The 232526-nt window shown below is 41.7% G+C and overlaps 1 protein-coding gene and 2 long non-coding RNA genes across 3 annotated transcripts; 2 read left to right on the forward strand and 1 right to left on the reverse strand.

Annotated features, from left to right (window-relative positions):
* Positions 1-22410: 22410 nt before the first annotated feature.
* Positions 22411-163437, reverse strand: LOC116333758. The gene is made up of 14 exons (XM_039602680.1): positions 162743-163437; positions 117857-119664; positions 98949-99243; positions 85491-85610; positions 80546-80713; positions 54797-54978; positions 40905-41161; positions 39777-39913; positions 35459-35580; positions 32798-32915; positions 28742-29062; positions 26228-26435; positions 24690-25182; positions 22411-23646 (listed from the first exon to the last, which is right to left on the reverse strand). The coding sequence occupies exons 2-14, from the start codon at positions 119363-119365 to the stop codon at positions 22609-22611; spliced, it is 4968 nt and encodes a 1655-aa protein (XP_039458614.1). The 5' UTR covers positions 119366-119664; positions 162743-163437; the 3' UTR covers positions 22411-22608.
* On the forward strand, positions 52092-57350 carry LOC120434506. Its single transcript, XR_005609131.1, has 3 exons — positions 52092-52196; positions 54244-54360; positions 54869-57350. It is a non-coding gene; the product is annotated as an uncharacterized LOC120434506 (long non-coding RNA).
* A 1314-nt stretch (positions 163438-164751) lies between the features above and the next one.
* Positions 164752-166427, forward strand: LOC120434507. The gene is made up of 3 exons (XR_005609132.1): positions 164752-164861; positions 164942-165021; positions 166224-166427. It is a non-coding gene; the product is annotated as an uncharacterized LOC120434507 (long non-coding RNA).
* Positions 166428-232526: the final 66099 nt, after the last annotated feature.

Raw genomic sequence — 232526 nt, forward strand, 5'->3', positions numbered from 1 at the left:
CTGGAACAAACCATTTTGGCAGGGGGGGTTATCTATACTTTTGTTGTTAAAATGTTCCATCTCAATTAAGTACTGGATGCTTTTTATATTTTTAGTAGTGTGCCACACAAACAACAAATATTGTCAAAAAAGTAAGAAATCTTTGGGGGTGCTTTGATTCATTTTGGGGGTGCTGAAAAAAATGGGCTAAAATCCCCCCTGCTCTACAGCCTGTTGTTTCTTAGATTCAGCCATGAAACTGAATTTAAAACAAAACATAGATGACATTCCGTCGCCTCGGCAACCACCAAGATCCCACTGCCTACAGACATTCAGTAACTCTCATTGGATAGTGTCAATAAATATCTTTCACTAAATATGAAAGTTTTCTACCTGTCCTAGTTTACATCATGAAAGAAGTTATTATGCATGAGAATCTCTAGAATGTCAAATACTTTCCACTAAACAGTCATCTTCTAGTTTGGTTAGGTTTTTTTAACAACCATTTAAAAAAAAAACATATTTTGCTTTTGTTTTATTTTTTACTGCAATTCCTGTAGAGTAGTTTTTATAGTGTTAATTCAGTATGTGCTACAAAATAAAAGCCTTTCCTTTACAGTAGGTTTGTGGGCATTTTATTTTGAATTGTTCCAATCATGGCACTTCAAAGGAACAGCACTTCAAAGGGACACCCCGTGATGTCACAGTGCACATTCTACTGGCAAATCCCTTAAATAGGGGAGACATTCAACCAACTTTAGTGGATCTCGGATGGCAGAAACACAAAACAACCTGGTTGTTAAAACAAAGACAAGGCAGACGCAGAGAAACGCAGACGCAAACGCTGACGCATTTACAATGGCAGAAGCACAAACGGAAATGGTCATCACACCAAAAATAACAATCTTGCAAAGGCCAAAACCTGAGCTTGAAAAAGCCGCACAACCAAATCCTGAAAAGTCTCCTGTGGCACAACCACAAAAGGAAATGGTTGTGAAACCAAAGAAACAAAAAAAGGAAAAACAGAAAAGAGTGGCTGAAGAACCAAGAAGACCAATTACTCGGGCATATGCCCGGGCTCTTCTTGAAGCTCAAAACAACATGGGTGATGGAGCAAACCCGAAAAATGAAGGAATGCAAGAAAACACTGAAGCCACTCCTGAAAGGGAAAAAGCTGAATCCCTCACCATTTCAAATGCAAAGGAGGACAAGAATATGGAGAGAGAGGGAAATGTGAATAAGCCCCGCAGACCAAACCCTGGGCCTAATGGAGGGACTTGGCAATATCAACCCAATCCCACATTTAGACCCCATCAGGGCAGTGTCCAGTTTAATCCCTGGCACGAGATTGCTGCTCTCAGACAGCAACTGGAAGCCTCCCAATACCATCAGAATAACCTTTACTGGAATATGGTAGCTGCAAACAAGAGGGCCTCTTATCACCAGTTTCAGGTGAACAAACTTCATGCACAAATGCACGAGAACAAGAGAAGTCATGAGGAAACAATTAAAGACCTCATAGAGCAGCTGGAGGAGGCTTCTAGTAATAAGCCCAATGACATCAGTGAGACAGAGGCTCTCACAAATGACAGTGAAGCTATTGTCAAACTGGATGAGGTGATGGTTGCCCTGCAGGAACAAATCAGCCACCCTACCACAGAGCAGTGTGTGGAGTCTGCCACTCCAACCACAGAGGCTTCACACACAGACTCTGTAGGACTGATGTCCTCTAAGGAGGCTGAATTTGAGGTCCAATGTAGAATTCAGCAAGAGCAGATTGAGATGCTCCAGAAACAGCTCCTAGCAGCTCAAAATCAGCTCAAAGAACAGGCCATTAAACATAGGCAGGAGCAGGAGACACTCAACACAGAAATTAGTGACCTCAAATCCCAGCTCTGCTCCAACAAATCCCTTCATGATTTGAAGGTTGAGACTCTTGAGCGAGAGCTGGAAGAAGCCAAAGCTTCCTCACTTAAAATCCCACAGCAGCAAAAAGAACAAAATTCCACCGCTGCAAATGAAATGCATAAATGTGAGCCTCTGAAAGCAAAAGACACTGGAGAACAGGAGAAGATGGAAAAGAGGACTCACTGCCATCCACTGCAATGTCTCTGCAGAAGCCTCTGGAAGAAAAAAGGCACCACAGAACAACAGAAGATAGAAAAAGAAGAGTCAGCTGCATTCTCTGTACAGGAATCTTCGAACGAACAGAAAATGCTCACTGCCAAGGTGGCTGAACTCGAGACTGAAGTTAAGAGCCTGCCGGAGATACTGCCAATTAAGAAGAAGAAGAACAAGAAGAAGCAGAACAGGCAGCGTCTCCAATTTCACCTAATTGGTCTCAACACCACGTCCTAAAAGTCATATTTATATACAACTAAATTGTCAGTGAACATTTGAAGCCCACTCGGTCGAGACAGAAGGCCACCCCTTCCTGAGCCCGGTTCTGTCAGAGGTTTCTTCCTATTAAGAGGGAGTTTTTCCTCTCCACTGTCGCCAAGTGCTTGCTCATAGGGGATTTGGGGGCTTTTTTTTTTTAACACCAACCACTGATAAGCTCACTGACATCAAATTTAGGACTCAGCAAATATGGAAATGGATGATTCGTCATCAAGTGAGGAATCATCCATTTAAAACATATTTGCTGAGTCATATTTAGTTGTATATAAATATGATTTCAGCAGTACTAAGGCCAATCACAGACTCATTTGGACAATTGTGAAAAAATAAATTGGAAAAATTGAAAAAAAAATAGTTGTGTCATTGTTTCATATAGATTTCAAATAACATACCATTTGATGTCAACATACTTTTTTGTTACACATGCAGTGCTTGTGGTCTTATATTCTTATGATCCTGTTCATTTGATGAGTATATCCTTCTGCCTTGCTTCACATATTTACTGCTGCTTGGCTAGCTTTAGTCATGCTAGCATCAGCACAGGTAGAAACAGATACACATCAGAGACATCACATGTAGCTTGTGTTTATGTTCAGAGTGACATCTGATTTAAAAGCAGGGAGCAAAGCACTTAGCAGCATATCAGTCAGCATAGAAAACAAATGCCATAAATGTCATCAATTAGGCTGGAATAATTTGCTTGTAGTGGGCTGTATTGTAAGTGCTTTACATTTCAGCATGACATCCTGTATGTGTCCAACATTGAGGACATTCTAAGAAAAGCTGGTCATTTTCTTAGAATGGCGCTAAAGATAAAACCAAAACAAAACCAAACTTTCATAAGAAATCTTTATTCTGCAATAACGGACATTAAAAACCTAATAATGTTATCATTAAAAATATTAAAATGTGAAGTAATCATCATTTTTGCACAAAATCAAAACAATCTGTTTATGCAGTACCAGGTGCTGTAATCTTTTCCACTCTGTTATGCTCAATCGCTGCATCTTCATGTAAGACACGTTTGTTTGTGTGATCTTTAAAGCGGTTCTAAAAAGTTATGCAATCTAGGATTTGGGATGCTGATTGCTTCAAGCTGCAGCAAGATGTATTTTGATACATTCAGCCGTATGTATTTTATACTGTAATTATTCCTGTTAAGAGTATCTGGAATATGCACTTCTTACAGTGGCCATGTTACACAGTACCCTGCTCAAATGTAGGTAATGTTAGACATGATTCTCCTGGAATTAGACCTCAGTACTGTTAAAGTTGACTTACTGACCCGTTGCTGTGCCAATAAAAGTGCAAAAACTAAGAGTGCTTCTGGTGTCTTGCTTTAAGATAAAGTCCCATATTTTTTGTAGCTTTTTGAACAGATGGTGTCTTGTTCTCAGCAATTTTTTCTAATGATTGATCTCAGAGTTGAGATTTAATTCTTATATTTAGCTCAATCAAGAAAGAAACAAATCAGACTCTTTCCTTGTAATAAGTCAAATTTTCTTCAACTAAGCATAAATTTTAGACAGTTTTGTCTAGTTAAAAGGCATTGATTCATTTGCTAGTTTTAACAATTCTATTCAAGCAACTTTTGCTCACCCCATTGGCAGATTTTTTTCTCAAAACAAGAAACTATCGTCAGATTTAAGAATATTTGGTTGTTTCAAGTATAACTGTTTTTGCAGTGCAGGATCTCAGTCAGGGTGGTACACTGGAAAAACTCAAAATCTTACCGTGTATATTTGTCTTGTTTCTAGTCAAAATATTTAGTCACACTTAAAATAAGAGAAAATCAGCTACAGAGTAACATTTCAGTGAGATATAGGAACTTGTGAAAAAGTCTTGAAAACACATTGTTTTGAGTCATATCTCACACGAAACAAGCTTTTTTGGCATGTCATAAATGTTTTAAGCTGCTGTGTTATTTGTTAAAGATGAATCATCTTGTTAAGTACAGTGCGTTTATTTTTCTTACATACCATTCAAACCATTTCAGTGTGACATTGAAAAAGAGGCAAAACGCTGAAATCATGTTTCCCTCTCAGTTGTGTTGAGCTGACCAGATTGCACCAAAAGTGAAATAAAAAGTAAATAGAACAATAAATATCTTGCCAGTGTTTAAAAACATTATTTCAGCCCCTCACAAAAGACTCAAGAATGATGTTTGATGATGTCTGTGAGATCATACTTCACTGAAATGTACTTGCTGTTATTAAAGTTTGCATAGTAGTATGCTGTATAATCAACAAGATTTCCAGCATGCACAAAAATATTTTCAGTCACTGAAAATTGTAGCTAAAGTAAAGATTCGTGATAAGCCTCTTGTCCTCATTGGCACGGCGTTTGTGGGATCCTGAAACGCTGGTCTGCCCTCAAAATGGAGTCACAGGTCAAGATGCTGGAGCAGACGTATAGCCTTTCATTCATTTTTATGTGACTGTGATTACTTGGTCAAGTCTGATGTCCTGGGTCAGTTCTTCAGGATTTACGACCTCCAGGTTAGTTTTTTTTGGCTTGATTTCTTGATGCCTAAAAAGTAGCACAACGCTTGTGTTAATTAGTATCCAGAGTAAGTCATTATTTATTATTATCTTACACTGAAGTCCATGTATGACATGCTGCTGTCCTCTGGTCTCCGTCCTGTCTGCCTGTCTTGTCATTACATGCTGTATGCTGCTTTAAAAGCACAGCATGGGAGAATAACACAAACCTAAGACAGCACTTCTGTTAAACATCATGGGACTGCAGATGCTTTAATATGTTTAGATTTTTGCTCTAAAAATGTAAGACTTGACCTCTTAATGATTTAGTTGATCCTTCATTTAGGATCAACTAAACCACAATAACATGCATTTGCATTTCTCAAATAAATTAAACATTTTGTACACCTGCATGTCATTTTTTTCTTTTTGTAAGACTTGATCCATCAAAGAGATGAGATCACATGATTTTGATTATGTTTGAAAGCTAACTTTAAACTGCATCCAGATTTATTTCTCAGCCTTTGAAAATCTGGTGTAACAGTTAACTGCTCTGTTCTTTTTTTCAGGTTGCACAGTTTGACGATCCAGACATTGCTGACATTCCACTCGAGTTCCTCTCAGTAAATGGAAATTCAGCAGATGCCACATTCTTCTGCCCAGAGAGGACAGCAGTTGTAGTTGAGGGTAACATCGTCATTAATCTCCCCACACTGTCTGAAACACTTGCATTGCTTTTTGCATTGCTTTATGCACTGCGTCTTAATTACCCAAAGCCGGCCGACACGTTTGACACATTTGTCCAAAACGTCATCGTGGGTCTGGAGGATGGGAAATTGAGGCCCGGAGGGTTGAGTCTCAAAAATGACGTCTTGGCAGTTGGTCAGTGAAGTTTAGATTACACTTGAACCTCTGTCAGAAGTAGGGATCTGTCATGGTCCTTTTCTTGTATTTTGGTGTAATTTTGTATCTCTTTCTTGTGCTCTCTCGCCCTCTAGGTTCCTTACTCTCCCTTGCATTCCCCTCTCACTCTCTCTCGCCCTCCTAGTGGTGTCTCTGTTTTGTCCCCCTTACCTGTTCCCGTGTTCCTCTCCTTGTTTTCCATCCTGTCTCCCAAGTCTGTCATGTGTTTCATGTCTGCGTGTTCTACGTCCTGTTGTCACAGACTAAACTCACTATGTTTCCTATTTTATTTTGACATCTCGTGTTCCCCGTTCATTGTGTTTAGTTTTGCTTCCTCCTGTCTAATTTGTCTCAGCTGTGTTCCCTGTGTGTTTCCTGTTCCCTCGTCACTCCTTGTGTATTTAAGCCCTCTGGTTCCCTCTGTCCAGCACTGCATTCTCCCTCATGGCTGTGTGTTTCTCTGTGTGTTTGGTTTAGCTTTCCTTTATTCCAGTTTAGCTTAGTTTTTGTTTAGTGTTTCTGTCATCCCAGCAATAAAGCTGCATTTGAGTTTAAGTCCTGCCTATGAGTCTGCCTTTGGGTCGTATCCTGCCTGCTGCACGCAGCCAGTTCATGACAGGGATTTATCCAACTCTTTATACTGCGTACCAAGTAAATTCATCCATCTGATTTGATATTAAATATTAGTAAAATGACAATGACTTTTTACATGAATGTTAGAGCAGCAAGTATCTATGAAATGTTACTATGAGATGTGATGTTTGGTAATGTTTTTGCTTCATCGAAGTCATTAGAGCTGGACAACTTCCAGATTTGATCCTAATACGTTCACAGACGTACGTTCCTTAGTAGCCATTTTAGACCATGTTTGAATATTGGTGTCATGATATAGCAAAAACATGCCTCAAGTTTTGTAAACATTGTCATAGGGTTGGGCTACCATGACATGATTTAAACTTTAAACAGTATTTAAACATAAAATACGTAACCCGAATAATGTACGTTGATGGAACATTCTTAATCAAGCCAACAAAACTTAATTTTGTTAAAAATGTTTAACATGCAGATATAAGTTATTGTCGTTTTGAGTACTGAGTTTAATTGAGTTAAATGAATGTATTGGGTTACAGTGCAGATAATGCTGCATTTTGCACTGGAGTACACAGGTTAGTCCTTGCAACACATGTTAGGCTATTTAAATGGTCCTCAATTTTGTCCTCAATTTTGAAATAATGATTAGAAATGGAAAAAAAAAACCCTAATAAATAAACATGTGATAATTAGGGATTTAAAACATTTCATTTCTAGTGGACCATTTGGAATTCACCCAAGGATCCTGAGTGTTCCCCTTTCACCACTTTCAGAGGAAACACTTTTAAGTATCCACTTTCAAATGATTTATTGTCGCCCTAATTATGGACCAATTGCTCCGTTTTGATTCATCGGTGCCATCTCTTCTTTTAAAGTCTCCGCGAGCCCATTAAGGATTTCCTCCTTCCATGCCCTTAATTTCATTGACAGCCATGTCTGCCCATCCTTCACGGCAGCTATCAAAAAAGCAGCTGTGGTCTATATTTTCCACCTCTGCATCAGCAGGGGACTGAAGAAAGTGATCAAAAGGAAAGGACTCAAGACAGCTGGGTTATAAAGCCCACTGAGTCTATAAGTCTGTAAAATATATTAAATTGTTATCTTGAGACCAAATGCGGTATTGTTTCTCATTCGTAAGCTCAGGCTTTTTGTGATGAAGTCTCTCATAGGAGTTTATCTTGACCTCTTGTAGCTGCTACTCGATGGGGAATTGGGCCTAATAATAGAGAATGGGAAAATGCAATTATTGTGCCTTGGAGTTGGAGAAAAGCGAATGGAATACAAACAGCTATGAGAAAAGATGCCAACCCCAAAATCTATTGTGCATGCAGTGGAAACACTTCATTTTTTCATTATCGATGCATTAAGCACCTTCTTAGAGACATGCCTTTAGAGTCAAAGTGATATTTTTGTTCCAAGATGAAGTCAGCAATTTATTTGATTTGTTTCCATTTTCACTTTTTGATGGCATCTTCAGCACACACGCACCCTGAAAAATGGGAGGAAGCTTTTCTCTTGCAGAGAGAGCAGTCTTTCGGCATGCCGCGGTTTATGTTATTTGGCACCACATCTTTTGTCTGATTGCTCAAGATGATGGCTAAAGGAAGCAGGCGGACACAGGCTGGGAGTAGAGCAGACTGATGGATGAAAGGGGATGCTCACCGACCTGGAGGCATTTCAGGCAAGAAGTCAGGGAGACATAATAACCCCTGGTGTGCACAGAAATCGGTGAGTGATGGTGGAAAGCACTGTATACAGTCTATATGATGAAAGTGCAGAAAGCCCAACTCTATGAAGATGGAGGACATCTAATACACCGGAGCAGTTTGGTTGTTGTTGTAATATGGAAAAACTAGAGGATAAAGTGGGTAATACCCCAGTAAGTATTTTAATATTACTGAGAAAATCTGATTCACTTTTGGAAAACTTGTGTGTAGCTGAAGATTATAGCAGTCTGTCACTGCCTTCTTGCTTAAGCCACATTTAATCAGGATGCTGTAAAAACAAAAGGAAGCGTTATTGAAAGCTTTAAAGGATTGTCGTCGAAATGAAAACCGACGTCAAGAAACACTTCTGTTACAAAGGCTGGAATGAAATGGCAATAAAGTTTCAAACTGTCATATAGTCTCCATATCTTTTCAAGCAGCACTAACTCCGACTCTAACTACTAAGATGAAATGGGGTAAAATATATGCCTAAGTCCAGTTTAGAGCTCACATGTAAACATATTTGGAAGAGCAATGATACCGTTTGTGTCAAATGGAGAGGTTGTTTCTACCCACTGGGTTTTTAGATGAAAATACCCAATTATGAGAGCATTAGCATGCCATTTGTTGAGTACTCTGGTGGGATGAGCCGGAAACTCTAATGGTGTTAAGACTTCGGGCTGAGCCAATAATAAAGCCACAGCGTTATGTAACTTGTGGAAGGAAAAGCTTTTTAAACCTTAAACTGGGACAAAGTCTGCGAACAAGTGTTTCTCTTCGATCAGATTTCACTTACTGCAGTGATGATTTTCTTATTAATTATTTGTTACTGAAATGCCAAGGTTTGCTTTGGTTTGTTTCTTTTGTTTATATTTCTTACACATTACACATTTTATTAGCTCAGTCGAGCAGGTTATGCAGCGTTTGCCTGCACGTGTGTCATTCTGTCTGTTAACAAAACAGCTCCAAAAGTTTCCAGTGAATTCTGATAAAACTGTGGAGCAGTGTGACAGTAATCAAGGTCTTCAAGGTCAGTCTAATGATTTATTGATCAAGCTTTATAATTTAGAAGCTATGATTCTTACACTTGTGGTGTGTATTGTTTGATCATATCATAAAAAGATTCATAATATCCCACAGCCTTTCTTTCAAGTTGACCCCAAATTGGGTTCTACCTTTAATGTCAACATAAAGAGAACGAGCTGTCTAGAAGTAAGTAAGTTAATAATATTATGTAATAAACTCCAGTCATTCATGTGCAGTTACTTGCAGATCGATACCTATTACCCATTACCTACTCCTACATATTGTTTGTGTAATCAAAGTAAACATCTGGCATGCTACTCTTATCTGATTTTTACTGCACTACAAACTGAAAAAGATCAAAGAAAAGAAAATGAATATCTAGAAAATACAATACCATCCCCTTAAAAGTAAATGCTACCCAGAGGGTGAGCTGCTTCTTGTTCTTGTTGTTTATTTTACTTACACAATACACATTTATTTTAACAGGATATTCGCCTCAGTCGAATGACTGTTCTGTTTAGAACTAAATGTGTGAATGCGCATCCATCTATCAATCTATCAATGAATCAGTCATGATACTGGGTTTGTGATACAGTGTTTCTAAGTTTTTGGACATTATGCTGCTTATTTTTGAATATTCTGTGATTCTTAGGCTTGTGGTTATTTTTATCTCATATATTTAGTATTTTTCGGTTTCGGTTCTTTGTGATTTTTGAGTTTTTCCTCCCCCAATGTCATGGTCCTGGGTCATGCGACCCAGTGTTTTGAGTTTTAGTTTATTTGGATGTTTATTGTTTGTTTAGGTTCATTAAGTTATTCCAGTTCATTTGTTATTATATTGCCCTTGTGTTAAGTCTCCCTGGTTCATGTGTCATGTCCGCGTGGTTATGTTTAGTTCATGTCATGTCTAATCTCCATGTTTCCTGTTTTACTTTGGAAGTCTGTATTCTATGTCAGTGTATTCAGTTTCACTTCTCCTGTCCTGTCGTTAGGTTCATGTGTGTCAGCTGTGTTCCCATGTGTGGCCACTTCCCCTGATTATCCCTCATGTGTATTTAGTCTCTGTGTTTCATGCAGTCTGTGTCGCGTCATCTGTGTTATCTCCCCTACCCCTTGTCGTAGTTTCCCAGCCATAGTTTGTATGTTGTTTAGTCGTAGTCTAAATCTCAGTAGAGTCGTAATTTCCTAGTCTATGTTCAGGTTTTCCCTCAGTTACTTTGTTGTTTTTTTCCCGTGAGTTTTTGGCCCTAAATAAAGGCTCGCCTTTTGTTAAGTCCAGTTTTGTGTCCTCACCTCTGTCTGCTCTTGGGTCCTCTACTCACTCCACACGGTCTGCCCCGGCAGTCCGTGACACCCAATGTCTAGTCTTCTCCTGTGTTTAATCAGTCTTGTTTTCATGTTAGTCTTAGTCTTCATCTTTGTGTTTATCATACTTCCTGTTTTATTTTGACAGTCTCTTGTCCTATGTACAATGTGTTCAGTTTTGCTTTTCCTGTCCTGTTGGTCTGTATTACTTCCTGCTGTGTTCCCACATGTTGCCCATTCTCTGGTCATCTGGTGTTGGTATTTAAGTCCTCAGTTTCCCTGTGTTCCATGTTGAGGATGATGTGTCCTTATTTGTTGTGTTTCCTAGTTCCCTGGCGTGGGTTTTTTGTATCTTACAGTTTTGAGTATGTGAGATGCACTTCACATACGTACACACACACACAGTTCTTTATTGCTAGATGCCACGTTTATTTTTAGTTTTCATTTGTTGTGACAGTCCGTAGTCTGGACCGCTCCGGTCTCAGCTGATCCCAGCTTCCCCTCCGCTCCTCTCCCGTCTCACTAAAAAAGGGGAAGGAAACGGTCATCAGCCCAAACGCCATCAGCTGTTCTCACCTGCCTCTCCAGCACCGCCCCGTTGAGCTCACTGCACCACTCCTCCCCTGCAGCCGCGCCCGGGACCACACCTCCGCCACAGAGTATTTTGTTACAGCGATAAAGCTGCCTCTTTCAGTTCTATCCTGTCTCTATCCTGTCTTCCTTCTATCAGTCCAACCAGTCACCGCAGATGGCCCCGCCCCTCCCCAGCCTGGTTCCCCAGCCTGGTTGTGCTGGAGGTTTCTTCCTGTTAAAAGGGAGTTTTTCCTTCCTACTGTCATCAAAGCAGTTGCTCATAGGGGGTCATATGATTGTTGGGTTTTTCTCTGTATGTATTATTGTAGGGTCTTTCTTACAACATAAGGCACCTTGAGCCGACTGCTCTTGTGATTTGGCGCTGTATAAATAAAATTGAATTGAATTGATTTGAATACTCATTTGAATAGAGGTTTCAACATATCTGCCTAAATAAATACCCAAAGGCGGCTCCTGAGAGTCAAGAATTGTTTCTAGAAGGACTTAAAAGGTTTAAAAATGGGGCTATTTTGTAATTATTCCCTTGGGATTTTGAACAAAGCAAAGAACAATTAAACAAACTGACAGAATCAAAGGAAATAAATGCTAAAATGGCTGCATTTTATACTGAGCCAGTTATTATGTTCTAGTATTTTGGTTTTCATGATCAGATCCAGAAAAAGCTTTTTTCTTTCTTAAATTCCACAAAGGACACAAAGCTGCTTTGTAAGAAAACCATGTACTCAAAGTCACGTTCTCACAGTATTCCCTTGTATGTGTTGGATTTGGAATAAACATAACCTTGTTCGCTGATGTGTTTTTTAGGAAGAACGTGTTCCCATTAGATTAGATTTCAAAGAAAGACGGTGAAACGTGCACAGTGTTCTTGGGTCTTTCAGTCAGCAGCAAGAGCAGGATTAGTTTCCCCACATAACTTTGGCATTTCTTGAGTGGCTTAATTTTATGAACTTTTACCTTTTGTTACCTTGAGTTCAGAGACTGCTGCACCGTAAGCTTAAAGATACAAACAGCAAATAGGGGTCCAAAAACAGAAAACAAACCCACAAATTCTTCTAATTTCAATCATCAAGTAAATCCCGCTAAAACAGTCTTTCTCAAAATGATCTCGCAGCTATAATCCCTGCCCTCACATTAGATTTGATTAATGCAATAAGTCATTTAAACAGATATTCACTCAAATTTTAATTTAGTATATCGGTAAGGCAAAGACATTCTGGAGCCTAAAACTCCTGCTGCGTTAATCTCCCAACACGAAGGTCTCATTCCTCCTCTAAGCTTTTACGCTCCGAGGTTTTTGTGAGATTTTTCTCTCTTTTTTTTTCTCAAATTCCAAGGACAAGCTGGTCAGGAAGAGTGGAGAATTTTAATCAACTACAAGTGTGAATATGAATGATAGTCTGTAGAAGTGAGTTGGGCCTGTAATGAGCAGATGATCTGTGAAGGGTGTTCCCTCTGTGGATTGTGGAATATGCATCAGAAAAGACCAGAATGAATAAAAGCAATGCTCGTTATTCCAGCAGGTGGCAGCAGACACAAACCAAAGCACGGATGCTGTACCTCACAGAGCTGTCTGGGCATGTTTGTGTCAGACTGGTTTGAGATGTTTTTGGTCAATCTGTCTCAGTCAGACTGTGGTTGTTCCAGCGTTGTCCTCTACATTTATACAGCATGGTAGATTAGAGATGTTTCATCCATCCAGGGTTGTAAGGGGGATGGAGACTATGCTAGTCATCATAGTGTGAGAGACAGGGGTGAACACAGAGAGACAACCATTCACACCTATGTCCAATTTAAAATCACCAGGTAACCATCCATGTTGTTGGTCTGTAGGAGGAAGCCAGCGTACCTGGAGAGAACTCACACAGTCGCAGGGAGAACTCCACACACAAAAGTCCCAGTCGGCCAATGGATTTGAGCTTATTGGACAGGTGAGGCGACATTGCAACCCCCCCCCACCAGCTGTCATACATTTTGGATTGAATTCACGTGCAGCTACCACAGAGTACACCTCTACATCCATGCAGGAAGATGAGATATTTGGACTGGGGGTGGGGGAGCTAAATGTAGCCTGTCTGACCTTATGTTTGTTGTTTTGCTGATGATTCACAGTGTCATGTTTTGATCATTCATATTCTGATTTCTTATGTGTGAGCAGGGTTTGTTTGGCCCCCTTGGACCTCTTCAATCCCGCAGACAGTTGCTGTGTGATCAGTTACTGTAAAGTTCCATTCTGAAAGACTTCTGAAGTGTTTCCATCTCTAAAAATTCAGCGAGCATAAACATCACGCAAGCTGGGGAGTAAGTAGCTCAGTCGTATGGCTTCAGTCACGAACTGGAAGAGCTGATGCACAATATGTAGCAGCATAAATCAGAGTAAAGGAAAACGATTTTAGCAAGTGTAAAGCAGCTTGATGGTTAATTGAAAGGAAACTGAATCTTAAGGACTAGCGAAGCACGTGATTGAAAACTAATCTTTCACTTAGGAAGCGGGTTTTACTTGATCAGACTCGATTAAAAAAAAAAACCTGCACAATTCATGGTAAATATTTAAAATATTATATTACGCATTGTACTGTATATCGTAATGTAATTGATAACAGGTAGTCCTATGAGCAGAAACACTGACTACAGCAGTCCACAAGAAGAAAAGTAAAACTGACAAGTCAGCAAAAACCAAAATAAGTGCAGGTCTTGGAAGAGGCACAACTCCAGAAATAGAGAATTAGCTGTAAAACAAGTGAAGTAATAGGCAGCGTGTTACTTTACCAGCAGCAGGGAGGGCTTGACTCCTGGCAGCTTTATTTCCTGCTCTATATTATTAAAGCATCTGGGCATAAATGAGTCCAGATAAAAAGGAGGAGTAGATTTTTAGGCAGAAAATAAACAGGAAATATGGACAGTAATATGGGGAAGAAAGCTAAATATTCCCTACAAATTCAAGCCATCCCAAAATAATGTATTTTCTAAGTCACTCGGTCGCTTGCTAAAGATGTGATGTCTGGACTGTACCCGCACTACATATATATCAATTGACTGTGCAGCTTGTGTGCTGTGTGTACTTAAATGGGCAAATGTGTTTATTTAGCCGAGGTCCAGTGCTGCCTCGCAAAAATTCTCTCAGACAACAAGGGAATTATTAATGGCCACACGCACCGCTTGAGAGTCTGTTGGTATTTAGCGAGTGGGCAGTGGCCTAACACTGGATCTGCCTTTTGTGCAGCCCTCAGCTGTTAGACTTGCTCCATGATCTATGTAGGACAATAAAAGGCACAGCTGATGAGAATAAATCCCCGTGAACATTTCACCAAAGGCATAACATCCACCCCCTCAACTTATTATTCTGCTCACTTCATTGAACAATTAACCAATCTGACACAAAGGGCTAATGAACGTACTTAACTCTCTCTCTCTCCGTCTCTGTGTTTGTGTGTCTGTAATTGGTTATCTTGTTCTCCATTTTTTCTTTTCGCTAATGATCAGCTGCGTAAACAGAGTCTGTCACCTCCCATAACACACACACACAAACACCCATCCACAGATTCCTCTCCTGAATCTTCAGCCACCGTGACAACATTACTGCAGATATGATCACCCCTGCTTGGAGCATTCAACCAGCACAGCTCCCAGGGAACTGTGCGGAGCAGATAAATAAAACCAAGGTCCAGACACTATCTGCTGTCCTCACCATTTAGAAATATTCTGTGGTCATGTGTACCTGTATGTCCTCTGCAAATAAAGAAGCGGCTGGACAGCTAGACAAATGATCTACCCCACAGGGACATATACAGTCTCACTCGGGCTATGTGTGGCTGTGCTCCTTTGCCGTGGACTTCCTGTCACAGGATTAGATCCTGGGCAAGTCCAGCTCGCCTGCTTTCCCTCAGGCAAAAATCTCTCTTCCTCAGCTCATTGCTCGCACAAAGGGGGGGCTGCACAGGGGATTTTGATGGTTTCAGATAGGATGTGGCTAACTACAATAGAACTACAGCACAAAACCCCCCTCCCCAAAAACACAACAATTACCAACAAAGTTAAAAGGAAGCGCTTAACAAGAAAGGCAGCTTCCCTGCTTTCATTTTAGGAGCATAATGCATGTTTTAATTGCGCTCTGACATTATTGCTTCATTTACTAACCAATCCCCGACACGCAGCCCCTGAATAGGGTGCTGTAGTATGTAAATGTGGATAAGAGAGCGAGCGTGGAGGCTGTGTGCTTAGCAGTGTCTTTGAATGATTACTGTCTGGTATTAGGGAAATGCTCTCTTGCTTATGGAAGCATGATAAGGGATTATGTCACCTCAAGTTACAGCATGTCACCAAAAAACAAGACAAGACGCAATTCAATTGAAGATTTCTGACTAACAGTGCCCTCCCTATACCCCTCTGCCTCCAAGCCTCCAAGTGCTATTGAGCACTAGTTCACCAGCTTTGCAGAGAACTGCACCCTTACCACAGCACACATCTGGGACTATCATCGCAGTGTCCACCATCAACCAGCAGGTCGCTTTAATTATCCATCCACCCCTCCTGTAAAGTGTAAATACCTCTCGCGTAATTTACCCTGAAGTTCCCATTCACTAATTACCCCCCACACACGCACCCCTCAATCCTCTCCACCGCCACAGCTTTACTGAAACCAACTCTAGCTCCAGGTCTTCCCCACGTTGCACTATAGATTCTCTGTCGCCTCACTATGGGGAGATCGAACTCTAATTAAGATTGTTAATGAAGATTTAATTTTCCACTTCAAATGAGCCACTGAACTCTCTGAGCGTTCCGAGCAGAACGGATGAGCAACGAGAGCAGGAGGGGAAAAAGAAACGCGCGCGCACACACTCATAAAAAAAGAAAAACGGAGGGACAGGTGGAGTTAAAAGCTACTTGTTAGACATTTAACTGCAGGGTAATGTGTTGTCGAGCCCAAAAAGTTGCACTGCCTCGTCGAAAGACTCTGCAGTCTCTTGCACTCTGGATGCTGCCTTTTAAAGCACACTTGAAATGCAAAGATGCACAAGTGCAGAAGCGCGCGCGCGCACACACACACACACACACAAGCGTGCACACTGTGCTGAATAGCCAGAGGGATTGTGAGTGTCAGTAAGGTTCAAACAGAATGAGGAATCTCAATGTACTTGACTACACACACTAGCACACACTAACTTGTGAGTTTTGTGACGCAATCATGCAGCACATTGAGTTTGCACCACTCCAGCACATACAGTGCTTAGTGGTTCCCAGGTGTACGCCTTTAACAGGGTCCATTTTATCTCCAGCTCTGCTATTATGCCACGATCAATTATGCATGCTGTAATTATTGACAGTGCAATGACAGTGCATCTCACCTAGCATACTGCATTGCGGTGTTGATGCTGGAGGGAGACTGATATATATTTATATAGGAATTGTAAATCGATAAGGGTGCTGTGTTGGTTACATGTTGATGTGTTTTATCAGTTTTGTGGAGGGGGGTTAAAGTGAGTCAAAGCTCTGTTTTGCCTCCAACTGATTTCACATCCTCTTTAGATACAGGGTGCTGCTTCCGCAGGGAGCGAGTCAGCCTTGTGAGTCTCATAATTATGGGAAGGAAGGCAAGGACTTTTTCTTTAGCAGGCAGTGGAATAATCTCTAACCCAATCACAAATGCAATTTTATGTAATGCAACAGACTTGCATATTAACCGTTAATATGGTTCGCTCCATCCCTTCTCTCTCCCTCTGCTTCTCTCCCTTTCCTGACTTGAGGCGGGTATTATCATTGTAATCAAGCGAGGACCCGGCTAACACGATCATTCTCTAAACCATCATGTAGAAATAATCCCCTCCTTCATATTTGATTATTGTAATAAATCTTTTTAACCAGCAATTCAGTCACACGGCGATGGCGCACATCTCCCCGATCCATCATTCAGCAGGACAAACGCTGCAGAATTCAGAAGAGCTGCAAAGGTTGGCTAGGGGGCCCGCATTATTTGGTCGCAGCTGTCAGGTCTGCTCTATTTGCTACAGCTCCTGAGTTCAAAATGCACTTTTTTTTCTCTTTCCTTTCGCCAACAAACAGAGAACTCTCCCCCTCTGTCTGATAGCGTGATTACTCTGCAGAACTCTCCGTCTGTCCTCTATTACTGACCTCACATCCCCCCATCGGGGTGGATCAAACCAGACAAGGTGTTCCTTCATCCTGCAGTCAGACGCACACGCATCCACAGAAAAACACACACACGCACACACATTGTCTGCGGTTTGGAAATTTCAAGGGGCCAATTTGACAAGGCACACCCACCTACTCACAACAAGACACATGCTCACAAGGTGTGCACACATTTGTATGCACTGCACAGCTCGTCTCTCAATAGCTCTCTCCTTCTGTCTCGTTCTCCCTTAGACACACTTTTACGCGCACACACACACACATATACAAACACCACATACACACACAAACAAACAGAAGGCACACCCATCAACAGAAGTCTGATTATCCTGAAATTCTGGAAAGTGCAGAAAGGAGCACAGAGCAGGTCTGACTCATCTCTTTGAAATAGTTCCTTTTTTATTCAAATTTACAAAAAGAAAAAGTACAACAGAAATAAATACACTTTGTTCAGCACGCAATTGTGGAGTTGTATCAACATCGTGCAGGAGCAATGAAGTCACGGGGGGAAGGTGGGCGCAGAACCAATGAGGGTGGATCTGTTTAGGGTCAGAGGCCGGAGGTCATGACCTTTACTCTGCATTTTTGAGCTACATACATTAACTAGATATTAAGGTATCTGTGCTCGTCCTTTAAGTGGAGCTTCACTATCCTAAGTATCGAGGCTCATTCAGGGGAAGATGTGAGAAATGGACCGCTTTCCTCTGTTGGTGCACCTAAGCCGGCTAAAAGAGTGAAAAAAAGAGCCACGGAGTGCTGCGGAGACTTCAGGCTTTTATTCTATTTAAAACAACTGATTCAACTAATCACGCTTTTGATTGAACCAATTTGCCGGGCTCAGGAGGTGGGATAATCAGCTCTGTCAAGTGGTTTAGTCGGCACAGCACTCCAGAACTCTGAAATAAGACAAATCAGGAGAATCATCACTTTGATTTTGACCAATCAGCCAAAGCAAAGCTTTGAATCAGCAGAGATGAGACACCTGGAGCCAATCAAGACCGAGGAATAGACCATATAATTAGAACGGTACGCAGGGTCACTTATTGGTATAGCATGCTAATTGCTTATAAAATGTCTGCCCAAAACGATACTGCTCTGAAAATACGGCGAGTCTTAATATATGTGTTCTGGGGAAAAGCGGCTGAGAAAGTTGGCACATTAGAGATAAATGCTAGGGAGAACACTGCGCATATAATTTAGTAATTCTCATTGCAAACTGGTTCTAAGTCATTTTAGGTGCACCGGTGAAATAATCATTTGAGACTTTTTATTCCGACTGAATGATAAATAAAGGATATTTCTGGTTTTGTTTGTTTTAGAAATGGCTTTTGTAAATTGTAACTGTAATTTTGACCATTATTTCAGCTCACTGTGCTCACCTGACGTGCAACGAAGTCAAAACCAGCAGGTTAGGAAGATTAGTTGAAGGCAAATCGGAAAGGAATGTGTGTTTGATTGAATCACTTCTCATTTCCACTTCTACACCCAAAATGATTCTTTGACCTCATAAAAGAAGCAATCATTTTGAGTAAAATGCAACTGAAATATATAAAATCAAATATTTATTTCCTTATTCAGATAATTAATTATTAAGGAAGATATGCTTGGTTTAAACTGAATATATGCCAATCAAGTAGATTTCATCTGACTAGACTTGATTATACTTATCTAGTCAAATTACACTGGAAGTAATACATGTAATCAAATTACTTAAAGTTGGTGTTTTGGGTATAAACGGAGTGTGTGTTTTTGTATTCACTGGCTAAATGCAAATCAGATCCATCCTACTGCACCTTACAGGGGATTGTAATGCACTTGAAGCTGCTTAGTCACCTCCAAAAATGAGTCAGAAGAACATTAGTGCCTCGTTCACACGGCTCCCCAGGATACTGTACACAAAGCAAAGTTCTTTCACCCACATTGATCTTTCAAAATACAAACAGAACACTGAGCCTTCTTTATGTTTGAGTTCAAATTACTAGAGAAGCTTCTCTGTGTTATTTTGATCCAACAGGTTTGTCAAGAGGCCCTCTTGAGAGCTTCTCAGATGCATTAACTCTTAATTAATATAAATGACGTGAACGACTGAAGTCACTGGCAAGGTTCAGTGTTTTTAGCAAATACTTTCCGCCTCCTAGGTCTTTGAAACGACTTTACTAGCTGAAGAACAGATATTACTGATGATATAGCAAAAATGAAGACATGTTGTAAAAAACAAAAATCTGTCCTCTGAGTGTCTAAAAGTCCAAATATGTTTTCTAAAATAGCAGGTGAAAGTTTTTGGAGGTACAGTTCATCATCCAAATGAATCCCAAATCAGCTCTCCCTGAGGTTCTGCACCCCCCTCCCTGTCTTCTCTGGTTATTGTGCAGTACATTGGTCCCCACACTGTCCAGTCTGCACAGTGGCACTGTATGGAAAAGTCTGTGGCTCAGGTAAAGGGTAGAGAGACACATATGGGTTTTGTTTCATGTCACCGGCTTCTCGACCGGTTAACAAAATGCTGCAGAAGACCTTGACAACAAGATTATGGTGGACCAAACTGGCGGACACTAGCGAAGCTGGCAGCCTGGTGTGACTTTACAAAGAATGAAACAGTGACACTTCTGCGATGGTGCGCCAAAGACGTCCATACATTCAAGTTGTGGCTAAATTCCTCTCTGGACTAAAGTAACTTTCAGGCTTAGTCTATGGTGGCCCTGAAAGGCCAAACGCACTGCAACTTGGGAAACGCCAGCAGATAGAAAAATGCTACAAAACAGAATCGAAGTGAATAAAACACAAGAGAAATTTTAAAAACATTATGAAAGGTCAAGAAATAAAAAAAACCCCTCCAAAATAAAAAGACAACTCACAAAAGACAATGTCGGTGTTTTTGGGGAGACGATATCATAACAGAACAGCTAACGTGACAAGCTAACAGTAAACGGCTACTAGCAAACCTCTATCTACGGTATTATGCGAATCGTGAGATTAAAAAACACATCGCCTGTACCCTTTTCTCCTTTGCAACACTGACAAATCGTTTCTTTTAAATGTGTCTTACTTCATCAGCAGCTGTTTCGTTACATTGCTGTCTCCCCAAAAACACTTTTCTTTCTTTTTCTGTTGTGTTTTTTTAAACTTTTGCTGTCATTTGTGAACTTTTGTAGAGTTTTTCTACTTGCTGGTGTTTCCACCGTAGCAATAAATACATTATAGAGCTAAGTTGTCATTTCACGCAAGAACATTTGCTTATGTAGACCATAATGCATCAGTAATTTGGCATTTGAATTGCATTGCCTGAAATGCACACAAGACACTTTTCCTTAATGTAGTGTTTGTCATATTTTTCAAGAGAAGCAACTATCTATAAAACCTCCACATCTCTCAGGCAGTGTAAAATTTATTATAAATCCTATTTATTCCACTTTTGAAGGCTATTAATTCAGATTTTAGGGAACACTGTGACTTTTTTTGTTTTGTTTTGTATACCCATTAGGGGGATTTCTCCTCACTCCACTGGATTTTCATCAAATTGGATCTTCACTGGCACAGGTTAGCTCACAGGCTTCCTGTAACTAATATTTTGCACAACAAACTTCTGCCAGAGGCCACATGTATAATTGAATCCTTGGCTTGTCCATCTCAGACGAAGAGCTAGCACACAGCAAACCCAAACACAGATGTTGAATACATGGTGTTGTTTTGAGTCCAGGAGGCAGTCCAGCGCAGTTAATCCATTTCTAATCTACAGTACATACAGGTAATCCCAACAGTGCTCCATTTTCAACATCTAAGTTCTGTTCTACACATTTTTTATTTTATTTTTTTACACATTTTAAATTTTATATACTCTTTTAGCAGTAATACTTAGTGGTATTTACAAATGTGTTTTTTTTTTACATACAGTCAAACATGATATCTTCGTTTAGCTGACATCTTATAAAACAACTGTAATCTTCGACATGATTCGTTATCTATTATTGAACATCACACAGTATAAAAGTGCATTCCAGCTGAAATCTCCAGCTCATTTGCATCCTGACCTTTTAACAAGAAATAAAATGAAAAAGAAAAAGCCTGTCTGTGGTTGTGTTTCACTACAATTTCATTAGAGATCTGTGGAAATGTTCCATTGGGCCGTACAAGCGTTTGGAGTGGAAACTGATTTTGTGGGGGTTTTTTTATTGTTGTTGTTGTAAAATCATGCATGTGAGACTGGGGGAGTGGGGTGGGCAAATTAAAAAAAAAAAGCAGACTTCTTTCATAAAAAAGACACATTTATGCCATCAATAACAGAGTCCTCACGGCCCCGTATGGTACACAGAATACTCGTGGATGGTTCGGCTTATGTAATTTACTGTAGTACAATCAAAGCCTTGTGGTGTTAATCAGTTCTTTAGTGTCGTCGCGTGTGTTTGTGTGTGAATCTTTGTAAACATACCAACACTCAACTACAAAATAGCTGGGGGGGATGGGGGTGGGAGGGGGGGCGAAGAACTGAGAGGGTCTGGGGAGGAGGAGGGGGGATCATATCCCTAAACCATTTAAATTTTTCACAATGTCTGTTTTTCCTCGTGGGCTGAGAGGAGGGAGAATCTTTTGCAGGATTTAAATGATTCATCATTTTCATTTGGAATGGAGTAGCAAGCTGAATAATTCACTTTTTCTGCCACTGCAGATGGAATAAAAAGTAACAGTTTCTGTACAATCATCTCACTTCCAAGACCATTTCTCTCTCTATACATCCTTGCCGCCCATTCCCTTTATAGTCAAACATCACTTTTTTTCCCTCCCCTGTGTCTTATCCTACTTTCTAAACTTCGTCGTTAACTGTTTTTCCCTGCCTCGTCGTCCTGAAAGCTAATGTTGCGGCATTACGCAGCATTAGTCATCAGTCTCATCTCGAAAATTGTCTCTGGGTATTTCGATTTCCCCCCGCCACTCTCTTTTGCTCCATCTCTGTTAAATATGCACGCATACGGCACGCGCTTGGTCGCGCACGTGTTCTCACGCACTTCTCACCGACTTTTCTCGCACGCAAACACTCACACACGCAGACACTGGGATCAGATCGGCGCGCCAGACGTCTTCCTTCTCGCCTCCTGCTGTTTCTCATTCCATACGTGAGAGCTGAATTTAATCGAGTCTTGGATGTTTGAGTTGTTTTTCTCTGTCCAAAGCGTTTAACAAATTGTTGCTGCCCCGAGCAGAAGCAGGCTCTGCATTGTCTCAGTATCTGTGCTCAACCATATCAGCGTTTCAACACTTATTGCTATAAATTACATCAATCACTCCCTCCCCTGCCCTCGCATTCTCCATCCTCCCTAGGCTCATTTTTCTCTGTCTCTTTTTATTACTTTGCCTCTTCATCTTTCTCCCCTTTAACTTCTCTTCACATTATTCGAGCTCAAGTTGCCTTTTCATCATCCTTCTTTTCCTCCCCTTCCTCTCTTACCCCCTTTTGCCCCTATTTGTTTCATTTATATCCTTCCTCAATCTTTCCCCTCTTCTCCAGCCCGCACTCCATCTTTTTTCACTTTCTTCTCAGGCTCCTCATTCATTTCTTTCTCTTTTTTGGCACCCTCGTCAACCTTTTCCTTATCTTCCCTCTCTTTCTCCCTGTCTTTGAAGAGCTGGGCTAATTTCTGGAATTGGGGACCCCACTCTTCCAGCCCCGCCCCCCAATCCTCCTTCTCTGAATCCTTCTCCCCTTCGCTCTCAAGTGAGCTGAGGGATCCAGCCCTGGACCCTGTTCCCTCCAGGCCATACACCTGCACAGAGTCGTACGGCGGCTGTGAGGGATCAAAGGTGACCTGGGCAAGGCGCAGACGTAGGAACTCACCCACTCGCAAAGCCAAGGAGGGACCCCCGTGCCCTGGTCCCCCTCTGGCTGCCTCCATTCCTGGAACCCAGTTGGCCCCAAAGCCCATCACACTGCCATATGTTGCCCGAGGCTGCCCGGGGAAGGGCAAAAGCTGAGGGGTCATATCCCTCCTGCCCAAAACATACCCTCCCATACCTACTCGATCGCGCCAGTCCCCGATAAAGCCAGGTGCTTCTGGGTAGACAGATGGAGTCCCGGTCAGTGATACTCCTCCACTTTCTCTGTCTGGCCTTGCCACTACAAAGTTGCTTCCCATCTCCAGTCCTCCTCTCCCCAGAGTGCCAGCGTAGTCCCTCTGTCCAGATACCTCCCCCTGCAGGACAGTGGCATAGTTGCGTCCACTGGCAGGTGGTTGTTGTTGTCCATCAGTGGAGGTGATCCCATTTCCATTTCCACCTCCACTTCCCCCTGCTCCTCCTCCTCCTCCACTCCCCCCTCCTCCTCCCCCTCCTCCACCAGAGTCAGATTCAGCCACAATGCCACCTGTGCGTTTGGGGGACATGCCGGTACGAGAGGCCCTGCGTCCTGCCATGGGGAGGGTAGCCGAGTCACACACCCAGCCTCCTACGCCGTGACCCTGGCCAATCAGGGAGCCGGATCGGGTCATGACAAGGTTGTGCTCCCTGGGCAATGTCTCCGACTGCACCTGGAGGGAACGTAGGCGAGCACGAGTGGTTTCAGTTCGGGGCTGGGGTTGGGAGTTAGGTTTGGTTACAGTAACACAAAATGGGATGAGACAATTTGCCAAAGGAGGAAGGGAAAATTTAATAACAGGTATATTAAATGTAGAAAGATAGGGAAGAGTGATGACATATTGCCCGCGTGAAGGAAAAAAACAGGAGATGATGATGATAAAAAGTGATTCACGTGAAGGAGAGACAGGCAGACAGTGAGCAGAAGAGGGAAAGCAGAGTTGGAAGAAGACATAGACATTAATTGATCACTAGAATGAGCTAACACTGCACTGTGATAGGGAGATGGAAAGGGAAGAGATAGAGAGATAAAATATTTGAAAATTAAATAAAGCTAGGGCCAGGGGCCTTGCCATGGCCCTAATAAATAAAAGCATAAGGACAAAAAGAAAGAATAAAGCAGGATATGATGTGTCGTCATCATCCCCCAACAACGTCCAGGACATTTCTGCGACTGTACAGAGATTAAAAGTGTGGCAGTGCTTTAATCACTGCAGTAGTTCAGTATATTAGTTTGATTTCAAAACCTTATAATGATTTTATATTTGCTTAATGACTTTCTCACGTTTTCGTTTACTTATTTAATTGAATAATTAAGTCATTGATTCAGCTTTAATGATGTCTTCAATGCGGCCATCTACTGCTAATCGACTAATTTATTCCGTTATAATTAACGATTCACAGCAACGGCTACCGCTTTTTGCATCTTATTGAAATATTTAGCCTCCCATCAATCTATGTTTTAAGCTGTGTTGCAGAATGAGTTCCTGTGCTGCATTCAACACAAATATGCAAGTGTGCGTTTGAATAATGTAGATGGGAAGACATCAAAATTCTACCAAACAGCAATGTTGGGTTCTCTGGGCATCACTGCTAAATAGTGGCGTTATGTTTTAGACCCTAGTGTCCCTCATCGTCTCTCTGTTTCGCTTGCACATTTATTTAAGCTCATGTGTGTTTAGCATGTGTTTAGTGTGAAGCTCACTGTCATCCTTACCCAGTCCACATTTTGACTGAGGTTAACTTTGTCCTCACTGCTCCCTTCTGTACAGTTGCTTGCGGTTCCCGTTCCTCCTCCTCCTCTGTCCTGGCTGTCGCTGGTTCTCGGCGTCCCTCCGTCAGACGTGCTCACCCCACTCTGGGGTGCGGTCCCGTCACGGCTTTCCGTCCGACTCCCCGTTCGACTTCCTGTGCTGAGATCCGTTGGAGCTATGTACACCGCCCCAGACTCCATCGGCCCGACCATGGCCCCTTGGTTCTGGATAACCAGGGAATGGTCCGGCTGGCCTCCAGGAAAGCGGTACGCCAGCTCCGCCAAGCCTGGTTCGAACGTTCCTCCTGGGGTGCGACGGAGAATGGGTAACGTGTGGCTGCTGTAGCAGAGACGACCGTACAGGGGTCCTGCCGGTCCTGAGTAGTTGTGATCCACGCCTGGATTCTGAGCCCAGCTATAGGTGCGAGATTTGTCTTGACCACGATGTGAGTAACGACTGCAAGACAAAAAAAGGGCATATGATTGGTCTAAATCTGACCATTTTATGCCTGCTTTTGAATACTGCTTGCTGCCGGGGAAACATCTTTGGTCATTTTTTAAACAGTTTTATTCTTTTAAACCATGACTTGTGGTTTTGTGTTTCACTCTATATTCACACTGTAAGATATTCTGCTGAGACATTTGTCCACCTTGGGATGGGAAAAAATAACCAGGTGAGAAATATGAAGGGCTTACTGTGTGATTTTGTTTGGACTGAAAACTTGTGATTCCACGGACAGAATTTCAAAAGAAAAAAAGTGATGCAGTGCAGCTAGGGCCAAAATAACCTCTGTTTTAATACAAAGTTTCTTTCATAATGAACGCTCCAAATCTTACAGTTCACTCCAAGAAGAACAAGCTACAGCAGCGCTCGACTCAACTATGCGCTCCTTTGTTACATGGCGCCAACAGAAATTAGAAATTAAAAGTCTCACAAAGGTAGTTAATATTGCAGGAATATTGCACTGGATTGCATTAGATTTAGACGGTTTTTCATGTTGCTGTGTCCACCTCCATAAACTGTGAGAAGCAATTTTCGATCAACTAAAAGCAGCCTTTGTACTTGTTTATGGCCTCTCCATATGGCTTGCATGAATCCGGGAGCTAATTATTAGTCCAAAGGCAATAACAATGTTTCACAGGAACATCAAAGTGGGTGCAAACAACTCTCTGATGTAGCAGAACATAAATGAGTTTTAGCAAAATGAGCACAACAAAGTGGCCTCCTAGGACTGCCAAGCTTGATAGCCTTCTGTTTGAGCGTTTTGATTGGTGGCTGATTATGACCTGCGAGTTGTGGCTTAAACAGTTACTTAAGTGGATCAGTTAAGAGCCGGACTGCGACGAATGGTTTCACTCTGAAGGCGTAAATAATATTTTCTTTTCAGCATGTAATGAAAGGTCCGCTGCGATGGTTTGATTAAATTAAAAAAGACCCATTTATATATATATGCATCACCACATGCAAACAAACCCTCCCACACACCCCTCCGCCTGCTTACACGTTCCTGCTGTCCAGCGTGCGATAGCCGCGTGAGCGCGAGCTGTGCGGGGCACTCTGGAGGGCGGCAATGTCAAAGGCAGCTGTGTCGGCCTCGCCTCCGCCCTCGTCGTCATACGTTATGATGTTCTCGCGTACGTCGTCCTCCTCCAGCGGTGACAGCGAGTCGCGCTTCTGACGCCGCAGCGACAATGACAGGGCACTCACCGCTGCCGAGGGGGTGGCAACGGGAATAACGGATATTGAGGCATAGGAGAGAAATTGGAAAAAGAGTGATGAACAAGGGAGAAGGGGGGGCAGAAGTCACAGGGGAAATAAAGGAAAGGAGGAAGAGGTGTGTGTGTGTGTGTGTGTGTGTGTGTGTGTGTGTGTGTGTGTGTGTGTGAGCAAGGGAGAAAAATTCAAGCAGACAAAGAGGTGAAACACACAGAGACAAAACGAATACAGAGAGTCCTTGGGTTAGAGGGCTGGTATATCATATCAGCAGACTGCATGCCTCCACTAGGTAATTGACTTTGAGCTCCAGCCAGCCAAATGGATGCTTTATTGTCCCATGACTCCATGACTCTTATTGCATATTCCCAATATCGAGAGCTAAATTTGACCCTGGACTGTGGCAACGAACCAAATGATGCCTTTGTGACTTTTAACAGGTTTGCAAACACAACATTAGCATTGGGCAGCAGAATCAGCCTTCCCATACCCACTGACATCAAACTCTGGGAACAGTGTTTTTTGTTTTTTTTTTTCAATTTAATTTTCCAGGGGAAAGGCACGGACGCAGGTCTAGATTAGGTTCCTGCACTAGGATCGTGTTGGTAGAAAAACAGATAGGGGACACCTATGATAATAGAATTAGTATGCTTAATAAGTGGGGGAAATCCTATTCTTGTATGTGCTGAACTTTCTGGATGCAAATAGGGAGAAAATGAGAACCAAGCTGAAAAGTGCATAAATATTCAGGAAGGCACCCGATCCAAATAAGACCCCAGTCAGAAATCAAGGACAAGAAGAATTGAGCATCCTGTTAAAGTTGCTGAGGGTACACTGGTGGAAGGTGACACCTCATAATTTCTCTCATTATTGGCTTGCCAGCTCATTTGTACATTTCAAGGATGCAATTTTTTTTTTCCACTCCAATGTAGAATTTCTGAGTGGACATGTTGATCAACTCTCTGAATTTGGACCCTCACAGGTTACTAGAAGGCTAGTTAGTTGATCGACTTACATTGCCCATATTCTTTTCTTAATATATTCCACTCACTCGCTCTTAGACAGCTCTCCCTATCGTCTGTGCAAACTGTTTTGGTATTTATAGAAATCCAAACCGTGCCGAATCTGCTCGGGTGCTTATTTATATTTGCAGTGTATGATTTGATTTAACAAACACTAATGTGCTTGTGTTTCCATACGGCTGTATCGCAGGAGGTTAAGCTGCCGCGGTAAGTAAATCTACAGCCTTAATATAGTTGGAGGCCACATTATTTGATTTCTATGGAACTAATTCAATGATGCCTAAATGGAGTGGGAAAACTCTAAGCCTTTATAACTGTTTGAGGAATAACCTTTATAACGTGATGTGTGTATATTTATCTGTTAAAGACAGCCTCTGTCCACGGGGCAAAGTTGCCAAATGGCTCGATGGCTACCTCGTGTGAACCCCGCTCCTTTTTAATAACTGATGAAGGTGATGACAGAGGTTCTTTAAGGACATTTGGCATTCTGTAGAAGGCCCGGTTATTATAGTGTTTAGAAATAGAAAAAGCAGAATTGTACTCCTGCCCACGATCATGCCATTATCACTTAGTGAACTAAATTCTTAACTTCACTAAATCCACTGAGCACGATCACCTTCACGCCATGTCGCGTCTCCCACTTGATTGAACTGGCCCCTTCCAGAATGATAATGCCTTTATCAACAAGGCATGAGTGATTTCAACAGACTCAATAGAAATGACAATGATGCTGGCTATCAGCCAGTCTCCTCAGCAACTAGACATTATCCAATTGAGCATTTGAGTTTCTGCAAAGGTGGCTGTGACATTTTATTATGCTGCTATCAAAAACCGGAGGGCCCAGATAATCACTCAAAATTGTTATTTTAGCTGTGATTAGAGCTGACCTTGCCAAGGGAAATAACTGGACCAAAATTGCGAGGAAAAGTAAACCTGTATCGAGCAGCTGTGACTAAGAGAAATATTTACGCTGCTGCTTTCATTATTTTCATATGCAGATTAAGCATCCAGGGATGTAGTTGAAGGTAAACAAGCCCTAAACGCTATTTACTCAACTTTCTATTTGTAGAATGGCATTAAATGCATTTCTAGGGAGTAAATATTTATGATATAACTTCATATTATATCATAATGTACATAACACTAAGTGCTGTTACAAAAGCCATGATGTAAGTTATATAAACAAGGGTCTTTAACCATTTTACTTTCGCTTTTGGCATTATCTTAAGCCAAGCCCAGATTTAATCTCTCTCAAGCTTTATGAGCTATTAAGTATTTACCCAGTAATGTAGCAACACAAGCCAGGATAGCCAGCAAGGCAGCTGTACTGAGCCCAGGGGAGGGCAGTGTGGACTGCTGAGGAAGACACACTGCTTCTCTCTCCCAGTCCCATTCGCCCTCGGTCTGTTTGTCCTTGTCTTTCTCCCCGGCTCGTGCCCCTCCTTTCAGGCAGGGACAGACGGACACAGTGACCGTCCCAGTGCTGGTGAGGCCAGACGTCCCATCCCTCAGGACGAGCGGCACGTAGAGGGTCAAGGTGGAGGATGGGGAACGGGACAGTGGCTGGATCTGGGACAGCAACACCAAGCTGGCTGTGGGGCCTGAAGAAGAGTTGACAGATAGGAAGAAACTTTGAGTCCACTGTTAACCACATGCTACAGTGTTGTTTGCAGAATGGAGGCAGGACGTTCCAATTTGGAAATTATGCCCAGAAATGAATGTCCTCATGTTTGCAAATGTGCGACTGCAGTCAGCTGGTGACGGGTTTGTACCACAAAGGAATGGAGCAGGCAAAAATATTTAGCCCCTCTTTTATTTTTACTATTTTCGTTCACTTCCCTTCTAATTTGAGCTACAGTGTTCCACAGCAGAATAACAATGATACTAATTTTACAGGATGAATCTACTAGAGTGTTACAAATTGGGCAGAGAGTATATTTTTCGCTGCCGCAGCCAGACACTTCATGATTTATGGCTCCAGATAGGCTGCAAAACTTAAACATAAATTCTAATATACTTTCACATTTAAAATTATTGTTTGAATAATGTGGTGCCATTAGATCCATCTGTATGATCCTTTTCAAAGACTCCCACACTTGTCCTGGTTAATGACACAACAAAGTATGTACAGAAGAAAGCCTGTACAAAGCACTGACTTTTACAACACACTTGTATGTTTTCATGAAAGGAATACATCATAAGCCCGTTTTTTTTTTAAGATGTTGTAATGGACATCGATGATGAGAGGCTCACATACAGCAATTTAAAAGGACAGAGAGCAGCAATAACAAAAGAGGTAATGGCCTGTATTGATCTGACTCTCACTTTTGAGAAAAAGAACTGCGGAGGATCTGTGTGGGAGATGTTTTTAGAATTACACACACAAGGCCACAAAAATATAGCCGCTGACACGAAAGCAGGTTTTCATTAGCATGAATGGCACTGGGAATGAAAACATGACAAACGCGATTATCAAAAAGATCTTCAGCGATCCAAATGATAGATCAAATCATTGTCTTTTTAAACAAAGAAAGTAATGTAGCATTTTGTCAGACAAGCTGTCCACACGGGAGCTGAGGATGATCTTATTGTCTCTCTGTTCTACTGTTGGATGACACATCAAAGAGGTCTTTGATTTCACATGTCACTGAGTTTATAATACTCATCCATGATCTGGCGAGTTAACTTGGTTTTGTCTGGTTTAGGAAGAGCTGGGAGTTTGGTCACCAGTTTGGTAGTAAAATTAGTTAAAGAGTAGTCGGATCTTCACCTGCTGACGAATGTAAGCACATATCTTAATCTGGCAGGAGTGGGGAACTCCAGGCCTCAAGGGCCAGTGTCCTGCAGGTTTTAGATATCACCCATACCAGGTCTCTGGAGAACTTCAAGACATGTTGAGGAGGTAATTTAGCCATTTAAATCAGCTGTGTTGGATCAAGGACACATCTAAGACCTGCAGGACCCTTGAGTCCTGAAGTTCCCCCATCCCTGTCTTAAGTTCTATATTTAGCATGTTTTAGCTAATACAGCTAAGTTAGTAGACAATCAAAGCATTTTTCAGCTAAAAGGCAGTTTTTTGGTCAGAATTAATGGAGAACAAAACAAAACTAAAAGGAGTGTTAATGTTAGACTCAGAATCAGCATGTAGCCAGAACTATGACTTAAAATGAGAATGAATGTCATCCTGTGTTTGCTGGATTTTCAATTGGATGTTTTCAAATTCCCCATATTCGCCATATTGTGTTTACTGATGAGTCAAGGCTGAGAAATTTGTTGCCAAGCTACACTCACAGACCACTCGATTAGTTACATCATGCTACTTTTCCCTCCAGAACTGCCTTTATTCTTCATGGCATAGATTCAACAAGGTGCTGGAAACATTTCCTCCGAGATTTTGTTCCATATTGAAATGACAGCAGCACACAGCTGCTGCACATTTGTCAGCTGCACCCATGATGTAAATCTCCTGTTCCATCACATCCCAGAAGTGCTCTCTCTGATTTAGATCTGGTGACTTTCATGTTGTTTACGCCAAAATTTTACCCGACTATCTGGATTTTGCAGCAGAACTTGAGACTCATCACAAAGTTTTTTTTTAAACCTTTTATTGCCCAACTTTGTTGAGTCTGTGAAAACTGTAGTCTCAGTTTCTTGTTCTTAGCTGACAGGAGAGGCACCTGGGTTGGTCTGGTAGCCCATCTGCTTCAAGGCTGACCGTGTTGTGCATTCAGAGATGCTCTTCTGCATACCTTGGTTTTACCAAGTGCTTAGAAGTTACTGTTGCTTTCCAATCATCTTGAAGGAGTCTGGCCTTTCTTCTAAGGCCTCAACAAAGCAACTCTCACTATTTTCTCTTTTTCAGGTGAGGAGATTCAGATTTTGTGGTATTATTCAGTACATCAGAATTTTCTGCCGCATTCAAAGTTAATTAAATCACCTTTTCCCCCCATTTTGACACTCGGTTTGCATTTCAATAGGTCATCTTGACCATGTCAACACTGAATGTCATGTGAGTGGCTGATCAGAATACATGTGTGTTAATGAGCACTTGAACAGGTATACCTACAACTAATACACCTGTTCAAGTGTCCAAGGTGTGCACATGGAATACTATATTATACACTTCAATATGCTGCAGACATCTTTAGCTAATATGACGCACAAATCAAACTTTCAAGTGCAGAGGGATGAGCAGTGTGCAGAATGCATAAGCACACATAAAAGTATTCTGTGGAGTTTTTATCTGCTAGTGGTGCAATGTTTTGATTTGCATTACTGTCCTCAACCGCAACTGTGCAGCACATACCAACTGAAGAGCTTCACCGATTTCATGCTGTTCCACAACAGTTATTGTGTCAAAGGAAAAAAAATGTAGCAATGCAGAAGCAAAGACGTGAAAAGAAAAAAGAATGCCAGCTGATGTAATCAAGCCTGCACTCTTCAAAATATTGAAAAATGTCACTTTTGCAAATGTTTTATCTTTTATTCAGCACGCCGTTGAGGCCTCAAGGAAGCAAACACTGTGTTTTTGCACTGACTCAAAGTATGTGTTTACACGAAAACTCCACAGGTGATGCATAATTGCAAAAAAATGTATTTGTGAGCCAATTAACTTGTTTTTGTGTAGAGAAATGTAAATGTGAGCTAAGACAACAAAATTCTTGTGCATCCAATTTTAGGAGACTACATATTTGCTCAAGGATGCAAAAATATCCCCACACATGCACGGCTTGATGCGAACAGTTACACAGAAACGGCAGCACATTGCATCCCTGAATTAAAACAGTCATATCAAATGTATGTTTGTATGATATTAAAGGACTATACGTGTGTAATTGTGCAAAACAAAGAGCGAGGACACGACAAGTATTCAGGGGGAAAAACGCACTGAAAACAAACAAGTAGCTAAATTAAATTCAGTTGACGCTAATTAAACGAAGCAGCTTTGATTTCTTCAAAAGCTTCTCAGTGGAAATACTAAGTTTACATGGTCGTGGGGAAGAAGATGGATTTAGAGGATATGGGAAGGAAAACAAGAGGGACGAACAAAAGAGGGGAGGATAACAAAGCAAAACAATGGGGCCACCAGACATGGGAGATGGATGGTAGGAGACAGAGGTAGGGACAGAAAAAGGGAAGGGAGTGGTTTTGAGAGGAACGTGAAAGAAAGAGAATAGAAGGAAAGATGAAGATGGGAAGAGAAGGGCAGAAAAAAATATATATGTGGGATTAAGGGCCTTCGAAAAGTGGGGGGAAAAACAGTGTATCTGCCAAGGGAGGAGCAGACAAACAAGAATTAAGAGAACTACACAGAGAAGGAAAGATTGAGTGCCTACCACCGCTGTCCCTGACGCTGAAGTTGAGGGCAGCGCTGGACTCTGGAGGGATGCTGAAATACACGGTGCTGTCATTCCCACCCTCATCTCTATCAATCGCCCGCAACACCTGCACCACCTGAAACACAGAGATAGAGAGCAAGGGAGACCGGGTGAGGGGAGGGTGTGAATGAATGTGTGTGAGTCCGCGTGTGTGTGTGTGTGTTTCGAGGAAAAGCATAGAGAGAGAACGGAAAAGGAGGAAGAAAAAACACTTACACAGAGAGAGCTTTTAGCCACAAATAAAAAAAAACATTAGCCGACACTGGCAGAATGAAAACAAGTCAAACAATTAGCATAGTGACATAAGTGAACTGTGTTTGATACTCACACCAAATAAATAACCGTGTGTGTGTGTGTGTGTGTGTGTGTGTGTGTGTGTGTGAGAATCCCCTTTTTTGTAAATACAGTGCCGTGCAGCTTTCGGTGTTGTAAAGGCATCTACACAAGTCCTCATTGGCAATCTTAACTAAATTAATCTTAAAGAAATCTCCCGCAGACTGAGCTGATGGGTAATTTCTTTTTAATGAAACTCTCTGTTCGTCATTATGCAGAGTGCTCTTTCAGCAACGCTTTCGAGTGCTCGATACGAGACTCAGTGCGGGGATGAAGGGTGCCGCGTGCTCTTTGAGTTAGTCGGTGTCTGTAGGCCTTGAGAAGATTTGCTAAGAACAGTTGCATTATGTTATCCGATGCTGTGGGTGAATATTCAAACAGGCTTTGCCTAATGGCGTGTCATACAGAGATGTGCATATACTACCCCAAACACACTGGGAAGACATCATAGCCTTTCTTTTATGAACTGCGTGCCGCTCACTCAAATTGCAGCATGCACAAACATGAACATCACAGGCAAAAACAAATCAACGTCGTTGCCATAGAATCACAGATTTCGTGGTGACACAAAGGCATGAGCAGAGCAATGAAAACACCAGTGGAAACAAAAAAAATACACAACAGATGGGCCACGACACCAAAATGATAGTGACGGAGCCAGCATGGAAAACAGAATATGGAGGCACAGAAAGGAGAGCAAAGCAGGGTTTCCAAGGGGAGGCTGAAGAGCAAAGGGATGATTTCTATAATTGAGATAGGATCGAGTGAGAAAAACACGATGCAGAGAAACAGACAAGAACACAAATAAAGCAGGAAGGAGGGAGGCAGCCTGGGAGGAGGCTCGAGTTTAATTACAATGCAAATAGCTGCTGCGTTCTGATAACAGGCCATGGAGGATTCACCTGGCTCCATGGTGAATGAGTATGCTGTAGCTGCATGTGGCCATATCTGAAGGGATACAGCTTTGTTCTGCCACACTCTATATGCTCCAAGCTGAATACTCATCGACTGTTTGTGTTGTAATTATACGACTGTACATGAACATTAAATACAACGTTTGCATATGTTTTGCATATGACATAGTAACACAAATTTATTATGAATATGTGTATAATTAGAATATGTGGCGTGTGGTGGGCTGTATGGCTCAAGGAAGGCTTTGGCCAATATAAAGAAGAGCGCAAGGTAACGTTAACATTTGCTGAAATAGTGTGGCCATCGAGCTAAGTGACACAACGTCAAGATAGTTATTTAACGGGAAGCTAACTTGTCTGGATGTTTACCAGGTTTTGTGTTTATGGTATGAAATTTGGGGCTTTTAATGCAAATCTGAAAACTGTAACTTCTAAAATATGTATGTAAAATAATCATTATTTATTATTTTACAATTATTATTAATAACTACATTGATTATCAAAATTGTTTGATTATTGAATGATTAAAGTTCATCCAGCCACAGCTTCTCAGGCTTCAGATATAACTGGTTTTGAAGCTTCTGCTCATACGTATACATAAAAAAGTCAGTCCTATCTGATCTTATCTTATCTTATCTTATCTTATCTTATCTTATCTTACCTTATTTTAATATAAAATAAAGAGGTGAAAACAATGAATATGCTGAAAATGTTTCTTTCTGTTCATTTAAAATTTACTGAGGCTAATAAGGCTAGCAGTTTGGCCACGAACCAATGGCCACTGGTTGGTGACTATAACCATGTGATCAGTTATGTGACTTTTGTAACAAAAACTGTATTCAAACCAACGATATGTAGGATTTGACTGAAACATGTGAGGCTATAGTATTAGCAGTGTGTCTAAAAAGCGTTTTCAGTCATGCATTTTGCATGTCTGACAGAACAGCTTCTATTTCAGTCAGTCCAGATGTCTACTCTGGCTTTTACATTCTGATTGCATTATACCCCTGCCACTCTATTTGTAAGCTTTTACCCATGCAACTGCAGTGATTGTGTGTTGGGCTCTGACACCTCGAAAAACCACGAATGCCACACATGTAGACACAAAGACAACACAGCTGCTGCTGCTGTGTAGTCATCACTTAAAGTCTTTTCACATCTTCTTGAAAAATTACAGTCTTTAGCACTGCTGGCAGTCCAAGTACCTAAACTGAGAAATATGTAGTGCCAGAATGTAGTTCCAGGAATAACCCGGGCTTGTTTCCTTAACATTGGGACTATCGTGTTTTAGTCAAGCGTTTTCTTTAAAATGAACATTTTATATACACTGGAATGGAAATAAAGACCTCAAGTAATTTAAACACATACTGACCTGTCCGATGGAGGAGGAGTCACACATGGCTGTGTTGTACTGCCTGTCCAGCTCAGGTGCATTGTCATTCAGATCTAAGGTCTCTATTGCAACTAGAACTCTGGAGACTTGGCTGGGATTGTCTGAAAGAGCCAGAGAAAAGCATATTAGAACGTAGCCTCCAAACACACGCACACACAGCTGTATAAACTAAATAATATGAACACAATGTCAAAACGGCAAAAGACACTACTGAGTACAATACAAATACAGTGGTGCAAGTTATCGGTCCATTAATCCCATGCAGTCGTCCTCATAGGCATAATCAAGTATTTCAAGACTTTGTCCAAAAACTTCACATTACATCACATTAGTGAGAGTACAATTGGCTAAATAAACAGCAGTGCATTTGGTTTCATTTGGCTTGTGTTACAGCTCGCAGGCTCCCAGCTGGAGTATGACTGATGCTTCCATATCAGTTAAAATTTTCCTCATCAAACTGTTCTTTTCATAGCCAGCACTTCTCGCAGCATAAAGTGTGTGTGTGTGTTTTCTCAAGAAAGAGAGAGAAAAGGCAGAAGAGGGATGCAGAAGGCAGCGAATCTGCATGCAGTTACACAAGAGCGCAGTTTAAATGGATTGGCATAAGGTCCCCTACACCCCATTCACTCGGCTATACGCACACTTGAACATGAAGTTCTCACAAGCCGCGCTCGAAACACATGAAGTTAGCATTTTGAACACTCATCATTACATTTTAGGCAGCTATGACACAACCCAGGCTCACCAGCACACATCCTTTATCTAGGCAGGCAACCCTGAAACACATTGGACTACACTTTCTGTAAACCGAGCCACACACATACACACATTCATAACATTCCCACACCATGTTTTCAAACCAACAGCAGTAACACTGTGTCATGGATGACAGCAACTGGTTCCCATCGCTGAAAAGCTGAAAATGAGCTCTTGCTGTAATGCCACAGGGTGAGCTGGCCTGCCTGTGGCCATGGCAGGGCTCCTACTGTGCTTTATGTCAACACAGTCTCCAACAGTCTGTTTATTAGATAGAGCTCATTATTCAAGACAGGCACTCAGTGTGCTGCCGCCACAGTCCTACCAACACATTGCTGCCACAAGGAACCCTGAGTAGATTTTAAGTAAAGATTAAGTTTGTCCAGAACAAAACTTGGCAGGAAAACAACTTCTTTTTCCTTGAGCACAGCAGACACTGGATGGAATTCTCCAACAATACTTCTACTCATAAACAAACCAGTTGGATTATTTTTGAGTGCTTTTATGACTTGTCATCTGCCAGACACAGCTACTGGAGCAAAGCCAGGATTTAACAGGATGCTGGTGTTAATTTTAATACGTCCGTACAGCAAACTGAACAAGAAAACAGGTTGTCACTGACTTCTAAAAATACATAAATGCAGAGAGAAAAAAAGTCAAATCAGTGACGTTAAAGAAAAGAAAGAAATGCTTGAATAATTACATTAAATTATCCAGTCCTTAATTCATTCAGTTTGTCCAAAAACAAGACATTGTGTATTTTTTCACTAACAAAATATCTTCGCAAGTGCATCCGCACAACATGCAATATTGCGTTCAGCTTGCTCTTTTTGGGAGCTGTGACACCAAGAGTGCAATGGGCTGCGTAAATAAAGATATGTGTTCAGAGTTAAAATAAAGAACTATGAAGTCACCCTCTCTACAGTAATTAATAGATGAAAAAAGCATTTATAGATTAATAGATGAAAAAAATGATGAGTGAATTTGTTTAAATTAGATAGCTATATTAAAATACTTAAAAGTATTAAAAGTCTAATTTTACTATAATACACAAAATCTCAATGTCTTGGTTTGTCTGTAAATGCCATCAGAAGTTGAGCAACCAAACTTGGCATACAGATACACTTAAACCCCTAAAGGTTCTTCTCTATATCATTTATTATGTTATCATGTTGCCTAACAGCTGAACACTAACCAAAATGACCCTTTTTTTTTTTAACATTTATGCATCTATACCACTTTATAAAAGCATCATATTGTTTTCATTTCACAACAATATGATTTAATTTATTCTAGATTATTAAATATATTGTGATGATTACAGTATCAATGTGATTATATGATTTAACAAGTTACTGTAAAATGGATATGTTCCAGTTACAATAATGTGTTACAAAGTTTAATGAATTATACCCTCAAATGGAAATTATTTCTTCTCATCAATATTATGTTTAAGGTTAATGTCTGGATTTATTTAAAACTGATGAATATTAGGGTTACAATAAAATAACTTTATTGTAGAGTTTGTCATATACATTAAAATCAGAAAATGTCACAACACTACTTCATTTGGTGCTTCTAATAGACATATTTCTCAGGGTCATAGTTTGTGAAGCCGAAAGCTTAAGTAAGCTTAAAAATAAATGATTTACATTTAAATAAGCTGCGAAGGCTGTGCCATCCATTAACTAACCTGGCTGAAGGGCATTTTAAGAAAAGCCGATATGGTGTTATTTACTATTTTTCTTGTCAAGAAATTGAATGAAAAATAACATATTCTTTAACGATGTATCCTTGTACTAAAATAAGAATAAAAAATAATAAATTAACCACAAGTTTGGAATTGGATGATATGTTCCGTCATGGCAGTGAAGGTTGTCACATACACACAGTGATAAATACTACACTGCATGTATATTAATACATACACAATAGAAACCAGCTAATGCATTCCTATTTACTCCTGTTTGAGTATGTTTGAGCCTCCCTCCATAAAGGGACGGAGAGGTCAGTAACAATACTCAGCTGTGGCATTTAAACGATGCTCAGTTGATAGTAAGTGAACTAAAGTGTAGAATGTAAAGAAAATAACCGCCACACCTGTTTACAGTTGATAAAAGGTAGGATGGATTTGTTGAGCCTGTGTGAATTGCAGCCACAGTTTCCTGTTCTTTGCTGACAGGAGTGGCAACCGGTGTGATCGTCTGCTGCTGAAGCCCATCTGCTTCAAGGTTTGACCTGTTATGCATTCAGAGATGTTCTTCTGTGTACTTTGGTCCTAGCGAGTGGTTACAACCAAAGTTTGCCATTCTCCTCTGACCTCTGATGTCAACAAGGCATATTCTCCCCGAAAACTGCTGCTCACTGGATATTTTCTCTTTTTCTAATAAAGCTCTTCTCACTAGAGAAGCTTGTATAGCAAAATCCGAGTTTCTGAAATGCTCAGTCTAGACCAACAACCATGTCACATTCAAATTTACTTAAACCACCTTTTTCTAGCCAGTGTCTCAGTTTGAATTTCAGCAGGGTTTCTATGTCTGAATGCACTGAACTGCTGTCATATGATTGGGTGATTAATGAGTGTTGGAGCTGGTGTACCTACTGAAGTGGCTGCTATCCTGCTACCTGATGGATGAACACGTATCTTTAACACATTTACATCCGACAGCAATTTTAAGCTAGTTGTTCTGGAACATCTGTTATTGTTGCCAAGCCTCTACGTGAACAAGCAAAGAGAGTTAAAGTGTGTTATTACAGGATGTAGGGGCTGAGCGGTAATTGGGCCTACTGGACTATAATTGGCTTTACTTCTGCCAATGTGAACAGATTTATGAAAGAATCAACACCACATTAAATATATACTCATTAAATCAAAATTCATTATTAATTAAATTGCACAAATGACAAGAGACAAAATTAGATAACCTTAATCATAGCTGAAAGCGTCACAGCAGCTACTAGTGGAACTTACTGATGCTCTTGCCCCTTGCATTTTCTATTTATCATTTTTTCCTGAGCGAACCTGTATAACTTGAACTTAACTGTGAACTGTCTTGTTGCTTGACATCCTACATACTTGGAAACTGAAAGATGTTTACCGATCCCCTGTGCTATCATGTTCTGTCTGCAAATCAAGGCCTGAGTTCGATTTGTTGCTTTAATTCAGTGTTTCCAGTTGAATCCTTACGAGAACAGATCTATTGCGGCATCAGATAACTCACACAATACGGATCAATTGATTCGCTGACGCGCTGTAACAAACTGTTCATGGCGCCAAACAGCATTCCTCTCATGGTTTGATGACTTGAGAGCTAAGCCGCTTAGTAAACTGCATCATACAGTGGATACTGTGCCTTTCAGATAGCGTAAAAAACTCAGTTTATAGTCTCTTAAACCTCTTACTCATCAGTGGTTAAGGTGTCAGAGGTGGGGAAAATGCTAGCTTCGTTGTCAAGGGTTAGCTCTAATAAAATAAATAATCCAATGAAAGAGTTCTAACGATGTCTCCGGATTAAGTGTTGTAAGCAGAGCGACCTCTGACCTCTCTGGGTGGCGATGACTGTAATGTTGTGCCAGTGCTCACGCTCCCGGTCCAGCTCCATCGCTGTGGTGATGAGACCGGTCTCTGGTGTGATACGAAACAGAGCCTCTGGGTCTGACTGAGGATCAATGGAGAACCTGAAGAAGAGAAAGTTGAGTTTGAGGATATAGACGGGTGAAATGAGGAGAGGGCAGGGAGAAATATCGAAAGAATGAGTGAAAGGAAGATGCAAGCGGGGAAGGCAGTGGGGTGCGGAGCGAAAGAAGCAGACAGGGCAAGTGTGTGAGGGAGCGATAAGGAAGTCGGCATTCAAATGGCCAAAGAATTAATATAGTGAGATTATCACAGCTGATAAGAGTTCTTTTGAAGTGCTACCGATTATCTAAATATCTCCATGAATATACCAGCTATCATTCCTCCCCACATACTCGCTTTTAGCACTTCTGCTTTTAATTGGGATACGGTTTTCTGTGGTTTTTACAGACAAATTGCTTGCTTCCCTCCTCATACTATTTGAGACAAAACCCACCGCAAACACAAGCGATGCACTGGAAGCTGCAAGCGTCTGTGGTTTCTGTCTGGCTCGTGGGAACACTGTGTGGGCATTTGGTTGGCTTATATTTATTTGGTTAGCTCTTATTGTTGTGTCTTGTTTCTTTTAGCTGAAGAGCCTGGTTTGAATTTAACTCAAAAAGCCTGGCTATCCCTTGCTTGTGGCTGGACAAAAAACAAATGATATCCTCTAAAACAGTAAAACAAATGAAGATATATAAGTCCCAGCACTATTAAATGCTTGATTTGTCTTTCAGCAATAAAACTCCTGCAAAGCAGTTTTGTTATGAGTTCATAAACAGGAAATACTGAGAGGAACATTTTGAGAAATGGGCTTATTTGCTTTCTTCCTGGGTGGCAGATGATAAAACTGATACCAGTGTCACGTTTTACAGCAAAGATTAAGTTACAGCTACTATCTCAGCATGAAAACTCGAAAGACTAGATTTTTTTTTTAAATAACCTGTTCAAAAGGAGCCCAGGCAGGCTGTTCGCTATCTCAACCGTGAAAAGTTCCAACCTAAATGTATAGGAAGACGACATGTCCTGCTGAAATGCAGAAGCTTTGTACTGTACCTGATATTATTGGTCAGACCAGTATCGGGGTCTACTGCACTGACTCGGCCCACGGTGCAGGCCGGCGGGCAGTTCTCTGAAACATCCATGTGATATCTGGCCCGAGAGAACCTCGGTGGCTCGTCCGCATCCAGGACTGCAACTCGGATTGAAGCCCGATCTTTAAATGGGCCTCGACGTAAGAAGCGGGGGTCCACTATGGGGTTAAGGACCTCAACAGAGAACGAATAGGAGCTCCGACTCTCATAGTCTACGGCCTGTGGAGGAGAGAAGAACGAGGTAAGCTTTACAGTTGTGTAAAATGAAAGGGATTTTTTTGCGTAGTATAATCATCTAAGGTTTATGCATTTACATATTTTGAAATGAGCAATAGAGACATTTTTTAAAAGCGAGAAATTATGCAAATGTCACTGTTACAAACATCAGATCCAAAAGCCTTTTTTTTTTACGTGCCTTCATTTGGTCTATTTCTCACACTAAATTTTCCACAAATGACTGCTAAATTACATATCTAAAGCCGAGAGATGGAAAATAATGAATTCTTCCAACAGATAAGAGCTCGCGCAGGCTAGAGAACGGTCACATCCTAAAGCATCTAAGAATAATTTAGAGTGAATAATATTCTGGTTACCTTACATGTTGTGACGTTTGGATTTTTTGAAGCGATACTTTGAAGGATGTTGTGGGTGGATGCTTAGATGGTGGGTTTTGTGTGAAGTCGGAAAAGACATTCATGAGGCGTTGATGTTACAGCATTGCCAATGAGACTCTGGATGCTCAAAAAAAGTTGAAAGGCTTCTTCAGAGCTTCAACACCGAGGTAACTACTTGTTTGGATGTTGGTTTGACATTTCTGGAGTTGATGTTTGGATAATGTTGACATGCTAAGAATGGATGATGTATATCTGTGGAGTTTAGCTCGAGGAAGTTGAATACTGTGTTGGTGAGAGTTTAAAAGTAAAAATACAGAAATGTTTTTGTAGTGTTTTCCAATGAATAGTAAATTTTTATTTAAGGAAAAAATTTGTATTAACAGCAAACTGAAGCCCTTTTGGTTTAATCCAGCAATTTTACAGGAATGTAAATGGTCTGCTTCCGAGGTTTTAGGTAGCTTTAAATAGTTGTATAAGCCAAACTATGTCAACAAGTGTGATAGCAATGGAACAACTATTATACAATAAATCTTCAATTCTATACAGCACAGAAAGGTTTTTTACAGTACACGAATAATTACAGTGGGCACATTGTAAAAATCGTCTTCCTTTACTCTATTTTAACAAGTACATTTGTTACAGTGTAGCGTTGCTATGTGCATGCAGACTCGTGCTACACTGAGTAGTTGCTATGACCATTTTATCTAGCTCATATAGCACTGCAGTGTTAGCAAAAACAGTGGGAAGTGTGTTGGTGGGTACCTGGCAGGTTGTATATTGTGTTACAATGTTGCAAACATGCTGGTAGGCATAGTTTCAGACCCTGTAAAGTGTGGGAAACTTGCTTTTGTGTGTATATGTTCATTAAGAGTACAAATGGTTTGGGCTGTATGGCTCTATAAAGAATATATTTCCATGATAAGACCCCCCTCCCTCACATTTTTCATAAAAATGCTTCCATTGTTTTGAACGCCATCTCTTTATCACCATAGCGACTCTGCTATCACCATGGAGACTCGTACCTGACTCGGAGGAGCATTAAAAATTCCTTTGTATCCTTGCATCTACACAGGTGCGGGAGATTTCATTTGGGATAGGGGCTCAGGCCCCAGTGATTGTTTGTTACAGACAAGTTATGAAGCCTATTTGTCTGAGGTGTCTTTGTGATTGCGCGCCGCTCTCCCGCCAGCGCGGCGCCTCTGAAGCAAAGAGATAGCCTCTGATCTGGTTTGCTGAGATGATTGTTAGTGAGGGCACGGGCACACACAAGCAATCACATACATCCACTGTCTCACACACGCACCCTGACATACACCTGCTGTTGATTAAATTTCAGAAAACGAACACGTTTGGGTCTGGTTCCAAATACCTGTTTGAGGTAATGGCAGGTGCGTGTGTGGACTTGTGCGTGGAAGTACAAGTGGTTCTTTGAGTCTGTGTATCCTCAGATCCTCTGTGAGTATCTGAGTGTCCTTAAAAGTAAGTACGCATATAATTCATCTCAGTGTGATTGGCACAGGGAACTATGTTGGACAGGGGATAAATGGGCTCTCTCTCTCTATGCAGAATTTTCGCTGTCAGATTCAAACAGGAGGAGAGAAGAAAATCATTGTGAGGATCCCACCGGCAGTGGGAATATTGATATCCTCCCTCTCCTTCCTTTCTGATCTCTCTTTTGCTATTTTTCCTTCGCTTTTCTTCTCGCTCTCTGAGCTGTAAACCAGCGTAAACTGCTTTACAGAAAATCAGCGGTCTCAGAACGAGGTGCAGATTGATTAAAAATTATGCAGAGAAAGGGGCGAATTGAAATGCACAGAAATGTAGCCAATTTGTGGAAATATCTGGGCAGATAGAACAAAATAAATACAGAAGAAAAATTGTTGCAGAGTGTGGAGAGAGAGAGACATGGGAATGGTGACAAAGTGTGTGTGCAGAAGGGGGGTAGATGGAGGGAAAAGGTTCTCTAACGGGGTCCCCATTACAGGGGGAGAGAGACAATCTGTCTGAGGAGGAGAGGTGTCACTTACACTGTGAGCACACACTCATCACCCTCCGCCCTCCCTCCACCCAGCACTCCATCACTCCGCTCCCCCTCCTGTGCTGCCTCACACACTCCATCACCTAGTCCCCGACTTACCCGCCCACACCTATCCTTTTTCCCTCCCTGGTGTGCGCGCGACAGGGCACCAGCTCTGACAAACCACAACACACACTCATCCTTCTCCTTCCTACACCCTTATAGTAAGGATACAGCGACCCCACTGTTCGTCTACCTTTTTACTTTTTGATATAAAAAAAAAAATCCTCACTCATGTATTCACATCTACTTGTAAGACACATGTACACATACATACACATGTCATGTTGGAGGACCTGTGAGGTTCCACATGCAGTTGTTACAAATGTCCTCTCACAAGGAACAAAGGTTCAAATTCTGGCTCATTTCAAGCCAAAGAAAGCTCATATTTAAAATGGTTTTCCTGAATTTTGACAGAGCATTTTTGCTGTGGATTGCTGACAGTACATTAGTTACATAAGCAGCGTAGCCACCAACTGATTGCATGTCACTTGCGCAAACCCCAGGCGTCTTCCTTAGGCGCCGAATAAGAAAGCAGTAACGCTGACTTCATTTACCCTTGGCTCGCCACCTTCACTGAAGGCTGAGACTGTGATTTAGAGCAGCTTGAACTCTTAGCTTAACATTAATTTAAGAAGGCTGTTGCAGAGGTAGTGGAGACCGAAAGAATGGGAGATGGGGCTGAGTGGTACACTGTAACAAATTTCCCTGTAAAATTACAGTAAAGTACTGTCAGCCAGATTAGCTAGCATGAAACTGTGATTATATAGTGGACCTACTGCAATCTAGAGCAGTTTCTTACTGCAAAATCTTATAGTGCAGTGCTGGATAGAATATGAGCGTTACAGCATAATACTGTCAGCCGTTTGGTTGCCATTATACTGTTGTTTTAGTGATCCTAATGTAAAAGTAAAATACTGTACACCTAAAGCTGAACCAGGTCTTAATCTTCATATTCTGGTCCGTGTTGCTTGAATTCAGTTTCTTACCTTTCTTGAACCGCTGACAAGATATCACATTTTGTCACGATTCCCCTGCAGCTTGTACTTCACGGTTATGGCAATCTTGCTGCATTCAACAATTTCACTGTATGCTAAATGAGGTAGTGGGACTTCACACAATGTGAATTTTCTCAATAAGTTATGGGCAGACTGCAGCAACAGAGGGAAAATCAAATTTGACTTGATGATGAGAGAAAAAATACCACTTGCACATTGTAATCCATCCATTCATCCATCGGTCATCAGTCTTTTGGAAGGCCAGCACAGAGAGACAGACAACCATTCACACTCACATTCACACCTACTGGCTGTTAATCTAATATCTATGTCTTTAGACTGTGGGAGCAAGTCCATGCAAGTACTGGAAGAACATCCCCACACAGAAGGCACCAGCCTTCAGGTGGTTCGGACCAGGAATCGTCTTGTTATGATGAGGTGCTAAATCACTGTTATTAATACTTTTTTCCTTAAAGGTGTCAACATTTAAAGCAGGGATGTCAAACTCATATTTGTGGTCTTAAGTGGAGGTTAAATCCCTGATATATCCTAATATTAGAGAAAAAAGTGCAATGTAAAAAATAAAAATTTCTATAGCAGATAATAAAGTAATACTCTTTCTTTCATTTAATTGTCTATTACTTACTTAGATGTAGTATGAATATTTTAAGGAGGTCTTTAACAGTTAAAAAAAAGCTTAAAAAACAAATGAAAATACAGTTAAAAGTCCAAAATTTGTGCCCTTAACATTTTCCAAATCCATCCCGTGGGCCATATTGGAGTCTTTTCAGGGTCAATTGTGGCCCCCGAGCCTTATGTTGTTTAATTCTACTTCCTGTCTGCACCTTTGAGAGCTGCTTACTGCATGAAATACAGAATTTAAAAAAAGAAAAGGTTTGGATACCTTTGAAATAATGCCATAAAGTTGCCTTTTCTTACAGAATGCAAACCAAATGAATATTTAATGTGACCACCCTTTGCCCTGAGAAAAGCACCGGTCCTCTGGATGCCCATGCACAGGTTTTGCTTGGCAGGTAGGCTGTTGGAAGCATGTCAGAGAAGTTGCTACAGTTCTCCTGTGACCTTAGGCTTTCTTGGTGTCTTCTGTCTCTTCATGTAATCCTAGACAGACTCCATAATGTTGACACCAGGGCTGCGGGCTCTACCATCTGTTCTTGTCACTGTAGATAGTTCTTTATGAGTCTGGCTGCATGTTTGGGGTTGTTGCGCTGCTGCAGAATGAATTTAGGACCAATCAAATGCCTCTCCGATGGTATTGTATGTGATGGATAAGAATCTAAACATACAGTATAAATTGCCTGAGGTTTTCGCACACCGTGGTGGATGAACGTGATAATGAATCAGACTTGTTTTTTCCAGAGTAGTTTCCAGTACAGAACTGGGTGATTCTGTCTTGTAAGGAACACTGTCAAAGGGAAATGTCTAACAAGGTAATGCCATAAAGGGATTGTACTAAAAAAAAAAAATCAGTAAATGAATTTAGTGTTAAGTTAATCTGCTTGTGATGTTTCACCTTGATTTTATTAGATTTTTTCCCAGTAGATGTCCTTCATTTTATATCGCTGAAAATTGACGAATCTCTCTGTTCTACACTGTTTAAACAAGCAGTTTCAAAACTTAATACTAGGCTTGATTTCCTGACCTTTTACAGATATTCACCCAGAAGAGTCAACAAACTGAAAATAATCATTAAATCAGCGTCACACACACATACATACTTTCTCACTCCTAGTTAGCACTCCCCTCCGCTTCCCCGCCCACACGCTCTACAAGTGCAACCTCGTGTCCTGTGATGCGGCGCTCCAACGGTCTGTTTTGAAATTCAAATTCTATACCTTTTAAAATTTGCTTCACAGTTAGCAGAAATTAATTAGCTAACCTGCATGCAAGACTGGCAATACATAATACATCTCTCCTCAGAGAGGCCGAGCCATAGGCATGCACGCTTGGCTGAGAAAGTGCGCGGTAGTGTGCGCGCGCACATTGAGCGTACTGTACAATAACTGTACAATAACTGTACATTAATGGGCGGCTGAGGCTTCTAATCCCTGAGGAGGTGATTCTCCCTGCCTTCACCGTAGTAGATGTAAAATAAAAAAAGATTATGGAAGCCTGTGTGATTTAGGGGGAACACACATGCGAGTGGGTGTACGCAGCACAGTGTGTGTATATATGGTCTGTAGTGTGCGCTCAGCGCCCTGCTGTCCTTGGCAGATTGAGTTCCTTTTTGATTTTGTGCATTCTAAATCAAGATCATACATCACATTTGTCTGATGACAAACTCAGCTTTGGACATTTCTGCCAACAAGCACTACTGCAGAGTAGGGAGAACAAAGACTCTCCTAAATCTCCCTTTTGACTTTGTTCTTCCTCTGCTGCCTCCCCATCCCTCTGTCACTTGTCTTATTTCACTCTCAGAGGTCTCGTGTCTTCCTTTTTCATTTTTTATTTTGGTTTTTGTTAAGAAAACTTACAAGCAATACACTGGTCTCTCTTCTTCTTTTCTTTTCCTCCATCTCTCTTTCCCTCTCTCTCTCTTTCCCTGTGAGGAGATTAACACAATCTCTCCTCCGCGTGAGAAAACAAACACAGATAATCCTGGGCACGCTGCTGGCGTGTGACCGAGGATTAGCCAGCCGTTTTAAGTGAGAGCATATGGAAATAATAACTGCAAACTGACACACGCGTGAGCTAGCTTGTCCCCCAGGTAAGGAGGAAATGAAAAGCGCGCAAATAGCAGGCTTACACAGCTCGCAGCACCCCCCCGTAAACATACCTCAAAAGGAACCTCCTGAATTGGGATGCCGCCAGATTCTTCTTAATGATGTTGTGACATGTTTAGTGTTGCGTCAAGTGATCCCACTTTGTTATACAGATGCTGCTTAATTCAGTATATGTGTAATGAGGTATTTTGAAAACGGGCTATTATGTTATGTTTGTGTTCAGAGTCTCTGGTTTTTTAATGTGTGTGACTTCAGCTTGCCAGACACACTAGACCCTTTATCACCTGTCTGATTTGCATGTAAAGCACCTCTGCCTATTAGCTGAGTCTTTCTCTTTTCTACTTCTTGCTCCAGTTAATTTCATTCTGATTAGTGGACTGAATTCAAGGAAGCTTTAACCAGCAGCCACCGGTGCTGACCGCCCCCCCATGTGAAAGTTATCCGCTAGCCATTAGGGGGCACTGCCGCAGAGCAATGTCAAGAAATTACTATTGTGCAAAGTGTTCTGCTAATTCTGAAATTACCTGCTCCTTAGTCTGTGGCCTCACTCGCATGCTGTATCAAAAAACTATTAGCAGGAATGTGTACGTTCATTAGAATCGATGTGTATGTAAATAGCTGCAGCAGAGCAGCGCTGACCGGTCAGGGAGCAGAGAGGAGTAGAATAAAGACTATAGAAGAAGAGGAAACTGGAAAGAGGAAATTAGTTTCAAAAAGAGTGAATGGGTTGTCGATGCGTGTATTAGCCTGTGCCTGTTTGCGTCTGGAAATGTGTGTCTCCATGTGTGAATGCAAATGAGGCAGACCTAGGCTGAGTCAGAGCCACAAACAGCACACACTGTCTGACATGGCCTCCAGACACAAAACAGAGCGAGGACGAGGTGAGGGAGCAAGTCAGATATTAGGTGGGGGAGGGCGTGTGTGTTTGCATTTGAGCTTGTGTGTCTCCCGTGCACTGCATTTTCTTTGGACATGTATGGAGATCAGACGGGGAGAGTAACAAGATGCAGAGAGAGGGGGGCTGATGATGATGAGAGGAGGAAGAGGAGAGGGGCGACGGGAAGAGTGGAAATAGAGGAGGGGGGGAAATCTTTTTATTGCTGGGCGGCGTCTCTGTGGGACTGACAGTAAATAAGCAATGATAAGCAGCTTCAGTCGTCACCCAGACTTACAGGCTGTTAATGACCCAGCTTTCTACGGCGTGTCCCCGCCTAACCCTCGCCCTTTCACAGGGATGTTCTCCTCCTCTCTATTCAAAGGCACGCCATCCAGAGTCTGATTCTTTGTCCACGTCCTTCGTTTACGCTCTCTCTCTGTCTTATTTTACACACCCCAAATCTCTTCTCCTCTCTCTTTTGACCCTGTTTCCTTCTAATCTGCTGTTAACCCTCCTGCCGCTCCGACCCACCTGCCATCATTCTGAGGTAAAGATGCAGCCCTCCCCACCCTCAGATAAGCGATCATTTCTCCTTGTAGCTCTTTTTCTTCAATCTCCAAAGTTTAAACAGGGAGCTGCGAGGTCAAGTGTGTTATATTGATGCGTGCCTGTATATCTATATATATGTGTGTGTGTGTGTGGTTTATCGGTGCTTGTGCAGATGTGCGTGTTCGTTTCTCTGTATCTCTGCCTGTGAGAGAATGCACGCCGTAGATCAGCGGTTAAAGAGATTCAGCCCACAGCAGCGAGATGACCAGCGAGGTCAAGGCCGGCTCTGTGGCAACACAAATTGTTCCACTTGGAAATCCTTCCTTCTCCGGAGGCGCACAGATCATCTCACTCCTCTGTTTAAATTCTTCGCACTGTGAAAGCCTTCTGACTCTGGGAAACGGACAGCAGGGCATATGAGTCATTATTAACGCAACCCAAACATACGCACGCTTGAAAACACACACACACACACACACACATTTTCTTTTATTTATTTATTTATCTTTGTTTGTTTCACGAAGTATAAACTGAGGGGGAGCTTAGCGCTAATTTTATGCTTTGTTTGTTTAATTCTATTAATCGTAGCCAATCATACATGATTTCCATTAGTTATGCATGAATTCCCTGAAAGGCTAAATCCTTTTAACCTACTGAAGTCAGATTATTTTAAATTCACATACAGAGTTTGTGTAACACACCCACCTTTACCCCCCACCTAAATCCCAATACTGCTGGGGCTACAGCTTGTTGTAAATACTCAGGAAATTGTGCCTTGCAGCATCTGTAAATATTCAATACATGTTCCACTTTGTAAGCATTCAGAATTGATCCACATGTAACCTGTGATTATCCAGTTTTATTTAACTGGAGCAGCAAGCCTGCTCTAATCTATTCTAATCTATTTCTCTGGTGCCTTTGCAGAGAGAGTAAAGCGCAGAGGAGGCCATGTTGAAATATTAATTGTACTTTTTTTGCCTTGCGTCTGTGGCTGAATCCAGCGCTGCTAATGCTGGAGGTGAGGGGTCTTTAGTGTATTTGTTTACATGTGATTTTCACCATTTCACCACATGCTGATGCTCACCTATTCTCCCCGACTCCTCTTCAGTCTGTCTTATTGTCGCCATGCTGTCTCCCTCTCTCCTAATAACTGTACCTCTCCCTTTTATTATTTATTTTTTTCTGCTTTTTTTGTCTGCTTGTCTCTCTGGATGGGTATTTCTAACCTCCTGTGCTTCGCAGCCTATAGCTGAGCTAATTTCTCCATGGCTGTCATTGATTTGGTAGCTCTTGCTGTCTCTGTGTCTCTCTCCCTGTCTCTTTGCGCATCTCTCTCTCGGTCGCTTCTTACTCTAACCCCCTTGTTATACCGCACTCTCTGCTGTCACCGCCTCACAGGACCTCAATTTAACATTCCTCCTTCAGCTCTCCCATCGTTTCTTTCCTTCTTCACCCGCACTCTTTCGCCTTGTTCCCAGGTCTTTGGCTTAGATTTCTTTCTCTTGCACCTCTCACCGTATCCAGTCCTTGCTCTACCTCGGCGCGTCTCTTCAAAGGAACTTGGAAATCCTGCTCTACACGCCACCTCTGGGTGCGGATTGTTTTTAACGAATCCTGCAAACCCAAGGCTGAGAAGTGACACAATGATAAATTCACAGAAATTTCAAGCGTTTACATGTGCACGCATACATCGGTATGCACACCTGCATGGCTTCCAGTACACCAACCAAAACATTCGTGCAGTCAGGCACTCACCAGCAAAAATAAAAACAACATCAATTTTTGAATAAAAATAGTTTTTTTTCTGTTTTGTTTTGTTGTTGTTTTTTTTGCAGATTTAGCCAGATTGCAGTTTGCATTTCCCAAAAACGATGTGGAAAGGTTTCAGAAGCTTCGTGTGCATTTGCAAAGATTTTTCATGGAATTTAATAGCACAAAAGTGTGTAGACTTTTACATCCAGTTATCTAAAATATAAAAATTCTTATTTACTCCCAGCAAATACAAACCAAGCTCCCATAAGGGAACTCCCCAAAGGGATACAGTGGAATAACTGGCCCAGTATTATGAGCCCACTCTCACGCATCCTCGAATATCCTCGAGAGGATTAAAAGTTGGTCCAGTAATTCACGACCAGGAAGAAAACTGCGTTGTCCAGCTAAAAGATGGATTCTCCTCTACAGCACGCTGGCATAGAACTCACCGGGTTGGCTGTGGAGTGTGACAAATTTTGAAGAAATAGCTTTAGCGCTACCATAAAGTCAAACATGCTACAACCAAACACAAACCTCATCCTGGTGACGGGGGTTCTCACAGACCCCAGAGGCAAAGTGTCTGTCATATCTTAGAAATGCTTTGATCTATTGCTCCAGTTTGTCACTATTTGGCCAATCAGTTTGTGACTCATTGTTTCCTGCTATCTGCTGTGACTAGTGCTTTTTTAAATATTCAAATGTACTGCGGTCCTGGGGGATCGCAGTCAAAGCAACCATTTCTGCCTATGCAGTTTTAATAGATGGAACTAATTGAGCCCTATTTAGTGTAGAAGCGCTCTGTCAGTCATTCTGAAAGAGAGACACACAGACAGTCTGAGCATACAATGAGCCATATCATGTACTATAGCTGCCTGTATATGGCATTTGTTTTGCATTATGTACAATTAAAAAAAGCATTGCTGTTTGTATTATTATTAGTAGTAGTAGTTTAATTTATTTACTAAATAGTAAAGTTCAGTTCCACTAAATAAACTACTGAGGTCATCTTCTGCGTACCTTGGTTATTTGAGTTACTGATGCATTCCTACCAGCTTGAAGCAGTCTGGCCGTTCGCCTCTGGATCAGCAGTTACTCAGACTAGGCCATGCTGATATATCAGCAGAAGTGAGCTGTTTGTCGATATATCTGTATCGGCCTTTTTAATGGACGGTAAATGAAAATTTTAAAACAGATGGGAGAAACACCCTTCAACCATGTGGTAGTGTCGATGTTGAATAGTGCCAGAGGGCACTGCAACCGTCCCAGTTGCCAACACATGCTTGGAACACCATAAACACAGGACAAAAAGGTTATTTTTAAAATGCATATGGCAAGTTGCTGCCATATGATTGGCCCTGAGAAATGATCAGATGTGATGTAGAAGATTGTCTGGTTCCACCTGATTAGTACTCTAAGCGACCGGCATGAGTAACGGGCAGAACAATTACATTCTCTTCCACTAGAGGGCAGTACAACTACCTGCTCTAATTAAATGGGTTGCCAACTGCCAGTAAAACAGAAGAAGAAGAAAAAGAAATTACATAATAGTCTGAAAAAGTAGTCAATCTGACCTGAGTCCTGTAGAAACGTCTGATGCAGATGAAGGCCCTAGCATGAGTGGTGCTCAGAAGAAAGCAGTAAAGGTATACTGGGGACAAACCGAGCCAATTCCGCTGGGAAAAATAATCAATATGCTTTTTGTGACATTTGTTTGGTGGTGTGCTGTGTGATTTTTCTAATGTGAAATATGTGCCGTGGCTCCAAAAGGTTGGGAAACACTGGCTTATTAGATATCTAAGTTAATGAGCAGGTGTACAAGTGTACTTGGCAAGGTGGCTGGAAATATTCCATATTTTTCTCAGTGTATTGCCAATAAATTCAATTGGACGCAGTTTCACTAATATGCTAGTCCAAATCTCAATGCTTTCTATGGAGGGTGTGTATTTTGTAGGTGCAGGGTTAGCTCCTAATAAATAAATGTATAAAAGTAAATGAAAATCAAAAAGAATTTTCACATTAGTACACTTATTATTGTAACTAATTTCCTGAAGTTTTCGCTGAATTCCCAGCAGCAGATCTGGTGTGCCAGCTGTGGTAATTTTTATTTTTGCATCAGGACTTTGTATGTGGGCTTGTGTGAAAGAAAGTCTACAATATGTGCTTGTTTTTGTGAGTGGACACACGGCCTTGTGCGGTGTGCGGCCCATTGATAAGATTTTAATACTCATCGTGTGCAGTGGAGCTCAATGGCAGAGGAAGAATGCCATACGCTGGTTACGCAGGTGATTTTTTTTTGATGCAGTCTTTTCATTGGATTGATCATATTACATGGGATCACAAGCACACGCAAAATTATGCTTTCTCTTTTGTTGCAGCTTCATGGGTATGATACCTGGCAGTATAACACAGGTGGCACAACACGTGCTGAAGCACACGCTCTCTGACTGAGTGACCGATGTCACACGTCACAGAAACGGCTAACAACAATAAAGGCGACTCATATGTATTTCGGCACTTCTGAAGAGCTCATTTGAAATCTAAGCACCATAGCTCACATTAGCCTCCCACAGCCCTGCTCATATGCACACTACACATGAGCACGAGTGAATCCTCTCCTGCTACAGATACAAGGCACGCTGGCAGTCAACACTTCCACCATGCACATACATCTGTGCAAAAAGGTGATCAGTCAGCATGGCAGGCAGCTTAGGGAATGACTGAAACCAAAAATTCTAGCTTTACACTAAAGGGATCTAACCATCTGCAGCCTGCATTAAAAAAACACAACTGGGGCTGATTCTTGCTGGGGTTAGAAAGCATAGACTGTATATAAAGAATAGATGTAACAACTGAAACCTCTCATTTTAAAGCCTCAACTTGAGCATTTTTGGCTGTTGCAATCCCCTTTTTATTAAATCAGACATGAACCATGAATCCCTGAGTGAGAGATGGTTCTGACTGATAAACCAAAGGCAGCATGTTCACACAGTGATGTCTAGACAATCACAAGCTAACCATCCGCTAAGGCAAACCCTGCTTTATTATCTAATTTATTCTGTAAATAAGACCATCACTTACAAAAATGAACACCAACATCAACTTAAGTTGATGAATGGTGCCTATGTAGACAACCATGTTCCTTCTTGTTAATAACATAAAATCTCTCTTTTTTCAAATGTATTTGTGGCATCGCTGTGGCTTAATTTCATGTAACCAATCAAAAAATCACGCTGGTTACAGGACTCATCACCCTAATAACCAAGAAAATGAAGGAGAGGCTTATGCTGTGATGTGCAGTTAATACAGCTATTTTAACACAAACCATGATTTTCTATAGTATATAACAATATACATCCATCCATTCTCTTTCGATTATCCAGTTTTAGGGTCGGGGGTGGGCTGGAGCATATCCCAGCTGTCACAGGGCAAGATATTTAAATGACATCCATATAGACTGCATTTGCATGGCTAATGATCTGTTCTATCATTTGTGCATCAAAATAGAAAGCCAGAGCCTTATAGATTCTCCTGTACATGCAAATGCTCTGCATGGAGAATGTGCTAAAAGGCCGGAGACAAACCGCCTCGAAAAAATGACACTCAACTCTGCCACTGCAAGCATTTGCAGTTGGATGCGTCATGCTTTGGATTAATTTTGCTGAGATATTTCATTATGTTTGCTTTAAACAGATGGAGGTGCTGATAAAAAGAGGCTGGTTCGCAGTGAGTGGAATCAAGCCGGAGATTCATTTGTCAAAAAACCCAACAATACACTCTTCTTCGACGGGAGGCAAATAAGGAAAACAGGTAAGAAGAATGCAGCTCAGCTGTATTAAAGTCCTCGCTGAAAGGGCTGCTCAGTGATGAATTGTGTGAGTTTATATAGCGTTATTGTTTACTTCCAGGTAATTCCAGGTTAATGGGCTTAGGCAGCATGTTGTTAGCTGTGCTTCGAATCATAGGCAAAACAAAACTGTTCTCTACAGACCTGCCTACACTACCCGTGTCATCGTCTGTCCTCCCCCTCATCATCTGTTTCCTGTCTCCTTTGCTGCCTTTTACCTTTACAAAATGACTCCATATGTGCGCTCTTTTACTGCTCATTCTTCTAGCTCTGGTTTTCTCCTCCTCTGCCACTATCTGTGGTAACCTTTACGAAACCCTTCCCTCCTCTCCTGCCCACTCTTTCATCAGTATCTCCCTCCATCTGTCCACCCCTCAGTCTCTGTCATCCTTCATTCACCTTGTTGAGCGTGATGACTGCCTCTTGGTTCACTCCGGTGATATTGAACGTGTCCCCGCTCTCCCCCTCCAGGATGGTATATTCCAGCTTGGCGTTCTCACCCAGGTCAGCGTCCGTTGCGGAGATGCGTCCTATCTCAGCGCCCGGGATGGCCAGCTCGGAAACGGAGAAGGACCACATACCTGGGGAGAGACACGCGACGGCACATATTAGAGGAGCGCTGTCATTTCATTAGCTCTGATACGCTTCATTTGTCAGTTAAACATTTAATTTTGTCTTTTGAAGTGTATTCAAATTGCTGTTCCCCACCTGCGCTGAGCTAATATTTACAACATTTTGCTGCGATAAGGCAGCGTTTAAATTAAAAGAAGTGAGAGGATGAAGGAGAGAGATAAAAGCAGAGTGTGCATTTGAGCGCTCTGCACAGATATTATTAAAAGACAGGTAGAATATGGCCAGAAAACCTACTGTTAAAAAAAAAACTAAATTAAAAGAACCTAAGATTTTAAAAAAACAGAAGGGTTTGAGGAGATAAAGAAAAAGAAAAGATTACAGTAAAGAGAAGCTGCTCTGGCTCTCTGAGTTGTCCATTCATTCCTTCTGCTGAGACGTATTAATCAAGATAACAGGCTCTTTCATGTGTGTTGGTTTATGTTTAGCTGTCAGCCCATTAAAGCAGTACGTTATCAGTCCTTTTGCTGGCTTTGCAGTTTACATAATATGTCCCTCTTCTCATCCATCGGGCACACCTATGTGATAAAAGCATGGAGGACCCAAAAAACTGATATTTCTATAGAAAAAGCAGATGCACATGCACTTAAATTCAAATAGCCACCTTTCAGTTTGTCCTAGCACGCACACAGTGGCCACCGACAAGAATAAGTGAGGTAGTGGAGATAGAAAGTGAGTGAAAGGAAAAGGTAAGATATCACCATTTGGCACGCACACACAGAACAGACAAGCTCATTCAAACAGAGCTGTTATCAGCTCAGCTAAAGCTAAAGGAATCAGATAGACCTGTAAATGTGAGCGAGAACAACATCACACAAACACACCGGGCTGACGGAATAAAAGATAGCCCACCCTCGACAAGTGTCTGGTCCCACAACACGCAATCAGAAGAATTCGGCAAATTTGACAACATCACAGTGAGACAAACTTTTGAGGTCATGTGACTTTGTGGATCGGGATTACAGACATCAAAGTCTTTTATCCATGGAAACCAATGTTATCGCTCACTGTGTTTGTTGTCTTTCCAAGTCTGTTAATGTCAAATCTGTAATGTGGGCTTCCGTACTAGTGATTGCAGTACTCTCCCTCCAACAAGTCCTCCAAGTTAAAGTTGGATAAAACGGTCTTGTGAAACCTCAACAACAAAGCTTCTCTGAGATAAGCTGATGCAAAAATAAAGAGGTTTAAGTTGGTTTTATAAATCCTAAGACACTCTTAAAATATTTATTTTTTTTATATACATTACTTGTTCAGTTATTCAGATTTTCCCAAGGCAATTTTAAGACACTGTTACAGAAACAGCAAGTTTAAATCTGAAGGTACACTGAGTTTTCAGAACATTTCAGTTAACACCATGATGTTGCTAATTTGCAGAATAACAGATTAACATTGTCATTTTTGAAGACACTAGTTTTGGCAGGAGATGATATGACAACTGCTTCTGAAACAGCAGACAGATGCATCATGTGCTGCGTGTGCTGGCTCTAAATGTTTGCTTTACTTTTCTTCTGTAAAGATATCATAGGGCTATTCTCACATCAACTGTTCTCACAGTACAAACCAATTTGAACTAATGGTATCAAACCGAGAGAACATTTATTCAAGACTTCGCACAAGTTTTTGCAAAATTCAGAGATTTCTATCCAGTGTTGATACTTTGTTAGTTCTTAGTCCCCCTCAGAATGCTTCTATTCTTCCTGCATTGGGATGTACTGCCCATGGAAGAAGAGGTAGGGATGGCAGAGGCATACCCTCAGAAAGACAACAAGAAATATCACAAGATACTCGCGGACCTGGAGCCCACAAGAATTTGTCAGCGGCCTATGCTGCAAGGAGGGCAAAGGGCCTATCTAACATTGCAATACAGCTGAACCATGAAACATATAGCTTGTCACCTTTTTCAGGTAACACAAGTCTTAAGACCTCCTGGGAGGCATTGTGAGGAAAACAGATTCTTTCGCTGTCCACATGCCACAAGCCTGATTCAAGGATTCAAATTTTTGAGCAGCATTAGAAAAAAATGAAGCAATTCTTAAATTCTTAAAATGTTTTGAGCTGCACATTGTTACAGAAACACAGGATATTTTTATTCCTATTTGTCTGCTGTTTACATGTATATGTATCCTGGATCTGAGTAATTGATGCATGAGAAGGATAGCTAATTTGTCCTTCCGTGGGCATTACAGTAGGTAAAAAAACAAATACATCACAGATAGTTCTCATTTTCTTTACTTGTATTTTATTTTTCATGGGTTTATGAATATCACCTCGGGGTACACCACAGGCTGGGTCTTGATGGTGCTTTGATACGGTTTACACCCTCAAATGTTTTGGAAGGGTCGAGCAAAGCCACAGGCTGAAGCGTTTCTGTCTTTCTGTGCTGCTATGAAACATTAAAAGCAATAAATAGTTAATTGCGAGTGCTGATGGTTTCATTCAACTATTTTACAGGTTTTTGGGAGTTAGCACATGTCACACTTTTTTAAAGTATAATATTTTCCTTTCATTCAAGCACATTTTTATTTACTGACCCTTTTGAATTTGAACATTTGCAAGAGAACGCACATTTTTAAGAGAGCTATCATGTAGCTATGGCTGCATCATGTATGTAAGCTCCTTGGCTCTAACTACTAACTTTCGTTGCCTTTGTTGTGGTGCATTTGTCTAGGTTATGTTTTCTTTTCTTTTTAACATAGTTAGGCCCCCAGTCACACAGACCTAGGGATAAGTTGGAAACCACCTGACAACAACTGGTTGTCAAGGAAAAATGAGTATTCCCTTGCTTGTTAGTCAGGGGTTGCAAGAGGTTGCTTGCTGTCACTAGGTGAAACTAGTCATTGTGAGGTATACGGTGCTGCACTGAAAGCCTCCTATGGCTGCTAGCAGATTGCCTCAGTTGTGCCTGGTTTTTATGGAACACACAAACTTGTCTGCAAGGACGTGCCTACTGTTTGCTACTATATGGAAAACCAAACACCACTCATCTACAAAGTAAAAGCTGTGTCCTTTAAAACATGTTAGTGTTAAGGCACAACTTTTACTTTGAAGGTGAATATTCTCCATCTCCAGTTTGTGTTGCTTTTTTTTTTTTTTGAGTGGTTATTTAGTGAGTGTTTGCAGACAAGTCAGTTTTTTCTATGCAAACCACAGGCAACTATTGTAATCTGCTATCGACGGTGGTGCGCAGCGCTGCAAATTTTGGTACTGATCCCATACCAAGTAAATAAAGGTCCAGTATACCGATACCAATACTTTTAACTTACATAGGCAGCTTATTATTGGAAATCAGTGCGTCATCATTTATAAGAAACATGAAAATCAATATAAGTTTGCAAATTCTGAACACATTTTAATGACCGCTAAATCACTGTGATTTTACTTTTGACAATAATTAGTTAACACAATAAAAAAGGACCAGTTTTTCTTGTGTTTTGAAATTGTGTGTGTTTTTGTTGTTGTTGAAAATCTGGACTATAACTGTACCTAAAGCACTTTTAAGTGCTATGAGATATTAAAAAATAATGTGACGGTCAATACTATCTGTCAACACTGACACTTTTCATAGTGTATGTCTGTGGTGTATTTTTTTCATCAAAAAACAAAAAAGAAGACAGAAACAAAGTATTGATCCTATTGCGGTTGTATCAGTCCCACACCAGTACCAGCATTGGTTTTAGTACTATTGATATTTTAATCAATCCGCCCTCCACTCAACCAACCAAGTTACAGTTACACTGAGGTTTTTGGTGCCCCACCCTCCTTATTATTCATTTCACCCAGAGAAAGGAACATTGCATTATTTCCTTAGTGATTGAAGTTCGCAGGAAGTCATTCTTTCACTGTCATTGTGACAAACACACAACAAAATTATTTGCTGTCCCATTCAGTGCAAAGAAAGCAATCTAACTATTCAGGAAAAAATAAAAAAAGAGTTACCTGTAAACGCAGTACAATATATAATAAATATAAATAAATAGATATGTACAGCTATCTATCTCTGTGTGTGTGTGTGTGTGTGTGTGTGTGTGTGTGTGTGTGTGTGTGTGTGTGTGCTTGAATCATTACTAAATGCAAAAGCTGAAGATTGTACAGGTTAGTGAAAAGGTGACATGCCAATGTGTCATCTATTGTTTAATATGAATTATCACACAGTCCTGGGATATCTGCTGTTCTTCAGTCTGTTTGTTTTAGTGTTTATTGTTCTGTACCACCTTCCTGAGGGTAACATCTGGAACAGGCGACATGCTGGGTGGGATGCGTCCTTCACATCACCTGTTCCAGCTGTCACCCTCAGGAACGCAGTACAGGACAGCAAAAGCTCAAAACTGAGGCCGTAATTGTTGCTGTTTTTTTGTATTTATGGTCCTTTGTATTTATTTAGGTCCACATTCAGAACATTATTGTGCTTGTCCAGTACTAATGCAGGCAGAGTGAGATGCAATATCAATATATTTTCATCACTTAAATGTGGATCATATACTAAATAACCAAAGTTGTGTGGATTTATAACATTTGGTTCATATACAAAATGCCTTTGACTAATTTCCTTTTTGTCTTGACGTTGCTCCCACTTCACTACTTTGTTGTCTGAAGGGACAGATGGAAACTCTTTTCTGCATAAAATGAACAGCGCTGCAAATTAGCAGTGACAGAACAAGGACTCACCCTCTCTGTGTCATCTATCTGCGAGATAAGTTATTCAGGGCTGTTTCAGACTCAACTCAATCAGTCAGGGGAAATGTAACCTTAGATCACATATTAAAATATTTAAAGCTACAGATTCAGCAGGAGTTAAAAAAAAAAATCAATGACCCTGTCATTTGACAAAAACTTGTCAAATTAAGACTCAACATGCTAAAGCCACAGTAACACAGAAAGGAAAGAAATTCTCTAAAAACACAGCAGCCAAGATGGATTTGATGAGATTAGAGCTTCTCTTTCTTGATCAAGATGAAACCACAGTGAATCAAATACTTTCCCATTTTTCACTGAGCTGCCTTTCAAAGTAATATTTTTTTCTTAGCTATGATCTCCACACCTACCTGGTTAGACTGTGTTAATTCCTTTTCGCTGTCTGATTGGAATCCTGCACCTCGACGACACTCATTTATTATTAGCTTATTTGCACAGTTCTTCTGTGCCCGCTGCTGTAATGGTCTGGGAGATTCTCGGTGGAGATTATATAACAGCACAAATGACACAGCTTCACAGAAATTCAAAAGGGAGTTGTTGTTTTTCTTCATGGTTAAATAGTGGTTAGCTGCTAGCTAGCACCACAGACTTTTCTCTGCACACATAACAAGCAGTAAGTGTGACAGACGCATTAAGCTCACCGCTGGCCTTATGGCTCTAAAGGGCCATGAACCGGCCCCATTGCCATATGCTGCTCTCCAAGCTGCTCTTTACCCACTTTATACTTTCTTTCATTTACTTCCCAGTGAACAACTGGTTCCTCTGCCTCTCTCTCTCCTTCTTCCAGAGTTTACTCAAGTTTCTTTCAAGGAGTCTTCACACAGCTGATATCTGTAATATACCTGATGTAATAGCTCTTTCCAATGTACTTACTATAATATATAGACTAACAGCTTTGTTATAGAAAAAACAAATAGTCGAGTGATTTAAGATCACTTTAAAGTGCTACAAAGAACTCCCAGTTACATGACCTCCCACAGTGTCTTAATACGCATCACTCTTTACATACCAGAATGTAACTCTGTCATGTGTATGTGAATGCACGCAGCCATTATTCTCTCATAAAATTCCCTATGTTCTTTTATTTTGAAAATTAAATGGATCTTCATTGTCGAAAGCAATGAAGTGCAAACGATTCAAATCATGTCAAAGGAAACTTTTCCCGCAACTCCGTCTCATCAAAATGACATTTACACTCTAAATGGAAAGAGCAAATATGTTCTGAGAGGGAAAAACGCAGTTCTGCTCTTATTTTGTTTCATCAACATAACTGAGAGACACTGTTAATTAGTATTTCCGCCTCAAAAAGTCTCAAAATGCTGAAACGTGTTTCTCTTTCATTTATTGTTTTTCTGTCGATTACATTCGTCACAGTTGCACAAACAGCCTGTTTAGGTTTAGGGAAAGATTGTTGTTGTGGTTTGTTACTGAAAAAGTCAACAGTGACATATGAAGCATGAATCAGGGTGTTGTTCGATGTTACGATAATTAACATTTCCCTTAAATTTAAAGTGGCTATAACTGATATATATATATATAAATGTTTCAAATTAGAAAGGAACAAAAAACCTGTGAAAGAAGTAGCTTGTTGTGAGGAACCTCCTGCATCTCTGCATGCAGAGGTTTTAGCCTATTGTTTAGTTGTCCAGCCTGTAATTTTACTGCTTTGGTTCACTCTTACTGCTCTCACTGTTCCTTTTTAGGAGTTAAAATATAAAAAAGTAAAATCACTACCTGTGTTGTCAGGGACAAAGAGTCAAACTGCTGACCTTGGCATTAAAAAAAACCCAGGTCTGCCCAGGCCACCATCGCTAATGCAATTTCTGCTCTCTGTGTTGGCAAATTAAGGTTATTTTCGAGATGTGGACCAAAAGTGTTACATGACAAGTAGATAGCTTAAAATGCATAGACGTGACAGGCAAAATGTCCCTTCAAGCGGTGCACGATGATTTAAACGTCACGCTTCCTGTTGCTTAATAACACAAAAACGAAACGGCGGGCCAATAATTCAACAAATTCAAATTGCAGCTGTCCTCTCTGATGATGAAGAAGAAAGAACGTGATCAGGTTAACGTTTTTACAAAATAGATTTATTTTGGATTTTAAAAACCCAACTCATTTCAAATTTAAGTGCCTATGTTGTTTTGGAGTTAAATCGCCACCCTGCAGCAACCACGTCACTATTTGTGGAGGAATGTTATGAATTTCTCTTTTAAATCTGTGATTTTCTGGCTGGACTCTCACTGTGAGTACCTTACGTGTATTTCTGTGTATAGATTGGCAAGTACAGATTTGCCCTTTTTGGAAAGTCATCACAAATAAGTTGCATGTAATTGCCAATTTGACCCCATTCAGTCACGAGCTGATGGCAGACCGACTCTGTCTTGTTGCTGTTTTGTCGTCTTGACGCACCAAAGTCTCTTTGAAGATGGTGGCTGACCGTGAGTGGTTGCAAACCTGGTCCCCATCTTCAAAGGAGCCATTCAGAGGTAACAAGACTGCAAGAAGTAGCTGAGGTCAGGACTCTTTCCCATCAACCTGGCAAAATTCTTTCTTTATAGATCTGCCTTTGTGCACGAGGGCACTGATGTGTTGAAACAAGAAACATGGGTCTTTCCAAAAAGGTTGCAAGAAAGTTGGATTCAGAGATAGTTTAAAAAAACCTGCACATAACAAACCTGTAGTTGCAGTAATTTTGGCTGTGTCCAACCATTGTTTTTACCTGTTTTTACCTATTGTGGTTGAAGCATTAGGCTGTTAATCAAAGTTTGAGCTATGTAGGCTTCTTTAATACAGCAAGTTTTCACATAATATACTAATTTTGCAACAGTTTGAGAAAGCTCCATGTTTTTGTGTTTCAACACAGAGGTGCCCTTCTGCACAAAGGCGGGTCCATAAAGGAAGAATTTTCCCAGGTTGATGGGGAAGAGTCCTGACCTCAGCACCTTCCAGCATAGGATGAATTAGAGCACTGACTGTGGGTCAGGCCTTATCAAAAACCATCAGTGCCTGACCTCACTAATGCAGTTGTGGCTGAATGGGAGCAATTTCCTGCAGCCAGGTTCCTCAGTTCGGCTGAAAGCCTTCCTTGAGGAGCGGAGGATGTTACAGCAGAGTGATAAAGCTCGCACATACTGTACAGTTGTTCTATTAGGTGTCTACTTGTTGAATAACCTGCAACGTTGAAACATTCCCGAGCCCTAACGTGTGCATTATTAAACTAGAAAACAGCGATTTAAAAAAATAAATTCTGCTGTTAACAGAGTAAGGCTACTCCCACGTGGCTCTGCAGGGGTCTGCCCACTAAAAGGGACAGCGTGTGCCAATGAATCAATGCTAAATGCCAGTTTATGTGGTGTGACTACCATGCCTACCATCTGGGACTGACACAGCACCAGAAGGCTGAGACGAAGACAACTCGAACATAAACAGGCCTGTTGCTAATGAGACAGCAAATTAGGGAAGTTATTTACAAGTCAGAGACGGTCTTTTCTATTGATCGGGTTTTTGTACAGCAAAGCTGTGTACGGCAGTCCCTTTCGCACACATACACACCAGCAGTCCCACAGCCTTGCTCTTTCTCATACGCACTTGTCACACACAGGGAGCGCTCCAGAGGAGAGTGACAAAAGGGGTGTGATGCCAGTAAAGTAGGCTAGACCAAGTCATTATCAGCTTTCTGCTCACACAGGAGAGCATCTGGCAACACTAGTCATACATCATTTCCACCTGTGATGGACTGGGAGAAAAGAAAGAAAGAGGCGATTCAGCAGGGGAGAGGGAGAAGAAAGAAATGGTGAGTGGCAGGGAGAGATTCCCAGCTCATTCCTCACATAAAGAACCTCAAAAAGCAGCACAGGTTTCCTGATAAAAATCACATGTCGGATCGAAATGGAGAGGGGCTGTGCCCCGTCCTCTGCCTTTGTTCGCGCAGGTAAAGTCATTAGAGCGGGCTGCGAGCAAACAGCGTGGTCACGCCGGTTCAATGCATCATGTCTCACTAATATAGATGCTTCCCACTGAGCTGGCCGTAATTGTGCCTGGGAGAGAAGGATCGAAAGCCCTCCTGTGCTGTATTTTGGGCACTCCTTCACAGATAAGACCACACTCTCTTCACGTCTCTTTCTCACCTACACGGCTGCTCTGTTTCCCCACGACTGCTGTCAAACGGGAGTTCAGTGAGAGATGTTACAGTCGTCTGGGGACTGCCACTTTTTTTGCAGCTGATTGGATGAATTGGGATCACGCTGGCATGGGGGATTATGTGGAAATGAAGCAAAATGACAGGCGGTGAGAGTTAATTAGAGTGGTTGTAGTTTAATATAGGTTTAAAGGTGCAGGAAAAGTGCTTAAATTGACTGGATGGGGAGAGGGGGGGGCAGGGGAAGGGGAAGAGCTGGTGACTGTAAAGAGGACAGGCACACATGAAATGGAAGATGCAACACGAGAGGGACAGAGGGGGTGGGAAGAGAGGGGAATGAAGAGGGTGAAAACCCAGCAGGGAAGCACTTTTTGAAGACAAGCGTGGATCGGGGGCCTGTGCTGGAAAAGCACAGAGAGGAGAGCAGAGGAGGCAGGGGGTTGAGTGGGAATAAAAAATAAGAGGATGTGATTCCACCGCATCTTATCTAAAGCAGAAGGTTGTTTCTTGTGGTGGAGGTGGTGGTGGTGGTGCACAGAGTCGAGTTAGGGGAGTCATTAAAAAAATGTCTAGCTGGCTAAACTGCATGGACTGGTTTTGGAAATAGCCTGAATAAAATCTGCATCCATTTAAGGTAGTGGGGGGAGTCCATCATGCAGGCACTTATACCCAAGAGGGCTTAAGGGAAAAAGGCCAGAGAGAGACGGAAGGCAGGATCAAGGCACGCAGAGGGTAATTTAAGCGCAATCACGACACAAAGGGACGGAGTGATAGCTCACGCAGGGATGAAGAGACGAAAACAGAGACGCATCTGCTGCCTAGGCAAAAAATTTTATTCTTTCCGATCCACTAGGGGGTTAAATTAAACTGCAAGTGGCAGCGGAGAAAGTGAAAGTGGCACCTTCTATCTCAGTGCTAATGGGGTTAATAATGAAACGGATCTCTTTGGTTACAGGCTGCAGGGCAAGCGGTATAAGCGCGGCATGTTGCTGCTTAACTTGCCTTGCGCAGAGAGGTAGGCCATTAGCCATTACTGAGCTCTGTTCGAATGCCATATGCAGCAGGAGGAAAAGGCAGGGTGTGCCTGAGTGTGTGTGTGTGTCCATTAATCCATTAGTATGTGAATGCCTGTGCTTCCATGCCAGCGTGGGTGCACCAAGGTGCCTAAGTGCATTCACTGCTAAACAATGTTGACTCCCAGCACCTTGCATCAATCCCACAATGATGCCTTTTTTATGTCAAAGCAGGAAGAAGCCATACGAACCAAGTGTTCTGCAGCAACTTTCTTTAAGTATTGCTCAAAGTCACCTGCTCTATATTCATTTTAAATGAAGGTTACAAAGAGAAAGCAAGCGCCAGCTGCGGCCCAGCCGGGATATCAAGTGGCTAAAAAGCTTTACATTGACTCTTGAGCGCGACTGACAAAATGATAAAACGACAAAGCGCAAGCAGGCTCTCTAGTTGGTTGGCTGGATGAATGAACGATGTGACTGAGAGATGGGAAAGTAGAGTGTGCAGTTAGACCAGTTAGACTCACTGCTGACATTTGCCGCCACCTACAAGATACTGCGAGAGACGGGAGATACCGGAAAATGTACGGCAAGAGCTAAAGCGAAGGAAAAAAAAACAGTGAGTGAAAGGAAACGAAGGAAGCTGTGAGTGAGAAGGTGAAAAAGAGAGAGAGACAAAGATAAAGGGGGAGAGAGATGTGACTGAGAGCTATGTTTCCAGCAGTGATTTTACTGTCTATTGAAGCAGAAAGCACTGAACTTTAGATGAAATATTAATACAGAGCAAAAGAAATAGAGGGATAGAGAAAATAAAAGGATAAAAAGCACGCTGGTATTAGCCACCTCCATTTTAATTAGTTTCTTCTTTCATTTCATTTCCTCCGTCTCTTATTTTAGGCTCTGAAGATGTAAAACTTAATTAGGGACTAACAATTATTGGAAATTATTGCCTATTACCTAATTGTTTATGTTATCGGTGCAATCATTATTACTCTTCTGCAAATACAAGCGCGCATTAGAGCTATGAAATTAGTCAAAGTTGTTGGGGTTTCTTTTCAGCCATGATATACCAATGAAGAGCAGGCAAATGCAGAGGTCAGCTTTAATTAATACACAGTGTTGTCCCAGCCTGGAGGCAGGCTGCGGGCTGGACATAGATTTGCTGAGATGAGAAATGCTTCCTCTTGAGACAAGAAGCATCCATTTGTGAGTCCGCGGACAAGGAGAAGACCCACAAACAGCTGTCAGCACCTAAATTAAACAGTGTAGATGATTGTTTCTCCAAATTAATTTACTGTGATTGAATGCATTAAGTAATGTCAGCAGGGCTGGGAAATGCAATCAGGACTCTTATTTGTTATGCACGTAACAACGAAGAAACGGCACTTGGAGTGAACTTAGAACCAAAACATTCCTTACACCTCTTGTGAGAGGCACTTATGATGATTATTGGACTGAGAGGCAATGCACAACCTGGTTCCTGGCATAAGCACAAAGACAGACAACCATCCGTCCATGGTTACATTTTGTAAACTGCTTATCTAATTCTGGGTCACAGGTTGGTGGCAGTTTTATCCCAGCTGACCCTGGGTGAGAGGAGGGGTGCATCTTGGACAGGATGCCAGTTCATCACAGGGCTAACACAGAAACGCAGGCTTCTGAGTCCCATATGTAACTGTTCACTTGCAGCTGTGGCCTTTGCTTGCATCAGTTCTAGAGCTATAACAACCAGAGTTTTCTGTAAATTTGACAGTCCGTGCTATTTTAATACTTTAATCATGTGATGGAGCACATGATAAATAGTGGACCAATGGCCACCCCCAAAGGGATTAAAGACCTGGGACCCCCTAGCTTTTGTTTGCAGAACTGAAGAAGCCTTCAGAAACTTAAATAAGTCCGGTCGCCTTCTCTCTAAAGCTCTTAAGGCAACCATGATCTGGATGACTGAGAACCTAACACAGACGTTACTGTACAACAACATCTGCTCATCTGTCTTATATAAGGACCTGTACAAACACTTACAGACTCTTTTCCAATTAAAAAGTTGGCTATGGCATTCCCATAGTGTTGCCCAGTTACATTTGGCCACTTGCCATGAAGCTGCAAAGTTTGCATTTTTGTGGAAGAAATATGTTTGCTTTTTGAATGCAGCAAAATTAAAAAATGAGAAATATTTAACACAACTTGCAATCTTTAGAATCTTAACATCATTAACAAATATCTCTGCCCCCACTGTACACGTGTACATATGTCTGTCTAGACACCATCAGCAAGTACCTCCTAATACAAAGAGAAGAGAAGCAGACGGTGAATTCCACCTGGTGTTTTTATCGTAATTATCATTGTTTTACACTTATTAATAATGGTGCTGGCAGATGTTGCCTCAATTAAAATAAATGTGTATACTGAGAACAAAAAAAAGTGTCATTCACAACAATATAGAAAATATGTTTTTAAAGAGTTTATGAGATTACTTTTGAGAAATGTTTTGGCTGTTTAGCGCGCTCTGTGAAAAGCAGTTTACTCTGCACTGTTGCAAAATGAGCCTGATGAGAATTGAACCCTTAATTGCAAGTGCAGCAGTTACAACACACGGGCTAAACCACACGGGAGTTCTCGTACAGTTGTGCAAAAACAATGACTGCGCAGATGCACAGCTTCAACTATGTCTGGAGAGAGAAAAACACCACAAAAAAACCAGACAGATGTTTTCATCTGAAGCCCAGACTGTGGATGTTTCCTTTCACCTTTCAAGTCAGAATAGTTTAGAGTTTTGATGAAAGTCTGCTTCCTCCTCCAAGCAAGTATATGTGGATAAGTGGAGGACGAGCCTTCTGTCTTCTTTCAGTCTCTACCCTTGTATTTACTGCTTTACTCTTCTTTTTCAAACCAGCCATTTGTACAACCACAGAGGTGTGTCTGCAGTGGCCAGAAGTAAATGGAAAGATCATTTGTTATAATTAACAAGTCAACTAAAAGCAATGAAAAAATAGGAGCACATGGAAACATATATGCTTTTGAAAGTGACTAAAGGGTTAGAATAGCTTGCTGACAGTAAACGGTAGCAAACAAACGTTTGTTATTTTTCTCAAATTAATGACAAAAGTACAGAACAAACAAATCTAAACATTATGAATGTGTCACAGCAGGGTGCGCCGGTGTGAAGATGAGGTGGACCCAGAAGCAGACACGGTGGAGACAAAACTAAGTTTCAAAAATAAAGCAAGCTTTTATTTGGCTGAAAGAATGAATAAAAAAAACAAAACGGCAAACAATAGTATGAACTAGACTATGACTTTTTAAACTATGACGTTGACGAGGAAAACATAGGGGTACATGCAGACAACGTGACGCTGAACACGGAGACTGAGGACTTAAATACACACATGAGGTGATTAGGGGAAGTGGAGTCACATGAGGACACAGCTGACTAGAATGAAACACAATGACAAGACAGGGGAGAGTAAAACTAAATGCAATGAGCAAAGAACACCAGACTCTTTCAAAATAAAACAGGAACCATAGCAAGACGCAGACATGAGATGAACTTGTAAACAAAAAAACACACGACAGACATGAAACATGACACTAAACAACAAGGGGAACCTACCACAGGTATAACTGAGAGTACACTGAGGACGAGAACATGTAGTGAACAGAAACAGATACATAACTCAGAATGCATAGAGTAACCTAAACTAAACCAATAACTCAAAGCAACCTGATAATACAAGAAATAAAGCTCCTTATAATATGCCTAGGAACACAAATATAATAACCTCAAAACAGATACATACAAAACTGACCAATGACTATTAAATAAATGGAGTAAAAGCAGCGGATGAACGTCTGAAATAACTGCTGACAGATGTACGGTTAACTGGCAATACATTTGGAAATGTCAAACTTAAAGTTTTGCACATTCAGTTGAAGAAGAGTTTAATTTGGGAATGGGTTTAACTGTCCATCTGACAGGGCTGTGGGGGTATGTTGGATGAAAAAGGTTGGAAACCACTGATGTACATCAAACAATAAGAAACTCCTATCTGTCTGTAACCCATTCAAACAGCGGGAAGCTGCAGATTCCAGCAAGGCCCCGCAGCGTCCATCTTGGCATCACGTCTGTCTCCTGCATCCTACAAAGTTTACTTTGTATCCCTTTTGCTCACAGACTGATCATCTGTTTACCCAATATGGCGAGGTATATTTATGATTTATAAGAATGCCGTAAACCGTCTCGGGAGAGCTCAGTTTGGCCTTGCCTGCCTTTATGTATAAGGGATGAGAATGCAGGACTGAGGCGATTCGTTTTGCACCCCTGAGGCAGAGTAGTTTACCCACTGCCGTTTTTCTGACACAGACCGTATAGTAGATGGAGCCACTTAGCATATCTTGGGGGAGATGACTTGCTGGCCCGTTTCCAGCTGTGTTTTTGAGGATCCCAGGGAGAATAGGGTCAAGAGTGCGGTGAGGGCAGGAGAGGATGGCAAAAAAAAAAAAAAAACCTCAGGGAGCATGTTCACTTGGCTGCTCAGGGATCCTCAAAGGGTTAGGGTGGGGATTGTAAATGTTCAGCCAAGTGGACATCAATGTAGTTCTGCAGTAGCGGGGGGAAAAGGGATTTTAAGAGACTCTTGAAGAGTGCTCTTATCTGTCCAATTCATTTCCAAGAATCCATTTTTATGGCCTAGAGTTTGAGGCAGGATTTGCCCATGTATACCACAGGAGGCAGGGTAAACGAAAGAAAAAAACAAAGAAAAACACACACACACACGCACACTCGCATTAATGTGAGATAGCTAGCAATGGCCTGCCACACCCTGTTGAGGATGTAGCGCTCACAGTCCAGCGACTCCATTCATCAAGCTCGACAGAGAGAAAAAGAGTGCTGCAGAGGGAAGGAAGGAAGAAGTAAACAGGGACTGGGAGGTGAAAGGTACCTTTGCAAGACAACACCACAACGACTGAGCGCTCAGGAACGACAGCAGGTAAAGCCAGGTAAGCACAAAACAGACGGCAAGCGAGGAAGCACTGATGGAAGGAAAGGAAAGGAGAGAAAGGTTTAGACGCTGCTGAGAAGGTTCCCATTAACATGGAAATCACTTCCTCTTCTCCGGCTCTCCATGGCTCACTGATGGCTCGGCAAAAAGAGAATGGCTTTAGCTCCTATTATTCTGCGTGAGGGGGCACACTGCCAGGTCAGATGAAAAAGTAATGCAGAAAATAAAAAAATAAAAAAAACTGTCAAGGCAGTCTCTTTGCGTCCTGTCGCCTTGCATTTTTTGTGCTCTCCCTGCGAGCAAAGGGGCCGGGCGTTGCTGGAAAAGGTGTGATGGATTCACCTAATTTCCACAGAAGCCAGAGCTGATACACAGACTAACGAAAAAGGAAGCAGGGACAGGAAAAGGTCCTGTTTGGAGAGTTTAATTAAGTTTTAAATTTCCAAGTTTCTCCTCTTGCGATGGCAGGAAAAGTGTGGAGAATGTAAGAGCCTCTCGGGCCGGATTGCCTACATGTAGGTCTTTTGGAAACCTCGTGTTGTATAGGATGATTACTGCGCAATGAATCTCTGCTCAGAGGCTCTGTTGGCTGCACGGGATTGCTTCAGAAAAGCTCATCAGGGGGAAGCTCTGCCCGCGGATTCCTCGCAGGAGCTGCCAATTTGATGTGGTTCTAATGTCAGCGTAAAGCCTCATTTGCTGTGCATGTATATGTGAAGAAGAACAAGAGAGGGAAAAAAAGGGGGTAATGAAAAAACAAGAAAGCCACTACCAACAAGGCCGGCTGACCCTGCTACTTTAACGCTCACGCAAACTGCTGGGCGCAAGACACTCACACGCATGAACACGTAACGCGCAGGCGATGCAGTTAGTGGGCTGCAGCAGAATTCATACCCACGCAGGGTGAAAGCCTAGAGGAATCTATCCAAGCAGAGCTCTGTACTGTGCCACCATTGACTCCAGGGCACTGCAATGGCAGGCCTAATTGTGCGTTGTGATATGAGGGAGCCATTTCAGGAAAAGGCTTTTCATGCCTCGGCGCTATCTCACGCCTCTGAGCTGGCTGCATATACGGAGTGTTTTTTCTTTTTTTTGGCTTAAGCGCCGCACTGCATGTGGGATTGTACGTGTTAGTGAGCAAGTGCGCACGTGTGAATTCTCGTAGAAGGTCTTAAAACACATATAATCAGCTAAAAACAGGGTTCCCCTTGTATCTTCCACCCAAATCCAGCTGAATCAGGCGCCTTGCAGCTCGAGGACAGCGAAGCCTCCAGAGGACAAGAAACAACAAAAAAAAAGATGCTGAGAGCTGGTTGTGCAAACAGACTAATGTTTCATCACTGCTGTTTATAACAGTCCATGGGCACACAATAGCATTTCAAACTTAGTCTCAACAATTAAAAGCTGCGAGTTAAAGGCTGCTTCAGTATGCACCGCTTTCAACAAAATCCAGTAATCCAGCCCTAAACTCGTCATATAAACTGCAGAGAAACGCACATGCATACGTTAACAGCTGCAGGCACATCTGTGTGTCTGCATCGCGGCCCCTAAACACATCAGTGAAAACCTGCTTCATTTCATTTCCCAGCATCGCTTCTGCTCTGCGTGAGCTGAAGGGATTTTTAGTTAGCCTGATTATCACTGTCGCCACAAAACCATTTGCTTTTACTCCCCTCTTTCCTCTCCCCATCTCCGTCCCTCCGTTCTGTCGTCTCCCTCCTCCCTCCTTCACGCTTTGGTGAACTTGCCCCCAGGACTCGCTTTCATGCATTCTAAAGAGTGGCGGCTTCGTGTCTTTATCGTCCCGGTCCAAACAATGGGAGACGTCAGCACGTGGGTGGCGATCATTGGACAGTGCGACGGGGATGGGGGCGGCCGCGTTGGACCGGATTGGCCCACACACGTGTCCCTTAACTCTGATGAGCCCATTACTAGTCCACAAAATGCACATTAGTCATGGCATTTAACTAAATTCATTATCGATGCCCTATTGAAGGGGACGCGCGTTGTTTTCGATATGCACTAGATTGCGCTGAATGTGATTGGACTGCTAAAGAGGATAAGAAGAGAAAATGATGTTGGCTCATGCAAGCTGGTTTCACTGTTACATACAAATCACAATTCTAACCTGCACCACCCTCCCTCATGTTCTCCTTATGTTATTTTTTAAACATTAATACTGCGCAAATAATTCATAATTAACGAGCAGCATTTGAAGAAACTTTGATGACCAATATTAACCCCAGGCAAGGAATTTATTGCTTGGCTGGGACGGCAAATGTTCATTAACAGTAGCTACAGTAGTTTACGGTGGGACTGTGAAAGTGAATGGTTTGACAAGTGGGATTTCTCAGCACAGACACTTTCTGCCACAATGACTAAAAATGATTGTGCGCTGAGGGTGTTTTAAAACAGGAACAGATGGGAGAGTGTGTGATAAGGGACACAAGGGTACCGGGTGTGTGAAGAGCACACACTGAGAGCGAGTGGGAGTCAGGAGTGTGTCCGTGTGCGCGTGTGTGCCTGTGTGTGTCTGCGTGCACTGGCAGGCAGGGACGTGTGCACGTCTCTGGGTCTGACAGGAGATGACAAAGTCTGTCACTTCTGTGTGTCCCCGTCTCCTAACCTCTGACTGATCTCGCAAGCGCGCGCGAACGTGCATGCATGGGCGCGTGCACAAACACGAGGTATCAGAGGCCAAACAGCATTAACAACTGCAGGAGGAGCTCGAGCCACAGATAAAGAACACACGCACAGGTTAAGCCATTGTGTCAATCTGTGTGTACACTTTTAGCTCGCCCACTCATCCCTCTTTGTTGTCCTTACGCCTCTTTTGTTTTTTGCGCGTCTCATTCTCACTAAAGGACATAATACCCTTTTTAATGCCTACCGATTCCCTCCATTTCAATTACACCCCCGCGCCCGTACTTGTACATTTGTCTCCTTGTCTCCTCAGCCTCTCTGTGGTTTCCTCTACATTCTCTGAGCCATTTCTCACCCACTCCCCGTTCGCTCCCTCCTGTTGTCTCACTCCTCTGACAACTTTATCGCACCTTCCTCAGCGTCTCCATCTTTCTCTTTTTCCCTTCTCTTTCAGGAAAAAAAGGGCGCTCTTGAACATACACGCACACCGAGTTTTGTATTCACTCGCACACACACACCTCCCCGTTCTCTCTTTCTGTCTCCTCCCATTCACACTCTCTCTATTACATCCGCGCTCTCCAGGGAAATGAATTAGTAATATTTATGATGAAGCCTTCTCCGAACTACTCCCTCTATCGCTCCTTCTCCCTCTGTCTCTTCTCCCCGGTGCATAAAATGACACTGATCTTATCGGCGCTACCTATGTAGTCATCTGTCAGCTCATCTATCTTTCCATCCATCAAACTGCTGGGAGAGTGATGGCTCCCTCAACGTTTTTATGTGGCACCGTTGGCAAGCCAAGGTTGTTTGGAAACCACATAAAAACGGGAAAGCGGCACCTGAGCCTCCGTCTGTGGAGCTGTCACCGTGCAGAGTTGTAGCTGCTCATGCCCAGTAGCATCAGCAAGCACAAGTTATGAGTCTCCGGACGCATTTGGGAATTTCTATGAGTCTACAGATTGCTGCTCCAACCGTCACAAGGTTCTGAATCAATGTTTTGCCCTTTGACAGCCGACAGACGTATTCGAGGTGGTAGAATTGGTGTACAGATAGGATTGGGCCAGATCAAATCAAATGCTGACATTTCACCGAGAAGACGCATACACAGAGTGACATTTCACTTTCACTTTTTTTTTAAGTGGTCCTGATTTCAAATGTGGTTTTGAATCATTTTTGATTTCGATCATTTAATAAAGTAGATTTAGATTATTTGCCCCACTCTTTGACATGCTTTAAATTGTTCTCAATCTGCTTTTAAAGCCCTGGCTGTGAAATACAGGCCCCTTTCTTTTAGCCCACAGTGCTATACGCACATTTTAAAGTGTTTATCTATTCAATAGCTTTAGCACTGCGTTTGCATGAAATGTTATAGTACGGCGTAACATAATTACAACAGCTAGGACCAATAAGGACTACAACAGAGTTTCTTATCGTGATCTCATAATTCTAAATTAGTATGATGAGGACAAACTAAAGCAATGTGAGAAAAGCGATTAGGCTTTGTGAAAAGCCCGAGGACTTTTCTGAATGTATTTCATTAACAAGAAATGCGCAGACCCAAGAGGAACCTTCCTATGTTATGTTTGAGGATGTTTTCAGAGTTTAAAAAATGTTAAGAGGTGACCAATCAAACCTTTTTTTTTAAGCAGTACAGTATTCATTAGTTAAGATTTCTCTAAAGCAAGGTCTTTTACTGGCTTTCACAATATGTTTCCACTATACTGTTTGATTTTCATCACAGGGCTCAGCTTTTTATTCATATTCTCTCCTTTTTGATTTCTTTATCGATATATAACTGGAGTAAAAAATGTAGCAAATTCTGTCTGCTGGCAAGGATTTTGTGATGAATTGTTGAAGCCTCCTGAAGAGCTTTTAGTAAATTCAGGATGTGGGGAGAGATTTCTCAAACTACTTTATCCAAGGTCAAAAATGAGATCTCAAGCTTGAATTCAACCAAGCACAAGTGAGACATCGAGACGTTTGCAAGTGGACCTTGAATTGTGTATATATTGTCAATATATAACTCCATGAATAATCACAGGGAACCTGAGGCTACCTTCCACTTCCCTTTCAAATACACAAGTTAGATGATAAAAATTTAGGAGGTGAGATCAAAGTGCAATGTTCCCAAAGCTGCATTTGTGCCTGGAAGATAAACGTTACATCTTATACACTGTAATGTACACCTATAAATACTTTACGCACATACATGATTGAGTTACATGAATACAGTAAAACAGTGTTCTCAGCTAACACTAATATTAAGTCCATCAGTATGTGATTATTATAATGAAATGAAATGATCCCCGTTTTCCATCTAACATGCATCCCTGTGTTTTCTAATACACTGCAGTGTTCTAATGCAACAGGCAGAACTGGGTCATGTTTATTTTTGTGTTCGTGAGATGTCAAAGGCAGGTGTTTGCACATCTGTGCTTTCCTTTTCTTTGTTCTGTCTTTTATGTGTCATTTCCTCAGGTGTAGAAAATGCTACAGGGCAATATTTGCATTTAATTTTGATAGCGTGTGTGAAAGGTTTTTTAAAACAAAATGAGGTTGAAAAGGTAAAGGTTGGATGATTTTGATAACGTTTTAAAAGTTTAATATTATTTTTTTTAAAGGCTTTGAGAAAAAAAGGGCATCTTAAAATTCTAGCCATGTTTCCCTCCCTTATCGAGCGGTAGGACTTTAAAAAAAAGGGGTTATGTGTTAATAAATAAAGTGGTCATCTTATTTTTAGGTACTCTTCCAGCCGTTGAGCTAGCCTCTTTTTCAATTTATACCAGGGAGAATTCAGCTTGGAGTACACACAGCCATAAATTATTCAGCTATAGTAAACATGGGAAAACATGTCTGAATAAATGACTACATGGAAACAAGGGTATGAAATTTCAAATCAGCCCTCAAACAACACCACTATGGTCCTGCTACAAATTATATGAAGCTGTGGAAGCCCTATCGTCTTTGCCGGATTTCCACAGGAGTAGAAAATCATTTACTAAAGCAGTCCTGAAGCGGGGTGACACAGAGTTAATTATTTGCGTTTGATACCCAGTACCCATGTTTACTTTCACACAATTACTCATCCATGTATTCCACTTTGCACCGGCATAATTAACAGCTTAATCAGGAAAAGAGCTGATGTGAAATGAGACAGTAACAGACAGCCGTCTGGCTTGTTAACGACGCGTCGCTGAAAACAAACATTTTTCAGTTTACTCTCTGACGTGTCAGACGGGTATTCCCAGTATTAACACTTATAAGTGGAATGATGTTTCTGGGATAAAAACTCTATAAGTCTGGATTCGTGTCAGGAGGCTACTGAAAACAATTACTCGCTGCTTTTGCGTTGTTGCCGTACACAACTGTTCAAAAAGCGCTTTGTCTTTAAAAATTTGATATGGATGGGTCTAAAATTAAATCCCTGCACCACAGAACTAAAATCTAAAAGAAACAAGGTCCTGTCCAAATACATTTGGAGCATAATGCATGCCATTTGATAAAGAGTGTTTAGAGCGTTATGTTTGCCAGTGAAGCATCTGAAAATATCCCACAATCTCCGCTAATCATTTAGACAAAAAAAACTACAATCTGCACCGTAGCCTACTTTCCCTTTGCTATACTGCCTCCTCCGGGCACAAGAAATCCCCCGATGGCTTTCAAAACTGAACACACAACAAACCCACTTAGTTCCTAAAATCATGTTTTGGATAGTGAGAAATTCAAGGGCTCTGTGAAGAGACGAGCCCACAAAGCAGGCTGCTTTTTTTCCTTCTTGTTAAGGCTATAATGTACAGCCAATACCTGGTTCATACGCGCCAGTGTAATCCTCTCCCTTTGCTAAATGCCACAAGGAATAAGCAGTGTTGACCTTGGGAGACGCGGGGGCCGGATTTGAGGGTGTCTTTTTAAAAGCCTGGGTGTGTAATTGAGTAGAGCGGCGGGGTGGCAGGCTTTGATGGTGTTCGCGCAAGCACAAGAGAGCGTGAGTGCGTGAGGGGGAAGGAAAAAAAGGCAAGCAGAGGCTCAGGGATACACACAGACATACAGAAAAACGTGGGAATATGTGGTCTGTTTGCACACCGAGACATCCACACAGATTCTCTAGGTTACGTGTAGGTTAACATCGGCGCATTCAGCAAAGCAAACTCATACAGGGAGTCATCAGAAGAACATGAGGAGGTAATAGCCAACAGATTTTGGTGCACGGTGAAGGTTTAAAGGAGCTACCGGCACCATGAGACTCCTCATCACCCAGAAAGATCAAAACAAGCCTCAGGTCCAAAACACCATCCTTGATGGAGGTTCAACTCAGTTAGCAAATCTGCTACTCCAGTACATCATTACCCCAATTTTGGCAAAGCTTTTATCAAATAGCACACCATCCTGTGCAAGTAATGCATGTGGAACGTAGACTGAAAAAATATATTGTTATATCCTGAAGTGCTTCTTTGCAGGAGCAAAAGGGACTTACAGGTGGGGCAATAGATGGAGAAGAGTGAAGCAATAACAAGCAAAAGCACAGGCCCTTGGTGTTGCCAGGTGTCCTTTGGCATTAGTGTCTTAAGAGACTGGACAAGGCAACACTAAACAACAGAAGTCCATAAACGTTCTCAAAAGGTCCAACTTAGGAGACGGAGGGTTTAGGTTGTGGGAGTAGTGCTGTGGTTTGTTTTTATTGTTTTAACTTGCTGCTTACCCCCTGGTTTCATTCACTGTTTAGATTCAGCCACTAAAAACTAACTGATTAAGTTCGAAACAGGACGTTGTTTGGGTTAAAACATGTCCTTGTACACTGAGAAATTGCATTTACCAAATGGGTTTGGATGTGAGACCAAGGAGTACTTTACACGTGTTCATATTTGATGAGATATTTGATGGCTGTCACAAAAGAGAAGTAGTTGACACTCCAGGAGGGAGACCTGGCTAAAGGGACAGGTGCGTGTCACTGCTCTACATTCACCAAGAACATATTGTGGATTTACTCACTACTCATTAAAAAAAGATGACCAGGTGGTGCTTTAACAGAGGCTGTTACACAGGTTAGAACGTACTACTTGGGAAGCGTATGAGTAAGCCATCAGTTATTCTATATTACCTCAAATGACACTGAAGCTAACGTAGCAAGCTAAGCTACAAAAGCCTTTCAAAAATATTACATTTTAAGCTACGTTTAAAAAAAATGACTTTAAATGAACCAAATTGATGAATAAAAGTATCAGTGAGACAGATCTGCAGTTCATTTAAATTCTGTATTTAACAAGAGGTGCTCTCACAGCTCCAAAACCTTGGCAATTTGGCAACAAAAACAATGAAGCTCATGAATTTTTCAAAGCACAGTCATGGCACAGGCCAAGCTCCTGAGTCTGGATTCCAAGAATTGGTACGTGATGTCACTGTCATATGGAAGCGGTTCTGTCAGCTTTACCTGCATATCCGTGTTCGGTGAAGGAGTCATGCATTCATCTCGAGTTTTCCATCAGATTTTAGCAGAAAGCTTCCCTGTGCCTCCTGTGGTTTCTGATATACTACTGCACTTTCCCCCCATGCTGTTTGATTTAGAAAACAGTGACTTTTTCAGCACAGCACAGAGAAATGCAAACTAGTTATACTGCTACTAAGATTGTAACTCAGATCTAAACACACTGTTATGATCGGCATACATATCGACAGCCATTATTGACAAATAAAATGTCTAAATATTACCAAGAAATATTAAAATCCCACTACCATGTGAGCTAAAATCCTTATTCTGACAATGAAATTATATGAAATCCATTTAATTATAAGTTTCTGACTCAGTGACTTGTATGAAAACTGGGAGAAGCTCAACAACAAGCAATTGCTGTATCTTTCAAACTTAATGTCTGAGTATGCTTGGTTCAATCACACACAATCTCATTTAAAATGACTTTGCCTTCAATTTCATTTATAGAAAAGAATTTCAAATTGTAGTCACTCCTATTTTACAACAGCCTTCAGATCACACCGAAGCTCAATCACTTTTTCAAAGTTCTCATGAAAAGAAAAAATGTGTAAGAATGCAACTGCTATGCCAAAGATGCTTTATGCTGTTATTTCTATCTATCTATCTATCTATCTATCTATCTATCTATCTATCTATCTATCTATCTATCTATCTATCTATCTATTTCATTAACACTTTTAGTAAAGTAACTTACAGTACTGTACAGTCTTGAGGCGATCCTCTTTTCTCCACATATTGCTAAGAAAATGGGAACTATGGATCAACCCAAGGCCAAGATGCATCCCTCAGTTCTTGTTTCAGGTCTTTGCTGAATTTTTTAATACCTCTTAAGGACATGACTGTCATACATAGTTGATCTGTTTTAGATTGATTCTTTTGTCCTCCACTTGAGCAGTTCCTACTGATTTTTTTATTTACATAATGCACACTATGCTGAGATACGCCAAGTATTCAGCTAACAGTTCTTGTTACCAAAATACTGCTTTATATGTGTCACACTGTGATAGATTCTTGGTACATGTTTATAGATACAACTGAAGAAACTATCCTACAGATACAATTTAAAATTGGTTCTTTGCTAAGTTGTCTTTGATGTATAGACACAAAACTGGCTCATTACTTGAGTGATGTTTCTTTTTACAGGCTTTGATGATTCATGGCTCAGTGTTAAGTGATAGCACATATTATTAAATAAATACATAAACCTTCTAAAAGTGGTCAGTATAAGGACTGGACTGAAAATGAGTGGAAATCAGCAAATATCCAAAGAAAAGCTTTGAAAGACCCTCAGAAAGCTGAAGGGCTACTGATCAAGACCACTTTAAAAATTGCAAGAAAGTCAAGGTCCTTGGAAGTAAACTATGCATAGTACTGTATGGTTCCTACCAGCTCCTCTACAGCAGTCATACAAAAGTGATTTCCCAACTCCTGTCCTCGTCACTTTAATTGGAAGAAGGTCAGCAATTAAACTGGAGGAGACGGAGCTGCTTAGACGAGAAATGGCAGAAAGGACGACCTTAAGTAAAGTATGAGGAGAACCCTGGCGACCAAGGCCACATGATTCTCTTGATCATTCACAGGAGGCCTAACTAGCTTGTCCGTTTGAGGGTATGAAAGAACACACCTCCCATTCTTTTGGTGACATCCAAAAAAGAATTAATTAATCCCAGCCTCTTATTCACATCAGTCTAGTGCATGCAAAACGAGAGGCAGAAGATCAGCGCTGCCTCCTATTTCAAAGAATGATTAACATTATGATCGGCAACAGGACAATAATATCTAATAACCCATCTTGATTAGATCATCTTCACCATTATGCCAACCGCTAATTTGGTCTATATTTTGTTTAATCCACAAGAGTAAAGCCTAATTTGATTTCATTTATCAAAAACATATTTCATAGGCTACAAGTAGGAAAGACCTATCACATCTATGATTTTTACTAAAACGATGTCATGATTGCAAACAGTGAAATTCAGTTAACCGTATTCAAAGTTATTAGGAAGCCAATTAGGGTTTCCTACATTGACATACTGTCAGATTGTCTGATATAATCTGACAGTGTAGCTGCTGTTGGAAATAGTAGCCGATCTATCATAGCAGAGGCAAGCTAAATCCATGGCTGAATGTTTGATGAGGTACTTTGCAGCCCTGCAGGAATCTCCTCTGCCTGACTGCTGCTGTGAAAATCCTGACAGGACCTGCAGGTCAGAAAGGTCCGACAACTCTTCTGCCTTCTGGTGCAAAACAAACATGGTGTTTATGCTGTTATGCAGCCCACTGTTTGTTTCCTCTTCATCCCTTCCCTATATCGGAAGCTAGAAACTTTACACAGGCATAACAAAATGGTTAAAAGTACACACAGTTATTTTACACTGGCTGATGGCTCCACTGTTCGTGAGCAGTGGGGCAGTATGTACAGTAATCGTGCATGTATGTGAGATGTGATGCACTCTCTGCAGCAGTAATTTTCCCCAGACTGCTGCCTCTCTATTCCTGTTCTATATTTTATTTGGTAGCGGTATGAGCCGCTGAGTTACTCACTCTGTGTGAAGCGTGGTGGGTTGTCATTAACATCAGTAAGCCTGACGGTTACAGTGGTGGTCCCAGATAATCCTCCTAGGTGCCCCCCCATGTCTTTAGCCTGAAGCACCACCAGGTACTGGTCCTGGGTCTCCCTGTCCATATCGGGTACAGCCGTTCGTAGAATACCTGGAGAAAACACACATAGGGTAGCATCACGATGACCATGAACCTTGGTTTCTACTACTTGGCAACAAATGATCGCAATACATCTGCGTGAGACTGAAACTCTTTTGTGATCAATATTTATAACTTTATGATTAACTGAACTTTCTGGCTTTAAAAATATAAAATATAGACATTTGAAGGCACCACTTTCTAATAAGGCATAGCTTTGGGAGTTTACAAGTGGTGGTTAATTTGACCGTTTGCAGTAAAATCCACATGCTGTGATCAGTCTTTAAGAACTGCGTTAATGTAATAAGTCTTTATTGATGACTGAGTCAGAACCGCCAATAGATCTGACAAGAACTAAATGTCCTATGAAGTGGTAAATTAATAATCGTAACAGACACCGTAACCTTTTATTAATGACTTATTAACATTTATAACAACAGATCTGACTTCCCGTTATGAACTGAGAAAGTCATGACCCTTTATTAAAGACTTCATCAACAGTTAGACATGTTAGGAAGTCATTAATGAAAGGTCATTCTTGATTTCCAGTATGCCATTTAGCCTTCAGGTATAAATGTTATATAATACGGTTTGGTCCTGATGGTCTGTGACTCTTATTTAAAAATCTAAGTACTGGTCATTCCATTAGAGTCACATAAAAACTAATTAGCAGTGTTGCCAGTTTTGAAAAGTACACATTCCCGCAAACGTAAACAATGTACATGCAAAATGAAACAAATGTATCACAAAAAGGTCACAAGCCAGCAGAAAAATACCACTCAGTTGATTTTATTGCAAAAGAATGTCCACTTGTTAACAGGTCATACATAACCCCCAAAAATAAAACAGCCCACTTTTTATGTGAAAGGGCAAGAATGTCAGCTCCGGCTTTCTATAAAATGCTTGGTCACAGTGATGTATTCCTCAGGCTCACATTTGTGAGATTTATCCATGATGACGTCGCTCTGTGAGCACGACACAACCACAGTCCTTTTGCACGAGCACTGAAAAAAATGTCAAGTGTGTGCCGCCTGAAGAATGCACTGCCTGGATATTCCTTCACAGCAGTCAAGATGAAATAAAATGGGGTGGGAATTGTCAAATGTTGCTCACTTGTAGCAGAGAATGACAAAATCAACACTCACTTTCTTCCTTTTACAGCCGCTAATCATTTGTAGTTTTATGTAGTTAGCTATAAAAAAAATAGTATTACAGTAAATGGACCACTTGAATCCCCATGCAAATGTTAATGCAATCAAACTACCATCAGGCCTCTGCAAAATATAGGTAAAGTGCTAGATTAATGACTAATTTCTGAATTATTCATTGCACCCTCTGTAAATCAGGTGGGCTAACCCGTGCAAGTTTATTTTGTATATTTTGCAGATAAATACAGTCATGTGAAAACAATCTTTTCATAGGACTCTATGCAGACCTGTGAAAAACATCATCAGAGCTTCCATAGAAATTAAGAGGGTAAGTAACAGCTAGGTGCCGCTAATCAAATGCTCATTGGTAACTAATCATTGGCACCTCTGTAGCTGTTTTGGCAGTTTGCTGGTCTGGAGCATTGAGGTTAATGCAATGCCACAATCTTCCCAGGAGTGTCTGCTGGACAGATTAGACAAAGGCAGAGCCTTTTGGCCATGACACACAGGACAACACTTGGAGCAGACCAATCATTGCATATCTGCACAAACACTTGTTAAGCATGGTGGTGGAGGGTTGATGATTTGGGCTTGTTTTCCAACCACAGGACCTGGGCACCTTTCGGTCATTGACTTAACCATGAACTACTCTTTATATCAAAGTATTCTGGAGTCAAACGTGAGGCCAAATGTTGTCCAAAACTGGGTCATGCAACAAGGCAACGATCTCAAGCACAGCAGTAAATCTACAACAGAATAACATTAAGGTGTTGCAATGAGCCGGTCAAAGTTTAGATCTCAACCTGACTGAAATGCTGCAGTGGGACTTTAAGCTGCGCATAAACAAATAATGCTGCAAAGAGGAGTGGGCCAAAATGTCTCCACAATGATCTGTGAGACAGATAAAATCATCCAGCTGCTGCTTAAGGTAGTTTTACAAACTACTGAATCACGAGCCGTATTTAATTTCTCACAGGACTGCACAGAGCCCTTTGAAAACATTCTTTTCACTTGACTGTATGTGTAACTATTCTCATAAATGATCAATTTAAAAGTCCTGACATCCACCTATCAAGTTACTTTTACAATGCACTTAAATAAATTGAGCAAGGTTCTGTTATGTGTTTAGAAGGTTTAGACACCAACAAGCGAGCTTTAAAACAAATAAGGTAAAAAAAAAACACCATAAAAAAGTAGAGGAAAGCACAAAGAACAACCTGGGAACATGAGGAGAAGTGGAGGGCAAACAGATGGACGGACAACTGACCGAGGGGGAGAGAAAACTGTCAAGCGCACAAAAAAGTAAAAGATATCAAAGCAAAACAAAAAAACTATGAAAGTATGAAAAAACTAACACAGAGACAAACAGGAGGGCAGTGACAGAGGAGCATGGCAGACGCGGTGAAAGGAAAACATTAGGAAACACAACAAATGATATCAAGTTCATTCAAACTTTACACAAACAGCATGGCAGCACCTTCAACAAATAAACTTGCTTTAATTTTAGATGGTGGCATCTCTGTTGGTACTGTGGTTTACTCATCCTTCCCATGACAACAGAAATGTAATTTTACTGGTGTACTTAAACGCAACACAACACACCAGTTTATGGCATATAAAATTCAGCTTACGACACAATAAATTATAAAGTTACCACTTATGTTAGCAGTTGTTTTATCATCTCCAAAGCAATCCTCAGTTTGTTTCTGTGTTAAAAGCCCGTAATTTGAGTTTAATCGAAGTGTTTTTAAAGTTCTGCTTTGCCCTTTCAAAGCGTGTTGGACGATATCGACGTACGCCGTCACCGAGCTGCTTTTCCTGACAATGTGGCAGTTTTTCTGACATTTTGGAGACACTCACTTTCCATTTGACAGCTACAATATATAACTTAATGTCCCGTTGAAGGCGCACAGAAACACACGTACATAAACAGATATGTGAAAAGGGGGCTCATCTGGAAAAGACAAATCACCACGCTGCAGCAGATAGACATGCTGACAGAGCATAAAATCACGTTCTGTGTCTCATGCTCTTTAGCGGCACACAAAGACGAATCATTTACTCGCGTTCGACATCGATCACCTCCCCCGTGTAAATGACCTCATTCTGCTACATGTGATTGGATGTTGCACATCAAATTCTGCCCGCTCTCGCCCAGCATCCACCAAAAAACACCGGCCTGGATGACTTGGCAGCTCAAGGTGAATCACATTCAGCGCGGGCTGTTTTGAATGCTAACGAACGAACAGGCAGAAATATGTCGAGCTTTCTGAGCAGAATTCATAAACAAACAAAGTAAATGTATGAGCGAACGCGCTCGCCTCTGAGTGCACATTCTGAAAAAGACCCTCGGTGATGGAACCGACGAGAAATGGGGGGTGATTGAAAAAAGGGAGATAGGGAGTAGAGAGGAGAGCGGACATGTTCGGAATGCTGAAGCTCTTCTGAAAGCACAGTGTCACGGCTAATACACACTGTGTGGAATTAGGCTTATATTTCAAAGAGTCCTGCAGCTCCCTTTGGTTATTTGAGAGGTCCTCACGTGCCGAGGCAATCAATTACCAGGCATTGACATTCAATGAGCAAAACACGAGTGCTGGCCACCTGTGACTGTGTGGGCAAAATAAACGCTCACTTGGAGGCTCTCACTTCTACAGGCAGACAGAAAAAAAAAAAACTCTGAACAAGTTGATAGATATGGAGTTTTACTGTGAAACTTAATGTCTCTTCAATGCGCGCTGCCTATCAAAACAGCAGCTACAACATCAAGACAGTCAGAGCTCCATTTCTGAATAAACAGAGCTGAAAGTCCCCTCCAAGGTAGACTGCTAAAAAAGTAATCATCATAAAGTTAAATAAATAAATTAATAAATAAAGCGCCCTCCTCCGCCCTCAACCCCTCCACGCTCGACAATAAAACTTTTTGCCCTCAGGTGACGTGTGCGAGACTGCGACACGGTGACAACAGGCACGCCAGACGCCTTCTTCAAGCCCTTTTGTAATCTGCCCTGCATCAGAGATCATGAGCCTTCGCTGACGTGTGTCTTTAAACGCGTCTTTTTCGCTTTTGCTTCACCCAGAAATAATAATATTAGGCTGTTGTTCGGCACACGCAGCCTGGCGGCGTGAATACATTTCTGCCAGCTCATGCTGGAGCGAACCGCAGAGGGGGAGAGGTGGAGGTGGGGGGGCGGCAGGGGTGTGCTTGAAAGAGCAAGTGTGTGTGTGTTTGATGGGGCACAAGTGGGAAAAGGGGAAGAGAGAAAGATGGATGACTAAGTGTGACAAGAGAATGGGAGTTGCACTGGGGGGAAGTGTTGCTTTCAGTGTGTGTGTGTGTGTGTGTGAAAGTCAGAGACATGTTTCTGTACTCATGCATGCAGCTCCACGGGTTCCCCAGTGTTTCACTCCACCTGTGTCTCACACACACCTGCACGAACACGTGTGCGCCTCCTTAGGCCGTCACACAGCACAGACATGTCGGCTACTGTGAAGACCGAGCTCAGCTGTTCGCTCCTGAACATCTTGCGCGTATGTCGCTTTCCTGCTGCATGCGTGCGTGTTTGCCTTCTGACATCTGCGCATCTTTTACATTCGTCCACCCACGTGTGTTACACGCAAACGCACATAAGCACGCTCACCTGTCTGGGGATCGACAGAGAAGTACTGCTGGCCCTGCACCAGTGTGTACACTAGCTTGGCGCTGTTCCCATACGTCGGGTCATCAGCATCTGTCGCCGTCACCTGGATTATAGACGTGCCTGCGGGGAGGGCAGAGGAGGAAGGAAGGAGGGAGGAAGGACAAAGGGGAAATAAAGAAAAGGAGGAGAAAAGAAGAAGAGAAAGGAAATAAGCAACAAAACAAGCCAGAGCTGGAGCTAAGTGGACAGACTACAGCGGTACTTTAAGAGCATAAGAAAGCATTATATCAAGACAACCTCCACTCTTCTCTCCCACTCCTTCTTTTTCAATCTCTCTCCGTCAGCAGCGTGACAAATACTTTATCCTTCCCCCCCACCCACCCACACACACACACACACACACACACACACTCCTTCATCTCTCTTGTCGCTCACCTTCCTCTCCTCCACTCCCTCCCCCCTTTGATTCCCTCTGTCTCACTTCATTTCTCTTCATCTCTGTCTGCAATTCCCGTTTGCTTCCTCTCTCAATCGGACTGTCTGTCCCTTCAACAGGCCTCCCTCCCTCTCTCACCCTCTCCTAAATCTTCTTTCTACGGCTCTTGCTGAGTCAATTTGCCAGGAGATTTTTTTGGGGGGTATATTTTCAACAAAAAATGAAACTGTATGAATATATGAAGTGTAAACACTTTTCATATATCATGTATTTATATGGTGCATGTCTGTATTTATACATAAGTGTATGGGGAATGACTTCTTCCAACGGTACTCAGAGGCAGCTGAGATGGAGGAGGAAGAAGTGGATTTGAGGGAGCAGCTTCTATTCTATATTTGATCAAAGCCTTGAGAGAATCACTATGGAAGAAAAAAACAAAACAAAAAGCCAACCACCACCACCACCACCACCACCAACAGCAACAACAACAAACGTGCAGTTTAAAGTATGTGTGTGCTTGCGTAGGGAGAGCAGAAAGGGGGGCATGAGATCAACCGGTTACTGATCCATTGTGGGTAGTTAAGAATCAGAGCGGTTATTGACAGAAAGCAGATGTAAAGCATGTAAGCGCTGCACCTCAGAGAGCTAAAGACTGATGGGAGAGAGGTTTTGTTTGTTTCAAAGAAGATATAGTGTGGATTCAGTTAGTCATGCAGTCGCACATGTAAAAACAAAAGATCATTTCAGTTTGTTACAACTAGGATCTCATTTTATAGCTCTTCTCATCTATAGTAGAAAGTAACTAAGTACAGGTACATTTGACATATTTTTACTGATGTACTTCAACATTTTTCCCCTTATACTTTGCCATATTAGCAAAGCTCAAGCTTAGTAGGACGTGTCTTACTTTCTACTTGACTGAACTGGTTTCACAGCAAGATTTTACTCAAAATAACATAACATGAGCTTCGACAATACTGCCACAACATGTCGTGTTTATGGACTTTATAGTTTTGTTTGTTTTTGATTCTTAGTTTGTATTCCTGCTTATAGTTCTGTTCATATTGCTGGTTTGTTCCATTTTCAGTTCCCGTTTTTTTAGAGCTTATTTTTCATTTTCTTGTGTCAGTTAAGTTAATTCGTGTTTGTTTTTCAGTTCAGTTATCATGTGTCTCATTTTCCCTGACTTTATGCACCTGTGTGTCCAACCTGGTGTTTAAGTCTGACATCATTAGCTGTTTCTGGGTCCAAACTCGGCTTTAAAGTCAAACGAACACCGCGGCGTCACTGAGAGTTACAAACTGTCTAAATTCTTTCATCTTTAATAACATGATCAGCGTTGCTGAGCTTTAAAATGAACAGTGGTAATAAAAACCAAGAGAGCCCAACAGTGACCACTGCCTTTTTGTTCAGGGGCTTGTTCAGATTAAATAGAACAAGATACAAAACATTAGAATATGTGATGTTAAAATCACAGCAGCCTTAATAAATGCAGAGTAGTTTGGACCCGGAAGCAGGGTTCATACGTTATCACTTAAAGACTGGATTCCCATTATTTTCTTTCTTTAGGATTATTTCTACAGACTAGCATTAAAAGTATGCTTGAGTTGAGCCCCCACCCGCCAGAATCTGAGAACCACTGGGCTCAAGTGGAAACTTCTGAACAGTTTCAAAATTTCTATGAAAACTGATATACTGCCAAAAGTATGTAACCTTCTTTAAAGACTTCTTTAAAGAACAAAGATCAATTAAAGTCTGAGCTTCACAACAAATGTTTGAGGAGATAAATAGACAAAACGCTTTCAAAGGGCTTCAGACAAAGTTTCGAGTGCACTGATTCAAAAGATTCAAGACCGTTGTTGCCCTCCACAGGAGAGATCACAGCAAGAGCAAGGCATAGTGTGGGAGGTCAGTGATTATCCAAAGGTAATCTGTAACCAGCTAAAGGTCTTTCTCACACTGGCTAATGTTCATATTCATGAGTTCAAGAGAGCACTGAAATCTGAATGTGTGCATAGCTTGGCTGCAGTGAGAAAGATACTGCTCTCCTAAAACAGAAGCTGCTGCCTGTCTGTTGTTTTCCAAAGATCACGAGAACAAACCTGCAGGTTTTTGGAATAATGCAACAAATTTTGGTTTAAATAAGACACTTCATGTTTGGAGAAAGAAAGACACAATAATCCATCATAAGAACCTTATCCCACCTGCAGTTACTGTCATCTGTATCAGTTTGATGGTTTAGGTCTGTTTTTTTCCATTTGTGCCAGGACGGCTTACCTTCAATAGGGGAAGCAATGAATTTTGAATTCCACCAGCGATTTCTTAAAGAAAATGTCAGGAGATTTGCCTGCGAACTGAATCTCAAGAGAAAGTGAGTCATGAAGTAAGACAATGACCCTCAGCCAAAGATTAGTGAAAGAAGAATAAAGCCAATGGTTTGGAACGACCAAGTCAAAGTCCTGACCTTAATCCAATAGAAATGTTTTGGAATGAGCTGAAGGAAGCAGGAAACCCGCCAACATTAAACGCAGAAGCTGTCGGGTACGAAGAAACAGGCAAAATCTCCTCTAAGTACTGATCGATAGTTACCAGAAACATTTATTGGCGACTACAATTTCTACACAAGGGGTTCACACAAAGATGCTTTTACTTATCACAAATATGTATTATTGTATCATTTTTATCAAAAAACTAAAAGACAAAGAATAAGATTTTGTATCATTTTAACTGGCTCATCTCAACACATTTTTAAATTTTAAAGGGGTTTGAAGTGAAGCCACACATTACAACCACAATAATAATATAAACTGCTCAGAAAATGAAACAAAGGGAACAGCTTTTAATCAGCATCAAGTCATTTAAACTTGTGGGATATTGATCTGGTCAGTTAAGTATCAGAGGGGGTTGTTAATAAGTTTCAGCTGCTTTGGTGTTAATGACATTGTTAATGACAACATTAACATGTTAATGACAACACAATGAGTTGTCTCATTTCTCTACATGTCTCATATTTGTACCGGTAGAGGACACTGACATTTTCCCCTCCTGATATTTTTGGACTGTTTTTCACTAGTTTTGCATTTGGCTAGAGTCAGTGTCACTACTGGTAGCATGAGGTGATACCTGGACTCTACAGAGGTTGCACAGGTAGCCCAACTCCTACAGGATGGCACATGAATACGTGCCATAGCCAAAAGGTTTGCTGTGTCTCCCAGCACAGTCTCAAAAACATGGAGGAGATTCCAGGACACAGGCAGTTACTCTGGGAGAGCTGGTCAGGGCCGAAGAAGGTCCTTAACCAATCAGCAGGACCGGTATCTGCTCCTTTGTGCAAGGAGGAATAGGATGAGCACTGCCTGAGCTACAAAATGACCTCCAGCAGGACACTGGTGTGAATGTCTCTGATCAAACAATCAGGAACAGACTTCATGAGGGTGGCCTGAGGGCCCGACATCCTGACTGCTTCTAATACATCGTTTTTGTACTCTCTAGCTTGCCACATCATTATTTTCACTTTGATTTTCTGTGTTTCTTTGAATTCAGCCCTCTGTATGTTGATTTCATTTCCAGTCATCAGTATCCAGCATGATTGTCTTTTCCCATTGAGATCTGATGTGTTTTCAAAGTGTTCCTTTGATTTTTTGGCCAGTGCACAAAAATACCAAAAACATCAGTTACAGGAACACATTTTATGCTGAATGAGTAGTTTTCTTTGACAAATAGATGTCATTACATTTTATTTGCAGGCAAACAATCAATAATGTCACTCACAAACCTTCACTGAGTCAGTCGAATGGATTAACGTTTGGTCGAAGCTGCGGGCGATGTTTGCAGGAGACGCTTCCGCTAAATACGTTTGACAGGTCTGATGTGTTTGTCTAATCAGCTGGACCACTTTTTTCCCCTTTCTCCATCTCATCTGGACAGTTATCTTGACAAGTATAATTTTACAGTAAACAGAAATGACTGTGAAGCCGGCAAAAATAACAACCGAGATTAAAGAAACCGGAGTTATACCCGAGAGTTGGCGCGCATTCTAGCAAATGCTTGATTTTTGAGTGTGTTATTCATGTGCTCTACTGTCTTACAATGCAATGCCCAAAGGAAATGAAGTGGCTGCTCAGAGCGGCAAAACATTAAACAAACTGCGCGGAAGTCTGATCTTGGAAATAAGAAAAAAAATGAATTAAATGAAAACCCAACTGTATTTATTTATTTATCTATCTCAGAGTACGGCTCACCCTGCTGTGGCATTTCAAACTCTGTGGGTTGTGATTGACGCCTGCTGGCGGGTGCAGTGCAACTACATGGTAAAAATATATATATATATATAAATCTATTGTTTACCTATATCTGCTTTTAGCTTTAGTAAAAAGCCTGTAGTGTGTGTATTTTGTTTGAGGGACTGAGAGAGCAGAACAGGAGAGGAATATTTTTCTGGACCCATGTTTTCAGATGTTTGGCCATTAATTTTAATCCATTCTCACTTTTGATTTCTCTCTCCACTTCTCCCATCTTCTTGCGAGCTTGAACGTAAATTATTACAGCGCTATGTGCACTTTATGTTTCAGTTCAAAGCACTCTATTGCAGCTTCGCTCCCAGACTACAAAGCATCTGCGTCTGAATGTCTTTATGTCTTTGGCTTTCTTTTTTCATATAGATATTGCAGATAAATGCAGGAGGACATAAGGAGCTAAGGAGACCAAAATGTTTCTTTTGACAGCAGTAAAAAAAAAAAAAACTAATCAAACTCAGGGATCAAACAGTATAGTTCTGAGGTTGATGCAACAAGTGCTAGGCGGAGGCGAAGCTATTGGCATGCACCCTGCCAACCGTGCTCCATGTATACAGCCACACTCCACAAGGATCCAATATTCACAGTGCTGTGCATCCAGCTAAAAGGAGCAGACCTACAGTAGTATCAGACATCTGTCCTCTGGGGCAACAGGAACAAGACTCATTCCCCCCAGCTATATATGTCTAAGAATATTGTTTTTTTAAAATATTTATACTGAAGGTTAAACTTTAAATGTGAGTCATTCTCTTGCAATGCTGATACACATCTGACAAGATGTGTGTAACCAGTCGAGTGAATCCGACACAAAACAGTTTGCAGGAACACGTTTCGAGCAGCGGATCTGGCTCGGTTCCAGCACACCTTGCATCAGCGTCTCGTTGCAATAGATGAGACATCCTCCATCCTCTCCTCCTCCCTCCCAACCTCACCCTTAAATGCGTGATGTAACGAGTGTTTGATAGGATCCTCGCCGCAGCGTTCCTCGGTCACGCGTGCTGCAAAGCGCCTCGGTAAATATTGAATCGTCAAGTAAATATTGAATCCGTGATTGACTGAACAACTCAATCTGAAGACTGAGCTGCTGTGCGGAGCAGACGCTCATAAGGCGGCTGATAGGATTACTAAATAGTCCTCGTCTGCCTCACCCCCACATCCTCGGGCTTTGCCCCGGCAGGATGCTGACGGGGTCATTATTCTAATCTGAATTAAACAATTCAGCGCAAGAGGGACCTTGATGTTTTGGAAAACCCTCTAAGAGGCAGATGGCGAGGACATCAGGCCAAATTTGCAGAACTTTTCTAAACAAACCAGTTTAGGGGTGAATTATTTCGAATAATACCCACTTTTCTGGCAAATTCTAAAGTTTTCCTGAAAGCAATTCTGCTCGCTTTAAGAGGGAAGAGTGCCTCTCAAAGTAGAATTCATTTTCAAGGGTCTGAGCAGAGTTTAAATGGAGATTAGAGTACTTTTTGTACATACAAACTGTTTCCTACAAGCCCTCTGCAGTCATGCTTTGAATTACAATCTTAGACACTTATTGTCACTCTGAGATCTCACTGCAATATGAGTGCAAAAATCCCCCACCGCCCCTCCTAATCTCTGCCCTCTCCTCGTATTACATTCCTATTCCACACATCCCAATCACCTTACATCTTTTTCGACGGTCACAGAAATGTTATCGGGTCGCTGTGGCTGTGACATGAACTCTATCACCATGTTTCAAGTGAAAATGAAATAATTTTTTGGAATGAGGCAGATCAGGTTAGAACATACTTTCATTTTCTGGATTTCCAGTTTCATTTAAATCTCAGTTTCGGGGCTTTAAAAAAAGAAAAAAACTCCTTTCTATCCTCATGAATTCAGCTGACAAGTGTGCTGATAAACAGTGTCCCTCACATGGATGACAAAAAACAAAAACAGGAATTTCAAAACTGTGCTTTTAGATTGCGCAGCTGGTCCCCGCCGGCCGAGGTATTCGCGATTGATTTCTAATGGATTTAAAGGTGTTTGCCCCGGAAACCTACTTTTTATTGCCTTTCCACGAATGGCTGCATGTATTCATTTTTTTGAGAAATTCATCCATCCTTTATGCCACAGCAGAAGCATTTCACAACACTTTGCTTCACGAACTGGGGCTCTATTTTCCAAAATCCTTGTGCGAGTGCAATCACAGGGTACGAGCCCGGGTGGGTGTGACCAAGTAATTCTTGCCATTTTGATTCACAGCGCAGTGTGGGGAAAGAGGCTGGAGCAGTATGCATACATAATTAAGAGGCGGAATAGATTATTCACAGTTGGAGTCGAGACATGGTTTCAGTTATGGACAGTCACATCAGCTCATCATCCCGTTTTAAAGTGGATGTCAATTTCCAAATGAGCTGAGAGGAAAGTTCAGGCTGCTAGAAAACTGAGTCCCAAAGCAGCAGCGCAGAATACGCGACTCGAGTATGAATAGACGGCCTCCCTAATAGGCAGATTATCCCTCCTTTTTTTATGTTGTTCACTAAAATGTGTTTCTATTTGTACATTTGCTCGAGCGATTAAATGCTCTGTATTCAGTTACATACAGCATATTTGGTCCACATTTATATGCACACAATCAAGACCCAGCTGCATATGTTAAAACAAAAACAAAAGTCTGTTTAAGTCATTTACATGATTACATAAGCTGGGAGCTCCCCATAATAATAATAACAGCTGTATGATCTTTCTAATAGCCCACACGGTTTGACCTTTGCATAATTATATGCTGCACATCTTTTAAATCAGCAAAGATGAAACATATGTAGTGTATCAGTCCTGCCGCTGTGTGATGGCCACAGGTATTTAATCAACAAAAGGGAAAGGCCTCATACATCCTGCAAGCAGCTCTGGTGACAGTGTCATTAAAAATCAGCTATTAATCTAACTTATTACAGATTCTGCATGCTTCCCATTTAAAATGAGTTCGTATTTGCATCTGACTTTTTAGATTTTGAAGAGGTTTGTGTGACTGTGTGTGTGTGTGTGTGTGCATATCTACTGGCTGCAGCCATGAAATGTTCTCTGTCTGGTGTGAGCAGGCAGAAACAGAGATGCAATTTCATGCCAAAAAGAGTAATAAAATTGAACAGCATCAGTTGACCTGTTCACTCCTGAAAGAAAAAACTGGGAGCGAATGTGAGCACTTAACAGAAAAGTTTCACAAAAATCAAATCAAGTACTTTAAAACCGCAACTTTGTGTTTTATATATTCTGGTTCCAAGTCGTGCATTATTGAAAACGCTGTTAAAGAAAGGTAAAGCCTATATGTCCTATATGCTTTAATGTGATTTTAGCAGCACAAACGCCCTTCATCGCCTGGCCCTCGAGAAACTAGATCTAGGTGTTAGAATCTGAGAAGGGCACCAGTGAGTCCCCGGATCCTTGGATCCGGCTACATGAACACAAAGCTCCGCTGGAACAGCACAGAGAATATTTTCCTCCCAGCGGTCAATCAGGAGAGCAGATTTATAACACGAGTACATGTTTGTGCTGTTGTTTTAACAGTGCTTTTTGACTTTGAAGGGGTATAAAGCAATGATAGACACCCCATTAACATGTCATATGCATCACTGAGCTGAACATTCATTAGAAACAGAACAGGTTGTTTTTACTTAATTATATTTCAGTCTTTTAAGTGTGATAATTTGTCATTTGCTTGAGGCTTAATTCGCTGACAGTTCTGAATAGAATATCAGTTCGAGTGCACAAAAAAACTGTCAGGACTAATATTTACATCATCGGACTATTCAAACCTTCATACAGTCCTCTGACTTTTAAACAGCACGCAGGACCCAAGCTTTGACCACAAGACTGGACTTGTTTACTGTTTACTTTCACTTTGCCTTGAGATGCGCGAACAGCTTGGTCTGTTGTTGATTATTATTTTCAGTCTCCAATTCCACTTGGTCTAACTTTCTTTACTCTGCAATTGCCCCTCCCTGCAAAATGCTGGCAGTAAGACGTCTGTGCCGCAGTGTTGAATCGCTTTCATTTCTTTCAACAAATTGTGACTGAAACTGAGTCGTGTTGGAGCTGGAGCTAATATTGAACAACAGCTACTTTTACTGAAATTACTGCAATCCCCCCCTAAAAAGAGAGAAGCTGTTGGAATCGGCTGTCTATACGTGGCTTGGCACAGCTATGAAAATGGGGAAATGGGAGATTGATAGTTGGATACAATGACAACTTAGCACTTTTTGTTTCAGAAAGGCAATGTCCATGTGCAAATCAATAACCAGTCACAGTGGCTGTCATCTGCATCAAAATGCAGCCTGTTTAGATTTCTGTGCATGGCTGTCCTGTAGGCTAATTTGATCGACACAGAATTGGATATCTCAATATCTCTTCATATTTCTGGTGACATCTATGTGTTGCTGATTTTAGGCACAAACACTACTTGGTTTGAGTTAACTGTGAAAATTTATTGGTTAGGGTTAGAAATAAACCCACCATGGTTTGACTTTCATGATGGTACCAGTGTCCAGAGTTCCTCTAAATCTAGAGGTGATGACACCAGGATAGATTTGATGTGTACTTATTCAAACAGCTTCTAGAGGTTGCTTAACTTTAAAATACAAGAGTAGGTCATTCCAAGAGCTTGAGCAAACAACTAATGGGGTCGCCTCTTTGGGAAAGGGCAGTCTCTCTGAATTTTACTGTATGCAAACCAGCGTCCCTTTAATTTCACAGAAGAAACTTCACCCTGTGCATAACTTAACCTTGAAGACAAGCCGGGGTGCCCTTAATGAAAATGTGCTTGGTGCTTTATTCTTAGCAATCTTTACAAGTGTGATAATTTACCTTGAAACCCAGCACGTGAAATATAATTTCTAGCACTTGACATGAGTGTTAATGTATCTATTTATGCAGCACTGGTGCATTCACAAACATAGCTTCAATATCTCTCTATGTTCAGTGTAATTACATATTATTTGGGCTTTTGATTCAAATCTGGTTCTGGCAGCACCCAAAGACGCCATAAATGTTCAATGCTCGTGATCAAAAATCCCCCCCATGTGAAACAGGTTTGGGGGAAATCTCATCGTGTGGGACTCGAGTGCATTTTTAAGGACTTTTTGTGTTTTGAATTTGAATCTGATCACGGAAATAAATGTTTTTATGCACATTTATTAAGAAATAGTCCAATAATTGTGGGCTGGCAAGAAGAGCGGGTCCATTTTGCGAGAGACAAAAAAAACACACTCTGATAAAACATTATGCAAATGTGGACCAGTGACATCAGCATGCAGATTGCTGCTTTCTTCCTGTGGACACAGTCAGGTGATATGCAGAGCATATTAAAAAAAACAACAGCTTTCCAGATTCTTTTTAGAAGCTTTACTAAGCTCTGTAAAGGCATTAAATGCAGGATTCCGACTGTGTCTTCAGTTGTAAATAAATCCTGAGCCTGCTTAGTTTACTAAAAACTATCCACACACTGAACCTGTGCATTTAACCACAGCAGGTTTTCTCACATACAATACCCATTTGAGACTTCATCGTGATGAAGGCTAAAAGGTCTGTGCACAAAACGGTGATTCAAAGTGAACAGGATCCCTGCAGGCATTAATGTTGTGGCAGTGCTGAACTGTATAAAGACTGTATGGCTGCAGCTGTCAAAATCCTCAAAAAGACTCCTCTGGCTACATTAATATGCTCATTATATTTCAAATATTAGCTCATGCTCACAAGGAAGTGATTTTCATAATTGGTGTTTATAATACATTGGATCTAACAGAGGTTTTAAATTTCTGTCTTTAGTGTTCAATTTAAAGACAATAATTGATAAAAACCTCACTTTTTCATAGCATAATTGGCATATCTTTGCAGGGCCATACAGACCACAAATTCAAGGCTGTTGAATTAAATTCTTTCCGACGATTCAGCCCCGGGAGATAGAACTAATAAAACATACTGTCTAGCTGTGGTCAAGTGGGACATCCATCATTTAAGGGCCTGACAGCAGTCACTGGCTGCTACAATATTCTGATTAAACAGTAAACCAATAAAATGCTTCAGCCTCTGTTTGTATACAGAATGTAAGTTCAATAGCCCACTCTATCAAGTTATATCTTATTCCTGCTCTTGATATTATTTATGATTTCATATTTGCTCTTATTACTCAATCAGTCTGGAAAAAGGACATGAAAGATGAGAAAAAGGAATATGTGTGACGCGATGAAGTTTCCAGATACAATTTAAACCTGTGCAAATCAATAAATGTTACCTCATGTTGAGCTTTGCAACAAGGTTTGCCTGTTAAACTAACAACTGCATAGGGTCCGTGCTGTCTTTTACACAGTCAGCGGATTGCAGGCGGCTACTGAGCAAACCAAAGGCATCAGAGAATCGAGGTAATGAAATTAGAGGGCAGTTTTGAGCAGCTTTCCTTGTCTGTGAACACAAAACCTATGAGGAGCTGGTGAGCAAGAGCAACAACAAGTAGCTACATGTGGCAACAGTACTTTTAGACCAAGCACAGCTGGTGACAAAACATTATCATGAAAAGTATTGTGAAGTTTTGTATTAGTTTTATTAGTTAATTAATGTTAATTGGTTCATATTGGTTAATTGGTGGCACGGTGGTTAGCACTGTTGCCGCACAGCAAGAAGGTCCTGAGTTCAATTCCACCATCAGACCGGGGTCTTTCTGTGTGGAGTTTGCATGTTCTCCCCGTGTTTGTGTGGGTTCCCTCCGGGTACTCCGGCTTCCTCCCACCGTCCAAAGACATGCAGTTTGAGGGGATAGGTTAATTGGATAATCCAAATTGTCACTAGGTGTGAATGTGAGCGTGAATGGTTGTCTGTCCCTGTGTGTTGGCCCTGCGACAGACTGGCGACCTGTCCAGGGTGTACCCCGCCTCTCGCCCTATGACAGCTGGGATAGGCTCCAAGCTCCCCCCGCGACCCTGGAAAGGATAAGCGGAAGCGAATGGATGGATGGTTCATATATTTTGTTACATGCTTTTGGACCAGAGCAACTTTTCCATAGTTCTAGATTCTCCTCCTTTTTTGTGTGCCGGCACGCCTGATCTGATATTCCCCGTGTTAGTGTTGTTAATAATGACATTGTCTGAGCATTCACTTAGCCTAGCATTAGCCAAGAAGTTAGCTAATGCTTTTAAAAAGGATCACTAGCAAACAAACATGAGTTACCTAAATTTGGCTACTGTAACAGCAGACCTTTAACTTGATAAAAATAGTTATTATATTGTATAAATTAATAATTGAAAGAAAAACACTTGAAATGCTTACAGTTTGTTCCAGGAGAGTTTGCATAATGGGATTTCTTTCCCCCACACTGCAAAGCTATGACAATGCAACAATATGATTGGTCAGTTGCAACGGACCAACATTATTATGATACTGCAGGAACAAGACAGACACGGGGATATCAGCTACACCGTGTCTTTACTACGCGATCTTGCTTTCTGGTGTAATTTTTAGCTTGAGTGACAGTATTGTGACTTTAAAAAGTCTGTGTAAACTATGGCAGAGAAACTATAGAAGGACGTTAGTGGCGTAAATTATAGACTGCTTCAAAAATGAAACAAAACAGTGGAAAATGAGCCGACAGCAGAGTTGTCAAAAAAATGTATAGCAAAAAAAAAATTTAAGATTACGTACTCATTTGCTACAGTACTTTTAGCAATTATCTGATAGCCACATTAAATGTCTGTTGTTATCTTTGAGGTGCTATAGCTAATAATAAGATGGTGGTGTTAATGTTGTTATCATTGCTGCCTGTGTGTAACATTAACAGACAGAGTTAATTCATCAGGATAACACAACTACGTGTGTCTTAAAAGCATTATCTTGATAAAAGTCTACCAGCAGCTACACAGAAGCTGTGGCAGCCTACCCTACCAACTCTGTTTCATGGACCATGTCAGCAGTAGCACACCATTACTTTAGACGACCTAAAAATATTCTTTTGTTTGCTTGTTACACAGTTGTCTCTATAGTTGTCTATTATAGGTTTTAGACACAATGGCAGATCTGCAACGCAATTCTAATTTGTTAAAGCTAGCTGCTAGCTTTTCCCCTAAACTTGCTACCTGGTCATACGGACACCATAAATGAAAGGAAACAGGATTACATTAACATTAAAGTACCACATATTGGGTCTGAATTGGTATGGTTTATTGGAAGCTATCCTTGGTCACAGAACAGCATTTGCTGCTAATGAGGGCACAAAGGATTAGTTAGTCTGACTTTTAGCTATCACCACCACCAGGAGCTGTAGACTGCCAGAGAAAGCCTCTCCGGATGCTTAGTGTCTCCTTGCATACTTAATATAAAAACAATAATATCCGGTAATGTTACATTTTATAACTTAAAAGACCACAAAATGGGTTCTCTCAACCACACATCTCCCTTATAACTGCATTATCATCGCAAAACCCACTTCGCACAATATGACACACACTGCTTTGATTAAGGTGTTTCGAACTGACTGCCAACTGGCGGCTAGTTAATACATCATCTTACTGTTCCTATTGGCTTTGTGAAGCAAATAGAAAAAAGGCCATTAAAGGTAAGTAACCCCCTTGGGTAGTTACCCTCAATGAGTCACTAAAACTGTTTGGTCAAAGGCACCTGTTCATTTATTTATCTCATATCATTCACTGTGAAGCATGGCACACTGTTTAATCCTTACCGCCAAATTAATTCTAAACTAACCCTCCACCCACCCAGTACCTATATTTGCCATCTCAGGTACGGTGGCGCTGTAGGGGCCTTCATCAAAGACAGGCGGGTTGTCGTTGATGTCCTGCACCCGAATTATGAACTGTGACGAGGGCTCCAGAGCACGGTCGGTCTGCCTGTCGGTGGCCGTGGCGATGAGACGATACTCGTCCTTCTCCTCACGGTCCAGCGGCTTGGTGACATGGATGTTACCTGTTTTCTCGTCTATCACAAAGACCGAGCCTGCCCCCTCGCCTCGCAGGACATACTTTGTGCGTCCATCATTCCTGTCCATGTCAGTGTGGAGCTGAGTGAGGACGGACAGAAACGGGAAAAAGAAAGACGGGAAAAATGGAAGCAAAGAGGGAGGAAACGGGTGGAAATGGTAAGGAAACAGTGGGGAAGAAAGACAAGAGTAAACACCAGTTAAAAATTAAGTTTGTTTTTTTGAGCCAGTCAGTGAAGACAAAAAACAAGCAGATTATCTTCTGCATGCCTCTAGGATATAATGAATTTAAAAAGAAGCAGACAAAGGAAATAGGCACAATACCTCCCTCTCTCACACAGACACACTTTCCTGCCATTGTACTGTGTCTCATCTTTCTATTCCTGCAGTATGAGCAGTTATGAACCTGGATCTCCTTAATCTTAAAGCTATCCAGAACACATGCTCAAGTACTCACGCTTAAAGCCCCCATTCAGTTCCCAGCAGCTGTGGAAGAGGAGAGTTTACTAGTCTGTGCACATGCAACGCCTTGGCTATTTAATGAAAGCACCAAATCAAAGGAATAATAAACAGTAGGCCTATCAATTATTCTGTAACTAATAGGTGTGTATAAGTGAGGGTGGAGTTTGTATGGCAATGGGACACGCAGTATCGATCACAGCCCTGTGTTGAGGTTTATTGGATCAGCGCCTAGCGGGATGGCAGAGCAGCAGAGCGACCGGCGTCCTCTCATGCAGGGAGAGGTAATATCAGGGAAGGCTCCACACTGTCCTCCGCGCCCGACGAGAGACAAGCCAGCGGGATGTGGCGAGCACATCAAGATTCAATCTCATTACCCCCACACCTACGTGGATCGAATAGAAACTGTGACCAAAAAAAGGAGCGCTAAATTAGGCCCTGCTCGCAAGAAAGTGTGACATTGTGACTTTAGATGGAAAGGAGAGAGCAGAGAGGCGACTGGGGAGGGGATGGGTGGGTTTAGCTCAGGAAAGCATTGTTGCGTGGCAACAGCTAAGCACATTTGCTAAATGAAATGAGAATGGATACTGCGAATCGAAATGTTCATCTACTTTAAGGATTGCTATTTATCAAGTGGGGGGGAAATGGCGTGGATGTGCCAGCTTCATGGGGGGTAAACGATAAGCACGTATGTTGACAAGGTTTATTCATAAATAAGATGGCAGTCATAAGTCTAGACTGTCAGTTGAAAGTTAAAGCTAATTAAACAGCATGGCACAAAGTTAAACAGCACTTCACCTTCACAAGATCCGTGTATTTTAATGACAATGTAAATTGGAAAATCTAAAGGCACACCCACCAACATGAGAGAGTGTTGCGTGAGCAGAATGCACAAGCTAGGCATAGATGCACTGCTCTCCTTAATGTTTTTCTTTTCATGGGCCTAAAAATGACAATCCAAGGCCTTCAATAACTAGCTTAAAAATCTTCATGTTAGCTTAGTTCCTCTAAGCTACTTTAGTTATCACATAGGAGACGTGCTCCTTTATGTATGACGCGGACCCTCTCTGCACGTCGATCGCCTTGGGCAAATGGATTGACAGACAAGACAGATCAACATTCACGTCTGTCACATTTGCATGTCCAGCTGACTATTTATGTTCAGAGTTTATAACTGTCTTCATTGTCTCTGGGGGCCCAGCACATTTTCTCCTTCTACCTCCAGTCAAATGCCAGATTGACTGGAAACAAGTATATGTATGGGTTCTTGCAACTCTTTGAAATTAGAAATTATGTCCTGTCACTAATTTGTGACAGGACATGATGGAAAAGGATCACTGCCGATGTATTTCTCTCATACGTCCTTGTTGGGGATGGTTTAGAGTTTGCATTACAAATAACATGTAGCCCCTGTAGCCAGGGCCACCTTGGCAAGTAATCTGAGTAATTTTGATGTAATTGTCCAGGAAACCAAGTGTAAGGAGTGGCAGCTGCTCAGGGCTGAGAAAAGAAACAAAAAAAACTGAACATAGCATTAGCTGAAGCACACCATGAAGAAACATCAGCTGACCTCAGTTCTAGACTACATGATCTGATGGATTCCCTGATACCATTCAGTTGGCAGGCTTTATTTAAACTGCTTTAACCTGTCTATATGTGATGAACATCTGCAAGCTGCTTTGCAACCCACCTCTACATTACAGTTCCATGTTGTGTATGATTTGATTTGGTCATATTACTGCTATATCTGTTAACGATCCCTGCTTCCATTCGTCACGGCCTCTTACCGACGCCTCCCTACATTTGGCTTTCTGCCTGTGCACATGGATGAGTAGAGTCCCAGAACAGAGACATTTAGGAGATAAGTTGATTATGATGCAACTCGCTGCTGACATTTTCCACTGCAAAAATTTAGTGAGTGTTTAATATTTTTAACATCTCAATAATGAATCATCATGTTACTTTTATTAATTATTTTCTTTTTTGCCCACTTTCACTTCCCACCACTAACCTTCATTGAATGGGCCTCTTTCACAGCAGACTCTGAGTAGTCACAGCATGAAAAGCTTAAGAGCTGCTAATGACATTAAAGATGCCTCAGTTTCACTCAAGTATCTCAATGAGTTACAGTATGAAAGAAGCCACAGTCTCACGACTCTGAAAATAAAGGTGCTAAAATTAATCGGGCCATAATTAATGCTTTCTTTTTTTTTTTTAACACCTTTTACTACACCTATACTATTGTAAAGAAAGCTGTTCCCAAGTTATATGACTAGCCTGTCACTCCACTTAATCAGTTCAGCCACTCCTTATCTCTACCTGGCCATGAGCACAAGCTCTTTCCCAGTCTTTCTGCTTGTCCCTGGGCTCCTGCCTGATTTTACCTCTGCTTTAGAACCTGGTTCCTCACTGCCTGTCTGCTTTTGAGCTCACAAAACACCTACATAAACTCTGACAAGGCACATTATTTACAACCCAATTAGGACCTGACCGTGCAAATTCAATTATGGCATGTCTCATTTCTGTGGAACACGCTCCATACATGGCATCCATATGGATGAACTTCCAGCCACCACTTGAGATCAGATTTCCCAACTCAAATATATGTTATTGCACCACCTATAGTAATAAAGCAGATAAATGGTCTCTCCATGTACCTCATACCCTCGGTACAATACAGCAACCCTATTAGAGGCAGTGTTGTAAACATTCAGGGAAACTGGTGCACACCTCACTTTCAGTGTATTTCAAAATGACACGTGGAAATTGTGCAAAGCACCAATGAGGAATAAATACATTATAAAGACACGTTACTAATCACTGTCTTTTAAAAAAAATCTGCATCCCCACAGCTGACAATGGGCCAAGTCATTGTTGTGGCACTGGTTTATATGCAAACTAATTTTCTCTTCACTTAGACGGTTTCTTTCCCAGATCTAATTATTTGTTTTAGTACATCACCAGTGCAAATTTGCAGGTTCAAAAGGTTTTGATATTTGAACAAATTAAGTATTTTTGCAGTCAGGGTCTCAAAAGTTCATTAAAAAGTGTTTAAATTATGACCTACACAGTATTTAGGTTTCCTCTCATCTTCTAAGGAGGCCAACTGGGGCCAATTGGCCAAAACACCCGGCTGGTCAGGACCACCACGGGAGCCCGGTTCCTCACTCCCCTTAACGAAGAGCCATTAACAATCAAAGTCTTAACGGCCCTGCAGCTTAACGAGGGGACTTAACGAGCTTCTTAATGAAGCCCCAGCCATCATTACCACAGTGAGTGGTGGCAGCACTGATTGAAAGCACTGCTCAGAGTCATTCTGAAGCAGGAGAGCCCAGCCTAAGGAAACCAAATCCATTTAAGGCTGACCTCTCACCCTTATCTGTTCTTCCAAGATTAATAGGAAAGTATAATAAGGGAATGCATTTAACCAGATAATGGCTATGGGTAATTTATGGCTACAGAAACACCAGTGCTGTGGAATCTTTCAGTCACCTCCCGGCGTGTGAAAATAACCAAACAATTTTATTTATAACACAACTGGCTATCACCATATTTCACATCAGAATGATATGACATCTCATAACTCGTACATTTCATATCCCTCTGATATACCATCAAATATATCAAGAGCCAAACAATATGAAGCCACTGGCCACAAAAGCCAAATTTACTGTTGTGTCACCTCTGCTTGGAGAATGATTTCAGCCTGATAAGCTGCCATTCCCATTTTCTTCACCGCCTCTTGTGTATGCAACACCCAGCCTCCCCAGACTCCTAAATCTCTTCAATTACTTATATTATCATAAGGTAATATGCTTATACTCATATACTCAATTTCACATTTTTGCAATAACCATAAATCATGAAGCGAGGAGGAAAAGTACTCTCTGCCAACCTCTAAATCACTTAAATAACTAATATCCCATATACACAATTTCACATTTCTGCTGCACAATAAATCATAAAAACACCAGGAAAATGTGTTTTTTTCCACAGCTGTGCATTAGCCTAATGAATGTGGATGTTATTCCCTACAACTTCAGTGTGTGTGCGTCTGCTGTGTGCTTGTATGCTTTGAGGCTAAGATGGTGGTTAGGTTACAGTAGTAAATCAGGTGGCGGCACACGTGAAATGCCGATAGGCGTACACCACCGAGCCCTGTGATTGGCAGTGGGGTTCAATTCCCAAAGACATCAGGAAACGTCTGCAAGGTCACGCAGGCAGGTGTGAGAATACCTACCAGTCTCCTGTCGAAGCTGTAAGGGGGGAACCTATTCATCTTGTGTATGGTGACTTCAAGAGAGCCAGAGGTCTATGGGACCACCACCAGCTCCAGCAGTCAAATTCTGCAGCAAGGCTGGGTGAGGGTAAAAAGGGAGGGGTGACCGTTGGTGGGTGAGTCGGGGGGGGGCAGCTGAGACTGAGCCAGCTCCGTCATATCAGCCGGGGAGTGTCAAGCAGGGCAGAGGGTAGAGGGTCAGCCAATCGATTTGGAGCAGGCCCACCGTTTCGGAGAGTTGTCTAAAGAAACGGGCCGATCAGGGAAAACGTCAGGAAAATTAATTTGGGACAGAGCCCACACGAGTTCAGAGAGCCCGTTTGAAATGAAACTGTGCCTTGTGGCCAGCTTACCTACCACCGCAATATCATTAGTTTTGCTTGAGGGTATGTGTAAGCATTTATGTGTGCACGCATCTGTGCATGCGTGTCTTACTATACGTGACCGTTTTAACAACAGGCCTTCCAGGTGAGTGTGTGAGTGTGCCGGCCACAGTAACTTTAAAGAAAGAGGTGTAATGACTGCGAGTCTCCTTGTGCCCTGGCTGAACCTCCACTTGGCACAGTTCTAGCGCAGAGTGGACAGCGAGCCAAGGCTCGACTGAGAAAATGTGTGTGTGTGTCTGAGTCTGTGTTTGTGTACCACTGAGAGCCTGTGGTGACTGACCTGGAGAGAGAAGAAACCATTGAGGGAAGGCCAGGAAGTGTGGGAAGGTTACTAAAGCACAGCGCAGGACTAAGGCCAGCATCTGCAAAGCACTAATATCTAAAATCAGTAAGCTTTGATGGCTCTGCCATCATCAGGTGTGTTAGCTGTCAGTCCCAAGAGGAGAGGAATGCAACTCCATCTCTGCTTGTGAGACGATAAAGGAGAGCAAAGCCTAACTAAACCAAAACAACAAAATACATTCAGAGCACAAACTGCATGTGAACGCAGGCTTAGCAGCCCTGATCTGTCTTATTCAATCCACTGCGATGCACAAATAAAATAAAGCTTAGCCTTTGAGTTATTTATATAGGTGATATTATTCTTTAAAAGAACATTGCTCTCTTTAATATGAATGCTTTCTGTTTTCCGTAATCGCCCACAAGTCTGCAGCATCGGTGTGCAGAACTATTTTTGACAACTCTCTTAAAATTCCTTGAGCTGCAGGACATTTGGTATTTAAATCTGTAAAGTATTGACCCATAACACCACATTTTTATCTTTTTGAACCTTTTCTTGGTGCAGTTACTTGTGCATTTCGGATCGTTATCCCATTGAAAGGTTCCACTTCTTGTTCGGCTTCAACTTTCAGACAGATGGCCTCACATAATCTTCAGGCGCTCAATCATATGATGGAGAATTCATAGTAGAATCAATGACTGCAAGCTGCCCAGTCCCGGAGGCAGCAAAGCAACCCCCAAAACCATCCCATTTCCACCATCATGCTTCACAGTTGGCACGAGCCGCTTCTCCTGAAAAGCTGTCTTTGATCTGTGCCAGACATGTCTTCTGTTACTGTGGCCAAACAGCTCAATTTTGAATGTGGCCGTCCAGAGTGCTTCATACCAAAAGGCCTGGTCTTTGCTTTAATGTTCACTGGCAAACATTTTGTTTAGCTTTCTTCTGGCGCACCTCCCATGCAGGTTCAATTATGTGCGATAGGGTTCTTGCAAACTGAATCTGAATGAAGAATCCACATTTCCAATTTGATTCAAATTTAACAGATCTGAAGATGTATTATGTGGGACACACTGGGCCATGTTTTTTTAATCTATTTAAAGTTGCAGTAGATAGAAATTAAAGGAAGGGATGCAAAACAACAAAAAGAAAATTGAAAATGGATAGCCCTACTTCTGCAGCTGCCCCCTCTAACGTGTTTGTTCTAAGCCCCACCACATATGGGCGTGTTTGTCTTTGTTTTTACGTGCCAAAGTATGTCAGCGCTTACAGCTGGTGTGCAGGAAGTCTCAGATCATGCTACAGATTATGCTTTGTACAGTGACATCAAACAATCATGCGGCCTATACCGGCTTTAAATTATGAAAATGTCCTTTTTATGTGTAACCTGATGACTGTGCCACTGAGGACCAAGTAAGGATAAGTGGCAATGTATTTAATGGCTTTGAAATTATGAATAATTCCAAGTTTTGTGAGGAGTATCCTTAGGGGGTATCTTTACGATTGATTGATTCAACTGATTTCATTTAATAAAAGCCTCTAAATTCAGGACCATGTTGTCTCTTGTTGTTGACAAGTTATTGTGGGTTTTTCCTGCTAATCCATAATAAAATAAGCCATCACCACATCATCACCCACTAAAATGTGTTTTTACACCGGCAGCATTTAAATGCACAGTTGTTACCAGCATCACGCACAGACAAATCAGATTCAAAATGATAAACATAAGGATGAATTATGTCAGATTATGTTGTAGCCTGATCAGATTAGATCAGGCTACAACAGATCAGATATGCAGTATAGCGTCATAACTAGCTAAACAAACACATGATGCCCTAGTTGTATAACCGGGCATTAGTGGATTCAAACGGGATGTAATAATTCCGTAATAATCCCTAATAAATCACTGACCGTATTAAAAGAAACCAAATAGACATGTCTGTGTTATATTTGAGTTAATAATAACACTGTATTGTAAATGCAGGCATGTAGAAGGTGCCAGAGGAAGGAACACAACTATCACCTCGTCCTCACGGTGGATTGAGGGGGGATTACACAATTTGGCAAAACAAAAATGCTGTCTTATTTTAATTCGGTCATATCACCTGACAAGACAACTGCCTGTGCCGTGCCCTGTCACATTTGCAGCAATTATTTTGTGAGTGTTAACCAAACAATAACAAAAATAAGACAAGTTAATTATCCATAACTGTAAGCCAGAATCCCCACAAAGCCAATAATTGTCATGATGAGAAAACACCCCCTACTAGTCTCAAGCAAACCATTAGAACAGCATAAAACAACCGCAGCCACAACAAGAACGCAGGCAGTGTTTCACCCGGCGGGCCTCGCGCGCACACACACACGCATCCAGGTGCGTGCCGATTTACACAGCGCTCGTTCGGCTGCCCTGCTCTCCACTCTAATCAATGCAGACACACATAACAAGAACACCTTCCAATTATGCAGAGGCACTCAAACACAAGGCCCACCCCGCTTCCCAGAAATGTGAGCAGCATACAGCGAGACCCTCAGGAGCACTTGCGACTTCAGAAGGCGAAACCTTCGCATGGAGACGGGTTTGAAATTCCGGCTGAACTTTCAATCAAATCCGTGGAAATTCCCCATTTTTTGTTCGGTGCTCTCAGGAAACATGTCAGACGGTATTGAAACGAGTCTCCTCTGGCTCCCTGTCTGTCTTGCGCCGCAACGACGTTCAAACACATCAGGAGAAGCCAGAGTTAATTGTTTAGCATCGATCCGCCATCGATTGTGCATTGAAGTTTGGTTAGTGTCAGTCAGCGCGTTAATTCGGTTGTGGTGTGGACACGCTGCCCTGTTCCTGTTTGATCTAATTTAATCTGTCTCTGGAGGGCATGCTGTGTGGCCTCGAAGAACGCAGAACAGTCCTCTGTCACACACACTTCCTCCTGCTCGCACACTTCCTAACAGAACATTTATTATTCATCATTATTAGACTTTTCCTTTAGCACGATAAGCTCCTCAATGCATCTCGCCACTGTTGTCTTCCTCCGCAATACATTATTCAGGACAAAACTGTGCTTTTAGCCTCGGAGTATGCAAATCCCACTTTTGATTATCATAATCAGCTGATGTATGAGAGTGAGAGTGTGTGTATGTGTGTGGCGACTAGTCAGATGATTGTTTGTGTTTTATTGCTTCAGTGCTCCACTCTAGTGTTGTATACTTCACATCATATTTTTTAGCCGAGGGAGACGAGCTTGGAAAAGGCCACTGGAGGCTTAACTCACTGCTGTACATTTAAAGGGCAAATCGCCCACATATATGCCACCGCGTGCCACTGCCAAGAGGAATGGCTTTTACCAACTTGGAACCAAGGAGTCTGCGTGCATTTGTGTGTGCGTAAAGTGGGCAATAATGGAAGGGAATTTTCAAGCTCTGTTTATCATCTTGTTTGTTGCAGTTACTGGTGTCGAGCTGAAAGGATCGCCTGAGGAATGGCTGACAACGTCTTACATGTCAATAAAGAATATATTACAAGAAAACTTGAATAAGTTGAATCAAAGTTTTACTATATCGATAGCTCTCTGCGTTTTTCTCTGAGATACAGATGGTGCGCCTACACCACGAGAATCAGGTGTTAGTCAAGTTTTAGTTTACTCAATATACCTAAGAAGCATAATTTTTTTCAAGAATAATACATGATGTTCTCACAATTGCTCTTAAGATATACCAATAACAGAAACAGGAGATGCAATATAGCTTCCAAAGTGCATGTGTTGTTTGGGATGTAACCAGCTAGTTAAACAGTTAGATTAAAAGGTTTCCAGTTCAAAGAAGAACTGTCTTTAAGACATCTAAGAAGTTGAGAAGGCTCGAATTCTGACGACAATGACTTAATATGGATCCATGCATATCTATCAAATCACCAGTTAACCTAGGCCCACTAACTGCATGTCTTTGGGGAAGACATGGGGGAGAAAATGCCCGTTTGTTCAGGCTTGCTACTCAGGATGCATTAAAAAAAGTAACATGAGTGCCCCTGTGTGATTCTATCCTCATCTTCCCCCCTGTGCTGTTCTCATCTTCCTCCTCGTTCACCTCTGTTCCCCTCTCCCATCTGTGGCCAGCTCCAACCAGCTCCCTCTGCCCTCCATCCCACGGCCTCCTGCGCATCTCACGCCGACCTTAATCTCATCTCCTGACGTGCCCTCGCCATGCACCTCCTCACCTTTGTAACCGAGCCTTTTGCCTGCCTCACAGCCTTTTCACACCAGCTGTGCATCAATAAAGAGGAAGTATTCAAAGAAATGCACATGGAGATCTGTCTTTTGTTTTATCGCAAATCACATAATAAATACAGTTTTTATCATAAATTTTAGTTTTCAAGCCTTAAATTAACTGAATCTTAGTTGTCTGTGTAAGTTCTCAGTCATTGAGGTCATTGTAATCTAAGAAAAGTGACTGAAATTCAGTCACTTTTCTTTCCAAACACATTAGACAAATCTTAATTGCTATTAACTACAATTGTATCCTGTTTTGAAGCCTTAAAGTTCAGCATTTCTGCCACTGCCATAATGTCTTTTGAAACTGCAGGTCACAAGTGATGTGTGGATTTGACTAAATAAATGAAGACACAATTCAACCATGCAGCAGAGAAACCAGACACAGCGTAACCTTTTTAAGTTTTGTGTTTTGCTCTAAAACTGACTATACTTTACAAAAACAAGCATCATGCTTTATTAAAAAGACCTGAAACTAGCAATTTAGACCATAAATTTATTAGGAGTTAGTTTACTGAGACTGAAAATCAATTTCCCAGACTTTCTTTGGATATTTTTTCTTGTTTTTGTCCAATGGTAGCCATTAAAGCTAATACAGGTTTAAAGCGCTTTGAACTGGTTTGACTTTTCAGACCCAGAAGCTGCTCCCGTCTTTTTATGCAGTGTATATAAGTCTTAAACATATCATGGACCCACATTTTACAACTCTTACAGTCTATCTTCTTTACAGACCAACAGCGCTGCTTGAGTAGCTGTGGGCTTGTTTGGCACACGATAAAAGTGATTCATTTTCTTTTTAGGTCAACAAAACCTGACTGGAGTAGACTCATGTGTGGCTATTTGCTGTATATGACTGAGCAGAAATGAATGTCCTGATTACGAGGAAATGTGTAAGACATTTTGGGGATGACAGCTTTGCTGCTTGTACAGTAACGTGGCTGTCTAGGCTAAGGAAGCTACAATTCAGTGCTCATGCAACAACCTCATTTACAAACAGCATTAATGTTCACATGAATAGAGAAGTGCTTTTTTATTTAATGCTTTAATATTATTAATGTGTTAATGTTACGGGTCTACAGGTGCAAAAATCAAGTTTGAGCAGCCAACAGGTTCACAGCAGGATGACTTCTGTCACTGTCACTGCCTCCTGTTCTTTTCTCTCGGTTTCTTTCAGTCATGTGTCGTCTCCTCTTCTTTAGCCTCCTCTGCCCTCCACTGTTGCCCATGCCCTCAGCTCTCTGACTCATGGGCTCCTTCAGGGCCACGGGGAGAAGTGGAGCGCACAGTCTAGGCCAAAGCATAAATATTAGCTCAAGGTCACGGTCAAGAGCTCACACTGGGCTATGCATAATCATGAACTCAGCTCCTGCACAGCCTTCTTCGCCTTCATACTCCACCACTTACACTCTCAGTGTATTTCTCACCACTGACACCAACTAACCTTGTAGGGTTAACCTCAGGTGATGGAGCATCCCCGGCTCTAATTTTTGCTTTATTTTAGACCATTACACTCCTTTATGGGTTGTTAAGGTTACAGAAATGCTAGCCGATATTTCTGGGGTTACCTCCAAATGCATTTTTATATTAAGTTAAAAATGTTCTGGATGTATTCTAAAGGGGGCTCATACACTCCCCGAGATAAAATACTGCCATCTTCACATCCGGGAGAATGATGCTTTAAATTCAGATACTTGCTTTGCTGATTTGTTCGACATTATCCCGAGATGAAACAGGGGCTATAAAGGGAGCAGGGAGATTGGAAGTAAAAGAAGAGAACGGCGGGCTGTGTTTCCTTTGAATTCCATCTTTAATAGACTCCACAGCTTCTCCTCTTTTCTTCCTCTTCTTTCCCCTCGTAGCCTTGTTCCTTCCCTCCTCCTGTCTATTATTTTCTCTATGTGATCCTGCACCCACTCAGCACTGAGACACATTTAAATCTGGCCTCCACAGGGGCTTGCAATAAAATGGTATTTAACTGCTTCCTCAATTCCCTCCTCTCTCTCTCTCCTGCTCTCTTGTATTTTCCTCGTTGTAAACCCTGCACGTCCCTGCACTGATGCCCTGCCTCTTTTCATAACCCTCTCCTCGTCTCCCTGCTCCGTCTTCCTTCCTCCGACTCGCTTCAGGCCTCGACGGGCTGCGAGGTCAGCTTCAGAGACGTGTGGTCCTTCGCCGTCCTCTCTTTTTCTTTTAACTGTCTCACACGTTCTTCCCATCTACCAATTGTCAGCCATTAACCTTTCCTCACTTTCCACCACTTACATTTTTCCCCTCCCTCCCTCTGCTCCATATATCCTCACGCCATTAACGCCGCCGTTGCCGTGCCATACGTCCCCCTCTCTGTAGTCTCTCCTACTTTTCCCCTCCACGTCATCCCCTCTTTGTCCTGCATGGTAATCTCGCTCTGCTCTCCCTCGTTGTCTCACCCTCCCCTCTTCCCTCCCTCCCTACACTGTAGTCACTCTCTAATTGCTGTCTCACCCCTGCTGTGCTCGGACCCGGAGGCTAAATGATTTCTACAGGGAGAGTGGAAGCACAGGAAAACACCGAGTCCTTTTTTTAATAACTATTGATGAGTGCCTTGTCAGGAGGCATGTGTGTGTGTGTTTACAGTTACAATTGGCCCTCCTATTGGCACCATCACACGCTCTTCTCATCTTTTGTCTGCCTCTCCATGCCTCTTTCCTCTCTCATTCCTCCAGACACATAAGAGAGCCTTTTATCTGCACACTTTTATTTATAACTTTGAAGCATGGCTCACGAGTTTTCTGTGTGATGTGTTTCTGCAGCGAGTGTGTTTTACCTATTCTTGATACAAATATGTATTTAGAATCTACAAGTGTGTGCGTGTTTGTCTATTCCACAACTTCTATGCATGTCAGGGATGGAACGAAGTGTCTGTTTACTGCAGAAGTAGTGAAGCTTTCACTTCAGGCATACGTATCACGTGTGCAGTAGAGTTCATTAAGTAGGACCCAGTTGTTGACACAAAGAGAAACTTTCGTTCGACTTTGATTTAACAAAAATCAACTACTGAAATCCAAAAGCAGAGAGCCAGCAGAAGGAAAACAAGGAATACAAGCCACCACAACCTGACAAAAGACCAAGACTGACACACAGACACACAGACACACAGACACACAGACACACACACACACACACACACACACACACACACACACACACAGCGAGGGATAACAAGGCACAGGTGAACTCATTTGAGACACGGAAAGAGAGGATTGAAGTAAAAACAGAAAACCACATGAGGAAGTAAACTTAAAAAAAACAAGCTAACACTAACAGATACCGAGAATAAACTCAGACAATGTGAAATGCAGAAAAAGTGAACACAGGATGTGCACGGAGAAGAAAGATGCATAGGAGGAGCAAAATAAGAACTGAGCTTTACGATAATAAGCAAGGATCAAAAACAGACGGTGGTGAAATGCAGGAATAGTACAGTGAGAAGTATTGCGTCACATATAAAATTACAGTTAAGATTCTAACATTTCAGGCCAAATTTGATCCAATGAAATGTTTCCCATGAGTCCACGCCTACGCTACTTGAATCCATTAGCAGTAAAATACATACTATCTATATATTTGTTTACCTTGTGCTTCGTATGTAGAACCTGTGAGATAACCAGTAACTAAAGCTGTGAAGTACACTGCTGAAAAAAGATGAAAGGAACACTTTTTAATCAGAGTGTAGCATCGACTCATTTAAACTTGTGGGATATTGATCTGGTCAGTTAAGTATCAGAGGGGGTTGTTAATCAGTTTCAGCTGCTTTGATGTTAATGAAATAACAACAGGTGCACTAGAGGGGCAACAATGAGACAACCCCCAAAATAGGAATGTTTTTACAGGTGGAGGACATGGAAATTTTTCACTAGTTTTGCTTTTGGCTAGGGTGTCGCTGTTGGTAGCATGAGGTGATACCTGGGCCCTACAGAGGTTGCCAGAAGGTTTGCTGTGTCTCCCAGCACAGTCTCAGGAGCATGGAGGAGATTTCAGGAGACAGGTAGTTACTCTAGGAGAGCTGGACAAGGCCGAAGAAGGTCCTTAACCCATCAGCAGGACCGGTATCTGCTCCTTTGTGCAAGGAGGAACAGGATGAGCAATGCCAGAGCTACAAAATGACCTCCAGCAGATCACTGATGTGACTGTCTCTGACCAAACAATCAGAAACAGACATCATGAGGGTGGCGTGAGGATCCGACATCCGCTAGTGCGCCCTGTGCTCACTGCCCAGCACCGTGGTGCCAGATTAGGATTTGCCACAGAATACCAGAATTGTCAGCCCACCACTGGCAAACTGCGCTTTTCACAGATCAGGTTCATGTGACAGATGTGAAAGCGTCTGGAGAAGCCAGGGAAAATGTTTTGCTGCCTGTAACTTTGTCCCTGGAGGGACACAAAGACCTCTGCAGGCTAGGCAACAGCAACCTGACTGCCATTAGGTATCAGAATGAGATGCATGACCCTACCCTGGTGCAGTGAGCCCTGGGTTTCTGGTGCATGACAATGCCTCATGTATGCCAGCAAATCCTGGGACAAGACCTCCTGTGATGGCCAAACCCGTGGCCACACTCTAAGTCAGTAACTCTTCATTTCTTCATTTGAACATAGTAACACACTTTAGTTTCCAATAACTTTATTGATTGGTTTGGATACATTTGTTCTATTTGTAAGCGCGCACATTAAGTTTACTTATGTATTCATACCACTTCATTGCTTTGATTTTTGACTAACCTTGTCTTTTTATTTCTTACCTGCTATCATCCCTGAGAGTTGCTGGACAAAAGATGGTAGCCAGGGTTTGAAACCACTAAATGCAAAGAGGGATAATTGGACCACATCACTACTTCCTGCTGAAGGGGAGAATGTGTTTTCTTTCATTTAAAAACAAAGTATTTGTATTTAATTAAATATTTGAGTTTAGGGTTTAATGGTTTTTGATTTTCTTCTTTAGTGTTTAGTTTATTAACAAACTAGATTGTACTGCATCGTTTTGTGATTTATGATTGTGTTTGTTTGTTACCCCTCATGTGTCACAATGGTCTGATCAGCCATTATATATACCCTTGTATGTCATTTCATGCTTAGGTCAATTATGTTTGTTTGTGGCAGTCATTTGGTTTGTTAAGTTTGCGATCTTTGCCTGAGTTCAGTTTTGTTTCTTTGACCTCTTTTATGAGCTCAACATTTATTGCTTTTGTAAATATAATTTTTGGGGGTTAAATAAATGAAAACCATATTTTTCTAATAATTCCTGGAACTCCTCCTGTTTTTCAACTCGGTCCATCACATCTCCCAAGATCTCACCATCAGTTGTCTCGTCAAGGCCACACAAACCATTTTGAGTTGGTGCAATGCAATTTTGGTAAAATGGACTAAATTGTTTCATTTTTTCACTTGCATTCTTTGTTTCTAACACATTACTTAGTCTATATCGGCATAGATATCCAGCATGATTGTTTTTTCTATGGAGAAATAAAGTGCTTTCAAAATGTTCCTTTCAGTTTTTTGAGCAGTATAGTTTTATCATAAAAGAGAAATACTGCGTGTAGCTGAATAAATGTACTTGTAGCTAATGAGGAACAAGCTTTGCAAGAGTGAAAATTACAGAAAAAACATGCACACTAAGAATTAACTTCTTGTGACAACCTCATTCTCACCATTGCATCACACCGAGGATTTCCTACAAGCGCTTCTCCAATATCTCGTGTGCGCACGTTGCACCCAGAGGTTCAGGTCTTATCAATAGCAGGGCGGCCGGTAACTAACTGTTTTATTTATATATCTTAAGATGCCCCGAGGCAGGGGGAATCTTTTAAATGCACTTTGCAGAGCAATTTTTAGTAGTGAATGTTAATGATTCAATATAATGACGCCGCTAAGTATACACTACTGTGAGAAATGACTGGTATTGTTCAGCATGTCAAGAGCTAAAAGTATCTAATTACTATTTCACTCTGATGCCTACATGTTATAGATTCCTGCCATGCCCTAGTGTGGGCGCCATGTATAGTACAGACAGCAATGTTAATTGCGTATTACCATCTTATTTCACTAACTATGAATTATGTATGCTCATGATGATGTAAATGATATGCTAATGAGGACGATAGCCTAGGTCCATTTCCTGTTGCGCTGGTGAATTATATATGCACATTCACCAACACACCAGGTCTCACATACGCTTACGCTGTTATCGGGGTGAAGACGGGGCAAGAAGGAATTTCCTAACAGAGAGGAAGGAGCTGCTGTATATGTCACGTTTCCCCCCGCATGAGGTGTTAGGGAGTTTGCATTTCAGCAGCGAGAGAGTAAAGAGGAGAAGAAAAGCTAATCAGAATTTTTTTTTTAATCCCAGCTCTGCTGAGGCGCCTTTTCTCCTCAAGAAAAATCTGTGTTTCTTTCACACAGTCTCTGCAATCACTTGAAACCCCATTACAGACCATGTGACAGCATCAATTAAATTCACAATTATCATGGGGCAGAGACACTCCACTGTGAGAAAATATAGTAACATGGCAGCGTCTGCAAGTGTGCACACGTGTTTTTGTGTGCGTGTGCATGCCCGTGTGTGTGTGTGCAGGCCTCTGCATGGGTGTAAGAGAGACATAAAGAGCGAAAGCGTGTTTGTAGAGAGCAGAAAACTGACTCAGACAGACCGCTGAAAACGCCTCTTGCCCTTTTAGGCAACTCTAGTGAACCTGAACAACTCTCCAAAAGCAATATGCTACAGTAAACAAAAACTTACATCTCTGACAGTGCAGAGATATTTCAAGGGCCACTCCAGCAACAGCTGATGGATAGTGGGAGGCTCAGAGACTGCTTCATTTTATATTCTTTTTAGATTGATGAACAGATTAGCACTTTTTGTGACAGAGCTTCTAACAGTTTGAAATCAGAGGAAGTGCTCATAAATATCCTTTCAAAACTGCGCCCAGCGCTGTGTCCACAGAGTTGCCCCCTCCACCCCCCCCCCAAACCACCAATTCATTATCAGTTTAGCAGCAGGGCCTTTGTCTCCTATTGACATCACAGATTAGACTCTTGGCTCTAGTTTCCAGCTTTAGTAGAGATTTATTTGGAACAAACTGTCCAAGATCACACAAAAATCCAGCATGAATCAATGTCACAAGGCGGATTTTAAAGCAAGCCCGCAGAAAAACACCTTCACATGACCACGATTTGTTTTGTCTAAGAGTGCGCAAGGACAGTATAGCTGGTTTTAGGCGAGATGTGTTGTTTTGAATCATAGGCAACAGTATCTGCAGCTGACTGAGCCTGATTTTGGACTGGGCTAGGGCTGGCAGGTGGAGCTGTTTTGGCCTGCACAGTCAATTTCTTCACACTTTCCACCATAGCACTCTCCGTTAAAACACAATCAGGTCCCCAATAGGGTAAAAAAACCACAAAAAAACCCCACAAGTGCGCATTGATCTCTCTACCTATAGAGCTGGACTACACTGGGCCAGAGCAGGAGATTAAAAATTCATAAGCGTATTAAGATCTATAAGAGCATTATACATGTGTGCCGCTACTTGTCTCATACAGTAGGGAATTAATCATACGCATCTCTAACCCAGTACACACACACACACACACACAAATACACAGTCACAATAGTGTTCTGGGTGTACTCCAAGTGTCAGCACTATCATATGGGCATGTGTGTGTATGTGTGTGTGTGTGTGTGTGGCCTGGCGTTGTTCCCTCCTTGAGTGCCATACAATGTGCTGGCATAAATACCTGCTTGACACAGCAGATTGGCACTAATGGCTTTACACGCAGTGCCATCTGTAAGCTGGACCGTTGGCTCTTACATCTTCTCCAGTGCTTCCCAGCATTCCACTCAGACCTTCATCAGTCACAGCACAAAGCAAAAAGAGCCACATTAAATATTAGCTAAACATCAGGGAGGCTTGCGCACAAAGCCCGCGAGGTCCTGCCCATCTGCCTGCACCTGGATATTAACACCTAAAGATCCAATGTGATTTGGGTCTTTTCAGTCCAACGCACCTCCCACTGAGCTGAAGCTCTGAACTTGAAGCGCTCACACACACAAACATACACACCAGCTTCTTACAGCCTGCAGCAGTCACACGGGGATCATTACTATTCATTTGCTCAGCAAACTGGCCACACAGGCTTATAAATTAGCTCATCTACCGCAGCTGGGTACTGAGACAGTTGGCGCATGCTGAGGACTGAGAGCGCAGCCATTACAGTGCAGGGCTCCGAGACACCTTCTGTCCAGTCGACGTGACCTCTTCCACGCTCGTCTGCTCACTCTTTAAAAAAAGGGAGAGGGGAGATGTGTGTGTGTGTGTGTGCTGGGCAAGACACGGCCAGTCGGTGATCTAAATAAATTGCAGACCTGAGCAAAAGGACTACGGCCCTGCATGTGTTGTGCTGAGGGCAAATGCGGTGATAAATCCTGTCAAAGCAAGTATAAATCAGTCTGAATGAAATAGCATTAGGAGGATCTTGCAGGCCTGAGACCGAGAGCGAGGATAGCTGACAGGACTGACCTACAAGGAAATGAGGGAACACTTGGACTACTCTTCCTCACTGCCTTCCGGGGAGGATCAATGGTGGAAGGAAAAAGTCAAGCTATTAATTCTCCTGAATATGTCAATTCCCATTGGCTGCTGTAGATTGGTTGTGATCATGACGAGCCCCCTGGGCTCACGGGATCGGGGGCTTTTGTTGCGCCTCGGTACTTCATAGATTCATTGGCGTTTTTACAGCTACCTGGAAGGTACCATATTGGAGGAAAGTAAATCAATTCCAATTGTGAGATTATAACGATGCACAAAAAAAAAAAAAACTTGGAGCGTGACTATGGGGCTAAAGTATGCTAATGATCTCTTGTATGAGATGTGTAACTGAAACGAGGACCTTGGGTTAAATAAGCCATGTAAGAGACTTGTAACAGTGTCTTAAATATTCATAAAACATTCATAAAACAGTTCACAGCCCTTGTAAATGATGAATGAAGTTTTTTCCTTACCCGGCCGATGAGCACAGGTTCCGGCCCGGCGTATTCTTCAATCACAAAGAACTGGTTCCAGATCCAGCTCCTCCTGCTGCGAGACCGTGACCCCTTCACCTCCATGCGGTCGCGCTCCTCCTCTTCCACCTCTGACTCTGCTTCTTCAAATACGAGGCCCTTTGCGTTTTTGGGATCCGCGCCGTGCATCTCGGTGTCTTCCCCGACGCGGCTCCATTCGTGAGCAGGGTGGAGCCTCAGGACATGACTGCTGTTGACAAGTTTGTTGTCTTCATCTGCAGAGTACTGAGCTGTGCTGAGATCTGTTTGAGCAGTGTGAGCTGACTCTGTTAATGGGTCTCCACGGGAATCTGCTGCTCTGTTCCCCGGTCTCACTCCCAGGGGTTGCATTGTCAGCACAGACGGAGGAGACTCATTTGTTTCAGAGGGAACGTACAGCGGGAGATGTTTTGTCGATGTGAATGGCCGTTCTGTTTGGCTGATCATTACTTCTTTCTCAGGGCTCAAACTGACCTCGCTGCGAGGTGTTGACAGGAAACGAGCAAAGTGTTTGCTCTTGCTATCGCCGCTATCTGAACCCTGTTTTCCCAAGTTGTCCTGCCCTTTACTTAAAGCTGGCTTGACTTCACTTAGCGGATTAATACGAGTGTCAGGGCCCCGGTCCCGATTAAGATCTGTAGTGGCGACAGGGCTCGCATAAGGAAATGCAGTCTGATTATCATATCCTGCATGAGACTGAGTGACAGCTATATCTTGTCTCGGCACTTTCTGAGGCTCTAGCTGTCCGTGATTAACGTCAATCAAATCTCGCTTCCTGCTCCGACTGCCCTTGCTCGGAAAGCTCAGGCTGGGAACGCTCTGCATTTGGGAATTGACAATCCTAACCAGGTTGTCTTTTGAGAGCAGCTTCAGCACCCCGTAACTGCCGGTGAGGTTCAGCTTTCGGCTCGAGTCTATGCTGAAACCTTTCCCTGGCACGCCCGTAGTATGGACGCTGAAATCAGGCCTGCCTTTGGACCTGGAGCCAGATTTAAACTTGGTTTTATTAGAGTGAAGATCTGGCTTATGATGAACTGTGAATGTTTTCTCTGACCTCCCTGTCTTGGCAGAGTCAGCATTCTTGGTGTTGTTTTTAACTTTCTTCCCATCCTGGGTAAACTCCTTGTTAGGGGCCAATGTGCGCGGGGCCACAGAGTCAACCTCGCGCTTGGGCTTGAAAGTTTGCCTCTCCTTATTAGCTACAGATGGGGCAGGATGATTCTGCAACATCTTGGAGTAAGAAAAAGATCCGGCGTCGCTCGTCTGCTCGTGACTAATCAGGTTTCGAAGAGTCACCACGGGCATTGCATTCGAATCCACGTTCGAGTCCATAGAACGGCTCTCCCCCAGCTTCACCACGTGCGATCCGCCCACTCCTCTCCTCCGTAAAATTTTACTGGCTGAGGCACCTCTCGCAAGCCCCTCCCACAGACACAAGGACACCAAGAAGAGGAAATTTCTCGTAATCATCTTGTCTTGTGGTGAGATGTCCTAATTGGAGACAGGTTTGCTTTGAGGCAGGCCTTGTTTTCCGGTTGTCTTCATTCTCTCCTCTCTTTTCCCTCTCCTCATGCCCTTCCTCTCACTCTCCCATTATATGCCCTTCACACCGAGCTGGAGGGCAGGTGTCAGTCACTCCTCTCCTTTTTGTTTTTTTTCCAGCTGCCTGATATCTCCCTCTATCTCACCAAGTTTCTCTCCGCTGCTTTTTTTCCCTCCACTCCTCTCCTCAAGTGTCTCATTCAGTTTCCCGCCGAGGGTTGAACACCCTGAGAGAAAAGATAAAGATAATTAAGTTAAAACTTTAATCATTGCACTGTGTTAATTAAAAGTGGAGAGGCACAGACAGGTAGAAGAAGTCACTGACAGGCAGGACAGACCTTTTAACAGTGCAGCAATCACAACTTCACAAAGGCCTTTTTTAGGGCAAGAACGCAATTCAATTTATAGCTTCATAATCAGTGAAATGTTTTTACGCGAGACAGACAGGGATAAAGCTATCACTGTGGTATTGTATATGGAAAAGTGATAGAGTAACTCTTATTAGATATTGCTCTGAGCATTTATTAATGGGAACAACTGTCAAGGATTTCAGATTGCAGTGGAAGGAGACCAGCTATGACGTGAAGTTAGCTTCATGTTATATTAAAGTGTGATTAATTACCCCGATTGATACTGTCTTTTGATCAGTCAGTTAACATTTCAATTCAGATGCAAGCCGTAGACGTGGATGCACTTTGTTGCATGTCGGGCCCCGAGCGATCTAAAAGGTTGGTAAACATCTGAATCTCAGCATGTCTCTCAAGCACTCAAGCCTCAAATGGAAATCCTACGCCAAATCAAAATGTCAGATATCAATCAGTGTGCTTGTTTAAAGATAAGAGCAGGAGCCCTTCAGTAGTGTTTCAGTAACATCAGCCTACGCATCTGACAAGTCAATAATGTGACTATTTCCCAGATTGCATTAACATAAAAACCTTTTTATCGCTACTACGCGTGCAGAGGCAGACGAGCGTGTGTACAGTGTAATTCAACTCCAAATGCCAGTGATTCGATAAAACACTTTCAAGATGTTGGAGAAATCGCGTGAGATAGAACAACGGTCAAAACCAAAGACGCGGGGAGTGATGTAACATTTTAGTTGCTGGTATGCCGCTCTGACACAGCAATTCAGTCGTGTCAATTCAATAGGCACCTTTGATTAATAAATCCCACAGACTGTATATAAAAGATCGGCACAGTTTAGTATTATTATTGTTTGATGTTTTGTGTGTGTGTGTGTGTGTGTGTGTGTGTGTGTGTGTGTGTGTGTGTGTGTGTGTTATTAGCCAATGCTAGGAAGATCAGCAAGCAGGATCCATAGATCCATATTTAATTCACACAAACACAAACAAATTATTAAAACACTTCTAAATATTAGACTTTCTCTAACCAATAATTGGATAATTGGAGCTAAAACTTCTATCACTTTATAACTGGATCAATTACATTAACAATAATAGACAAAAAGGCATAAACAGAGCCAATAGGTCCAACTCGGACATTAAAGACAGGGCAATAAAGACCAAGACTGCATTAAAAAATGGACATTTAAACATGTGAGTCTATGGGGACACCCCACGTGGACATCACGGCCACATTTCACAGCTTCTTGGTAAAATTCTCACATCTTTCAAACACTTGATCCCAAGTTCTAAACATCATCCTTTGGGTCATTTTCCTTCTTCGGGATCATGGAAGAGAAACTACAACAATTTTAAATCATGAATAGTAATCTCAGTAAACACGGACTGTGGAAAGCGTGTCCTTTTCAGCAATGTTGTCCTGTGGGCCAATCCAGCAAATGCTACAAAACTGCGTTTAAAGTTTACATATGCTGTGTGTTGTGGATTAAGCAGTGGCAGTTTCCTCTTGCCCTGTGCAGCGTGGTGTGGTGTGTCTGCGTGTATGACACTTGCTCCGCTGTGGCACAGACAGACCCTGTCAGCACATTCACTGGGGCATGACTGAAGTTGGGATGTTCCTCCTGGAATACTTTTCACCCTTTTCCTCTCTCATCTTCCTCTCAGCTCCCTGTCTCTCAGCACTCTCTTTCTCTAAGTAAACCTTTTTGATGAACTGTAGAGAGCACCCTCCCCCCACCACCACCCACCCACCCAGTCCTCTGCTTTTTCCCACCTCTCCCACTCACCACCTGTCTCTTCTACGGCCTATCTGTCTGTAAATCTCCCTCTATCCACTCTCTTAACCTGCTATTGTTTTAGTATCCCGTCCTCTCCTCGCTCCCTTCCATCATCTCCTCCTCTCTCTCATTTGTGTCAATCACAGTGCTGTCACTGTGTCCCTCACCCTCACTGCACTCAGGCTTCAATCATTCAGCCAATCTCATTCTTGGGCCTTGCAACATTGGAAGTGACAGGTGTCTCGCCGGATACCATGTTGATGACAGGCTACAACACCGTAATTGTGCATATAAATCCTGTCAACAAATTATGAAATGCAGCGAATAATATGCATCCCGTACTTACACAAAGTAGCTGCAAAATGCTGGGGAGATTTTTACAGAATAATTCATATATAAAGCGCTCGTTACCAAGGATGCGAGGCCGGGTTTGGCCGAGCGTTATCTCAAATGTACAGCATGAGGAGGTGATCGGGGGTGAATCCAATGACAGAGCTTCGCTCTCTCCCGGAGGAACTTATCAGCTGGGAGTTTGATGGCCAGGCAATCATTGCCACGGGCACCTTGTTAACAAGCCCGGGGCAGGTGGCGGGATGCGGGGCAGAATATCAACATGGCGCTCTCGCCAGCTGAGCACAAATTTAAAACATTTTCGCGTGGGAGGTTCTGTCAATGTGAGGTTTTCCTTTGAAGCGCTACTTTCATTCTTTGATTCTTTTATCTTTTTACACCATTTTCAAAAGGAGAGAATTCCCCCAGAACCGAGTCGAGGCACTGATATAATGTATTGATCTATGTCACAGCCTTTCACATTGTGCTGAGCACCTTGGGGAGAGCTTCTGTTATGCCATTAACCTGGGTGTATCAGCCTGTGCAGCTGTAAGTAAGGATAATTGGGTGCTGCAGTTTGAATCACAAGGGAGCTCATATTTCCTCATTAGAGTTTTATAATGTAATATGGCGAAACTGCTGTTTTCATCCTTGTGAAACCAGCATGGATCAGGACGGGGATCTCAACCATAGCCTTTACTAGGATTTCAGGAGTAAATAAGGATGATAAGGTCATACTGTTCGCTGCTTCAGGGAGCTCTGGCTTCCTAATTAGAGTTTTAGAAAATATATAGTTGAGGTACATTCTCAGAGTTTCCAACTGTACTGTGTTCCTGCAGCAAGTTTCTCAGTGAACTGATTAATTGAGGCCATAAATATCTTAATTATTTTCCCTCTACTGGTCCCAGCCCACCTAAAACTCCAATGATCTTTTAGTTCGTTAGTATTGGAGGCAGATTCTTGCCATCGATTGCAAGCTGTCACCAACTTAACAAGACTGAAAATTTTAATTACGATTCCCCTTCTTGCTTTCTGTCTATCCTCTTTTTCTCCCAGTAGCCCCTGGAGAGGCAGAGCACCACCACAGGAGCAACACGGCCATCCGAGCCTTCTCCACAACAATGAGCAAACCCAGACATGGCAAGCCCTGTTGACTAAACATTCTTTTTAAAAAAAACTACTCATTTACATGCACGCACAAACCTCACAAAGCCTTATTCATCCACGCTCTCTAATGCACATTCATGTCAGAGGAATACAAAGAAAACCCCTGAATTCTCCCTGAAAACACAGTATTATATTTGGGCAAGTGTGAAAAATAAAGAAAGCTCTGGGGACTCCCTGTCTGGACACAGTAAAGTCAAAGAGAAGAAAGGGAGCGCTCTCTCACCAGGAGGGAAGAGAAAAAGCACCCATCCCCAAAAGAATTATGCATGGAGTAACAAAGGCTAACTATAGGGGGAGGAGGGCAAAGATGAAGGAAAAATAGGAATGTTTGGTGGACTGGTGGAGCGCGTGTAAGCATCTGCGTGAGAAGAGGATGCGAGGTGCTGATGGGTGGCTGCTGGAGGGAAGCGGGGCCCTCCTTGGAAGACCAACCAGGTAGTTTTGAAGTGCAAAGCACCATAAAGCAGCTCCGTCCTCGCCTTGAGCTTTGGCAGATAAAAGCAGACCTGTCAGAGTGTGAGGAGGTGAAGAGCAACAGAAGCTTTCATCTGTTAATGTATGAATATCTTTTTCGCTTGTGTCCCCAGCCTTGTCTCTATCGCACCCTTACTGATATACTGACAGCAGGTGCTAACCTCTCATGGGGGGTGTACAGCACGAGCCTATGGACACAAAAATGCTCCAGAGGCTATTTTATGGAGTGCAAAGAGGGAAACAAGTGCAAGGCAAACAATGTGACAACCCTATTTTTTTGTTTTCTTTTTGTTCCTTTTTTACAATAAAAAGCAATGCTATGAATTTACAGTTTTGCATGGCTTCAAGAGCTGTGAAATTCAGTCCACTTAGGGGTGGCTGTTTGCCTGTTGGTGAGATTAAGACTAAAAATACTCAGTATAAGAGAGCGGCAGCAGGGGTTTTTGGATTTGCTAGGCTTTCAGCTAGATCAATGGGGTTACAATGAAAGGCAAAAGTCAGAGCCTGTAGAACATAAAGCAAGAATGCGGCTATTTAAATTACAGAACGTGCAGCGAAAACAGCAAACACGAGACGTGAGCGTTCGCTCGTGTTGAATTATCTTTACAATAATGCACAGAAACGTTCGGAAGCAGCTTCTCATAAATCCATCTGTGATTCGTGCTTAGTAACTGGGCCCACTTGTCACCTTGACACTTTGTATGTCGCTGTTCTCGCTAGCACACACTTGTTCCCTGAGAAGGCAAATACAAAAAGCACAATTCTAACCTGTAATCCAGGAGCGGTGTGCATATTCAAACCAAACACTGTATTTGCACAGTGTAGCAATTCAGGAGGTGGAGAACACAAAAAGAAATTTGTGTTCTCAGTAGGTAGAGAAACTCCACCCCCACCTCCAAAAAACAAAAAAAATTAAAGATCCAAACTGCTGCTGCATTACAGGTAAGTATTGTACTGCAGTTTGTGCTGAGAAGGAGCTGACATCAAGAGCACTGAGGTCAGCTACCACCTAAATTCAAGCTGCTGAATGCGTGCCCTATTATGGCACAAGAGTAAAAAGCCAGTTACACCAGCCCAGCATCCTATTTGGTCATTTAGCAAAACGCAGCTGGAAGTCCGTTTTGTAATTGTGTTTTGTGTTCGAATGCAACTTAAAAGCTGCCCCTTTTTTCTCAAGTAATATTTTTCCACACGCTCCACATAGAGCGGGGGAAATAATTATTTGATCTCCTGCTGGATTTATAAGTTTCCTCACTTACAAAGAAATGAACCGTCTCTAATTTTTTATGGTTGTTTTATTTTAATAGAGAGAGAGTGAATAACAACCAAAAATATAGAAAAAAACATATTACATAAAAGTTATGAATTGATTTGCATGTGGTGAAATTAATATTTCTTCCTCTACAGCCCAGACAAAATTCTGGCTCCCACAGATGGGCTGTGTGCCACCGATCAATCAATCAATCAATTACAGATAATCCTGATCTGAACTTCTTATGTGTATAAAGCACACGTCCACAGAATCAGACTTTTCCATACTAATCTGTCCACCACCATGGCAAGACTAAAGAGCTGCCTAGAGTTCTCTGGAGAACTTCAAGACATGTTGAGGAGGTAATTTAGCCATTTGAATCAGCTGTGTTGGATCAAGGACACATCTAAAACCTGCAGGACACCGGCCCTCGAGGCCTGGAGTTCCCCACCCCTGCTGTAATGGGGTTGAAATCTTGGGGTGCCCAGAAGGTCCCCCCTGCTCATGGACATCCATGTACAGGCTCGTCTTAAGTTTGCCACTGAACATGTAAATGATCCAGAGAAGGCTCGGCAGAAAGTGCTGTGGACAGGTGAAATTAAAATTGTGTTCTTTGGCAGCGATGTGCCCCGCTGTGTTTGGAGGAAGAGAAAAGCTGAGTATGACCTAAAGAAGGACAGAGGTGGAAACATTATTCTTTGTGGCACAGGGTACAGGAAATCTTTGAACCTCCATCTTTCAGACAGAACACTGAAGGATTGTGGATGGATCTTCCAGCATGACAGTGACCTAAAACATACCACCAAGACAAGAAAGGAATGGCCAAAGAAGAAGCACATTAAAGTCATGGAGTCTGTCTCCAGACCTCAGTCCTATAGAAAATCTGTGGAGGGATCTGAAGCTTTGAGTTGTCAAAGGATTTAGAGTAAAGAGAAGTGGGCTAAAATCCCTCCTGAGATGTGTGCAAACCTGGTGACCAATTACAAGAAACATCTTACTGCTGTGCTTGCCAACAAGGGTTGAAAAATAGTGCCAAAGTAAATGTTATACCCACATCAGGCAACTTTATCTAGCTGCCCTGGAAGTCTTTTTTCTCCATCAAATCACAGTGATGTTGACTTAGGGAAACACCACTGTTGTTTCAGAAGTGGGAGTTTTGCTGTTTTGCTGGGATAAGTTTGATTTTAAACCCCCACACATGAACTGTAAAGCAATTTTACTCCAAACTGCAACTTTCATCATGTGACGCACACAAGCATTTCATATATAATTAATCATTGGAAAAGTAGCAGCTGCAAAATGATCTTTCATGCTCTGTGGAACCAAAAACATGGAAGTGAGAGGAATCCAGGGTAAGCTTTAGCAACTTTAATAGGATTGTATGGAGCAGCATCTTTAGACATATATTATTCAATTTTCATCCTTTACATCTGCATTTAATTTAGCTATACAACAGTTAAGGCAGCCGGCATCTGGGTGCGAATATTCAATATTCTCTACACAAATACTGCAACCAGTTTCAATTTAGAGATGTAAATATTTACACGGGTACAAACAGATCCAGCTCTACTGAGCACAGCAAATGTAAGGCCCACTGCTGCTATTGCTGCTGCTGCTTTATCTTAAGCTACAGTATATAAACTGTGAGAGGTGCAATAAAGATCAAATAAATCTTGACAGGAGACAGTCCAGAGAATCACAGTGCCAGGAGACGTGCCAGTAGGGTCATGACAGGGACAACATTTGTGGCCTATATTTTACTGCTTTGGCAATAGTTCAAGTAGTTCTAAGTCTGATTTGTCTGGCCATAAGGTAAAGTGCTGGCTAAGAGCTTGTGGATATACCAACAGTGACAGCGCTGACCCACTGAAGGACTCTGATTTACTGCTAAATTCTGCTCACCATTCAGGCCTTTTAAAACTATAAATTATGCATTAATAGCAGACTGTGTGCATTATTGCTAAAAAGGCCAAAATTAACACTGTGCCAAATGCTTTATTTTATTCGCGTCTCTCCCAGCTCTTTGAAAAACGTCCCCACCCATCCATTCCATACCCCCACACCCCACCCAACCCCACCACTCTATGGCCTTAATGCAGACGTACTTGTGACTGTCATGTCTAGATTCTGCATGTGCATATTACTGCATACTTCCTAATGCTTTCTCTGTGTGTGTGTGTGTGTGTGTGCATGTTAGGTGTTTTATAATACATCTAAAGTTAGCTGGTAATATAGTTAAAGTTAGTTAGTGACAATTATTTTCTGGCTTATGAATCAGCACCAAAGTAAAACCTTAACTAACATATTCAGCTCTTTTCAGGGTGGCTGATACTGCTTCTGTCCGCATCATATGGCTGCAACAAATTATTATTGTGTCACTGGACTATAACAGCATCTGACATCTACCTTTAGGCCTTTCCGCTGTTTCGCTGCTGAGTAGTTGAAGGTGCAGATCAGCTCCAATGATCTTCATGCACAAAGGTCAGGGGATGTTTTGGGTTTGTGTGTGTGTGTGTGTGTGTGTGTGTCAGGCAGCTCATCTGACTCCAGCCAATCTCTCTTTAGGTTGGTGCTCTGCCTGCGTCTTCTGAATGGTGAGTCATCAGCTGCCAAAGCAGTTACCAAAATTACACCTGATGCCTATCAGCCCTGTCTCTCTTCCTCTTCTGCCTGACTGCATGCGCAACATCAAAAAGCTATCTGATCCTTTCAACACACTGGCGCTGACATTTCAGCAGAAGTCCTCGGGAATTGCAGATGGACTTTGTCTCCCCAAAGTTGCGTGCGTGTGCAAACAGCATGTGCATTAAGATGTGCGTGTGTGAGAATTTTGAAAAAAATGACGCGTTTGCAGGCTTTTAGAGAAAAAGGTGGATGAAAATTACCCACTAAAAGAGCTGATTTGCATTGACTCTGTTTATTCCCACCTGTCATCTTTGTGAGCTGCAGAGCATGATAACTTAGGTTAATAAAGGTAGTCATCATTAGAAACGTAGCTGCTTCACTGCAAAGTGCTTGAAGATGTTTACGGCCAGGTTTAATTCATACCATCCTTTTCTCATCCCGTCTGCCGTTCGCCTTTCAAGGGCGTTCCTTTCAGAAGGCTCAGAGGTTGGACAAGGCGGCGTAGAGGACACGGTAAGGTGGGAGCGGGTCGTTTCAGAGATTAATAAGCACAACACGTGCAAGGTTGTCTGTGATTATATGTGAAGCGTTGGAAAGGTGATGGCACGTTTTAGAAGAGCACCAAGGCTACCGACCAATGAGGCGAGTGAATAATGACACTCCATCTTCCACCTTAATCGGCACAAATCTCTTTTCAGCTTACAGTTAAAGATCGTTTTCATGTTTATCTCCCACCCAGGCGGGGAGAGAGTGAAAAGAGGAAAGATCGAGCAGCCTCACTTTTAATGTCCCTCTGATGCAATCAATAAGCCTCTGCTGTGCACTGAAAATTTTTTCTCTGAGTGTGTTCTCCACAGGTGTTCAGGGTTTTGGCTTCCACTAATATTCTCTGGTGGGGCTTGCTGCAGAAACAGGTGTGTAATATTTTGATGATGAAAGAGTGTTTGTTCAGTTTGTAATGGCACCTCTGGGAGGATTCTCAATCAAAGAACATGTTTGCTTTAGATTTCGTGTTAATGCCTACATGCTGTGGGGTTTTTGGGGGGAGGGCGGTATAGTTCTCAAATTTATACTTTGAATGACTACAAATGAATATCTGTTTGCAGCTGCACATATGTAAAAAGTCTAGAGCCACAGTAATTCCGTGCTTAAGGCATCAGCACGCTTTAGTGCTTATTAGCTTGTCAACCAGTGTCTGAAAGCACCCACACTTTTTAACACTGGAATTTGGGTGGGTTGCAAATGATATTTTTTTTGTTTGCAAACTGACAAAAACATCCCCTTCATGTAGCAAATATTTGTTACTTAGCACTTAACACTAAGTATAGCTGACACTAATAGGAATAATTATTTCTGCAGGTTTAGTCATGGACAGATTAGAATTTCCACTAAATTCTATGTGGAGAACATAAATGTCAATGCCAAATTTGAAAGCAGTTCATTCAATAGAGGGTAAATATGTCAACCTGCAGCTGGTAATATAGTAAATTCTACCATATCATAAAAATATGTAGATATTGCTGCAGCCTTTGTTATTATGTTATAGTTACATCAGTCGCATTTGAGCAGGCTGTGGTTGCACGCGCACTCACTATCTCTGGCAGAATATAATGTGGAGCCAATTTGGAAAGAGCTACAAACACTGCACAAAATGTGATCATGAAAACATCATCTATCAGTGACCTGGAAAAATATCACATTTATTAGTGTTCCCAAAGGATAAATCATCAGATGAAACTCAGTGGGGAAATCACTAGGACAGGTGTTCTGCTCCAAAAGTCAGTGCACGTCATGCAAGTCAATGGTTCATTCTCAGGAGGCAATGTATGTCTATTCCAATTTTCATGCTTATTCATCAGTTACTTGTCGAAATACGTTATTGTGGAGGCAAACATACAGGCTACACCCCTCGAGAAGTGAGTGACAGCAGCAGTGACCTCCAGTATGGGAACTGTGGAAAACTCGAGATATCTCAAATGTGTTTTGATGCATTTACTGTGACCGAAATGTGAGTGCTAAATAGCCAGGATGTAATGATACTGCTGCCTGTGACTGCCACATCCAACTATAATTGTTACGGATATCCCTGGTTCCAGCTTTAAGACCCTGGAAGCACCTGTCCCGGATTGACCGTTTTACCAAATCAACAACACAGCGTGGTACTAATCTTTCTAATATCTATTCAGCACTGACTTGTATCTGTATTTTGTCAGAACCATCTATCCCAAGGATGTTGTTGTGTCCTGCTCCCTTATCGTAGCCTGCTGCATTCAGGCCTCGGCTCCGCTGGTTGAACAGGCCTGGAAGCTTGTTCTGTCACAGCTTCTAATCCTCCCTCGTTGAAGTCACTAAGTCCCAGCCTCATTAGCATATATCTCACTCCCCTCCTCTCTGTGTATGACTTTCATGCTCCCTAGGTCTTTTCCTGCTTTGCCACTGTAACTGATGGTATATTTTTGTAATTCTAATGACATTGGGCCAATCTCAGATTCATTTCGCTTTTGTCGCTCTCCATTTGGGTCAGTGCGCTGTTGTGTTTACTTTTGAGCGGCTCAGGGAGACAAAGCAGATTGTGACACGTTTAAGTCGGTATCTCTGGCAGGTTATAATGCGGGGCCACCTTGGGTGAGGATCGGATAAAAGATGTGGAAATTAAAACTGCAGAGCGCTTTGTGCAGCAAGATGTTGCACAGCATCCAGTGAAGCATCAGCGGTGCGGCGATTGTTTCGCTCTCCTGCGAGGCAGTCGTCAGCCGAAACGACAGCCTCTGCTATGTGGGCACACTAACCCCTTTTTACTTTCCAATATTTGTGGCAGCGTTGTATTTATTGGGACCTTTCTCCGTGCTAGTTCAAAGAAGTACAACAAGGCTGTGGGTGTATGTTGAGGGAAGATTTCCAAGCTGCGTTTGCCCGTTTCAGTGGTGTGTAGCAGGGCGATGGAGGAGATCAAAGTTTGGCAGAGTTGTATTTTCAGGGCGATTTTTTCCCTGCGGGGCGCATTCATGCTGTGTAATGTTTGGGATGTTCTGGCATCATTCCAGCACTGCAACTATAAATTCTGTTTAAGATGTGAGGGGCAGATCTCTCTCACACACACACGAGACACATACAAGGAAAAAACATTTTCTCAAATGCATAAGATCGCCTCCTACCAATCCCAGTTTCAAAGAGGAACAAAGCTGTGAGCCTTTTGTCACATTCCAAGGTCACTTCTGCCTCAGGATAGGTGCAGTAATGATCCCACCTCCAGTGTGTGAGGGCACAGAGGTGAGAATCAAGGTCACTCCTAAGCTGTCCCCTGGAAAACCCACAGTGCATCAAGGATGCTCAATCAATCCTCAGAGATAGCAGCCATCAGGCAGCAAGGATGGCAGGGGAGGAAGGAGCCTCATGGCCCTCCTCCGCCCTCTGCTTTTGTTTCTAATATGAAGCAAGGATAGGAGGGCCTACTGCATTTAGAAAAGCCTTGTGTTTCTTCCATAAAACCGCATCTATGGCCGTGGAGAAGCTTACACTGTAATCCTGCATGACGGATTGAGTCTGCCACTGCAGCACTCTCCCTCTCTTTTCCCCTCGCTTTCTTTGCTTCCTCATTTCCTACAGAAAACTTCTGTGGCAGCAGGCATGTGTTCCAGCATGAGGACACACACATTTGTCAACCACAACATAATATATATACACACACACACATTTATATTTATGTGCGTGCGTGCACGTGTGCAAGCACATATACATCCGCGCACCTGTGTCTACCCGTGTGTTATGCATTCGCCCCATCACCCCTTTTCTCCTGAAAACATGCATGGCAGCCTATAGCTGTTCAAATTTTTGCACCAACAGTCAAGAGAGAGAATAAATAGATGTCAGTGGCAGAGAATGGAAAATAGGCTTCCCTTTTTGCAAGTAAAAAAGAACAGAGTGTAAAAGATACCGCCACACAGACCGGCTCAGTACAAGAGAATGAATCCCAATGGGAAGACTCGGTGAACGCGAATGCTGGAGAGGTATATAGATGACCTGGATTTTGCATCTACACTCCCTTGACATGAATTAGAACACACTCCTAGAAACGGACTCGGCTATAAAGACATTTATAATATCAGGGATCACGACTGTTAGGACCCCTCTGAGCCTGATTTGCTTCTGTCTTTATCTATCGGTTCTCTTGTCACTCTGGCTTTTTGTCTTTCTCTCTTCCCCAGCTCATTCACTTTGTATGTTGTTTTTTTACCTCTTATTATGTTTCATAATCTCCCCGTCTCACACACTTTTTCTGTCTCTCTCTCTCTCTCTTTGGGTATTAGGCATTCAAAGATCTTTCTGTGGCATGTGGTAGAAGTTATCACCCCATCTTTCTCCCTGCCTCACTCTATCTCTCTAATCTTCCTTAATCTTCCAGCCCAGAGTGAAGTGAGAATTAGTTTCTCACTCTCCCTCATCAATCTCGTGCACCTCCCTCTTCTTCGGCTTCCACCTCCTTTCCCTCTTATTTCTCTCTTTCTTTGTATCTCTCCTTCTCTCCTCCCAGACTCTCCTCTGGATCATCCTCACCAGCTGCTTTCTTAATCCTCCTTGCTCAGTTTGTCTCCCCTCTTTTCCCTCATCTCTCCTCTTATTCTGCTTCATGTCATCAACAGAACTGCAGAGGTCATTTCTGCTTCGCCCTCACAGCTCTCCCTCCGTCTCCTTCTCTTTCCATTTCCACCTCTCACACGCAGATATTTTTTTCTCGCTCTCTCTTCAAAGGGCTCTTGGGACTTTTGCATTCAACCCAGCCTGTTAACCCTGAGCAGTGTCCTTACCTGCTCGCCGCACTCCGTGGGTACAAACTCACCATAACACTTCCTGTCTGACACATCCAAACACTTCAAGAAATCAGTAAGCACATTAAAAAAAGAAACACAGCCTCATGAAAGGATTACACCTAAATGTACATTTTTGCACCTTGTTTTTCAAAAGCAGCTTTCAAATTTTAACCTTTTCAGAGTTTGCGATTTGATGACTTTTGCCAATTTTACTGGATTATACTCATACTCTCTCTCTACCCTTCAGAGTTCTGAAAGCACTTATCACAACCATCAACAGAATCAAAAGTGTAGACTGTTGGCTGGCCACAGCACCACAGAGGGGAATTAATAAACTGAAAAGCTAAAGTGGAAACCCTAACCTCTGACTCAACACCTCGAAAATACATAAAAAAAATAATAAAATAATCTTATTTTCATCGCAGCTTTTTTTGGTCAAATGCAGCACAAAAGCATGTTATGATAGGAAATATATTATCTACACTTTGTTGTTCTAATCTTCCACCCCTCCCCTGTAGTGGTGATCACGGTGGTGTGTGTGTGTGTGTGTGTGTGTGTGTGTGTGTGTGTGTGTGTGTGTGTGTGTGTGTGTGTGTGTGTGTGTGTGTGTGTGTGGGGGGGGGTGCACTTGTCTTGTCCAATGCACACCTGATGGTTATTTTCAACTTCAAAACCCCAGCGGAGCATTTGAGTTAAAAGCAGAGGCTGAGCTGAGAAGAAGCACAGCAACTAATGCAATGCATGAGCAACCAGCAGTATAATTAGGTGCACTTTTAAAAATCCAAATATGTTCCTTTTTGTCCAAGTTGTGCCAATAAAAGTCATTTGTGACTCAGAGAAAAAAAGGAAAAGAAAATCTCCCCCACTTAATTAGCAAAAAGCCTTGGCCACAAGCGCTACGATGGGAAAATAACATCCCCGCGCACTAAATGCTCCTCATGTTGGATCTCTGCAGTTTTCCAGTCTTCTAGATTTCACTGTTAACTACACTGCTACACTTAACAACTACAAAGGCCATGTTCAGCAAAATATACAGTTGACTAACTCACTTTGTTTCAAAGGAGTGTCGCACGAGGTCTCCTTGAATCACACTTTGATTCCACTGAAACACAGTAAAGCCTTCCCATTTACATTTTCGGCTCCCAGCGGATGGGGAGGGACAATGAATGTTAATTCCACTGTGTTTCATTATCGGGGCGGCGTAATCATGATGAATGTTGCACTGCGTCAAGTGAGCCTTCGAATGAGAAAAACAAAACACGATACAGTAGCTCCCGGTGGAAAAACTACCTTTAGAAATATGTACACATGCACAGAAAAAGCGAGAGACGAAACGCTCCTTTTCTCTTCTGACACAAACTCTAAAAAAGGCGTTTTACTCAGACACACACCGACAGCTGCGGACATCAGGAACACATGGCTGCTCTAATTACACTACTTTCTAGTCTACTTGGTTGAAGCAGTTGTCCCTGTGTGCGTGTGTGTGTGTGTATTGTTGTGTTTGTTAAATTTTGTTTTTAACTAACAACGTAACAGAGGAATTTCCCTACTATGGGAGAAATAAAGTATATCTTATTTTATGTTGTGTCCACTTAATAGATATAACATCTTAATTTTCAAAACTTTTAGATTACTAATATTAAACTTTAATTCTAGTGGCATCTAAGAGTACAGATTGTACGGTATGTTATGGGTTGCTGGTCTCAAACTGCTTAAGAACCCTTCTACTTGTGAATGTGCAGATATTACAGTGAGATTGACCGCTTGACTCTGAGCTTTAAGATTATAAATAAGACTGAGAGGACTTATGCAAGTATAATCTCTATTCCCAATGAGTTTGGATGTACAATGCAAATAAAAACACAATGCAATGATAAGCAAATCTCATAAAGCTATATTTTAGCCACAAAAGAACACAAAAACACACACAAAATGTTTAAAGTGAGACGTTTTACTATATCCTGAATAATATTAGCTCATTTCGAATTTGATGGGAGCAACATGTTTCAAAAAAGTACAAAAAGCTGGAACCATAAGTGGTACTAAAGAGAAACAGCTGTGGGAACATTTAGCAACTAATTCGATTACCTACAAACAGGTCAGAAACATGATAGGCCATAAAAGGAACATCTTAGAAAGCCAGAGTTCACCAATCTGCAAAAAAGTCCATTTAACCCCTAACCCATGAAGTCCAGAACAATTTCTAAACAGTGTTCCTCAATTACTAAACAATGTTTTATTTGGAATACATGATATCATCAAAAGATTCAGAGAATCTGAAGAAGGTGTGCACAAGGCCAAAGATCAATACCGAATTCCTGTGATACTCTGGATGCTCAGGCGACACTCCATCACAAACAGGCATGATCCTGGAAATCACTGCATGGCTTCACTTTCAGAAATCATTGTCCAATCACAAATGCAGGCTAAAGTTCCATCATACAAACAAGGAGTCGTATGTGAACGTGATCCAGAAACACTACCATCTTCTTTGGGCTAAAGCTCAAGTGCAAAACTGTTCTGCGGTCGAGTTGAAATTTTATATTCTTTTTAGTCTCCTCTTTATTACTAATATTAGTATTAGTATTATTTATTATTAGTATTAGTCCCTGTGAAATTGGCAGTGTGCACAACTAGAAATGCAACATCAGTGATGACAGGTGTTAGAGGTACATGTTCCCATCCAGGTGACTCTTTCATAGAAGGCCTAGCATAGTTCAGGAAGACAATGCTAAACCAAATACTGCATATATAACAGCAGCATGGCTCTGTAGTCGAAGAAAGAAAGAAATCATGAAATAATAAAAGATGACAAAGAAGACCCGTGATCAGATCAGATCAGAGAAGAATGGGACAACATTCCTCTCCACAAGGTTCAGCTGATTACTAGTCAGTTAGGGGGCTGTAAGCATCTGTGCACAATTTCACTACAATCTATGTGAAATTTGATATTTTATTTAAAAAATATAATAACAAAAACATAGGGATGGTGCTAAAAATATAGCATGGGCATAAGAGGTTGCAGCGATAGCAGAACAGGCTACTTGGTTTGTTGAATACATATATAGAGCAATAATCTCCTCACAATAATAGCACATGTCCCTCTACTCAGATAAACATTCCAAATCCTGTTTGTGTAATAAAATTGTCCTCGGAGACCTTAATACTTGATGCCACAATAAGCTACTAGCCAAAATGCATCTCTTAGTTTCTATGCACTCAATCTACCGCGTAAAGAACTTGCTTTATGTAGAACTGAAGAGAAACCTTGAGCAAAACCAAGGTACACGAGAGTGGGAGACATTAAGAGTCAGATAAAGGCAACAAAAGGCATTAATGCGGAGAGCACGGGATAGAAGCGGGTAAAAAAGGAAAAAAAATGAAGATTAGCGAGAGTGGGATAAACAGATAAGGAGAGCGTCCACGTGATGAGATGAGAAGCAACAAAGTTAAAAAGGTGGAGGGATGAGGGGAGAGATTGACGTATGGTAATCCCAGCTCCTCCTCCTCTTTTCTGCTGTTTGAAATCGGGGGTGGGGGGTTAAGGGAAGAGAGAAAGACAGATGAAAGATGAGAATCACACTGAGCTAAAATTGATAAGCGCTGATTCCAGTGTAGATGAATGCTGGGTCAGGTTGTTGTCTTAATCAGCAGTGGATTTGCCGGCTGCACTGCATGTATTAATACAGTGCAGCTCGAGGAGTTAATTCGGTGCCAGATGAGTGTTTCGAGGGAGCGCTGTGGAGAGTTTGTGCTGCTGAAATGAGAAGCGAGCTGGGGCGCTCGTCATTAGCATGCATGCAACAAAGCATGAGAAATCACATTAATCGCGGGGAATGCTAATGACAGTGATTGGCGTAATCACAGCAACACGGGCGGAAGGGGTGAGACAACAGGAGGTCAGCCATTTCTCTAGTTCTATTCTTTCATGTTATTCCACCCCTGATGATGAGGCTCCTCAAAAAAAAAACAAAAAGCAGCAGCTCTTTGTCTCACATCCCGCTGCTTCTGATGGAAGTTATACCGCCAACCCATTAATCCTGGTGATTGGCAAATATTGTGCTCTTATATTCTAATTTTAACAACTTCATCGGTATTTGAAGTCAGCTGACGGCATCATGAGTCAACATCCCACGTCACTGCTGCTTCTCAGCTGCTACTACTTTTCAGTCACCCCCCCATTTATGTAAGAACTACACTGCCAAAAGAGGCGTGCGCCAACAGGCACGACTGTTAACAGCTACCGCAATAACAAATGAACTGCAGGCTGCACTCCCAGTGGTATGGTGGGGCTATATCCACAATCGAGGCAATTAACCTGTATATGTCTGCTGGGATCTCCAGCTGTGGGTGGTGGAGATGGAGTTTAACACTGTAACCTACCAAAGTTTAGCTGGTAGAGGGCATCTGTTCGACAAATCAGCAAAGCTACAGTATGTAATCACTTTTCACACCATGCTAATCACTTCAGCCTAATTTATCACTGCTATGAAAACAGTCTTATGCGCTATTAGGGGAGAACAGATGAGGAGGAAGGGAGATGGAGAGGCAAAGGGAGGAGAAGCTGGCGAGGCTGTAAGAGGATGAGACAGAAAGAGAAGGGTGGAAAATGGAGGAGGCAATGTTGCGAACATGTCCAAAAGGGCTCTGATTTGTCTAAACCTCTTTAATTCAATCTTGGAAATCCGATGGGGTGACTGAGCCATCCCCCCTTGCCCCCGCCACCACCTCCACCGCCCTACCTCCAACCCCTTCCCGCTTCTCCTTCCCACCCAGGCCTCATCTTTACCATTTGAGAGCAGAGCGCTCAAAGTCCCTAATCCGGCTTCTGATAGCAACACCCCGTAAGACGGGCAGACATCAACACCATGCAGGGGTGGAGTGAGAGCAAAATGAGTGGCAGAAGATGGAGGGCTGCGAAACCGAGGAGAAGATGAGCAGATAGAAGACAACGGCCAGGGGAGAATAACGGGGGATTGTGCGGCAACCGAACTCAGTCTGTTGGTCGCATCAAATTCCTCTTTAATTAAAAGTCTAAATCCTTCTCACTTTTAAAGCCCCTACTTTATAATTAACACTCTGATCTTGACACCCCCCACCCCCACCTCCCTCCTTCCACCAGTGGAAAAGAAAAACAATTAAAAACTTTTGCGATTTTTACTTCAAAAGCCATTAATTAAAAATGGCCAATGAACAATGGTGCAATATTGAGGCAGACCCCCGCTTTGCTCATTAGCCGCTGGTTAATTGATCCTAACGGCAATGTTTACCAAAGGGATGCTAAAGACGAAAACATTATCATTTTACCTCGTCTAATTGCTCCTTTTAAACGAGGGGGGGGGGGCAAGTGGGAATTTGGATGTTTGAGATCATGGGGAAAGTCGATCTCAGAGGCTCCTGTGTGGTTTTGCAGTTGTTTTATAGAACTTATAAAAGGTTATGGGGTATTCAATACTGCACACCTAAACAATTTAGCAAGAGGATTAAACATGTTGGCTGTAGACCACCAGAAGCAGGGGATGCTGCAATATCTGATGGCGAGAAATCAGTGGGTGAAATCAGTGGTACTTGCCCTCAATTCAGACCCCGGGACCGGCCAGACACTGCGCATCCATCAAAACTCCATTACCCAAAATCCATCAGAACAGCTCCCAAGAACAGCCAAAAATGGACCGCTTTTATTTTTCAGAAGACCATAAATACACTTGCAGCTTTCCCTGGTATTAACTTTCTTTTTGGCCCCCTTTCTCAAAACAATTTCAACTCTTATTTCCTCCTGACTTCATCTGGCCACCGCTCTCACCTCGGGTTGGAAGAAGGCTAATGAAAGACTCCTCTCAGAGGAACATGGGTGAGGCATATCATGGTGTCTCTCTCAGCTATCTCGCCACGAAGCCGACTATAAAAAATTCAGGCCAGCTACTGCTGCTACCACCAGAGAGCTTCCCTTTGTCATTAAGCCATTTCACAGGTGCAGCCTGATGTGCCTGTCTTTCTTTTTCGGCTGCTCTTGTTTGGTGTCCCATTCTGTATTCTCAGACATTATCACTATGTTATCAATATTAAGACCCCAGCGTCTGCTCTGGTCTCTCCTCATCTCCCTGTATCAGAGCTCTATTGTACTTACTCTCCTACCTTTCCTCCCTTTTTCCCCCACTTGCCTTTTTTTTTCTTTTTTTTTTAAGCTGAGTGTGATTTGACCGTGATTACTGTATTAATGTATTCCTTCTCCCACAACAGAGTAGAAACAAGGTACAGATGCAAAAATTGATTTTCCCTCAGTTGTTTTTTTCCCCCCCTGATCTTTTTAATGCTGTCAGAAAGAGAAAGGGCATTTGAAAAGCCTGTGGCGTTATTAATATGAGTGATGATGTTATTCCCCTCACCCGTGGACCTGTCTCACCACATTGTTAGCATGTTTGTGGGGTGCTGTGACAGTTTGATTAGCAGGTTTGGATATGGAGCCGTAGCACTACAAAATCTGTCAGAGAGGCCAAAGCACAGATTGAGTGTCATCTCATGTTGAGTCACAAAGTCACGGTGATAAAAACAGAGCCATTAGCTGCGTGACACCAACACATAAGCTACCTGCAAAAACAAGTACTGAATGTGCTCTGATCAGAGTATGAAATTTCCCTTCAACAAAAAAAAACATACCCCACACTGGGTACTGTGGGTACTGTGACAGCACCCAGTTGCTTGTTGACTAACATCAAAACCTCGACTAAGGTGGTTTATTTCCTTGTTTCTTTGCTTTTTTGGTTTTGTTGGTAGCGCTTCATAATAATGTCACACTATTAAGCATTATTAAGGTGTTAGTAAGGTATTAAAAAAGTGCTTAATTCATCATTTATATAGCATTACTATGCCATTTATAAATACTGATATATTATTATGACTATGATTATGACTGTTATTATAACTAGCAGTATTGTAGTAGCAGTGATAGCTGTACATGTAACAGATGAATAAACATATCTGTATTTATAAATTACACACTAAGGAAGAGTAATGGTATATAAATGATGAATTAAGCCCTTGCTAATACCTTATTAATACCTTACTAATGTATAATAATGCTAGTGTGACATTATTATGAAGCGTTATTTGTTTTGGTTTGGTTTTTTCGGTTGCTGGTTAATTTGGTGGAGACAAAAGTCACCATATTTAGATGAGCGGGTACAGTGGTAAGTTATCAAATACTGCTTAGGAGGGATTTATGCTTCAGTGGGAAATCTACAGCATAACCTCCGGCATAACCACAGATCCCTCAGAACCCTACACTGTAACTGACGATGTTACCAGTCTGCAATAAATGGGCTGTTCAGAACCATTGATTTGTCCTATGCATTTTGGCTGCAGTTTTTAAATTAATCAATAACAGAATAACAACCATCATATTAATATAAGGAATAGTAATCATAGAATCGATAGAGTCATAAAAGTCAGCAAATTCCTGTAGAGAGATCTTTGGAACTATTGGAACGTGAGGGAATATAGAAAGAAGTGAAAAAACATGAGTGCAAACATGTGACTGCCCTGAAATACACTGATCAGAAGAAACCAGGAGAAACCAGGACCCAGGAGGAAAAAGCCCCAGAATTTTATTTCTTTCTATTGAACTGCATCGATACAAAACCGGAATACAACCACACGCTATATAGGACATAAAGTCCAAGTATAAATACCAGCATCGACATTGGCCATTTATGAAGGTTACATCAGGTTACATGAAATTCCCATGTTGGTATTGTTGTTAATATTGTTGGTTCAGCATCAAAATCACAACTGACCAGTTACGTTGTCTGAGCTTTGAGTTAGCCAAAAATTAGCTAATGGGTTTAAAAAAGCTAGCAAACCAACATGAGTGACCTAAGTTTGCCTAACAGCAAACCTAACTTGATAATAAATTTATCATATTCTACAAATGGGTAAAGGAAATTATAGAAATGCTTACTTTTTGTTCAAGAGAGTTTTATATGAACAAAGGCATGTTTTCCCCACATTGCAATGCTATGACATCACAACAACATGATTGGTCAGTTGCAATCTTGATCCTGGAAAAACATTTTTATGATGACACAAGAACAACACCAACACAGATATCAGATACACCTCTACAAAGACTCACTGCAGAACTTTGAATCAGGCCTTTGAAGCTTTTAAATAAAATGCATTCATACTTTGTATTGTATGGGAGCATCATACAGACAGACACAGACATCAGACGCCGATCAATATTAACACAGTAGTAAAACATCAGAATTTAATTCCCCACAACCGACCGAAACATCAGTAAAGAAAAAACTGATGAAAGATTTAGTTCGGTGGCTCAAATATGCTAGGTCACGCTTCTCAGTCTAAGATGAGTCACCTCTGTTGGTATCCACCTGTCACTTAAAGTGACTACAGTCCTAATAACAATAATAATGCAAACTTTAAACCTTACACTGACAATAGAGACCAAAATGTTTTTTGCCTATATATAAACATGTGGCCAATTGAGGAACTGCACTGTTTAAAAGTTTTGGAACCCCAGAGGTTTTATCTTGTTTATACACTATAAATACATCTTAAAATTAAACATGTTATTTGTGATCATGTGGTTATATCTTTGATGGTGTTTTAATTATTATATGAAACAGAATCCACACCACCGTTAACCCAGAAAATGTGACTTTCTTTGGGTAAACAATGAATAAAAAAGGAACTTTAAAAAATGGTGTAATATATGTTTGTGCCAGCGCAACCCCACGAGCTTCCTAATGTATATCATAATCCTTCTAGAAATGCTTACATGGCTCATTAAATACTTTTTGCATCAAATTGCTTGGGGATTGGGACAGGAACAGCATCCGGTATAAAAATGTGCCAAAACAAACATGGGGAGCTACCTGCTGTGGTGACCCCTTGTGAATAAGGGAGCAGCTGAAAGAGGCTACAAAACAAACAACTGATGTGATCATTTAGTCACTGTGTGTGTGTGTGTGTGTGTGTGTGTGTGTGTGTGTGTGTGTGTGTGTGTGTGTGTGTGTGTGTGTGTGTGTGTGTGTGTGTGTGTGTGTGTTGTCCAGTACACACACAGTGTTCTTGAACAGTAGTTAACCATGTTTTTTTGGCTGATTTTCCTTGTAATAAATTAAAAACAAAAAAAATGTTATTATGAGATATCGCCTTTATAAATGTCCAATCTACAAAGTTTTCATACATTTATCAGACTTTAACTCTTCACTTTCACTTTACTAAATTAAGCAAAATTCTTTCTTAGCTTTGGTTTTGTGAGCCAAGGTTTTGATATTTTTTTGCCTTCACTGCAGCACAATGGATGATAATTGAGTTGTGTTCACAGTGCTCACAGCAACGTGTCTCCCTCTGTCCTTGTTTGACGCCCTAATCCACAGACATCACAGTGAACTGTTCCTCTTTGAATTGTTTTGTACATAAAATAATAATAATTCTGATGAAAATGCTTTTTTTCCTGGGTTTTGTGGATTATAACAAGCAAAACCTCCCCCATTTCAAATTTTGCACCAGTTGGCGCATTTTCCACAATCGGCCGCAAGTAAATCTGGATGTATTTTGTCTGTTATTCAACTTTCGTGAAGTTTGACGTGTGAACTGCTGACCAATATCTGTCTTGACAGCGTTGACCTCAGAAGTGGAGAGCCAGAGAGTTCAAAATATGCCAAGCTCATTAGCAGTGTTTTTCCATCAGTTTTTATTCAGCCCTCCACTGCCTGAGTATAAACTGCTCTGCTAAACATAAGTGGTTTGTATACAGTTAATGTGACACGAGTCAAAGGTAAAAAGATGTTTTCTGGATAAACTGTGTGAAATTAGTATGCAGTTAAGGTGCCAAGCCAACACAAAAAAAAGAAAGAGAAGTACTGTTGCTGTGCTCTTCTCTTCTATCTTCTCTTTCACCTCACCCTCGAACTGGTCACAGCAGATGGTTGCCCCTCCTAGAGCCTGGTTCTGCCAGCACCAGGCTTGTTACAAGTGCTAGCTCACAGGGACTTGTTAGACAGTTCCAGGAATCCTGCTCCAATTTAAAAATCAAAACCAGTACTTTTATGATTTCAATAAATAAAAAAAACAAGCCTCAACAATATTTTGGTGAACAAGCCATATTAGTGAAATAAGTCCAATAATCCCAATGCAATTTTTGATGCTTCACGTCCCCACACCGTATTTTGATTTTAGCTTACGCTTAGTTATTTTATATTTGAGTAACATTCACGTCCTTAAAGGCCAACTGCTGCTAAACACCTACATCAATGAATGCGTATAATAATGAAAGGTAACCAAGGCTGAGCAAATGATTTTTAAACTGACAACTTTTAAAACTGATTTAATCTTAGAATTTATTGAATAGGTTATTTAATTTATTTTTCTTTATATTATGTTCAGACTTTTTAATGACCTGTGGGAACCCTGGTTTCTCTCTCTTGTAAGATGTAGGATGCTTCCATGACAACATGGAGCTCCATGAGTTACTTTGAACTGGTTCTGCATAAATAAAATTAAGCTACATTGATTAGCACAAGCCCTGTGCTAGACTGGTGACTGTTCTAGGGTCTACCCCAACCTAACTCCCACCTCTCACCCTTACCTCACAGCAGGGATAGGCTCCAGCACCATTAACTCCATAAGCAGTTAAGAAAATGGAACGATGATTAGCATTAGCATGCTATCATGTTAGCTGTCATGTTTAGCGACCGTGCTAGCTACACACTTGCTGTGTTATCACATTTGTTAGCTAGTGGCACCACATAGTGACTCTTCTGTAACTCTTTCTGGTGTGACAGGTCCTCATATATGTCACTTTTTTCAAATTTTCCAACAATATATTTTTTTCAAAAATGTTTCCTATCATATTTTTGCCCTCGAAGAACTGTTTACCACACGATTCACTTTCAGACCAAAATGTAAAACCAGCACATTCGTATAACATAATGAACATGAAAAAGAAATTAAAAACAAAATGAAAGATTTGAAATAAACAGTTGCATTTTTAATAGTATGTGAACACAAAAATCCAATTCTATCCATCTCCACATATGTGGTGCACAAATTATAAAAAAACCTTCAAGCCAAAGAGAAAATGTGGCCAACACTTTAAAATCAATATCATTTCAGTCAATAGTTTCTCCCTTTTTCTATATTTACCTCTACTCTTCCCTCTCCTCTGATGCTCCTTCTGTGCTTTATAACCCTCGCTTTTCTCTTCTTCCCCACTCAAACAGAATGTGGTCAATTATTTATTCATTTCTCTACTCAATAAAAGTGTCCTAATTGTCCACGCTTCGCTCACATCGCTCGTCACGCTTCTTCCCGAGCACTCTCTCGGCTACTGCCTTTCACACTTTCCACTTCACCTCATGTATCTCAGCTTTATTCCTCCTCTGAGTTGCCTTTCTGTGCCTGTTTCCCTCTTTTCTTTTTCCACTCTGCCACTGTTTTTCCTCTACCTCACCATCACCTCGGCCCCATCTTTGTCCATCTCTTTCTTTCTCAACTCTCCCACCCACCTCCAGATTATAATGCTGACTGCCACGGGCTCTTTTCATTCAATTAAGGCCACAGCGTTGCTGTTATTGTTACCAGTACTGCTAATAGTGAAGGCCCTACGTCTAGCTTGCTGCCAGGCTGTCACAGGCACAATCATCAATAGGCGACATCCCTCATCTCCATCTCCGGCAATCACCGGCCTTATTACTATCATCTGAGAAGAGAGGAGGGCACACGCGCACTGGGAAACAAATATAGGCAGTGGTGTGTGTGTGAGCGTGTGTGTGTAATATGTGTGTGTGTTCAGACAGTATGAGACAAGAAGGGGGTGGATGGATGGATGGAGAGCCTGAGGAGAAGAGAGTGAGAGAAATGGAATTGGAAGACAGCGGAGGGAAGTGACAGAGGAGATTTGTGTGTGAGCATGTGTGTGTGTGTGTGTGTGTGTGTGTTTTGTGTGCGAGTGGATGCTGGGTGGGAATGCGTGTGGCTGGTTGGTAGGTGCGTGTGCGAGTTAGTGTGTGTGTGAGTGACAAAAACAGACAAAGCTAGAGGGAGTGATGAGATTATTATGCGCACGAGTGTGATATGCGCATACCGGCATGTATGTTCGTCTATGCGTGTGTGTGTGCGTGTGTGTGTGTGTGTGTGTGTGTGTGTGAGAAAGAGAGAGTGTGTGTGAAGAATGTTGGAGTGGCAGGGATGTTGAGCGTGTACCGGGAGAGTGAAGGCCCCTCGAGGCTGTTGTTGCATTTTGAATCCAGGACGCACGCTGACATGAATGTAATTGGTGGAAACTAGCTCGGTTTGTGGTTCCGTGGAAATGGAGACATGGTAGCCCTCTTAGTCTCTGTCGCTCTCGTCTCATCCATGCATCTCCTTCCATCCCACTTTGCTTCCATCCCCTTTCTGGCTTTTTATTCTACTCTTCCCTCTTGTTGATTTTGCTTTATATATTACACATGTGTAAGACAAATTCCCTTTGGAGCAATTAGCGTACTTTTTACTCGCTCCCTTATTCGCAGCTCCGCCTCCTCTCCTCTCGTTTCCCTTCTTTTCTTCAGCCTAACCTTCTTTTCTATTTCGGTCCTTGTGATCTTGAATAGTTTCATAGCTTAAAAAGGGGTAAATATGAATTCTAATACCTTCCCTTTAACCTGAGGCCTACTATGTATACTTTCCTCCTTTTGCAGGTCCATGTGATCTTGACCTGCCTCTTCAGTACACTCTGAAAGGAAAAGAGTGGCACGGGTTTCGGTTCGTCTCCATTCCAACCATTCACGCTCCCTGCACAACCGTCTTTCTTGAATAAAAATAAAAATATATATAAAAAAATTTGGAGGGAAAAAAGAAGAAGAAGAGCTGAAATGCTTACAGAATACTGAAAAGATCCTGACCTTAACATGTTAAATCTATATCTGCTTTTTCCCTGTCAGATTCAATGCTGTAATAAAAAAAAACAGCTGAAAAATGAATTTCAAGTCAAGTCTGCTGCACCAAATGTCAGCCTGCTGGATCATCATGGACAAGACGAGATTAAATCCAACATCTGTGCTTTTTTTTCCTGTTTTGTTTTGGGGTTGTTTTTGGTTTTTTTGTATTTTCACATCTCCTCACTGCTGCCTGACTTCTTCAAAATAATGAAATCTCCCTACAATAGTGAAATATGCAGGGAAAAAACAACAAACCCCGATGAAGAGTTGGTGCCGTTTTCTGTTGTTTTCAGAAAAGAACTCGAGTAAGCACCCAGTTGGCTTCCTAACTGTGGGTAATAAGACAGCTCCATTGCTCACTCAGGAAGGTGCTGAGTTTTTTTCCGCTCCCCACCTGTCAGTCACAATAAATAGCAATGAACTGAGTCGAACTATCACTCACAGGCCCCAAACTCTAAATATTTCTAGACCGGCAAGAAAAGCCCAAAAACCTCTTCTTGCCTCGTACAGTAGCCTGGCCTCTTTGCCACATCCTGGCTGAGAGAGCAGCAGTGCAAGGGTTAATCCCTGTGCTAAACTGTGCACTGTTGCTTCTACATTCAATTACCTCTGGTTAATACGTCTGCTCAACCCTCCATGTGAGTGTGGGGAGGGAAGCCATTTCCCTCTTAATTCTGTTCGAAGGAGTGTGTCTTTCGAGGAGAGCCAGGTATAAAAGGCTCGACACATTTCGGAGACCGGTGGGGCAATAGAAAATTATTTCGTTTCATAAACATGTTACGCACAGCGGATTCACGCTGATTGGTGTCAAGCTGATTGATGGAGTGGGAGGGCAAGTTAATATATGGAGCCAAAAGAAGGCATGCTGCGAAGAGCACAAATTGCATAAAAAGCTGCAGCGTGAGGGTGTCTACTATTTGAACGTTTTGAATGTTTTTGTGGGTACGTGTGCGCACACGCACGAACACACACACACGGGCGATGTAAACTGTGTGTGCCCCTTACAACAATGCATGCATGCATTTGCATCTCTAGTTCAAATAATCCATCTCTCTCTCTCTGTCACGCACATACACAAAAACACTACAACTTGCCACTTCTGTGTGTGTTTGCGGGCTGTGTCTCTGTGAAAAGTGATAGGTCCCTGTCTAAGCCCGAATGAGCCCAGAGATATAAATACACGCCGGGAAATATATCCCAGAAATAAAGCGCCGATACGGAGGCAAGTGAGACTGTGCAACGCTTCCATTTATTGCTAAACTTCCTTTCAGTGTTTACGCTGCCAGGCCGCAGGATCTCAGAACCCTCTTTAAAGTCATTCACTCGTTGGAAAAGAAGTCAGTGCCCGCCTGGGAAGGATAACAGGCTGTCTTGCGGCTGACCGAATGACCTATCAATAGATTCTGATTTTATACGACACAATCTGGAGCGATGACAACAGCTTCTGACCCTCTTTTATTTATCCGGGCTGGGTTTTTTGCTGAGCGTGCGCGCTCTTTTTTAGTAATGCCCTGCTTCACATTCATACAATTCCATATATTCACGCCTGAGAGCTGCCCAGCACAACCACAGACATCCACTGTTGGCCACTCAGCAGCTTCACCGGAGAATTACTCATTCACTCGCCCTTCTTTGCTGGCTCACCAATAGGCTTTCATTCACTACGGATTTCTCTATTTCAAAAACCATCTTGTTCACATTCAAAACTTGTGAGGCAGTCATACATCAAGTGGGAGCACTGGCTTATTGGGCCAATTGCGCATTGCGGCTTCACAGAGTCGCTGTGCATCACAACGGCAGTTCCATTAATTGGAAAAGTGTCTCCTATTCGAGGGCATGATTAAAATGTGGTGTGCTGTGTTTTTGCGATAAAGACTCAGTGAGATGGAGAGATATAAGGGGAGCGCGCTCAGAGGAAGGAGAAGTGAGGAGAAGCCCGGAGGCCAGGCTTGCTGGGTGACAATCCAGCATCTGCGGGGGGTCACCGGCAGGAGGCGGAGCATCATCTGGCTGCATAAAAAATGGACTAAAAGCCTGTTTTTGAGTTTTGTTTCTCGGGCCTGTGAGAAACAGGGCCACAAAATCAGTATGGAGAAGGTGGCTTGCAGATTTAGCCTATAGTTAAAGGAATGGCATTTCCAGCTACACTGGAGCAAATGTTCTGACACTGATATCCTGTTTCACAGCAGTGAGGATATAAAAACAAAAATCTCAGCCGTTCCTTTGAGATCTTTCGCTGCTTCTCCTCCACACCACCGCTCACCGAAGAATGAATATTTATACTGTTCACACTTTAACATAGTCTAATCCCAGCTTTGCCATTTTACTGCTGCTGATACTCCACATGTGAACAAGAGAATAAAGTTATGGAGATGGAACGAAAGAGTGTGTGGGGTTTTTTGTACTCTCCCGACTTCTTGTCCTTGATTCCATGGTTTGATGGTGTGACAGGCCCTGGGGTATATAGTACCGGTGTGAAAACAGGCTTGGCTGACTGTGCTGGCTCTACTCCCTATTCCATACCTCCAGGGGGCTATTGCTCCCCCTCTCCCATGCTACTCATTCCACCTCGAGGTGGGCTTTAGCCCTGGATAGTTATCCATCTATGCTTTACAGCTCCCGGGTCCCTCAAAGCCAGGCTGGCTACACAGTGGGGCCAAGCCCAAGCTGCTTCGGGGAGGAAAGCAGCAGAGCCGTGCTGGAGGTCCTCCCCTGGGATGCTCAGCAGGAGCGGAAATGGAGCCAGGTGGTGTGGATAGATCACTGGTAACCACAGGGTTGGTTAGAGACACACAAGCTTCAGGCAGAGCACAGCCAGACATCCCTGCATGTCTTCCTCATCTTCAGCTCTGTGCAATCAGTTGCACACCTCAGCAGCCATTGTCAAAATAAAAATGGGTTCTATTTTCGCTGTAACTTTGTTCAGGAGCAGTGAGCTGAACAGAAGAGGTAGAGTAATTATAGGAGCCACAATGTGTACTCTGATTGCAAAGTAATGTTTCAGGGAAACAATTTATAGCAATAAGTAACAGCAGGAAAGAGAAAGGCACTGTGGGAACTTTCCTGGCAAAAAAAGAGAAGCAAATTTAGAGATTTTGTCTTCTTTATAATTGTAAATGTTGTCTTAAGTAATTAACATAAGTCTTATAAGTATTTCTAGAACTATGAATTTTCATGAGGCCGTCTCTTTACTGTTCCCTGTCTGTATGTGTTTCCTTTTATCTCTACAGTCTTGTGCGAGCTCCAGTCCCTCACTTACACTAAAACAGCAGCCCCCCCCGGTTTCAGAGCACCAACAGAAACAGCTTAGACATGTCCCATCTACAGGGACATGAGGATCATGTGGTGGCAACAAATCGAAAAGCATCTTCACCTGGTGTGTTTGACTTCAACTCCCGTGTCTGGAGACGCACGACACGCAGTACCGCAACGCTGCTTTCCACCAGCCATCGATCTGAGGCTCTGAGACTGGGCCAAAGAGCTATCAACCTTTTAAAGTGTCACTTTCAGAGGGAAATGGATTGCCGCGGTGGGATTGGAAAGGGGAGAGAGGCAGACGGACAGGTTAGGGGTAAAATATCGGAGGACAAATCACCAGCGTAATCAAATCACTCCTATTTGAAGCTCATCATTCATGACTAAACAGCTCACTTTAGTGTATCATTATCTTGTACAGATGTGTGCTTATGATCACAGTTCTATCATTAGTTTAATAATACACTGCATGTGTGTTTAATTGTGACCTGCCAAGGGACTGCAGATAAAAATTAGCGTTGCGCTAAGGCTGGCACATTGAATTACAACAGCTGTATTCAGAGGAATAGTTTCATCAGTAAGTGATGTGATTATTGCTTTCATTCCTAGAGTGACAAAAGATTTCTGATTGATGCCAGTCAAGGGTGGCATCACCCTTGACTGGCATCAATTTAGCCTACCTTAGCAGATTAAGCTAGGCTACACAGTGTTCCTCACACGTTCCCCATGTGCATGCATGTGGACACTCTTGTGTCTATGTCTATGTCTCTGTACAAGAACATGAATATCGCAAAGCAAATATTTTATTTGCCAAGTGGGCTACTTTGTGACAAATCAAGCCTCAAATGAGTCTTTCATCCTGTGAAATTATACATTTTGAAGTGTAGCTGGCAATGCTAATCCTCCGCTTGTTGTAAAGCCTTGTGAACTCCGTATATTAGCACATAAACCAGTTCTTTACCTACTGCATGGTTCTGGTTAGAGTGACCCTTCAGCTCACAGTGGATCTGTAGAGTAGAAGTAACACTACCATTAAACTACCAGTAGTCCAACACACTCAAGTTAAAGGCAGGATTTGGGGGGAGGTGAGTAGCTGGGTGACATCAAGGACTGCCAAAAATAACACCATAAACATTGAGCTAGATGTTAAAGAAACACAAGGCTGGAAGGACCAGGGCTAGCAAGCTAGCAGTCTATAAACTTTCAAAATAAGGTGTTTGAGTGAAAAAAATGACAATTTCTCTAAATGAAATCCAACAGCAGAGTTTATCTAGCCAATTAAAAATGTTGGGTAATACGCTGTGTCGGGGTTGTTACTCAAAAGAAGTAATGTATTACACATTACACCTTATTTTTCTTATAAGTACTGCAGTACATTACTTAATTACTTGCGAGAGAAAGTAATTTTTCCCACTACTCATTATATTGCTTTCTTGTTACTCTGCAAAATGACCTAAAATACATTCACATAATTGCCAGTGAACAATATGAACTACAGTTCCACACACCAACACAAATCCATGCCTTTGTTACCAGTTAAAGTTCATGGTGTGGCTGCTGGGCTGGTCAGCATTCACTCAGTTTTAACATCGCCCTGAGTTCCCGGTTAGCTTTGTGTTAGCATGCTGTGGGTGCAGATGTTTTCATTCTGAAGGCAGTTTGCATTTCACCATAAAATGTCCATATCTTCACTTCTGAAAAGCTGCAGACCGCTGACTGTAGCGCAAGTGCACCTTAAGAAAAAGGCATGTTTATTTTTGTTTGTTTGATTCATTTGATAACTTTCTATTCACCAGGCATGCAAGTAACGCAACTGACATAATAGTACAGTAATGCGTTACATGACTGCAATACTGAAAAATGTACACCAACACCTTACTCTGGAATGGTTTACATCCAACACTGGTGATAGGTAAGCATTTCTATAGCTTTCAACAATACAAAAACATGTCAGAAAATTCTGAAATTTACCCTCGGTCTTGCAAGTGAAGCACTACAAAAGTACTTTAAAAAAAAAAAAAGAAAAAGCTTTAAATGAAGTGTGATGGCCTTGACAAAATAATTCTGGCAAAACTTTTAAACCTCCTTTTCCACTGAGCAAATTTTCAGGATATTTTTTTGACATCATGCAAAAAAACGTGCATTTGCACAAAAAACCCTAAAAAAAAATCTCTTTTGAATCTGAAAGATGATATATACAAAGAAGCATAAAAGTATGATTTGTTTAAAAGAATGCAGTTGGTTTGTCTGTTTTTCATTTTTCTAAAAATTTTAAAAAAATTCTCCAGCATCTGAAAACGTTGAATACCTGAACGCAATTAAACAAAAGCAAGTTTTCATTGCAGAGCACTTGTTGTTTTCCCCAAACACAAAAACAGGTTCATACATGAAATCTAAACGCACGAAGCGACACATCGCCATATACTGTAGCTAACAGGAGGCGTGGAAATGCATATAGGAGTCGGACTAACAATGCAAAACAACTCCTTTTCACTTTCTTTATTATCAGTGACTTGAATGTGACCCCCAAAACTAATTTATGTTGGAAAGTTGAAGATTTGCCTCTGTGGGCTTCCTGCATATATGAAGCTTTGTTTATTCTTTAAATGCATGAAAGCACAGACCTGAGACCTGTCCTTAACATTTTCATTTTAATTAGAAGCAAAGAGTCACACTTTTTTCTTTTTACTTTGTGAAGAAGGGAATGAAGGAGTTGGAGGGCACACACACTTCTTTTTCTTTAAATCGTAGCATGTCTTTTGTCATCATGAAAAAGTTAAAACGGTATATAATAAAGTTCACACATCAGGTATTTGGAATTTAATATAATTAAAGAAATGTTGGAATGGAGAACAAAAAAGTTTTTACAAATGCAGTACAAGAATCAAGGTTGCTGCTTTGGCTTGTTTAACCAGATATTAAAGCCGGGCTGCACTGTTCCAAAGGCTCAGCTTGTCTCATTGCTGTGAGAGAAAGAAAAGACCCTCTGGCCCTGGGAACCAGTAAATGACCTGACAAACACCTACTCATGCACGCACGCACACACACACACTATCTGCTTTGAAACACAGGCTCATACCCCAACTTACACCCTGCCTGCGCTGCATGAACACACACTGTATATCTCTGGAGGTAAGACAGAAATCCAAAGACCTGCCAAGAAAAGTCAAAGGGATCCAGTACCTTGAGGCAGCAGAGGTGTAGGGGGGGTGAGGATGAGACGAGGGACCAGAGGAGTGAAGGATGAAGGAAAGAGAAATATTCATGGGGGATAGAGAGAGTGACACCAGACCAGATGAAAAGAGATGGAGAGGCGGAAATTGGTGAGGGGCGGGCGGATAAAGTGGAGGCGGTGTGGGAGGAGTGATGCGAAATAACGGGAGAGGAGAGAAGCAGAGAACAGAGAGGTGGAAGCGTGAGGAATGAGCAAGTGTGGGAGGAGTGGGAAAGTCATGAGCAGCAAGTGTAAAAAAATAAAGGAGAGAAAACGGCTAACGTGGAGATGGAGGTACTAAGTGAGTCCAAGGAGTAGGGCTTGGGAGAAGAAAGAGCGATGTGTTTTGTATGCACCCCAGATGAGAGCCAAAGAGACAAGGAGATAAACTGTCAAGAGAAGCCAGTGAATCCAGAGCGACAGAGAGGGGAGCGTGTATGCATTTAGATGTTAGCCTCGCATGTGCAGAAGGCCTGAGCGCGGCTAAAATATCCAGCGAGAGATGTTTGGAAGAGTGAGAGAGAGGCAAAAGAGGGACAAAGCGAGTGAGAGAGATGGTGGCAGCGATTCGTTGATGCTATCTGGGCACAGGGAGATGTGTGTGACACAATCTCAAATTGGAAATCGCTGTTTCAATCTCGCCTCACTCCGTGGCTACCCGCTCCACTGATAACAAGAGCAGCCTAATTCTATTAAAAATATCCCGTGAGTGCAGCGGCGGCTGAGACGAAGACAGAGAGCGAGAGAGAAGGGGGGGGGGGGAAGCCAGGACAAGGAGGAGGAGGAGAGAGTGAGTGAGTGACGGGAGGGAGACAGAGGCCAAATGAGGGAGAGAGAATAGAGAGAAAGCTGAGTGACTGGCGAAGCGAACTCCAAAAAACAACAGTGAGACTTTAAAGTGCTTGCATGGGGAGAAAGTTTCGCCTGTCTTCTAGCATATCTCCTTACCCCATCTGCCCATCATCTCTCCCAACCTCTCCATCTCAGCAAATCAGCCCCCTCCATCTATCTAACTACCCATCTGTCTATTTATCTCTCTATCCATCTGCCAGCTCTTATCACTCCCCACAGGTTACTGTTCTCATTTAGGACAGCGCTCCCTTTCTCTGCATTCCTCTTTTTTCATCGTACTCTCCACTCCATCTACTCTGGTTCTTTTTTTTTGACTCCTCAAATCTATTTGCTCTGCATGTTTTCATTTGCCAAGCTAGCAAACCTCGGAAAGCGCGTCTGACAGGCACTTCTTTCATCTCGCTCTTCAAACTCCTCGGCCAAATGGAGTGCCCTAAAAAGTACTTTGTTTCCCGAGGTTTGACTAAAGATAGAATTAAGTGCCTGGCTAATCACCAATCAGCCAGTGGATCAAGCTGAATTCACAGAGCAAGAGAACAGGTCCTAGTTGCGGGACTAGATCCTCAGCCAAGTAAGACTTTAAAAGTCCCCATAGCTGTTGGCCAGCTGAGAGCAGAGATTGTCAGTAAGACAAAGGATTTGATGAAGATGGGAGAGAAAAAAAAACTAGACTCTGAAAGCCAGCCAAAGAGCGCTCCAGGACAGTATCCTCTTGCTGCGGTGAGCTCCAAACATCATCACTTTTGCTAGTATTTCTTAGGCTGTGGAGACAAAGTGGGAAGAGAGCAAGAGAGAAAAAGAGAAAAAGCTAGAGTGTCGTGGGTGGAGTGTGTACGTGAGGTTGGTCTAAATATATATAAGAAATAAACAGCTCGGACTCCAGCAGTATAGTGTCGGCTAATGAATTAATCAGACAGCTACTGGTTTCTGCCGAAGTTCAAGCCGGCCACTTTTTCCCTCTCTCTTCCTTTACAGACGGAGAGAACAGAGCAAGCTGGGAGCGAATGCTCATTCAGCTGTGAAAAAGCGTGTGTGCGTTCACCCGCTGCCTGCGTCGCTTTATGCGGATCTACGGACGCTGGCGTGCATGTGTGGGTACGAGCTTGAACCCATTACACTTTTTATCTTCTGCTGATGATCGTCTGTCACACCAATAAACTCAATCTGAAGCCTTAAATGTGAGCAGAGACAGGGCGGTGCAGAGAGCACAAAGGCAAAGTCGAGGAAGCAGAGGTGGGGAGCGAAGGAGAAAGACAGAGACAAGAGAGCGAAAGAAAGAAATAGACAGTTGGGAGACAGTCAAAGCTGGGAGATAAGATACTTGGATTAGTGAAGAGAGAGCTAGAGAGTGAGAGAGGAAGAGGTTAAGATACGGAGAAGGGCAGTTGTGTAATCTCGGCTTTTAAAATGAGTTGGCCACTGCTGTGGTCAGAGCGCTACATTGAGATTATACCAGATGGAGGGATTGCGGGAGAAATAGGTAGCGATACGGAGACACTAACACTGACAAAGATAAAGGAATCCGTGAGCCGGGGATCAAGACAATAGCTGTTTATGAATCTGTATGCCAGCTGATACTTAATCCCCCTTCAAATATCACTTCATTTAGCTCAAGCGGAACAAGCCATACACGAGACACACAGTAAATAAAAACTCTTTTTGTCTCCCTCTTTAGCTGCCTTTGTACAAACACAGTCTTAGGGCTGTAACCTGTATTACTTACTCCGGTAAATGGCACACATTACACAGACTGTTTCCACGATGTATGCAAATAGAACAGAAATGGAGAAAAGAGTCTACTCTTCCCAAAACAGCAAAACAAGCGAGACAGAATAATGAAATTAAACTGTCGTGGGTTCACCGCCGCAGAGACGATTATTTAAACAAAAGACCAGCCACTTAACAGCGAGCCTTTGAGGTCTGACCAATAACGCTTGCTTTAGCCAGAGCTCTCACAAACAATCAATACACTAATAACAAAGTATATGGAGTCGGTTGAAGGCACATAAATGAGGTTCACTAAGGTTATACTAGTAGCATTGAGGAGAGACACCTTTAAGACCGACTCGTGTTCCAGTTGCTTGTCAGTCACTCTCTGTTGGAAGCTACATAAACAAAGGCCACTCGGACAACTGCAGTCAAGTTCTTCTAGTCTGTACCAGGGAGAAAAAAACTGTTACATTATTGCCTTTTAGATAGCGCAGATTGTGTTCACACATACTTATTACAAACAAGCCAAGAGCTATTTATGTACTCTGACGGTCACAAAGAGCTCACAGACAAACAACTGATTATAAGCATTATTAGTCAAGTCTGTATTTGGAGGTTGAGCTGAAGAAGGCAGATGCAGTCTCTGGAATAAAGCAGACAAGAGTTCATCCAATAGTACTTGTTGAAAGTGCATATGCGCTCACAGTCCTATGCAATTTTGTTTTCTTGACGTAAACAAGCCGCTGCAGTTCACCGAGTAGTGCTGGTCCAATTGTCTAGTCTGCACCAGAGTTTGACTGACAACTTTCACGCCAGCCCAGATGGAAATTGGTAAATGGACTGTGTTTATGTAGCACTATCGACAACTCAAAGTGCTTTAAAACCCCACTAATTGGGCACCAGAGTTTGATTTGAAAGACTGCTGTGAAAGCTCAAGGTCAATACCAGAGCAAACTAAACAACGAGACAAAGACCACCTGAAAAGATGAGTCGAGGTCAACTTCAAAGCTGATTTGGAGTTTGTTTTTGGAGTAGAAGTTAAAAGGGACAGCTACGGGCATTTTGCTTTAGCAGATACATCATTTTAGCAAGAATTCAAAAGCCAAACAATCACTGAACCCTTATCTGTATAGGTGATCCATTTAAACCACATCTTTAGATTTTTGCACGCATAAATGCATTCACATGCTGATGAATCAGCCAGATAAGCAAGTAATCAGCTAATAAAAGCATTACTAAAGTTGTCTGCCTCAACTAGCAGTAAATGCCATTAAAATGCTTCACTTCCATGTAGCTCATATACTCGCAGTTTGCGTGTAACGAGCCAATATTGAATAAGCTTAAACAAACTGAGACAGACAACCAGCCGAGCATTAATAAATGCTGAAAATGACAGCTTGCTCTTTCTGATCAATGGGCAGACCAGAAAAGGGAGGATGATTGGCATTTGTCATGGATTTGATCTATCTGGTCATCTCCACACCTGTCCCCCTGTCGCTGTGCTGCAAAGAAAAAAAAAAGATCAATACATCTGATCAATGGCTTCAAAGATTTAGCCTAAGCTCAGCTCCATTCTTAACAGGCTGTCATTCACTACTGGCTACCCAGACATGTCTTATTCCACTAGGAGACAGCTATTCGCTTCCTGACTTTCAACTGTCTGCAGAAAGTACAGCACTCAGTGTTGTCCATTTTGAAGGATTGTGACAAGAGGCGATGCTGTGTTTTCGGGCAGCTGAGCGTAAGGATCGGAGCTCACGCTCGACGAGGAAGAAAAGGCGGTCGGGAGCGGGGAGGCGGAGGCGGTGCCGTGGAGAGGCCTGGCTGCAAAAACAGGCGATTGCAAAGGCTGCACTCAGGAAATCATCAAACAGCAGTTGGTTAAGGGTCTCTCTTGTTCCACCGCAGTAAAGGGACCCTGATGATGTGACACCAGGCTGAGCCGATGAATGTGACTTTTGGCTCTGGTTATAGATAGTCCCATTTTATTCTACGCGGGCCGCCTTTCTTCCACTGGCAGCAAGCTGAATGGGGGCTTGGCATTTGAAAGGAAGCCGAGAGATTTGCTGGCGGATTAATCCTTTCATTAGGGAAAGTGAGAAGTTAATTGCGGCAACAGCTGCATCTCTCATGTTTACACGACTGATGGTTTAAACGCCATCCCTTTAAACGGAAAAAAGCAATTATCAATAAATGCAGGGCAATCTTGCCATGATGAATTGAGCTCAAATTAGGCTTTCTTCTTCTCCGCACCGCATATTCGGGGGCGCAAAAAAGCCGTGTTGGCTGGCGGCGCGTGGTCTTTGCAGAGCTGAATTGTCACACAACAAAGATAAAACACTTGACTTTGTGCGATGAAGAGTTCCCAGGGAGAGCGATCAAAGGTGAGCCGGAGTCGTGATTTCCAGCTGATGAGGAGAGAGGAGGGATAAGGAAAGAGAGCAGGGAGGCGAAGAGTGAAAAGAGCTTATAGAGTCTGTGGGAGAAGAGGAATCGGGTGTGTTGATACACTGCAGAACAACAACTGCAACACAGAAGAGCTTGCCAAAAAACTCAAAGTCGAGTTATGCTGGCAATTGAGAAACCGAGACGGCGTGGAGGTCTGCATCTGTAAAGTTTGGCTTGGGAAACTGGGCCCGAGAAAAACAGGCCTGAAAAAGGGGGATAAATTTAAATAAGGGCGAGAAAGCTACGAGGGAAGCGGGGCAGGCTCAGAGGTTGAGAGACGAAAGCTAGAGGACAGAGACAATGGTAACAGGATGACTGAAAACAAGGGAGGCAGGGAGTCCCACAGCAAGAAGGGAGGGCAAATAACACAGGGGGCACAGAGGCAGTGAGAGGAGTACTGAAGCACTGAGGAAGGCGCGGTAACATTCACCGTTAGAGCCGATCAATTTCCCGTCCCCTCAATAATTGATGTGACGAGCACGGCGGGCTGTTATCTGTCAGGCTTGACCGACCGAAATACAAACCCCAGTGGGAGCCCACACACACACACACACACACACACACACACACACACACACACCTATGCAAGTCTGTCTGATCCAAAAACACAAATGTTCCAACCTAAGAGCTAACCTTGAGGTACATGGTACTAAAAGAAAGTGAGAAATATAATTCTACAGAAAAAATGGAAATCATATGCGCTTCCTGATGCCTTCACTGTCATGGTCACACTGTTCTGATGTTACTGAAGCTCTCATTCATCATCTGAACTTTCTGCCACTTACACATGCAGAGGCATAAAGCAGCACTTTCGTCTCCTTCTGCTGTGTCCTTTTAATCTCACATCCTCCATCTTTCACGTTTCCCAATGTCACGTCACACGCAATTCCGTGGCCACACCAATGCTTCCGCTTTTAATCACGGGCCAGTATCATTGCACGTATACGGACACACACACTGGCATCAGGTTACCTAACAGCTAACAGAAGCGTCAGGCAGACAGAAGGGGAAAAGGCAGGCATGTGGAAGGAGCCTCAGCATGACAGAGCACAACAGGAACAGGCTCTCACTCAGCCCATATCTGTCAGGGCCCCTCGTGTCGCTCTACCCAGATGTGTCGCACCAGAACACCCACGCAATCCCTACACACTTGCTTTATCTCCAGCTGTTCCCCCCCCCTGCACAAGTACGTAAATAGAGAGTGGGACACAGCACTTCAGGCTTGGCTCGTATATTTGCGTGTGCACCTACAGATCGCGGGACTAACTGATCATACGCCCCTTTTGTCTTTGCTGACATTTGCCATATTGCCATGTGTCACAGCGTATTTGTGCAGACGCACAGAAAGAGAGAGTGACAAAAGTAGAACAGTGGAATATGTTAGTGTGTATGTTGCAGGAACAGATGAACAACTGAAAACATGTCAGCCCGACATACTCCAAACGCATCAAGCACAGTCGAGAAGCAGAAGAGCGGAGCCGATGCAGTGTATTAAATCCGATATTGGGTGGTGGTGGTGGTGGTCTTATTATGCAGAGAAAAATTATTATTAGGTGTTCATACGCATTTCAAACTGGCCTGATCGAGAACAAAACACTTCCATCTGCAAAGTGTTAAGACATAAATAGCCATAAAAATTTATGAGTCAGTTTGTGGGAGTCAGATGAACGTTGGCAGTGTAGTCATCTTCACAGCCTGTGATCATAGATGACAAACACGTGGACACGAGGCAGAGTGCATGCTTCCACACAAAAAAAAAAAAAACACCACAACATACATGGCTGCTAACAGGTGAGCAAAAAGCTCACTCGCTGAGAGCACGCTAACATGTTATTATAGGTGTTTGGATACATCTGTGGCTTATTTAGCCAAGGATGAGGATATATGCCAAGCAGCTATAGGAACAATCTGCCCCTGTAATGCTATATGTCATTTTCTATTTGCTGCAGGCTTTTAAATGATGTGTCACTCGTGGTTTTAAAGAGAGGGGATCCAGTTCTCCAGAAAAATGGCTGCACTGTGGAGGCCTTTTCAACAACAACAACAACAGCAAAAAAATTATGTATACGTCTGGATGCTTCGCTAATTGCAATTCAAAGCCATCATTTAAGAATATTCTTAAACGTGATTTGCATTGTGTGACCTTTGCAACAAGATGAAATATATTATCACCATCCAGCATGTGGCAATATGCAGTCAACCCCTCTGCTGCCAGAAATCGATCTGTCACTGTACATTAAGTTTTAACTCAGCTGATGTGGCGTTGAATAATAACAATGATGTTCAGCTGTTTTTGCACAACAGCAGTGGCTTTAACAGACCTATGCAGGTGTTTTTACTGGGAGTTATGGGAGTTGGACTGGGCTTTGAGGAGAGCACCAAACTCAACTGTCTCCCCCCCTCGAGCTCTTACAGATGTAAAGCGTAACAGGTGCGAAACAGAAGTACCGGCAGGTGTGAAACCACATTAAAAGACATATTTTTTTTTCTTTTCTATCTTTTTTTGGGGGATGAGACCTGCAAGCAGAACAACTGAATCAAATGTGAATATCAGATATTTTTCGTTAGGGGAAACTGTTAGCATGTAAATGGACTTTATTCATTCGGTGCATTCATGTTAAATAAAGCTATTTTTTCACCTATTTTAATGTCATTCATTTTTATAAATGTGGAAAACACAGAAAGCATAAAAGATGGACGTAGTGCCTTATAGCTGCAGTACTTTTACTGGTCAGGACATAGACAATCTAAAACAAGCGTGAAAGTGCCTGAAAACCTGCATTAAGGCTACCAGGTGGTGATTCAAAAAAAGACTTGCTGTCCTGTGCAAGTCGATGGGAAAAGACTTTTCTGGCTTTTTATTTTAATATAAGCCCTTATTTATCTAGCTAAAACTCTCATTGAGATTAAAATCTCTTTTCAAGACAGACCTGGCTAAGAAGACAGCAGAGGTTATAACAAATACAACACATGGCAATATAACAAGTAAAGAAACAAATACAACTCATATCCAGTACAGACAAGCGAACACAAACATGTGAATCATATGCAATAACAGCGTGATATTAAAAGCAGTCACACTGACCAAAACAGCTTTCTCTCGCTCTTTTAAAATGGACTTCCACTCCCACATCGTAACCAGTTCTGACAGTTTCAGCGCCTGCTGGAGATTATTCCAGGAAACAGGGGCAGTGTATTTAAAAGCCTTTTTTTTTTTTTTCCTAATTCGGTTCTGACTCTGGGGACAAACATTTGTATAATATTGTGAGAGCGTAGGCTATACTGGCTGCAGTTTTTACACACATAGACACAGATAAGAAGGAACCAGACCAAGCATAGATTTATAGATAAAAACCAACCAATGGAAAAGTCTGTGGATATACAGAGACAGCCACTCAGCAGCAACATACAGAGGACAGTGATGTACACGATGTCCAAAGCCAACCATAAAATGCAAAGCACAATGACAGGCACCATCCAAACTCAGATTTTTAAAAAAGATTACATTCTTCCTCACTTGGAGAGAAAAACAGGATTTAGTCCTAAAAAAATAAATCTATTTGAACTTTCAATGTGAGCTTCAAATGACAAATTGTGATCTATAATGATACCTGGAAACTAGATGCTACCTAGGTACCTAAAATTGTGGCTTATAAGATGTAACAATTCAATTTCAGCCCATTGAATAGTTTTGATCTTCGGAAGTGAAGAGAACAACTCTGTCCCATTTGATAATAACATGAACTTAGATTCGCCTGGACTTAAAACCAACTTCAGTTGAGTTAAACAGGACTGAACAACATCAAAGGCAGACTGAAGAAAATTCAAGAGTTTTCACTACTGAAGGAGATGAACTTACAGACCTGTCCATGCACATTTTCCTACTAAGTTTATGTGCCGAGTCACACATTTTGGGTCATATCGAAGGCCCTGAGAGGTAAAACACTGCAACTTTTTCAAGTGTTTGACATCTCATGGCCACCGTACATGCTAAATAAAAAAATGATGTCTGTTTTGTAAATCATGTTTCAATATAGAATTGTGAGATATTTGGTATGAATCTGCACACTCATAGGCTAATGAGTTGTAAATTAGGACTGTGTGGTTTCACAATCAGACCCACACCCTCCTCATCATTAATTTCACACTGACACTGAATAAAATGACTTGACAGCAGCACGCTGTTCTCAGTCTGTGTACTTAGGTTCACAGGTTTACCCCTCGCACGTCCAGGGACACTGAAAACACTCTGCTTAAGGCTTCAAATTTAAACTAAAACAGGTGATGTCACTGTGACTATGTCCATCCAGCTACATGTAGTTGCATAGCTGACAAAAAAAAGGTTCCTACACCTACTTAGATAGCTAGCTGGCTAGTTAACTAGAAAACATGCCCCTTGTCTTACCTTAGTAAACTGGAATAGAATAGAATAGAATAGAATAGAATAGAATAGAATAGAATAGAATAGAATTGTCATGTATATGTTCTACACAATTGTGGAGCTAGTGCTGAGCACAACAGCAAACATGCTTTGAGGTCTGGAAGGAGGCTTCTGTTAAGGACTGGAGTGGTGCCATGTCTAATAAACCACTTAAGTAAATACACCTGTGTGGGTTTACCATAGATTACTTGGGGCTGTGATGCAGGTGTGCAGATATTTAACACTCTGTCTTTCTCTTTTTAGCTGTCTTTGTCCATTGTTATCTGTATTGTGTACAATACCTACTTTTATTATGTGAAATTCCAAGAAATTAAATTTAAATTTGATTTTCAGTGTTTCATAGTTCAAACCCATAGTTCAAATGTGTTTTTCCCATGTCTATCTGTTGTCTGTGTCTGTGCTCATCATGCAATAAGACTGGCAACCTGCCCAGGATATTTCCTTCCTTCTGCCCAGTGCGCGCTGGGATAGAATCTGTTGGCCTCGTGATCCTGGAAAGGGATAAACTGGTGTGTTAAATAGCTGTGGTAGCTTGGTAAAATCCTTTGTGATATTCCCTAATGGGATCACTGCAGTATTGTATTATAAGTACACAACAGAATTACAAAAACATGCAAAAAAAAAATGTCATAATAACTCAATTATACGTCAGTTACTGAAAACTCCTTTAATTTTCCACTTCCTCTTTCATGTACCATTTCCATTTTTCAGACCGGCATTACTCAGACTTTTATTAATAGTCTTGCAGTGTGTGTAAAAATAGCTGGAATCAGTGTACAGATACACTATGCTGGGGGAAAAAGTATTATGATAATAAAAAAAAAGTACCAAGGCATTTCTAGGGCAGAACCATGAGAGGAAGCCAGCCTTCCAAGAACTGAGTGTGACTCCCATGTGAACAGGAAAAAAAGGAACAGGAAGAAAAAATACAGTCCACTTGAAGAGAGACAAATGACAAGATTGTAAAGAACAAACAACCTTTCTGCCTAACACCTTGTACAACGCACGGTAGAACAGATTCTCCATCCAAAGCGTGCTCTGTCAAGCTCAAAACATGATTCCAGCATTGTAGTGCTGTGAAGTCCCTGCCATGTAGGCCAAGCCAAAACAAATGTGATGTCAATGCAATAATAAACGAGCTTTGTGTTTGAGTGCGACCATGATAATTAGTCTCAAGATGGTATGTTAGTAGAGGAGGCTCATAAAATATAGAGGCCATTTGGCGTGCACTCAAGAACAAATCTGTATTCTAAGAGCGTGGGCTGTTACACTAATGTTCTACACAGTTTAAATCTGGCAGAGGCACAGTCAGAAAACTTTGTTTGGAGGAAAGATGCTGACGGTTCCAGGCAGCAGGCAAGAAAGATTACTGAGTCAGCGCACGTACATAGATGCGCACCCTCTGCCTGACACACATGCCGCCACACCACACACTAAACTCTAAAGGGGGGAAAAAAAAAACCTTTTTTGTTGACTCGATTGCCCGTGTGCCCGAGAGACTGCGCGCATCACCATTCAAGGTTCCTGACAAAATTGGGGTCGTCGCTGAACAGCACAGCAACTCAAGGTCGGGGAGATGATAATGATGTTTATGAAGTCTAAATCCACAAAATAAGATTCCCTCTGTATCTCCCCAAGTGCCTACCTGCCAAGCAAGCTTCCTTTGTGACCGAGTGTGAAAGGTCCGCTTCGCAATTTCAGCTTGAAGCCACGTCACATTGTGGTGGTGGTGGAGCTGAGGTACGAGGCTGAGGAAAGTTCGTCCGAGCCCGAGACTCCCGAGGGCGTGTAATGTATGTGCCATTTGCAGGCAGACGGGTATGAGCGACGCGTTCCAGCAGTCTCGGGCGGGGAATCACAAGATTATTATCCCAGTCCCCCCAACTTCAGCAGAGGATGGCATTTTGACAGCACTAATCACCCCATTGTGAACCTCTTGTGTTTGCTTGAGGAAGCGAAGAAATCTCCAGCTGCTGAGACCCGGGGAAACATAAAATAAAAGGGGTAGCAAAGACCTTTACTGCCCGTTGGGTGGTCGAAAAGCTCCTGGTGGGCTCTTTGGTTTGAGACGCTAGCTGCTTGCTCAGACTGTTACACGGTGTGTTTTCACAGCTTCAGTTCAAACAACCGCCTCTCTCAACCGCATCACCCCCTCTGAGGAAATGGCAAATACATCGTGGCCATCTCCCGAGGAACTGGCAAACAAAGAAGAAAAGAGACTTTGTATTTCTTTGAACGTTTTAAGGCTGGTTTTCCCTCTCGTCTTTCTTTTTCTGTAGCATTAATTATGCATATAAAATTAGACTTTTTGATTAAAGCATCAAAAACACAGCAACAAAGTTTAAGCATGGATTTTATTTTATTTTTTTGGAAGCAAAACTTGTCTGATTGAAGTGTGCTTTAATAGCAGTCAGACAAACAAAAAAATCAGCAACAATGAGACTCAATTAGTGTTTTGGGGGGAGGGTTTGCAAGCGTGCACACAGCTGGGCTGCCGAAATAATCTTCTAATAGATCAACAAAGATAATGTGGATAGAGGAATAAAGACAAACACACAAACCCGGAAAATTACATATAATGTTTCGGAAATGCAGCCATGTGCATCAGAGTATGACTGGGGCTGACCGCCATTACCGCAAAAGTGCTCTGCCACACTCTTTGCAAAGACATACGCAGGCACAGTCTCAACCTCAAGTCCTGCTACACACCCAATTACAATTAAACGCGGAGCTTGGTGCTCCTCCGGGCCAGGGTATCGATGATTCATTTTGTGTTTTATCAAAGAAACAGGAGTGCCATTAAAAAGAGATCAGTCAGCTACCAGGCATGAGGAGTCTGCTTCTAATTGGCCATTCATCAAAAAGCCTTCTCAAGTAGATCGCAGCCCTGAAATATCACGCATGACAACTGAACTGCACTACATTAATTACACTACTGATGAACCTCATGCTCTACGGCCCGCCCCACGCCTTCCTAGAGGGCTGGAAAGCGCGGGGATGCACGCGCACACATGCCAGGATGCACTCGGTCTCGATCCGTTACACAGTCAGAGATGGCAGATTGCGCTGACACGGAACAGGATGGAGTACATCACACCTAGCCAAAAAACCCCCCATATTATGGTATCTATCAGTGCAATTTGACACAGAGATAAGCATGACTGCATATTTCCTTTACCTCTGTATTTTTAGCTTCAAAAATCCCTCCCCGAGGTGCTGCCATTTCATCTGCTCAATATCATCAGTCAACCTTTAAAAGATGCTTTCAACCATTTCACTTCACAGCATGTCCGGCATGTTTTCACACAGACACACTGGTTTGGAAATATAGCATTGTCACTGCCTTTGTTCAACTTAGCAGCCATCAGGACACACACGGATAAAGCATTTCGAGCTCTGGCTCTTTCCTCTCACCACGTGAAGGGAATTCTCCCTTTCATCCATTTCCTGATGCACTCTAACTAGACAGTTTTCGGTCATGTCCCAGAATTGCGCGAGCTAGCTCTCTAGCTTTCCAAATACACACGTGCGAGCCTGAACAGCTGCACATCCGCTGACAATTCATCCATCTCTGAATCTCTCATTTTCTCGTTTGAGCATTTTGGTGCTTTTCTCTCCCCCCAACACCACTTCTGAGCTGCTAGATCAGCTGGGGCTGGGTTCATCACTAAGCAGCAGCCCAGAGCCCAAGAAACAGAGAGACAACCTCTGCTACAGAGTTACCGAGCAGCTACGAGGTTAAAACAAGCTTGAAAAAGCCACATGTAAGCTCGTCTGCATATATGAATGCATGCGCACACACACACAAACACACACACACATTTATCTGTTGTGTCTGCTTTAGGCAAAGGGCTGATGAGGAAGGAATCTTCAAAGTAAGGGAGTGAAAGCCAGATGGTGTTTGATGTGTGGATAATGATTTAGGTAAGGCTACGCAACACTTTCTCCACATCCAAGCTCAACAGAAGCCTGAAACTGTTGCATAGACTTGAGCATGAAAACCAGAAATTGGGAGCTTTGCAAGGTGTAGGAAAATGTAGCTCTGAAGTCTTGGATGTGCATATTGTTCCTAAACTAGTCTGTCTGTGTAACTGCCTTTCATACATCAAGCAGCTGGAGCCATATAGACTTGTTTCAAAAAGGAGCACCCCGTGGGAATGGAACCTGTGCCCTTGCAGACTTCTGTTCGTGTCTGTCCCTGCATAGGAGCTCTGGGCTGGGCACAGCAGCTATCAGTTCATCATTGTCATACAGTAATTCAGTATGTAATGTGCCTCTAAGTCCCTAAGAAGCAGAGGAACAGACACACTGTCTACACAGAGCATGCTAAGCCCAGTCAGTGTCCTGTAGGACCGGCTATTTAACACAGGAATAAGCCAATTATCTTCATGGAGTAGGCAAATTTACAATAGGATTTGCTCAATTCCTACAGGACTTCTATGTCAGGGGTGGCAGCTTATGCTGTAGGTTTCATTCTGTCGTGGTCCCCCCCCGAACACACACACACACGCGCGCGCGCACACACACACACACGTCTGATACTACGCAGCCATGCAGATGCACATTACCACCAGCCCGAGCAGACACCTACACAGTCACTCCTACCTCAGGCACGCACAGCATTTTATACCAGAATTACTGGCAGCCTTGATAAAGATGAGCCCAAACACAGAAGTGATAAATAGCACAATAACACACACAAAAAATGAGCTACCTCCTGTGAAAGCAGTTTTTCCCCCAATTCAAAAGCAACTGTTGAGAAAAATAGTTAATTTTCAGAGTATGATAAATTTAATTCCAAAGCGCCGGTTACAGTCATTGGCACCTTTTGTTGCAAGGCTTATTAAAGTCTTTCTAAATTGTGTTAAACCATGGTGAAATTATTTAAGTAGCTTGAGTTAGTGCCTTCAATTTCATATGTGCTTATGACTTATGGCGTGAGAAATAAGGACACGCAAATGGAAATCCAGGGAAAGCTGTAAAATTGAAAACTGCTATTCAGTCACATGCTTTAAAACTAATCACTTCAATGTGATGTCTAAATAGAGAGACTCTAATTTAATGTTCAATTTCCTGATTTCAGATTCCATGTGCTAAAGCACTAATTGTTTCCTCTTTCATTTCAGTGCAGCTCAGTGAGATTTGATCCCCCTCATGGATTCCACCCTCATTATCCTTGTACACGGAAGTAATGCAAGCTGGGCTGTGTGACTGATATGGCTGTTCTTTGATCTGTTCTTCACTTGTACACCTAAGACCTCCCAGCGCTGTGACTCGTGATTTAAAAGAATCTTATGTGCACAGTAATTTTCCTGACGTATGCTCTGACAGTGCCCAAAATAATCACACTAAATAAAATAAAGCCTTTTGTTTTAAATAGGAAAAAAAGCTGTCTTGTCTAAATAGACTTTTTCCGTACCTGGGCAAAGTTTGAGTATTAGCATTTTCCACATTACAGCAATATCGTCGGTACATAAACCCAACAGAGAGCTCGAGTTGCCAGAAGCACAGAAACAAGCCTGTCAGAGGTTATGAATGAGAGTTACCAACTACGAAGACTTAATCCTGCTTCCACAAACATTCTGAGGTTGCAGTTCTTGCTTCTAGCTGTTTGTAGGAGTCTTTCCTCTGAGCTTATTAAATAGCCTACAATGCTACACCTTAGAGTTGCAACATCCATATGAGTGTGCTCAGAGCAAGAAAGTTACCAAATTTACAAATGTGGCACAACAGCAATAATACTCACAGCTTTTAATTTTCCTCACACACAGAGAGTGTTCAGGACATAACGATAAATCAAAATCTGTAATTTTCTCCACCTCAGACAGGTGAGCTGTCAGACACAGAATCATAGTTTTCCATCTAGTTGTTCAACAGTCTCATTCTAGAAAAAGTCTGTTCACTAGACTTAATTAATTTTTTTTGCAAAGATTATTGTTCTCTTCTTTTTCTTTAAATTTATAGTCAGGATTTGCAGTAGTATTTATTTTACTGTTATAAATGTTCTGTGACCTCTCGATCATTTAAGTATGAAAACACGGCAAGAGGAAGCCTGGTAACAATGCAAACACATTTTGTGGCACAATATGTTTGCTGTAGTTGAAGAAATTATCATAGCCAATCAAGAGAAGTTTAGTCATTCCAAGTATAGGTAATGATATATAAGCTAATAACTTGACTTCAAGGACAGATGTGGGCTGATAGTTGTTAAATTATTTAGCATACTGTTGCATCGTGGGACTTCAGGCTTTACACAAGTTGGGGGGCTTTTTCAGCTCAAATCCACAGTAGGCACTCTCCCCCTGGGCTATTTAAAGGACATGTTCACCCAAATTACCATTTTCCCAAAGACTCCTGGTGGCAGACAGACTATTAATAAAGCTAACACACCAACTGACTGTTGAAAATTAGCCACACTGGTGTTGTACATAGAAAACGTACATTATTCATTGCATATAACTCACTGAACGTTCAGACAAACTGTGGGAGAAATAGAAAACAAGACATGTATGGTTTAACAAGTAGCCACCCTACGGTTACGACATAATTGCAGACTGTTACCCTTCATGTTAGCTTTGCCCCAGAGACTTACTGAAGCTAAGCTAACATATGCTAACTAAATGCTTGCCTTTAGTTAGGGAACCCATGCAGGGGAGACCAGCTGGCTGCTGAGACACAGTAAGACCAGGTATGGGATTTCTTTCTCATTTCCTATGCAAGCTAACCCCCAAAAATCAAAGTGAAGAAAGTGATATTAAAGTCAGCAGTCAACCCTTGATCCAAACCTGATAAAGTGATACAGCATAGGTGTGATTACTAACTGTAGTGTAATGCCTCAGTTCCATAATGTAACCTTTTATTAACACAGCTTGAAATAAAAAATAAGTCATATATACTGGATTTGTCTTGTTTCTTTCTCCCAATTTTATCCAGCGTCAGGGACTCTGGGAGTCTTACTATTACCACCATTTTTTTTCTTTGGCATGCTTATTTAACATCTGTGCACCTGCGTGAAAAAACTGAAGCCGTTCCAAATAGATTCAGAAAAAAAATATGTAAGGAAATGCCCAGTATCATATTTCATTTTGGCTCAAATTCAACTTTCCATCTGAAATAACTAGAGAAAAGATTCTTTTTAGCTCACAACTCCAATACTTCAGCCAGTGGCAGCAGGTCTATAACCAACACACACACTGACACACACACACCTATAACCAACAGTCATACAGGCTTTCTCTTTCTGTCAGTGTCCGACTCCCTTGCCCTCTTTCTATCTCATTTCTGCACAGTGGGGTATAAATGTAAATACACAGGAGTTACACACACACATATACACACACACGCCTTCACACACAGCCTGGAGCAGCCTCCTGTCTTTCTGTATAATAATGTCTCCAGTGGAGCGAGTTGCTGTACTTTTTTCACTGGAGTCCGCCTTCATCCCACCCATTCAAACAGCCATCCACCACCGAGCTGGGAGTTGCCTCCACCAATCTGACATCGAGCTCAGAAATTCAGTTCTGCCCGGTGGTGATGCAGACCCACTGCTGGCAGCAGACAGACAACGCACCTCCACACTTGCACAAGGGGACAAATTTAAAGTTCACAATAAAATATGGTTGGAAATTATGCTCATTTCACAACTTCAGCATGCCTTTTACAAGTCTTGGACGAAGATGTGTGCCACTGCTTGAGTAGGTGCGTGCATATCTATTGTCACGTGCACGCGAGTAAACAGCAGTGTTGATCTGGGAGCAATCAGACCGTGACAGACTCTGCAGCACCATCCCACAGGCCTATAGTGAGGAAAAAGACTGCACTGCTAGGCATAGCCATTTCCTCTAAATGACCGTCTCTCTCCCCTCCCTTCCTCACATCACCACCGGGGGAGAGACTGACTCCATGTCTCGACACAGCACTGCTAAAGCTCGGGTCAGCCTGTCCTGCTCTAACCTCAGTCTTGGAACGCTGGGGACACATCACAGTATTGGAGGAGGGGAGCGGGGGAGGACGGAGAAAAGCGTGAAGGATGTTGAACCTAAATTCAACGCTTTCCCTGAGAGATGCTTGCTGTGAATCCATTGGCGATTTTCCATTCTTAAAAAGTCTACATCAGCAACCATGTGTCTTTCCCCTCCTTTGATGCCCAATCACCATCAAAGGGCACCGAGGGAGTGAACTGTTCGCCCTCCGCATCCAGCTGGAGTTTAAAGGGAACATCACGTATGGGTGAAAAATGGCTCGCCAGTCTCTTGCCTTGAGTAGGTAATTGGAGATGATATAGTTGAGATTTAGTTCTGGGCAAAGTCACTTCAGAGTCGCACACGTTTCACTTCCCCTTCAAAAGACTGACACCAGAGGAATAGTACTCTGCCGAAGGTTTTACACAGCTCATTTCCCCAATCCCGAAAAGGCAAGGAGAAGGGAGCACGAGCAGAATCTGAGGCGATGTTAGATCCTAGAAGCTCCTTGTTCCCTTTCCCGTTTATAACAATCGGAAAGGAAAAAGGAATTCTGCAATTGCATTACCTCTCTGCGTGAGGGCCCTGGGGAACGTTCATGTCTTGAACACTAAGCATTCATTTCCTTGTTCTCCACAAGGATCCCTGGGAGGCCATGTTGTCTGATTCATTTCACTGAATTGTCAGCTAATGAATGGTACGCGTCCGTCGACTGCCACACACTTTCTCGGTAGAGAAAAGCCCCCAAGGGTGCTCATCTTGGGGGTTCTCCCATTCTCATTAGGAGGGAATCAAACGGAAACAGAGGCTCACTGATCATTTCTCATGTCCCCTGTGTGTGTGTGTGGGTGTGTGTGTGTGCATGTGTGTGTGTGTGTGGTCCATGAGGTGGGGGTGTGGCTCCATGCTAAGGCGTCTTTCTCTCTTTGACTTGGTGATCACCGTTTTTGGACGTTTGCATCTTTGAGGGCATGTTATTGACCGCTTTTGATTGAGCCTTTAAACAAAGACGGCGAGTGGACTCTCTGGAACAGTATTAGTAAGTGATCTGTCTTGCTGGCAAAGCATTACAAACCACTTCAGGCATGAGAGGCAACAAGGTTATGTAAGATTGGCAGGTGAGAATGGTTAAAGAAAATCTTCACTCGAGACCTGAATTCAAATACCGTTCCCCCGCAGCCTCCTCGGCTGTTGTTCCTCTCCTGATCTCAAACACGCCTTTTATAAGTCTTCTGTGCCTTTTTCTGTCTGTCTGAGTTGTGCCATCCTGCATCCTCCTCAGTAACTCACCATCTACACCAACCCTTTCTTCTTCCTCTGCTGGTGTCCACAACACCCAGTAATGTCCGCTAATGGGATTTTCCGTGTCCCTCCCTTGTCACAACAACAGCACCTTTCTCTTTCTTTCTTTTCTTCAGGCAGTTTTATCGTCAGCATAAGTCACTGACTCAATGCAACCTGTCTCTTTCCACTGTTACCACCCTCTCCCTCTTCTTCTCCATCTTCCACCCACCGTGCACTCGTTTCCTACTCTTCCCTCTAATCTCACCTCATGTTCTACCCCTTCACTATCCACATTTCATCCACTCCCTCTTTCTCCATACTAACCCCCTCCAATCCACTGGTTTCTCCTAGCCTCCCCTCTTCCTCGTCCTTCTCTGCCCTCCTTTTACATCTCCTTTCCCCTCCTCACTCCCCACCTGTGCAAAGGCTATTTGATGTGAACAGTTAATAACTGAATCATAGTGGGTTCTTTATCTCAGCCACATTACAAGATAAGGTATTGATATTGAGACTAGTATTTGTAGAAGCAATCATAATGTTTTCCACAGAAGAGCCTTGTAATATCACAGCTGGTCCAGGGAAAAATGCCCAAATGTGCTCACGTGATCAAAAGTACACTCAAAGATAAATGCATTCACATTCATCACAGATGTACATAAACACATTTGCAGCTATGGTATTCACAGACATTGAGCTGATTGCACCCAAACACCCCGGTGCAATAGCAATGTATAATACATGAGCTTTCCACATACATAAACATGTCTCACACTGATCAGAGTCATTATAGTCGCTCAAGACCCATCATGTGTGTTTGTGCATGTGTGCGCGTGTGTGTGAGGGAGTCATTCATGTATCACATTAGTTTTTATGTATATGTTCAACAGGGGGCCATCATGGCAGAGATTTTCCTCTTGAGAATTGACCCAGCTGCATCAAAAGCTTGCTGTGCACCCTACAACATGAAGAAATTATATATAGATGTGGCAGACCCACTTTTCTTGCTCTTACAAAAATAAAGCACGGCAGTAGGCTGCCATAATCGATATAACCTGAGAAGGCAGGTCATAAATCTAAGCAAATGTATTTCCCAGTAGAGCAAATGATGCTTAAGGTCTCACACAAATGAGAGAACATATATATATATATATATATATGTTAGACTTGTGCAAAAACAGAACACTTTGCAAAGGCTCAGGCACGTCACCAGACACCCGTGGATATGAAGCCAAATACTGATTATCACCGACTTATAGGGTCGCGTAATAAATGGACGCAATTAAGCTGGGTTTTTGAAGCGACTCGCAGCCGATCACCCTCATTAGGGACGCGCTGAACCGCAGACAAATTTCCACATACGGACGGCGCGCAGGTAAAATATTTGCCCCGGGGTGTCGGTGCTCTGTATAGTGACAGTCTGTCAGTAGCTGTGCACTCCGTCTGTTGGGAATCGGCTCGCACGCGTAAAAACACTGCGCCTGTCCGGCTTGCACTGAAAGTGGCATCCTCTTCGCCCTGTGATCAGAGGAATAGACACTCGACTGAATTGATGAATGAACGACCAATAAGATAATCAATCAGTGTGCACAACAGTAAGTATGTTGTGAAATTCCCCAACATAAAAGCACACTGGACAAGTGCTCAATCTCTGACCACAGGCTCCCAATTAGGACTCCACGTTCACTGTCGGCCATTATGAATGTGAGAGCTCTATAATAATTTTTACAACAACAGTTCGTCCTTAAATTTTCCACTGAGATTGTAGGGCTACACTTTTACAGCGACTAAAACCCCGTAGACCCTCCGGAGTGTCGGAAATACGCACGGAGTCGGACCGCCGCGAGAATTAACCACATCCATCTGTTTCGCTGAAATAGTACAGAGGGAACACGACTCGGTGTGTGGGTATTTTACGCGTCACGTGCAGTAATTTCAGTTTTAAAAAACGGTGAATGTCAAGCAGTGTCGCCTGATAGCAGACGTGGAGAAACGCAATTCCCAAATACCAACAGAGGGGAAAACTGGGTCTGATCTCCAGCCAGCCTGACCGAGGTAATAATAAAAAAAAGAAACAGTGCTTTCAAAGACAGGATTATCTGGGCTAGGACAGATTCATTTTTGAATTTACCTCAGGATGTCGGTGGGATTGCCTCAAGTTTATTCGTCCTTCGCGTGCGCTGTCCGTCAGCCGGTCACAAAACTGAGTCCAAGAAGGGCAAACACTGTTATCGCGCCGTCTCTCCTCTCTCCCACTCTCGCTCTCTCTCCCACTCTCTCTCTCGCTCTCTCTTTTCAAACAACGTCACTCCCGAAAATCCGTGCACGGTTTTTTTCCCCACCTCCTAATTTCCACGGTTTTCTCTCTCTTTGTCCCGTCTTTTGAATTCTTAATCATCGCCTTTTTTTCCTCGGGAGTGATTAATGTCAGTATTATGTCCATCATCACTCATAATCATATCCACCACCTCCGCCACCGGCGTGATCATCGTGATCATCATTCATCACGTATCAATACATCACTCTCATCTGCCTTATGTGCTGGAGTGTCCTGTGCACAAGAATTTTTCCAGTACAATTGCACTCACAACCTACGCTGTTTCTTTATTATAAGAGTTCAGTAATACTTTTATTTTCCTAAAAGGCATTTTTCCAGAGTTTATGTGTTCTAAACCCTTAATTGGAACTTAATAGATAATATACTTAAGCTTCACATAGTACTTCTAAGATATTACTAAGATCAAAAACACATTATTGAGCTTTGGGTCGCCAGGCTATTTAGAAAATTAAAGCATTATCTCACTCCATTAGTGTGGAGGAGAGGTTGACTAAGGCACGGTAGGCTATGCCACAAGTCACTTTAGAAACATTAATCATATTAAAGGGAAAATTTTAAAAGGATTTTTGGTACAACTTTTAATAATATTGGTTTTTAAGAATGACTAATGTTTCAAGCCATTGTTAATAAATCTACTAATCCACTAATATATTTGGGTTGCCAGACATATTAGGGGGGAAAAAAGCAAGACTGATGCATATGTTATTGTTGGTTATAAGAAAAATATTATTTATACAATATAATGTTGGTTGCCCCAACTGTTATTGGGTTGGAGGTAGGGTAGACCCCGGATAGGCCCCCAGTCTATTACAGGGCTAACACAGAGAGAAAGACAACCATTCACACTCACATTCACACCTACAGCCAATTTAAAATCACCAGTTAAGTTAAAACTGCCTGTTGAAGAAAGCCAGCAAGAAGTCCCACACATACAAGGAGAACATGCAGACTCCAAACAGAAAGGCCCTGACCGGCTAGTGGATTCGAACCCAGGACCTTCTTGCTTTGAAGTGACAGTGCTAAAGGTGCCTCCCATGATCTGAGGCAACAAAAACCTTCATAAACAGGGCCTTATTAAAAGAATGATACCAAATTTTATTTCCTAAAGTTTTCTGTAACATCGTGTTACAGTTATTCGTGCAGAGACATTCACTGCTTTATGTTATACTTCTAATACAAAGAAGAAGAAGAAAGTATAAAGTCTTTATAAACCCTGCCTCAGTAGAAAGTGATGCCGAAAGTTTTTTGTTTTAAAGTTTCATCGATCTATTGGTTTTAATCATGATAATCACTATGAGTCACTGTTAGTAAAGGAGCCTCTTTCAGCACTCTCAACCCCTGTCTTTATTCTTTTGGAGCATTATTAAAGCTGACCTTTTGACACTGGAAACACAGATACAGAGCATCAAATGTTATTGTTTCGTCAAAGATGCCAGTATGTCAGAGATGACTGCTCTCAGACCCAGCTTGTGAGATATCGACTCTTTGTCACGACCAATGACTGTTTTCTACAATCGTTGATCACGACTGTGTAGCATCACATTTTAACCAACTGAGGGCTCTTAATATTCATCGTACCTCATGGAATAGTCTCCAGCCAGCCATCCCACAGCAATCCTAGTTGGAAGTGGGTATGATGGATGGATGGATGGATGGATGAATGGATGGATGGATGGAGGGATGGATGGATGGATGGAGTACAGTAAATCAAGAGACCAGGAGGAAAAAAAACCCAAAGAAAAAAGTCAAAAGACTTGAGACAAAGTGCAAAACATAAAAGCTCCCAGACAACTCATGAATTGCTTTTTCCAGGTTAAAAATCTTGTGATTTACATTCCAACTCCCACTGATTTCTTATCTCAACTTCAACACTCTCTGAAACAGAACCTTTTGCTGTCACCATCCAAGATTTCCAGTGGGTTGCTGTATTAACATCAAAAGGACATCTCTGTGGGTATCCCTGTGAGGCCAGCAGCTCTGCCAAAATGAGAATATTTGGGATGTGGCTGAGTTTCTTGCTACTCTGCTAATTGACAGGTGATGACATTCAAAGTGAAAATAGAAATGAACTTAAGTTGTGCACATTTCTTGCAGATCAAGTATACTCACTGCATTTCATGAGTATGCGAACTATACAAATATCTTGTGTTTCCATCCATGCATCCAAATTTGCTGACCGTATAAATAAAACGGTGCATTTTCTGTTGTTATAATAGCCTTTGAAATGTCCCTTTTTCTATAATATACCACTTTCTCAACAGGGCCATCATTAACAGCATCGTTATCGCCAACAAATCATCGCCCGATTACCGCCCAGTGATAACATTATTACATTCATGTTAATCAGACCACCTTTATCATCACCACGGTCCTATTTCAAAAAGCTATTACCTCAGCCTTATCACTTAAGAACAAATTATACCTCGTCATCTTCGCACACATGCCAAAGCATGTGCACACCCACATTTCATTAGGCTGATATACCCTCCTCAGTCATTACACGTGCACTAAGTCCAGTATCTTCGCTGTGCACTGTACCTGTAGATTGACTCCACCTGAAAGTCTTTGAAGAACACAGAGAGAGTGGGAGGGAGGGGTGGGGGGATGTATGTGTGACCATTAGAATAGTAAGAGACGGAGACTGCTCTCTCTGTGTTATAGAAACACAGTATAACAGGGCCGGCCAGACGGCAGAGCATGAAAGGACTGATTTATCCCCTTGGGAGAGACTCTGTGTGTGTGTGTGTGTGTGTGTGTGTGTGTGTGTGTGTGTGTGTGTGTGTGTGTGTGTGTGTGTGTGTGTGTGCGCGCGTGTGTGAGCAAGAGAGAAAGTAAAGATGGGAGCAGTATGTACTTGCCTGTTTTGCTCTCTTTATTATTGAACTATAGAGTGGGTGATTACATGATTAAATTAAACACATGCATTTGTGTGTGTTGGTGTGAGCCGCTTCTTCTCTTCCACAGGCCAGGGTGCGCGTCTGCCTGGATGCGCTTCGCTTTTACTGCAGCCTGGAGAGTCAGTTTTGCCATACATATGTTTGGCAGGCACACTCAGTTGGCCAGGCAGCAGAATCAGGCTGGATATATTGTACCCAGTACCAGAAAATACGCTTTTAGGCTTTTTAGACACTGTGTAAAGAAACAACTTGTACCACAAAAACGAGAGCGGTTACTGTGTTCTCAGACATCACAGATTCAGCCGGGGTGTCAGTTCTTTCTCAGCTGTACAGTTTACGATCAAGTAAAAACCATGCGAGTTTCAAGTTAAAAGGCTCAGTTAGCCCAAATTACATAAACACACTTTCACACGTAGCTCTTCTACTCATGCAAACAGCTTTGGTTTTATCTGAAAAGTGCTCTCTGTGATTTCTGCCCCTATCTTAATGCAACGGCCAAGAAAATGGAAATTTAGTTTGGGCTGCTCATCACCTTGAAAAATGATGTTTTATTAAATGTAAGAACGCCTCTTTTTCGGAAATAGCACAACAGTTCAATAGGCTCTGCATAATCCCCAGACCTCACTGAAGCAGATCACAATCTAAGACCGTCCACTGTTTCTGTCCTGATCGATCAATTCTAATGAATTCAGTAATCCCATGGTCTATTATCTAGTGACTTCATCTAGTCAAAACTTTAATGGATGTAATTCTTTTTACCTAATAACATTTCTGATACTCAGGGCTGAGCACAAGAGAATGTTAGCAAGTTGATCTGTAATATTTATGATAAAGTGAGGCAAACTCTGGCTGGATCGCTGCAGTCTGTAAGGTAACTGGTGGGTCATGAGAACCACAGAGATTGGTCTATTTTTGGTAACTAATCAGTTTGTTTGGTTTTTATGTCTTTGGGGGGTTTTTTAGCCAACAGAGTAGTTAAGCTAACAAAAAAGTAGTGCAAGAACCAGACAGAAACTAGAGCAAGGCCTTTTCCCATAAATCTGCAAACACGAGTGTGTGTGGATTTATCCTGTGTGAAGGACCTTCAACAGCTTTGTTCAGAAAAAGAAAGAGAAGAGAAGGGGATGAGCCATTGGACTCAACGGATAACAAACATCCATCCATCCATTTTCTGAACCACTTTGTCTGCACTTTTTTGTTTGTACACTGTGTTCTCATGCTTTTATTTTTCATGGTCATATTGTGTTCCTTCTCTGAACCATTTTTAGGTTTTAGTTTTGTTTGTTTTTTTCTTAGTTTAGTTTTGTATAGCTGGCAAGGCAGTAAAATAGATGCTAGCGAATTAGCCTGCTAGCATGCTAACTGTAAAGTATCATTATTATGATACTTTAGATGATTTTCATAGTTTGACAAGTAGTATTTTTTCCGGTGCTTGGATGTGTTCGATGCTGAGGTACAGCATACATTTATTTGAAGGAAAGCTGCTCTATAGTGAATAAGTCAAAAGATTTTTTATAGAGCGCAGTCTTCTGCCTTACCAATAATGGCTACACTACAAATTAGCCCAGCTGTTTTCACACTTAATTAATTTTTGAATTAAAAAATTATCTGGTGATAAGTTGGTTTCATTTGGTCTTTTTCCCATCAGTTCTTCATTTAAAGGTTTTCTTTTTCTCTGTAGTTGTCATGGTCCAGAGTTTTTGAGTTTTTGTGGACTTTCTCATCACTTAGTATGTTGAGCTTGTTTATTTCCATCATTTGATGTAGTCTCATGTGGGGGGTTTTAAGCCTTACACTATGGGTTTCTGTGTCACGTTGGGGTCTTATCAGCTGCTTCCTGTTTTATTTTGATAGTGTGGTGTCTCTCATGCCTTGCCTTTAGTTTCATTTCCACTGAGCCCCTCATCCTTGATTAGTTTCACCTTTTGTTTTTTGTTTGTTTTGCTTCAATCCAGCTGTTTGCGCTCCACTCATTTACCCCCAGTCCAGTCCTAGTATAAACAGTTATGTTTGTTCATTTGCTGTACTGCTGTCTGCTTCACCTGGATTTAGGTTCTATGACTTCATTTTGGAATAATCTTTTGAACTTTTATCAGCCTAATAAAAAGTTCACTTTCCCCTGATCTGCATCTGTACATTTGAGTTCCTACCTCAGAACAATATGACACCAGTCTGTGATCTAACATAATAACATGCTCATTTTTGTTTTTTCATAAGTACAGACTTTAAGTAGTTTCCTACAGGAAAACCTACCAGGAAATGTAAAAGCCTTAATTATCTAGTTATCAGTATTAGAGTAACCTATCAAAGCTCTTCTTTCACCCCAAAGGGGTTGGGGCAGATGGCTGCCCCTCCCTGGTTCTGCCAGAGGTTTCATCCTGTTAAAAGGGAGTTTTTCCTTTCCACTGTCACCAAGTTCTTGCTCATAGGGGGCTGCCTAATTGGTTTTCTCTGTGTTATTGTGGGCTCTTTGCCTTACGATATAAAGCACCTTGAGGCGACCGTTGCTGTGATTTGCCATATATAAGGCTTGGGCGTAGAAGATGAATTATTATTTAATACGTTTTTGTTAGTTTTGTAGTCAGATGAAGCCGGTGTACTGTTGACAATGATCTGTCACTGTCAGTCATTGTCTTTTGCATCAGTCTGTCCACTGTTATTGTGTTAAGTTACTCCTTAACCTCTTAGGGTTCTCAAACTACCACTCCAGTAGCTTCACATTCAAATACACATGCACAATTGATTGGCCTGTGTGCTTCCAGACACTTTATTTTAGCACACGCCCGTGAGTATATATGTGTGCTTTATATATGTACAAGCTGACAGCGTACATGTTTGGAAGGCCACTGTCATGAGCTGAGAAGTTGGGAGGTGGGGGCGGGGAAGAAGGCACTCCCTGCAGCAACTGCAGAGCTTTGATCCCAGTATATCTATCACCATATAAGATCCACAGAGGCGGATCGCGGTGGCATATGCAGAGGGTAAACAGAAAACCTGTGACGGTATGCAGAGTGACAGGAAAGCGGCATAGCTACGGGTGCGTCAAATAGACAAGCAGGTGGGCAGATAGATGCAAAGTGTGCTCACTGCAATGGGGACATGCTGCTTTGCTTCAGTGACAGACAGACACAAGGACAGACAGGCAGATTGACAGACAGCATGAGGATAACAGACGGCCGGACAGATGCACGATGGTACTCGGGATATGTGGTGAGACACTGGACAGGTATAGCGTCTAATGGCACACCTCTCAGACACACACACACGGACAGCTGCCGCATGCTACAGTCCGAGCCGAGCAGAGACAGACAGATGCCCTTCTCTCAGCTGGAAAGATGCTGCACCCCTGCACGCATACACAAAAGAATACACACACACACACATGCACACGCACTCAGTGCTCTGCTCGTCCCCTTCTATTCTCCACCTGTCTGCTCCTTGCTGTCAGAGAGCCAGACAGGAGGTGATGTTTGTTCCCTCAGGCACTGTCATCTTCTCTTTTTCTCCCCTCCTCACTCATGTCTCCTTCCTTCTCCTCTTCTCTCCTCTCCTCTCTTTTCCTTTGCATTTTTGTGTGGCATTTACTGTTAAGAAAAAAAATGCTACCGCACTCGAAATACAACCAGTGACAGACAGGAGTGGATTGTGGAGTGGCCTGTATATTTGTGAGTCTGTTTGTGGCGAGAGTCCAGGTATGAATATGACAAGGGCTTTGTGCCAGAGAGGGTGCTCGAGCAATTGTTCGAATGCTAATGACCATATATGAATGCATTGTTATTTAGCTTTTCTATCTCACTCCTTTTCTTCCTCTGTTTCTCATCCAGCTGGCCGAGATTCTTTTAGCAAATTATTCCAGCCTTTGAATGGCTGTTGACGATCAGTGAAGGAAAGACAGGCGGGAAAGGGAGGGGTGAAAAGGGGATAGCTGCTCACCTACTTTAAATCTGAACATTATATCACACATGAGCCCACTGGAAAACATTCCTAGAACAGCATGTCAGTGTGTCTGATAGAGCTGGGGTTTAGCAGCTCAGCCGCTCACGTTGTATATAATGGGGCTGTAGAGTCCAGATGGCAATTGTATTTTTCTCTATACTTTGAATTTGTGCATTTATGCATTGAGAAAAACAGTGCATTAGTTAGGACTGACGCAATCTCTTACAGGCAATATTTGTCATTTCAACAAGTGACAGCAGTAGCACAAGAGATTCAATAAAGCATTATTCAGCCTCAGGGGAAAGACTCACTGAAAACAATGTAATGCCCCCACACGTTTCCTACAGTATGTGGCAAAAGCGAATTGCTTTGCAAAGCATTGTGGGATTCCTCGTGACATGGGACTGATCAGCAATGCACAGAAAAATGAAAGGACTGAAATCTTTCTTTCAACCTTATTCAAATTTGATCAGTTCGATTGGTGGTTAAAGAATTGTAAATAAATAACAAAAACAACTCTGTAGTGCAGTGGTGTGTCAGGAGGCTTGCTCTTTGCTGCAGTGCAAGATCACTGTTGCACTTACAGAGACCTCTCTTTTCCATCTCCCTGGCATCAAGTGCTAATTGGCACTGCATCACATAAACTGCTGGAGAAGGATGCTTATTTATACAATGTGTATTTAATGTTGTTGACTTTATCACTTCTGGGTTGTTTTCTCCATCAGGCGTGAAATTTCTTAAACTGATGTTCACTTTTAAGCTGTAGACACTGATTTATTGCGCTCTGAAGTGCCTAACATTAGCAGGCGCCTGAGCATTTACACATCAGGAAAAGATCTGGCAGTCCATTTTCACTCCCAACACATCACACAGTCCCATTTGGTCAGAAAAGCCCTTCTTGGTATACTTGTTTTTTGGAGGCACAGGGATCAATTTTCAGCATGAGTGAGAACAAAAAAAACAAAAAAACAAAGAAACTACAAATGTCTGCATGAAGGCTGGCATAATCACACAACCTTCAACCAGAAGACAAGCGTCTGAATACTGTGTGGCACCCGGTTTATACACTTCATTTCCCTGTTGCTCTGGACTCTTGGTTAGGTTTGAACAGTAAATTACGAGGTTCGGTCTAGGCACTGAAAGTGTGGGGAGCCCATGCTTGTGGTTAAAATACACTCTAACAGTGTAATGCACACATTAAAAAAATACAATTCTTCCATTTGCAACAAACTTTGGGTAACATTTGGCACACTTGGTAACCAACAGTGACAACACCAGCAGAGCCCTTTTTGCCTGCAGTCTTGTGTCGATTTCAGAAATTCTATTGCATTGCACTGAGTGCATGTTGAAAAATGACAAAGGTGTACCCAGTGCATCATGATGTAAAGCACATAAGTCGTGGCCAAGGCTGTGTGTGTGTGGCAGAAGCAATTCAGTATTCATCTCCTTTTTTAGTCCTTCTTCCTGAGGCAAACACTGCTGTGTCATTTGAAAGTATTGCACTGAAGCACAGCAGTAAAGTTGCACAGTGTAAAAGCAAAACAATAAGCTAAAAGAAGTGAAGAAGCTAAGATAAAATTGATATATCAGAACATATTTGTCATGGACCTCAGTCAACTGACAGAGTGGTTTTAATTGTTTGCATTTTTAAGTTTTGTTGGTTTTCTTACTTTTTATATTGTTTCATGTATTTTTTCCCCTCAGTGTATTCAGCCCTGTTCTTTGTTCCTGGTTACTTTGGAGTTTGATTCTTCCCTCAGTGTTCCATGTTTTTTGTGTCAATTTCTGTAGTTAATTCATGTGTCTGTGTTTATCTCCGTTTAGTTATCTCACTTCCTGCTTCAGTTTGAGAGTTAGTTGTTCCTTGTGTCTACCTTTTACTTTTCCTTCCCTGGTCTCATCCTCTGTGCTTTAGTCCAGCTGTGTCTTGTTTTCCCCAGCTGTCTCCACTTCCCTAATTGCCACTCTTTATGTATATGTATAATGCTGTTCCCCCATTAGTCCTCTATCAGAGCATCTGTTCATCTTGCTCCAGTGTTTCTTAGCCCCAGTGTGTTTTCAAGCTTTATGTTTCAGTAGTTTATAGTTTTCAGTTCCCTTGTGGACCTTGTCCTTTTGCCTTTTTGGATTCCTTGCCAACAGCCTAAATAACCTAAATACCTTTTGTTAATTGTTGCCTGCATTTGGGTCCTCCACACTACACTGAGTCAGCATAATATGCAAACTATGACAATATTATTTATTTGCTGATATATCAGCATTAACATTTGTAGAAATAAAATTCATATAAATGAAAAATGTTAAAAATGTAACACCCTTCAACCACGTTGCATAGTTCATCCAGGTCTGCAGATTCCCTGTTGGCAACACGTGTGTGATACCTACGAACACAACAACCATCTGATCCGAGCCGGGTAAGATGATAATAAGCAAGTTTATTTTTACACTGCATTGTTATATTATCTTAGTATGAACTCATAAATAACTACGTACAAGAATTGTGCTGGACATCCGTTTGTGTTTCCTTTATTAGAAAAAAAATATTGACCAATATATCAGATTCTTAAATATATCAGTACGGACCTTATGTATATCTCCTATATCCCTAGGGCACTAAGATAAATACAACTATTATCAAATTTACCTCTTTCAAAATGTAAACAGCTGATTAGGGTATATCTGATTAAATTATATCTGATTAAAGCAGATATATTTAGTTAATAGCAGAAGTACCATCCTATAACACCATCCTGAAATCAAGTCCAGCATTGAGTTGTTGAAACTGAACAAGACTGCATAGTACTGACTGCTCTCCAGTGAAGCAATCAGCTGATCACACAGCACCGACACAGTTCAGCATCTTACAAAGTTGTCTAATATTTGTCAAGTCACGTTTATTTGCAGAGCCCAAAAACAACAAGAGGAGGTGACCCAGAGTGCTTTCCAAGTCCTGATTTGAAATGATAAGATAATAGGATTTTGGATAAAGCATGGAAAATAAGAATAGACAGACAACAAAATTTGATCAGTGCTGCTCATTTCATTTTCAGTTTGTAACTACCGTCTCAGAAAACAGGAAGGTCGCGCGCATGTCAACGAAAACTTTCAGTTATTTTCACTTTTGTTATTCAGAAGGTTTAAAGCAAAATTTGATCACAGATGAAAGCCAAAGAGATTTGGATTCAGTACAGAGTCACGGGGCGAGATCTGGATTTGATAGTATTAAGCCCCCAACTCTGATTATACACTCATCGTGTATTAGAAAATAAAAATAAAGAATTTTCTGTCTTGTAAATAATTAAAGCATTGTGTGAAGTTTGGTTCTCCTTTGAAGAGCGGCAGATATCTAATGAATGCCAAATGCAAGCTGAGCATTCAGGGTTATTGCAGCAATTCAACCTTTCGTGGCCAGTGACTAACTCCTTTCTACAGAACCGAATATGATAGATTAATGAAAGCAAAACAGCATAAAATGTGATTGATTTACTACTTAATTTGTTCTTGTTAGTTATCCTAATAAAAGGAGAAATGAATTGACTAATCTCTTGATATTTTGTAAAATGTAGAATTTTATTTTGGCAGTTCCTGCTTAGAATTTATATTTTATTAGAATTTTGGCTGGGCCGAAATTGCCTTGTTGATGTCAGAGGTCAGGGGAGAATGGATTGTTATGAGCTGATAGGAGGAAAACATTAAAGCAAATAAATGCTTGCTACAAACAAGGTATGCAAAAGAGCATCTGAACCCACAACGTACGAGAACATGGAGCAGATGGACTACAGCAGCAGAAGACCACACCAGGTGCCACTTCTGTCAGCTAAGAACAGGAAACTGAGGCAGTTTACACAGACTCACCAGACTGAAAAAGAAACATCACCTGGTCTGCTGCATCTCAATTTTTATCTACAACATTCAGATGGTCAGAATTTGGCGTAAGCAGCACAAAAGCATAGATCCATCCTGCCTTATAGTAGCAGCTCAAACTGCTGCTGGAGGTATAAATGTGCGAAGGACTTTTTTGCAAACATCGTGCCCCATAGAACCAAACACCACAGCCGACCTGAGTATTGTTGCTAATCGTGTCCATCTCTTTGACTGCAGTGTATGCATTTTTTACGGCTGCTTTCAGTGGGGTAATGTGTGATGTCAAAAAGCTCAAATCATCTTGAACTAGTTGGCACTGCAGTCTTGACCATGACAGCGAGTTCTCTGCACTCAAATGGCCTCATCAGTCACCAGATCTCAATCCAATAGAGCACCTTTGTGATGTAGTAGAATGGGAGATTTACATCATGGATGTATAGCGACCGTATGATGCTAACATGTCATTAAGGGCCAAAATCACAGATTCAACAAGTTGCTGAGAACATTCCTCAGAGATTAGGCTACTTTTTATGCTTCTCGCAAGTAAACAAACCATCTGGTTTTCCTGGTTCTTATACAATCAAACCACTTCAAAACAACTAAACAGACAAACTGATGTGAAAGGAAGGTGGCTTTGTAGACCTACATGGTATTCACACATTCTGTCAACTTCTCATATTGTTTGAAAAACATTTAAAAAAGAGTTTTAAAAAACATTGACTGATGAGCCGCTTTAATAAAACAATCATGCTCATTTTAAAACACTCTTCTAAATGTAATTTAGCTGTAAATCTTGTTGGGTTTATTTATTTATTTTTGTTAGAGAAAAGTATGTTAACAAGGACAAACAAGGTACTGGCTCTGGGCTAGTTGTGGTACTGTGCCCCAAATCTTGGCCCCGTGATAAAGAATTGTTTGCTTGCTACAAAAAAAAACTGTATTTGTATGCTTTCCCCATGGCTGTTTTCACCAGTTAAAATTAATGTAAGCTTTAACTTGTGTTCATTTAAACTTTTAATGGCAGAAGAAATAATCACTACATCTTGAAATTAATGGTTAGATCTCAAAATTAGCCTTTCCTTCAAAATTTCAGCCAAGGTTTCCTGTGCCCTTTGAGAAAAGGGGTCATACAGAGGGTGTTACAATTGCCCATTGCTCATCTCCACTACATATTTATAAAATCATACCGTTGCTTATTAGGATGAGGTTGGAAACATGTGTTGTGTGTCAATTAAACAAGACCTTGGTGCAGTATTTGATATGCTACCTCACAACCTGCAATGGAAGGCCCCCACGAGTACACAGCATATTTATAAGTAGTCTAGGAACACTGGCTCAGCATTATTTCAGTGTAAAAGCAAACATCTGTTTCGACAGAGATGACCTCTTTTTGTCTGAGCTGCAAAAAGCACAAATGCAATTTTCAGTTTTTTTCTTTCTTTTTTTTTCACACCCACAACCTGCACAGAAGTACGTTTTATAGTCATAGCTGTCTGTGGTAATTACTCAAAAAAGCTAAAACAAACAAATGATATGTAAACATTAGAAAAGGTTTTCAGAGGTGTGGGAAGATAAATGTGGCGCATATTGTATTAAAGTGTCTAGGCATGCTTCTGGATCAGGACTGTTTCATATATTTATGAATGTGTATACATACAGTGCTTTGCAAACACCGCGTACTGGCTGTAACGCAAACTCGTTGGCTCTACACAACATTTTACCAGCATCAGATAGAAGCACACAAATGCACACACGGAAGATGACACACAATTATCTGAACCAGACTCGTCGAAAGTAAGCAGCGGCATAATTAATCATACCTGGGTGCAGCTTTTACATTATGTTATGTTAAAGCAGGGCAGCTATTGCCTACTTGGTCATTACATTACACAGAAAGCAGCATGATGAAGATTAGCAGTGTCAGTGAGCATATGAAACAGTAGCGAGAATGCTAGAGCGCAAATAAGCCGAAACACCCAGATGCTAGTTGTCTACCAGCTGGATAGCTGCTAAATAACCAAACAAAAGTCACACAAAGCCTACAAGCAGAAGGTCTCACCATCAGCATAAAGCTACTCCAGCAGAGCACACGCACACACACACAAAAAAGCTAAACTGGCAAAACACACCAGGTACCTGTGGCAGGTTAGATACCTTCTTTCATCACTCATGCATGGAATAAATCTAATCCATCAAAATCTTCTTTGTGCCTAATATCATGACTTGGATCTGGATGTGTTGTGTGCAGCCTAGACTGAAAATGTATGGGGGGTGCACATTGACTCCGGGACTGAGACCCAGACTCTGCTGAGGTTGTGCTGTTTCTGTGTGTGATGCTTGAAAGTTTGTGTTTCCTATATTTCTGCATAAATAGGACCTAACAGATCATCAGGTTGTATCTCAAACCCTAAAAGTGAATATAAGGAATCACATAATTGTAATCATGCCAGCTTTTGATAAGCACCAGTTGTATAGCAAGTAATTTATTTGTTTTTTATTGGATTTGATAATATGTCATATCTGCAAGCATGAAAAGTATGCTAACGTTTCAGTATCTGGTGCAGCTGTAACTCACAAACAGCTCGCTTCAGGCAGCATTCCTGGTGGATTAAGGTCAGGATTTTAACTTGACTGTTGCAACACATTAATGTTCATCTCTAGCTGTTCTTGGGTAGAACAGTATTGTCCTGCTGCTTCCCTTCAGATCATGAACAGATATTTTAACATTTTACTTTGAAATGAGTGGTAGATTTTTAGAATGGATTCCCCCATCAGCAATGGCAAGCCATGCTGGTGAGACGCAGCACAACAGTCCCAAATCATAGCCCTGACACTATGTTTCACAGATGGGAAATTTGAAAAGTGGGAGATTATTATGCTGGAATGTATTTTTTCTTTTTTCCTGCTTCCCATGTAACAAAAAAGTTCTGTTTTGGTCTCATCTGTTCATTAAACAATCTTCCAACCACAGGTGTGTTCCAACTCTGTGACAGAGCCTGGGGCAGACATTTTTTGGTCTCTTTCTGCCACTTGGTACCACACACACACACACACACACAACCCCGTTCAGCTATCTTAGTGAGGACCTTCATTGACATAATGGTTTCCCTAGCCCCTTACCCTAACCCTAACCATTAAAAATGAATGCCTAACCATAACCCTTACCCTAAACCTAACCATAACCTAATTGTAACCCTGACACTAAAACCACGTTTTGAGCCTCAAAAATGGCTTTAAATGCCTTCGAATTTGTGAGGACCGGGTTGTGTGTCCTCACAAGTGACTGTTGGTTCTCACAGGTATAGTAGAATGGAGATTTTGGTCCTCACAAACATAGCTAGACAGAAACACACACACACACACACACACACACACACACACTCAGAGAGAGAGAGTGAGAGAGAGATACACAGTAATAGTATATAGCAGTAATCAATAGTACAGTAATCAGTAATTTCAGCAGCGCCATTTCAACTTTTGATCAGCACCATGGACAGCAACCAGAGCCCAAGGTCAGGGGAAAGGACACATTTATCTAAGCTTATGCTATAAACTCACACAACCTTCTTCAACAAGCCTACCACAAGTCCGAAACTGATTTATTCTGGCTAAAGTAACACAAAGGCAACATAATGTCTGTAAGCAAGGAGCAAAAGAGAGAAGCCCATTAACCACAGGTCCTCACAGACTGACTGGACAGGGTCACCATATAACAAGCAAACTCACTTATTTGAATTACTCATTCAACAATTATTTCCAATCCACCAGTTTCTAGATATATCGCACAGATTTATTACATTATGAGTGTATATCTTCAACATGTTTCAGTCCTTTACAAAAGCACAAATACAATCTATTCACCCCTCAGAACTTCATCTTTCAGGCCTTGCCCTCACCAAAGTCATTGACAGAACTGCTCAAATCCAAAGTCCTGGTGGTATACTCACCCCGCTCTCTCCCCTCCTTCCTTTTTCTGAGCACCACCTTTTTTTTCTTGTTTTCTTCTTCTTTTGCTTGCTTAATATAATTTATAATGCAAGCTGTGCCGATGAACTGCTCTAACACACTCACCGGTAACCAAACATCGCATGGGTCAACAGGTTTGTGTGTTTTCTAAATCAGTGCTTGACAGAGGGCAAGGTGAAGAACTACAAGCAACATATTTTCCCAGCATGCCTCCCTCCCTTTCATCAAAACTTTTCAGAAAAGGCATCTATTTTTAATTAAGTGTAAAATAATTGAGTAAATATTTGTAGCTAAAATTTAGTTCATAAGGAAAATATATACTGGATTAAAAAAGTTAGGCTGTGGGTGACAAGATAGAACCATGACTTAAAGATTTAGTAACAGTTTCATGATTTGTCAGACTTTTAAGGCGATAGAGGTTAACTGGGTTCCCCATATTCTCTGGGCCGTGGAGCAACACCCCATCCACGTGATCTATAGACTACTTGAGACAGCAGCAGTGCTTTAGATGCTTTCAAGTTACCCAAGTTTTACTTTGTGACCAGCTAAGCTGTCTATCTTTATTGATGAACAACTCCTGGGGGGCACTGATCATGATTTTCTTCCACTTATATGCAGTCTGAATGTGGAATCCTTTTTAGTAATGCTGTATCGATCCGATACCAAGATCTTTTGCCAGTTCTGACACCGATACTTTTAACTTGTAAAGGCAGCTTATACAGAGGAGAGGTGTGTGTCATGACTTGTCATGACATGAATCATCATCAGTCTTTAAATTCTGAAAATGTTTTAATCACCATGAAGTCACTGTAATTTTTATGATTCTTTATAAGAATTTATAATCTTTATATTTCTTTCTGTGTTTTGAAACTGGAATTTTTGGGAGACCTGGAATGTAAATTTGCTAAAGTACTTTGGGCCAACTTCTGTTATATAAATGTTCTCTGGGCTATAAAGAAAATAGACATTACTATTATTACTTTTTTGTAATAGTGCATGTTACAGGTATATTACAGTGATGCGGACGCTGTACCGGTCCATCATGGTGAAGAGAAAGAAGAGTGTAAAAGCTGGCTTGGGAACACAAAGGTGTCCCCAAGCCAGCTTTTACACTCCGCCCAGACAAGGTAGAGGAGGTGGTCGGGGAGACGGAGGTCTGAGCTTCTCTGCTTAGGCTGCTGTCCCTGTGACCCAGCCCCGGATAAGCGGAAGAAGATGGATAGACGGATGATCTTGCTATTATCAATCCAATACCAATATCAGTGTTGGTATCAGTGCTGTTGATATTTGGATTTATCTCCCCACCTCTACATTTTAGATATGGCTTTATTTCTATGTTTTTGCCTGAAGAGCATCAACAATTCTTCCATAAACGTGTTGAGAAGATCAGACTTCTTTAAGTATATCCAAGGTGCCTACTTACATCTCATGGTCATCCTACTGATTGCAATTCCACCTTCAAATAAATGTTTTTTTTTACCATAGTTTTTTAACTGCGAAAACATAATGCTGAATTATATATTTATAATATTACAGTCTCATTTGGTTTTCTAGATTCTCTCTAATTTTAGAACCCGTGTAAAATAAGCAAATAAATAAAAAATCTGCTGTTTTAGGTTGAATTTATGCAGAAATATAGGACGCTTGAAGAGGTTCATAAGCTTTCAAGCAACACTTGAATTTCTAATTATTGCTGCTGATACATTTTACACTGCATCAGCTCATGAACACATCAGCTCGGAAAAGCCGCGTTTCAAGATTGTGCCACTTTCAACAAAAACAAACGTGGTGAATGTTTTTTAATGAAGTGTTTAGCAGTGTGAAACAAGTGTTGGTGTAATGTATGTTGTACTTCTGATTCACCTGCGAGGCATGCAAGGTCTACCCTCCAATCACAGTGTAATCACAGCGGTCTGGTGTTATATATAGGCCACACGCACATGTAAAGTTTTCAGCTTACTGTTAGTGTGGAGCCTGAGAAAAAAAACACTTGATTTGAACTTTAACAAATATACAACCAGGCATACTGATATACTGAGGGAATTGCTCATTCTTAACAATACGGCTTTAACCCAAGGCTTCTCAGTGAGCTTATTCATCCAATCTTATTTAGTGTTTTGTAAAGCAGCAGGTTTGACAGTCATGTTGGAAAAAAGCCTATTGTTCCTAACACCCTACTTCCAGCAGTTACTAAATGAGATGTTGCTGTAGCTTGATTTGGTGCAATTTCTGAAGCCCTGTTTTTAAACTCACCTTGTGAATAATCATCCCAAGTTGTGAAATGCATTTACAGATACTGAATAAATGCTTCTTGTCAAATATGTGCCAAACCCTGGCACCGATGTCATTTCTTGGTTGCTGGTTTGCTCTGAAGGCCACCTGTCCTGTGTCTTCCAGCAGCTCCAGGCCAGTGCCTGTGCAGAAGACATGCCAGCAACTGTGGCTTCTGGTGCCTCATTTCTGGCCAGCTCACACAAAACCAGCTTCCATGGTGGGGAAACCTTCACAGCCTGGCCTCCAGGACAGTGCAACACAAATAACGTGACAGGTTCCCTCCCCAGGCCTGTGGAGATGCAGCTGTGTATTTTTGTGGCCCGAGGGCTGAAGAGGTGAGGATGGCAAACTTTTAACTTGTTTCCTATTTATTTTAAGGTTCAACACACAGCAGGTAAGTATTTGGGGGTAATATGCAGAACTACTGCACAGTAATGCTGCTGTCCAAAAGAAATATACTTGTAAAAGTGGTAGGAGGATTGGGTCTTCTAATTTTAATGCTCTATTATCATGATCAGGATTTTAAACTTCTGATTAACTTCCACAACAATATATGGCTTGCTAAAAACAGAGGAGACTGCTACACCATCCTCTATAGGTGCAATGAATAAGAGGATGTTTAAAGGCAACCCCATCATAGTAAATCTCATAAAACTCTGGAGGCAGTTTTCTTTTAATCTCAGTTCCATTTTTCTAGCATTACCTGTCACTAAGAACCCCAATTTTGTTCCCTCAAATCTCAACGGAGCCTTTTCCATGTAGAGTAGATTGGATATGCAATATGTAGGTGACTTTTACATTGACTGGGCCTTTCCTTCTTTTAAGCAGTTACAAAGGCAATATGGACTGCAACATTACAGGTTTGTCTGCTACCTGCAGGAGAGGGATTAAAGACTATAATAGAGTCAAATGGAGTGTATACACCGACGAACCTTTGGGAAAACTCTGTTGAAAACATACATAACTGTTTCAGCAATGCTCAGCATTGGCTATGGGAATGTGAACAGAGGTGTCACCTGTGATAAATGCTGCACGTATACTCTGCTCCACAGTTTTGTACTGTGCCCCAAAATCCAACTGTGCCCCTAAGACTGATGGGGTTTTATTATTCTTGGTGTTTCTGTGACATGTACAGATATGCATGTCACTGGGACATATATATCTGTCACAGTGACTCATCTCAAACTGCCAGTTTGATAGGCACCAATGCACACTCATGCCATCAGATGGGATGAGATTTGGAACTTGAGCGCTGATAACAAACCAAATGGTCACTCTAATATTTAGTCCAGAGAAAGTGGCGTCATGCTTTCCAAAAAGGATTTCAAATTTCAATTTGTCTCACCAGTTTTCCACTTTGCCTCCATTTTAAATGAAATGTGACCCAGAAAATATGGTGGCATTTCTGGATCATTTTCATATATCACGTCTTTGCATGATTGAACTTAAACCTGCATTTGTGCACGACACGGTGAACTGTTCACAGATTACAGATTTCTGGAAGTGTTCCTGCAGTGATTCCCACGACAGGGTCATACCTGCAGTGTGCCCTGAGGCCCAGAAGATCACGGGCATCCGATATTGATTTTTGGCTTTGTCCTTTCTCCAGATTCTCTGAATCTTTTGATAATATTATTTTCTATATGTGATGAAATATTCAAAGTCTTTGCAATTTCATGTTAAGGACATTTTTCTGAAATTGTTTTGCAATTTTTAAATGATTTTTGTAGATGAACTTCTGCTCTCTTTGTTTCTGAGAAACTCTAAGATCTTTTTTTACCCAATCATGTTCCTGACACCCTGCCAGTTAGCCCAGTTAGTTACAAAGCGTTCCCCCAGTTGTTTCTTTCTAGTACTACTTCTAGTCCGCCTTCTATTAACCCATCCCAACTTTTTTGAGATGTGTTGCTACAATCCAATTCAAACAATGCTAAGTTTCTCAGTTTAAACATTTTCTATCTTTTCTATATCATAGTGATAATTGATTGTCAATAAAATATTGGATTACAAGGTTTTTAAATCATTGCGCTCTGTTTTAATTTGTATTTTGCACAACTTTTTCAGAATCGGGTGTATTTACTGTTATTGTCGTACGTGCTCATATTAAAAATGGTCAAATGCATCATATAATACAGCATATGTACAGTTACTGTGAACCAAAAGTTAAGCTTCAGTCTGCTCTAAATTTCTATTTATCTAACATTTTTGTCCTCTTGCTGCTCCTATTTTTTTTTTCCATTTACTCCTTATAGAAAAGTTTGGGATGTTACCCAAATATACTTTTTGAATTGTGAAAGAAAGTTTTTTATAAGGCATTCCTAAAGAAGACAAAAAAATTTCCGTCTTTTGTCTGCACAGCCGCAGCATGAAGCAAGACATTTATGCAGCCTAATGTTAAAAGATACACGTTCTATAATATAAAGGGCAACGGCGAGGAGTCAGAAGCGAAAGCTGAAAGTAACTTTATATCAGTGACATGTTTGTCTTGCATTGACAATTAGAGCAGATGGTTTCACTTCAGGCACTGGGCATGTTTGTAATGTAGCTAAGCTGCTTTTTATAATTCTACTGACTTTGGCAAGCTGTTTTTATATTTGTAAAAAGCTGTTCTAAACAACAGCGCTGGGAGATACTGTTCAGTCACTTAGCGACAAAAGAAAAACATTTACTCATTATATTATTTTAGGTATTCTAGCTGCAGATGTTTTACACTTTGGTTGGCACTTTATCGCACTTCCCACATGCACACCTGCTAACAAGGGCATATATAGGCAGTGTTTTACAGCTCTCGGGATTGAAAGACTCAATCCGCTGCTATGTCAAACAATAAGCAGGTAATGAGCGTAATATTTACTGAACCTTTGCACGGGCAAGCGAGAAAATGGTGCCCACAAACCAGATGAATCAATGAACTGAGGGCTACATAGGGCCAGTATAAGATAAATTATGATTAGTTTGAACTGTGAATCATGCATAGCTATTCAAGTGGGATTTCTTTTTAAATGATAAAGATAAAATGGAAATTAGCATTTTATTTTATATCATTTCCATTAAATCTTTATTAAAAAACAAAAGTCTCTGCTTTTTTTTCTCCCCTGGCCACAGTTTGATACTTAAAATTGTCATTAAATGATGATGCAGTTTGTATATTCTCTTTACGAGATAGTTCATCAGCCCTGCACACTCTTCATTTTCTCAGCCAGCTTCAAAAATTCATCACTTGGATATTTTCCAGAATTCTTAAAAGTTCTTCGACAGACTGATTGCTTCTCTGTGCTTTTCTTTCAACTGAGAGTTCTCTCGATTGGTTTTAGAAAGCTGACTATTATATGGTTAAACCATCCTTGGCTCATTGTCCTGTTTAAAAAAGAAAACCAACAAATTATGACCCCACAGTGCTCAAACCTGACAGAATGCTTTGGCTGCACTAATCACACATGCAGAAACCATCCAATCACCTTCTCTCATCTATCAAACATGTAGACGCTGGAATCTTAGACCTCATCATTTGCCCCCTCAGACCAAAGTACAGACTTTCACTGACTTGATGTCTAATTTCTTGTGTTTTTCTTGGCCCAAGCAACTCTCTCTTCATACTGGTCTCCCCCACAGGCTTTCTTTGTGGCGAGTCGGCCATGAAGCTCTGATTCCTGCAGTGTCCTCCCAGCACTTGTTGAGATGTCTGTGCTCCTTGAACTCTGCAAAACATTAATGCAGAAGCTAATCTAAGAGGCCCTTAATTGGTGATTTCTGAAGTTTGTAAGTCTAATGAACTTATCCTCTGCACCAGAATTAACTCTTGGTCTTTCTTTCCCGGGGCGGGCCACATGAGAGACAGCTTCAACACAACTTTGGATATTTTCTTTGCAAACTTTGAGAATTCTTGAAATTGTCCAGGCTAACTGCCCATCATGTCTCAAACTAATGATGACCAGTCTGTCCTCTTTATTTATTTGAGCAGATTTGGTAGTAGTTCAATATTTTCTCCTCTCATTAAGGAAGCAAGAAATACTTCAAATAAACTTTTAACAAGGCTCATCTCTGAACAGAAGGCTTAAAATGACGACCTCATGAAGCTGTGATCGGGGCAAAAGGCTGCTACTTTAATCTACACTACACTGTACACTTAGCTTCATTTACACCTAGTTTTCTATATTTCTTTCACTATTAAAACTTGTCATATAATATCTAGCCTTAAAATCAGGATGTCTACCTAAAAACAACCTGTTTGTTGTGTCCAACCAGGCGGGCATCAGTGTAACGCAACCTACATCTATGTACCCAACCAAGCCTCGGGGCAAAACATGAAATAGTAACTGAAGTATAAACTATTTGTTTGTTTACATCCACATGTTGAGCAACTTTTTAGTTACAGTCAGAATGACATTAACATCTGTTTAACTCTTTTTTTCTCATTTTAACCAGATAGAGGTTTCTGTCCAAATCTGTGCAAACAGTGAAAGAAAATGTGACTTTAGAGCAACAGCAGAAGAAATAGTTTTTGTTGTTTGTTTTTTAATAAGCTCTGTGTGAGAATTGAAGCCACTCTCAATTGGAATTTGTTCTCTCTTTAAATCTAGGGGCAAGTACTTTGTGTACACACATAATTCAATAGATTTATTAGCAGGCTGATTTAAAAAAGAGTGTAAATGAAAAATTAAAAAAAAAAATGGCATATAGGGGACTCCTCTGACCTTCATAACAAATACTATTTAAATGCATCTGCAATGTTACTGAATTTTGGGAGGACCACTTAAAATAGGAATTTTACTAAACAATGAATTAAATGCTACACATGGTGCTATAGCCAGATAAATAACCAAAATAAAAAACAATCACACTCAAAATTATGTCAAGTGCATTAAACTGATTTTCAGCAGCACAATTAAGAAAAGCCTGCACTTTACACTTGTTGTTAATGCACTACAAAGTTATTAAATGTACATTTAAAAAGGACAAAGACAATAAAAATGAGTATATACGAAACACAATATTATTCCTTTAAAAGGAAATAGTGCCCAGAGAGCGAGCTGCCATGGCGGAGGTTTGTGCTTGTGGAGTGCTACTTGTTTTGGTGTGTGATAATGGCTAATTGTAACAGTGGGCTAATTAGATACATTAGCTAATTAACGGTTGTAGTCTATATCAAAGAAAATCCTTAAAAATACATATTACATGCTCGGGCCCCGCAGGAGGCCAAATTAGCTCCTTTGGGCTGCTGATCTTACTAATCTTGTTTTGAAGAAGTTGGTAAATCTTGGTTGTTACAAGCTAATTTACTGTCATAGCTGCTGTTTGATACCACACTGTATGTTTAATGACCATTTTAAACTGTCATTACATGCTTGAAGATTAGCGCCAACAGCTAAATAATGATGCTTGGCAATTGTTGAGTCTGATTATTATTTCTAGATAGCGGTTTTGTGTCAACATCAACACATTCATTTACAAATTCAGCAACAAATCATATGTGTCAGCTGCATTTGACTCACCACACTCCTTCCAAAACCTTACCCAGTAGGGTTCATCATTCCTCCATTTTTTAAGATCAATTACATCATCAAGGTTATGTTTTGTCAAAACACGAGCACTGTTTTTGAGAATGATTGGATAATGGCTTCTCAGCATCACTCACGCTGCCTGAGCGAGATTCATTATGGCAGCTTCGTGAACTCGAAGAACTCTTTTCTAACCCTGATTCTCATAAAGCCGATGTTCAAAAGCCCAAAGACAAGTACTTTCTCATTTCTCTTGTTCTTTATCAGAGACCTCTCACTGGTCTGTTTGTTACAAAAATAAGAGAGGATCGAGGGGGGGTGGATAATAAAAATAAGGCACTTTACTGTCACTGCATGTGGTTTGCCATCACTTCCCCTCAACATCTCTAATCTTTGCTGTTATGTATCAATTTGTCACTTTTAGACAGGTCCCATCTCTGCTCGTGTACAAAAACTGAGCACCGAGTGCCCATTTCGCTTTGACAGCTACTCGTGGTTCACAAGTGACTTCAAGAAGACCACTGCTTTTACTCAAATCTCATGCACATACATGTGTAAGCAGAGCAGCTGTGGCTCAGCTGGTGGAGCAGGTAGTTCTCTAATTGCAGGGTTTGCAGTCTGATACCCAAAACCCTACACAGGCCAAAGTGCCTGTGGGCACAATGCTCCACTGTTGGAGGCATTTAAATGGCTGAATGAGAACAATGTAGAGCACTTTGCAGAACCAGGATCTTGTTCAGTAACTCAGCTGTTTGATTCACGGTTGTAATTATATTAGCAGTCCATAAATGTGCTCACTTCAAATCTGTATCGTCCCAAGCCGGGTGCTCACTTATGAATACAGCTTTTTTTTTTTTTTTACAAGAGGTCATTTGAAATGTACTTTACTTTAATGTAAACATTTCCATATAGAAAGAATTCCACTGGGCTCTAAAAGAAAAGAGACCACGGACACATGTATATATTATAAACTTTAACAAAAACAAGAAAAGTGAATACCTCCAGAGCAGCGCTTTCATCCATTATAAATAAATGAAGAGTTCAGACTTTCAAACTGAATTTTGTAGTATTGTCTCACTATGCATTGTTAATGCCTGGAAATATATCCAGTGTGTGATTTGAATATGTGCGTGTGCGCGTGTGAGGTGTCATCTTTCATCTTCAAGAGCACAGGCTCAATGTCAAGCTGGTAGAGGATATTTTGCGCGTTCCCCTCCCTTTCTAGTCTATGTTCCCAAAGTAAAGATTGCACCTTTAAAGGAAACAAAAAACAAAAAAACAGAGACAACAAAGGATACACACGCCTGTATAAATATCATAAGGGTTCTATTAGGAGGGAGGGAAAAAAACTAAACTGCAATGCATCTGCACAATCAGTTGGGACAAGCAGGGAAGCAAAGGATGCTCGTGAACAACAAACACAACAAGAGCCAAGTGAGTGATAATCACAGTAATGATGATAATCACCAACCATCCAAGCAGAGAGAAAATAAAGTTTGAACAAATTATATGCTGGTTAATTTTTACCCCTATCCGGCACACAGAGAGAATTGAGTTGGCTGTGGCTGAGCGGCTAACAATGATAAATTGCCCATACCTGCGATCATATTAACAATAATTAGTGTATTTCACTCAGTGATACCAAGTGGACTCCATGAGCAGAATACAAAGCTGAATGTGGAATGTGAGGGTGGAATCTTTGTCATCCCTCCATGTAAAGTCATTTCCCCATCGTGTTCGCTCTCTCTTTCATCAGGGCCCGCTGTATTGTTTCGGCACTGCTTCAGCTGACAGAGTGTAATTTACAGGTGGAGTCGGGCTTCCTGCCATCTACAATAAATTGGTCTCCATTCTCTGACATCCAGGCTTTTGGAAGTCGGAATTCTTTGATCTTTTCAGGCCTACCAGACGTTTTCTGGTATTCCATTTACATCATCACCTTTTATGCCTCCTCTCTTTCTTCTTGTCTTGCCTATCTCTCTTTCTGTCTCATCAAACCATCTGCTTCCCCTATTTTCTCCCAAGCCTGTCACCTATCTTTTCTTCATCACTTGTCTTAGTTATCTCCCAGTTTCATCTCCTTTCACTTTTTTCTGCTGTGCTGCTGTCATTAACTGTAACATGCCGTGTCATGCCATTGGCTTTATCTTTGTAACCACCACAGGCTTTGTGTATTTTTGTCACTCAACATCTTCGTGTATTTCATTGTGTATACGTTTTTCTCTCTATAAATAACTATGCATTGGTGTGTTTGCTATGTGCAGCCTTTGTTTCAATTCATATTAACCAGCAAATGATTCTGATGGTGCTCTAAGTTTTAAACGAGAATGAAACTGGTCACCCGAAAAGTGTTTTACCAGGAGTTTGATTACAGAATTGAACTTTATTTGTTTTACTACAAGATGAGTTAAATTCCCTCCAGTAATTTAGAAGTCTCAAGCCACCCCTCACTTCTTTTTTGCTGCACTGTTATGCCAGTAGCCAGACTTTCTTTTGTTGTTTGTTTGTTTGTTTATTTTCATTGATTCATTCCACCATAAATAAGGCACCAAACTCAAGGGATGAACCAGTTTTGTGCCTGCACATAATAGACAACTTTGCAAAGAACCGTTTTTAAATTGTATTTTCAGGCACTTTGTTACTAGCAGCCTTTTGCAAAAACACATAATTTGTAGTTGAATCCATGAAAAATGCCAAAGACAGAACAGTCGGACAGACATAAAATACTATTTTTGCACAAGCAAGCTAATTGCTATTTGATTCCCAAAGAACTACAAGCTGGAAATTTGGCATATCTCAGCATGGTGCGCAGTGTGTACTTAAAAAATTTAAGGAAACTAGACAAATGGACGACAAAAAGCAGTGGCAGGCATAGAAAAAACTATCTACAGTAGATAAACAGGAAACAGGATCTGAGAGATGCATCTGGCCCTTCAGTTGATCCATCTACTGTTCACCAAAATCTCATCAGAAATAGTCTCAGTGGAAAGGCGGCTGTCAAGAAGTCATTATTAAGGAAGAGAAACGGCAAGAAAAGGCTGAGGTATGGCAAATTACACAAGAACTGAAGTGAAAGCCATTGTCGATACGTCTCCCAGAGCGATAAATCTAAATTTGACATTTCTGGTTCAAATTGTTGGCAATATATATGGAAGCCATCGGGAGAGCGCTACAACAGTGAGTGTTTACAGCCATCTTTAAAACATGGTGGGCCCTCTGTCATGGTTTGGGACTGCATTTCAGCCAGTGGTGTTGCATATCTTGTCAGATATGATGGAACTGTGGATGCAGACAAGTACGGTCACGTTTTGATCCACGATGCAATACCATCTAATTGGCAGCAGCTTCATTTTTCACCATGACATTGATCCGAAACATACTACCAATGCAGTAAGAGCATACCTGGATAGAAAAACACTATCAGTCATGGAATGGTCTCCCCAGAGGCTGGACCCCAACATTACTGAAGCAGAGCAGACCAAAAGGCAGCCAACATCCAAAGAAGCGCTTTGAATGTCCTTCAACAAGCCTGGAGAACTATTCCTGAAGACTACGTCAAGAAATTACAAGAAAGCTGCCTCAGAGAGGTCAGGCTGTGTTGAAGAATAGAGGTAGTTGTGCCAAATATTGACTTTGAAGCTTGTTAGAATTTTTAAAATGCTTTGTTTCCCTGATATACAGTATTTCCATATATGTTTGCATGTTTCAGTAAACTTGCTGCACCTATTTCCCCATTTTCCTAGCAAAATATAAAACAGTGAGGGGTAGCTCAAGACTGTTGCACAGCACTATGTCCCATTAAAAGCCACAACACGATGGTTGGTATTGTTTTTGCTTTGTGAGCCTGTGTGTGTGTGTGTGTGTGTGTGTGTGTGTGTGTGTGTGTGTGTGTGTGTGTGTGTGTGTGTGTGTGTGATTCCTGGTAACACCCACTTTAGCGAGAAGTACCACCAGGGTGAACCTGAATAGTTTGGCAGGTGTTTATATGCAGAGGTTAAGCTGGGCCCGGTCTGTCTGGAGCTGAGCCCAGACGCATTCACTTTTCAAAGTCATGGAGAGACAGTCAGGCTCACTACATCCATCTTCAACAATGTAATATTTTTACAGTTTTCTGTCTAAATTTAAAGAATGACTGATGTCCGTGCCCACGCTTACCATTTAATGGTAATGGATCTAAGTCAGATATTAGATTTTTCATGGGCTTTTCTCAAAAGCCACCTTGCAGATCAACACCCTGTTTTGTCCGACCAAACAGATGACAAGGATAAATGGATGGTGAAGTACAGAGAGAAAAATAGGATAAAAAATAAGTGTAAAGTCATCTGAAATTTTTACAAAAAGCCTTTTAACTCTGAACTTTTGGTTCCTTTCAGGGAACTCGTGAGATAGGTAAGAATGAATGGAGCCATTTGGAGCTGCAACCAATCATGTAATGTAAATGGGGTTAAAAAAAAGAGGCAATTTTCATGTTGGACAGGCAAGGCTGAAGCAATATGTTGAGTTCAGTTTTAGAGCTTTTGCAGAGATTTGAGTAAAATACCTTTGTGTAAGCAAATAGACACAATCCCTACATTTACGTTTTGATTTGACTTATCAAACAAGCAGCAGCAGAGAATTTCTAGAAGCAGCCATGTGATAGCAGTCACCTTCAGCAGCCACAGCTAGCCCACATGTATGTGTTTTAACTCCTAACATCTGTTGTAGTGTTGGCCATGTCTATATGGGACAGCACAACATCTTTTATCCCTGGTCCACCTGTTTCACATAGCGAGATAATGCTCTGCATTTTGATTGGCTCTAGTATCCAAAAGTCAACACTGCAGTACAGACACTTTTACAAAGTCTGGCTTTCATCCAGTGGCTGTGAAGAAAGGTGGGAAGGCTCATCATGGGTCAAGTGCAGCTTAACAAGTCGCCCTCTTTGCTGCTTACTTTGTACTCAACAGGGAAAATTGCGAGTCAGTCATCACAAGCTATTCAGTTTTCTGTGGAATGTGATGGAAAATACCATGAATGAAAAAAATGCAACAGCAAAGGTTAAAAAACTGTTTGTAAGAGGCTGAAGCTGGTGCAAGCAAATCCCTGATTTATATTTTTATATATTTTTTGAATGTATTTAACCTTTACTATTTCTACTATATTTCTGTTTTGCACGGGAGAAAGTGATGACATGACAGTATATACAAGTCTCGCCAGAAAGAATCAGCTATTCATATTATTGAATTGAGCTGTTCCAATTATTTCCATGGCCACAGGTGTATAAATTCAAGCACCTAGTTTCTACAAATGTTTGTGAAAGAATGGGTCGCTCTCAGGTTGCACAGTGAATTCCAGTGTGGTACTGTGATAGGATGTCACCTGTGCAACAAGTTCAGCCATAAAATTTCTTCAGTAATTAATTTTCGCTACAATATATACGATACCACTAACAGTAAATTGTTAGTGGTATAGTAACAAAGCTCAACCAATTAGGAATGACAGTAACACCACCACAGAGTGGTGGGGCACGTAAAATCACAATGCTGCAGGGGACTGCCCCCCTGCTGTGGAACCTTGCCCTGCCCTCCCCTCCTGACCAGCTCCCCCCCCCTACTTTTGTGTCCATCAGTCCTGTGCAGTAATTTAAGTTATTTTTCTGTATTTATTTTGGGGGAACTTTTTTTTTTGTCTCATTTATACCGAAAAACTTGTCTTTGTTTTCTTAGAAGAGATAATGATACAATAAACAGTTTTAAAGTTTTTTTGTGGGTAATTTATTGACTCCATTTACATATAGGGTATTTTCACATACTTTACTGAAAAGGTATGTGCCACCTTGCTTAGACCTCTTGCCCCTCCTTTGCCCCCCCATGTAAAATTTTCTACATACACCACTGCCGAGTGGGGTCAGCAGATCCTGAGGTGCACCGTGCACAGAGATTGTCAACTTTCTGCAGAGTTGATCGCTACAGACCTCCAAACTTGACCTTCAGATTAGCTCAAGAAAAGCGTGTAGAGAGAATTTCACATTAACACACTCCTTAACCTTGTGGAAAGCTTTCCTAGATCAGATGAAGCTGTTATAAGTGCAAAAGGTGGGCCAACATCATACTAAACTTTATGGATTAAGAATGGGATGTCACTCAAGTTCATATGCGTGTGAAGACATATGAGTGAATGTTTCTGGCAGTCCATCCATAGATACATAGTGTATGTGCCAATCTATAGATGGATCCTTACCAATAAACTAAAGTGTGGACTGCAGCTGATCTCAACAGTTTGAATACTTACTGGGATAGAAAAGTGGAATAAATATGTGTGTAAGTAGACTACAGGCCAAACATCAGCTTCCTCTTAAGCTTATTATGTTTAAATAGAAAGTGTGATGTTAATGTCGCATTCAAATAAAATGCAATGTCTGTACCCATTACTGTGGCCTGTTTTTGTCAAGATGTGATTTAAGTCTTCAGTTAACAGTTTACGAATTCATACACGATTTTCATACACAGTTCAACATTTTTAGAAGCTTAAAGTAATTGCTCAAAAGTAATTGCCTCCAACAAGCAGCCACCTTCAGTGTCTATTTGTTTGCTTTGACTTTGGGTTGTTTTTGCAATATGCTTTGGGTCGTTATCCATTTGTACTGTGAAGTTCTGTCTGATCAGTTTTGAAGCATTTTGGCTGGTTTTATGCAGCAATTATAGTCCCGTATACTTAAGAATTCCTCCTGTTACTTCTATCAGCAGTCAGATCATGAATAAACACTAGTGACCCAATTCCACTGCAAGCAATGCCCATTGGCTCCAACATCTGTGACAGAAAATGTGGTATGCTTCGGATCAGGTGCTGTTTCTCTCCTCCATACTTTTCTCTTGCATTGTAGTACAAGGTAATCTTGGTTTCAGCTGTCCAGATATTTTTTTTCTGCAGGTTCTTTTAGTTTTCTGTCAATCTAACCTGACCTTCCTGTTCTTAAGTGTAACCAGTGGTTTGCACCTCGTCATAATCTCTCTATACATTAATGAGAGTCTCTTGATTGTAGTTTTTGACAATGATCCTACATCCTCAAGTGCTCTTGACAGGCTGGTTATATGTGGTGAAGTTGGTTTTCCTAACCAAGGAAATAATCCCGTCTCATGCACTTTATTCTTCCCTCTCTTCTGGCTTTTTGGTGTTGCTGAGCTGGCCAGTGCATTCCTCCTTTATAACATTGTTGATCTGGCCACTCTTAAATTTTGTGCTGTCATTCTGATTTATGTTTCATTAAGCTCTTTTGGATTTTTCAGCCTAATGATGGCCTCTTACATGTGCATTGACATCTGCTTGTAACTCATTAAGAGTTTAAGTGAACAGCTTCCAAATGCAAGTTCAACAAATGGAATTAACTCCAGATCTTTCATCTGCTTAAATTGTCATAGAATAACGAGGGAACAGACCTCATCTGGCTGTAAACCTCTGTAAAATCTAATTAGTTCCCAGAACTCAAAAAAATTGAGGAAACTCGTTGCCTCAAAAAAATTGAGTAAAGCTTAGCTATAAATGACTAAGTTAGGACAACTTATTTATTTTGAGTACTCTGTACAAGCTCATTTGTTCCCAGAACTCAAAAAAATTGGATCAAGTTTACGTAAGATGACCAAGTTAGGGCAACTTTCTCATTTTGAGTACACTGTACAGCCGTGTTAGTTCCCAGAACTCAAAAAAATTGAGGAAACTCGTTGCCTCAAAAAAACTAAGTAAAGCTTACTTAAGATGACTGTTAGGACAACTTATACATTGCAAGTCTGCAGTATTAAGAATAACTTGATATTTCTGACTGTACAATACTAATTGTTTACCTACTGACAAACATTTCAAGTTCAACTAAATGAAAAAACAATTTGTGGTAACCTGAATATGATTAAAAATAATTAACAACACTTTTTGTAATGATGTTAAAATGAGCCCAACTTTTATTTTCAAACACAACAAAGTACAACAGCCAACATACCGGACACTGTTCTGCTGGACAACAAACAATTATATTGCCATCACTGTTATAATCTTACAATGAAACAAAGTCTCAGATGTAATTATTCTGAAAATAAGTTTAGGCCTACCACAAGTTTGTTTTGTACTTACATTACTTATATAATCAAAATAAAATATTTGTTGTTCTGTCACAAGTGCAGTCTCTAATTTAAACAACACATTTGTTTTCCATTCCAACACATGAGCTGGAATGTTGTAATATTTTAAGGATGGCTTGTTTCCATTCCAGGCATTACTGCCTGTCATGGATCGAGGTAATCCAAATGTAGGTGCAGAAGAAAGTCTTTAACTTCCCTTAAGTACAGTGGCAGTGGATGTGGGTTGGAGATGCAATGAGCTTGAACCTGCAGGCGACCATCTTCACTGACCACACCATCTGTGATGGAGGACTCGTCTCTCCTGTTGTCCTGCAAGCAAACAATCATATTTTTTGGAACATGAACTTAATTGCTTTCTTAAAACATTTTTTTCTGCTTTTGGTATAAAACAGACTCCAATTTAGACGATCTCAGGCTCCCTCCCCACCGGAGAGGTGACATTCAATGTCCCAATTGTCAGTCTGCATAGCCCTGACTACCACCCAACACACAATAATGTCATGAAAGCATCATTTTAAAAAGGGCTATGCAAACATGGCCAATAACTTTCATTCTAATGATGTGCAAAATGATTTGGGCACAAAACAAATTTTGCTGTTAGAAAACTTGCAGACTTCACTATATACAGTGTAGACCCTCTAAACTAAGTTTGGGGGATGTGATCTTTCAAGAAATGCAGACCAAACTGTTGTTGTTTGTTTACTTACACAGCATGTCTTGTAGAATTAACTGGAGTCACCAGCAACAGCATAGTGCAGTCATATCTCAAGTCTAATAACAGAAGACAGGAAAAGATCAGTAAAGAAACAACTTCCCCAAACCAAAGCACAAATAAAACAATAAGTAAAACAGGCTGATCTAAAGTATGATTAAAGTTCAGCCTGATTAATATAAATGTCACTGACAGTTGCTAATATATTGGAAAACCAAAACACTTACCACTGAGTTGATGTCTTTCTGTCCAACAACAGGAGTGCTGGTCCCGAACCTCAAATACAGTAAGAAGCAAGCAGAGGGAGAAAAAACAGAACATTTTTCAGAAACTGATTTGATCCTTAATGGCTGTGCAATCATTGTAACATAGAGTTTGCTTATGTTGTTAAATAAAGGCTAGATTTGACATTAATAGATGCCACAGATGTTCTAAAGCTGCCACAAAGCATGAACAACAAATGGACGTCTCCGAAAACATCGGAGCATTTTTGCAAATATGTGATGTCTTGATAAATCGAGCAGATATTTGAACTTTACACAGCTACATTCTCGCCTGAAAATATCTTAAAAGGCTCCGACAACCGTGGCCGACAAATGCATCCTCCTTTTCCCCAGATTACCCTTTCTGGGTCACAAAATAACCTTTTAAGATATTTTCAGGCGAGAATGTAGCTGTGTAATGCTCAAATATCTACTTAATTTATCAAAATATCACATATTTGCAGAAGTGCTTCCACGTTTTTGGAGAGTTGTTATCCACCAGCGCGATGGAGGTCAAGGCTTGATAGAGTCCGCGAGCACAGCCAACTCCTGGCATATTGTTTTCAACCCCCCTGCGGTCTTTTACTACTCAGGTTAAACATGATATATTTAGTTAGTTAGTTAGTTAGTTAGTTATGGCTATGGATTGAAAATATCCCCCACACCCCACCCTACCCCTAACGGCTGCACCTCCCCAAGAATTTTGTCTGGGCTCTTCTCTCATTTTTTTATTTCAAACAATCAACAGAAAATTTCACAGACATAGTTTTATATAAGGTTTTTAAGGCTGTGGTGTTAATTTTTAAGTAACATGAGCCCAGCGGCAGCAGAAACGCTAGGCCAGGGGTCAGCAACCCGCGGCTCCGGAGCCGCATGCGGCTCTTTAGTCCTTATACTGCGGCTCCGCGTGGTTTGGGAAAATAAATTAGAAGTATTTAGCTGAAGTGCATTTTATTTGTGTTTAGTTCTTTTCTTTTAAAACTTGTAGTTCTATATTGGAAGATTGTTGTGATTTTGAAATATAAAAATAAAATTATATTTTTATTTTTTTTTCATCGCTCAAAATAAGCGTCACACTCGGGGAAGCCGGTGTACCCACCTCAGTGAAGTTGGCCCCCCCACCTTCTTCAAATCAAACAAAAGTGGTATCAAACGTTTGTGCTACGTTTGTGCTGGTTTGTGCTGCAAAAATTTTCGTTTGTGCCGCTATCATTTTAAAGATATTAATAAAAATTTCTAGAGGTCATCAGAGGTCAACCAGCCCCCCCACATTAATGGAATCAAACAAAACTGGTGTCAATCAACTGTGCTACGTTTGTGCTGGTTTGTGCTGCTAAAATTGTCATTTGTGCTGCTTCTGTTTTAGAGATATTAATGAAAATGTAAAGGTCAAAAGGTCAACCAGCCCCCCCACCTTCTTCAAATCCAACAAAAGTGGTATCAAACGTTTGTGCTACGTTTGTGCTGGTTTGTGCTGCAAAAAAATTTTCGTTTGTGCTGCTATCATTTTAAAGATATTAATAAAAATTTCTAGAGGTCATCAGAGGTCAACCAGCCCCCACATTACCCAAATCCAACAAAGTGGTATCAAACGTTTGTGCTACGTTTGTGCTGGTTTGTGCTGCAAAAATTTTCGTTTGTGCTGCTATCATTTTAAAGATATTAATAAAAATTTCTAGAGGTCATCAAAGGTCAACCAGCCCCCCCATATTAATGGAATCAAACAAAACTGGTGTCAATCAGTTGTGCTATGTTTGTGCTGGTTTGTGCTGCTAAAATTGTCATTTGTGCTGCTTCTGTTTTAAAGATATTAATGAAAAGGTCAAGGTCAAAATGTCAACCAGCCCCCCCACATTACCCAAATCAAACAAAATTGATGTTAAACATTTGTGCTACGTTTGTGCTGGTTTGTGCGGCAAAAATTTTGTTTGTGCCGCTATCATTTTAAAGATATTAACAAAAATTTCTAGAGGTCATCAGAGGTCAACCAGCCCCCACATTAATGGAATCAAACAAAATTGATGTCAAATGTTTGTGCTGGTTTGTGCTGCAAAAATTTTTGTTTGTGCTGCTATCATTTTAAAAACTTTAATAAAATAACCTCTTGATGCGTGCCTAATCATCCAGGTAAGTAAATCCCAAAAGGTTGATTCTGTTCATCTGGACATTTTCAGTTGGAGAAACGTTTCGTCACTCATCCAGGTGACTTCTTCAGTCTCAGCTGACTGCAGGTTTCCCCAACCTTATAAACAGTACATTTGCATAGTGAAGGAAACTAGCACCACTGAATGAACAATGTGCTGGGGGGTTAGTTCCATGATTGTTAGTATGCAAATTCTTATGACCACTGATCAATAACAACTAATCAAAGGCTACTGATCAATGGCCATGAGTACCATTCACAGAAAGTGTGGAATGGCTACAATCACAGCATTGTAGGATGGCGAAAGATTTACTCTTGGGCCCCTCTTCTCGATTCAGAGATGGTCAGCATCCTGACAGCCCGATGGACGAAGCTGTCTCTCAGTCTGCAGGTTCTGGCCAGGAGGCTCTTCAGTATCCTTCCTGATGGCGGCAAACTGAAGACGCTGTTGAAGGGATGAGAGGAGTCACCTGTAATGGAGAGGACCTTCCAGATGAGGCAGGTGCAGGGGGCTCAACACACATCCTTGGGGAGCCCCCGTATTCAGTGTTCTTGGGCTGGAGGTGTTGCTGTCGACCCGTACTGTCTGCTGTCTTCCTGTCAAGAAATCTAGCAGCCAGTTATACAGCAAGGTGCTGATCCCCAGCAGATCCAGTTTGTGAATGAGTTGCTGGGGAATGATGATGCTGAAGGCTGAACTGAAGTCTATGAACAGCACTCTGACATATGAGTCTCTAGTGTTCAGATGTGTGAGGGCTGAGTAAGGGGCAGTTGAAATTCCATCATCGGTTGAGCGTTTTGACCGGTATGCGAACTCAAATGGATCCAGGTTGGGGGAAAGCGATAATTTGATTTGACGCATGACTAACCGTTCAAAGCACTTCATAATGATGGAGGTGAGTTTGACAGGACGGTAGTCCTTAAAGCAGGAGGTAGATGACTTCTTGGTTACAGTAATGATGGTGGAGGCTTTGAGGCATGTGGGAACGGCGGCCTGACCCTAGTGATGTGTTAAAGATGTCTGTGAAGACATTTGTGAGTTCCACAGCATAGTCCTTCAGTGCTCGTCCAAGGATGTTATCAGGACCTGGAGCTTTGCGTGTACTGATTTTGGCAAGGGATCTCCACACACTGTCTGGGGATTGTGTCACCACGGTCTGCAGAGTGGGCTTGTAGTCTGTGATGGTTTGTATTCCTTGCCACTGCCTCCAAGTATCTCTGCTGTCGCTGAAGCTTTGCTGTAGCTGATGCCACGTGGCAGGTTGCCCTTGCTGTTCTTTGGCTCACCTAATTCCCGGCTCTGAAGGCTTGCATTTTCAACCATAGGAGCATTTAAACCTGACCTGTGAGCCATGGTTTCTGATTGGCCCGGACAGTGATAGTCCTGGTGTCATGACCTGCAGGATCGGCAAGGCGCTGATCAGAATCTCTCCACTCCTAGCCCTCCTTCTCTTCTTCCCTCTCTCCCCTCTCTCCTTCTCTCCCTGTTTTGCCGGGCGGAACTCATGGCGGCTTCATGCCCTCGGTCCACGCCTTCCTGGATTGGGAACACCTGGGCCTCATCAGACCAGCTGGTATATTAGAAGGAGGAGATCAGCTGTTCAATGCTGGATTGTTGTGAAGGCTCTAGTCAGTACACGTCTAGGTCAAGTTTCCTGTGCCTCCGTCTCAGAGACTTAACGAGTGTTTCTTTGTTCCTAGATTCCCCGGACCCGTCCCCGTGTTTCCCGTGTGGAGTGTGGAAGGAGTGACTGGTCGCTAACGGAGAAGAGAGAGGTTTAACTGAGCGTGTGTATGATTTCCCCGTTTTCCCTGGAGCCCTGGACCCCTGCCCCTCACGTCTTGTATATATAACTAACCCCGCACTGTCTGTACATACACTTGGTGAAGATCTGTAAATAAACTGTGTCTGTTTAAAGCGCTACTCAGGAGTCCTGCGAGTGGATCCTCTAAGCAACCCGTGACACCTGGTCTCTGTGACATCATCGATGCATTTTGGGATGTAGGCAATAACAGTTTCTGTATATTCCTGAAAGTCTGTGGTGTTGTCGTGTGTGGCAGCCTGTGGTGGAAAAGCAGTCTTGCAGTGCCTCTGAGGACCCTTCTGGCCACACCTGTACCTGCTTACGAACTGGTTTGGTGACTTTGACCAGGGGCCTGTGGGAACCCATGGCACACCTAGGTTTCTGCCTGTAGTACTGACCCTTATGCAAAATAGGTGGAATTAAGACACAGTTCCAAAAGCAAACACAACTGATCAACAGTGGTCCTGTTGCTAAGGTTGGGGTGATCCTGTAATCTCTTATGAACTACCTCCAACGCTTCCGTGACTGGGATGCAAGTGAAGACAGATGTAACATCTCTCTCTCACTGTACATGTACTGTTTATAAAATTAGGTACAAACAAACAAAATAATTTGCAGGACAAATGTTTGACATCAATTTTGTTCGATTTGAAGAAGGTAGGGGGGCCAACTTCACTCACATGTGTTTATAAGGTTGGGGAAACCTGCAGTCAGCTGAGACTGAAGAAGTCACCTGGATGAGTGATTAAACGTTTCTCCAACTGAAAATGTCCAGATGAACAGAATCAACCTTTTGGGATTTACTTACCTGGATGATTAGGCACGCATCAAGAGGTTATTTTATTAAAATTTTTAAAATGATAGCAGCACAAACAAAAATTTTTGCAGCACAAACCAGCACAAACATTTGACATCAATTTTGTTTGATTCCATTAATGTGGGGGGGCTGGTTGACCTCTGATGACCTCTAGAAATTTTTATTAATATCTTTAAAATGATAGCAGCACAAACGACAATTTTAGCAGCACAAACCAGCACAAACGTAGCACAGTTGTTTGACACCAGTTTTGTTTGATTCCATTAATGTGGGGGGGCTGGTTGACCTCTGATGACCTCTAGAAATTTTCTTGAATATCTTTAAAATGATAGCAGCACAAACGAAAATTTTTGCAGCACAAACCAGCACAAACGTAGCACAAACGTTTGATACCACTTTTGTTGGATTTGAAGAAGGTGGGGGGGCTGGTTGACCTTTTGACCTTTACATTTTCATTAATATCTCTAAAACAGAAGCAGCACAAACGACAATTTTAGCAGCACAAACCAGCACAAACGTAGCACAGTTGATTGACACCAGTTTTGTTTGATTCCATTAATGTGGGGGGGCTGGTTGACCTCTGATGACCTCTAGAAATTTTTATTAATATCTTTAAAATGATAGCAGCACAAACGAAAATTTTTGCAGCACAAACCAGCACAAACGTAGCACAAACGTTTGATACCACTTTTGTTTGATTTGAAGAAGGTGGGGGGGCCAACTTCACTCAGGTGGTGTACCCGCCGAAACGCCGTGCATGTATCGAGACTTTCAACCCCAGATAGGCCAATTATGGATCTTCGGATCCACATTATGTCGGCAGCTGTTCTCAACCGTGAACTATGTTAAAAACAAACACCGCTCCCGCCTCACAGATGACAGCTTACAGTCCTGCGTAAAGATGAAAGCCCCGATTTGCAGACGCTGTGCGCCGAGGTTCGGGACCAGAAGTCTCATTGTAAACATATCACGGCAGACCCGACGATGTTTGCGTGAACATGCTTTTCAGCATCTCTTTATTGACCACTTTTCACACACGGTTGCTGTACGCATACAGCCGGCTGTAGCTTTTCAGCTCACAGCCCGACAACACAACAGCAGAGAGAACACAGAGTTTAAGGCGGCGAGGCGTGATTGCGGGAGCCGCTCAGGTCCGTCCGACTCCCATTCAGCGGCACTGCAGACCACGCCCCGCCACACCACACACATTAACCAGGTAAAATAGATATTTAGGCAGAATTTTGCAAATATCTATTTTTTTTTAGCGGCATAGTGCTTTTTTTCCAATTACTTTTTAAAAGGGTGGCGGCTCACAACAGTTTTTGTTTGCTACATGGATCATTTTAGTTCAGCTGGGTCTCTTTCCTTTTTGTTATATTTCTTTAAGAGTTCAAAATGTATTAATTACATAAGTAAAATGTAATTTTCTCTGTAGCACTTCATGGATTTTATAAGCAACACACCTTAGTTGCTCTGTGGATTCTTTTAAAAAGCAGTTAAAAACCTTTCTGTTCAAACAAGCCTTTTGTTGATCTACGTATTTTATATTCTTTACATTATTTACATTTGATCTTTTACATTGTGTATAATGTCTATTGATTGTATTGTTTATTTTAATATTTGTGTACAGCGCTTTGTGACTGCCTGTCTGTGAAAAGCGCTTAATAAATAAACTTTACTTACTTACTTACTTTAGTTGTTCACACAAAGAATAGAGGTAAAAAACCAATATATACAGTGTTATCTTCATTTTAGATTTCAAAAAGTATTTGCGGCTCCCAGTGTTTTCTTTTGCGTGGAAACCGGGTCCAAGTGGCTCTTTGGGTGTTAAAGGTTGCAGACCCCTGCGCTAGGCTAACACTAACTAGCTAGCAAGATTTTAAACCTGGTGCTAAACTAAGAGAAGCCACAAAATCAGTTTGAATAAGAGTAAACATTTACTCACCAAGTCAGTAAAGATCCACAGCAATGACAACAATAATATCTCCAGGTTTGCTCAATATATTCCATAACAAATGCTGGCGCCATGAACATGCGGACTGATCCGGGAGGGAGGAGGACGGTAGTCACGTGGCATTTTCAAAACACATCTTTCATCCTTCCGCACTGAGAAGCAAAACTTCCAGCTTACTTAGTTTTTCTAAGTTAAGACAACTCAAATAAATGGAGTTTATCAGCGTTTTTGCATAAAAAGTACTGGTAACTTATTTAAATCGAGTTCTGATAACAAATTGATAAAAATTGAGTTCAGCCTATTTAATATTTTTAATTAAACACAATATTACATTTTACAGTGTAACAGTAAATGTTACAACAACTTTTGAGCGTTTGAAAATTGGGGCATGTATAAATATATCTGTAATTCCTAAATCTTCCAACAAGATCTGCCCCAGGGCAGCTGTGGCTACAACTGTAGCTTGCCTCCACCAGTGTGTGTGAATGTGAGAGTGAATGAATAGTGGAATTGTAAAGCGCTTTGGGTGCCTAGAAAAGCGCTATATAAATGCAATCCATTATTATTATTATTTAATTAAGCTAAAAGTCTGAACTTCAATCACATCTTGATTATTTGATTAAAAATCCACAGTGGTGGTTTACAGAGGCAAAATTAGTCAAATAATATCGTCTTTGTCCAAAAACTTTTGGACCTTACTGTTGTTTAACTGTTGCATTTTATGAGCAAAACCAAATACAAATTGAATTTTTTTTTTCATTAAACTTCTAATGTAACCCATGTTGAATACTATATTTGCAAAAATTAAACAAGGGTTTTTTGTTTATTTGTTGCAAGAGTAAATAATGGAGCCATTTAGCTCTATACACTCCCATTCGTGGAGTATTCATCTCTAAAGCAGTAGCAAATAGTTAAAGTGAAATGACATACAGTTAAAAAGCTCTCTATACAGCTGCTACTACATACTACTGACAAAACTAGCCAGTAGTGCGATAGCATGCTAGCATGGCTTGTGTAGCCTATGCTATTTGCATATAAAACCTGGACATAGCCACTGAGACCCACTAGTTCGTGGACTACCTTTTTGAAGCCCTGAGTTTTACATTGAGGTGACTACCATCCTGTTTGTTGCTTTTTGTTCATTTTACCATATTTGGGCAAGAGGGAATAGAGTTGTGGAGCTAGCAACATCTAGCTAGTATGATTAGCAGGGTGCATTGTATCGTGTTTTGAGGCATAAGGATTCAAGCTACACTTTGTAGAGCAACTCAAACTCGTAAACTGAGAATGCATCAAGACAACTCAAACTCGTACTTTATTGTCAAAATCCCCGCAAACCATTTCTCTCTTTTTTAGCCAGCTGCCGGTCCACCAACGTTCACTTCCTGTTAAACCTTTCACAATAAAACAGGTTACACTAAAACAGATTGCACCACACATTGTAATTCACTATATTAAATTTCATTATAATTTTATCTGGGAAAAAACAAATGCTCTGGGTGTTGAAAGGCCAACTCAGACAAATGGAGGAAATTTAAGTCAAACTACTCAGACTATATGAGCTATTTATGAGTGTTATGTTTGCTTTTTATTTCTGTCATTTCTGCATATATCTATAGCTCACGGGGTCATACATTTATACATAACAAATATAAAGTAGGTTTGGATTTATTTATTTTTTTTAAATCATCTTGATTTGTTATCAGCCTTCACAACAATTCAGAATATCTTTCCCCTGGGTTGAATTTGCAAGTCTGATAAAACTGCCACAGCAAGGCTATTAAGCTTTTACAAATTGAGAAAACAGGACCAGCTGTGCTACAATAACTAAATAGCAGCACTTGCAAGGATGGAAGGAAGAAGAAAAGAACTTTACAATAAAATAAAGCATAGCTGATGGGCAATGCTTAGAAAAAAATATTCATTATTATAATAACAAACTAATAGGTTTTATTTCAGTTGCAGGATGAGTAAGGTCTCTGGTATGCTATTACACAACAATGTTTGGCGCATTCATTGGATCTGAAAAGTCAGGGCTTTTGCTATATTCATTGACAGTTAGCGGTTCACTTTTTATGAAGGAATATGTCTTGATACTGCTAGGGTAGTAAATGTTATCAAGGGCAGTAAATGCAATTGGTCATTTCATTGTGAGTCACTTCTTTCAACACGGTTAATTCCATAGACTATTTATAAAAGATGAACATAGCTTTTTGGGTATAAAAAGTGATAAAGTACCTTAAAACTGCATTTTTTCTAGTGGGCAGTAGGGGGCAAATCCTGTGGTTGCAATATGGGTGTGATTTATGAACAAAGTAAAAGCTGTGCTAAGGACTTTTTATTTAACATAGCATGGTGTTCATTTTGTAAGATATAATCCCACTCTGAGAAATTGAGACAATAAAGTTGGTGCTTTTCAAGAGTGCAGTGTTTCTCAGCCAGATCTTTACCTCAGTTGATGAATCCATATTGAAAGCACCAAGAATGTGATGGCCAAAATGTTCAGCCCGAGGCTTCAAAACCTAGCTAAATTATCAATGGGCAACATCATGGAGGTTATGTCTATTTTCAGATATAGTCAGTGGTCAGTCTCTTTGAAACCTAGAGGAGTTTTGAAGGCTTGGGTATTGTGTTTCCACTTAAGAAATAAATTAATGATGATTGAAAACCAGTTCACTGGCACCCTGTCCAGTGCTTGCCTTTTCCTCATTGTAGGCTGGCATTCACGCCAGCCTCAATGCAACGCTGAATAGGATAAGCAATTATCCATTTCAAAAAAAATATAAAGAGAGATGAATGAAAATCAATCCTTCTCATCTCATGAAGTTGTTACTGTCGCAATGAAGCAAGCAGAATGTTTATCAAACAGCCAAGGATTAACCTGATCTCAGTTCATAGTTCATATTTCACTGAGTGTGATTTATGTATATTCCCCAGTAAACTGAATAATTTAATGAAACTGATTAATTCAATACATCATCCTGGCATAATATAAAGTAAGAAAGCTATATGGTTTAAGCATTTATATGTCAACCAGCAATTTTGGTTCAGCAGAATTTGGAGAGGAGTGACTTATTAATGCCTGAGCAAAAACTCTGTAAATTTGCTAAATTAATAAACTCACCTTGCATGAGTTTTCTCATCAGTTCCACATGGCTGTGTGACGCTATCGCAAGAATTTCCCTCGTACACTGCTGCTCAAGTGAGACGCCGGTTTAAGGTCTGAAAAGAATGAACAATGAATTTAGCTTTGTTACAAATAAGATGTCTATAGAAAAGCTGAAATACTTGTCATTGCTCAGATTGCTTTTGGGAACAACAGAGTTACAGTCTCTTGAGCATAAAGCCACATTAACCTTACCGAACCACAGCCAAGAGCTGAATTAATAATGCAAGCCTCTTTAAGTTTTCAAGAAGAAATAACATACTTATTCACAGTACATGATGCTGTAATGTGGGTGGTATACTATAATGTGTGGTTTTATCTTCAGCCACCATGTCAGGTAAATAGAATTAAATAGTGCTTTGGTTGGGAGCTATTTTCTGCTTAGAATTTATACGTTTGGTGCTCTAAAGAGTATTTCTGTTTGCTGCCTGGCGTATGTAGGACTGAGTAATAATAAGCAACTGTTGCATTGGTCGTGCTTGTAAAGAACATGTCACCAGCTGCAGCAGTGTAACTCATTGCTGTGTTCTGATGCCTTTTTGCTCAACGGAGGTATCTGTTAGGAAATGAAGATATAACAGGTTTTGACTACATATTGGCTGCAAATAGAATTAATGGTTAAGAGTTGTTGCATGGCTATGTTAAGAAGTAATATCAGCAGATACTAGATCATGTGCATATTGTTAATAATAAGAAATCATGTGTGTCTCTAGGCCCCAATATACTGTCTGTGTGACATAAGTGTTCGCCGCACCCTGCCAGAGTAACTCAGAGCACTGTCCACTGGCACCTGAGTCTCGGCTGACCAGCCCTGCTGCACACATTAAAAGTCCCGCACAAACGCAACACACTCACTCCTACTCCATTCGCACACACACATAGATATTTCTTATGAACTCCCCACCCCAGCACACATCTCTCCAAGTCTCTCTCTCTTTTTCTCTCCAATGCACCCTTCCCCTTCTTTTCATCTCCCTCGCTTTTCCTCCATTCACCAGATGGCTGACCCATCTGCTCCCCCTCTCTTTCCCTCGCTCTCCACCTCCGTCCATCTCTCTATCGCTCTCTTCCCCACTGCTCTGTGCTTCATGTGGTAGACATCCAAGTTCTGTACACACAGGACCCTCAGTTCCCTCTGACGCTTGTGTGCTCAACGGGGGTGACACGCTCCCCTCTTGCAATGATTGCGTGTTTGTGCGCATCTGTTTGGTTGACAGATTCTCTGTGCCTATGCCCATGTTTTGAAGCCATTTCTGATGCCGGTTCTTCTTCAAACTCATGTGTTTTCCTTGTGTCTGTGAGTTGGTGTTTGAGTACACATCTGCTTAGGTAGCCAAATTGGTGTGTGTGTGTGTACTCAGCACACCCACCATCTGTTACAGTATTTCTGCGTTTGGAGGGGTTTGTCTGATTATAGACTAAAATGTGCCTTGCTTTAGTGCAAAGTGTACGTGTGATGTTTCTGTTAGCATTGATTCATATTTCTATCCAGCTAGTGTTTCCTTGACCATTGCTCAAATTAGTAGTTTGACATATTGTGAAATATGCATATTGCCTTCCCTGCCAAGCAGTGGATCAGGTGATGAACACCACTCCCACGCTGTAAAATGAATATGAGGCGCAATCAAAATGTATTGAAGTCAACACATAAGTGTGAACCTAACCGATTTATATTTGGCTGATTCCCTTCAACTTTTCTCCTTGTGCACATCTGGACTGCTTCCAGCACTTCTGCTATATCTGACTCATTCACCAAGAATCCCGTTAGAAGAGCAAAATGTGCCTGAAAGCTAGACATCAGATGAGGAGCTTTTTTTCTATATTGTACATCAAGAATTCATCCCCAGGGCTGGACTCTCAGTAGGGACTTGTACTGTAACCCCCCTGAGATAATATTCAGACACCAGCCACCTGTACAGTGGTGTATGCTGCCATGCCATTGTGATAAGCAGTGCCAGCACGCACGGCATTGAAAACAATGCAGCTTTTTAGCCAAAAAAACATAATCATTGCTCATCAGCTACACTACTTGCCGTATTTGGCTCTCTGTCCTCTTCCCATTAAAACAATTCCAAGGGTCACTGTTTTTACATAAGGAGAGGTAGCTTGCCAGGGAACAACTAGCAGAAATGCTGAAAGTGATCCAGAGGTGACTATATTTAAATCATGCTTTTCTTTGTTCTTTTAATGTTTATGAGCAAATAAATAAAACCAGAACCCTTTTAGCTCAGCATAGCATAGCATAGAGACTCATATCTATGTTCAGATAAGGGTACGCACCTAGCCTAGCTCTGTCTGATGGTCACAAAATCACTGTCAACCTCTGAAGCCTGGTAATTAACAGTGTTGAAGGGAAAACATGGGAAAAAGGTATATTCCCAAAAGACAGAGTTGAACTACAGACCTCCTGCTAAAGTCTGTTTCTCATCCTACTGAGGTAACTGACTGCTAATTACCTGCATCACAGGTTTATAGTACATTGTGATCAGACAGGCGATAGTTGTGACCATTTGTAGGGTGACCAACCGTCCTCTTTTCCCCGGACATGTCCACTTTTCACGTTCTGTCCGGGGCATCCGGGGGGATTTTCGAGATTGATAAAAATGTCCGGGTTGTCCTATATTCCGACAGAGGACCCATGTGTGAGACGTCATCCCCGAACTGCTGTTTTGTGAGCGGTTGTTCTGCGCTCACAGACGGGACTGACAACGCGCAGCAACGCGCCTAATGATGTTTAAAAGATCCCAAAGCGCAAGTGCATCTTTTCAGACGAACTGCAAAAAAATTTCCCTCATACCGAACATAGCTGGACTGGCCATCGGGCATACCGCGCATTTGCCCGGTGGGACGATGGTGATTTTTCGTTTTTACAGGCCGATGGTTTTGTTGTTGTTGTTTTTGTAACGGTATAAACAATGAAAGGTGGTGGATTGACCAGATGCTGGCCAATGTGTAAAAATAACTCAGTTATTTGGTGGTGGCTATGGCGGAGCTTCACCCACCAGCAGGTGGGTGAGGGAAAGGGGAGGCAGGAGGAGGAGAGACTCGAGGCGGCCGCCGGTCCGAGTGTCAGGTGAACTGAACTTCAGGTAAGAAGTTATGACCTGCAGTCTATCCGGGTCAGATATAAACCAAGTTTAGGTGTAGTTTATTTTCGTTGTGCTGACTTTTTACAGTCAGTTACAATAACTCGCACTGCGTACTACTAGCTAGCATGACAGAGTTTCCATACAGCTGGGCGGGTGCTATGATGTCATGATAGTGATATGATATCGGTTTGGATATGTGGTGAGAGGGAAACATGAAGATGAAACCAGGAGATGTTCTTACTGAATCATCAGAGCTGAACAGGTGATGGAGAAACAGGGTTACCTTTAGGTGGCATGAATGAGTTGAAGGGAAGTTATGAACTGTTTCTGAGAGACAAATAACACCAGGATCCTTTTCTATGTACAGTAGCTGACAGCTGGTAACTGTGCAGGGGCGGATCTAGCAAAGTTTTGCCAGGGGGCCAGGTAGGGCATTAACAGGGAAAGGGGGGCTCAAAGAAATACTTTTCTTTCTTATTCTCATTTAAAATGTCTCGCTTTTAATAAATAATTTCCTGAATCTTACAACCAAAGTTTTCATCTGATGTAAAATGTCTAGAAATCATACATATACCAACAAGACTGTACATCACTGTCACAACAGCGTTTGTTTTCATTCAAAGGCTTTATGGCTTTTCCTATAATACCTGGTGGGCCAATCTCTAGTCAAAATGCACTGGTCAATTTTTTGTCCCAGTCAAGCCTTCATACCGACCCAGTACTGGTAATTTTTCTTATGCAGATGAGGCATTATTTCTGTACCATTATTTAATTCCAGAGGTTTTTAGTTTTTTTTTTTTGCACTTGTTGACTTGTAAAAGCATATATGACAATATTTTATTTCATAATTCATTAACCGCACAGAGAAGGCATCGTTTAAATATGCTAACTATGTTTCTTTAAGCACGTTCTTCATGACTGAGCGAAGTGTCCTCTTTTTTGGAAATCAAAATATGGTCACCCTACCATTTGGATATGTTCATTTCAACATGTAACACATAAGACATCATTTAGATGGAGATAAACATAAATGGCTTAAAAGTGCTACAAAAAAAAAAAAAAAAAAAAACCCGGAAGAAACTCCTGCAATCCGGTCTTTAACTCTGACGTCATTAGCCATTTCCGGGTCCAAACTCCGCTTCTGGTCCCAAAGTCAAACGAACACTGCGGCATCACTGAGAGTTACAAACTGTCTAACAATTAACAACTAACTGTATAACAATTAAGGTTAACATCCAGGCATCCATGAAAACAGAATTTATGAAATTTAGCAGGGAGTTAGCGCGCTAGTTGCCATCTAAAGATGACACACCATGTTCTGACTGAGGGATTTCTGAAAAATTTAAACATACAGCTCTTCTATCACTTCCAAAATAAATGAAGACAGAAAACTAAACGGGAGTAACGTTTGTGTCACGGTTCTGGGTCCGTTGGACCCAGTATTTTGAGTTTATTATATGTTGGTTTAATTCTGCTTCATGGATTGTTTTCTTATTCTCGTAGTGATGATGATTATTATTAGTTTCTTGTTTCTGTTTATCCGTGCTTAAGGATTTATGGTTTCATGTATTGTTTGAGTTCCATGTGTTATTTTCTGTCTCTCAGTGTCAAGTCTGCGTGCTTGTTTAGTAATTCATGTTTCCTGTTTTATTGTGAAAGTCTTTGTCTCATGTCAGTGTGTTCAGTTTCACCGCTCCCCTGTCTCGTTAGCCTAATTTCTCCCAGCTGTGTCTCCCTCCTGTCTCTCATCCCTTGATTACTGCCTCAGTGTATTTAAGCCCAGTGTGTCTTTGTGTCTGGGTTGCGTCGTCCCTCAAGCTGTGTGTTTCCTTGTGTGGCTCGCTGCAAAGCGTAAGGTTATTCTCCCTGTGTAGTTTAGTTTTGTATGCTTTTCCCCGGTCAGCAAATAAAGCTGAGTTTTTTGAGTTCATCCCTCGAGACTGAGTGCCTGCATCTTGGGTCCAACTTCTGCCTGCCGCACAGCGTTTCATGACAGTTTGTAGTGTTACTGAAGTTTGGCTAGCTGGTATATAATGATGTGCTACGTGGTGGCTAGCTACAGAGCTATGGTTAGCATAATATAAACACATTAGCACAGTGAAGCTGGAGGATGAACGCTAACTTTTTTCCACTAAATAAAAGTTAACGTGAAGGCTCCAGATGGTTAGGGACAAATGCAATCGCATGGTATGATGCTGTAAACGGACCAAACTTCAAACTGAGATAATCCATCCACATTACGAGGTTAGTCATTAATATACTACTGCATGGGCTGGGCTGTAGTTACATCGTAAGGTTTTAAAAACTGGGCTTTAAAATGAACAGTGGTAATAAAAACCGAGAGAGGCCGACGGTAATCACTGACTTCTTTAGGGGATTGTTGAGATTAAATAGAGCAAGATACAAAGCATTAAAACATGTTAAAAACACAACAGCCTTAATAAATGCAGAGTAGTTTGGACCAATAAGCAGGTTTCATACGTCATCACTTAACAACCGGATAGTAGTATGTGTACTACTGTGGATTGGATGTTAAACGGTTGTCTGCTGGGATGGCCTGACTGGGCATCTGTAAAACAATGGAACAGCTTGAATGTCTGACTTTGGCAAAGTATTTGGGATCATACTGAACCATGACCAATTTTCATGGTTGTGGTTCAGGAAGATAATGGTGCTGTTTCAACAATGTTTACTGAGATGCTTCAAATAAATATAGTTGTATTCAGTTTCAGTTATTCAAAAAATATATGTAGTTAAATCAGCCTACAGTGGATATATTTATTTGAGTAAACAAAGAATATTTTTATGTTTTAAGATGTTTATTATTGATTTACATTTTTTTATGTTATTTCTTGTTTGTTTTGAAATTACTCACCTTGCCTTATTCCCGCTTGTCTTTTTCTGCCCTTTGTTCAGTTTTCTGACAGATTTCTGTCACACTTTTGACTAGTTAGCTAATCACTCACCCCACTTTACAGACTTCCCTGCTTTCGCTTGTCTCTTGATAGACTGTCGTTTTTACTCTCAAGCATCAACTACCCAGAAATCTGCTTTTATTGCACACAGGTAAGGATTTCCTTGAGCATGCATGAATATACCTGTTTAACAGTCTTCTGCATTATTACTCAGTCTAAAACATTTTTTAATGCTACACATATCTTATACAGCAGTGTATGTGCAAAGGCTTCAAGAACAGAATTTTCTATTACTTTACAAATAATATGTTTCAATTTAACATCCAGTTTCAGAGCTTTATAATCAGTCATTTCAGCTGGCAGCAATCCTTTATTATGCAGGCAAAATGATGGATTCTTACACCCGGCATTGTGGGTAATATTTTAACACTTGGGCTGGTTTTCTCTTCCAAATAACTTTTTTTATTTTCACATTTTTCCATCAGATCCTTCTACTGCTGCTTGTGTTGCTTGCCCTTTAAGTCTTCTTCTATCAGAAAAAAGACTGAAGCGCACTGTGCTGGTGCCTTGAAGGCTCGGTGGTTGCTCTACCTGCTTCTGCGTGCCTGAGTCACCATGACCTTGTCTTTACACATAGCTAATACCCAGCTGAGAGACGTCTGACTGACAGGTGAGCTCTCTGAAGCTCTGAAGCCTCAGACAAACACACAGATTGACGTGCAAACAAGCGGACGCGCACATATACTAAGCCAACAGGTGAATGGACAGGCACAAAGAAAAAAAGTATGTAAGCACACACAGGGGGAGCCATGAGACAAATTCAGGCACAGAGGGAGATAAACGGCATAAGCCCGAGGAGGGGACTGATTGCTCCAGACACAGTATACGAGAAGAATAACGGGAGGGTGGGGTGGGGGTTGTGGCAAAGCTGACAGGGATGCTGGATGGTCATACAGATGCACAGATGGGCAAAATGACTGACAGGCAGGCAGACCGATATTTGCTATGCAAGCCACCCGCAGCTTTACCCTGACATGAATATCTGAGCAGAAAGCACAGAGAGGACGTAAAAGAAAAACAAACAGAATTTTGACATTTAAAAAAAAAAAAAATCACATACACCTACATAACCTTCAGCAGAACAAAGCCTGGATGTTTCAGATGTGGAGACAGTGATATTTGGTTTGGAGATAGAGGAGTTATGTCACAAATGTGATCAGAGCCCTCTGAGGGAGAGGAGAGGGAATACAGAGTGTGGTGACGGGACACTCTCTCAGATGTTCTGCTTGTTCAAATATTCAATAAAGGACAGAAAACACTGTGAGACACAGGCCCGGGATAAGAATCGTTCACTGTTACTTGTGTAGATACGCAGCTGTGCGTATCTATACCCAAGGCTTTGTGTGCATCTGCAAGTTTCTCGGTTGGTGTTACAGGCGCCGTCTGCCTCAGAGATCTCAGGTGTGGTGGACAAAAGGGAGGGAAACAAGGAGGTCACGAGGGTTGCCACAGGCACCAAGCCAAGTGTATTCAAGTGGAAGACCATTCCCCGACGGACGAGATGAAACCACATGGAAAATAGGAAACGGTGGCCTTGATGCCATCCGCTTGTGCCCGAGCAGCATGCACAGATGCTACCCCGCACGCTCAGATATTCGCACATCTACCAGACACAAACAAATTAGAGAAACCACCATAGGCGAAGACAAGCGAGCAAAAGTGCAACCCACATGTCGACAAGCATCGTAATGCTCCACCGTGTTCCTCCCCCACCCCACCCCTACAAACGCCACTGTCTCCTCTTGGCTGCTGCCCCGGGTCTTGGCAACAGACAGGAGAGGCTAGAGGAGCAGTTGGGTTACACGGACCTCCTGCCTCCCCTCTCCTCTCATCTGCTGCAATAACCCTCCATTAATCCCACGCGGTGTGTTTTAACCCCTCGTCGTGCGCGCTTGCCGAGCTCTGGAGCATCTCCCTCCTGAACTTCCCCGCAGAGGCCATCAGAAGCAATTAGGCAGGATGAAAGCCAGCTCCAGAGCAGGGCCGTCAGTTCACAGGCACAGAGTGGAGATTATGAAGACTCAGGTGAGAAGAAAGACAAGCAAACAAACAAATTAAATTTAGAGTCTCGTATTATTGTGATATCAAATGCAGATTGAGGGGAGGGATAGAAAATTAGAAGTGGAGTGAGCCAGACGCATCTTCGTGTGTGTGTCTGCTTTTTGTTTTTTCCTTACCTGATTTTTTTCAGAGAGCTTTCCTTTATTTACAGGAACAAGACAGGCTACAACAACAATCTAAAGGTTAGGATAAAGAATTAGATAATAAAAGGGTTTATATCTGTCTGACAATAGATAATGGGCCTTGAAATAAGATATATTTATGAGTTGAAAAGGGATATGAAGAAAAACAAAGCGTGTTGCAATTCTGAGAGGTGAGAAAAACACTTTAATGTTTTATGTTCTGGGACAGCAGTGGCACGGCTTACTGTGGAAGAGACACTGTATAAATATACCTGAGCAGTTTTACAAGGTTGAGTTGAAGAACAACAATACGCAGCAGATGCTGTAGTAAATATCCACAACAAGCATCAGTCCCCCTGTAGACCCTCCCAAAAGCAATAAGAAACCCACGGGTGAATAGGTAGATGGCGGGTGTTGTAGTTAGAAGCACTGCCGGGATTAGAGGCAAAGGCATTGGGATGACTCGGCTTATTCTGATATGTTTTAAGATGAGAGGGAAAAAAAGGGAACTAAGTACCAAAGCTGGCTTGACACAGCAAGAAATTTTAGATTCTGTTAAAGACTGTGATAAACTCTGAAGGAAAAATACCCAATTAGAAACTCAAAGGTACAGTTTGAGACTAAGGACAAGTGATATTCAGTGGTATTTTCTAATGAAGTGTTTCCAGAGTGACAGGTTTCACTTCAAGAAGCATCCGAGACTGGCCGCACACTCAAAACGCTGCATACTACTCTGCTGTATGGTAGTCGTGTCTATCGAGGCTGCTGTTGGTGGAGTAATTGGTATCTGTGGGTCTCCTGTGATGGGATTGTACCTGTGTAATAGCTACATGTCAGTGTAAAACAGTGAGCCCCAACAGAAGCAAAAACTCTGATTCTGAGGGACTGACATCAAAATTGTGTTTTTACCTTCACTGATACAGATTTGCTGTTTGTGGTTTGTTTTTTTTTCCTACTTCTTCTTATCCAGCTTTGGCCACTTTTCAGCAGAAGCAAGAAAAACAGGAGGACGTTTGCAAACAGGCTCTTTTTGTCACTGCAAATATCCCGACTTGTCAGAGCAGCAGAAACACAGGTGGAACTAATCACATTAATGATGGCTCTGTTCCACTGAAGTGTCCCAGTAAGTTACTGGCAGCGAGTCAGCGCGCACAATATCAGCGCCCTGGAACTGGCACGCCTGAATGGTTATTAATGTTATTAGTCACACCTGTGCTTCCCCTGCTCTGACATGTCAGAATATTGGCCTACAGAACCCTTCTCACAGTGGGCTCTTTAAAGTGTCACACACAGCCACCGCTGCTAACTTTAATGACAGCTGCATGCCACTTGGGTGTTCCAGGGCTCTGCGGTTGTGCGTGTTGTCTCTGTCGTGGTATACTGGTGTGTCTAAATAGGACAGAGATATTAATTATGTTATTACTTTTACCTGTGCTGCATCTCTCAGGATCAGCCAATATCTTTCGCTATCCTCATGCAGTCATGTAATACCATAAGCTGTATATAAAAGATGGAGGTGGCAGTCATCACATCACCCACTGGTTAGTGAGAATCAGAATCAGAGAGATTTTGACATTGTCATCTTGGTGTTTTGAACCCAGTGAGGACCGTAGTACTGTAGTAATGGCAGTAAATCACAAAACGAGCTTAATGTTGTGTACAATAATTCCTGAAACTAGCAACTGATCCCATAAATGATCCAATAAATGACCAAGAGCCATTAGTTTTCCATAGACTTCTAAATAGCAAGAAATTTGTTTGCAACCAGAGAAGCTGACCCTGCTGGCAATTAAAAAGAATGCCTTTATTACCTTGGGGTAATAAGATGGGGACTAGGTCTGCAATAACTCATACTCAGTTGCCATCTTCAAAGCAACTTCGGTGCACGCCAGTAGTCGGCTATCAATTTGCGACGGATTGGGTTCAGTTGGCAATTATATGCACATTTTGTTGGTGATAATATGATGATTATATATGCAGTAATTCACATTAAATAGAAATTCACTTGTGCATTCACTTGTGCACTTTACTTTTAAAAAAGAAACTCAAAAATTGTTGCTGCAAGGCCGCAGTTACAGCAGCAAAATGATATAGGTCCTCAGAAACCATGCAATATAGAAAACATAGCAATGTAACCAGAATACAATGAGTTGGCAACCAGTTGAGTCTAGTGTCCTATCACAAACGACACATTGCAGATGAGTGGCGATCACGGGTGCAGACTGACTGATTGATTGCAACTTGTTAGCAATCTGTCTACATTTATAAATTAGACAGCAGTTATTTGAAAATAATGGCTATCTGTGTGAGAGTGACTACAGTCTGGCCCAGTCCATCCCCAACTGTTTGGAGACAGGTTGCTGCCCTTCAAACTGTGTTATTGCTTAGCGAAAGTTTGGGGAATGTCAAAGCAGCTACGTGTAATTGTACTCTACACACAGAAAGTGAAGCAAGTACTTATTGAGGTACTTGTTCTTTTCCAGTTTAATGAGTTTTCTCTTCATAGAGCCTTTAAAGATATAGAAACTTTGACTTAATATCCAGAGTTATGTATCTCAAAATTTCAACTTACTTAAGAAATTTGAGATTTTGAGATAGCTGAAATTGACATAATGCCAAAAAATATTTTTCTTTCTTATTTCCTTTCTTTTTTTTTGCCACTGGCAAAACTAAGCTTCCATACTGTTGAACCACTTTGTTTAACTTTTTTTGTATTCATAGTTGTTGTTTGCAGCTGTAACATCTACATTTTGGGGATAACATAGTAAAATCTATTTCTCTAAATGAACAACAGCGTTGGGCCTCACCTTTAACCTTTTAATTCAGGTGCCACAGGTGCATAAAGCAAGCACCTAGTCTTGATGTCCACCTTTACAAACATTTGTCATTCTTGAGGATCAAACTGACATATCTTAGGCATTGAACATTTTGCACAACAATGAATCAGACTGAGGGTAAAACTATTTCTTAACATTTATCAGATTTTTGTGTAAATACGTATGTGCCATGTGTTCTGTGCCAATTCTGTTCTAACAAAGCATTGAGTTTGCACTGCTTTCGCACTGAAAGAATAAATTATGTATAACGACAGTTATCTGTTTGCATAAATTAAATTTGGTTGATTTTTCTTTTCAGCATGCTGCAGAGGGACACAAAAGAATCTGCTCACAGCTGGCAAAGAAACAGAAAACAAGTCAGAGATCACGCAGAGAGCTCTGAGAGATTCACGCTAAACAAACTGTTAAAGTTGCTTTCTCCTTTAGCTAACTGTCAGTAGTGAAGCTACAGACAGACTGATGTGTCTGTTGGTTTTCCATTATAACTGTAAAAGCAGCATAGTGTAGAACAGGGATAGCCGACTGCCTGCTTTCCATCCAGACATCCACTAATTAGCAGTCTGTCAGGTAGAAGGGAAGAACTCATCAGCACTGTCACCCACTGAAGCGATGCTTTGGAATGAAAATCCACAGTCTTGGCTCTCCACGGCGTATTGTTGGCCTCTCCCGCTATCGAACATATCTCTGTGTGTTATCTCCTTGCAAGTCTCTTTTAAAGTCACCTTGGTTTGGAGTATAAACATTTAAGTTGTCAACAGCACAGACAATGTTTAGTCAGATAGTAGTGGCATATAAAGCAAAAGAAAACGGGCTAAATTATGCAGCGAGTGAAGGCTGAACAGTGCTTACATTGATTTTTCAAAGTCCCATTTTCACAGAGCTGTTATTTTTGTAGAAAACAGCTGCAGATAATTAAATTAATCAATTTCGGCCTGATTGCATTTTTATGATTAGCGTCTCTCACCTAAACCCGGCTTACATGTTGTCCCTTATTTACATGCACCTGTTCTTTAAACAGCAGCGTGGAGCTGGCCTCCTCACGTGCCATGTTGCACATTTTGTAACCTATAATGAGAAAGAAGTACGAGTAATGTTGCCACAGGAGAAACAAGGGAGTGGCTGATTATGTAATAAAGCCATCGTTTGAAGAATTAAAGCACACTATGAAATGGGGCTTCTAATAAGCAATGTGCACAGGCTGTCACTGTGAGAGTGTAGTACGTGAAATTGTGTCTTATCTAAAGCTTCACTGCGCGGACATTTTTCTGTCCAGCAGAGCTACCATTCAGATGGCTGCTTTATTTCTTATGGGACAGTCTGTTCTCTCAACCTTTGTTCATCCGCCCAACTTTGAGCCAGTAGCGTAGTTTCCTCATTCTCTTTGATAACTGTGGGATAGAGCAATAAGAATCTTGAATTCATTAGGATAGAAAAACTTCCCCTGTTCTAACAAGATATAGTGAGAAATATTTTTTTTATGCTGTGCCAGTGCACTCTTCATATCACGCTGAAAAGGCCTGCTTGAAGTATAGGAGAGAGGAAATGCTGCTATGGCTGTCATGTCCAAACAATGTTCGCTGGGGTTTCTTTGCAGTCCATTGTGTGGTTTTACTCAGTTGGTCGTCAGATCAGGTGTACTAGAGGAAACATGACCCTGATAAATAGTTGACTCTCTGGGTAGTTCACTTACTGAGTCTCACTGGGAAAAAACTGATCACACACACAACTCTGTTTCCTAAAAAGAAAAAATATGAAATGTCATTTATAAATCAGCTAAACCGTATATTTATTAGTATAATTGAAGAAATTGTATTTACTTGTGGTTTTTTTAAAATATATGCTAATTTTGAATGGCAGCAGCACAGTTCTAAAACACTGGGGCAGGTGCAATTCTTACAACTGTGTTGCATCAACTCTTCTTTTCACCACACTCTGCAAACATTTGGGAACCGAGGAGGCCCAGTGCTGGTGTTTCAAAAGCAAAACAACAAAACTCTGCCATTCTTGATACAGTATCTGAACTCAGCTTCTTAACTTCTCAGGACTTCCCTTGCAGGACTTTTGTTATGTGTTTTGTTTTGTAATGCTCCAAATGTTCTCAGAGGGTGAGAGGTCGGGACTTCAGATAGGCCAGTTTAGCACCCAGTCTCTTTTGAGCTTGTGAAGTGTGTAAAATCTGACTCGGTAAAGAGCTTGCTGAAATAACCAAGACCTTCCCCGAAAAGGTTGAGTCGGTGAGGTATGAGGTTTTAGCTCCACCGCCTCAAAACGCAATAGTACAGCAAAGTGTAAAAATGATGGATGTGTGATCCTCGGCCACAGCCCCTCCTAAAAGAGAAAGCTACATTCTTGTCAGTGCAACAGATTTGGTTGTTGTTTTACTTCTTAATTCTTTAATAGTTTGGATTGAAATCAAACACTCCATGGAGGTCCACGGTTTGGAAGCTGCCGTTGCTGAGAATGTTGGAAAATGTACATCTCTCTGGAGTTACATCTACAGAGGGCATGCACAGGAAAACACGGCCAGAAAGTAATTAAGCTGAGTCATTTACAAAATAATAATGCTGCAAATGTTTTCCTGATCAGTTTATGAAAACATTTGCTCCCCTCTGAAATCTGTTACATTTGTTCTGATAAAGAAGCATGTTTTTTTGTTTGGGCTTTTAAAACCAATTATAATCCTACAAATATTCTCCATGTTAATTGAACCAGTTTGTATTACACAAGTTTACAGAAACTGGGAGGTTTGTTGTGTTTGCGTGAACCCTTTTGCAGTTTCATGGGGAAGAGTATCAAGTTTGATGAACGTGGTGTTAAAGGCGATGTTACTGAAGGCAGAGTTGGTGTGAAAGGGACTCTTAATCCTTCAGTGGAAGAACTTGACTGGCCTGCACAGAGTCCTGACCAGAAATCGAGTGGAGCCAGGCCTTCTTGTCCAACATTAGTGTGTCTGACCTCACAAATGCACTTCTAGAATGGTCAAAAATTCCCATAAACATGCTCCTTCCTGACATCATATTAAACCCTATGGATTAAGAATGGGATGTCACTCAAGTTCATATAGTTCATAGGAATACGTTTGGCAATACAGTGTAGCTTGACATGAGAATATTGTGATCTGAGCTGTGAAACTATGCAGTGACGAAAACAATCTTGGCAAGTTTACGGTCAAGCCACAACTACGACAATTCATGGAGTAACATTACATTCACATGACTGGGCAGCCAGGTAGGGAAACCTCAAGAGCGAAGGCGCAAGGAAGAAATGGGACAAAGCCTTAGCTTGCACCATTTTCCTCTAAGCAAAATGCAGTGGTGCCAGTGAGAGCGAGACTGAAGGCAAACCAGATTCTACACTGCAGGTGATTCCCAATGTGTGAAAAATGCACCATTAGAGATGAATAATGGAAGGTGGTTGTGGTTAAGTCTGCGTGCGGCGCTCGCAGTCATTGGCTAGTCCCAAGATCAAAGGGAAGTGTCACACCTGAACTCTGGTTCAGTGTGAGAGACACAAGCAGGCTAAATATACACTTTGTCTAGCTGCACACACTCTTTCACACATCTGATCCCCCCCCGTTCCTCCCATCATCTCCGGGTGTTTGCTCTATCTTCTTCTTCCATCCACAACATTTACACGTGGGAGAGTACTTGTTAAATAAGAAATACTTCAGTGTGCAAATGTCTCTGTGACCTATATGATAATATCAAGAGGTCATGTGTCTGAGTAGCAGGTGCCACGCTGTCATTGTGGCCGGGGAGAAAGAGCAAGAGAGACTGCTGTGACTGCTGAGTGCCGCTGCATGCGGAGGCTGCAGAGGAACCCTTGGAGAGGCACCGGGGAGAGAGTGCACCATTCAAGTGAATCATCAGGGCCATCAGTGTAATGAGACTAGATCGGTCTTTAGCAGAGAAAAAAAAAAGAAAGAAAGAAAGAAAGGGGGAAAAGAAGGGCAAGGGGAGGAGAGGGAGAAGGAGAGAGAAGGAGGGCACATGGGGAAAGTAGAAAGAAGGAGGAGAGGGTTAATGGTGAAAGCAGTGGGGTGGAAAAAAGGGAGAAAAGGGAGAGGGAGGCAGACAGAATATAGCATGGGAGGATAAGGGGAAAAGTTGCTGATAGAGGCATAGGCTGTAAATGGATTTAGGGCTATGGCAAAGAGCTGGGGATGCTTGAGGAGAGACGGTAGCTAAGCAAATAAACATTATTTTGTGCGTGCGTGCGTGCGTGCGTGCGTGCGTGCGTGTGTGTGTGTGTGTGTGTGTTTTCGCCACGGTGCTTACATGAAAACATCAGACGCTGAGTAGCACAAAGGAGGCCAACTGCTGGGTGCTTCAACAGTTAGGTACTCAAGCCGTCACACAAAAGGGTAACAAGAAGAAAGGATTAAGAAAACAGAAGCAGTTAGCCAAAGAAAGGGCAATTTACCTTCATTTTCATTTTACCACATCTGGGGCCAATATTTATCGGCGAGGACGTCTCTAATGGTAATATGTTGTTCATAGTTGGGCCCTGATATTTAATTAAACTGCCATTTCCATGATTTAGTCCATTAGCTTCTCATTCTCATAACGCCATCAATTCTGTCATTTCCACCGCACTGACAACCTGGGCTATTGTTTGCGATCAGAGAAGCTGAACTTCCAAGAGGTCATTACTCATTTCTGGCATTCGTCTCAGCTCCGGAAGAGAAAGCCATAAATTATTTCTCTCACACAAAAATCCCCATGCCAGAGCTGTGTGTCAATCACTTTCAGAGTCACTCCCGGGGCCCTTCGCGTCAGTTCCGTCACGTCCGGCCCAGCAGATCATTTATCAGTGGGCGATCGTCCGTTTGGACGGGTACCCTCTGTTATTACCCTCACGTCCTGGGCCCCCAGCTGAATTACAATTGCAAAGTCGGTGAAGAGCCAGGAAGCTGAAAGGGCTGAGCCAGGGTAACGAGCTCTGGGGTGGGTAATTAATGCTTCCATTTCCCCGTTGGGTTTCTAGTAGGGAGCGAGGTGGCATCGATCAGAGCGGGATCAGGCCGGAGGGGAAGTGGCGACAGGCTGAAGGCACTGCGGGGAGGATTAAGTCAAAATGTAGAACAGAAAAAAGAGGATGGATGGATGGATGGATGAAGAGGTGGAGAAGAATGAGAAGAGAATAAGAAGGGAAGGCAGAGGCTTCAAGCCTGGCAAAGTTGTTCCTCTTGAGATGGGTCTTCCGCTGGGGATGGCTATTCTGTCAAAAAGCCTGCAGCTCTGAGTGACACTTCAAACCCATAAAACACACACACACACACACACACTGTAGTTTTGTGCTCTATCAGAATTGTAAAGCAGAAACATCCAGAGTGAAAAAAGAATGTGCAACCCAAAGCTGCATTTCATACAACTTAATATAAGCGGCATGGTGCCGCAATGTTGTCTGTACCATCTTTCTGTGTGGAGTTTGCACGCTTTGCCTATGTCTGCATGGCTTCTCTGCAGGTACTCTGCTCCAAAGACATGCAGTTAGTGAGGTTAGGCTGGTTGGGGATTCTAACTTGCCCGCAGGTATGAATGTGAGTGTGAATCAGACACAATCCTCAATTGGATCAGTGGAAGAAAAAGGATGGATGGATGGATGGAGGGATTTTGGACACTGTACTTGTAAATGATTTATACATGGGAGAGCCACAATTCAAACTCTCAGCAAGTAAAGATTATAGGAGCAAATTATAGCATTTCAACCACTTTACAAGGTCAGTCAATAGGAAAACACAGCAGCCGGTAATGGTGCGTCACCTTAACAAATGTAAGAACTGAAGCACCACTGAAATAGCAAGAAGCTAAGAAAAAAACCCCACTGATACAGTGAAACATCAGAATCCGCAATTCACTTCTCTTGCCCTGAGGGACGTATAGTCACCACGTATTAAAGGACGTAGTGCAATAATAAAAAAAAGAGAGAGAGAGAAAAAAAAAGCCAGAAGCCACATGGGAGTAAGTGGAGTGACCGTGGCAGCCACCATTGCTCTTAATGCCAAGTCTTTAGCTGTAGTCTCCCTGACCCTGTCTCTGTTTGCCTGGAAGGCGAGGCCTGGTGCTGTTGACGATAAAACAAACAGACAGGTCCCATTTATACAGTCAGGTGTCATGACAAGGGATAAACAGCCGACCGCTTCGGGCCTCTCGAGGCACAGTCTGCACTAATGGTAGGGGGCTATAATCCTCCTCATCCTCACTATCACCCTCGTCCTCATCATCATCAAGAGCGGCAATAGCGGTGTTGGCAGAAGCTCCTAAGTGCCTGCTGGGAAGCGAACAAGTACTGACTCAGATTGGACAGAACTCAAGGGCTCCACTGTTTACTTTGCCGGGCTGCTTTCATTCATGTCACTGAATTAATCGAGTCAAGAAAAAAAAGAAGAAGAAGAAGAAAAGAAATTGCCAAAAACATTGCTGGAGAAAAAAAAGAATAAGAAGAGGGGTTGGAGGGATGGGGGGCAAAGAAGAAGAAGAAGGAGGGGAAAAAAAGAACCATCTCGAGGAGAGCGAGGCGGCCATGGCAAGCATGCGGCGGGAATGACAAGAGTGTGGCTGTCATCGCAAGGGATGAAAAACAGCACCTCTCAAACGAGGCGAGGCAGCGGCTGCCTCTTGCGCCAGCGAGGGAAAGGGATGCGCAGAGCCCACAAACACAATTATCTTCATGCCAGCTTTGTTGTTTGTCAGAATTGGCATGCATTTAAGGACTTGGGTGTACTGATTATATGACACCCGGAGAGCCTTCGGGGTGGACAAGAGGCAGCCAGCCGGGAGTCATTACCCAAGCCAAATAGACTTCTCATTTGTTTTTTCCATCAGGGTGAAGCATCAACAGGAATAAACAATGGCTGCGAGATACTCAATCACTAAAGGCGTGCACTCTTACAGCGGGTGTTTTTCCTTTTGAAGATCCAATTACTAAGTCCAAGCGTCAAATCATAGGAAATAACGTCTCGTACAGGAGGTGTCTGTGGTGGAGATCTCCCCTCAGGACTGCGTTCAGATGCGATCTGGTGTCTGGAAGTGAAATCATATATGGCCACCTGACAGATGGCATAATGTGGGCACAGGGGTTATTTTCTGACAGTGTGAAAATCATAGTCCTGGCATCCTTCAATATCGCCAGCTGGTCCTTTTCATAGCATTCAGTCTAATTTAGGCAAAAAAAAAAGAAAAAAATCCATTTTCTTAATTTTGTCATGCCTTCCCAGAGTGTCACCGCCTTTTCCTGAGCGTAAAGCTTTGTGAAAATATTCTGAAAGCTGGTACAGATAATAGCAGCTATTCTGAAAATACCTGTTGACAACCCGCAATCTTTGTGCCAGACAGAGATGACTGTCTACAGTGGCACCGC

Source organism: Oreochromis aureus, linkage group 18, assembly GCF_013358895.1.
Source record: "Oreochromis aureus strain Israel breed Guangdong linkage group 18, ZZ_aureus, whole genome shotgun sequence".
Lineage (NCBI taxonomy): Eukaryota > Metazoa > Chordata > Actinopteri > Cichliformes > Cichlidae > Oreochromis > Oreochromis aureus.

Bases quoted from the DNA above. Each gene is read 5' to 3' on its own strand.
- LOC116333758 (XM_039602680.1), bottom strand. From the start codon at position 119,365: ATGATTACGAGAAATTTCCTCTTCTTGGTGTCCTTGTGTCTGTGGGAG. The intron at 85,611-98,948 runs GTACTGGGTGGG...CCCTCCCCGCAG, and splicing joins ACCTGAGATGGCAAATATAG to GCACGTCTATAATCCAGGTG. The intron at 26,436-28,741 runs GTAAATACTTAA...CCCCCTCGGCAG, and splicing joins TTGTGTTGCTACATTACTGG to CGGTGAGTGCCCTGTCATTG.